General features: G+C 31.6%; 8 protein-coding genes and 1 long non-coding RNA gene across 36 annotated transcripts in view; 4 read left to right on the top strand and 5 right to left on the bottom strand.

Annotated features, from left to right (window-relative positions):
* The window catches only part of LOC139511966 (homeobox protein php-3-like), a 67,438-nt gene extending 36,126 nt beyond the window's left edge, over positions 1 to 31,312 (top strand). For 2 of the 5 annotated variants that reach the window (XM_071299204.1, XM_071299207.1), the window contains exons 2-3: positions 22,102 to 22,615; positions 29,204 to 31,312. In XM_071299204.1, the coding sequence (XP_071155305.1) occupies positions 22,117 to 22,615; positions 29,204 to 29,466 (762 nt within the window). In that variant the 5' untranslated portion in view covers positions 22,102 to 22,116 and the 3' untranslated portion in view covers positions 29,467 to 31,312. Of the gene's footprint in view, positions 176 to 19,493; positions 19,809 to 22,101; positions 22,616 to 29,203 lie in introns of those variants that run through there. The other 3 variants (XM_071299203.1, XM_071299205.1, XM_071299202.1) reach the window with 3 other exon arrangements.
* A 65,391-nt stretch (positions 31,313 to 96,703) lies between these two features.
* Positions 96,704 to 103,433, bottom strand: LOC139511964 (uncharacterized). Its single transcript, XM_071299201.1, has 2 exons — positions 103,401 to 103,433; positions 96,704 to 98,416 (listed from the first exon to the last, which is right to left on the bottom strand). The coding sequence occupies exons 1-2, from the start codon at positions 103,418 to 103,420 to the stop codon at positions 96,772 to 96,774; spliced, it is 1,665 nt and encodes a 554-aa protein (XP_071155302.1). The 5' UTR covers positions 103,421 to 103,433; the 3' UTR covers positions 96,704 to 96,771.
* Positions 103,434 to 112,391: 8,958 nt separating this feature from the next.
* On the bottom strand, positions 112,392 to 117,121 carry LOC139511962 (uncharacterized). The gene is made up of 2 exons (XM_071299199.1): positions 117,049 to 117,121; positions 112,392 to 114,098 (listed from the first exon to the last, which is right to left on the bottom strand). The coding sequence occupies exon 2, from the start codon at positions 114,089 to 114,091 to the stop codon at positions 112,442 to 112,444; it is 1,650 nt and encodes a 549-aa protein (XP_071155300.1). The 5' UTR covers positions 114,092 to 114,098; positions 117,049 to 117,121; the 3' UTR covers positions 112,392 to 112,441.
* Positions 117,122 to 124,289: 7,168 nt separating this feature from the next.
* Positions 124,290 to 127,192, bottom strand: LOC139511961 (E3 ubiquitin-protein ligase TRIM71-like). The gene is made up of 2 exons (XM_071299198.1): positions 127,148 to 127,192; positions 124,290 to 126,043 (listed from the first exon to the last, which is right to left on the bottom strand). Exon 2 carries the CDS (start codon positions 126,035 to 126,037, stop codon positions 124,436 to 124,438), a length of 1,602 nt encoding a protein of 533 aa, XP_071155299.1. The 5' UTR covers positions 126,038 to 126,043; positions 127,148 to 127,192; the 3' UTR covers positions 124,290 to 124,435.
* Positions 127,193 to 143,328: 16,136 nt separating this feature from the next.
* On the bottom strand, positions 143,329 to 146,895 carry LOC139511963 (uncharacterized). The gene is made up of 2 exons (XM_071299200.1): positions 146,832 to 146,895; positions 143,329 to 145,031 (listed from the first exon to the last, which is right to left on the bottom strand). The coding sequence occupies exon 2, from the start codon at positions 145,022 to 145,024 to the stop codon at positions 143,381 to 143,383; it is 1,644 nt and encodes a 547-aa protein (XP_071155301.1). The 5' UTR covers positions 145,025 to 145,031; positions 146,832 to 146,895; the 3' UTR covers positions 143,329 to 143,380.
* An 11,407-nt stretch (positions 146,896 to 158,302) lies between these two features.
* Positions 158,303 to 242,646, bottom strand: LOC139511960 (cytoplasmic dynein 2 intermediate chain 1-like). Of its 16 annotated transcripts, none has more exons than XM_071299182.1 (35): positions 242,524 to 242,646; positions 240,576 to 240,626; positions 234,688 to 234,787; positions 233,982 to 234,061; positions 233,321 to 233,374; positions 232,935 to 232,991; positions 232,016 to 232,366; positions 231,004 to 231,063; positions 230,417 to 230,482; positions 227,275 to 227,382; positions 226,956 to 226,979; positions 222,816 to 222,911; positions 221,870 to 221,920; positions 221,296 to 221,316; positions 220,740 to 220,793; positions 219,221 to 219,319; positions 218,042 to 218,305; positions 215,857 to 215,968; positions 211,611 to 211,711; positions 210,891 to 211,011; positions 195,091 to 195,167; positions 193,814 to 193,890; positions 184,025 to 184,100; positions 174,171 to 174,279; positions 173,431 to 173,503; positions 172,097 to 172,128; positions 167,271 to 167,335; positions 166,415 to 166,533; positions 165,546 to 165,633; positions 165,187 to 165,253; positions 163,488 to 163,546; positions 162,536 to 162,581; positions 160,694 to 160,874; positions 160,017 to 160,074; positions 158,303 to 159,524 (listed from the first exon to the last, which is right to left on the bottom strand). In XM_071299182.1, exons 1-35 carry the CDS (start codon positions 242,536 to 242,538, stop codon positions 159,414 to 159,416), a joined length of 3,123 nt encoding a protein of 1,040 aa, XP_071155283.1. In that variant the 5' UTR covers positions 242,539 to 242,646; the 3' UTR covers positions 158,303 to 159,413. The 16 variants fall into 16 exon arrangements, with proteins under 16 accessions (XP_071155283.1, XP_071155281.1, XP_071155286.1 ...); XM_071299180.1 differs by having other exon boundaries at positions 233,982 to 234,071; positions 234,689 to 234,787; XM_071299185.1 differs by lacking the exon at positions 220,740 to 220,793 and having other exon boundaries at positions 233,982 to 234,071; positions 234,689 to 234,787.
* Positions 177,480 to 181,709, top strand: LOC139510357 (uncharacterized). The gene is made up of 5 exons (XM_071296940.1): positions 177,480 to 177,654; positions 178,127 to 178,322; positions 179,136 to 179,470; positions 180,925 to 181,058; positions 181,289 to 181,709. The coding sequence occupies exons 1-5, from the start codon at positions 177,484 to 177,486 to the stop codon at positions 181,707 to 181,709; spliced, it is 1,257 nt and encodes a 418-aa protein (XP_071153041.1). The 5' UTR covers positions 177,480 to 177,483.
* LOC139511959 (uncharacterized) lies at positions 235,292 to 237,918 on the top strand. The gene is made up of 3 exons (XR_011662125.1): positions 235,292 to 235,826; positions 236,569 to 236,637; positions 237,400 to 237,918. It is a non-coding gene; the product is annotated as an uncharacterized lncRNA (long non-coding RNA).
* Positions 242,647 to 242,999: 353 nt separating the features above from the next.
* Positions 243,000 to 286,121, top strand: LOC139511957 (extended synaptotagmin-2-like). 9 transcript variants are annotated; one of them, XM_071299175.1, is made up of 22 exons: positions 243,000 to 243,435; positions 246,389 to 246,430; positions 252,903 to 253,037; positions 255,312 to 255,388; positions 257,787 to 257,853; positions 258,401 to 258,490; positions 259,750 to 259,805; positions 260,356 to 260,479; positions 261,238 to 261,337; positions 262,626 to 262,696; positions 264,039 to 264,124; positions 264,627 to 264,675; positions 265,125 to 265,214; positions 270,771 to 270,854; positions 272,719 to 272,736; positions 274,486 to 274,647; positions 275,346 to 275,498; positions 276,207 to 276,499; positions 279,430 to 279,528; positions 281,154 to 281,285; positions 282,024 to 282,179; positions 282,837 to 286,121. In XM_071299175.1, exons 1-22 carry the CDS (start codon positions 243,142 to 243,144, stop codon positions 282,901 to 282,903), a joined length of 2,445 nt encoding a protein of 814 aa, XP_071155276.1. In that variant the 5' UTR covers positions 243,000 to 243,141; the 3' UTR covers positions 282,904 to 286,121. The 9 variants fall into 9 exon arrangements, with proteins under 9 accessions (XP_071155276.1, XP_071155275.1, XP_071155274.1 ...); XM_071299174.1 differs by lacking the exon at positions 272,719 to 272,736 and adding an exon at positions 271,624 to 271,647; XM_071299173.1 differs by having other exon boundaries at positions 270,762 to 270,854.
* Positions 286,122 to 288,358: the final 2,237 nt, after the last annotated feature.

Here is a 288,358-nt window from a genome sequence, read left to right as displayed (position 1 = left end):
TTTTAAATGTCGCACTGTGAATGTTGTTGATAATCGGAAATACTAGTACCTTCACTGATATTGTATCCCGAGCAACAGTAATATAAATCAATCCTCGATATGTCGGAGTAGTACATCTTGCTGGACATGCAATCTGGCAGACCTGAGAAGCTGGACACTGCACAAACACTGTCAGGTAACAATTTTTTTTCCAATTTATCCATAACACTCCATGTTTTAGCTTTTGAAAAACTATCGGTGCACGTCAGAATATTTACTTCATTTCACAAATGTTTTCCTGCAGTTTCGATTTTTTTTCTCCAAAACCAGAACAAGTTTTGTATTTACAAGGAATACCCAGCGATAAGAAACATAGTATTTTATAACGACGGATATTTTATGTATTTTCTTTACAGAACATTGCTAAAGGGTTGTAATAACGGAGGCGGGATTTAGTTTATTGCTTTCAGTAAAGTGCAGTTATAAAATGTTTTAATGTAGTAGTTACACTGTAATTTGAGTTGATTTTAAGACAATTTGGCGTATACGAAGCTGGATCCAGTTTATGGTTTGGTGTAATGGCCACTTTATAGTCCGACGTTGAGTAACAGGGATGTTTACAAATAAAAACAACCGAGACATTCCCTATTCTCTCATTCTGTTTTCTGTAAGGGCACTCGCGGTTTTTTGGTCAAATTCTGTTTTGAATTTAGCAATTTTCTAATTATTCTGTTTACATCCTGCCAACTTATATCTCTTTTGAGATGTAGATTAAAAAATAAAATTGTAAAGTAAAATAAAACATAGATATAAAAAATTTCAAAGTGAAAAAAAATATTTATTTGAATATACAATGAGACGGGTATTTATAATGTTTTCAAACCCCATTTAATATTAAAAATATATATCTCAATCAGAAAATATGGAAGCTGCATCCTATTTAATGGACGTTTTATACTAATGTTTCTACAAATGTGTTTTCATTATTTATGAGACCTCATTGGTGGGCCCGTTAATTTTTCATAAGCTAGGTCTACCGAAAAGATAATTTCTTCTCACCATGGAAGTGTATTAAATTGATTTATGACTTAAATGGATGTTATGACGAGACTTCTGTAATGTAAGAAAAATGCGATGATGTTTTTAACATGCTTTCTGTGTTTTAGGTGGTTTTAATTTATAATTCTATGCCACAAAGTTAGTATTATTATTATTTTTTTGTTTTCTTTTTATTTATAAAATCACATGGTTTAAGATGTCTTTTGAAACACACGTTGTGACCTGCATATCCTGTTGCATGAAGTGTGACAGAAAGAATTAATTATACATTTAAACAGGAACTTTTTCATTTAATTTTTTTCAGAATCACATTAACATTTTTTTTAAATACTAGTACAACACATGGAAATTTAATATCAAATAACATTTTAAACAATATTCTCGGAATGGAAAAATACTTTGACGGAATAGAATATTCTATATTGATTCTAATAATATTTCTCATTCTCTCTTCTACAAGACAAGTCTTGGTCGTCAAATATTAGTAAATTAAACAAAAAATATGAGATGAAAGTTTACATTATCAATTGTTAAACATTGAAAAAAAGCTGGTAACTTTTAAACTAAAATATGATTTAACTTGTCGATAAAAGGAAAATATTGTTTAATTTTGTAATAAAATGAGAAAAATAAATAATTTAAAATAGAATAAATAAATTTGTTGGAATTGAATATTAACTCCACGTATTGTGACAAGAATTGTGAAATATAATTTTAGACTATCACGATTACATTCATTAAAAAGCAGATCCTTTAAGTTCGTTCTTTTTACCAAGGATAAAATGATCTTCAAACGCCGAAATGAAACAACAAACATATATATTCGGCTTATTTAAAAAGTTTACACAACCAAGGAAAGTTAGAAATATTATGTATATGAATCATATACTCAAAAGTATAATTAGGGCAATTTACATGCAGTGTTTTTGATATTTTCTTGTAGGTCGTAATTTCTTCAATGTTGGGCTGCCTGAAGGGGTATATTAATGGCGAACGTATCTTTTAAATTTGAAGTCTGGAGGGAGAAGGAATAAGATTTACGACCGCGAGTCTGTGTGGCGTAAAAAACCACCGTCGAAGTTCTACAGTGTCTTCACATTTTTACGTTTAAATGTATAAATAGAGCATTATCACTCGAATTAAAATATTTTTAAATTAGCCCAAAAAGCAAAATAACATTAATCTGTGCAAAACATTGATATGACGGGGAAAATGTGTGTAGTTCAAAGCATATTGTAAGAAAGTTTTAAAAACTTTGCACTACTATTTAAAGCAGATAATTTTTATTTAGTCTTCCTAAATGGTTATTTACTATTATGTTTAAATGCACATTTTCCATAAATCATCAGAGATTGTATAAGAATAAAAAAAAAACTTTATACAATTTTATAGTGTGAACATTGCTATTCAGAGCAAAGCATTTTAATCACCATGGCAAAATGGTGTTATTTTCTTTAAAAAAAAAAAAAACCTGTTAAAACGTTTTAAGCATAGTATTTCTAGATTCTGAAATGAACTCCTCATAAGATGCAGGTGGGATTCAAAATTTACGAAGTTTCGTGATATACACATGAACCAACATGCACCAATTATATATAGTTTCTCAGCACACGTATATGTAACGAGTACAGGATATATAATAATGTTCTTACCAAGGACATACACCATATAACTAAGAGATAATATCAATGATACAATCTACTTAATAATGTGTAAATTATTAAAAATCTAATTTAGCACATGCATTTGTTATTAATGTAGTCTTTTATACCTCGGCGAGAACCGGTTTAGCTTATTTCAAACTTCTGTGACGTCTTTTCCCATCGCGTTCCTGACATAGTTTTCCATTTTAAAGGAATATTAATTAAATATATACGTTAGATCTGCTATCCTGGTAAAGAAATGGCTGCTTACATTTTTTGCCATTTTACTTGTGTTTAGAGAGTTTATTTTATTCTTTGCACAAAAAAAATTACAAAATAATCAAAACAAAACAAAAACGTTTTAAAGAATTAAGTGTGTGTGTACATTATTGCCTCTGTGGTTTTTTTTTATTATTAAAATCTTCATTAAATTTTCAATCTTTCTTCATTGAAACAAATAATGTTGGATACCTAAGGAGCAGCTACACCGGTATCCTATTAAGTATAGTGGTGAAACTATTGATTGTTCCGTATGTGGACAGTGTCCATCTTGGTCATTCCGGATACACATCAATAATTCATTTGATTGCCATCAGGCCAGCTCATAGACTAAATTGATGTCTCCTTCTGCGACTTTCAGTGAAAGAGCAGAACAAATTCTGAAAGTGAGCTACCTTTGAACTATCATTCATAATAAATGAAGCAATATCTGCTTGACAGTCATCTATTTTAACAGATGATTTTCCTTAAATTTGAATTTTAAATTTTCGTTTCTGTAAGTCAACATATCTTTTAAAAGATGCAACCAAATCGCGTGTATATTCGTCTTTTCTTCTGTAATTGAATTTAGAAATAGGAGGGTTAACTCTCTTCTCAAACCGGAAATGCTTCCGTTACATGTTAATCGGTAAAAGTTATCTCCCTTAACAAAACATTACATAGACATATAAACCAACAACCCTCGATGGTGTAATTAACTTGCACATAGAGAAAATGAAAGAAGAAATGATAATGGTAATTAACGAAGAAATAATGAGTAAATGAACACATTAGTGTCCCGACCTACAAAATAACAATAACTGTTTTTTTATGTGCATATCTGTTAACCAAGTACAGGTTTAAGTTCACCAAATCTTTACCAGTTACATGAAATGCATGTTGGTTTGATGAGGTATGCAGTTGAACAACCAATAAAATGCGTAATCTGATAGGCTTTTAAATCATACGATATATTATTTAATGCTTCGTATTATGTCACTGTAAAAGAGTTGATTTTGATATGCTGGGGAGTAATGCGAGATTTAAGATTATTTTTATGTTTGTTATAAAAAGTTTATGTTTTTCGTAGAGATTGGTGTCAAACACTATATACTCTGTGTGTTCTAAGCGTGTGGTAGCACTATCAGGAAGAATATTTGTCCGATAATTATTTTTTGTTGGCTGCCATGGTAGACAAGTTTGATTTAACCCACAGCTTACAAATCAAACGCTCCAAAACATTTTCATTTTTTTTTGCGAAATCTTTCATAACAAGGAACTAAAAGCTCTTACTCTTTGAATACAATTCACCACCGGAACCGAGCGAATTTGACGATTGATATTCAAGAACAAAGTTTCATGGTAACTTAGATCGACATTATACTATACTAAGTTCGTATTTCTGTCGTTGAACTACACGTCCCCGTTTAGGTACCACCAACCAGGTGATCATGGCTTTATCATTGGCATTGTCAAAATGATGCATTTAGATTGTGAATTGTGTAAATGCACAAGAAATCTAGGTAACGATTCATCCAGGCACAGTTGACAACTTCGTACTTCATTTGGCCTTTTAACTTTCCTAATTCGAGCGTCATTGGCGAGTCTTTGGAAAACGAAACGCGCATTTTGCGTACAAAATTTTTAATCCTGGTATCTATGATGAGTGAATCTTATTGACAATATTCTCTTTTGTTGAGGACGACTTAGAGTAGGAATAAATGTTTCTTGAGTTTCATTTTTGGAATCACAATTTTTTTACTATCAAACGAACTTGTAGGTGTAATATACAATAAAATTAGAAAGGAGCAACTACTGTAGGTGTAGGTTGTTTCAGAATCGCTAGTCGGACAAACTGAAACGCTGATCATACATTTATAGTTTTATTTTAAAACTGCTGTTCTCTCGATGCTTATATCAACCCCATATTGAGACTGAAAGCTTTTACTTCATATAACAAAAAAGTACTCTTCGAGAACATTAAGTAGTACAAGATATTTAACAGTATGTATTAAATTGCAGAGTTTTGGTATTTAAAATGCATGTGCAGCTTTGATGTTACTGATTAAACATATACATTTTATACCATTATCTATTTTGCTTGGTATAATGTTTTCAAACCCTTTAAAAAGAAAACACTACGTAACGTGAAAAATGTCAGATATTTACGTTAAATTTACCATATGGTTGACTCGGGTAATACTAATTGATGAGTAAACTATTTAATTAAGGTGAATCATAATCGAGCGAAACATATCTAGCAATTCGAGCAAAATATTTTTTCCGAATGATTACATTTTCTGTCATTTGATCTCCTTTTCTTTCAATACCGTTTTGTCGATTTTATAATCTGTAAAAATTCAAATACGATATAATATACCCGTATATCACGAAATAGTGAAAGACCGACAGAGGAAGGTTCAAGGGTTAGATTATATCAGTACAGTAGGGTGTCCGAACTATTTTATTTCGCGTAATTGGATACGGTTTAAAAGGACGATAGGTGTTACTGCATAATTGTAGAGTGCTGGACTCAATATTGCGAAGCAGACCTTCTTGCTTCTGTACCGTTAACGCCCATGGATCAGCAATTTGAAACATAACACCGAGATTTTTTTCATTTGGAGAAATACAATGTTTTAAATAATAGCAAGACATAATATAACCATATGTTTTGATTTAAAGAATGAATGCAAAATATGTAAGTTTTATGCAAAACGAATGAAAGCTATAGCGATGTATGCGGAAACGTATTAAAATTTTGCTAAGTCACCTAAATTGATTCTTTTTCTTTGACACCTCCTGAAATTGCATTTAGTTTATTTATTAACATACATGTTATCTGCTCTTTGATCGGGTTGATGTCTTTTTGACATATTCCCCATTTTCATTCTCAATTTTATATATTATATATATTATTCGGGATCTTCAAAGGTGACATGGACTAAGGGGATATAAATATAGACATAGAAAATGACCCTACTTCTTCTGTGAAACCAAAAATAACAATTATATTGAACAGGACTACCCTGATTTCAACATTAATTTCTATTGTGATCTTCTGGGTTGTTCAAAAAGTACCGGTATATGAGCGCTTATACCCTGGCAAGATTTACCGGGATATATCTCTCCAGTATGATATCATTTAATAGCACTTGATATAAAATCTGAATAAAGTAAAAAATATAAATATTATAATTTTAGGTTGCGTCTTTTTCTTGCTTTTCTTTCTTTCTTTAAATAACTTGGCAGTCTAAGGTATATATACTGGGAGCCTAGTAGGATTTCTGTTTGTTGTTTGAAGGCGACATGGATCCCCAGTAAATGTCAATATACCAGTTTTCGTTGTAGATACCGTCTGATCTTTCATTAAAGAGAGAATTATATCATACATATGTCATTCAATGAATCTGTTGCTACAGTATTTTAATTAAATGCTGATTATTTGATACGATACCCTCCCTGGCGATATGTTGTTGTCATCTGCATTAACACGTGCCGTTTGTTAAGATCTGTAACATCCTGCTTTATATTTGACTCTTTATTTTTGCTTGGTAAAAGATGAAGATGAAGATAATGATATTTTATTGTTAAAAAAATCAAAATTAAAAGATTGCTACCAAATTTAAAAATAAACATTAGCATTACATAAACTCACACGTACATCAATTAGTATCAACTTTTGTTTTTTGTGTGTATATATATATTTATATAATTTGTCTAAATAGCAGCCCAACAATTGATCTGTAAATGTGTGGGAGGAAATATTTGTTCTTCTCTGGTCGGGATTCGAACTCATGCTTCTGAGATATCGTGGCACCAAATCGTCTTGCACTATTCCCGGCGTTCTAGACCACACGACCACATAGACTATATCACCTCCATAACTAGATGGAAGCGACAGAGTTCAATATACCTCTTGATTTTCAACTGATCGAGATTTGAACAAAGAGGGTGTGTAATCCTGCCTGCCCTATTTCAGTAGTTGATTGGCGTCTATAAGTGTTTGTCTTGTATTGTGTCTTATCTTAGTGCTTTGGTTGTATTGTGTCTGATCTTAGTGCTTTGGTTGTATTGTGTCTGATCTTAGGGCTTTGGTTGTATTGTGTCTTATCTTAGTGCTTTGGTTGTATTGTGTCTTATCTTAGGGCTTTGGTTGTATTGTGTCTTATCTTAGGGCTTTGGTTGTATTGTGTCTTATCTTAGGGCTTTGGTTGTATTGTGTCTTATCTTAGGGCTTTGGTTGTATTGTGTCTTATCTTAGGGCTTTGGTTGTATTGTGTCTTATCTTAGGGCTTTGGTTGTATTGTGTCTGATCTTAGTGCTTTGGTTGTATTGTGTCTGATCTTAGTGCTTTGGTTGTATTGTGTCTGATCTTAGTGCTTTGGTTGTATTGTGTCTGATCTTAGTGCTTTGGTTGTATTGTGTCTGATCTTAGTGCTTTGGTTGTATTGTGTCTGATCTTAGTGCTTTGGTTGTATTGTGTCTGATCTTAGGGCTTTGGTTGTATTGTGTCTGATCTTAGGGCTTTGGTTGTATTGTGTCTGATCTTAGTGCTTTGGTTGTATTGTGTCTTATCTTAGTGCTTTGGTTGTATTGTGTCTTATCTTAGGGCTTTGGTTGTATTGTGTCTTATCTTAGTGCTTTGGTTGTATTGTGTCTTATCTTAGGGCTTTGGTTGTATTGTGTCTTATCTTAGGGCTTTGGTTGTATTGTGTCTTATCTTAGTGCTTTGGTTGTATTGTGTCATAATATCTAAGTCTATTTTATTTTTTTGTATTTGGGATTTGGGTAATGATGGAAGATCTTTGGTTGTTCATCTCTGGTTGTTCATCTCCGGTTGTTCATCTCTGGTTGTTCATCTCTGGTTGTTCATCTCTGGTTGCTCATCTCTGGTTGTCCATGTCTGGTTGTCCATCTCTGGTTGTTCATCTCTGGTTGTCCATGTCTGGCTGTCCATGTCTGGTTGTCCATGTCTGGTTGTCCATGTTCGGTTGTTCATTTTTGTTCGTTCATCTCTGGTTGTGCATCTCTGGTTGTTCATCTCTGGTTGTTCATCTCTGTTTGTTTCGTCTCTTGTTGTCCATGTCTGGTTATCCATGTCTGGTTGTCCATGTCTGGCTGTCCATGTCTGGTTGTCCATGTCTGGTTGTCCATGTTCGGTTGTTCATTTTTTGTTGTTCATCTCTGGTTGTGCATCTCTGGTTGTTCATCTCTGGTTGTTCGTCTCTGGTTGTTCATCTCTTGTTGTCCATGTCTGGCTGTCCATGTCTGGTTGTCCATGTCTGGTTGTCCATGTCTGTTGTCCATGTTCGGTTGTTCATTTTTGGTTGTCCATCTCTGGTTGTTCATCTCTGGTTGTTCATCTCTAGTTGTTCATCTCTAGTTGTCCATGCCTGGTTGTCCATCTCTGGTTGTTCTTGGTTATTTATGTCATAGATCTCATTGGCGTATATCACATATCAACTGTGTTATACGTATATACAATGCAATAAGCAATACAAAACAACATTTAAAAGAACAGAAAACATTCATAAGTATAATGTTAAATGTATCAATGTGGTCCTCACTTTAGCAATACTAAAGGATACGTTACACTGTCAACAATATGTATGCAAATAAAATCATAATTTGAACATTTTAATATGTTTTTGCTGTTTCGGACTTTTCGTATGTTGTATATATAAAAACGATCATTTTTCCATGGATTTGTGAAAAATACTAAAAAATTATAGTGTCTTTGCATTCCCATAAGGAAATATGTAAACATTTTTATGATACCCATTAGAACAGCATATATTTAAGGTCTTATTATTTTTTTTTAAATCGTTATCTTACTTTCAAGAGCAAGCTGTGCACACCAGCTGACTTCTATAGTTTGAAGAAAGCCATATAAACTGGAGAGTTGAAATTGGAATATGACCTATAGTGTATGGTTTTTTTTTTTTTGCAACTCATGAGCAAATAAAAACAAATTAAGTAGCAAAAGACCAGTTTAGAGAATTTCTCATCTGGGCTTCGATATAAAATAGGCATTTTTCAACAAGATCGTCATTTTCACACTTCTCTGAATTAAATATCTTATGACCACCCAGATACAAAACTGGTTCAATTTCCTGCCTGTTACTGAAATACGGGTAGGTGTTGATATTGGTGTCAAATTTCGGAGCGCATTCCGAACCATGATTAGTTTACAGGTGTAGCGGTATTGCAGCAATTTATAATTTACATGTTCCGTTAATATATGATCCAAATTCACCATTAAGTGGATTTCATTTTAATGCGAACAGTATACTGACAGATTTATGTTGTAATGAAACAGCAAGCTCCCGGAATTCAGAATTTATATAAAATGATGATCACGATTATAAAACCAATGCATTCTTAAACGTACATCAGTATGCTATATATACGAGTGTCTATGTAAACGAGAAAAAGACAGGCATATACAGACGGACATTTTTAAAACCCCATTCACAAAGTTCTAATTTAGCATATTCTAAGCCAATTTTTCACTCGTATTAAAGGATAACATGTAATGCAAATAGAAATGTACATACATAGTACTGTCTATTGCATTGCCATACAAAAATAAAAATTCTTGTTTGATTTTTTTTTTCAAGTACATGACTACCTTTAAGTGCTATCAAAGATCCTCTTTTGTCAATAAACTAATGGCTAGGCGTTTGGCGAATAATGCTTATTTTACATAGACGTATCACCAATTATTTAGGCATATATTACTTGTAACAACACAAGTATTATGAAGTGAACGACAAGGCCGCACCGGCATTGATTTTGATTTTATATTTCGTTTATTTTAGTTTTAGTTGGGTTTTAGTACCTACAGGTGTGATCCTATTACCTTGTGTGTAATTTTCTATGTTATAAAAGTCAACGATACGATATCACAATCTCTACCTCACACCTTTACAGGTGAAAGATCAAAACAAACCATAGACAATAAAATATGCTTTTTATTTCTTGTGATTTTTATAAACACATATTTTCTTTATATTTATTAGTAAATATATTAAGAAAACATATCAGTACCAACAGACATCGGGCGTTGTTGACAGGGCGTGTGTCCTCCTTTTTATATGTATAAGTAAATATACCAAGAACACATATTAGTACCAAAAGACATCGTACCATGTTGACAGTGGCTTGTGTCCTACTTGTTTCGATACTTTGTCTTTATCTGAAATTGATTATTAATTACAGAGATAGATATGGTAGTAGATGGCTTTTTAATATCCATCAATATGTCAATGTAAAGACTTCAACTCTTTGACTATTCGGTATGCGATCTTACTGTTTTTGATTCCTAAGTATGAATCGATCGATGGACTGCCTCTAAGCTAAAGTTATTTTTACATGGAATATCTGAAGATATGCATTGTTAAATATTTGACGTTTCTTTTATCTTGATACTTAATATCATTGGAATTGGTATAATATTACATATTAACTTGATTGGTTTTAAACAATGAGAATTTGAGTTATCTCCCTTATTATGCAATATCCAATTAATTTCATGTTGGTGTCGTTTTCAAATTAATCGCAAAGGTAGGAATTAATAAGGAGGTTACTCATAATTACTGTGATTTGATTTCAAAAATTAAAAGATTATAAATATCGACAACATGTTACAAGTCGTAGGACAATTACACATGCAGGGTATACCCCGAATCTAAATAAATTTAATATCCTCTCAGAGAATATAATAAGTTTTATGTCCATAAAAGACAATGGTATTTGGTTTCGACACCTGAACGCTGTTTTGAAGAATTTCAAAAGAAGTTTTTCGTTTGATTAAATTCAGTCATATACTCCTTTTTGCTTTAATGAATAGCGGATGATTTTATGGCTTTGAGATACTGAACAAAAAGCTTCTGATCTAGGAAAGCAAGCTATTATGAATGATGAATAAAATTTCCGTAATAAATAAGCTTTTAACTAGAATCCAATCAATTTTTTTCATCATCCAAATTAAGGACAAGGATCTAGACATTCGGCGATACACAAAAGTTCCCGTATATTGCTCCAGCTGATTAAAGTAATCTAACTTCTGCAACGGCCATAAAACGGATTTTTCTCCGACCGCGGTCATAAAATGGATACTGTACATATTAGACAGATGAGTAGTGGGAAAGTTTCTATTTGTGATAACAAGGAAACTCGAAATTCGGTAATAAAAATCAGCGTTTAGCAGTCCGTTTTAATTCCACAATAATGAATTTCCATAAAAAGTATCGGGGAACGTACATAACTAGGGATTAAGATGAAAATATGTGGCGGATTTACGACCAGTCTGAAGCCCGTGATCAGAATATATTCAGATTAAATTAAACATTATAATATTTGGTATATTTTCATCCACATGTCATTATTTGTTTGTGTGTGTCTGCCAGGGTTTAGATAAAGTAGGCTTAGTCATATCACTTTGGTATATATTCTCCCCAGTCTCAAACTGCTTTGTTCTGTGTGTCTCAGGAAGATGCATTTTTTCCAAACTATAGATGTTCAAACCGCCATCTAAAGTCTCGTGATACTGCTATGAACTTGACTATAACTTTTTTAAATTTCTTTCAGTAAGAAATTAACTGAATATCGTCGTTTTAACTATTCAATTTTCAAAAATTTAGTTCGTCACATTAAATTTCGTATTGTTTTTATTTATACATTGAACTTTTTGTAGACTGAATAGCACCAATTTTGATCTACATTTGGGAGGGGGGTATTGGTATATACTTTCAAAACTTATTAATTTAAAGTACTGCTGTTTACCCAAAGCATGCATGTTTTCAGATTGATTTACTCTTGTCAAAATGTTTCAAACAATCCATATATCACACAAATTAGTAACATGGACAAATTATTTGTTCCTAAATATTTTGATAGCAATCTTTCTTTTGTATGTAATAAACTTTACATAAAACATGAAAATACGATACATCTCTATCGATTTCAGCCCGGAAGCTACTTTGAAAGACATGCTCGCGAACATATTATTGGGCGGTTCTTTTACTGACGACCGAACAAATTTTTATGACCGTACATTAGATTTCGCTAATATAGCTTCTGGGTTACCTGAATGATTTTAATCTTGTCCGCTAATCCCAATACCTGCAATCAACCTATGCCGCCATTGTTATAATGACATCATACATCAGCAGACGACAACAGGGGTTTCCTACGAGGCACGCGAGACAATAATACGCCTGCCATTTTGTAGGCCGTATATCAAACGCATAGTACAGTTTACTTCTGTTTGAATACTTTTTATAACCAATTGTTATACTTTGAAGTTTAAAATTTCTACATTTTTACAACCTTTACGATAGTTGGTTTTATTATGGGGAAAATGATTTTATTTTCTTCAAAGAAAAACAGTAAATAGCCGACTGAGTTCCATTTCTTCTCTGAACACATTTTATTTTAATGAAATTCAAATAAGATGCAAAGAATTCGACAGTTTTCAAGAGTTTTAGACATAAATTTGAAAAACATTGTTTGGGTGGTCAAAGGTTAGATATGGAATTAGATTTCCTACAATACTGGTTCGTAGGTTTTGCATATATATGGGCTTATACAAGTTTCATTGCGATATAAAGAATCTTAATGCTTTTAAACGTTTCCATTTGTATCGGTCTTAGTTGGAAAAAAATCAAAAAGTTTTGCGTTTTTTTTAACTTAGATTTTTACATGGAAAAAATACATCTCTGGAATAACTCAACACTATTCAATTTTTGTTACGGCTATCAGTATAAATTTGATACTCATGGCATATATTTGCCACTGGACGCCAATCAATACCGTTACGTAATATTTTTTAATTTTGACGAATTTTATTCTCGCTTTTCCATTTTGAAGAGAAATTTATTTAAATGGTTCCAGTTTAGATGTCATTTTAAGTAAGAGCCTGAGGTACACGAATGCATAGCTGTATAAAATCGGATACATTTAGAAATATTGAAGCTTCAAAATTTAAATGAATAAAACAAATATAAATTGCACCACAATCCCGAGGGTTACATTTTTGTAGATTTTGAATTGACCATGGTGGGAGTGCTGTGTTGCTATCTGAAGGGTTAAAGGCGACAGTGCAATAATTTATTTGATTCCCTCTTTTTTTTACTAGTTTGAGGATTAAACTTTTCTTTTAATATGAAACCCAATATTTTATGCGTTCCACTGTTTCAAATAAAAACTGCCTTTTTGGTATTTGGTTGTATTTTATTTCAGTTTGATCCTGTAACCTTATCACTATAACCAAGGATTTGTATAGTAAGACTACACAAATTCTTGCTATAACCTATCCACCGCCTCTTCTCAATTTGATCGCAATCATACATGGTCCATTGTATAATATAGAGGAAGTCGAGACCATCATTACACATTTTTTGTCTCCTGATTTACTCGATTCGTCGTTCTATATTTACTAAATAATGATTCAACAATACACGAAAACAATCAATCTTTATCTAAACAAAACACCCATTATATGATACACATAATAAACTCAAAGGTCACGTGATTCAATCTTCAGTCACATGATTATAGCGATATTACATTTTATGAAGAAATTTTGTCATATAAGAACAATAAATTGTCTTTTTTATGTGTTGTTTTATAAGGGAACACTAGATTTTAGCCATATTCTTGGCATTTATTTCCAATTTTGTGGAGAAGGTTCGTTAGATGTATAAGACAAAGTAACGGGCATATTTAGCTAACGTATTTCTTTATCGCTATTAGACTATTTAATAAGCATAAATCGGTCTTAAAGGATGGATTTTATAACCAAAACTTGCAAACTACTAGTAACTTATGGTCAGATAATGAGAGTAGTTAGTATTCAATAAAACGAAGGCATATAAAGACAAGAAAGGAGGCAGTATAATGTAGAATTAGTTTCTATAAGACAAGATAGGCAGGAGTATAATGCTCAATAAAGTGTCTAAGGGGGGAATACACATATAAATAGGAGGGTTTGTGGTGCTGTATTGGAAACGGTAGTCCCGATTATTGGCTCCAGGGACTAAACAAATATCACAAGACTTTTATTTCACCACTTGCGAAAGTAATGAAAATACAACTTCCACGGCATAGAACTGCATAGGGTACAGATATTCGGTATGGAACCAAAAATAAAAATGATTGGAAAAACAGTACTATTATAATAAACAAATTTAAAAAATTGACATGTCTCGATTTTTCGTGTTGTTTTGTAGTTGCTTTATTAAAATATACTTCAAATAGCATTTCTTTCAAATGGAAATTACAGCGAAGTCAATTTAATTTTCCTTATAGAATTGTTAAAAATATCCGTAACAACGAAACAATCGGACGTTTTCTAGACATTATTTTCGCACGTAAGAGTAAAACACATATACTAGACACATTATGTGTCTAAAGTCTCGTTATAAAAATACTAATAGGTTCGTTTGATAATCTACTTGTTCGAACATATAATTATTCATTTCTAGACCTAAATGTCGCCCTTTGGTCAAAATCTTGTACTTCTTTTGAGAAACGCTAATATAGTAATTTGTACTAACGGAATCTTCGTTAATGTTTCAATTAAAGTGATACGAAATTATTATAATAGGTTGCGAACCTCTGGTCAGTTGATCGCAATGTTGGAACTTAAAAAGGATGACCGGATTTCAAAATTACGCGTGAAATTTGTAATTGCGAGCACGCTCTTTTAATGGACACTGAATTCATAAATTTACTTTGAATAAAAGAAAAACCGCTACATATTTAAGTACCTATCACCTGTAATCGAAAAACTAACTCACTTCAAAAGCAAAAATTTCAATTTAAAGAAGATTTTGACAATTTCTCTGACCACTTTCAAAAATAGAATCTAGCAATAAAACGGACTTATATACTTTCTCCCAAAAGTCAGGTAAGGAACTATATCAAGTAAAACATGGACAATGTATATAAAATAAATAAGCACTTCAATGGGGGTTTATATAAGTTTTTGATCACACTTCAAGTATATTTTTATAAATTCTATAAATGTGCACATGTGTATCTCCTTTCTTACAGTTCACAGCTTTAAATTGTAATACAGTACTAAATAAAAATAGTTAGTCATCTTGAGAAAAAATATGAAGAAATTGAAACATAATTAATTATAAATGAAAGACTATCAAAATACACGGAAATTTATACAGAAAAAAGTTATAAATGTTCGCTAAATTTCTGATGAGAGACATGGGAAAAAGGACAATACAAACGCCTTTACACCACATCAAAGTTCTAGTCCGTTAGCATCTGACAGTTATAATACAGGTCGAATATAAAAAATGACAGATATATCTTTGTCATTCGAAAACAGATAATTTTTGTATGACATTCTAATACACCAAAATATTCGCCATACATAGTTGTGGACTTATGGTGTGTATTGCTCACGATTTAAAATTGGCGCATTTATTTTAATCAGTGCGAGGTAACTATACTAACTTCTTTTATTTCATGATTTCAATTTTAAAAAGTACAAATCATTTTCTGGTAGACGTTATACTGTTATATTGAAATGATTAGAATTAACTCTATTTCATAAATAAAATGTTCAAAATGTAAATGTTGAAAAACTTGACAGTTTTGTACCTCGATATTCTCCGTGTTCTATATTGGCGCATTACATTTGCAAGCATTTAGAGATAAAGTACTTTTACACGCAAATCATGTTACGATAGCGCAAATGTAAAGTTCTTGATATTGGTGAATAATTGGTTGCTTGCATTCAACTACATGTATACTAAGAATAGCATTAATATATTTCAGAATAAAGTTAACATATAAAAGTATTTTGAATTTCAAAAAATATATAGTACTTTCGTCAATAGTGTGTTTTGATTGTTCTCTGGAATTGATTTTTATGTAATGAATATTTTTAATGAAAACACAAGTTAGCGCCACCGATTTTATGACATCGCATTTAAACAGCGGCGATTATGATATTCCTTAATGTCTGAAATTAATTAGGTAACTTATTTCCGATATTGTACACAACTTCTTTGTTTATGTTTTCATTTGAAAAATCTCTGTAATGTATTTTTAACACGATCCAACACTAATTTCTGTACTAACATCGAGTTACGGATATCCATATCCGTGTAGCTCCGGAAGTTGTTTTATTCCAACGTTTAACTTCTCTACTTAATTCATTATTCTCATTGAGTACTGTATTAAAAATATTAACTCTAATAATGTGGAAAAATAATAATCTTACAAAAAAATATCGAGCGTGAATAACGCACGCCACGATATTTACGACGAGAATTCAAATAAAGTAAATGAAATGCTTATCTTCATTCGGAAGCTCTGAGGAATGCTTCTTGGAGTGTGAAAAGCATGATGTATTGCTCGGACCAGATGAAATTGTCAGGCATACCAAGTTTATAACACATCAGTTATATTCCAATAGAAATAAAAATTAAGAAACTGGCGAAGAAAATTGAACTTAAGTTCCAGACTGTCTCTCGCGTATTGTTGTTCCCATATCGGTCTCGGAATAGAATAAATTACGACCTCAGCACGCTACTATGTCATACCAGTCTAATTTCTCCTGTCTTTTAATTTGTAAATGTTATTCCCTAATCACGAAATTGTTCACTGGACATATCAAAATCAATTTACTTGCAGCGCATCAGATTTGACTTCATTAGTCTTAAGTGTCTCTAGACTTACAGAAGTCAGAAATACCGCACTATAAATATGTACGGTCTGAGATTAAGGTCTAAGGTCTCGTTAAATCATCAGAACTGAATAACAGCATAAGAGGATATACACATTGTTGTTAAATTGTTTTTCGATTATTTTTTTTTATTTTTTTTAATCAATCTTACTGCAGATTTTTGACTGATTATAACATTTATAGTAAATAAGTCATACTAGGGAAGACTTGTTAGTATTACTGACAGTGAATTTATATGAAAACTGATAAATTGTGTGAACATTTCAACTTCACTTGTGAAACCATCATGTAAAATTAATAATACAAGCAAGTATAGACATGATAGACAAACAATATAACAAGTAACACACAAAACAAAACGATTTGGAACCAAGAGCTCTATATGGATACCTGAAATTTTTTAACAAAATCAAATATATACAGTTCTCCATTATTACATGCTGGTTTTTAAAGTTTTTTAGTAGTGGTTGTCGCACTCTATCGAAACTTTATTAGATTTTCTTTGGTTCTATTGACGCAAACTGGCTCTTATAAATGATTTTTACTTTCCTACACTTATGTTGTAGATTTATATATAAGAAAACTGCCAAATGTAGAGAAGAAGTATATGTATTTTTATTTTGAGCATATTTTTGTGGGAAGATCAAAATGTGACACATTGCTGACGAAAACGTGTCGATTTCCAATAGTTGCCTCCTCTTGATTCAGGAGTGCAACCACAAAAACTATAGGGTGAGAGAGTTCGTTAAATATTCTCATGGCAGGATGACAGACATTTCTATACAAATTGAAGTTTGTCAAAATGCCTTATAGTGTATATATTTTATTGTCAAGATTGAATAACAGTAACACACATATGCAATACTAATTTTTTAAACGACAGCTAGGTATGTGTCACATGTATACATGTACACACATAGTGTCAATGTCAGATGACCACTCCAGTCTATATTTTTCATTCAAACATCTTGTAAAATGTGGATGGGTTCTTATGATAATTTTTCAAATGCCACTTATAACTCAGTGATTCCCCCTTTTTATTTAAATTAGAAGGTTTGATTATTCTTTTTAAAATGTCAGCATCAGCAACTTATACATCATATCTAAACAAAAACAAAAATGGCCATCAAAATACAAATTATTATAAAATTTGTACTAATGGGTCTGTTACCATCTCCCAGAGTTTTGTTTATGTCCAGTGACAATTTTTAAAACTAGGAAAATCATAAGCAAGGATTTGTTTAGTACTATACAACTCCTTGTTAAAAATGATTATGAACGATATTGTTTTGTTGTATTCCTTGTCTCTCCTGTCCATGCTATATGATGCTGTTTAGAAATTGATTTTAATTATTGTTACATATTTTGTTTATTTTGGCAAACAGTACCATTTGAATAGATAACTGAACAGCTACCGAATGCATCTAGTGATTTTCTTTGAAGTTGTTGACTATACATCAAAATTGAATATAATTATTTGACAAGTTTTACTTAAATATATAATTTATTATTACAATTTTGTGTGAGGTAAATAAAATTAGTTTATAATACGTCAATGTTCGTAAATAAATTGTGACGTTTTCATCTTTTGAAATTGATATTTTTTATTGTCAATATGTAAGTTTTGATTGATCTGCTGTGCAAAAAAATAACAACTTTTGAAAATCAAAGAAAATTTGCTATACATTATGACTGATCATATGAGTATTATTATCATTTTACTATGCTAGAATAATTGATATATCATTGTTAAAATATTGGGAATTATATTGTTTACGAACAACTTTCTCTTTAAGCTAGTAATAAAAAAAAATAATTTTGAATAGCAGAATATGCAAATATGTTTGTTTTATAATTTTAATATTAATTTAAACAATATTTTATTGTTCAAAAGTGCACAATATACAAGTATACTATAGAAATACTGGGATTCTGAAACAAGAAAAACTTATATAAATCAATATCTGTCTTCCTTAATATTGTTCCCATGTAAGGCATTCAAGTGATAAGCATTGATTATATGAATTTTTCATTTAAGCAAAACTATATATACAAAAATTACTTCAATGTAAAAAGAACAAATTAAAAGTATATATCAATCAGTGAACAAACGTCCTGTAGTAATTGATTTATACATTCCAATACACTAAAACTAATTTAAATGTTACATTTATATCAATTTCAACCCTGTAGTGAGATAAATTAAACATTAATAAGATTAAATTTGTATTACTCATGAGAGCTTTGATCCAGTACTTTTATTACACACTTTAAAACTTTTAATAGTTTAATTGAAGCGGTAGATCGAGGAATTGGAGGGAAATTTTATGTAAGTGATTGTCTCAGCATAATAAAAATATTCTCTCACTGAATAGTGAATTTCTTTATAATACACCTTTAGGCTTTTACATGTTATTTTTCTTTAGTTTTATATAATTTATTGGATAGCGATATGTATATTGCACGGCCGTGGATTATCACGCAGGCTAATAATTATTATGTCGGTTTGATGAAAAAGATAACAGTCCGGTTTCTATTATTGTTTAAAACATGTACCGTTTGAATAAAGAATAGAGTAATAAAGTTGTAAACAATTTGACTGAAATCTTGTAATTACAACTTTTACTATGAAATTACAATAAAATGAAAGATTACAATGCTCTACTGAATACTGATGTGCGATTGGCTAATTTATTAACTAATGAATATTCATAAAAATAGTTCCCATGAATGCAAGTAGCTATATAAATGCAATTCTATAATCCCACATCATACATAATAACCAGATTTCGATTAATTGAAGAAAGAAATATTCAGATGCATTAGCAATCTAGGAAACTTTACGATATAAAAGCTATTTTTGTGAATTTAAAGTAATTCTCTGTTCGGAGATATTCCACCATTGGACTTGAGTTTATCAATCATTCACTTACTATTGGAAGATGAAGATCACGTGATTACTAGTGACAGATAGAATTTTATGAGAACGTTACTGAGGTCAGGGGTTACATTGGTAAGAGAGGTACCGCTTTTATAACTTCATTTTATTATCGATGGATAACATACACACATATTTTGTGTTTTCTGGGTATTATCTTCGATAAGGAATATATTTTTCTCATGGAAGGAACTTTTTATAAATATCAAAGGTAGGAATCGTATAATAAATTTATCTTATATCTCTTTTTGCTTTTCTTTAAGGCAGTTTATGACCTAAATATGGCACCGTTTTACTGCCGTATCGGAAACTGCATAAAAATATCATCTCAATTAAATGTAACCCTAACCGGACTTTAAAATGGTTATTATTTCTGAAATTGAACGTTTAAACTCTTTTTATTTCTCTTTCATGGCGCATAAAAAGTGCATAATATTGGAAGTAACTGCATATAGTTATGGCTTTGTATTTATGACAATTTTATGAGATCGTTGTTTTAACACGGCAATTAATTAATTTTAATACTCCTATGAGATGATTAAACAGTTTAACTACAGTTAATAATTAAAACCCATTGGAACATTTCAATTTTATATATTTTTGTGTAATAAATGATTTTAATGTGCTATATTAGATAAACTTTATATCCTTTTTATTTTCTACGTTTCATTACATGTTATATGTTATTACAATGTAATTGTTTGTTTTATGATAGTAAATATTTATTATTTAATTACTTATATTGTAATTATATTTAAAAAAAATCTACACCTAATAGAATAGCATCATTTGATACTATGATAATGAAATAAATTTAGTTTGAAATTTTTTAGGTATTCAAGTTGTAAAAAATAAAAATTAGCTGAATTGTGAATGTGCTACAAATCTACACAAAAGTGTGTTTTTCGTTTTAATCAGATTATTTCATTACAATTAATTCAACAACATAAAAGAACTATAAACGACGTACTTTGCATGTAAAAATCCCATTTTATTTATTTCTTCCGAGACATTTAGAATAACATTATTTAATTAGACTCAGTCTCACTTAAATAGTTATTCAAGCTGAACTCATGGACATACTGATATTGGTATTTGCATGTTTTATGCTTTACTCAAATTTACAAAAAAAATGCAGTCAATAGTATAGCTATATTAATACCATGATTGTCAGATGGAAAGGGATGAAAACAAACAACATTTGAAAACTTATTAAATTGAAAGGTGGAATTATGTGAATAATTAACTCATACGGTTGTAGATTTACTAACAGTTGTACATTTGAAAATTGAAAAATCATGTTCGGGAAAATAATGCATGTTTCTCACGTGTATATAGAATGTTTCGCGGGTGCATTTATTTCCAATTGAATAAAAAACTTTCTTCGTTCACGCAGCAAAGAAAAAGGAAATTCATCAAAATATTACCAAAGTACAAAGCACTGATACAACATTGAAACGTTTAAGTTCAAAAACAATATTTACATGTAATAGTATGTTAATTTCAAAACATTACAAGTTGACAGGAAAATTAGAACGTGAAAATTAAAATTTTTGTAGTGATTGAAAGCTGGGGTTAGACATTATAGAGGAGTTAAAAAGACATTACATGTAATTATTACATAGTAAAACTTTGTTTACACACAGATACATCTTGTAAGTTGCTGACCCATCTAGTCAAGAAAATATTTCATCAAGGGGTTGTGTCCTTTTCCGGGCTGACAAGGTGTTTTTATTTTGATGATATTCTTATTTGATTAAACATGCTGTGGGTGTGCAGATTCAATCAAGTGAGAGAGAGAGAAAACAGATTTGTTTTTATGTTTTTATATGTTAAAATCTTGAGCCAAATTTAATAAGTTAGCAAAAAGCTTAGATATTGACGTATCCAATCATTTAAAAATCCTTTTCGAACATTTACAATCGATTTCAATTTATTAGAATCCGTTCCGATCATTTGGATTGGGATACAAATTAACAATCGGATAAAATTAATTAGAATCTGTTAAAATTATATAGATACTGGTATAATAAAATAATGTCTAATGTCTATAATGATACTTGTTTTGAAGAACGACGAAGAAAACAATACATGTGAATACTTCTTTCAAACACTTACAATATAGTTCAGAAATGTTTTAACTTTTCAGTTGCACACTTTGAAAATGGCATTCCCATTTTCATTTATGGAGCATCATTGTTCATGTGCCTTTATTAGTCAACCGCTCTCTTACATATTAATTTGCAATCTGAACTAAACTTATATTTCTAAGAAGAACAACATTTACAACGCAAAGAAAAAAAAATCAGAACCGTTTTCATTCTGTAACATTTTGTCTTATTCTCATTTTATGCAAACTGGTTCTGAACGAAAACAGTAGTATTTTGTATTCTTTATTTATATTGAAACTATGCTCAGACTGGTTCTGATGGTTAACAGTAATATTTTGTATTCTTTATTTAGATTGAATCAATAGTAATTTCTTTTTTCTTCTTTCTTTCCAGGTGGAATGATACATTATGGAATCAGGGAGTAACTTATTAGCTCATTCGAGTTTACCTTTCTATCAAAACGGACTTTCTAGTACTACAGTATCAAGTTTATTATCCTCCAGTCCGAGTACCCAAGATACATTAAGTCGTACGGCTTTATCCACCCAAAACGGGTGGCCATCAAACTATACAGGTGAAACTGGCAATTCTTGTTCAATGGCTTCCTACGGAAATCTTCAGCTAGGAGCTTCATTTCCAATGAATGGCAAATCTCCATATAATTCATTTTCATCGGCTAGTGCTGACTATTTGAACTGTAGGCAAATGAATCCTCTGAATCCAATGAACCATTTGAATGCTATGCCTGCCATGAGAAACTATTCATTATATGGAGATATGTACCAAGCAGCTCATCCACCCGGGTATACAAATGGTGGATTTTATCCCGACATGTCACATGGAATCCCTCCATTACCTGGTAGAGATTTAGATTGTCGGAGTTCGGTGTCGGATTCCCCTAACCAAGGTATTAATTTATATATATTTATCCTATATAAGTTAATGAAGAAACAAAGACAGAATGATGATTTTGTCTTTTACACCAAAAAAAATTGTAATATATATATTTCAAAGAGTGATTTATTTCCCCTTAGAGTGATTATTAACTACATGTACTGTCTCTATAATCAGTTATCCCAAAAAAAGATTCAAGATGAACGACAGCAGCAAAAGTGTTAAAAACGTTTTTGTATATATAATTTCCTGTCTTGGTACGGCGACACTGAAATAAATTTTATTTAGAAATTATATCAAGTGAATTTTCTAGTTTAGAGCAATATTATCAAATGGTTAAATCGTATATATATTCTGGGATATTTCCATTTTGAAATAGATACTTTAATTAATTTACAAACATTTCCTAAACAATATTTTACTTATATTTTATAAGTTATTATCTATTAATTCTATTGATAGCTATCTATCCTAATTATAACACATTTATTTGTATATCTGCTATTTTGACAAATTTTTCCCACAATAGTCTTCATTTATCATCCATGTCATCAGACCGTTCAACCAATTTGTAACAATTATTTGTTTTCAACAGAAAATATATTGGCTTGAAAACATGGCAATCGTTTCCATTTGATAAATTGATATAAAATGTTTTGACACTATATTGCTAAGGATGTTATAATGGACTTGTGATTGACTCGAAAGTTAGAATCACTTTATCAAATTCTAATTTGTTAACCTGTCTTGGCCTCCCAAACATCCATTTGTCTTCATTGAAGACATTTTAGAATGACTGTAAGGCACGGATGAAAATATCTAATGAGAATTTAATTCGAAATTGACGGAATTACATTAATTATCGATAAACAAATAAAATAATCATCTTATTTTTAACTGTCAACTTTAATATACTCAATTTCGTATCTTAGAGGAAAAAAACATCTCATATCTATAGATTCATTAAAAAAATTCAACTTTGTAAATTTGAAGTGTAAAAAAGACTATTAATGAGGACGGTGTCGTAAGGCGTTGTGTAAAGAAAACTGATTTGGGTATTAAATTTGAAGTTTATGTGGCATATAAAAGTCTTAAAACTGAAGAAAAAGTGCATGATTCATAAGATTTAGGAACATAGACAGTGTACGTGCAGCATGCACACGTCTCTTGCTGTGCATTTCCGCATAACAATGGAAACGGGTCTCCACCAAAATTCACGCCAGACGTATAATTCATAGGAAAATCTCCCAGGTTGTATAGAAAATGTGGTAAAAAGCTTCAGATTTTAAGTGATTTATAATTCGACGAAAGATGAGGATCACTAGATCATTTTGTAAATCTAAAAATTTTAAATTTAAACGTGTCCAGTAGTTAGTTTCCGCTACCAAAAAAAATAAAGAAAAGCTGTGGGAAAATCGCCACGATGACTAAGAATAGATCAAAAGTAAATGTCAGAGTACTGACAGGACAAGAGACGTTCATCCTTTCCGATATTTCATCTTGTCTTCCACGATGAAGTATTGAACTCATTCATAACACCGGGGAAATATGTCCTCATAATTGTTATGTAGAAATCAGGTATCATCCTAACACGTACAGTGACAACTGTCGCTGGCAGGCAAATTAGATAATTTGTTAATTCTGTACTGGACAATATTAATAAGTATACAATGACAGATTTACAAAGCCTGTTACTATGTCGTCCGTGACCAGGACTATCAATCATTCTTTTGTGATGTCCCTCTGATATTATGTAAGTCCTTCTATGACAGATCAGTCTTTTCCATTGCTCAATGACAGTTGACGACTTTGTTCTTGATAAAAAAACATAATGACGCTAGAATTTTGGTGAAAAAACATATTGTTTTAAACACATTTTATATCAAATTTGTACTAGTTCGTCAGTTAGTAAAAATGGTACTTCCAGGCTGGGACATAATACTATCAAATTTGTACTAGTCCGTCAGTAAGTAAAAATGGAACTTCCAGGCTAGGGCATACATAATACTAGCATCTACCCCGTTCCTCGTTCTGACTAGCAAACTTTTTATTCTGAATTCAATTCCGATTTATAACATTCAGTAATTTCGGGATTTTTTTTTGTCCATCAAGGAAAGAAAATGAAAGTCTAAGAAAGTGTCTGAGATCGATAAACTATTTATCTTTTATTACGTGTAATTCTCAGAGGTATAATTCGATAAAGTACGAAATGAGATCAATGCTAGGATGTGAACCGTCTCACTTACGACCATCACCAATTACCACAACGACCTCGTACATCAACAACGGACACGAATAAGCTTTCACAACACAGCGTATAATTGATAAAATCATCTTTATCGACCTAAATTATCGTTATTTCTTAGTATTGTTTTCTATTTAATTCCGTTTAATTGTGAAAACTGCATTTGAATAAGTTTTTGACACGAGTTTGCACTACTAGTGCACGTCACGGAAAGCTGAGCTATGATCATTGCTTCATTAGAAGAATTGTCGAACAGTCGTTAAAGATAATTTTTATTAAAAAAAAAACTTTTTTAGATTGTTAACTCAATTTCTTAAAATTGAACCGGACTCTTGGTAACCAAAATTACGTGCTTAAAGAGCAAACAAGAAATATTCCAGTTTAGCCGGAAGCGCCATTACAGCTGTTCGTATTCCATCATATTTAGATGTGTAAATTTCATATAGTAAATACAACTATTTTCGTTCTTATTGACTCTTTTAAATGATACACATAGTTAAATAAAGTGACATCTTACACCTTATAAAATTCATTCAGGTGACCTTCTGTTAAATATGCGCATTTTTGATGAATTGAAATTGTATTGTTTGTCACTATTTTTATAGAAATATGATAAATTATTTATGACATATATGAAGTGCTAAGTAAATGAATGCACACTTCTTGAATTAAAACAATGAAAGTGACATGCTATCGTACACTGATAGAAAACAAGTCATAAAATTCAAATTTTAAACCGTAAGAATGTCACTTATGGTAGCTTTCACTATGCATTTTGGCAAATATATAACGACAATAAATTTTCACGAAAAAGCACTTAAAAATAAAAACGTCTTACACAGATTTTATATGCAACTGTTCGTGCAGATGTTTATAAAGCTTTTGGATAAAAGTTGTAAACAAAATAACGAATTGAAAGGGGAAATAGGTCATAAATATCAATTAAAGCACTACAAGAAATTCTAGTTTTAAGAAGCTTTCAAAAGTGTACACTACTTGTACTAAACACGGATACTGTCATTTCCATGGGGAAATAATACTAACCACTTCTGGACATAACGTAAAAATTGCGCATATTAAACTGTGCTGCTGCCTGACAGTCTTTTGCCACTATATGTTCGACTGTAAATATCCAGATGTCTTTTGCTGGGTTGCTGTCTGATCGACATATACCCGTGCCCCCGACATATATTTTTTAATTCCGTTTGATACATTGTATCTGCAATAAAAATTCTATGAACATATTGTCATTGGTGAATTAAGAAATGAAATTATTTGAACATATCAATTGCAAGGAGGCCGATAAACTAATATGTCTCCTATGAAATTTGTCAGAAATTTGTGACAATATCATACCGTTGACAATGGATGTCTAACTTCAACTTTTTTGTATTCGACTTGATATAAGGTACAGTTTTCCAACTCAATAAATATCTCCTATTTCTAATAAACTTGTAAGTCTATATATCAAACTTCACTTATATCAGTAATATACAGAGACTGTTTGTTTAATGTAGAAAGAAACAACAAAGAACTTTGTTTCAATTAATAAGCACTAAGCCTACTTGTAAAATGTAAACCGCGTTCGCCACCCACTTTGCCAGAATTGAGGGTGATACCGCTTTCAAGACAGTTTCAGCGCTTTGTAAAAGCCGCTGTCGAGTTATTTACGAGTATTAACTCATGTTTCAATTTAGCAAAATGCTTCTTACGCGATAGGTAATGATGAAATATGGCCGCTTCTGTTTGTTTATCAGTCAGACGTCGAGGTGGGCTTACGACCCTGAAGAGTAGTTAGAATGCTTTACTTTAGTAAACATTATGTTGAGCTATTGATCTCTGTGTATTGCTGAATATTAATTTCAACTTTATTAGATAAACCATATTGAATCGCTTATGCATGCAATGGAATAATGCACGTGTCTTGATAACGTATATATAATTTTGTTACTGCTTCCAAAATGGTACATTTTGGTGAAAATGTAAAAAAAAATCAACTTGAATATTTGAATTTTAGTAGAATTATACAAAATGAACCAACATGCACAACGATTCAAGAAAACATTAATGCTGGAATTAGTTTTCCTGTTTAATAAACCTTTAGAAAAATTACAAAAGTAGCAAAAAAGTAACCATTCGATTAACATGGCGAAAAGCTGAGTTTCCGGAGTTTGCAACAGTGCACGTGACTTGTCAATTTCATTAAGGCTTCCATATTTACTTGTTAATCATCGATTCTTACATCTCAAATAAATGACTTTGTTTGTCTTTTGTTATTTGACGCACATTAGGGACAAATTCAAAAGGAATGAAAATCAAGAACGCATAAATAATGAATGTTGGATAAACATTTAGGAAATATTACATGTAATTGTCGCCTTTGAATTAGCGGTATCTAGTGTATGTTACTTTCATAACTTAAAATATAAATGTTTCACACGAAAAATACCTGTTAAAAGATCAAAGCGTAATCACCAATGGCCAGCTGTGATCAATGTGGATTCTAATATTTAATTAACAGCCTTCAAATGATACTTTTAACAGTCTTGACTATTCATTTCACGTTATGTACGATTTATTTGAAAATCAAAAAGTTTTTCTCGTATTTTTATCCAGTAAATGAAACTGTACTTGTCGACATGCAAAAAGCAGTTAAAATTGCACTCATTCATTTTCCTAAATTTAAGTCAAAAGCAAAGCTCATCTCCATAACTTAAAAACGAACGTCAAGCATTAAAGCCGTCATAATCTTGTCTCGATTAAAATGTGTTTTCATATCCTTGTTGTAAATGAAAATGGACTTTTTAAATTGTATCTGAAGAGGTAGTTAAGTGTAAGTCTACAATACTTTAGCTTGTAAAAAGAAAAGACGGAACACGGAAAATGTATTCTTACGAATCCTTACGCATCGTTCAGCAAAATGATCATACATTATAATACTCCCCCTTACAAAGTAATTGTATCCTTGTATACAACATAAACACAAACTAAACCCATTGATCCAACCTTCTGTAAGAGTAATTGAGTAAACATAAATCGCTTTTCTACATCGTTTTATGAAATCGAGCTTAAAGAAATTTTGAAATTAACATCTGCTAAATAAACTGATACAGATATTATAGAAAAGATCGAGCAGTGATGTGAAAAAATTTAACCACTAGTTACAAGAAAAAGTTGCTTTTAATCCTTAACAGGTGGAATATAATACGCCATTTGGAATTTGATAAGTCTTTATGCTATTGACGATCTATAATAAACGGCATAGCTGTAGCTTGTAATTCTTGGTTTAAGAGCAAGAGTCAAAACGAAAATGTTTATGACGAGAAAAAAAATTTGCTGTATGGTATCAATGAAACCTTCAAAACCCTTTCGCACAAATGTTGTTCTGATTGGTGCTTGTTTATGACATTAGTAAAATAAATGCTTTTTGAAAGACTTTATATACGGATAGGAACTAATGTAAAAAGCAAAATTCAAGTAAGCCATTAATGTATATTTCTATTCTCTTTATACCGTCACTAATGCAAAAAGCAAAATTCAAGTAAGCCATTAATGTATATTTCTATTCTCTTTATACCGTCAAAGCTGCATTACATTTAAATAAGAATTTAAAGTATTTATGTAAGAAGGTTGCAATTGATTTACACGACCAATTAATTTTAGATTTTAATTGTCATTTGACAGGTTAAATCTATTTCAAGAATATTAACCTGACAATTGAGACAAATTTAAGACAGATTTAAATAAGATCGATTCCAAATAGTTCAATATGCATAAATGATTAATGTACTTTTTCTATAATCGTCATCACTAGATTTTGAAGAATATTTTCTTCTTTTACATGTACAAATCAGCATTATTTCGTATCAAACAAGTGTTCTTTGTTTCAAGTGCAAAACTATTATTTATTGTACAACATAGTGTTAACTTTTTGAAATCCTTTGCTGAAAGGAAGTCCGCATACGTGTTACAAGTTTGTTACATACCGAGATTTGCACATGGCGTGAAAACGTATTCAAGGTTATTTAGACGCTTTGATCATCGTTCCGGTGTAGCCTAAATGTATTGTCACATGATAAATGCAGATTCTTGTCAAGGAAAAGATCCATCTGATTTTGACATCACTGGTCAAAATTGTTTTACAAATACATTAACTAAACTCTTTCCGTTCACATAGAAGTTGTTTGAAAATAAGACAAGAAAATTATTGTAAAGTATGTATCATCAGAAAATTAATCATATTTACACGTGGCTACATGGACATATATAAAAAGTATATATAAATATATACCATGCAATTATTAAAATGTAATTTAATAATAACTTATTTCATATTTTATTCTTTTTGTTTTTCAGAATCAAAAGGAAGAAAGAAAAGAAAACCATATACCCGATATCAAAGTATGGTATTGGAAAATGAATTTTTGAACAGTTCTTATATAACCCGACAAAAACGGTGGGAAATTTCATGTAAACTACAGCTATCTGAACGACAAGTTAAAGTATGGTTTCAAAATAGACGGATGAAGAGAAAGAAACTTAATGAACGTGCAAAAGCTAGAATACGGGATGACGATATAAAAGACGTTTTACCGCAAGGACCACATATTCAAGCGTAATGATGACTTGATTGAATCTCATGAACGTTTTTATTCATAAACCACATAAATTTTGCAATGTCTCATCCAGCGAAAGAAGCGAAAGTTACTAAGGAAAGTTCCTTGTAGATGTGATCAGGAGGCACTGTGTCTTGCAGCCTTTTTAATAGAAAGACACAAAAGAACGACAACCGATCGCAAACAGAACACGCACAAGAAAAGAACGCTAATCTAATGCGCCACAATTAAGAGGACGCTGATATATGACAAGTGCTAGAAATTAATGTCAATTATATGTTTGTATGTATGTTTTGAAATAAGAAGTTGTGTATTTTTTATTTAAGATATTTGATAGAATGACAGGGATTTTTTTGTTTTGTTTCTTGCCATATAGAGTCCAAATGTATATGTATATATTATATGACGGTATTTAATTTGAATGAATGTTTTGAGATGTTGTTATGATTATTTTTCACTGTCTAATTTACTCTGAAACAATTATCACCATTTATTATTTGCTCAAATCCACATTATAAGATCTCGTCACTTTTCTTTTAAAATACAGTAAAACTTTATCGTGAATTTCGGAACAGTAAAATATAGTATTGACCATTTGGATACATTATACAAATCTCTTAAGTTGATTAAAAATCATTAATTCATATTTCAAATTTCTTATGATGTTGAATATTTCTACTTTGATTTTAAGTTATGTATTACAGAGCAATATTTATGTTGTTTAGCACAAGCACATGTTAGAAAAAATATTGGGAAATAAATTCAAAATATTCAGTACAGCAGATCCTAAAAGGGTGTCAAGTAATTCTTAATTTCTGAATCTAATTCGTTCACGATAAAATTTCAAAAACTATCTTTTAAAAAATATATTGACAAGAATCAGTGGGGTCTTGCTAGAAAAAACCCAGATAAACTGGCTTGAAACAAACAGCAATTAATTAAGCTGAAATTTCTGATAAAAACGTGTATTTCATTCACTCAAAGTATAAATTATTTAATCTTTGTTCTTAATTAGAAATATCGAGCTAAAAGAAAAAAAAAACTTTATTCTCTTGAAACAATTGCATACTCAGTAATTCTTAAAATGTTGCTGTACTACTTCGAAATACTAAATATTAAGGCAGCAGCTTTTTTCTCGAGTCAGTTTTTTCTTCTTCATATCATAAAAGTAGGATAAAAAAGTATTTGTGTTTCAGGTATTCTAGTTTAGAAATAGGACACAGCTTGTCATACGTCCCAATATTTGAATGATATTAAGTGGTCTCGACATTTTATTTTGCTAAATATGTCGTTGTTTTTTTTCTTCTCTCTCTACGTTAACACTTTCCCCTCCTCCCATTTTTCTCAAGAAATTCGAAAATAATATAATTTGGCTTTTAAACTCAATATATACCTATAGTTGTGAACGTTGTCTCATTTGCAATTATCCTACATCATTATTTTTTAAATTTGGAGTTTTTTTAAAACCTTATTGCATATTTATTTTTTTATGAAACTCATGGTCAATATAGGGAAAACCTGAAACACATAAACTTTTTATTTTGGCCTTTATAGTACATTGTCATTTCTAGCAGTTCATTAATCACATTTTTGAACATTATTTACACAAATCACAGGGAGAACTTTCTCTCGTAATATTTTCACTTTTATCATGGGAAGAAATTTCTCCTGCAAGATTTACATGTTTACCATAAGGGGAACAGATCTTCCTCTGCAATATCAGAATATTATATAAAATTATGTTAAAATGTCCCAGGTATTGAACTTGTGTAATCTTTGAAAGGATGCTGAAACTTCCTTTACAGAGATTTATTTCATGTTCGATGGAAATAAAATATTAGGTAAAATATTTGTTGTGTGATTTATTTACATACTTAGCGATGGTGAATCTAGATTAATGTTTCTGTTACCATTTTGATGATAAACCCATTTGACAAAACAGCGGCGGAAGACACAAGGGGGACATTCAAAAGTCATAGAGACAATGGCAATGCCATGGACAAAAACACACGAAAAAAACGACAAAAAGACAACAAGTCCACACGATAGTACATAGAAAGATAGAGACTGAGCAACACGAACCACATAAACACCGGAGTTAATCGTAGGTATTTCTGCAGATACTGCTCCACATTTGAAACCATTCGTGTGACTCCTATACATGCATTGATAAAAATTATATAATGCGATTAGGCATCACACAATAGAGAATTGCGTTATTGACTCACATCTAATCCTTAGATATCCACATATTCGTAAACCATCGGTCATGTAAATCTTCTAACTCTAAGCTTGTCAAATTTTGAAACGTTGAAACACGTGGAAGAAACCAAGGAGACAACATTTTCAATCAAAATCGTAGACTTAAGAATGACAGACGACAATAACAAAAGAATAAAACAAACAAAACGAAAAGAAAAACGAAAGTCAACTAAAGAAAAAAAAACCAGTACAGAGAGAGAAGTTAAGATTGAGATAAGTACATACTGTACCAAAACTAGTGTTACAAACAATATATATAGCAGTTGATACTTCACCTAGTGATCCCGTCGTGTCATTAACTCGACGATACATCACAACGGATAGTTAAGCATAAGAGACATATTAGGTATTGTATGATTACCATTTATGTATAGTAAGTACTATCGGTACATATATATATATATATATAACATTAAACTACAATACATACATGTAGTTGAACGTAAAAACTTGTATTTGAGAACAAAAACAGTTACAATGAAAGAGAGAATATACCATTCCAGTAGAAACAGCATAAACAGTAAAAAATATCATGAAATAACAAACAGGTTTTAATAACTATCATCAACACAAGAGTTTATGACAACATGATTTTATAACAGCAGGTTTAAGTACATTTTGTATTTGAGTTTGCTTCAGAACATAAAACTCGTATATTTGAAAATTAAATGCAAGCTTTAGTAAAAAGCTTTCTATGGAAAAAATCAGTTAAAAACCAAACTTTTCTCAATACCAAGATTCAATTCGTAGGTCTGAATATCAGGTCCCTGAACACGCAACAAATATATTCTGAAGCGCATTTCGCGATTGGCGTATTAAATTATAATTCTGGTACCTGTGATAACTATTTACATTCACCATGAATCAGGAATTCCAAAAGCCGAATATTTAAGAACAAAAGATGTATATGAACCGAGACAAATAATGGGCTATATGAAAAAAAAGGACATACGATAATATTACAACCGATCTAAGGTCAACTTTGCCCGAGGGAGTCGAAACCTTATTTCTAATCGATTTCTTAATTTTTAAACGGTCAATTCAAGAAAGGTTTGTTATATATCATGTCAGTAGCGTACTGACTACTGATCTGCTGATACCCTCGGAAAATAGAAAAAGCGAAAGAAATAGTGGCAATATAGAAGGAATTGATAAAAGATGCTCCTCAAATTTTCATTGCTTGGGCATCCTTTTGGGCATTACTGTTAACCAATAACCACGGTGTCTTTTAGATTGCTAGCGGTCCACCGTCTAACCAACAATATGTTTTGTAACTTCATTGAGAAATCGTATTTCAAATCACAATTCAACAAAATTAAAAGAGCTATCGATATGTAAAAGTTTAAAAATAATAATGAGAAAATGATACACTTTTATATATCAAGAGAGCTTAATGTAGTACATGATCATGGCTGAAATGTAAAAAAAAAAGTCGAAAAACAAACAACTCTTCACAAATATTTCAACAGGAAACAAAAACTAGCCCAGACTCATATTAGATCTATGACTGACAGAGTATACATCCCGATGCTACACTTAACTGATGTCTACAACGCGAGAGAAAAAACAAGGAATTACCAAAATCAATTGTTATCTTTCGTATAATACGAATTTGTAAACACGCTATAGTGTTGATGGCATATTATGTTAGATTCGACATTTCACAAACAACTATAATTTTAGGGAATCTTGATTCTTGATAACCTTGAAAGACCTACGAAAATTGATTGCAATTGGGATTTCTTGTCCTTAACCTTGAACGCTTCTGGATCTTGATTCATGATAACCTACCAAAGACCAATGCCAATCGATTGCAATTGGGATTTCTGGTCCTTAACCTGGAACGCTTCTCGATCTTGATTCTTGATAACCTAACAAAGATCTACGGCAATCCACCGTAACTGTGATTTCTAGTCCTAACCAGAAACGCATTAGTTCCGAGGAAAGGAGGAAAGTGATCGTCTCATGAAGAAGAACTTCGACGGGAATTATAGGAGTGTGAACGATAGTGATCAGTTCAGACTACTCATGCGTTCAGTGCATGTTTATAGCTGTGGTAAAAGCACACCAAAGAATCGTAATCGGTAATAATCTTAATTCATCGATTGATATTGACCATGAGAACGTAAGATTCAATTGTGATCACTTGCAATTGGTGTAATGCGTAATAGTACGATTGCCAGCTCAATATTAGAAAGAACGGATTAAATCTAAAATGATTTCAATAAACTCATCATAGATACCAGGATTGAAATTTTATATTTACGCCAGATGTGCGTTTCGTCTACAACAGACTCATCAGTGACAATCGAATATAAAAATGTTAAAAAGGTCAAATAAAGTACGAAGTTGAACAGCATTGAATACCAAAAATTCCTAAATGTTTTGCTAAATACATCTAAGGTAATCTATTCCTGGGGAAGAAATGCCTTATTATTTCAAAAAGTTTTGTTAACAGTTAATTTTTAATTATGAATATATCAATGATAACTCAAGTCAACACAGAAGTGCTGACACTGGGCTGGTGATACCCTCGGGGAAATAAATCTCCACCAGCAGTGGCATTGACCCAGTGGTCAATTTATCTCTTTGCGATAATAAGTGAAGGTAAGTTACAAAACAATCTGCTACCTGTAATTTGCAGCCGTGGCTTTTTTTCAAGAGGACTGATTTTGACCATCTAGAACAAAGAAAATATACAACTTTATACAAAATGGGAAACCATTCAAACTTCATTGGTAACTGACATCATGACTAAATAAAAAACACATGCTTAATATCTTTCCTTAGAATATAGAAGAAAGCAAGATGAACGCTCCTAGTTACCCATTCCAAACAGAAATTGGCCACTAAATGTGGGGGACATACAACAGACAGACACACTACTATCGATAAAAGACTACACAGAAGACTTGGATTTAACAACAAGAAATCTACAAACAATGGCAGTTAATTCAGATACTCTTGTGTTGTTATTTCGATTGAGAATGAAACACATTAGATAGCATACAGGTCAATTTTTTTTGTGGGATCTTTTTGATTCACAATATTTTACATCTTTCATCAAAAACGTAGTTTTATATTTGTGAGTTATTGTCACTTGATCGTAACCGAAGGTTAAATAAAAAGAAGGAACGTAGATCATAATTCACAGAAAGACTGACAACACCAAAACTAGAAAGAAAAAAAGACCAACAGTAACAACAATCCACAAAACAATGCTTACAAAATAAAGATTCAACAACACGAACCAAAACAAATTTTGGGATAAATTAATACAGAAGGGTTATCTGTTCTCCCCTAGTTAAGAACAGACAAAGCTTTGTCTTTATTATCATAGTGTTTCTACCGACGTATAAAACTGTGGGGATAAGTTTTATTAATTGAAAAACAAATGCGGATCATAATTTAAACATATTCAGTTTATATCTTTGACACACGATTCTATACCTATAAAATTGCCTACCGACGTTCAATTATTCTGATTCTGTTGTATCTTTTCTGTGTCTGTACATGAAGAGGAGTACATACTTTCAATTCATTTTTTTTATCTTGCACATACAAAGTAGGATACCGATGTTCAATAATTCTACACATATAAATACAACTGGAAAACAACTATCATATTCCTGACTTGGTACATACATTTTCCTTATATAGAAAATGGTTGACTAAACATGGTTTTATAGCTAGCAAAACCTCTCACTTATATGACAGTAGCATATAATTACATTATATAGACAACATTGTGTGAACAAATAAAACAGACATAACTGGTAAAAATTTCAAAAGAAAACTAATGTTCAATTATTCTTATTCTGCACATATAAAGTACAATGCACATGTTCCTTTTTCTGCTTTCGCGCATATAATGGATCCATAATGTGCAATACCGAAGTTCATTATTATGTATGTATATATGTTTATTGTGTTGATATATGTTGGTCACAAACTGTGAAGTTTATATGACAATAAAACATTTTATTTTATTTGATTATTCTGGTATTGAACATACATAGAGCGGTACCGATTTTTAAGTACAAGTATTCTGATACTGAACACATGTATTTGGATATCGATGTCTAAATATTCTGATTTTGTATATGATAAGTAGACAACCGTTGTTCAAATTCCGATTCTGAAAATTAAAGAAAAAGAAAATATATATTGATGTTCATTAGTACACGAAGCAGAGTTATGTCGTAAATTTAATTTCGGTCCTGCACATACAATGAAGAATGCCAATGTTCATCACTTCCGATTCTATACATATAGGTAACAATACTGCTGTTCAATAATTCGGATTCTTTTCATACAACTACATAACCTATACCATATTTTTTGGATTTTGTACATACAGACATATTCAGTACATACAAATTATTATTCCGATGTTCAATTATTCGGATTCTGAACATACAAATACCATATCGATGTTCAGTTATTCGGATTCTGAACATACAAGTACGATGCCAATGTTCAATTATTCGGATTCAGTACATACAAGTATTTCACATCCAATCTTTTGTGGTAATATTCTTTACAAAGCACAAAAATGTCAGTATTCACCTCAAAAGTTTACAAAACCATTAAAGAGACTTATTAAGAAGGGATATAGTTACGATACTGTTGTCAGGTCATTAAAGATTGTATATTTTGGCTTTAATATTGATTCACTTATAGGGTCTTTGCATCGGAACTAAACACATTAATTTAAAAAAACAGTTGTTGGCATGACACGGGTTACGTTCTTCTCATATATTTTATAATAGTATGATACTAAACCCCTAACGGGAGGGATTGTGCCTGATATTCATATGATGAAGACATAATCTTTCAATCAGTTTAATTGAGGTCTGGAGCTGGCATGTCAGTTAACTGCTAGTAGTCTCTTGTTATTTATGTATTATTGTCATTTTATTTATTTTCTTTTGTTACATCTTCTGACATCGGACTCGGACTTCTCTTGAACTGAATTTTAATGTGCGTATTGTTATGCGTTTACTTTTCTACATTGGCTAGAGGTATAGGGAATGGTTGAGATCTCATAAACATAAATTTGATTTCTGAACATACAAGTACAATACCGATGTTCAATTATTCAGATTCTGAACGTACAAGTACAATACTGATGTTCAATTATTCGGATTCTAAGCATACAAGTACAACACCGATGCTCATTAACCCAGATTCTGTACATACAAATCACAGTACCAATGTTCAATAATTCGGATTCTGTAAATACATGTACAACACCAATGTGTTCAATAAAGTCTGTATATACAAAGTACAATACTGATGTTCAATCATTCTGATTTTGCACATATAACGTACAATGTCGAGATGTTCACACCTCCTATTTCTGTACATAGAAAAGAGACTACCGATGTTCAAATTCCGCTTCTGAAAATATGAAAATAAATAACGATGTTCATCTTTCTGTTTCTGTACATAAAGTCATTTGAATATATCAAAATGAAAACGTCAAGAAATGTCTTACCCCTAAAACCAAGATTTCGAAAACAAAGCATTAAGTCGTTGAAAACAAATGATAAAATCAATCATGCGTCGATTCGAATAAACAAATTAATATAGATACCGATAATCAATAGTTCGGATTCTGTACATTCAAGTTCAATCTTGATGTTCAATACTGCTGATTCTGTACATATAAATTACAGTACCGATGTTGATAAATTCAGATAATGTACATGCAAATCAAAACACCGATGTTCAATAAATCGGATTACAAATCACATGCAAAGTACAATGTCGAGATGTTCATATATTCTATTTCTGTACATAGAAAGTATACTACTGATGTAATTCCGATTCTGTTAATATTGAACACTTAAAACAAAGATGTAAAAAAACTACGCATTAAATGAAAAACAAGGAAACAAATTGCGCAATACCACCAATAGTTTTTTTAATTTTTTATTTAATGAAAACATTTACGTAGGAACTATCGGGAAATCAAAATACGAACAACAAACACATTAGTGCTTATGTGGTTGACAAATGCGAATTTGTTTAGATTAGCATAAAAATATTATTTCAAAATCCATGCTGTAATTGAATTTTATTGAACAGTGGTTTACTACTATTGGCTTAATTTACACATATTTCAATTACAATTGTATATTGTGGACTATTGATATTAAGTCCAAATTTATTACGGCTAGCCAAATTTTTTTACGCATCTATCTGGTGTCTGCTACTGCATTAGTATTTGTATATTATTTGTCTTAAACACAAGAGGAAGAGTGTACACCCGTGAGCAATAGATGAAACTGGGTTTTGTTAGGTTAGTGCACCTCTGCTATCTCGCTGTTCACTGTTCTCCGTGGTTAATGTTTTTTCATCTTTTCATCTTTCTATATGCTGTCATCTCGTTGAAGCTTTCGTAAGAGCTCACAACTCCATTTTCAATTTTCGTATGTTACGTTGTGACCTCAGATTCAAAATAATGGCTTTTTTTTATCTTTTGCGTTGTCCCAAAACCACTGTCACAGAAAACAGGAAACTTTACTCCGTAAACCATATCAGCAAACCTCTTCGTTAATAAAAAGTTTTTTTGTTTTTTTTTGGCAAGTCTGATAATTAATCGCTTATTTGATTCCACTTTCAAAACATAGAAACTGAAAAGCGCGAATAAGTATATTGTTGCTTTTTCTGATATTCCGACTTTTTAAAACCATGATTATCCATGATTACATTCATGGGCATACTTATCTTAGAAATACGTGGAATTTGCATTGATTTTGACACCTGTGACTGTCCTATCTACAGTAAATGGTTTTTATGAATGTATGCAACAGTAGCCTTTTTCTGGATTAACCTTCACAAAACAAAAATGAAGCCAATGATATACAGGCAATTTATTACGACTTTAAAACACATAGATTCAGACGAATCCATCTAATGTCGATTTAAAAAATTTAAATTTAAGAAAATTAAAACTCCTTAACCCAGTTTCTAAAAAAGATTGGAAAGATACCAAAGGGATATTCAAATTCGAAAACAAACTCCCAATGGAAAAAACGAAAAGACAAACAACGGTATACAAGACACACCATAGAAAACCAAAGACTAAGAAAAACCGGGGTTGATCTCTATCAATGCAAATGATGTATCCCAAAACACGATATCATCCATTTTTCTATCACTTTCGTATAACTTGACGCAGATGGTTCGGTCCATACGACAGCGAGCACAAATTGCTAAAGGTATGAAACATGAAAGAACTGTCATATTGCGTTTTCATTACAACTCACACCCATTCACACGTTGAGATGTTGATGTCTCTTCCAATAGCCGTCCACAAAGCTGCACTAGTTCATTTTTTTATAGTTATTACACAAAAACAACACCTTGTTCAGTGCTGTAACAGATTGAGATACAAAAATCTATCAATGATGATTTTAAATTTCAAACTATTATACGAAAAGACCTTAATCGCCATTTTCAAAACATTATGGGTATAATATACAGTTTGATAATATATTTTACACATATAGTATAATGTAATATGAATATGATGACTTTGACATCAATTACTTTTAAATTGTACCGAATGGCTTAGGTTAAAGGCATGTGTTTTACCATTCATGTTTGTTAAGGCGTAGAGCTTTCACAATTACCTTAAAATGACATCGTTACAATGTGTTCATATTTAAAAGTACACGGCACACTGTTAACGACACTAAGGGTGATTTTTAGTTTGCTAAAAAGTTCAAGATATTACTAAAGCGACAAATTAAAGCTGGGAGAGAGTATCAAAGCCACAAAGTTATAAAGCGGCAGAAAAGTAAAAAGGCAGTGTACAAGACCAAACGAATTGATAGACCAAGGGATATGTACTGACCACATTCAAGTATTGCTATAATGATTAGACATACACTTATAAAGTATGATCAGTAGAAACAATCGTTCAAACTGGGTATCTTAAAATACATTTTGGAAGGGTTATCATATTCATTGTAAGATTAGTGTGTTGAAATCGGTAAAAAGTAAATTAATAAAAGTTCCGAACTCGAAGGCAAATTGAAAAGTTTTTTACCCTATGGCAAAACCAAAAGCTCAAACGCACCCAATGAATTGAAAACAAGCGTCATGTTCTTGACCTGTTATTTCCGTATGTAGAAAATGACTGATTAAACCTGATTTAAATGCTAGCCACCTCTCGCTTGTAAAAGACGTTGTTCTATATGTCCCTAAAACCCTTCCGTTCTAATATTCAAAAGAAAACTCGCAAAAATACTGACCTCCGTAGAAAATTAAAGCGGAAAGTCCGTATTCAAATGGCAAAATCAAAAGCTCAAACTCATCAAACGAATGGATAATTACTGTCATATTCCTGTCTTGATACAGGCATTTTCTTATGTAGAAAATAGTGGGTTAAACCTTGTTTTATAGTATGACAGTCGGATAAAATTCCATTATATTGACAACGATATGTGAAAAAAAACCAAACAGATATGATAGGTCTAAATGACGGGATGTACAAGTACAGAGCCCAATCATATATATATAAGTCTGAAAATTACACCAAACAGTGTTAGAGTTAGATTTTATACTGACAAATTTTTGTCCGTCCCTCAGCGGGATTCGAACTCACACCTTTGATACACTACAGCACCAATAGCTTAGCCTCATGTCCAGCGCTCTAGACCACTCGACCACATCCGCTATATAAAAATATAACTTCAATAGTCGTTGTGTTACCTTGTCACGGAAGGTGAATCTAGAGATAGACATGAGACACGTGTTTTTTAAGCGTGTGTAGATGTTATATTATTATGTTCATACACAATGTATTTATTATTTGTCAGCAATCTAACTCAACAATTTTTATATATCATATAGGATCATGATTCATTTCATTATACAGTCACTAGAAATAAGTATATTTTACAAACAAGTCTAAACAAGTGACAAACCATACAATATACATGTCCACTGGATCTAAGAGAGATATAGATACAAGGTTAATGCAAATATTTATATAAGTCTGAAAATTACACCAAACAGTGTTAGAGTTAGATTTTATACTGACAAATTTTTGTCCGTCCCTCAGCGGGATTCGAACTCACACCTTTGATACACTACAGCACCAATCGCTTAGCCTCATGTCCAGCGCTCTAGACCACTCGACCACATCCGCTATATAAAAATATCACTTCAATAGTCGTAGTGTTACCTTGTCACGGAAGGTGAATCTAGAGATAGACATGAGACACGTGTTTTTTAAGCGTGTGTAGATGTTATATTATTATTTTCATACACAATGTATTTATTATTTGTATCTATATCTCTCTTAGATCCAGTGGACATGTATATTGTATGGTTTGTCACTTGTTTAGACTTGTTTGTAATATATATATATATATATATATAAAGAAAAACAATACTTGGATATGCATGATGGATCATTTCCAAGCTGAGATTTATTCACATATGTGGTTAAATTTTTCACACAGTAAAATACAAAAAAAATGCATACATTTAATAACTGCATAGTTTTTCGATGGTGTTCTCTACTTTTCAAACTAACAACTCTGGTATCCTTTGTTAGCTATTATTCGTGTGTTTCTCTGTCCTATATGTTATTCCATTTATTTGTATTGTAGTCCTGTAATGTAATGATGCCATTTTAATGTAATATTTAATATTGCAATAGTTGTGTTTCTATTGTGTCATAGTTCTCCTCTTATATTTGATGTGTTTCCCTCAGTTTTAGTTTGCAACTCGGATTTGTATTTTTCTCAGTTGATTTATGAATTTCGAACAGCGGTATACTACTGTTGCCTTTATTTCTTACTATTATCCATTCCTGTTATTTTGTTTACAATTGTTACCTACCATAACCAGCTCGCAGACATCATTTCCAAGTTATATTCTTGAGTCCGGAGGTAATTGGGTCGACTCTCGGCTGTCTTAAACCAAAGATTTTAAATTAAAGGGACAATTGTTTATCGATGTTTTAATCTGGTAAATCGATACAAATCAAAATAACCAACACCAAATGATTGAAGGATGTGACAATTTTTAAGTTGAAATAATCACTTTTGTCATCGATTCTTGTTTGAAGTCGCCTATTATGTTCCGATTTCCAGGAGAAAAAAACAAGACTTTTTTAAAAACAGTTATTCAAAATTTCTCCACAAATCATCCATCATTGAAACGCATTAGTATATTACCTCTTGAATTTACATTTAAAATTTGCAGATGTCAGTAAAGCGTTGATAAATCAAGGTCGATTTTTTAAAACTTGAGCACAATAGTTCATAATTTAGAAATTTTACTAGAACAAGACAAAACAAGATACAAAATTATTTTTATTTATAAGGATCAGATAAGATCCACTATAAACATTATTTGTACCCTGAAAGTAAGACCATACCAAATATTCACTTAAGATTTTGTTAAATGCAGGATCTGCTTACCCTTCCGGAGCACATACATGTATATACATCCTATTTATGATAGCAGTTGTTATCTTATAGTACGTTTCTGTGTGTGTTGCATGGTCGTTTGGTTTTTTGTTGCCCTTCAATGTTCTGTTCGTAACCCGGATTTGTTTTTTCTCAATCGATTTATGACTTTCGAACAGCGGTATACTATTGTTGCCTTTATTTGATAGATCAGTCATAAGTTTTCTTGTGTGTTTTGTGTACTGTTTATGTTTTTTTTTTGTTTTTTTTTCGATTTTTGTCATGACGTTGTCAGTGTGTCGTCTGCTTTTGAGTATGAATATCCCTTTGGTATCTTCCGCCTCTCTCTTCAAACCTGCTTTTGGAATAATTATCTAAGTATGTAAAGATTGTATTTATATGATTCTTATTAAGGCGATACCAAGCACATTGACTAAAATTGAGTTGGCTCGTTTTTAATAAAACATGGAAAAAATATTTACTTTGAAACTTTGACAAAAATATGAAAATTTCAAAAAGCTGGAACCATATATTTTTATTTGAAGTATTTCATTGGATAAACGGTAGTTTCCCAAACAATAATTTTGATCATTGAGAAGCTAAATATTTCATTACCAACAGAACGTGCTTTTAATGTTCAGATGAATTTTACAGAGTTATCTCCTTGTAGTGATATGTACGGTAACACTTTAAATGTATCTTGTATCAAATGTATTTCGTATCCGTTTATTTCAAATATATACAATCTTTTTTACTATTTATCTGGATGTTTGCAATTGTTCCATCATTTTACAAAGTCCAGAAAATGGATTTCAGAACATTAAGGATGTACTTAGGTGAGTTAATGTAAACATTAAGAAGTTAAGAAATTAAAGTTGATACTATAAGCTGGTAGAGCATCAATTAAGGATGAAGATAAGCTAAACAAATTGATAGGTCATGGACCGCCTTTTCGAGATATTTGAGATTAAAATATGGCGGGAAAAGGCTGAGTCGGGCTTTTACCTTATATTTGCATTGGTATTATTTGGGTCTCAAAACCAAAGAAAGAAAATCAAGAATCTTCAAAAATTTTGGTAAATGACCTTTCATGAGCTATTAAGTCTTATAAGAAAAAATAAATGGGTGTTATGGGGCAAAATATTTTACATTGTATTGTAAGGAAAAACACCGAGGAGTCCGAACATTTGACACAAATTCCAAAACCTCACCTTAAAGGGGATGATTATTGGAATCTTGCTTTAATATGACGACATATGTCACACCTGTTTGAGGCCATAAATAAACATTTGGCTTTTTTACTATTCGATTGGGTATACAATAAAGAGAAAGGAGGAACCAATGTTTGGTGTAAGTCGCGGCAAGTTATTTGGGCAAGCATTGAACCTATTATAAACAGCTTATTCAACTACACTACGCTCATAAATGAGCTTAACATAAATTACCTTCTAAATTGAAATAGGGCAAACATTAATTATCGTTGCATTGCAGTAAATGTTCGGAATACAAAAAATAACTTATCATTTACGGCTTAGTACCGATCACAGGACACGAACCTTGACTTCAGAAATAAAAAGTAAAATCACAAAAATACTGAACTCTGAGGAACATTCGAAACGGAGAGTCCCTAATCAGATGACAAAATCAAACTCTCAAACGCATCAAACAATTGGATAACAACTGTCATGTTACTGACTTAATACAGGTATTTTCTTATGTCTGACCTTGTAAAAAACACCTGGTTTTAAAGCTAGTTAAACCTCTCACATGTATGACAGTAGCATCAAATTCCATTAAATTTACAACGATTTATCCTTCTTGCTTTGCCTTAACTGGATTGAACATGAAGTTTGGATTCAGAAGGAAAGTATCGATTTTTTTAAACGCCTTAACGGAACAGAAGAAGAACCTATGGATATAAGAGTCGCGCATGGCACGGAAACTGTTTGTTTACTTTCTATCTTTGTGCACTGTCGGTATAGCTATGCCTTACTATGATTGGATTTCAAGTAACATATTGACGTTTATCAATTGCATCATAGTTTTTTTTTAAGCAGACATACGATATTATAACTGAATTTTTGAATAAACATTCACAGCAAGTAAATGAAAATAACTCTTTATAAATCTCACAACTGCTTTTCTGGATTTAATTTCAGCAGTTAATCTCAACTCTAATCACTTGAAGGTCAGGGATGTATTCATACGTAGAAATGTAAGAAGCTATATGACCAAAAGTGAGACGAAAAAAATGGCTGTTCATCTAAGGTCATCTGATAGAGTAGGAATCTTATTTTCTTATTATTTTATCTATCAACGGAGAATTTTCAGAAAATTGCATTGAAAATCATTTCAGTATCGTAGCACTGAATTTTGAGCCGGTGATACACGCGGGTACATACATTCCACCAGCAGTGGTATCGACATAGTGCTAAATAACGTAATGTACATGCTGTTTAGTAATAACGTCTTAAAGCTACAAAATACATAGCTACACAGTACATGTGTTCAAATGCAGAAACAAACAAATTGATAGCATCGTGTATATAATTGTCAAACAGGATAATATATGACCACTGAAGGTGACTGTATGATTGACCACTGTACCTATGTCTCGTTAGTACAGATGTCAAACACAATTGATAGGTAATCAGTTCTAATTAATCAACTTGATCGATACCAATATAGATATTATTTTTATGTTTTAACTGTAAATCTTTTGCATGCATATGTTGTCAGAAATGCAAGAAATAACGGTTTATTAGTGTAATTGATAATTTCAAATTATTTTCGAGGAACATATGGTAACATTAATGATTTGATTGATATTTAATTTGTTCTGTATTACAGTTACATTTTCCCGATGAAATTTGTAGGTTTTTAAGCAGTTTTTATTATTTCATAACTTAGCTTTCCAACTGCTACTTTTAAGTCACAGTAAATCAGATCATAAAAGAGAATAAACATTTCTTGTAAACAACAATTTTATAACACCAGGATGATGACAATCTTAACTCGGAATTTTACAATCAGAATGGACCAATGAAATCAAGCAGGTACAACATCTTCTTTTATAAGATCATCAACTCTAGTATATACATTTTAGTTTGCTTATTAAGGCACAAGATCACGGCTTCCTGTACCATTCTTACCTGCTATAAATTCAGCAACCGAGATTAAGAGTATGATGGTATGGTCTCTTATCTAAAGGTAAAATTCTTAAGACGATGTGGTTTAATTGCTAAGGAGACAACTTTCGACTAGAGATCTAATGCCGTAGAAGTTTATTATATGTCACCGTTTAGTCATTAACATAGAGCAGTACACATACCGCATAGGTATCTATAAAAGTCCCAGAACTACCCATTTGAAACAATTGAAACATGGGAAATGCACATACAAAATGTGACAGGGTTAAAATTGTGGAGTCGCTCAGCCCATCCATCAATAAGGCCGTGTGGTGTAACTGCACAACATAATAATATGCTAAAAATCAGTTAATAAAATGGACACACCAGATCAACACAAAGCTAAAAAAAAAAACACCCTAGAAACGTCTTTAATCGATATCAAAATATTTATCAGTGCACATTAAATTGATTTGCTGCAAACACAGAATAAACAGTCTATGAAAAGGTGACAATGTGCAAGACCAAAATTAAACGACCAACAGAAAGTAGAATAGTAAACTTCATATCAATGGATACTAGTATAAGTAATGTTTTTATTTCTTGATCACGAAATCAATGTTATCACCAATAAAACATCATTCAAATATACTATTAAATAAATTGATAAACTTTAAGAGATCTAGAATAAGCACAAAAATAAGTGTCCAAGACAATAGAATTCAATCAGTAAACATATAATGGACCAAGTGTAAAGACATCAAAAACAGTTACCAACAAAAAACATGATTTTGTGCAATATCAAAATATACGTATCGACAGAATGTAGGATTGTAAATGTTCATAACTGCAAAGCAAATAAAATCAATTTTTGTACCGATAAAACACTATTAAAATAGTTTGGAATACATAGAATTTAAAATTAGTTGTATTCAAATGATCGATAAATTACACGCATCTCATTCAAATGTACAGGCGCTATAAACACTAATACCGTAAAAAAAAATATAACATCTCGTTTGTAAGAAGTTTTTATCAGATACAGCCATACTTCCAAATCAAATTTTTGATCTATGAAACAAAAATGAAAGGTTATGTGATTTACTTTTCCCAACTCATTTGGTTTCCTTTAGTGAAAGTAACCCGTGTCTGAGCAGAAAGTTGATTAACCATGATTATGTCAAAGAACGTCTCGTCTTTTTTCTTATAATAGTTATCAAAGGTACCAGGATTATAATTTAGTACGCCAGACGCGCGTTTCGTCTACATAAGACTCATCAGTGACGCTCATATCAAAATATTTATAAAGCCAAACAATTACAAAGTTGAAGAGCATTGAGGATCCAAAATTCCAAAAAGTTGTGCCAAATACGGCTAAGGAAATCTATGCCTGGAATAAGAAAATCCTTAGTTTTTCGAAAAATTTGAACTTTTGTTAACAGGAAATTTATATAAAAAAAAAATGACCACATTATTGATATTCATGTCAACACAGAAGTGTTGACTACTGGGCTGGTGATACCCTCGGGGACGAAACGTCCACCAGCAGTGGCATCGACCCAGTGGTGTAAATAGTTATCAAAGGTACCAGGATTATAATTTAGTACGCCAGACGCGCGTTTCGTCTATATAAGACTCATCAGTGACGCTCATATCAAAATATTTATAAAGCCAAACAATTACAAAGTTGAAGAGCATCGAGGATCCAAAATTCCAAAAAGTTGTGCCAAATACGGCTAAGGAAATCTATGCCTTGAATTAAAAAATCCTTAGTTTTTCGAAAAATTTGAACTTTTGTTAACAGGAAATTTATAAAAAAAAGAAGAAAAAAAATGACCACATTATTGATATTCATGTCAACACCGAAGTGTTGACTACTGGGCTGGTGATACCCTCGAGGACGAAACGTCCACCAGCAGTGGCATCGAACCAGTGGTGTAAATAGTTAGCAAAGGTACCAGGATTATAATTTAGTACGTCAGACGCGCGTTTCGTCTACATAAGACTCATCAGTGACGCTCATCTCAAAATGTTTATAAAGCCAAACAATTACAAAGTTGAAGAGCATTGAGGATCCAAAATTCCAAAAGTTCACTTAGAGATACTTAGACCTTGTTGATAAGTATTCCGTATCAACTTTCACAAATGATACACGATGGTCATTAAGTATAGATTCTAGGTACTGAAATTGGTTATCATCTAGATTACGTGTTATAGTCTTCTTTTATTTGTCTTTGTTTAGTGTTAACTTTTACTATATGGTCCATTTTGTGGAAATAACATGTTGGCATTGCTCAGTACTTAGACATCCCGCCATTTTGTTATTATGCTATGTTTAATTTTTTTGTATTCTTGTCTTTCATTTTTGCTTACATGCTTTGTTTATATGCCATTTTGTTTTTCTTTGTAGGCAGTTTAATAGGATTAAGAGTATAACGCAATGTTGACTGCTGAACCCCTGTTTGTGTAACTAAATCCCTGACTTATAATTTTATACTACTAGCACAACTAGTGACATGGGCATGGCGAACGAGTTGGGATATATAATTTATAAAAACTACAAGATTATGCCAAAGGAACGTTACCGTCATCCCTCTTTTTGTAATATATTTGTGTATAGATTTCACCGTGTGAAACTAAAATATCTAAATATAAGAAGGACAGTTAATGCTGACTCGGACTTCTCTTGAACTGAATTTTAATGTGCGTTTTGTTATGCGTTTACTTTTCTACATTGGCTAGCGGTATAGGGGGAGGGTTGAGATCTCACAAACATGTTTAACCCCGCCGCATTTTTGTGCCTGTCCCAAGTCAGGAGCCTCTGGCCTTTGTTAGTCTTGTATTATTTTAATTTTAGTTTCTTGTGTACAATTTGACAATAAGTATGGCGTTCATTATCACTGAACTAGTATATATTTGTTTAGGGGCCAGTTAAAGGATGCCTCCGGGTGCGGGAATTTCTCGCTACATTGAAGACCTGTTGGTGACCTTCTGCTGTTGTTTTTTTCTATGGTCGGGTTGTTGTCTCTTTGGCACATTCCCCATTTCCATTCTCAATTTTATGTTCATATTTTTTTAAGATAAGTTTATCAATAGATATAGGAAGATGTGTTGTGAGTTCCAATGAGACAACTCTAGATCCAAATAACAATTCATTAAAGTAAACCTTTATAGGTCAAAGTACGGCCTTCAACACGGAGCCTTGGCTCACATTGAACAAAAAGCTATAAAGGGCCCCAAAATTACTTGTGTAAAACCATTCAAACGGGAAAACCAACGGTCTAATCTATTAAAAAACGAGAAACACGTATAAATTACATAAACAAACGACAACTACTGTACATCAGATTCCTGACTTAGAACAGGTGCAAACATTTGCAGCGGGATTAAACGTTTTAATGGTACCAAACCTTCTCCTCTTTTTCTAAAACAATAGCATAACATCACAACATAGAAAACCACACGATAAAATATATTTAGGCAATTCTTGATTATTCAACGTACACATTTCATCAAAATAACGGAAAGAATTGTCGAATGTATCAATTCTTTGGTTTGTTTTTATAGTGATTAAGATTATAACACAATATTGACTGCTGTAACCCTATTTTTGACATTTTTAACTATTACGTCTGTTTGTTTTGTTCACACATCATTGTCAATACTATGGAATTTGATGCGACTGTCATACAAGTGAGAGGTTAAGCTAGCTTTTAAACCAGTTTTAATCCACTATTTTCTACAAAGGAAAATGCCTTTACCCAGTCGGGAATATGACAGTTGTTATTCATTCGTTTGATGAGTTTGAGATTTAGATTTTAACATTTGATGAGGAACTTTCCTTTTGAATTTTCCTCGGAGTTTAATATTTTTGTGATTTTATTTTTTGGATTAAGACGTATAGTTACCGAGTTGGGTAATATGGTGTGGTGCATAGCAATACTGTAATAAGTATGATATATAAACGGGGCATAATTGGCACCTTTGTGAACCTCGGTTTTGCCTTTGAGGTTAATTTCCGTAACTGCTCACTTGTTCACTCAGTTATAATATCAGCAACTTTATTTTACTGTTTGTTTGAAATATTAATTTAGTTATTTATAAGGAAAGAGAGCTCTTATAATTTTTAGATATCGTTTTTGATGTTGTAACAGTTTATACGATATCATATACTCAAATTAGAGTATAGTCTCTTTTTTTTTTAAATTCAATAGAAACAGAATTTGTGTCCTTCATTGCTCAAAGAGTTTTAAAAAAATTATAATATAATCAAACAATTATATTTATAATGCAATTTTCCATTCTCTTATACCCACACAAAATATAAATGAACAGGAGTCAGTTTCGCGAGGATGTACTAGGTCTGAGACATGTCATAGGATGGTCTTACGACATATGTTAGTCATAAGTGAGTTTCACAAAGTTATCCTAAATAAGGACATACATTTATCTAGTTGGTCATAAAGTAAAGACTACACGAGAGGTGTCTTATGAGGGTTTTAGGGTAGTCATAAGTTATTTCCATACAAAACACTCATTTTTAAAATTAATGTTGCAAATCAACTTATTATTTTCTAATTATCTATTCTCCTTTTCCTGCTCAAAACTAAATCTGTTTAGGTTGACGGATTATCATGTTTTGTCAACAATGAACATTCGATGTATTGATACCAAGAATGCATTTTATCCATTAAGCTTATTATAACCGATACAGCGTCAAATTGAATTCAACTCACAAAAACAAAGTGGGATAACTGTACTCGTTTTTCCCCTCAATTTTGTATTTAAAGTTTCATATGTTGGTTTAATTTCAATAAATTATTTATATAAATAAAACGAATAATGTCACTTTTACAAATTATTTAATTATATTAGGCACTACGTTTAGTAATTTATGGGTAAGACATACTATATTTTAAATTACAGGAATTTTTGAAAATTTGAAAAAACTTGCGACAGGTTTGGGAAAATTTTATTAAAATCATTCTTAGACAGCTTCGATGCGAGGTCTGAGATATGTCATAAGATAGTCATAAGAGGGTCATAAGACATCTCCTAATATATATCTTAAGACAGGTCTTAGAATGGTCTTATGACACGTCGTAGTCTTAAGTAAGGTTAACTAATTAAACAAAATATTCTTCAATATATGTTAAAGATTCAATTGTGTTTCATTTTTTTAACTTTGTAGACTAATTTGATACATCAAATACTTCCAGATATCAACAAAGGGCGTTTCTAGTATTCAATTTAAGTTTTTGGAATAGGAAGTGTATTACAAGAACTTTGTTTTGGTGTTCTAGATCCTACATGGTGCAGATATATAAATAAGTTGAGATATTCCTGATTCATTTGGTGAAATGCTTGAAGAACTAAAAATAAAATCTTTATACAAAATTCAAAATCATATCAAATGCATGGGCATTAATCGTAGCTCTCCAAAAATTATGTCTGTCAATACTATATTATTACGCAAAATGTTTGTTTTCACGTAAAACTAACAGATACGTTATTATAGACTATAAAAAATTTGCATTTCATACAACAACAAAACTAAATAGTCACAACTATGTGTTAGAGTCGATAGTCTTGCTTCTATATCGACTTAAAAAGTCAAACTGTTAAACAGAAAAATAGACCGTGCAATCACCAAAAAGGACCTTGGTACAATTACGGAGTAAACAACATGATTTCGGCCAAATTCGGTAATGTTAAAACAATACCTTATAGCATGTTTATTTTTATGCAAATTTTTCTTTTAATATATTGATATCACCTAGTATATTCTTAGCCATGGCAATTATCAGAAAGGCTATTTGTATACTTAATGTAAACATAGCAAACTCCATTTTGCTTTAATGTGGTTTCACTGTTCCGCTCGTTGAACACAACAGATACAAGATAAATAAATTAAATTTGAAAGTTCAAATGTCCTTAAATAGTTATCAAAGGTGCCAGGCTTATAAATATACTTTTAACCCTAATGTCATAATACACTTTGATATTAATTTTTGATTTTCAAATTACAATCAAAATTCAATTAATTACGTATGAAGATTGCAGTTGAATTCTTTTGACAGCCATACGTTTATTTTAGACTTTTATTGTTTTGTAATTTTCGCTTTAGTTTTACTTAATTATTTTATATTTCAAAGTAACAGAAAACGAATAAAATATGACAAAAATGTATAAATCAAGCAAAAACCGTAGCATAATGCATCACGCCTTTTTAAAAAAATACTGACATTTTTCTTCTAAAATCTAACACAAATGGGACAAAAGTCTACCTATTTTTCATAATATTTACATTAATTAACAAAAAATGTTAATTTTCTGCTGTATAAAAACAAAAAGACAAATACGTACGACCTGAGGCAGTTTCTATGTATGTTTTGATGTATTAATTGTCAGTTGATCTGTCTTAACAAATGAATGATCTGTTTTTGGATACAAATCAATTGAAAGGTTATTTCCTTCAAAGGTGTTGAGATCAGTTTCGATTGAAAAATCCTTGCCTTGAATAAATACAAAATATATTTACATCACTTACTCAGACGAAACGCGCGTCTGGGGTATTAAATTATAATCCTGGTACCTTTTATAGATATTTTACACCACTGGGTCGATGTCACTGCTGGTGGACGTTTCGTGCCCGAGGGTATCATCAGTCCAATAGTCAGCACTTTGGTGTTGACATGAATATCAATTATATTGTCATTTTTATAAATTTCCTGTTTCCAAAACTTTGAATTTTTCTTAAAAAATAAGGATATTCTTATCCCAGGAGTAGATTACCTTAGCCGTATTTGGCACAACTTTTTGGAATTTTGGGTCCTCAATGCTCTTCGACTTTGAAATTGTTTGGCTTTTTAACTGTTTTGATCTGAGCGTCACTGATGAGTCGTTTGCAGACGAAACGCACGTCTGGCGTATTAAATTATAATCCTGGTACCATTGATAAATAATTTAGTCCTTACTGCTATGGACGCCATTGGCACGTAGAGCAGCAACAATGAAAATCTTACACATTTTTGTCACTCGTTTGCAGTTTTTCAAGAGTGTCCCATGTATGTTGATGTTGGGTCTATAATTTACCACAATGCCGTAATATATCTTACTTTCTTTTGTTTACCTTTTGGTGTCCAGAGGAGAGCCGTCTTAGTAATATCTTCTTCTTTTACCGTAACACATGACCATTTCACCTCCAGCGTCTTCTCATTATAGTAGTGGTTGTATCTGTTTTTTTGCATCTGGTGAGATTGTTCTGCTTTCTGGAGATTTTTTGTGGCAAAAAGATTCGTAAAATCCTTCTGTGTCCTTTGGTATGATATACATATAGTTTGTTTTGACATATATTTGCAATAAGGTTTATAAATTGTTGTTCTCCGATACCTTATCTTTAACAATCGCGAAAATCCATCGCGCATTTTCAATTGTTGAACCTTTATTTATTTTTTTAAACCAAACAGTCGAAAGGTTATCCCCAGTTTTTACTGGGGTCATGTTAGTTAATCTTTGATTTTTATCGTGAAGTGTTTTGTGGAATGTGTTGCTGTTGTTTTAATACAGCGGTGTTTGTCTTGTTTCTACTCTTGGATTCAGATTGACTTTTGGTATCGTCTTAATTCATATCCTAATTGATAGAATATAAGTATTTTGACTGAAAATTTATTGCCGTGGGTAAAAAAAATTGTGTCTCGGTATTTGGTTTCAAAGTTATTGCTCTATTACCTTTTTTGTTATTAGACAAATTATTAATGCTTTGAACTTTTACACCAATTAACATATATGTATTCTATATCTTACAGTTTTGGCTATGCTTTTCATGTCGTCATTGATTTTGTATTTACATTGTATCATAGATCAAATGTTATCGTTCAGTGTATGTATTTCTATGTTGTGATGTTTCACTATTGTTTCAGATAAGAGTGAAGGTTGGTACCTATTAAAACGTTTAAACCCGCTTCGAATGTTTGCACTTGTTCTAAGTCTGGAATCTGATTTTCAGTAGTTGTTGTTTGTTGATGTAGTTCGTAAGTTTTTTCTCGTTTCTCGTTTTTTATATAGATTAGACCGTTGGTTTTCTAGTTTGGATGGTTGAACACTAGTCATTTTAGGGGTCCTTTATAGCTTGGTGTTCGGGATGGACCAATGGTCCATGTTGAAGACCGCACCTTGGCTTGTAATGGTTTACTTTTACAAGTTGTGACTTGAATGAAGAGTTGTCTCATTGGAGGGGTTTTGTAAATCCTATTGTAGAATGTATTTTTACCTTTGTGACTCTGATTGTTTTTAATTGAAATAATCCGGTATGCGTTTATACATCAATAGAATAGCTGACAGATTCTAAACCAATTGTAGAGGAAAGATTCATTGACTGTTGGTTGCTTAACATCCATGTAGAGGAAGGAGAACATATACTTACTAATATGTAATGCAAGTTCCAAAATAGAACAAATTAAATAAGGTCAACCGGGATGGAGGGCGGGAAATGCACTTAATTTTAAAACGGACTTTGCAACAGGCTAATAACAAACTGTCAAAAAGTTGGCATAAAGGCTCTCTCAGGCGAATAGGTGTGGTGGGTGAAGGCATGATTTATTTCATTGTGACGTGTTGCTATGACAGTTTTATATGTTTTATTCTTGAAAACAATATTTTTATGCATTGAACTGTGCCTTTTTTTAGAAATAATATAATATAGCTCTAAATCAGACGGACGGATTGCATACTTTCTACATCCCGCATAACGTGGGATGGTGCTTTCTACTACTAAATTTAAGAAAGTGGATCCAATTTCCAATACCAGGGAATCCCTTGAAGGAATATTTAAAGGTTATATCTAGTAAGTAAACATAATGGTGGATTAATTATTAAAATAGTCGAATTGAGTGACTTATTTTCTTTAATAGGAAACATCAAAATTCTTATTGTTTCGGTTTGAGGTGCTTCTCCAGTCACAAGTAAAATAATAAAGATACTGAACTCCGTGGAAAATTTTAAACGGAAAGACCCTAAGCAAATTGCAAAATCAAAAGCTCAAACACATCAAACGAATGGATAACAACTGTCATGTTCCTGACTTGGTACTGGCTTTTTCTTATGTAGAAAATGGTGTATTAAACCTGGTTTTATAGCTAGCTAAACCTTTCACTTGTATTACTGTGTTCAGATATTAAGCAATCTAAAAACAGCCATCTCTTCCTCGAGTGAAGAGAAGGCCAGATTTTATTACTGCATTGATACTGATTGAAATGATTTGTCAAAACCAGCACATTGAGGGAAAAAATAAGCTTCTTTTTTTCATACATTTCAGCAGTTATAGTTGAAAATTCATTGAGTTCATGTGAACTAAAGTTATTTTTTGATTGGGTTAAGCCATTCCAATTGATATTTTATAGTGTGTATTTCTATGTTGTGATGTTACACTATTGTTTCAGATAATGGAGAACGTTTGGTATCATTAAAACGTTTAATCCCTCTGCAATTGTTTGCACCTGTCCTAAGTCAGGATACTGATGTTCAGTAGTTGTCGTTTGTTTATGTGGTTCATAAGTGTTTCTCGTTTTTTTTTATATAGATTAGACCGTTGTTTTTCCCGTTTAAATGGTTTTACACTAGCAAATTTTTTGGGCCCTTTATAGCGTTCTGTTCGTTGTGATGCTCTGTGTTGAAGACCGTACCTTGACCTATAATGGTTTACTTTTATATATTATTACTTTGATGGAGAGTTGTCTCATTGTCACTCATACCACATCTTCCTATATTAAATATATATGCAGTCTAAACACGGGTAGTTTACCAGCCCTCAGGATCAATGTTCTTTTATAAACGTATAAAAATAAGCTAAATTGATAAAATTGTTTTTCATTTGTTTGTCATTTCAGGGCCTTTATATCTGGCTATGCGGTATGAGTTCAACTCATTGTTTAAAGCCGTTGCTTACCTATAATTGTTAATTTCTGTGATATTTGGTCTCTGGTGCAGAGTTGTCTCATTGATAATCATACCACATCTTATTATTTTTTATATATAAGATGAAATACTAGTAAGAATATTTTCATGTAGCATTCGGTGCTCACCCTTCCGGAGCATCTGTTATCACCCCAGTTTTAGGTGGGGTTCGTGTTGCTCAGTCTATAGTTTTGAATGTTGTGTTTTGTGGAAATGTTTTTGTATGTTGGTCGTTCTCTTTTCTAGTCGTGATGTTGTCAGTTTTTTCCGATATATAAGCTTGGATGTCCCTCTGGTATCGTTATACATCGTTATTTTGATAAACCTTTGTCCATCGCCTCTCTTAGATTGCTTTCTTTTCCAAAATTCAAAAAAAAAATGATAATAGTCATCAAATTAATATAAACACACACAAAACATATTAGTTAAAAGCTATATAAAGTACGATCATTCTACAAATACAATAATATACAAGACATAGACTATATGTTTTGAAGGCTTGACAGTGTTATGTTAGCATTTGTTTTGAAGGCTACCAACATTTTGAATTTTTATTATTTTAGATTAATTCGAATCTTCTTGGACAGCAATTGTGACATCCATGCAAGGGGTGTATAGCCAGTCAAGGTCGTTAAAAACTTCCATCATCATCAGTGAAACATTTTATAAATTAGACTAATAACTTTTCGAATGAATGAAAAGACTATTGGATTGTCCTGTCATGATTCCAAAACTATCCGTAGCACCAATTCTGCTTTACTCGTATTATGAAACAATTGAAGAACAAAAAAAAAATGTATAACACTTTGTATACAAAAACCGATTCTGCGTCTGCAAAACTAATTTCTAATTATATATATAATACAAATCCAGTCCTCTCCTACCAAGTGTAAGATGGTCATTGTCGTTTAGAGGTCAAATACATTATACTGCAAAAGTGACCTATTACGCAATTTTTAAAGAAATGCAGTTGACTCTCAATAGCATAAAAGACATGTGAAGATAAAACCAGGGTTTTTAAGTCGCAATTATTTTGTGATTTCCCACCAACATACAGTTTACTACATAAGTAATGTATCGTTCAAGGTTAAATTTGTCGGTTAATAGAGCACAAAGTAAGATTAATTAAGATTTATGTATACATGTATGTATAGCTTCAAAGTACGGATTTGTTTATATTTATCAAAAATGACAATATTTCCTTACTTTGTATTCTGTAAGAAACCTATCAATTACTTTATAGTTACTTATTTATATTTAGACATCTGTTATGTTAATTTAAATGCAAAACTATATTCTAAATCATTTAAATTATACAATATGTTTTTTCTCAATAAATTTATTAAACTAATAAGGTGAAAGTGAAAATAAACTCATCATAGATACCAGGACTAAATTTTATATATACGCCAGACGCGCGTTTCGTCTACAAAAAACTCATCAGTGACGCTCGAATCCAAAAAAGTTATAAAAAGCCAAATAAAGTACGAAGTTGAAGAGCATTGAGATCCAAAATTCCTAAAAGTGTTGCCAAATACAGCTAAGGTAATATATGCCTGAGGTAGAAAAGCCTTAGTATTTCAAAAAATTCAAAATGTTGTAAACAGTTAATTTATAAATATTACAATATCAATGATAATTCATGTCAGCACAAAGAGTGCTGAAAGTGCACATGGTTTTGTCAGTTGATACGGCAATGAATTGTCCGTCATTGTGTTCTAAAACTTAGGTTTATGGACAGATAATAGTCAACATGTTGTAACATATATAAATTTGACTATTATTTACATTTGTTTTGCCAAGGCCAAATTGTCCTAATTGTCTAATTTGATTTTCATGAAGCGTATAGATATTTCAGCGCGTGACTTTATAAGTGTCAATGATATAGTTTTAATGTCTTATAATCCTGGTACCCTTTGTACGCCAGACGCGCGTTTCGTCTACATAAGACTCACCAGTGACACTTACATCAAAAAAGTTTGAAATTCAAAACAAGTACAAAGTTGAAGAGCATTGAGGACCAAAAATTCCAAAATTTCGAATAATTTAAACTTTTGCAACCAGTAAATTTATAAAAATTACCAAATAATTGATATTCATGTCAACACCGAAGTGCTGACTACTGGGCTGGTGATACCATCGGGGACGAAACGTCCACCAGCAGTGGCATCGACCCAGTGGTGTAAATAGTTATCAAAGGTACCAAAAAAAAGACTTTTCAATTCATAGATGAATTGTGGTGTTGAATTATTCCAGTAAACATTAATATCTGCTTACTGTTTCTGTTCTAATACATCATTGGCTGTAAAATGCCGGTATTTGGCTTTGAGTTTGCCTGATAAAGTTTAATTCAGAAAAGCGTTTTGGACGCATATTTGTCATTTTTGGTATTCAATTCTACTACATATTGTGTGTCATGTCACATGACACACAAAGTGCACAATTCATATGTAAATACACATTCGAATTGCTACAACAGAAATAGGTTACGCCAAAATTGAAAAACAATACTTTTTGTCGTGTTTTCTATCTTAATAACTCTAATAGCTTAGACAATTTAAAAAATCAATACTGTTAATTTTAATATGCAAATTTAGCAAATAAAAAAAAACCATATCCATTCTTATAGTATATGTTCTTTGTTACTAGTATATAAAATAACAAGATGCGTCGTGATTTCCAATGAGAAACTATCTAACAGAGTTCACAATGAATCGAATTTAAGTAATTATGATGTATCACTGTAAAGAATTGTATAGTCAGATATTAAAGGCCAAGACATGCATGACAAAATTGGAAACAATTCAAAAAGTAAAATCACAAAAATACTGAACTCCTAGGAAAATCAAAACAGAACGTTCGTAATCAAATGGTAAAATTAAAAGCTCAAACCAATCAAACGAATGGATTACAACTGTCATATTTCTGACTAAGTACAGGCATTTTCCTTACATGTAGAAAATGGTGGATTGAACCTGGTTTTATAGCTAGCTAAACGTCTCACTTGTATGACAGTAATATTAATAAGGACAAAGAAAAGAATACTATGATAAACAACGTCTGTACGCAGAATATATACTTCAAGACCATCGTGTATTATTTGTGAAGTTGATACGGAGTATTTATTAACAATGTCTTGTTACCCTCAGATGAACTTTTTTTTAGAAAAAGGACGAGGCGTTCTTTGACATAAACCTGGTAAATTAAATGTCTGCTCAGACACTGTTGACGTTTTACAAAGTCTGAGTAGGAGTTACAAGCTCTTGAATACCGAATAAGTTGGGAAATCTATATCCCATATGCAGGTGAAGTTGGTATATTGCCTTTAAGGTGGGGGAAATTGATAATTTCCAAATTCGAGTTTTTCATAGATTTAGAAATTTAATAACTTGGCTTCTTTGATCTTCTTGTTTTTGACAAGTTTCTGGAGAACTCCGATTCATATGAACATAAAAAGAGGTCGTCAATGAGATGCGCACAGTTCGTTCTCATAGGAATGCCGACAATTTGTTGAAAAAGTCTGCCACCAAATTCAGCTAATATGTTGTCAATAAGAAACTCCAGCATAATATACTGATCACTTGTTCTTCTGTGTAGCATGTTTTTACCCTTTTGTTCACTATTAACCAAATATGCCTTATGGTATCCCAAAGTACTACCATTTTTATGTGGAAAGAATTGTGGATTATTTCTTTTTGACGATTTTTCAATTTCACATGGGGAATAGTGGTATAAAAAATCAAAAGTTTTGATAGAATTTATATCAGAAAAAGACCGAGATTTGAAATTACCCAGAAGTTCTTTAGAGTTTTTAAGAATCAACATACGCGAGTAAACAGTTTCACAGAACTTCTTAAGACCCTCTTTCACTGTGGATAGAATTTTAGTCAATATAATGTAAGATTCTTTAGTGGAACATGCAGATGAGCCGGCAATTTACCGTTGTTTGTACGTAATTTTGTGAAGTTTAAGTATCTAATACAAACAAAGTAAGTCTTCCGATTTTTTGTTCAATGTAATGATCATTGAAGCCATGAAGGACTTAAGATTCGCCAAAATTTCATCCTTGTCAAATGATATGTTTTTGTATGCAAGATTACCTGAGTGCTCATTTATTCCTAATTCTTTTACAAGACATATTAATACGATTTACATACAAAGACATTACAAATTGAAACTGTGTTCGCAGTAACAGCAACAAACGAGAACACCAAACGCCTGACTTATGACAAAGTAAATAAAATATGATGAACAGCAACCGACGAGAACGCTGACTTTAGACAGGCATTTGTAGATGACGACGGGCTACACATATTTGTAGACCTCTATCCTTCATAAGTCTGGGTTAGTGGTGTAACAAAATAATCACAAACTGTAAAAATCACGGTTGGAAATGACTTGAATCATTAGATTTGCATGTGCAAGTAGTCGCAGTGACTAAAAACAAGTTCATAGAAATAGAGTTCTCCCAGGATAAAGTATCAATCAGATTACTTCCAGCGGATTTGATGTCCGTTATTAACAATCTGAGAAAATTAAACTTGTTTGATGCTAAACATATAAGATAATATCGATAGCATGTATGACAATAAATGTTGATAAATCCATATCAATATAATAGTGAAGTTATGTCATGTTATTTGAAAAAAATAAATGTTTGGATTGATGAAAACAATATTCCAAGATCTTTCTACGACATTGAATTGGCATCATTTAAGAAGAAGTTTATTCAAAGGATCAATGAGTATACATGGATCCTATCTTAGTTCACGGACTTTATAAACAATTATAATTATACTTAAACACTTAATTTAATTTAACTTAATATTGCAAAAAGTCAAATTTACACTAAACACAGATAATCAAAAATGAAATAGCATTGTAAGCAAAAAGGAACCTAATATTTTTTTTAAATTTTACTGTATAATTTTATAAACTGAACATCATGACCTTAAATATCAATCATTGGTACTTGATAGGGTTCAACTTAACTGTGACATTTTTGTGTTGAAAAGACTCATTTATAAAGATATGTTACATCCTATTTTTATTCTATAAATTTCACAGAAAGAAAAGGATTTAGTACATAGAAAAGAAAAGAAGTTACACAGTGCAGTGTTTTCGTACATTGTTTTGTACATAACTTAGGCCGTTATTTTTCTCGTTTGAATGGTTATTAGTTTGTCATTTCGGGGCCTTTGTGGTGTGGGATTTGCTCATTGTTAAAGGACAAAATGAAACCTATAATTGTAAACTTCTATGTCAGTTTTTTCTCTGCTAGAAAGTTGTTTCATTGGCAATCATAACACATCCAATTATTTGGAGCTATGCATTATATATTTTTATTTTTTATTTTCCCATTTTTTGATTGTGGTCTTCACTAAATGAACGGTGTCTCGTGTTTTTAAAAAGTAGACATGTATATACTTTTTTACGTGTATTCTAAATTTCAGCAGGTGTGCGATGCTTGTATTCATCAAAAAGAAAAAAAATCGTACAATGGACGTAGTGGATCGAACGTAATATTTTGATACGCCTTATGTCGTAAATTATCATTATTAATATTGTTTCAAATCAAAATGATAACAAGAATTATGCTAATTACCAACCATCAACTTTCTGATAGCAATGAAATTTAATTTGAAGCAATTAACAAACTATAAATTATGCCATCAATGTCTATAATTTATATGAGGAAAAAAGAACTACTAGGAATTTCATTATGTATTAAAAAAATCGATTATCTTTAACGAAGGAACTTAAATGAGGAGTAAAACGACAATGAGAAATTTTAAAATGTATTAAAAGATCTAATTGTCATTATGCGTCCGTTTTTTAATTCTTTTGTTTCTTGCACGAAAGCTAGTCAGACGTTCTTTTTATAAATATTAATAAGATTTAGAACAATACGAAATAATAGTTTCGGAGATATTTAAATTGACCAATGAAGCATTGACCGCTATCAGGACAATCACGATCAGACAGACATGTCTCCAATTCAATGATTTACCGCAAATCCACAGCAATATATAGCTGTGTATCAGGTGAACAAAAAGGTGGCAAAAAAACAAATTGTAAAAATTGCAAGAAATAGTGGCCATTCGATCTTGTTATATTTGATATGGGAATATAAACGTATAAAGTGTTGTTTTCATTTTTGAACGGTTTATGCACAAAATTGCATGTTAAGGTACGACTTTTTTTTGCTGAAGGGAGAGTCACTTTGTATCTCCGATTGATAGATCAACTTTGATCAAACATTTTCCAAAAGAAGAAATACTTAAAGTACTAGTAGACTTTATTGACTTTGACTTTATGGTCAACGATGAAGGATTTTTACAAAATTCTATTGATATTACAAAGTTCAAAAATTAAAAAAAAAAATTAAAAAAAATTAAGAATTGTCTTTCGTTCTTGTATTCATTCTGACGAGTATGAAAGAAAGAGGCTTAGATACTAGAAAAGATTCAAATGTCGTTTATTCTTCACGAACACCATTGTAGAATTGGACACAGTGAAATTTGTATGTTTGAAATGGGCTGGGAAAATTTGTCTAATAGAAGAAACTAACGAAAACTTAAGTCAATTAACAATATTTATCATCAACAAGCTCCTAATCATTTACGAACATGGTTACGTTTTCGTAAATTTAATCGAAGATTTATAGCCAAATATATACAAACAATTCAGGACAGTAAATGACCAGAAAGTCAATGATTCCTTGGGTTGGGTTGCTGGCTCATTAAAGTTAACCTCATATAAGGTTTTATTCAAACATAAAGACGTAACCATTATAGTTGAACAAAAACATGAGTAAACCCTCTTTATATAGTATCAGATATATACGTTAGTAGTGATGCTTGTTGAAAATAGACTTGCAATAGACCCCAAAAACATTCCATTAGAGCTTTACAAATTATCAGCTAAATACGGTTGTGACTTTAGAAGATATAATAATAAAAATATCTTTGGACATGAATCATAAAAATCTTAAAAATACAAATTCCGTATGAGATAATTTACTAGTATGTTTTCCCATATGTCATATGGAAGACAATACACTCTCACTGTTATTACCTCAGACCACCTAGTACATAGCACTCAGGTAAATACTAACATCAAAAGATACCGACAGTGGACAGTGTGAAACACGTACTTCAATTATAATGGAGAATGACTATCTATTGTCAAATACTACACGAACTTCGAACTACATCGGAAGTTATCATCGTAAATCACAGAAAACAGACTGATTTATCGAAATTACAATTGCTCCCTTGAATTAATAAATCACTTTTCAAAATACCAGTAACAGGTTGGATCGATACACCCAAAAACGTAATTTTTCTATCATCTAAGGAATTACTGTAATATTTTTTCTGTCTATGAAGAAATAACATAAAAAAATTGGTGCATACTGAATAAAGCGCGTAGCGGGTTATTTAACAGTGTGCACCACATTTTTTTATGTTATTTCGAATAGACAGAAACAATATTACAGTCATTTCTTATAATTTAATTCTAAATTCCATTTAAAACCGTAGAAAACCATGAAAAAACGTCGATGACGTCACGGTCACATGACTAAATTATGTCTATAAGCTGATAACAAAATAACGTCAGCCAATCAGAAGACGCGTAACATCCAAAATTAAACTATACCAGTATAACAATGCACTTAACTGCAAGTGGCGAAAAATTTGGACAGTAAGAAATATATAACAAAATTATCATCAACAACAACAAAAAAGGTAAGACGGTGGAATCGTTCAAATACTAAAATAATGTCAATAATTTGATTTAGGAATCTTTTTACACCCCTATCTCGTCACATTCTATGATCAACATACATTTTTTTTACCCACAAGTTTAAAAATTGAAATCTTGATCAGTGTAATTAAAATGTAGAACTCTGATTTCGTTATACTACATATGAGTATAACAAAATATATGGAGTATAACGAAATCAGAGTTCTATATTTTAATTAGACTGAATCTTGATCAACACAATCATTTTGATTACAAATACCAACATGTTAAACCTTCAGCTAGAAAACGCAGCAAACCATAGCTGTTCAACGATAACAGTAAAGACTAATGGAATGGTCTGTTCGATTAATCGATACTTTTAATCTTCATATAGACCAAGAAATGGAGTAATAGTACTTTTCCATTAATCTGATAATTCGTGTACAATTGCACTAGAGGATAATTAATCTTCCTGCAATAATTAAACATAACAGTATGAACAAGGGACGGATGTGGTCTATAATAAAGATCAGAAGAAGTACCTCACCGACCTACAAGATAGATACGACTAAAATAAATACACAGGAAATTTCTAACAAGTCGAAAACAAATGTCACACACATCTGCTGACCGATAAACAAGACCTATGTTCTGTTCATTTTATATTTTCCCTTCTCGTGTACATGAATATGACACTAGATTTGAATGGTTTATACTAGTAATTGTTGGGGCCCTTTATAGCTTGCTGTTAGGTGTAAGCCAAGACTCCGTGTTGAAGACCGCACTTTGACCTGTAGTGGTTTACTTTTACATATTGTGATTTGGATGGAAAGTGGTGTCATTGTCACTCATACCACATCATCTTATATCTATGACACTAGATAAATGTCTTTTGTAGGCTTACTTTCATCCTGAACGCTCAAATATAAACATTGGAAAGCCAGGGATGTATATAACGTAGAAACGTTTAGATGCTATATTACCCAAAAAGGACTTTAAAAGAGTTGCAAATCAATCTAAAGTCCATATAAGGTCAACTCTGCCCGAGGGAGATGGAACAATGTTTTTTCGTAAAATATAATCACTATTTAGCCCTGCATTATACAACTTCTTGTTTGTATGCTTCCAATTGCTAACCATGACTACTATGCTGGAATCGTCTGGTGGGTGGGAGTCGCTGCCAGGTCTGTTGACATATAGAATTCTTTAAATTGAGTTAAGATTTTTAATGGAAAATAGGATACATATAATACAAGGTAGAATGAAATTCAAAACAGTGTGGCTGTGGCCATTGATTGACACATTAAATTCATCCATTGACTGGGACAATTTACGTGAACGTTTGTCTGTAACGACCACTGTTCGCGACGTACCTACGATAGACATTTAAACTGTAGGGTCACCAAAGGTTTCTTAACGCCTTTAATTATAAAATATTTCGAAAAATTAATCAGGAGTAACCTTTATGTTTTGATTTATATAATTGATATAAATCAAAACATCGTGTTATTTCTGATTAATTTTTTCGAATTACTTTATAAAGGTGTTGAGAACCTTTGGTGGCCCCATAGTTTAAGTGTCTTTAAAAAGTACACAGTGAGCAATGGTCGTTACATACAAACGTTCACCCAAATTGTCCCAGTCAATGGATGAATTATTTTTTGATCTTGGGTAATTTTTTTTAACTAAGAAACCATTGATATTTTTTCAAGTAAAATTAATATGAAATTCACGTTAAATGAGGTTCACGCGAAATTCACGTGAGCAAAATTTGGCTTTGTAGTTCAGTTGTCTTATTGGCAATCATATCATATTTTCTTACTTTAATTACAGGTCAACATTAATATTCCATCCGCAAAAAAATCCTCCTGATCCCTCAGGAAAGCATGCAATTCATCGTTCCCTAAGGATTACGATTAGTATTTGCAAGGTAATTTCGAAATCAACCAAAATTGAAATGAGGAACACGGAATGACGATATGATTTTCCTAGATTCGTACATGTTTTTATCTAAGGGAACATTACTACCTCAGGCATAGATTACCTTAGCTGGATTTGGCAAAAGTTTTAGGAATTTTGGTCCTCAATGCTCTTCAACTTCGTACTTTATTTGGCCTTTTTAACTTTTTTGGATTCGAGCGTCACTGATGAGTCTTTTGTAGACGAAACGCGCGTCTGGCGTATATACAAAATTTAGTCCTGGTATCTATGACGAGTTTATTTACAGGTAACCACACAGTATCAAGTGTAATGATGATATTCAAACCCTATCATCTAGGATAGTAATGCAATTATCAAGAACTTAACATACTTCATAAAAATCATATTTTTTTTTTAATGCTTACACAATATATTGTATATGTTTTGAATTTGAATTTTAGAAAAAAAAATATACCGAATAACTAAACGTAAACTATATAACGTTCTGCATGGAATCAACTATTTGAGTATTTTCTTTTTCTCTTTCATTTGAAATGGGCAAAGTAGGAAGAGTACATATTTTTTTTTTTTTTATCAACCATAAGCATAAAACATAATGATTTATAGGTTGCAAACAAACAATATTAACAAATTAAATATGTTTTTTTCCAATAATTCCAAAAGAAACAATGTTGAGTCGTTCCACGCATCGTTGTATGCATTTGAAACAAGAACAGGTTGAAGAGGTCGTATGAATAATTCAATATTATTTCGGCAATTTCTATTTAAATATTCATGAGGAAAAGTGATATCGGGTCAGTGACTGTTTATGACATAGAAATATACAGTCAACACATTTTGACTGTTCAAATAGAACGAGTGCAGTATATGTATCCGCACTGAACACGCAAATAAATCAGCTATCAACATGAACAAAGGGAAATGTGGTATGACTACCAGTGAGACAAGTATGAACAAGATACCAAGTAATCAGTGTATTCAACTAAAGGCCAGCATATGGCCTTCAGCAATGAGAAAAACTATATCGCATAATGACTTGTAATAATTTTTCGGAAAGAGAAGAGGGTTGCTCAAAAGTACCACCTGGTCAACTCTGTTTTATGGCAATCTGAATAGTTTTTAGTTTAATTTTTTGTCGAGTATTTCATTTAATTGACAAACATTGAAACACAATAACTATTTTCTTTTCTTCGAGATTTCAACAAGAGATACTTTTACTTGTCATGTTTATTTACTAATCATAGTTTATTTTAGTAGGTATTTTTGAATAAGGCTAGTATAATTATACTAAACACGTTATTGATTACGTCAACTGGTTATATACATTAGATGTACATTTCATGAATTAGCAAGCGGTGATTATAAATGTTTGTATGCTTAAAGTTTATTTTCAATGATGTTTGATATGCGAATACATTTTATCCTGTAGGGTTGAAGAGAAAATGTAATATTGTAATTGAAAGTTGTAACGTAAACCAATGTTTTAAAATGTTACCCCGTACCTTTATTGGGTCTGATGTAAAAAAGGAATCTGCTAAGCTTTATTTTGCTGTTTATTAATTATTTTTATTGCAGTTTTATCTTATTTTTGCATTGTTATAATTGTGCATTAACTACAGCTCATACCTAAAGAAAAGGTGAATGAACAGTCATGCATTTTTCAAACGTTAAGTTGTAGCATTATAACAGATAAAATAAACTTCAGAAAAAAAGTGTTGCAACCTTTTGAAATTACGTATCTAAGACATTTAGAACGTTTACTGAAGTAGAAACGTGTAAATTTAACCCATTTTTTAAATTGTGACCTAAGTTCATGTATATGAACATAATCTATTACTGTATCGAGCTTGATTCGATATTTCTCATCTGAAACAGGTTCAATATTCAGAATTTGAACTCGAGGCTTGAATGATATTCTATGTTGGAATCTGTTATTACACAATTAAAAAACATTTAAACTTTTAGTATTGCAAATAAATATCAAAATTGAATTGAGTAATACATTTATGATAGCATTACGTTTTTTGTTATAAGTTTGCAAAAAATTGTCACAGTCAAAGACACCATCAAAATTAAATGGATAACTACAAATCTTTCCTCTGACAGACTTTTAATTGTCGTCCAATTTTATATCCCCAACATGCACAGTCCCCCCCCCCCCCCCCCCCCGGCGGATATCAGAATCAGCTAGACCGTTCTAACCGGCCTTATATTCCGCTTCGTTTCCGGGTCAATTTTTCGAAAAACTAAGGATTTTCTTATCCCAGGCATAGATTACCTTCGCCGTATTTGGCACAACTTTTTGGAACTTTGGATCCTCAATGCTCTTCAACTTTTTACTTGTTTGGCTTTATAAATATTTTGATATGAGCGTCACTGATGAGTCTTATGTAGACGAAACGCGCGTCTGGCGTACTAAATTATAATCCTGGTATCTTTGATAACTATCATTACTGTAACTATGATGACAGTTCTGGTTTAAGTACAGTTAAAGCCACAAATTTATGAAGATTCCTTTATTTCTGCATTTCAGAAATGATTCTGTTTCACTATTCTCTTTTTGTTTACGTATAGCAGTGCTAGGGCGAGTTGGCCTCCGAAGACCTCTAATGGTCATATAAGCTATATAAACATTAATATAGATATACATATACATACAAATAAAAAGCGAACACGTGCAATTGGATTTTTCTAAGTCTGTTTAATTTCATATTATAGATTAAGATTATATTTTTATCATCGTTTATACCTGTATAAGAATGATTTTTTGTGAATCAGTCAATCAAATGATTTACCTTTCTTTCACTTTCAATTGTGACAATCTTTTCCTTTAAATAACCGAACACGCACACTGCATGCGTTATCCATCTCTAGGTAATGGGTTAAATTGAAGTTCACATGAACACGGATTCAATGAGGTTGAAATATTCATTTGCAAGTGAATAATTCATCCTCAATGTTTCTTAGCTTAATTTGACAAAATTGAACCATACTGGCTGCTAAAGTGAATAAATATTTCATTATTTAACTTTGATTAATGACTGAACAAAAGAAAATCATACTTTACATTTTTTTTATATATCTCGTAGCTAGTGGCCCTTTAAACCCTACTCGACATATTTTTCCAGTGGCAGTCAAAATCGTCTCTTTTTGCCCCATGTAAAAATCAAATAGCATATTTAAGATGGATTAATTTTGAAGTCAACAATACATAGAATAAAATTCAAAACAGTGTGGCTGTGGCCATTGATTGACACATTAAATTCATCCATTGACTGGGACAATTTAGGTGAACGTTTGTATGCAACGACCACTGCTCACTATGTACTTTTTAAAGACACTTAAACTATGGGGTCACCAAAGGTCCTCAACACCTTAATAAAGTAATTCGAAAAATTAATCAGGAATAACACGATGTTTTGATTTATATCAATTGTATAAATCAAAACATAAAGGTTATTCCTGATTAATTTTTCGAATTATTTTATAATTAAAGGCGTTAAGAAACCTTTGGTGACCCCACAGTTTAAATGTCTATCGTAGGTACGTCGTGAACAGTGGTCGTTACAGACACACGTTCACGTAAATTGTCCCAGTCAATGGATGATTTTAATGTGTCAATCAATGGCCACAGCCACGCTGTTTTGAATTTCATTCTAAAATGAACTATAGGACTTACACCAAAAAATACTAAACAGTACAATATACCATGTTAATTACTCAGATCGGCTGCACAGAAAACAACAATGAGCAACATATAGATAGCCTAAATTGGTACAAGTACGCAAATTGATGATGCTAAATCAGTTTAATATGCGCACAAACCTCCCTACATATGTAGACCATATGTTGTAAATCTAAAGCATATAATTACAGCCGATTCCAATGCGTGTGTAAAGAAATGTAATATCTTGGTTAGCTTGCTTGCTAGCTGAACCATGAAGTCATTATTAGGTAAGGTAAACTACCCTCCTTTAAGAGTAGACTAGTCTGACAGATAATCAATCTATCTGTCATTAGGACTAGACTACTTCGAAAAAAGGGTAGTTAACCTTGCCTAATAATTACTTTACAGTTCAGCCAGCAAGCAAGATAACCAAATATATTAACTTTACCTACATACTCATTGGAATCGGCTGTAAAATGTGTAAGCTTCACCAAGATGTTAGGTCAAGAAAAACACCGAATCAGATTTAACAATTAACCAGATTGCATTTTTTTGTTTATAATTTTATTTTTTACAAAGTAGCGGTGTGTTTGGTTGAAATAATGAAAACATTATACATTTCATAAAGAAAAACTTGCATATCAATTATTTTAAAAAGTCAATACAGCATAATGGAAGTGATGTGATTGGATAACCATCATTATACAATTTACATGCACGATCAAATCACGCGTGAATATTTATATGTTTTGTGACCATTTTGGCGGCTACAATTTGTCTGATGGCATAATGAATTTAAAAAAAAATCCCGTTATAGTTAAACAATGACAAAAATATGTTGTTTGTAGTCAAAAACGTTTTGAATACAGCAGTTTTAAATTATTGAACTATTTGTTAAGAAAAAAAACTATTTCGAGACAATTCATGTGATTACTTAGATTTTTTCCGAGCTTTATGTCGTTTTCTTCATTTTCTCTCTGTTTTTTTCTTTAATTAGAATGTAAAACGGTAGAAGAATAATTCAGACAAGGGTAACGTACACATTGTGTTATTGATAAATCATTCTTGGCGGTCACCATCGATACATTAAACGAAAGAAGTTCCGAACAGTGACAGTTATAACACATTCCATGTCTTTGAAGCGTTTTTAGTCTAGATAATTAGTCAGCTAACAATATATATCTTTGTCATAATGAGTGTTTTTTCTTAAGTTAATATTCAAACAAATTGTTTGGAAAGTGATAAATGATTACATATGCATAATAAATGTAAATACCGTAAAATAAATTACAAACCGCAGATAAATGAATGTGAAAAAAACTCTAAGGTGTAAATGTGTGAAATTTTGTGGTTAGTATCATGTTTTGTTTACTTATAAAACAAAAAAGATTAGTAGAGCATTTTTTTTAAAGTTTTTAATTTTCTAGAATGATTTTACTGTTTATCATTTCTAAAATCTTGTCATAATACATTTTAACATTCTGTAGACAAACAGACTTAGTACTAGTTGGCATTATCTAACGCCTTAGCCCTGGATATAACAGATTTTAACAAAATATTTTGAATTATTGTATTCAGCAGTTAAAACATGCATGGAAAATCGAGCAAGATAGTTGTAAGAATTTTTTAGTGTTACATTTATTTCTTTCATGCATTTTTGGAATAACCTGTCACGAACTTTACACCTTTAAACCATCTTAGAACTAAAACAGTTAATTACTGCTTGCTTAATTAACGTCCAGTAGCAAGTATTACATGCACATCAATGCAGGACAAGAACAAATCAACAATCAATTCAATAGATATATGTTCTTCAACTTCAACTTCAAGTTTTGACAGGTCTTTTTTTTTTAAATTTAAGGCTAAATTTATTGTCACATTGGACAACACTTATCGTTTTCCGTTTGCATATCATAACCTATATATTAATTTATTAATCTGTTAAAAAAAATCTCAGAAGACTTTTCATAGTTAATATTGTAGACTTTTTTCATATAAACAATAGAGCAAGACTAAAGAAAACCATCACAAAAATGACTCACTTTTTAAAAAAACGAATATTTTCTGGAGACGTAATCTATTTTTTCTATTATTTAAAATATATTACAACAAACTCTGCTTGATACATTTCGGATATTGTCCATGACGAATGCATCGGGAGTTTACCATCAGTAAATAGGCGCCATCCTCTCGTTGCATTCATCATATATATGCTGACTACCTAGTCTGACCTTCATTATTATAAGAATGCTATTGTAGCTTTTTGGAGAGTCACATTGTCTGCGACAAGCTAGACATTTGCTCATATTTTATCATACGGTTGCTGAACATCCTACTGTTCCACATTGTAAGAATATCCCTTTGATGCGGTATGAGAAAGTAACTATGTCACTTATTGTATAATTTATTTCATTTTTATTTACGTGAGTGAAAATAATTGGTCATTACAATCATAAAGCAATAATAGATATGTGATGGCCAAGTCATATAATGTCAGTCCTATAGGTATATCTTTCGTAATGTTATTTTAAATCGTTTCGTTTTATGAAAACATCGACTTAAACGGTACCATTAAATCAAATTATTTAGCATAGATGATCTCGTACATAACGGATTACTTGTTTTAAAAGAGACGCTTTTTCCCGTCGGTGTTCCGGAAAGGAATAACTGTAAGTTTCAATCAAAACTCATAAATCAAATGATTGACAAGATTAAAAGAAGAAAAAAAGACATATATAACAAGCAAACAAAAAATATGATCCATTTCATTATTTTTGTATTCTTTGAATCAATTTATTTTAAATTAAATTATTCTGAAAAGTTATCAATGAATAAATTACTTTTCAGATTTAAAGAACTCTGAAAAAAGAAAATGAAAGCCGAATTAAAAATGTAACAAAGTTTGAAAATATTAACTGTTCTCTATAAATTTGCCTGAAAATAGGTAGAAAATGTTTAATGAGTGCAAGGTTTTAATTAAACTGACTAGTTATTTATAAGTTCCTTCGGTTATTGACCTCGAGTTCCTTCTCCTCGAATATCATAAATATGTGAAATAGACACATATGTCCTCTTGGGACACAAAGGGTTATCGATGTAGTTAGATCTTTGTAAATTGTCTTTCTCGGTTCTAACATTGATCTTATTTTCAATGTATAAACAAGTAAAATATATTGTTATATAGTTTTTAATATCCGTGTTGGTACGTATAGTTTGGCATGGCTTCATGGATGCCGTTTACTAGAGACTGCTATTGTCAATTTGACAAGGAAAGCTCTTTTCAATGGTTCATTCTTTTATCTTAAATTACAGATCAACTTTTATACCAACTTATAGGAACGATGCTTATCAGAATTAGTAAAACCATGCATGATAGTGACACTTTTGGTAGTATTTTTCGTTCCTTAACGAAATATGAATTCGCCTTTTCAGAATTTAAAGGACTATGGGTAATTTCTTTATTCGTACACCAAAATAAAATAACTTTACGTCACTGGTTAGATTTCAATTTTTTTAAGCAGTTTTAAACCAATCACAAGGTTTTGGTGCACGCTTTGAAAATATTACACATAATGCATTAGATTCTGAAACGGCGAAAATCAATAAAGGAAGTTGATATTATATTATGAAGACAGATTTTAAAGCATTGTACTCTCAAAACAGAGTAAAATTCCTTACATTTAAATAAGGCCTCACCATTTTATATGTATAGTTTTCCAAGCGAAGCTCTTGGTTTTTAGGGAAAGTATATCAGATATATAAATTCAACTGCATGAGCAAGTGATGAAGGGATTAAAAGATAAATAAATGATTGAAGTGTTTGTTCACCTGGTTCAAGATCTAGTATGTTTTGTTCAGGTGAAGAAAATTAACGTCTTTATACACTATTGTCAGACAGTTTTCAATTAATGTAATAAAGCACACACCCTCACATTAATAAAAACGTCAAATTATTTAAATTCACCTATCAACTACAAAGACATTTCACTAAAATCTTAAGACAAAAACTTGTCAAAACTTTACGGTCTCTTGCAGTGAAGAATAATTTGACAACAGTCTCCGGAGGTCAGGGAACATCATTTGCGCATGACCGATGATAATAATGATAGAACAATATAAGTTGTTTTATATCTGGACCGATTATTATACATGATAAAAGAAATCATTATTTTTCGTCAAACTTAAGTACAGTGATGACATTAGGAAAATCTGAGGGTTGTTTACTTCATATCATTGTCGTCATGGTGTCGCGTGGCGGAAAAAAGTTTCTGGAAAGAAGCTATCTTCAAGTTCAAATGAATAAATAATATTTATGACTTGATGACGTGCCCTTTGTATCTACCGACACGACCTGGTCCTCTTTCATATACAGGTACATAATTAAAGACTTAAAACGAAAACTGAAAACTTAAAACAGGATCTCATTTCTTAATTTGTGGTTTGGTAACATATTCTATCTTAATTATGGTTTTTAGTTTTTAATACGTAGTACGAAAGTACGTTTGGAATTTTGATTTTGTAACTGATCTTAGTATAAGAGTACACCCTCTCCTGAACACCTGTAGCACACGTTAGATTTTACCTGCTAAAAGCAATCACCTGGATAATGTGACATATGATTAATGCATGCATATCTGTGCATCTCGTAAAGTATATGACTGATAGTTTTAGTACCTTCATAACAATTAAAGTCTGCACTTTATACAGATTTGGGTCGTAAACATCCTCGTAATCTGGTAGTTAAAAAACCTCACACAATGACAGATATGCTAAAAAGCCGATTGCAAGATTCTAAAATAACTACGCTCCGTACTATTTTTTGTAATAATTTCGATTTTTTACAGCTTAAATCAGATTGTGTGTAGAAATAGAGGATTTTTAATCAAGATGATAATAAAGTTATATAAAATTAAAAACCTAGCATTCGATTTATACGTAAACATCTTGTTTTGAAAAGGGAAAATCAATTAACGAAAAACAGGATACAAACCATGTGAAGATAGAAAAAAAACCGAAACAACAAAATCCGTTTTTAAACTAATACAAATATCACAATGTAAAATATGCTCCAATTATAAATGTTTTATCCTGTAAAATATCGTGCAGTTATGTGTGACATTTAAATATCTTTTCAGTGTGATTTAACGGATGGTACCTAATACTACAGGGAGATAACTCTGTAAAAATCAGGTTAACGTTTTAATCACGTTGTATTGAAATAGTAAGCTTCTCAATGATCACAATTAGTGTTTGTCGAACTGCTATATGACCAATGATTTTTTTCTGATAGAATGAAATTCAAAACAGTGTGGCTGTGGCCATTGATTGACACATTAAAATCATCCATTGACTGGAACAATTTACATTAACGTTTGTCTGTAACGAACACCGTTCACGACGTACCTACGATAGACATTTAAACTGTGGGGTCACCAAAGGTTTCTTTACGCCTTTATTTATAAAATAATTCAAAAAATTAATCAGGAATAACCTTTATGCTTTGATTTATATAATTGATATAAATCAAAACATCGTGTTCTTTTGATTAGTTTTTCGAATTACTTTATTAAGGTGTTGAGAACCTTTGGTGACCCCATAGTTTAAGTGTCTTTAAAAAGTACATAGTGAGCAGTGGTTGTTACATACAAACGTTCACCTAAATTGTCCCAGTCAATGGATGATTTTAATGTGTCAATCAATGGCCACAGCCACACTGTTTTGAATTTCATTCTAAAGTGGTTGGTTCAAATTTTTTGAAATTTTTATATTTTTGTTAAAGTGTCAAAGTAAACATTTTGTCAAAATTTTATGAAAATGAAACGAGCAAAATAAATTTAAAGTTTATTATCCATAACCATTCAGTACTTTAGTAATCATCGATTGGGAAAGAAAAGGATGTAACAGAAGAAGCAGAATTTACCAAAACGACAATTAAAATCATAGGTCAAAATAAAAGCGACATACCGCGGCAAAAAAAGACGAACAGTGACAAAAAGAAAAGCGACAATTATCAATAAACTACATTGAAAACTAAAACCACGAATCCCGCCAAAACCGGTGGGGATATTAAGTGCTCCAGAAGGGTAAACAAAATCCTGATTCACCTGCTACAAGCAAGTACATGTAAGTTAAGTCTAATTTTATGTGCGTACAAATTGCTCCGCTCTTTGATTACCTAGATCACGTGTCTTTATATTAATAGTGACGTAGTGTTGGTCTATGTCATTTGGTTTCTGGTGAATAGTTGTATCATTGACATGCACACCACATCTTCTTATTTTCATATTGCACTGACCAGAATGACAACTAACTTCAACACGGCACAATATTTTGAAAGCAATGTGTCGCTAGAACAGGAACATGCTTAGGTTGCACAGCTGTTGGGTGCATACAGGGTAAACGGTTGTTCCATACAGCTGTGCGTCCCTTTTGGTAACCAATGGTAAAACCTTATAGAAAACTGTTTCAACATGTGTTATAATTTGGCGATGTTTGTCATATTTTGTACATGATATAGTTTGAATATTTTATAGGACGCAATATTATTTTCAGTTGAGAATGACAAAAATAAAAACTGTGACATTCAAGATATACTTAAGATATAAAAGTAACATTTTTTTTCGACTATGAGAGTTTGATCATAAGTTTCAGGTTTGAAAACGTGTCAATAATATTGGTATTTGTTTTAATTCGTGCATATTACAGATCAACAAAGCAAACAAACGCGTATTAATAATTAATATTTCAATATTGAATTTCAGTGTGCAATATATACATATAAATGAATAAATCATCGGACAGTTGATCAAAACTGAATTCTCATAGTTAATTTCTTCGGCATTTGATGTCTTATCTTGTAACGAGAAAAGCCTGTAATTCTTTATCTCGTTTAAGCTAATAGATGTTGGTGTATCGCAGCCGCATCATAAAGCAACCAATCAGAATCTATATGTGATACTTGAAGTATTTATTTCAAGATGGCGTGTATGTCGAATGAAACTATTAACTCCGCACCCCGATGCGAAGCAAAAAAACACACTAGCCAATTAAACACGTTCAATTTCATTTTCCTCGAATACAAAAGGTTAAGTATTGAATAAGCATGTTTTCAAAATAGAAAACGATAACTTCTTAAGGTAAATCATTTTATTTTACACTGCAAAAGGTCCTTAAATACCACGTGACATCGTGAAATCTTAAAAAGAAATAGAAATCACCAAGGGGGCAATAAAAAAACGAAATTAAAAGCTTGTTCCCAGTTAATATGTTATGTTTTTAAATACTATACATAATGAGCATCCCTCAACTTAACAAGGTAAGAAGACGAGAAACTCAAATGATCATGGCGGGAAATAACATAAAACGGTATTATAATGATTACCATGTAATCTACAACCGAATTTGGAAACCACATATATTTTTTATCAATGATTTTATACTAAAAAAAAATGCATTTCTTTTCAAATAATGAACTTATTCATATGGTCATAAATTTCATTTGTTTACTGTTGGTTTATTAACTTTCTTTAATTGTTTCATTTCAAATAAACGGTGAAAGTGGTAAACTTCAATGAGACAGCAGGTTAAAAATAAGTATGCTTACCGGCCCTGACAAACTTATGTATAAGTCAGCTCTATCAAGCCAAAAAAAAAATACATCTTTTTACTTTACTATGGTAAACAAATCATTATCCTAGACAAGGTATCAGTTCAAAGAACGATTCTGATGTATAACTATATATAAATTTTTATTCGGAGACAGTGTTGGTTAATAATGATAATGATATATTTTGAAATAAAGATGAATAAGGTTATGGTTGTGACCACAACGTTAATTTTGACTGTCCAACGCCACCGGGATCAAAGATGCTTTGATCATCATTGTAATGTTACGCCATCTGCTCACAGAAGATATATATGAACAGCAAAGCTTGTCGTGTACATACGCAGGACAAGTATACCAATTGTTCATAAGATTTACTGGTTTAGTCAGACTGACAGAATTGTCCGACATCTTTTTGTAGTTGTATGGATGGAGAGCTTACTTCAAAAGAATAAACTATTTCACAAAATTTTATTACCCTTCCTTTCAACATAATGATGAGAACTAGAAATGACAAAAGATTTGGAAACAAACCCGATTTGTTTCTATTTATCAGTGATTCATACAAAACCTTTCAGGCAAAAAGGACATCTTAAGAATTTTTTAGCTTCTGTTTCCGAATGACAATATGTACTCCGCAGTAAATGGATATCTATGCACTTCGTAGGCTCTCTGGTCGATTGTCAAATTTTACGACGTGGTAATAAAACCGTAAAACGGTCGTAAAAAGATGAATTAAACGGAGAGCACATCTGGGGATCTCCAAGAAAAGGCTACGTCACTAACGTTGGATCGATTATTCGTAATCATTATCCCAAATTGACTCTAAAATCTTTTAATCCTAAGAATCGATGAAAATTTGTATAATTAGACACATTTTGAGGGTGACGCTTTTCCATCAACCGAATAGGGAGTCGTAAAATATAATATTAATGGTTTTAAGAGGTATAGGAAAATTAGAAAAAAAAGCATCGAACTTAGTTACTGTCGATGGAGAGCATTATGCCAAAGTCTTTGAATGAACTCAAGAAAAATTAAATAACATTGAAAGTAAAACAAATATGTAGAAGTGATATGCTTTTTAAGAGTAGAAATCAGTTTTCTATCGTAGTCAGAAAATATGAGTTACTGTAGTTATATGAGCAGCAAGATTGTTGCCAAGTTGTATGTTTTCTGTTAGACAATCCATATATTCATATCTATGCCGGCAAAATGTTCAGAAATGATAGTTATGCCTTTTTTTCATACGAACTTTTCGCATTTTTACGAAATTAGATGAAAGGCTTGTAACTTGTAATTTATTTCGGGAAGACCCTGATTAGTAAAACATAATGCATATGCCCATTTATTACACAAACAGTCAGCATAATTTGAAAAAAAAGTGCAAAACTTATGAGAGTCAATTTTAATATTTTTCCCCAACTGTTTACTATACTCATCAATGGAGAAGGAAGGGAATGAATACGTATGGAACTCCGTATGATTGATTTTTGCTTGCATATCCAACAATGACAGTAAACTGGAAATAACTTGTTTTACGCTACACTAAACTGGAATCCGCTTGTATAAATAAAGTGTAGTAGTCAGCCAAGAACCAGCTTACAATGACAGTACGGACTTCCAAGCGGTATTTACACCAATGCGGGATTATTACCAATTTTACAACAAGACTGTCCGAGACCAGTAATACCATGTCAAGTATTATTAGTCATAAAATAAATTGTAATGAAAGACTACTTTAGAAAAAATAAAAACATCATTTTACCTTGTGACGAATCGGTGACTTTATTATTGTCACCATTGTAATCAAACTATGAAACTCGTTCACCATTTTGGTAAATGATCAATATTTTGTTATAAAGAAATTAAGTTTAACGCTTAGTTTTTCGTAAAATCAGCGCATTTATATATAATTTAATTTTGGAAGTAACGCGTCTTCTGATTGGCTGACGTTATTTTGTTATCAGTCCATAGACATAATATAGTCAAGTGACCGTGACGTCATCAACGTTTTTCGTGGTTTTCTACGGTTTAAAATGGAATTCAGAATTAAATTATAAGAATTATCTGTAATATTTTTTCTGTCTATTCTAAATAACATAAAAAATGGGGTGCACACTGTTAAATAACCCGCTAAGCGCGTTATTCAGTGTGCACCAATTTTTTTATGTTATTTCTTCATAGACAGAAAAAATATTACAGTCATTCCTTTAATGAACTGATTAAGTTTAACCCCTTTGGGTGTATCATACTTAATAGAGGGCTACGTTAGGTATGTCAGTCAAGAAGAGAGGTCATTCGAGAGTCTCTTTATGCATACTATAGTTAATTTTCAACAAAATAGTCCTGAATAACTTACTGTTAACAGTTTACCTCATATCCGATCAGATTAAACTAATGGAATAATATATGAAAACAAAAGAAAAACGTTATTGTTCAATTTTTATGCAAAAAGGAAATAGATTCACGTCCTGTAATAAAAAAAATAACGACTCACATGATTTTTTCTAAAATGTAATAATCACAGAAAATATAATTAATTTGTGATCAATATTTCAGAACACATTTTAATTCTTTTAACCTGTCCTAAATCAGATCCTGTTATTCAGTGGTTGTCTTTTGTTGCTGTGTATCATACATTGTGCATTTGTTTTTCGTTTATTGTTTTCTCCATATATATCATGCCGTTAGTTTTCTCGTTTGAATTGCTTTGCATTTGTCATTTCGGGACCTTTTAAATCTGGCCATGCGTCATGGGTTATAAGAAAGACTAAACTAAATATCTGATTTAATTGTATTCCATTATCAAAATAAGAAAATATGGTAAAATTGCCAATGAGAAAACTCTGCATCAAAGATAAAATGACGTACACAGCTACTTTTGCATAGGTACTATTTCTGTACTTAAAATCTGTAGTACTGGAAATTTACTTGTAATATTTAGTACTATTTCTTTACTTTAAAATTATTGCAATATTTAGGTACTTGTATTTTCCAGTACTTGATTTGTACTCAAAATATTGGTACAAAAATGATGCCAACAATGATCACGGTATTCTATGTTTGAACATCATAACTTCATGAGATTTGAAAAAGACAAACCGGTTCAAAATGCTGAAAATGTAACCGTGCAACCAAAAATCTGTAGTACTTAAATTTCAAGTACAAATCAAGTACTGTAAAATACAGGTACTTAAATATTACAATAATTCGTAAATAACACAATAGTACTGAATATTAAAAGTAGATTTCCACTACAGATTTGTGGTACATAAATAGTACACAAATATAGTACCTATGCAAAAGTAGCTGTGTAGAGGTTAGGAACGATAGCAACTTCCAAGCAAGGATCGAAGCTCATAAACGCAGGACTTCGGGAATGTCCGGAGAGCCGACAAACTTACTTCGGAAGTTGGAACGATAGATTAGTCACCGTACAGCCTTCGACAATGAGAAAACCTCATACTGTACAGAAGTAAGCATCAAAAGTACCCATGATGACAAAATGTGAAACAATCTAAAAGAGAAAACGTATGACCTGTTTGATACAAAAATAATTAACGAATACCACTGGATACAGTTACTTGGCTTTGAACAGGAACATCTAAGAATATAGTAGGGTTAAACATGTATGTGTGTGCTTAACCCTTCTATGTATAAGGACGGGACAGACCTATGAGTGATCAATGTAATATCACAATTTCAGAAGAAACTGTATCAGCAATGGACAGAATTGTCTTTTGATTCAAGCGCCATACTCGTCTGTTTTATTCTTTATAATGCATGCCTTACAATAAAATATGTAATTCATTTATGATCATTTATAAGTGGAAGAAATCACGAAGGCCTATAAAATAAAACATCTATTCTATATCAAATTCTAGAGTATGGCTCCACATTGTATTGGTCTTACAAGAAATATGAGTGAATAATGAGGCAAATATTTAATTTTGATTCAACAATTCAATTGATCAGACTAATAGCATCCTGTTTAAAAATACTTTATCCTATATACAAAGATAACTCTTGCTTATCAATTCGACGTCACATTATCGTTTGTTGACGGTGTCACCAAGTTGAAAAACATGAAAAATAGAGTTGAACGAATTGCACCCGAGTAGATACTATTTTCCGTGCGGAGTTTGAATGGATTATTCCCCGAGCGGTCCTCCTGCATATCTTACAGGTCTTTAGTTTAACTTTGATCCAAAATTGTTATGTACAAAACGGTAACTGTTATTCAAAGTTTCAATAGAATAGGTGGAATATTTTACCCATTAATGTGGATAATGGACTCAGAAAGAGACAGGTTGACGCAAGGTTTACCGTCGATGATTTACATTCAAGTCCATTTTTCTTTTTTTGACAAAATGTAAATAAACAGTTATACTGTAAAACGTGCCATGGTCAATTGAGTTTTATGTGATTCAATTTGTACAGAATATAAATTACACATCGACTAAGAAAAATGACGATATTTACAATAATAGAATAAAACGTAAAATTGATAAAATCATTACAATGGGTAGGAAAATTGATAAATGTTAGGGTTACTTAAGGTTATGAATACTCTTAAAACTGAAGTTAAAAGCTTAAATATTGCAAAAAAAATGAAATTTAATTTAACAGATCCCAACGTAAACGAAGCATATATTGTCCAGTCTCAAAAGGATTCACCTAAAATAAGCATAGAAAATAATCTTTGGAAAGCATTTAAATTTAATTCATTTATGGCATTAAAAAGCGCCAGACAGACACAAAGTTCGACAAATAATTGCTCTTAAATGATACACGAGTCTTATACACAAATGGAAGGCAAACACATTTATTGACGAACCAGGTCTGGAAATCATTACTATATGATTTTTGTTTTAACAATATATGATATGTATTTTCATGGTTGCACATTAAAGGAGTTGCTCTCTCACTGTCGTATAATCTTTATATATATTTTTTTTAAAATTATCCGAACACTTTACCTAGACTCGGGTGTTGCTTGACGGGTAATCAATGAAACTGATGGCGTTTGCATCAAGTCACCAACTTTTCTTGAAACATGTAAAGCCTATTGTTTATTTATTTTAGCAAATAAAAATAACCTTGAAAAATTTACATTTACATTCAAGTTGTCATGTGGTTTCAAAAGTTTGTTTAGAATTATTCATTATTTTATAACCACAAAATAATTACTTGACATACATGTTGACCATGAAATTAAAATACTAGAAATTCTATTTCCACTGTGTTAAGTCACTGACAGGTTTTCGTTTCTTCCATGGATACAAAAGAGCCATGAGTGAAGTACAATAGCCATAAAGTCGACACAAAAAGTCGATAAACAGCAACAACAAGACATAAAATGGTACCAAAACGCATGTATTAACGCTTTAAATTTCGTTCCTCACTTTACCGAACTAGTAACATTCGTGTTAAAGGGACATAAACCAATACTACAGCTGAAGCGAAACAATATAATTTTACTAATGCATTAGCCTTTTAACGTTTTTTTCATTGTCGAAATATTTCTCTTTTATTTTACATTTTTATAGTGTGTACCCAATTATATCGTTTTTATGAAAAGAGAGACTGGGACTTTATTGGTTAAACACTTTATTGGCCTAGAACTCTAACAAACATTTCCTAAACGTTATTTATATAAATTAACTACTGAAAAGATATTCGAACGTTACTCTTGTATGTTTATACCAAGGATATGTATAGAACATTAAAAAAGACCTTTCTATTCTAAAACATATTGTAAATATAATTATTTTCAGTCTATGATGATTAAGTTCCAACTGTAATTTAGGGTATTTTCTGATATATACGTTTTCTTTTATAACAATTCTCAACAAAGACATATAAATTCTCACGGCGTCTTGCTTTAAAGGCGAAGTGTAAATTCATTTTATGATCACGTGTTTAAAGTTGGCGTATACCAACACCAAAGTCCCAACAGTCAGGAACACTAAGGTTTGACTAAAACTGACCACTGGTTTTGACTTGATATTTAAGATTTATAATAAAAGACAATGTTAAAAAAAGACAACATCTTAGTACTGAACTGTTTTATTTCAAATATTGGAATACATAAGGGAATCTGAATAATTAATATTTTTTGGTTTTTATTTCTTGTTATGTTTCCGGAGGAGTCAGGTTTTGGTGGTATGCCGTGTATGGTCTTTTGTACTGTATAATAGTTTTGATAATTATTACTATTTTTTTTTATGGATACTTCAGGAGGGGTGTTAAATCTGATGTCCCCTATAGAGTGAGTACCATACTCTCCGCATGGTAAACAACACGTATCAAAGCTTTTTAGAAGGTCCGTATACGTGGCCCTTTACAAGCTACTGTCGAATCAACATATTCATAATTTCTAGCAGCAGTTCAAATTTCCTGCCAATTATCTTTACCTATCTCAAATTTATTGTTACTGGTTTATTTTCGTCCTGAATATGTATGAACTATTTTCTATGGGACTTTAAGCAATCAACAACCGAGGCTCTACTCAACCTGTTTATATATTAGATAGAAGAACTTCCATGACACTATTCAGAAGCTTCCAGTTCTATGATATCAGTATTATAATAGACTACAAAATACTGGTACACTTAATTCATACTTATAATACATTATTATAAATGCTCGCATTTGCTTAAAGCCTACATAAAAAAAGTAAAGTCATAAAAATACTGAACTCCGAGGAAAATTTAAAAAGGAAAGTCCCTAATTAAATGACAAAATCAAAAGATCAACCACATTAAAAGAATGAATAACAGCTGTCTCATTCCTGACTTGGTACTGCATTTTCTTATTTAGAAAATGGTGTATTAAACCTGGTTTTAAAGCTAGCTAAACCTCTCACTTGTATGACAGTCGTATCAAATTCCATATTTTGACAACGATGCGTGAACAAAACAATAAAAAATAAATAGGTAAAAATGTCAAAAATAGGGGTACAGAAATTTACATAGTGTTATTATCTTAATCATTATAAAAACAAACAAATATGCAACAAAGAAGCACAAAAATGGCAAATAGGCCTCAAGTTCTCTAGTTTCCGACACATAAGTCATGTTTTTTTTTACCTCCTTACACTGTGTATTTGCTGATGTTGTTCCGAGATTTACGCCAGTAAAAGTGTAGAGACATGTGCTCTTGTTAATTTTACAAAGAGAAGCGACGTTCAAATCGGTATATATATTCATATAAAAGACAAGATAATAAAGAATCAGATAAAACCAACAAGCACTTGTTAAATTACTAAGCTCCAAAATAACAAATTCCGGTAAGAGGGTACATGTAATAAAGGAGCAAATAGATATACATAATAAATAATTTAGATATAATTGCTTCAGAACAATCTTTTAAGTCGTAAGAAGCGAGATTTCAGTTGTTATCCTACATTTCATAAAAATAATCATTCTAGGTTGTAAGAAAAAAATGTTTGAAGAGGGATAACTCTCGTCAAAATAGACACATCGCATTGTAAGGTAAATAATGTTTCGTATCTTCATTATAAAAAGTAAAGAGATATGTATTCACTTCCCTCGAATTTTTCACAAAAAGGTTCAAAATGTATTGCTATGATTAAACGTCAAGATATTGGCAATTTTTGCAACCAATGACATCTGTGTGAAAATTAAAAGGCTCTATTGCTGAGTTTCGAAATTAAAAAGTTCTTCAAGCTATATTTGTTCCTCATTATTCTGAAAACTTTGTTGTAAACTATATGATTTTCTTTATTCCGTTATAGGGGCACATTCTGTTATATTTCATGTTCCATTGGAAATGATATTCCGGAATATTTTATTCATATGGAACTTATATCATGAATATCTATTTCATAACAAAAGAACACACTTAAATCAGTGTTATGATATTTTCCAAAATTGAAAAACTGTTTGAAACGGGTCTTGTTTAAAATAAATGCAATGAACATTGACCACATTCATATGTTGAATTGCCTCTTGTAGTGGGCACTCAAAAATCAAACAAACTTCCTCTGCATTACCATAATGTTCATCGTATTTGATAATTAGAACTTTACAATAAAAAAAATGTTTTCCATCGAATCTTTACCAAGTAAAACAATACAGTATGGCATTTTTAAATATTGCTGACAAAACGTGATTATCATGTTAGTATTAAAATTTTCGGCATACTTATCATGCTAATGTAATGAATAACCTATTGAAATACAACATTTCTATATTTTCTGTAAGAAGTCGTTTTTTCGTATTCAGTCCTGCTTTACGAATTTGGAGACATGTGAAACAACTCTCCATCCAAGTAACAATTTATTAAAGTAAACCATTATAGGTCAAAGTACGGCCTTCAACACGGAGCCTTGGCTCACACCGAACAGCAAGCTATAAAGGGCCTCAAAATTACTATTGAAACCCATTCAAACGGGAAAACCAACGGTCTAATCTATATAAAAAACACTTAAGAACCACATAAACAGACGACAACCACTAAACATCAGATATCTTGTTTATTATGATGATTCCACTCACTTCCAAATGAATTTTTAAGTTTAATAATCAAAGTATGTCCAATCAATAATATTAATTCCAATCAGTAATGTTAACTCCAAAGTTAACCAACATAGCTACACGTATAATGTCTTATGGAGGGATAAATCGTTCTTTGTAATGACATTACTTGAATTCAAACAAACACATTTCTTAAACTGACATTATCAAGACACTCTATATCTTGATTGACATATTTGTTACGTTTTGAAAGACGTGCCGTCAACAAATTATCGGCATTCCAATGATAACAAACTGTGTTCTTCGTCTTTATTCATATGAGGCAGACTTCATGCAGAAAGAATTGAAAAGAAGCTATTATCATCCTCTAATTTAATTTTGCTGTTCGTTATTTAGATGATGTCTTACCACCGATTAATATTTAAAGTTTTGTGACTATGTTGGACGCATATTTCTTATTTAAGATGAAATAAAGGATACAAAATATACAGTCAAGTCTGCCTCATATCTTGACCTACATCTAGAAATTGACAATGAGGGTCCGTTAAGATGATTTCAACTCCTAAATTGTTAACTACCTGATTTTAAGCAAATACCAGCAGCGCCTGCATATGGAGTATATATCACCCAGTTGATATTGTATTCCAGGACTTGTGTTTCCTATCAGGATTTCATTGGTATAGGTTTGCTGTTCACAAGGAAGCCATTAAACCATGAATTCCAAAGTTGTGAAGTTAAAATCATTTCTTCGAAAATTTTCAAACAACATTACTAGTTGGTTGACTGTTATGAAATACCTATTTATATTTCGTCGTAACCACAATCCAGTCCTCCTTTTCCACAGATGCGACCAACCGAATTAGACTTTATCACAAGGTTTGCTCTTACACGAGCAACACGACGGGTGCCACACGTGGAGCAGAAACTATATACCCTACCCACCCCACCCACCCCTTGGTTGACAGGATTCGTGTTCAGCAGTCTTTAACTTTATATGTTTTGTGTTGTATACTACTATTTATTGTCTTTTGGTCTATTTCTTTTTGCTATGGCGTTGACAGAGTATTTTAGACTCCTGAGCGTTGATGTTCATTTTGTATCTATCGCCTTAATATCAGTTTTACAAATTCAATAAATATAAAGTTCACAACAGATGACATTTTATAAAGCCAGGAATATATTTATTACGATGGATGTTATAGATAAAGGTAACAGTAGTTTACTGCTTTTCAAAAGTCATATATGGATTGAGAGAAAACAAATCGAAGTTACAAACTAAAACCGAGGGAAACACATCAACTATAAGAGGAAAACAACGAAATAACAGAGCACAAAAGTGCAACAAAAAAAAACCCACAACAACTATGCAACTACATAGAAACGAACTATTAGTTAACAACTGCCATATTCCTGACTTGGTACAAGGCATTTTAAGGAAAAAATGGTTTTGTTGCTAGCCAAACCTCCGAACTTTATGGCAATATTAAATTTACCGCTAAAATGTCAACATTACATGACGGGAATACAGTACAAATACATGCAAGAACACAAAAAAAAGATAAATACATCAATAGCGAAGAAAAACAATAAACCTGAAATGAATTATGCTGCCCAAATTTTCTTTATATACTGACCGAAGCAGTAATGTCACCATGTCGATTGAATATAATCTCCTCCTTTTTTTAATCAACCAATTCAGCGAGTAATATATTATATTTTGAGACATTTAAACAAAAAGTGTGACGGTAATGTTTGTTGAACAAACGGTTGAACGGACAAATGCACGGACAGACAAGGCAAATGCAATCTACTCCCAACTTATGACATGACAATAACATAATATTATTCATTAACTTAGGGTTTACAGGCACACAAAGCAGGTATACTTTTATTTTTGTATTTACGATATATTATTCTTTTTGGGTGAAATGATAAACAAATTACCACGAAAACATACTTTATCAACTATTCAGCTCACTCTTAAATTGTTTTACACCAAGCGGTGTAAATATGCATGGCAGGATAAACAATTATTTAGCCGTATTTTGCACAACTTTTTTGAATTTTGGGTCCTCAATGCTCTTCAACTTTGTTCTTGTTTGGCTTATAACTATTTTGATCTGAGCGTCACTGATGAGTCTTATGTAGACGAAACGCACGTCTGGCGCTTCAAATTATAGTCCGGGTACCTTTGATAACTATTGCTGTTATTGACTATGTGCACAAATCATGGGTTTGATCATGTGCAATTAAATAACAAACGTAAACAATACCAAAGGCCATTTCCGTCAGTTACACATTCAGAGGTTGTATAGAAACTTATATACAAATATTATTGACAGAAAGGTTGGAACACAAGAAAGAACTAAGTAATTGAACAAGACAAGAAGAATGGGTAATATATATTTGGGGTCCAAACAATGCGACCTGATTTTGTTGGTGTTAATCAGTCTTCAGGTTGTTGTGTTTGGAGTACTGTTTGTTTTTGTCGATTTATTTGTTTTGGCCATTTCATTGTCAGTTTGATTTTTACTTATAAGGTTAAATGTCCCTCTGATATTTCCCGCCTCTCTTATATGCCAGGCCCCTGGTTTTCGAAAGTGTCTTATTCGTGTATTTCTTTGTCAATTGTGTTCTCCTATTTATTTATATTGTAGTCCTGTCATGTTGTGTTGTCATTTTAATGTTATATTTCACATGGCCATAAAAGAGGGAGGTTTGGCATGCCACAAAACCAGGTTCAACCCACCTTTTTTTCCTTTAAAAATGTCCTGTACTAAGTCAGGAATATGGCCATTGTTATATTATAGGTCGTTTCTGTGTGTGTTACATTTTAACGTTTTGTTTTCGTTGTGTCGTTTGTTTTCTCTTATTTTTGAGTGTGAATTCACATTACAAGACGTGTCACGGTACTTATCTATCCCAAATTCATGTATTTGGTTTTGATGTTATATTTATTATTCTCATAGGATTTTGTCTAATGCTTAGTACGTTTCTGTGTGTGTTACATTTTAATGTTGTGTCGTTGTTCTCCTCTCATTTATTGCGTTTCCCTCAGTTTTAGTTTGTTACCCCGATTTTGTTTTTTGTCCATGGATTTATGAGTTTTGAACAGCGGTATACTATTGTTGCCTTTATATATGACTAAGACATGTCTTATTATGGTCTTATGACATGTCATAGTCGTAAGATATGTTTTCGAAAGTGTCCCAAGTTAAGATTTGTCATAACTTTTGTCGTAAACCTAAGACCCCTCGCGACATGACTTATGATGGTCTGAACATGATTGTCAACTAAAATTTTAATTACATTTCATGTATAATTTCATGTTAATTGCAATATTAAAAATATTTGTTATGTTTCTCAGTTAGCTAAATAGTAAAGATTCAACTTTTTTCAACTACGTGAATTAAAATTTGAATCTTCTGCGACGTACAATTTGGAATTTTTTTCGAACACATGGTTTTGTATAATAGTTATACATATTTCGTTCCTAGTATAGTTCACGCATGTGCACGGGCATTTCGTTAAGCGGGTACTCGATGTACAGAATCTTAAACGTATTCACAGCTGAATAACAATACATGTATGATAATACACGAAAGATTATATTATATATTTATATATTACAAACTAAATTTAAACAAATTATCAACTGATAGATTGTATTGCAATTCCTTTTTGTATAACATTTCATGTCCATTATAATGAAATATATAAAATATTCGTAAATATTAAAAATGATAATAATTAATAATTAATATGTTCGTACTTTTCATTTTCATTTTTATATTTATCACTTTTTAATAATTTATTTAAAATTAAAGAAAATAATGTTCACTTATGACAGTCATAAGATCATCATAGCTACGATTCTCTTAAGACAGCTTTGATTTACATCCTATGACATATCATATTATAGTCAAAAGATTATCTTAAAATATGTCCTAAGATATATCTTATGACATATCTAATGATACTTTCGAAAACCAGGCCCCAGTTCGCTATGATGGTAGTATTTTAAAAAAAAGTGTAGGCTAAATGTATAGATAAAAATTTACAGTTTACTCAAGGAGGTTGTTTAAAAAATATATGTGGAAAACTAGATACAAACAATGTATTAAACAAGATAATTATTATAAAACAAAGTAACAATACTTCATAAGTACATTCATACCTGTGCTATATGAATGAATGCTTGAATGGTATTTTGATATTAATGTCCAACCTGAATGATATTTAACGGTTATATTCAAATACATAAGTGATTTTCAACCATCGATAAAGTATAAGATAAGATAAGATAAGATAAATTTTATTTTCCAAATTAGGTCCCCAGGGGGGCATATACACATAACATATATGATTGATACAACATACAGTATTTTACATATAACATTGTAAAATAAACTATTGAAATAGTCATACAGGTATTATTTGTTAAATAAAAAAGTATTTGAGAGTTGCTACTCCAGAGATGTGGCAAACCCCATTTATTTATTTACTTTTTTTTCTCACTTGATTTTATAATATTTTGCTGAAAATGTATAAATATAAAATATAAAAAAAAAATGATTGTTTAGCTGCAACAGACACCAAGGGACGATGCTCTAGGATTGTGATCTTAAAAGCTCTAACAATCCTCCTCGTATCTGATGCAGAAAAACAAACACAAATGAAAAAAGTTTTATATTTTTAAAATATGGATCTCGACTATTTTTAAATAGTTCGAATTATCTTTCTTTGACAAGAACAACAATCAAATCGTTATTTAATACCTATTTATTATCTTTGTTCTGAATTCATTATAGCAAAAACAAGTATTAACACAAAAAAATAGTATATAAGCTGTCGGCAAATTAAAAAAAAGGAAGATGTTCAAAAAAACTGTACAAAATCAAACGCTCGAATGGCCCTACAAACAGAACGAATATAAAACAACTATTTTATTTATGCATTCGAACAAGCATTTCTGAAGAAAATGTTGTGGTAAATCCTGGTTTGACAGCTAGCTAAAACTTCAATTTGTCATGATAACAGTTGATTAATTAAGAATGCTTCGGTAGAAGTTCTTAACAAGTTTACTTGTTATTTACATAGAGCATTGGAATTCCAGGTCATTTTGATTTTTAACGATTTTGATTTTGTTTTTAGTGTCGGGGTCGTCTGAGAAGAAGTTCTTCAGAAAACCAACACAACGCAAAGTGCAAAAAGAAAAGAGGTTCTTTTGATAAAGATACTTCTAATACATATTTTTTTATAATTTCGGTTTGCTTTGTTTTTTCCAATTGAATTTTAAAACATTTTAGACTTATACATCGAATTTGACATTCGCAGTCATCTCAGTACCAGAACCTATGACTAACGATACTATTCTAATTTTGAAATTATCAAGTTCCCCCAACTTAGTAGCAATATTATAATGCCGGCATACCCCCCTTTTTATAGTAAACCTATGACTGTATAGTTTCTTGAAATTATTGAGGATAAACGATAGATGTTAGTGAGATGTTGTTTCCATGATATGACAGATTTGTGTATGTTAGTTTGTTAAGAAGTTTTATTTCACGTACTGGTTCCATATTTTCGCGGTAGTAACCTTATTATACTATAACCTCAAATAAAACTGGTGTAATGATTTACTAATAAATTTAAAGTCAAAAGCCATCTTTATTGATGAATCATTACGGGAATTTCCCTTGTGTGATCGATGGTTGCCGATTGGCAAACAATATGAAACAAGCTCTGCCATTGGTCAGTTGAAAGTATAAATGTAAAAACAGCAACAGAACTCACAGATTCAATTCAATCCAGTTACGTCTTAGTCATTACAGCTGAACGGACGTGCTGGGCCAGCTCTCCTTCACCCGCTATCTTCGATGAGGGTTTACAGTTAGATGATGAACGACTGACTACTTTAGATGACAGAAACCAATCCAACGCCGTATAGAAGACGTAGTAGAAGGCGTACCCGCGTTAACATGCACTCCAAAACCCATTGTATCATGGGTGAGTGTTATGCCAATTAACGTCCGAGGGCTGTATCCTAGGTGTTAGATGATTGACATTCATTTCACTGCCTCGCGGCTTTGGTCCTGATAACGCTTCCTGTCATCTTTAGCACTACGTCCAAGACTCATCTACCAGTACTCCATCATCGAGGTTAGCGGGCTGCCAAGCTGACCAAACTGGCCCTGAAAGCAGCCGTTGTGAAGAAATAACAACAAAATTAGTAAACAAACCAAAAAGAACTCACAAAACCAAGATGGCGACCTTCAAAATGGCCACCACCACCTGTTCCTGACCGATGCCGGCAAACATTATTTAAACGCTCACCAATCGCCTTCGGGCACCGAGCCGACCGTCGAGGGCTGTATAGCCAGTCAATGTCGTTAAACACTTCCATTTGTTGTAGCTCACAGAGTGTTGGTTTTTGTTAGAATGAGAAGTAGCGAACATGTCTTGAGAAATTCAGACAAGCGTTGAAAAATAACTTCGCTTTTATTATCGGTGCCGGTGACGGTGCTAAATACATGTGAAGGTCACTGTGCTAAATACGGGTGCCGGTGACGGTGACTGCCGGTGACAGCTGAATGAAGCTATATTGAAAGTGCAAATTAAGTGTTCTATTGGCAGTTCCTATTTAGAATTTGTTATGTTAAGTTGTTGTCTTCTATAATGTACAAGGGTGGTAACATCCTTAAATTGAGATTATAGAAAGATTCTAAATGAGTGACAACTGTTGAATGATATACTAGTTTTGTTTGTCTATGTTAGACAACCAGTAACGGGGATCTGACCAGACCAGTGACAGAGCCTGCAGGACCCATTCTCTCCAGCGTGGACAATTTTTGATATTAATAAAATATGAACTTTTTTCAGATATTTTATTTCATAACTGAAAATTATATATAAACACAAGCATACGTTTTCCCTTTCTGTAACGTGTTTTGGTCCGATGGTTTACAGTGGACGTCGAACCTTATACTTTATAGATCCTTTAAATCTCATCTTTGTGACCCTGTGCTTTTTGGGACCGACTTTAGGTAGCAATACACAGTTAGAAAAAAAACTTAAAATTGACACTCATAATTTTTAAACACCCTCTTTCCCCTCCTGTCTAACAAAGCAGGCTTTATATGTGTGTTATGCATGTATATACTTATAGAAAGAGAATCTTCCATAGATTTGATTTCTAATGGTCATAAGGGTGAAATATAATCCCTCTTGGGTGTAACCATGGCAACAATCTGCATTTCTTAGATACAAAATATAGCAAAAAAGGGGGGTGAACATGTCACAAAAGTCTCCAAAATTCGGTTTAAAGGAAAATTTCAATCAATTACAGTAATACCTTTCCTGAATCCATAGGTTTATATCTATCAAGTGGTCCCAAAAAAATCATATGCTTATCTGCTCGTTTTTCCATAAAATTGAATTGAAAAGATCGAGCGCAAAATCTTTGTTGATAAACACTACAATAATGTATGGACCTATGAACGGTACGGATAGGAAAATACGGACTGTCAATCATATAAATGGCCTATAAAACATGTTAAAATCAATCTTAATGTTCATATAAACCCACTAAGAAGGCTATATTATTCTTCAATTATCTAAAAATCAATTTTATTGTACAAAAACTTTCATATTTAAAAAATTCACAGGGGCCATAATGCGAAACTAAACTTCTAACTGTGTATTTGCTACCTTAGCACCAGGGAGGCAGCGTTACAATATACCATCTTCACCTGCATTTGGGATATATTTTCCGCAAATTATTCGATATTCATGAGATTGAAGCTGCTACTCAGACTTTGTAAAACGTCACCAGTGTCTGTGTAGAAAGTTTATGAACCAGGGGTATGTCCAAGTACGTCATGTCCTTTTTCTAAAAAAAAAAAGTTCATCGAAAGGCAACAATATCTTGTTTATAAATATTTCGTATCAACATTACAAATAATACACGATGGTTATGAAGTACAGATTCTGAGATCTGACCTTGTTTATCATCTTACTAACGTGTTATAGAATTCTTTTATTTGTCTGTATGCATATTACTTTAACTGTTTAGTCTGGTTTTTTTTATATTCATTTGACGTGGCTCTGTACTTATATATCCCGCCATAATGTTAATGTCCTATCGAAATAATTTCAAATCTTTCGTCTTCGTGAGCTTTTATGATTCGTTATTACAAATGACGTTTTTTTTTTAACTTATACATCCCGTCATTGTGTTATTGTGCTATGGTAAAATTTTGCATTCTTGTCTTTAATTTTGCTAATGTGCTTTGTCTATATGTCTTTTTGTGTTTCTTTGTTGCATATTTGTTTGTTTTTATAGTGATTAAGATTCTAACACAATGTTGACTGCTGTACCTTTTTTTTTTTTATCATTTTTACCTTTTATGTCGGTTTGTTTTGTTAACATATCGTTGTTGATAAAATTGCTTACAGTGAAGCTATTGCTAATGTTTTACGGACGCCATCAAGATTTTGTTTACCGTAATCACATATCAGACCTGAAATCTGTCAAAGATGGCTCCGGATATATTCTAGTTGTCGTTACCAGATTATGTCCTTGTTTCCTTAATTGTGACAAAAACGAAGCGATGTATCACCATATATTAACTTGAAGTAAGTAGAATCATATTCAAAACAGTTTGGCTGTAGCCATTGATTGACGACATAAATTATCCCATTGACTGGGACAGATAATGTGAACGTTTGTCTGTAGCGACCACTGCTCACTACTTACTTATTATATAATTTAAACTGTGGGGTCACCAAAGGTTCTAAACGCCTTTAATGATAAAATAAATCGAAAAACTAATCAGGAGGAACCTTTATGTTTTGATTTATATGTGTTTTCGTCATGGCATTGACTGTTTTAAATGGCATGGACTGATTATGTTTAGAAAGAGTTACTGCCACTTGACTGTAAGTGTTGCTCTCCACCTATTGCAACTTATTCAAAATTGCAATTTGTTTTATAATACCAAACTGTTCAACTGGTTAGAAATTTGAATATACTGCTATAGATAGTGCAAAGTGATATTATAAAGCATACTTTCAATCATACAAGACTTTTATTTCACTTCAATGTGATTAAGAAAAATCAGCCGAACAGTTTGTATAGAAATGTTATTGTTAGTGTCATGCTTATGGTGATAGGTAGTAGTTTTGATATGCTATAAAATTTACAAAACTAAGCTTTTATACAATTTTTCTTTCGAAGTGTCTTCTATCTTCATAAGAATCAGACATCATTTGAATTTAAACATTCGATATTCAGTAAAATATGTGTCAAATTACATTACATTTTAAGGAAGTTTCCATGGGAGATAATCCACTTTTCATTCGAATGTTTTAGGTAATCTCCCATGGAAACTTATTTATAATGTATTTTAATTCACATATAATTTATAGAATATAAGTTGTTTTAATTCAAATGATGGCTGATTCTTATAAATATAGAAGTATTCTCGGAAGAAAAATTGCATGCAAGCTTAGTTTGGATCTAATATAGCAATTCAAAATTACTACCTATCACCTTTAGCATGACATTGTATATAGTATAACCTCTATTGTGAGGGCAGATTAACCAAAAAGATTACTAATTAGGATAGAGGAAGCATATTGAATTACCAAACCTATAACACCGACGTTCATTTCATTAAGCTATCAGACTGTTTTATCAAATGAGATCATTTGCATTGAATTACCCGACCTGATATATTTAGAAAATAATGATATTTTTTTTAAATCCGCGTGATTGTTTAAAAAACTTCGTCCCACATTGATATATTGAGACATAAACAAATAAAATAACAAATGGATATTCAGATATTTGATAACATATCATGCATTAATGGTTTTAAAATAGCTTACGAACAAGTGCATAAATAAACATTTTGGTCAGACGCAAATTAAGGTAGATACAGACCAATTTGTTATTACTTGACACAATATACCAATAAAAACGTTACCATATGAAGGGTAAATTTTTAACAAATTTGTAAAAAGATGATTTGTTTGCAATTGTCGCTAATAGTCAAAAAGATTATACTATTTTTCTGTCATCAATATTAAATGAATTGGAAATTGCAACTAAAAGTTCAATAACAAACTCTTTATATTTGCAATTATCTATTGATTTAAGATTGAAAATGTGAATTATGTTACCCACAGCCTTTTAACATGACAAGAAATCATGTAAGAAAAAGTTCATGATCATGAAAACCGAAGAAATTAGAAATTTAAAACGAATGTTCAATAGTAAACGATGTTACCAACATTCCTTGAGCATGACAAGATTATGTGTAGAATAAACGTTTAAAAATGAAAATGTTCGTGATCATCAACCATGATTATAAAGTAAACACTCAGCGTATCATTCAACCAGTAATATATGGTTAATATAGCCATGAAACAAATAAAAATAAATAAGAGAAAGAAATTACATTAACACTTGAAAAATATGAATTGAAACCTTTCTTTATATACCAAATGATTGTATCAACCATATGGGATTATGTTTAAAAAGCCCTGCATCTTTAGAAACTAGCTATAAAAAAAAACAATATCCAATCCTATCGAAACAAAGATAAAAGAACGGAGTAAAACAAGTTTTGCAATTAATCAAAAGTATTGCGCACCGCTGCATCATGTTTCTGAAATAAACATCCAAACAGTATATTCAAATATCTCAATTAGAATATACCATTGATGAATTTATGCAAATTTTGTTTGCATGAATTGATAATAAAATGGTTCCATTGCCATGAACCATGATATTATCTTTAAATCAAATATATATTTTTGTTTTAGTTACAGTCATTAATCAGCTCATAAAATTCAAATAACTACAGTTTACCAATATTCGTATCATAATAAAATACCAAAAAAAACAAGGTTAAAAATCAAAGACTGAGAAAATCGCACGAATTTCGAAGGTGGGAAACCGGTTGGGGCAACAGCGTAAGCGTCTACAGTAACTATACATATATCACCTGCCATAAGAACCAACACATTGTCACAATTAAGACAATAGGACACCATTTGTAAAACTAAAGATATTACAACTTTTCTGGTATCTAAAAATCTAAGACCGCTAAATCTTGTCGCTAGTTAGTTACATGCATTATCGGTAAACCTATTCGTCATGATTACCGTTGAACTTACGAGCAAAACGCAAACCTTAATTGAGATTCAAATTATATTAAAATCTTGTGAAAACTCTTTTTTATTTTTATTCTAGATCCTTATGATTGAACAGCAGTACATCATCACTATATCGGAACGTCAAATTTAAGAACTTTACAAGATGTATATGACAATGTTATGTGTGTATTATGCTATAGTAAAAAAAAACAAGTCGAGTGTACAGTTAGTAACACTTGGAAACCGACTATCTGTTGAAATATCAATTGACCAAACTTAGAAAGTACTGTTTTAAATTAAAAGTCCAACATTGATGACATTATGTTTAGTGCACTTCCTGTTGAAATCAGCGTGACCTAATTTGAATCTAAGAATCCAATTTCTTTATAAAAAAGCACAGTTGAATTTGAAGGCGATATCAAATCTTTCAATTTAGCAGGGGGAAAATCTTTCAATTTAGCAGGGGAAATAGTAGTGTAGAGAGTCGGAATATTTCAAGTTTTAATGTTGCTGATTTTAATTTAACATTTTGCAGTAAACTTTTAAGATTTTGAAGAACCGAAATTTTATTGATAGCGTTGGTTGTATATACCTCATTTTTTTCTGTCAAACGATTGGTGGACCTTACGGAAGATGTAAAATTGAATATGATGACGCCGTTAAGGCTGTTATATATCGTTTTTGGTAAGTATTATATAAAAGTAAGGAGGCCATGATAAAGACGAGAGACATTCATCTTCCGAATTCATACCAATGCTTGGGATTTTTCTCCTACTTCGTGAATGATATAGGTATATAGAAGAAGTATTCCACGTTCTACAGAGAGACATTCAATATATAAAGTAGGATATTTAATCACATACGAGATGGCTCAAATTGCTATTGTAAACTACACAAGAAATGTTCATTGTTGTTTATAAATGTTGATATATTGATGTTGATCATTTACAACTAGAAGTTCTTTTGTTTCGTTGTTGTATGACAAACCAGTCGGACGATTTATAAGATCGTCTACTGCCATGATTATTCCCTGCTTCTGTTGATAATGATTTAGTTTATGTATGTTATTTGAGCTATACCCGGCTATAAATACATCACCACTGTCGTCTACTGCCACGCCTCCAATACTTTTCAGGTCAGAACTGCTGTAAAGCTCACGTTCTTTTCCATCCGATGTAACGACGAAGACTTTGTCACTATCACAGTCTGTACAGCAAACATCGCCTTCTTTGGTGGCACAGATATCACATGGGTCAAATGTTGTTTTTATTGTATTCAGAATTTTACCATTGATATCAATAATTCTAAGAGTGTTACTTTCATTTTTTATCCAGATATGTTCTTTTGCGATAGCTATTCCGGTACAATCGCCTGTAACTTCAATTTTTCGATCAGGTTTAAAAGATGTTAGATCGATGATTTGAATACCTTCTTGTCCTGCTGAAACTAAAGCGTGATCATTGTCGTAAGGGATAATGCATCCAGGTTTATAATCCAAATTAAGTGTTTTGCAATTGGATCCGTCTAGGTTACAAATAGAAAGTTTTGTATCACCGTAGTGACCGATGAGTAGCCTATCACCGGAAATAAAGCAACCTCCACCAATGCCCACGTTATCACCTAATTTTGTTCTTTGAAATGAATTTGTCATCAGGAGCTTTCTCTGGTCTCTGACATGGGACTGACCTTCTTGGTCGCACTGTAGTTCAGGATTTTGAACAAGAACATTCTCTAGTGTTAATGTACCCAAGTCTGCTAGTAAATTCTCCATGTTTGACGCTAATGCTGAAGGACAATATTTTATGGTTGGAACAGTAGCTATTTGAATTTTTCGGATTTCTGATTCTTCTTTATTGGTGCTTTTCTCTAGAAATTTTACTGATTGGTATAAATGGAATTCAGATGTGTTTTGCTTCAGGAAGTCAAGATCGATTTTCCCTTTTAACAGTAAGGAAGCACTGGACAAAAGACTTTCTCTATTTGTGGTCAACGTCTCATTGCATATTTTATACATACAATCAATTTTTGTATTCATATCTTCTTCTAACTCATTTAAACGATCGACTGATTTCTGTTTGATTTGTGATACTCTTTTCTTTAATTCAATTCTAGTTTCCTTTAAGGTCGTCAGTTCTTCCTCAGTTTTGTTCAGCATCTGTTTTGAAACTTGAGTTTGGTCTTCCATCCTCCTCTCAAGGGAAGACATGGCAGTTCCATCCTTAACGCCACTGGCAGCTTTTTCTGTTGAAATAAGCTTGCAATCCTGATGCTCACCAGATTCACAAACATCGCATATTAGTTTGTCATGATCACGACAGACCAGCGTTACTTTTTTATCAGGATGCTCCTCGCATAACTCCGACAATTGCAGAAACAAAGGACTAAGTTGTTGTGTAGTGTTTATTGGTAATACCTTATGACGTATCCTTTCGTGACTATTGTCTTTACATGTCTTGCATACAAAATGCCTGCACTCGATGTGGGTACACCAATATTGTACTTTTGTGCCTTTATGCTGACAATTGCCACACATTTTAACGTCCGGCTTTCTGAAATGCATATAAAAAAGACTTAATTAGTAAAATGAATATATAAATTGTGGCGGCCATCTAGGGTCAAAGTGATTAATATTATGTTTACGTCAATTCAAATATTTATATTTTATATAATATTAATCAACATGTTACAATTTTATGACAGATAATCTTCATCAGTTAATCCGTAATTATACAAGGCTAAAACCATTATATATACTTCTTAAAAGTGTACTAAACAACACCAATAACAAAAAAAGGAAACTATAAATGTAATTGTTTATAAATATTTCAGATAATAGATATCCTTCATCAGTATGATTGTTATGTTGAATGAATCATATCAGTCTACTTTAATTAAACCATAACAATCTTGAAATCATACAATAAAAAAGTTAAACCGAACATCAGATAAGACGCTAGCACCATTCTAAAAACAAACACCAGTGGAGACGCTAGCACCATTCTAAAAGAACATCAGTTAAGACGCTAGCACCATTCTTAATGTTTGTTAAACAAGGTTATATGGCTCATTACAACAGAGACTGCAAATATATGCTTCACATAAAAATAATAATGTGCGGTTTGAACTAGCATAATTCTAAATTCCTAACGTTTGATAAGGAATATATTATGTTTAAGAGATGCTTGGTTTGGAACAAGATGAGAAAGTCCAAGTGTCTTAACTTTTTCCTATATAGCTAAATTCTGCTGTTGACATTGTAATTTAGTTTCAGTATGTCCATTCGTGGGAGTCATCAGAGGCTATTGCTTCCACTTTGAATGTTTTCTGAAAAATTGTGGATGGAAATCTTGAAACTGACGACACATGTCTGAACAAAATAAAGAGTGAAATATACCATCAAATCCGAACATAATAAAGACATCGCCATACTTGAATGTGACTTGAACTTACCAAATTTTAACTGGTCAGAACGAACATATAAATGCAGACAATATCAGATCAGGACCAAGCAAACTTTATTGAAGATTGTAACTGACAATGGATTGGAACATATTGTAGTCTGCACTACATAAGAAGACAACACTTTGGACCTTATACTAACGTCGCATCCAGCATTTTAACTACAACACAAACAATAACCATCATTGGAAAATAGTGACCATAATATCGTCTTACTAGATTTAGCATTCAAAGCTTTTAAACCAAAGCCATTGAGAAGGAAAATATATTAATGGAAGAAAGCAAAAAATACTCAAGATAAAAGAAGACTTCGCCAATTTCAAAGCAACTTTCAATTAACACAAGAGACAGAAATGTTTAAGCCATGTTGCAAAAGAGGGGCGAAAGAGTTCAAGAGTTGCAAGCCTTCAAAAAAGATATTCAACAACACAATAGACAAAATAGCACAAGTTATCAGAAAGACAAGAGCTACAAATAAATCAAGTAATTGTCGAAATTGTAAGTTTATTCTGAAGGAGTGTTGCCTTTAAATGCCGATTTGTTTTTATTCGTTTTGTATATTAGGCAAAACACTAAAAAAGATAGAGTGAAACTATCAACAGAAAAATGATAAGTAAGAAAAGTGTTTTTATTATATAAGTTATATTTAAGTTAGAGATGCACATATACACAGGCTCTTTATCGTCATCTGCCAATTAATTTTCTTCGCACTTATTTGTTTCGCAACAGGTCGATTATTTATTCTGGTATATGTTTTTGGTCTTATAGAAACTAATGCCCTTGAAATGTTTAAAGTTTAGATTTATTGATTTCTTAATTCTGGTCCATCATACAACTATTTGGGTGTGTTGTAAGAGTTAGGTGTTAAATGACATTAAATCATCAAGTTAACCGGAATTGATCATGTTCAAACCGGGAGTAACCAATTTTACTTTTATTCAAGAGAATTGTATATAAAAACCATCGTCAAACTTTACCCTATTAAAAACAGAGAATAACCCTTGTCTAACCAAGAAGTTGCCAAAACTGTCCCTTTTTAAATAAAAATACAAATGTACCCTATATCTTTTTAAACAGTGCCAAGAATGCTATCATTTAAAACTGGATGTGGCGTTTCTGAATTAGAAGTTGAAAGTTATCTTTCTTTTTACAAGTAAAAGTATAAAAAAATAAACTCATCATAGATTCTTAGAATCATTGTAAAACAATTGTTATTTGATGCCTGAAGCAACTTTGAGTAAACAGTAACATGCATCTATATTAGTACGCACACCATAAGTTTTGAAATCCGTGTAGGAATCGTACATTAATGCAAAATTACAATTTGTAACCTATACTTTGTAATCAAATAAAGAAACTTCAAAGGAAAACCGTTCACTGTTCTTATAATAATAAGTTTGCAATAGAAAACAAAAATACGATTAGCCCCTTTGTTTACATTCAAATATTAGAAAAAAGGTATGTATCTTTTTTTTATAAGTTGTTTATCTTTCACATAAAGTTAGAATACATCAAGCTTTTAAACCATGACAAATTTGAATTCAACACTCCTTTCGTGACAAGACTTTATTTAGTCTCTTAACATACGCACACTGGACTAACAATGAACAATGAACTATTGTTAGTTTGAATATTATTTACAATTTCTTAGTAACACTTCACGTACCACCAAGTAATATTAATGGGTATTACCACTTGACTGTTTTAATGAGAAAAAAGTTAAAACCTGGGATAACCCTAAACGAAAAAGATTTAAAATCAGAAACATATATTCAAACCTTGTTTTAATCTAAGATCTAATAATAACTAGAACGCAATATAGAAAACCAACAAATATGTTGTTTTGATATTTTGCGACCGTATTAAAAACAACATTTTTGCACTTAATTGATGACATTTTATTTTCGTTGACTTTTATCGAGATTCTTATGAAGTGATATTTTAATTTTGTCTGCTTGACATCATGATATAGCGAAAAGTAATTCACAAAAATACTGAACTCCGCGTCCTGACTTGGTACATGTACAGACATTTTCTTATGTAGAAAATGGCGAATTGAACCTGGTTTTATAGCTAGCCGAACCTCTAACCTGTATGACAGTCGTATCAAATTCCAGTATATTTACAACGATGCGTAAACAAAAACAAACAAACATAATAGGTAAAATTTCAAATATACAACAGTCAACATTGTGTTATAATATTAATCACTTTAAAAAATGTGGCAAAGAAGCACCAAATGGCATATAGACGAAACATATTAGCAAAAATTAAAGACAAGAGTATACAAACAAATTTGCCGTAGTACAATAACACAATGACTGGATGCAAAAGTGTACAGCCACGTCATATATGCAACGAAGAAGCATAAAAAGGCATGTAGATAAAGCACAAAGCAAAAAATGAAAGACATGCAACAAACAAGTTTTACAATAGCATAATGACGGGATGTATAAGCACAGAGCCACGATACATGCATCGAAGAAACGCCAACAGATTAGATCTTGCAATTCTGCGACATGTCATCTCCTTTTAAAATGCAAAACTGCGTCTCGCATTAAAATTTGCCATATAAGGGATTAAATTTAATTCATCTTCAGTTTTAAAGATATTGTAACATATAATCCTTCACAATTTGCATTCGTTTACTCGTCCGGCAAAAATGGGTTATTCATACAGCAATTGGATTAAAGTGACCTTTGAACAGAGTTTCAAAATCCATAAGTATTTTATCAAAGGAGAGGGGGTCTACTTACATTTTTTCTCAAAATAGAGGCGATTACAGAGTTCATTGTAGATTGTAGATTTTGTAGTAGTATAAATTACAATATGTATTATAAAAGATTCTGTTTCGGAACAAGAAAAAAATATATAATAAAATGCTTTGATTAGCGCAGCTTAATACGACGACATAGGTCGAGCCCCGAACAGTTGGGTCACATTTGAACACAATATTCAAGCCTGATACTGTCTGAATTTGGATTGTGATCAAATATTTGACTTAATATAGGGTTCTGACACAAATAAATGTTGTCAAAGATTTAAGAAATGTATTGTTATATACTGTCCAATTGGAGCTTTTAAAAAATTGAAATATGAAAAATTTTGAAAAATGAAATATGAAGGCCTTAAAATAATTGGAAATAAGTTCCACCAAAATCTTTTTTTCCCCCAACTGAATTCCAGCGTTCCCTGTGTACTATGGAACCTTGTATAGTACAGTTTCAGAGATAACCATACACTAAAATTCATGTTGCTTATTCTTTAGTTTTCTATGTTGTGTCGTGTGTACTATTGTTTATAGATATAGGAAGATGTGGTGTGAGTGCCAATGAGACAACTCTCCATACAAATAACAATTTAAAAAGTAAACCATTATAGGTTAAAGTACGGCCTTCAACACGGAGCCTTAGCTCACACCGAACAACAAGCTATAAAGGGCCCCAAAATTACTAGTGTAAAACCATTCAAACGGGAAAACCAACGGTCTAATCTATATAAACAAAACGAGAAACGAGAAACACGTATATATTACATAAACAAACGACAACTACTGTACATCAGATTCCTGACTTAGGACAGGTGCAAACATTTGTCTGTTTGTCTTTTTTAATTTTAGTCATGACGTTGTTAGTTTATTTTCGATTTATAAGTTTGACTGTCCCTCTGATATCTTTCGTCCCTCTTTTACAAACAAGTTATTGTCCGAAAACTACAAAATTGCTTAATGATTGGCCCCTAATTCATAAACTGTTGGCACCATAATTCCCCTGAAAATCAATCCCAATCTTCCTTTGTGGTATTGAACCTTTTGTAAAATTTCATATAGATTCATTCACTTAAAATAAAGTTATTGTCCGGAAAATAAATGTGTTTTCTGGTGACGACGACATTATAGCATAATACGAACAATGTTTACGGTCGTATGAAACGGTCTATTACTCTTCAATGAAATTTTTGCAAATATTTCAACTAAACTTACAACTTGTTTTATCATTAGATTTTTTTTGGATTCTTTTCGATATCATAAACTTTCATTAAAGTATTCATCTTATAGTTATTGATGTTACTTACCTTGATCGACTCTTAAACATTTTCAGTTCTGAATAAAGCTCGCAAAAAAGTAATAGTGGGATTTCCAATTTAATTAAGGGAGACAACACGGTATCTTTAAAAAGGTTATATTCTATTTAATTTGAACTTAAACTTTGTCGTATACATGGACGCCTCATGTCTAAGTCCGGCTTGAAATCGGCATCCTTTCCACGGATATTTGTTCGTTAACAATGTAAATATTTGTGTATCTTGTTTTTATAAATAGTTATCAAAGGTACCAGAATTATAATTTATTACGCCAGACGCGCGTTTCGTATACTAAAGACTCATCAGTGACGCTCATATCAAAATATTTAAAAAGCCAAACAAGTATAAAGATGAAGAGAATTGAGGATCCAAAATTCGAAAAAGTGCCAAATACGGCTAAGGTTATCTATGCCTGGGATAAGAAAACCTTAGTTTTTCGAAAAGTTTTGTAAACAGGAAATTTTCAAAAATGACCACATTATTGATGTTCATGTCAACACCGAATTGCGAGCTTTGTACCCCTCTGTTGAGACAAGCAAGTTTTTTCTAACTGATTTTTACAAGTTGTGGATACAAACTATCAAGCTGAAGGTATTCCGTTATGTATGAGCATTCTGATATTAAGTGATACACATAAAGTTAACTCAAAGATATCTGGCACGTTTTAAATTTATTGTTACAAAATATTAACCTGACCTGTTGACAAATAGTAATCAAAGTTTCGCACTATTGACAAAGATATACAAATTTCAAGAAGTTTGAACCATACAATTTACAGGAATAATTTCATTAAATTGAATACTAATTTTGATCATTGAGAATCTTGATTAAGTGAGTGATTTAAACATTAAGTCTATATGTTGAAAGTCAACTTCCTCGTGTATACCTCCTTAAATGGAGAATTTTGTTTTATGACATGTTCAACAGTGGATATGTAGATATATTTCATATCCAAAAAAAAAAAGTACAAATTTTGGATTTTTCTTTTTTGGGGGAACAAAAAGCATATTATTATTGGTACCGTTAATTTTATTACTACCACTGGGTCGATGCCTCTGCTGGTGGACTATTAGTCCCCGAGGGTATCACCAGCCCAGTAGCCAGTACTTCGGTACTGGCATGAACATACGGATTTTTTGTGTTATTAAAATTTGCTGTTACAAAATATTAGAAATTATTATAAATTAAGGAATGTATCTCCCTCATGCAAAGCTCTGATTCCTTTCACATATTTGGCTATACTTTTTGGACCTTTTGGATTATAGCTCTTCATCTTTTATGTAAGCTTTGGATTTCAAATATTTTGGCCACGAGCATCACTGAAGAGACATGTATTGTCGAAATGCGCATCTGGTGCAAGAAAATTGGTACCGTTAATTTTATTAGTTGTAACCCTTAGTTTAATAATAAAAAAAAATATAGATTAACAAACAGTGAAAAGAATGTTTTCCAAATTTAACTCGTCCTCTCCCGCGTTTTTTACGGATAACACTATTCAAGATTAAATTTAACACCTCGACCTATGACATTGATGTTTGATAATTATTCAAAATTCGTTAAATATCTGCACTGGTACCTACTTCGTGGTTCAAAATATCAAAATCTGATAATAATGTCCGTAGTACTAGAAGGCTTTATAAAAAGAAACATTTATTTTTTTCTTTGAAGGTTGACCCGGGTTGAGAATGCCGCATATATTTATCCAATTAATCCATATTATGATAGCTGATGCTATAAATGATTTAACTGATTCTGTGTCCGTATCTTGGTCACGCACAGTTATCCTCATTTTGCAAATTATAATCACTTACATCTATCATTAGGAAAATTCAGCCATTTGTAAATTATGCCTGATAAATCAGATTATGCATTTAAACAAACTGCCAGTTTAATTCCTGAGACATGCGTCTATTGATTAAAGTATCCTAATATTTTGCAATTAGTTACTCTTTTATTTGATTATTTTTGTATAAAGTTAAATACGAATATTTTCTAAGATTATAAAACAATGTAACTGCTGTACCCGTATTTTTGACATTTTAAACTATTATGTCTCTTTGTTTTGCTCACACATTGTTATCAATATAATGAAATTTATTCGACTGCATACAAGTGAGAGGTTTCGCCAGCTATAAAACCAGGTTTAATTTACATTAGAAAATCCATGTACCAAGTTAGGAATATGACAGTTGTTATCCATTCGTTGAACGTGTTTGCGCGTTTGAGTTTGCCATTTGATAAGGAACTTTCCATTTTGAATTTTTATCGGAGTTCTGTATTTTTGGGTTATTTTATTTTTTCTAGTTTGTCTGAGTTCGTTAAAACATCCATTCCAAATTTAGCACAAATTTTCAAACATCGTCCTGATAACAGTTATAACTATTTATCAGTAAGACAATGTAGATACGGTAAACATTTTTTATTTATTTGTGAAGCATTTTATTGTTTTACTTATAAGTACACTTCTGTATGTGTATCAATCAGTTTAATCATATAAATAAAGACAACAGTAGTATACCGGTATTAAAAAGTCATAAATCAATTGGAGAACAAATCCGAGTTTCAACATTTTCAGCATTAAATATGTATCCATTTTTTGTTATAATAAATTTTCTTATTTTGTCAAAATCAATAAGCCAGAATTATGAAAGTTTTCTCTATGACTTAATTCAATGTTCATGTTATGTTCACCCAGTGGACAGTTGCAAACCAGACTACATTAAAGTATAGTCTAAAAAAGAGTCAATTATTTCAATTGTTAATTATATCCTTTGTATATATCAAAACAGTAGATAGCATTAAAAAACTCTGGTACCCACCCATCAAAAAATAAATATTAGATTTTTCTCTATTTGCACGGACATTTTGTATATGGTTACTTATATAATTTGTCATCTTCTCTAATAACTCGACAAAAGTTTCATAAGACTACAATTTCTTTGAAAGAGCATTGTCCAACACTTATTCAAATGCTTTTGGTGGGCTTGGATTGTTTTTCATTAGGGAATAGTTACACAAAATTATTAGGGTATACAAATAGTTGCCGTCGCTTGCATTTGATGAACAATGGAATTTGTATTAACCTTCAAATGCAAACGCTCATTCTAGAAAAAGTAGGTCAAAAATTAATGTAAGAATACATTAATATATGACGAGACATTACAGACATTGACATAAAAAGAAGGAAACAAGAGTGAGACCAAGCGTGTAGACAGTGTACGCGTTTTTTCAACACACATAAGAAACAATTCCTTCAGTTTCTGTTTAATCTTGATTTATCGACATTTAAGGTTGTAACATCGTTTAACTACTGTCAATTTAATTTTGTGTTAACTCAATTTAGGGTCAATGTGGCCTGATTGAGTTTGACCTTAGTTTTTTAATCATGTAATACTGTAAACAAGGAAATTTTCGCTGCAGTTTTATTTTCGCTATTTTCGCGGTAAGAGTTGAAACGCGAAAATAAAACGACCGCGAATATTTCAAGGAAAGATGAACGTGAACATGAAGACCATACCTGAATGTATCTAAACTTTATCTCATGATAGTCTTAAATAATCCAAGTGGACACTACTGAGACTGCTAAATAAAAAACACAATCGTTACAATTATGTAAATGACAACACCTGCCAATCCGTTTAAAATGATTACCCATAATATCTGCTGCACTGATCGATCAGAATAAAAATATAAACTAATAGGCAATTATTCTGTCAGCTTTTGATTTACTCTTAATTAGATCAGTCCTCTTTGTTAATTGTGATTGTGGTTTTACAAGCCATCACGACTGTTGTGGACGTTAAATATCGCGGCAGTACCTTTTTGTAAACGTAACGTCGTTCCCAGCAAATTTGACAGTAGACGATTTAACGTTACGGAATTCCGCCAACATGTGGCGTTCGAATAACATCTTTGTTTTCTAGCTTGTTATGAATCCTACATTTCTTTAGTTACTTGTATTTACATGCTTTATATCGTTGAATCGGTGTCGAGACGTACGAAATTATGCTTGCTTTCTTTATAATTCATATAAAATTGAGAATGGAAACGGGGAATATGTATGTACGTACTGACAGTTATTTACATGATTTAACCTTGACCGGCAACGGACTATATTCTTACACGCAAGGATAAGGCGTGCTAAGAACTATAAAAACCGGACTTTTCTGATGACGAGACGAATTTTTTAACCAAGCTTGAAAGAATCCAAGAGGTAATAACGCATACACGAAAAACACATTCAAACGTTTTAACATATTGTATTTTATTTACCTGTATTTATTATTATTGATAATAATAATCTCTGATACTTTTAAAAGTTGTTTAGTCATTATTTAATATCCAGAAACCAAAGATATTGTTTTTAAATTAAAGATTGGCAACAATCTTTACAATGACTAAACGTTTCAAATGTGAACCGACACAAGATTATTGGTTTTGTCACTTTATTTAAGGGATTTACGCTCACAATATGCCTTCGAAAGAAGCATACATTTTTGTAAAGGTACCTTTTTTCTGTTGAAGTAATAGAGGTTATATCGAAATAAAAAAAGAACTTTATTACAGAAATCGCTAAAATTTTACAATAGTTTAGTTTAAGTACAGCTTTATTGAAAATAATAATAAAAAAATATAGGTCACCGATGAGTTAAAAAAAGATATTTCAATTATAATGCCAAAAAATGGCATTTTTGTACCAAAGGGAGATAATTTGGAGCGTTTTCAATGATATCTACATTTTGAAATTCATCTTGGGCTAACACCAATTGATTTGTTTTTAATTATTTTTGTACCATATAATAAAGTAACAACTACTTAAGGTTATAAATAAAATTTGTAAAGAAAAAAAGATGTTTATTTTTCTCTGAAATTTTTATACCCTCGAGCCTCCCTAAATTTATTTATTTACACTATACAGTTTATAGATCATTTAAATAAGGCACAAATGGCACATCGCAAATTCAAAACTGCGCGAATCTAGACTGTGTTGATAAATCGCGCAAAAAAGACTGCGGGAAAATTTCCCGGTTTACAGTATATAAATTTACCAATGGAAAATTAAATAAAGTTATATAACTAAATGACCGAAAGAAAAGACAAATTGAAAGTCATAAGAAACGAGTGAGTGGTGAAAAATAAGGTTTATCCAATTCTTCAACCATTGCATTTATATATCATAAACTTAGTCCTCTGTGCACTTTTTTTTTCATTTTTTACGCAAATATATTGTATAATAGACAATCTTTTTTCTCTCTGTCTGTTATAATTTAACAAATATGACAGCTCATTAAATGCCGTGTTTTGAAGCCAAAGTTTATCGATTGTCACCTTATAATAAACAAATAACAAAAAGCATGGGCATTGAGCACGTGTTTAACATGTATTATCAGATAATTATTTATTTCAATGACAGATACATGCGTATTGCGATCACCGGATTTGTACGAGGAGGGTCACGCTCAGGTCACCATGCATACGGGAAATATGTCGGCGAATTGCTTCCTAGAGGGAAGCAATTTAAATTAAGTAAACTTCTTCTACATATTAACAAATTAAAGAATTTTCTTCAGAAAAAAGTACATAAGTTTGGAATGAAAACTATCCATTGAGTTATAAAAGAACATATGCATTTTTTTGAATTTAAATTGAGGTTTCCTATGACTTTAATGTCGAATTGGCATGTAGGAGTTGCAACAGTTTTTTATTTACTGCATGTCACTTTTATATTTATCAACGGAAATTTAAAAACGTTTGTGAAAAATCATGTCAATACCAAAGCATTTATTCTGAGCTGATTAGTCCACCGGCAGCGCTAATCGCACAGTTAGTAATTGATAAACCTTTTTTTTCAGACTTGGTGTATTTCAGATTTCAGAATACGAACCTTTGAAGAACTATCCATCGAAGTACGAATGTGTTCTTTTGATGTCAGGAAACAGTTTCAAGCATTTCAAGCATTATAATCTGTTTTAAGGTTCCATGTCGATCACCAAAATACTTATCATATAATATTTTAATAACTTCAGTAAAAAAAAGAAACAAATATCTATAGTTTATTTTTAGAAATTAGTTTACCTATATGGTATCGAAACCCACTAAGAACATGTTTTCGCGGTCTTTGATCTTTTGAAACCAGTATAGTCGTTTGATCTGTAAGTTTCTCTTGTGTGTCTTATCCCGATCGTGACATTTTACTGGGTGTGAATTTCCATGGCGGTAAATTCGTGCATATGGAAGACTTTTACCCTGTCGACACATCTTGTCTAGCATCTATTGGGGTTCATGCAACTCCCTACTTTTATTCCTTTGATTCATCGATTAAAAAGATTGGAACATAGTTGAAATACTGTAACTTTAATTTTGTGTCAAATCAGTTACAATAGAATGTATCGATATTCGGGGATGTGCAACACTTGACTTCAGATTCTGCGATACTTGACCTTAGAATCTGTGACACTTAAACTTTTAGAAGTCATACAAAACTTACCTTTTCTTAAAGGTCTATACAGGTCATGTCTCTGATGAAATGTAGGGGTAATGAAATAGAAGGAAACATGGAGATGACATTATTGTTCTTCATCTTTTTTTTGTTGATATGTTATTTTGCCACAAGTCTCCTGAAATTCTTTTAAATTTACGAGTAGTATTTGTAATATTTATGATACTGTAAACTATCACTATTTAGAAAGAGACAATATAAGAATCATTAACAACAATTTGATATCTTTGGGACGTTTTTTATTTTCACAATGTTTTTATTGTTTTTCAAGTATTGTTTTTTTAATTCCCCGAAGGTATCACCAGCCCAGTAGTCAGCACTTCCGTGCTGACATGAATTACCATTGATATGGTAATATTTTATATATCAACTGTTTACAAAACATTTAATTTTTTGAAATAGTAAGGCTTTTCTAACTCAGGAATAGCTTACCTTAGCATTTGGAAAAACTTTCGGGAAAGTTGGTTCTCACTGCTCTACAACTTCGTACTTTATTTGGCCATTTTTAACTTTTTTGGATTACACCGTCACTGATGAGTCTTGTGTAGACGAAACGCGCGTCTTGCGTAAATACAAATTTAATCCTGATATCTATGATGAGTTTAATTTTAAGATAGTAGCGTCATTTAAGGACTGATTTGATTATCACCAACAACTTAAGAAGATAATTTCTAATTCCAATCTTTGAAGCAAATCGTTCATTTCCGGATTTTTTAGATTTATTTGGTCAATTTTTTTTTATAAAAGATGACAATTATGTTCTAATGCTGCTTTGGTGATAAAAAACAAAATTAAAAAAAAAAAATTTTTCTTAATCAGCCTAAATTTGGTACCAACTGGCTTTTTACGTATTTTTATGTGTTTTTTTTTTTTTTTTGCATCATCAACTTTATTTGTCAGATTTTTTTTCGAATTTAAAGTTATTGGTTTATTAAATCATCGTATATATCTCAAAAAGAGTCATTTCAAAAATGAAACTCCGAAGTTTCGATTGGTCAAGCTGTAGAACAGATGACCTTTTTTACAAACAGTTGTCGACGGATGACGCACACCAAATGACGAAAATACTGATCCTTTCACCTGCTATAATTGTTTTAGCATAAATTAGCGGTTGTTTGTATATGCTTTTTATATGTTTTTTTCTTTGTTGAAGGCCGTATGGTTACCTGTCGCTGCATTCAACCAATTCGTTTTGGTGGATACTTTTCCATATCATTGTTCATACCATATAATTTTTAATGGCATATAACAGTGGTTTTGGTTTTGGTCAAATTTCATTAAATTTTAAATAGAAAATCTATTTGAAAAGACTGAACAGATTCGGTAAGATTTTATAGTATCTGAATATTTTGGTAAAAAATAAGAATCTCGTTCAAGGCTGAAGATTCAGATTGTCTTATTTCAGACGGGATAGCACATCCTCATTTTTACGAAAATGTTGTTAACCGTGCCCGGAAATTTAGAAATGATCCTTGTAAACTTATCTTTCCTTTAAATAAACTTATTCTAAAAGGTTACCAATTCAACACTGTAATAAGATCATTAAATATTGTTTTTATTGGTATAAATATTGATTTTGTTATCAGTAAATTAAAAGCAAACTAAATATTACTAGTATGTTATATACATATATACATTCATGGATCTGTCGATACCTCGAACTGGCATTGCACAAGGTCATGTTTTTCTCTGACTGTTTATGGCGTCTTTACACTAAATTGGACTAACATTGGATGTTGGATGTGTACGGATTGATAGTTTAGTCTAAGTTGCATGATTTTTTGGGATTTTTTTTTGGATTTGTTGTTAGTGGCTTTGAACTAGCTTTCAGATAACTACGAGTACTCTCAGATCTGTTCCTAGTGTCTTTGTGTTGTCGGGATGTACAAGTACCCGGCCACGTTCACTTGTATTTTTGGCAATCTGATGAGTTAAACCTTTTTTCAAGTTCGTTCTTATGTTGTACTGTTATACCACTGTCGCAGTTTAGGGGAGGGCTGGGATCGCGCTAACATATTTAACCCCGCCACATTATTTATGTATGTGCCTGTCCCAAGTCAGGAGCCTGTAATTCAGTGGTTGTCGTTTGTTTATATGTTACATATTTGTTTTTCGTTCATTTTTTTTTTTTTATCTAAATAAGGCCGTTAGTTTTCTCGTTTATATTGTTTTACATTGTCATATCGGGGCCTTTTATATCTGACTATGCGGTATGGGCTTTGCTCATTGTGTAAGGCCGTACGGTGACCTATAGTTGTTAATGTCTTTGTCATTTTGGTCTCTTGTGGACAGTTGTCTCATTGTCAATCATACCACATCTTTTTTTAATATCATCTCACATTTTAATTATAAATCGAGAAGTCATTTTTAGTATTTTTCAAAATCATCAGTGTAAAGTGAAACTGAAAAAAAAAATCAAGTACAGTATCATTATTAGGCTACCTAAACATCAAAATGTTCATCAAAAGACAAAATAGGTATTGTTTAAGTTACATTCTATTCACTAAAGCTCACAGAAGTTAAGAAGTTTGACTCATTTTTCTTTATAAATATTGACTGTTTTATAATCGTTGTTTATAACTAACAGTTCTCTCGTGTCACAGTTGTAAGATAAACCGGTCGGTTTATAAATACCATCGTGTTCTGTCAGGATGATATCATTTGACTGTCCATCATGAGATATTCTATGAATATTGTTTGATTCCATTCCTGCTACAAACACATCGCCATTGTTATCTACAGCCACACCGTGAGGATTTTTCAGATCAGAACTGCTGTATATCTCACGTTCTCTTCCATCCGATGTAACGACGTAGACTTTATCATCTTTACTGGTTGTACAATAAACATCACCATCTTTGTTGGCACAGATATCCCAAGGAAGAAAAGTAGTATTTATTGTATCCAGAACTTTACCATTAATATCCATTATTGATACAGCGGAAAAATCATTTCTTACCCAGATCTTATCCTTAACACTGGTGATTCCTTTACAACATCTTCCCATTTTAATTATCCCACTAGGCTTTAATGACGTAAGGTCAATGATCTGGATACCTTTTTCCTTTATAGATACTAAAGCACGGTCGTTGTCATACAAGGAAATACGGTGTGGTTCAGAATCCAAATTAATTGCCTTCGGGTTGGATGCATCACGTTTACAAACAAAGAGTTTATTCTGTTTGTAATGAGTAAGCAGTAGCCTATCACCAGGAATAAAGCAACCTCTACCTATACTCACTCTATTACCTAATTGTGAAGTCTGAAATGAATTTTTCAATAAAAATTTCGTTTTGTCTGTGACAAAGAACTGACCTTGTTGGTCAATATCTAGCGAATGAATTGTTACTGGAATATTGTCTACCATTATCATACCTATGTCTGGGATTAATTTCTTTAAGTTTGACACTGACTCTGGAGGATGATATGCAAGTATTGGAACAGTAGCTTTTTGAATTTTTCGGATTTCCAATTCTTTTTGGTTGGTGTTTGCATCTAGAAATTTTACTATCTGGAATAAATGAATTTCAGATACATGTTGCTTCAGTGATTTAAGATCGTTCTTCCATATTGACAGCGAGTCAGCACTGGACTGGATGTTATCGTTATTGCAGGACATTGTTTCTTTACAATGTTTATACTTATTGTCAATGTCTTTATGTATATCTGCTTCTAACTTTTCTAAATAAGAAACAAAAGTCTGTTTAATTTCCGACACTCTTTTCTTGATACTGTTCCGACTTTTTGTCAATTCTTCAAGTGTTGCTACAGAGTGACTCAGTATGTTCTCTGTAACTTGACTTAGGTTGTCAAGCCTTCGCTCTAGGTCAGAAATAGCTGTACCTTCTTTAACGCCTCTGGCAGCTTTTTCAATTGAAATGATAGGCTTGCAATTTTGATGTGATACCGTTACGCATGAACCACAGATAACCTTATCATGTTGACAGCAGTACAGGACAATCTTTTCATCGGGATGATTTTTGCAGTTCTTGGACAGATTAAGAAGCGAGGAACTAAGTTGTGGTATCTCTTTCATTGGTACTAACTTGTGAGGCGGGGACATCTTTTCGTGAACTCTAGCACATACCTTGCATACAAGTTCACTGCAATCACTGCACCAGGCTACTGCATTTACGTCTTCCTCACCGCGCTGACAACCAGTACAGAATTTACTGTCCGCCATTATTAACCTGCATGAACAACAAAAATATATTTAATATGTATGAAAATAGTAGACTGTTATTTTAACCAAAAAATGGTGGCAAACATGTTTTAATGAGCTACATATAAATTTTATATTTGTGCGTAATTGTGCGATTCATGTACACACATGTTCTGTCTAATTGAGGTTTTTAAAGAAAAATGATAGACCTTGCTTTCGTTTATTTTAACTACAAAAATAAAGTAAATAAATATTTTGATCCAAATTGGTGTTTTTCAAAGATTTTTTTTAGATAATACTTTTCTTGGAATTTTCTTGATAAAGAAAAATGCATTAGAATTATTAATGGAATTTTCACGATATCAATTTTTCTTGATACTACAGAGCGCATTTGGAACATTGAATAAATAAGCGTTTAGAATTGTATTCAATGAATGTGTAACATTATTACGTCATTATATCGACAATCGACAGAATAAAATAACATCAAGACAGTGTTGGTTGAAACGCCTTATCGGCAGTTTTTGATATTACTTGTATACGTATGAATATGGCTTGTAATTAGTAGCTGATGATTTAAAAAGAACCAATTGCACATATTATCTAATTTTCCATATGGAACGGATACATTTAAACTTTCCAAATTTCTTGTACAAGAATTATGCGAGGTGGGGTTGAGGGAGGTGAGTGATGATGTTGCTCATATTTTAACTAAGCCCCTGAAAAATCGTTATGACAACTGCTTTTTTACGACATGTATTTCTTGACGCAACAAATGTATAAAGCGTTGCAACTCTTTTTCATTTATTTATCAATGTATATTAACACTAAAACTGAAATCTCGGTTTCGGTAAGATTTGCATACGGTTTAATTTAGGACGACTTGGCATGTTTCTTCATTTTCATTTATATCGTTATTCTTTAATTTGTCCTCTTATCTTGTGAAATCTTGATATTTGCCGTCAAATGATTGAAATGTAAATACATATGTAGTTAAATTAAAAATTATACATTTTGAATATTATTGTGCAGTTTAGAATACCATTGAAACTTCATTGTTGATTCAAAATCAGCATCCCTCGGAGGAAAACTGGTTTTCATTTAAATTTTCAACATGTTTTTTTCAATAGTCAACTATCTAATGTTAACAATGGAAACCATTAAACGATGGCAATGACAAGATCAAACGTGGTGAAAACTTTTACTGTAGATGCAGATAATGCACTTTAAGGGCATATCCAACAGTTTATTTCTGAAGGTGATATTGTTTTCCCTTTTAGATATATAGGCTATTTTTACCTGTTTAAATCAAATATGTTATAAAAAATATGCCTTCATGTGCTACTTTTTGAGTAAATTGAGGTCGAAATTTCAGACATTGCTCGAAATTCGGATTGGACGTATTTTTCCTTCTGACAGAAATACATTACTTTTTTTGTTTTACCCAAAAGGTAGCACATGCAGGTATATTGTTTATTACATTTTTGATTGAATCAGGTAAAAAATAGTCTATATGGAAATTGTTATTAAACTGTAATTACGGGATCAAAACTGTATCGTATGCCCTTAAATGGTATTTTTATAATACAGTGATAATTTACAATCTAATCACCCCTAGTTTTTTGGTGGGGTTTGCGTTGTTTATTCTTTAGTTTTCTAAGTTGTGTCATGTGTGCTGTTGTTTGTTTGTCTTTTTCATTTTTAGCCATGGCGTTGTCAGTTTGTTTTTAGATTTATGCGTTTGACTGTCCATTTTGTATCTTTCGTCCCTCTTTTAAAAACAATTGTGCTTTGTTTTAAACTAATAATTGTGATATTGTACTCCGGGATTATAAATAAAAGCGGTATGATATTTTTGGCATCTTTTTAGTGTCAAAAATTTTAAATTACATCAGACAGAGAAGACGGAGATAATTAAGAAAGAACATTGAGGTTCACTTTTGAAAATAGTGCTTTGCATTTCGACTCGATCATAAAAAAAATACATTGTAGTTTCCAAAGTCAGTTGTTTATTTATTTAGATATTATCTTACTCAACAATTGTGTGATTTTTGGAACTAAAAGCTTTAAGATTATTTTGGACGCAGCCTACGATCCAAAATGTTCTAAAACCAAACAAGGTGGCAAGGTTACTTTTGAATGCCGTTTAGAAATAATTAAACAATTCTGAATCAGGAATTGAACATTATGATAAATAAAACTGCGTTAAACTGAGGAACAAACAAGCATTCTGAGAGTATTGCATGGCAAAAGATAGCCCCACACCAGTTTAAACTTCATTGTACGGGAATATAATGCCAGCTTTATTTATAACTTGTCATGGTGTAAACTACGTTACAAATATCAAGTCAATATCTTCAAGCACGACGGAAAAAACACGGTCTGGAAAAATGATTTTTTGTGTGAATTTTCATTTCCAGGAACATAACAGAAAAAAAAAATCATCAGACCGGTCCAAAATACGATTTTGATCTGTAACTTGTCTTCATAAACCAATACTCCAAATATCAAATCAATACTTTATCAAATCAATATTTTATCTAATCAATATTTTATCAAATCAATATCTTCAAGCCAGAGGAAAATAAAAATGGGAAACTGATTTGCCGGACTGACGACAGACAGACAGACAGACAGACAGACAGACGGACAGACAGACAGACGGACGGACGGACCGACCGACCGACCGACCGACCGACCGACAGACTGACAGACAGACAGACAGACAGACAGACAGACGGAAGGACGGACAGACAGACAGAACAAACGAGCGTGTTTGTGTCGGTTAGATTTTTGTATAGACGACTCTTCGAAAATATCAAATGGAAATCAAAGTTCAAAGTAATCGCGATGACACGGTTTATTAACAGTAACTGTTTGCATATTGTGTTCAACATCTACATTTTTTATTTTACTTTTGGTCGGTTACTCGGCTAGATATGGAAGGCGATATTAAATATAACTACAATTTTACTTACCTTTTACTTTTATGTGTTGGTGTTGCTCTTATCAAAGACAAGTCGTACTTTCGTTTTCAGTGGGATTTCCCATATGATTAAAGGGAGGCGATCACATATAAAAATTCTATATAAGTTAATTTGCGCTATAAATTTAAATCGTGTAAACCGAACCTTTATCCAATTTAACATTACACTCAATCATTCATAAAAACACCTCTTCTCTGACTTTTATGGGAGTGTAGAAGATATTCACCAATTTCACTGCTTGGCCTTCAAAATCAGTGCAGAACCTATGATCTCCTTTAATTATTCTGTTTTGAAAGTAGTAAATTTAACTTATTATCATTTCATTTGTGTCAATTTACGATCTACTAGTATTTTTATTTTAAGAAAGAAAAGTGCCATTTAGCTTTCACACAAGAATTTATCCTTGACTCAAATGCTCAAACATAAACATTGTAACCTAAATATTTTGATTCGAGTTCACTGATGAGTCTTTTGTAGACGGACGAAATGTGTTTCTTGAAACCCAAATTCCTGATGAGGGTTTTTGTTTACCTTAAAAAAGAAATATGCAACAGTTTTTTATTTATTGTTTTTAAATTTTCATAACTATCAAAATGAATTGTTGTGCTGCAAATCGCATCAAAGGACATCGTTAACCAAAACGAATTTATGTCCAACTGAAAGACAATTTAAAGAAATTACCACTTCCTACGGAGTTGGTATGAGTTTACATAGTCCTTCCGTTTAATTTTTTGAATAAATACGCTAACTTTACCAAATGATAAATTCATTCGAAACATGTGTTAGCATTTATGATTAATGTTATTAACATTAATGCAGAAACCTTAAATGTTGCTACAACTTTTAAAAGAATTTTTATTAATCTAAGCCGAGTCTATTTGAGACGAAAGAACATTTAGAAATTAAAAAAGCCCTTTAAGTGGTGTGAAATAAATTTATGAAATGTTTACAGTTAAAGGAAATATTGAGTTGCATACCAATGACAATCCTTTTTACATATAAACAATACAAGCGTTGAACCATGACTGAAGGTACAGGGCTAATTTATCTCCGTGGAAATAGGATAAATCAATGCAAATACAACTGCACACAAACATTTCATAAAAATCCAATATATACTGACCTAACACAAATTTTTTTAAACATGTGTTAGACTAGAGAGGCGGAAAATACCAAAGGGTATTCAGACTAATAAGTTAAAAGGTGGAGGAAGTCAGATTAAATCCGAATTATGACCCAAAAAAACATGGCAATTCAAGTCAAGTCGGCGTTACACGTAACTACCACAAGCGGTATTAATACTTGGTATAGAACCAATACAGTCAACTGTGGACCGACTGCTACTCACTTTCTTTGGGGGCATACTTCAAGATAATACCAGCATAGAATACAGAATTATAGAAAGGCAAACAAAATGCAAATACGTTCATAAGTAAATTAGAAACTGCTCTTTCAAAATACAAACAACCAAAAGCTCAGGAACTGCTATTAGTCTAACCAACTAGAGAAAAATGGAAAACAGCTGTCAAATGTGCCATTCAGCATTATTGGGCAGAGAAATGGGAGATAGAAAAATCGGAAAAATCTACAATGAAATACATTAACATTAAAACAAGGCTAATTGGAAATTCTCACCAAATATGGAAATTCACCTCAAATAATACCTTAGAAGTCAAAACAGCAGAAATAAAACCAAAGCTTATAACTAGGACTTTTACACTTCAAATAGACCGAGCCAAGTTGAGTAAAAATGTGGAGCAGGATATGTGCCTATTATGTAATTCAGCTACAGAAGATACAGAACACTTTATGCTACAATGCAATGCACTGAAAACCGAAAGAGATAAACATTTAACAACACTAAAATCATATGTGAAAAACAATATAGGCAACAAGATATTCGAAAAAATTGTGGATGAATGGTGCAGTTTATTCTGGACTCATCATCTGAAAAGATCAAGCAAATGGTTAACATCAAATATCAAAATAACAGAGCCATTGAGAATATCACACGAACTTTATGCTATGGTCTACATACAAAACGAACAACCCTGTTGAACAAGAGTTAAATTTACCTATATGAACTATATCAGTCTATCAAGTGAAAGTAGGAGTTTCTTGGTTTATGGTGTTACTGTACAGGTATTATTACTTTAAAAGTTTAAATCTACAACTGTAAATATTCCCACGTTTCAACGAATAGCGGGAAACATTTGTATTAACGATGCGTATGAATTTTCTAATTTAGTCACGTGAAAATTTTCATGTGCGGGAAAATATTTTGAAAGCCGTCACTTTCTACCCAACAGTCGTAGTGTCAAGATGGACACCGGGTTAGATTCGCCGATTCGGGAAGCCATTACAAACGATGTAAAAGTGTCATCGCTAGTTCTCAGCAGGACATGTTGAACAATATGAGCGAAATGATGGACTCAAAATTGAATCGTTTACAATCCAACATTCAACAGTCTCAGTTTGATTGTAAACGCACAGATCAACAAAATAGAGAAAAGTGTATCAGACAATTACAAGTTTCAAAGAAAAGGAAATGAAAATCAGTTTCGTCACAGCGTGAAAGTAATTTCCAAGTTACAGGAGTCCCGTTCCTTGCTGGATACTCCTGATGTCAGCCTCTCCAAAGTAGCCGCGACAAAAGACAAGATATCTGAAGGTATAGACCTAGTCCAAGAGCGTCAGAAGCTTATTAAGTTAACGGATTCTTACGAGTTAGGATGGCGTGTAGTGCAGGAATACATTACAAATCCTATAGCAGACGATTCTGAGGACGAGAAATGTATGAATAGAGCCCATTCTAGAGCTGAAATAAAATCTAAAGCGGAAAAGGCATAAAAGCGTCCAAGACCAGTTCCATATAACAAAGACAGGAGCTCTGAAGACAAGAACTCAAACTACAAGCCTGGTAGATGTTTCACTTGTGGAAACAGAGGCCATTGGAGTGATAATTGTCCACAAAATAAGAAGTTAAAGATAAGTACATTCAATTTATTACCTTTAAATAACGATTTGTTATCATCTGAATCAAAGATAAATAATGTTAGTTTTGAACATAAATTTACTATTTTATCTTCTGTCTCAATAACGAGGAAATACGATTTACAAAACAAGAATGTAACGACTGAACAGTTGTCATCTGGAACTGTTTTATACTTACCTGGCACACCTGTAGGTAGATTAAAGATCAGGTTAGATAAATGGAAATTGATAACTGATAATCAATACATTCTGGACATAATCGAGAACGGTTACAAAATACCGTTGAAAACAAAACCTGATCGTATCTATACTATTAAACGAGAAGACCTCATTTTGGGTGTCGCTTCTCTTCTTTCCACAATAAATTAATCAACACGCCTCTGTTTCCTATAGGTACAGTGCATAGTCGCATTTGTCATCCATTTATATGATTATTCAGATTGAGTTATTTTGGGAGAAAAACGAGCAAAAAGGCATCCGGATATTGTCCCGTCATTGGACGAAATTTTAATTCAGATTAGACTTCCGGTTTGCGTTTTTCTGTATACTTTGAACATACATATACTACGAATATGGTGTATTTTAATTCTATCTGCTATCATTTTCAAGTTTACTATCCACGGCGGTCACAGAGTTTATTAAATGGAGAGGGTCTGTATACTATATCAATTGACCACCATGGATCGATTAGTAAACTTGGAATTGAAAGTAAATACACTTTATTTATATAGCAATGCCGGAATGTTCATAATATACAGATAAGCGCTAAAATTATTCATGTGAACTTTTGATACCTTTTCTGAAATTCTCCAGTCATTAAATCGTTTACAAAATTCATTTATTACAACAACAAGAAAAGATGTGGTATGATTGCCATGTTGAGACAACTCTCCACAAGAGACCAAAATGACACAGAAATTAATAACTATAGGTCACCGAACGGCCTTCAACAACGAGCAAAGCCCATACCGAATACTCAGCTTTTAAAGGCCCCGAAATGACGATGTAAAACATTTCAAACGAGAAAACTATGGCCATATTTATGTACAAAAAATGAACGAAAAACAAATATGTAACACATAAACAAACGATCGACAACCACTGAATTACAGGTTCCTTACTTAAATGTTCATAACATACTAAATGTATGTTCATATTGAAATTGATAGAAAACCAAAAATTGGGAATTTTGGAAATGAAGAAGGAGGGATAAAAAAACATTTTCCTGTCCCCAATAACCTATGAATTATGATACATTTGCTGAAATTCTCCAGTCATTCAATATTTTACAAAATTCTTCCAACAACACTTTACATACTTTAAACTACGGTCTGAATGCCCGCGATTTCGCGGGTGTGTTCTAGTACATATTAAAAATAACAAATCTTCATTAGACAACAAAGATTTTGTTTCATCAGAAATTTTAAACCTTGAAAAAAGGTTTTATTAAAGAAGTATGCACTATACCGTTAGTCGTTAACCCACTTACGGTAGCTTTCAACAAATCGAGTAAACCCAGACTCGTCCTTGACTGTCGTCACATAAACCCAACACTTATTTAAATACAGGTTTAAATACGAAGATTGTTAAGTCGCTAGAGAATTGTTCAATGAAAATGATTTCATATTTAGTTATGATTTAAAATCGGCATATCATCATCTTGAGATATTTAAAGATTCTTATGTTGTACTGTTATACCACTGTCCCAGGTTAGGGTGAGGGTTGGGATCCCGCTAACATGTTTAACCCCGCCACATTATTTATGTATGTGCCTGTCCCAAGTTAGGAGCCTGTAATTCAGTGGTTGTCGTTTGGGTGTTACATATTTGTTTTTCGTTCATTTGTTTTACATAAATAAGGCCGTTAGTTTTTTGTTTAAATTGTTTTACATTGTCTTATCGGAGCCTTTTATAGCTGACTATGCGGTATGGGCTTTGCTCATTGTTGAAGGCCGTATGGTGACCTATAGTTGTTAATGTCTGTTTCATTTTGGTCTTTTGTGGACAGATGTCTCATTGGCAATCATACCACATCTTCTTTTTTATATATCAACAGTATTTAGGGTTTTCATGGCTTTTCGATAATACAGTAAAATATTTTGTGTTTGCTGTTCTACCCTTTGGAATTTTAACTGCAGGATATATCTTTTCAAAAATTTGCGAGAAGTGGTTAAAGATTTCAGATCTCAAGGCAAGATAATTATAATGTTTTTAGATGATAGTCTTGCGGGCGATAAAGCTTTTGCCACTGCTTTACAGTGTAGTAAACAAGTTAAACTTCAATTAGAAGATTTTGGATTTTTAATAGCGCATGAAAAATCGCACTGGTTTCCTTGTCAATAACTAGATTGGCTCGGTTTCACATGGCACACCAAAAATGGTAACATATTTGTCAAGGAAGAAAGGATAGAGAAATTGGAAAAATATTTGAATTTTGTTTTGTTTCATGTGTAATAACATGAACAACACGACGGGTGCCACATGTGGAGCAGGAACTGCTTACCCTTCCGGAGCATATGAGATCACCCCAGTGTTTGGTTGAGTTCGTGATGCTTAGTCTTTAGTTTTCTATATTGTGTATTGTTTTCAATTATTTGTCTGATTGTCTTTTTGTTTTTAGCCATGGCGTTGTCAGTTTGTTCTCAATCTATGAGTTTGACTGTCCCTCTGGTATCTTTTTGTCAAATCGACGTCACCATAATATAACGTTCTAAAAGGGCGACTAATTCTATGTTTCTCTAATCATCGTCTTTTTTGTTGTTCTCAAATCGACGTCCATTTTTTGCCTTCTCTTATAGACGTCCGTTTTATGGGCTTGTCGCAGTGAAATCACATGTTTATTAAAGAGTGGTTGAACACAAAAAATTGTTTAAAAATTTAATACCAAATTATAATACATTTCATCAGTTGGCTGTACTTTTTATTCTTTCTCTTGTTTCAGTCGAGAGATCTGTATCCTGCCCTCTAGAGTTTTTCGACTATCTTTGTCGTTGGCTTGTTGTGTCATTGACGTACAATGTATTCTCATATTTATGTATTAAGGGAACATATTTAACTTCAAAAATGGGGGGGGGGGGGGGTAGTTATAGTTTTTCGACGTTATAAATCATTTTTTACCTTCAGAATATTTTGTTGCCATCTGCTTGACCACAACTTTTTTTTTCTTCATCAATTTGGGAAATCAGAAAAAACTTTTTTTCAGAAGTTAAATGGTCGTTCACTAATTCAATAAAAGGAAAACGACAGGTCGAGGAAATTAACGTCTTGGTTATGGTCTTATTGTCATATTCTAATGTTTGTTTTATTACAATATAAGACAACAGTTATAGTTTCTGTTAGCTACTTCACGCAAAAGACAAAACAATACAGATAACATATACTAATATCAATTTATAAATGAATGATTCTTAAATTAGACATCGCGATGAGATGAGGTCGATTTATCGATAGGACGTCTGTTTTGTGATTCATAGAGTCACATTGAACGGGTTAAAAAAAATATAAGACACTTATTTTAGAACATGACGTCAGATTTGGATGTCGATTCGAAGAGCAGACGTAGATTAGAGACCGGAAGTCGATCTGAGTCTAACATATATATTATCAGACAAGGGATTGTCCAGGTTTGGGTTACTTTAGGACTGTGTCGTTTGAAATTTTAGTGTAGTGGTAGTGTAAGAGTGGCATGCTATTGAGACAGGTTAAAAGTCTTATCATATATTAGTAATATGCGGAATAATCATGATAGTTTAAATATTTTTTTTATATTTTGGGTTTGCCATAGCTATTTTTTGGCTTACTTTGTCCAGGTTAACAAATTATCAATCCCATGACAAAAACCGAAATGTGACAGAGAGACAACCAACAGTACATAAAACACGTAGAAAACTCACCAAAGCTTTCAATAAACTTGTGATAAAGTTTACCAATTTACTTTAACTTAAACTTTATTGGTATGAATATTCATTTTGTAACCAGTAAATTACAATCTTACAATATCAATGTTTATGTACATGCACACTGATGGTACAACAATCTATCGATTTTTATATTTTGACAATGGACAAGGTCGTGGTTTTTTTATGACGTCTTTACCTAAATCCATTGGATGTTCGATGATCAATGATTGATATTTTAGTTTTAGATACTTGTTCAACCAGGTTCAACCCACCACATTTTCTTAAAATATACTGTACCAAGTCGCGAATATGACAGTTGTTATCAGATAGTTCTTTTCTATGTTTGTTGGCGTATGATTTTGTAACAGTTCAGTATTTATGTTGTTCCGTTAATTTTAATCAACATTGCAAACAGTTGTTTTGCTAAACTTTAAGTATTCATTGTGTTTTATAAACTTAGATAGATTTCCACATTTTGTTAATAACTCAAAGTTCTCTTGTTTCACAGTTGTAAGATAAACCGGTCGGTCTATCGATACCATCGTTTTCTGTCAGGATAATATCATGTTTCCGTCCATCACTAGATATTCTATGAATATTGTTCGAATTCATTCCTGCAACAAACACATCGCCATTGTTATCTACAGCAACACAATGAGGATTTCTCAGGTCAGAACTGCCGAATATCTCGCGTACTATTCCATCCGATGTGACAATGTAGACTTTATTACTACAACGGTCAGTACAATATACATCACCTTCTTTGTTGGCACAGATTTCCCACGGATTAAATTTTGATTGTATTGTGTTGAGCATTTTACCATAGATATCGACTTTGGTTAGAGTGTTGAGTTGATTATGTACGCAGATCGTATCGTTTACATTAGTGATGCATACACACTTTGGTTTAATATTGATTATCCTACCAGGTTTTAATAATAGAAGGTCGATGATCTGGATACCTTCCTCACCTAGAGATACTACAGCGTAGTTGTTGTCATACAAGGTAATACATTCTGGTTGATATTTCAAATTTATTGTTTTCGAGTTGGATCCATCTAGTTTACAAACATAGAGATTTCTCTGACGGTACCCACTAAGGATTAACCTCTTATCAGGAAGAAAGCAACCTCTATATATTTTCACTTCATCATCTAATTTTGTGGTCTTGAATGAATGGGTTAACGATAACATTTGATGGTCTCTGACAAGAAACTGACCTCGTTGGTCGATATTTAGTAGGGGCTTTGGTACTGTTAAATTGTCTACCATTATTGTACCCAAGTCAGGGAGTAGTTTGTTTAAATTTGATCCAGACTCTTGAGGGTGATATCTTAGTAACGGAACAGTTGCTTTTTGAATTTCTCTGATTTCCAATTCTTTATGGTGTGTTTTTGCATCTAGACATTTTACTATTTCGAATAAATGAATTTCAGATAAATGTTGCCTCAGTGATTTAAGATCGTTCTTCCATATTGACAGCAAGTCAGCACTGGACTGGATGTTATCTTTATTTCGGGACACTGTTACGTTACAATGTTTATACTTATTGTCAATATCTTTATGTATATCTGCTTCTAACTTTTCTAAATGAGCAATAAATTTCTGTTTGATTTCCGACACTCTTTTTTTTATGCTGTTCCGACTTTTTGTCAATTCTTCGAGTGTTGCTTCAGAGTGACTCAGTATGTTCTCTGTAACTTGACCTAGGTTGTCAAGCCTTCGCTCTAGGTCAGAAATAGCTGTACCTACTTTAACACCTCTGGCAGCTTTTTCAATTGAAATGATAGGCTTGCAATTTTGATGTGATACCGTTACGCAGGAATCACATATAACCTTATCATGTTGACAGCAGTACAGTAATTTTTTTTCTTCGGGATGATTCTCAAAGTTCTTGGACAAATTAAGAAGCGAGGAACTAAGTTGCTGTATTTCTTTCATTGGTATTACCTTGTGAGGCGGGGATATTCTTTCGTGAACTCTAGCACATACCTTACACACAAGTTCACTGCAATTACTGCACCAGGCTACTGCATTTACGTCTTCCTCACCACGCTGACAACCGTTACACAATTTACTGTCCGCCATCCTAACCTGCATGAACAACAGCTATTACATTTGATATGTATGAAAAAATGGACCTTTAGCTTTTTTTTTTTTATTGTATCTCTGTAATTGTGCGATTTGTGTACATACATTTAATGTCAAATGAAGGTTTTTAAAAGAAAGACATTGCTTTCGTGTTTTTACTTAAAAAATAACGTACAGACACATGTTCATTTCATTTTTTCTTCCAATTATTACCTTAATGTAACAGTCGACCTCGAATATCACCACATAAGGAAATCAAAGATTACTTTTTGAAATTAAGAATAAATACTTATTAAAGATAAACAATGTTATGTTCAAGATATTAATAAATCAAAATACAAGAAAGAAGATATGTAAAAAAAAATGTTTCCGATTTATATTCAATGAATTCATATAACTATTGTCCTTGGTTGTTTTCTTTGCAGTAGATAAGCTCGACTTGCTTGAAATTGCTAACAATTGTAGTAACACCTTGTTAAAGAAGTATTTATTCGACAACACAAAACAGTAAAAGAAAAAAAACCGATACTGTTATAAAATGACGAGAGCGTTGAAAACGATGCAATACCTTTTTTGAAAAGAAATGCTTTCATATACGGACACAACCATTTCATTATTTCAAAGCCAACCTTAAATTTTCTCTCACGCAATCGCAAACTTAGCCTTAACGATGTTTTTGGTATATGAGTATAAAGCGAAATTCAATCAATATGGCCACTTTTTTATACGACCCCTGTATTTTTGTCAGCGTTGGGTGTAAAAGACAGGCGAAATATGCAAAATGGACATTCAAACTCATAAGTCGAAAATAAACTGAAAACACAATAGGGAAAAAATCCCAAATAACAGTATACAGGCAACATTATATAAAACACAACAAGTCAAAATAGAGGCTGACAAACAAAACGTGTTTGTCTCGATTTTAATGTTTGTCTGGACAACTTTACGAAAATGCCGAATGGAAGTCAAAATATACTGAGAACACGACGATACAGTTCATACAGAACACAGTTTACGATGTGTGTTTAACCCTTAACGTGTTTTTATTTAAACTTATATTGGTAGATAATAAGGGCGATATTAAAAAAAGCCATTAATATAACTTACCTTTCACTTTTACGTTTTTGTTTTGTACTTTCGTTTTCAGTGGGATTTTTCCAAATAATTAAAGGGAGGCGATCAAATATTCAAAGGCTATTTGCGTTGATTTGCGCTTAAAATTTAAATCGTAAATATATTTCGCATGAGTGCTACTTCAATGTAATCTTACATTACATCATTTATAAAAACCAAGTAATGGCTAAATTAAGTTCGAAGAATAAAGAAGAGGATACATAATCATCAGTTTCACTATTTTATCTAAAAAATAAGTGAAGAGCCTCAGAGGCTCTACTTATTCTGTGAATTAGCAGTAAATTCAACTCATTATCAATTTTATGTTTGTGCTATTCCGATTAACTAGCATTTTAATTGAGATTAGGGAAATGCAATTAGCCATTCACACAAGTTTAACTTTATATTTTGCAGTGGAATATATCTTTAGTTGAGCCAACCTCGGTGAAAATAATCAAAGGGTCGATACCACTGTTGATGGGTTTTTTTTACCCAGGGTTATCACCAGCCCAGTAGTCAGCATGTTTGTTGTTGACATGAATTATCATCGATAGGGTCATAATCATAATGTAACTGTTTACAACATTTGAATTTTGTTTAAAAACTTAGGCTTTTCATACTTCTGAATAGATTACCTTTTTTGTCAAACTTTTAGGAAATTGGGATCCTCAATGGTTATCAACTTCATACTTTATTTGACTTGTTTAAACTGTTTTTGATTCGAGCGTCATTCATTATTGTTTTGTAGACGTAACGCGCGTCTGGCGCAAAAAAAAATCTCCTGGCACTACGATGATTTTGTTTTTTAATTTGGTGAGAAGGAATCGTTTTTTTGGATTTACAATCAACAGAAACGCTCTAAAAATCGAAACACGGTTAGTCTTTTGTAGATGAAACGCTCGTCTGAAGGTCTGATTGAAGGTACAGGCCCTAATAATCTCTGTGGAAATTAGATACGTCAACGCTTAAACAACTGCACAAAAAATATCATAAGTCGTTCCCCTTAAACTAACATAAACACAAACTTTTTAAAACGTGTATAAGATAGGCGGAAAATACCAAACAAGTATTCAAACTAATAAGTCGAAAGGTGGATGGAGCCGTATTACCTTGGGAGAACAGTCGAACGTCGACCCAAAAAATATGACAATTCAAGTTAGTTATGGTCGGAGTTATTACATGTAACTGTCACAATTTCTAGTTTGTATCTATAACTGCTCTTGAACTACTTATCAACATTTTGGTAAACGTTTACGGAATCTTAATCAAGTAAAAAACCTTCAGTTCAATTCTGGGATGACAAGGAATTAAACATATATCACAGGCTTTGGGCCAGCTAATTTTCTATTCTCAACTGTTTCTAAACCTTTATTGCCATTTATTCAACATTTCATATAATTGTAACCATATGGTACTATTGGGCACCTATTTCATAGATTTTTGTACCGAATTTTTCTTCTTCGAGATCCAATACCAAATCAAGTACTTTGCCACTACTTTATTTTGGGGTGCTTATATTTCCTCCTAAACCCTATCAACATTTATTGAAAAAGAGAGTAAAACAATTCCTTTCATTATGTGCCATTACAAGTTATAGGATTTGCTTCTGACCCCTACAGATATATAGAGGGTTAGTGATATCGAAGTGTGAGGTCGAAGTAGATTTTTATACCTATGTGAGTCCTGAATGGGTTTTTTTCATTACTTAAAGTCATCAGGAGCATATATCGCTCACTTAGTTCCAATGCATAACCCATATTGAAAAACATATATGTTTCATCAAAAGAATCATGATGTACTATATACAAAAACTCATCATAGATACCAGAATTAAATTTTGTATTTTCGTCTACAAAAGACTCATCAGTGACGCTCGAATTCAAAAAAGTTTAAAAGGCCAAATAAAGTACGAATAGTTCTGAAAGGGATTTCATAGTAATTAACAATATTTTAAAGGATTTGATTGGCGTTTCAGCTCTTTATTTCACTCACACACTAAATATAAAGTATGATGGTTAACATGAGAGCAAAGTCACTTTGCATTACTGACAATTACGATAAAGTTTACATATAAAGGCGACAGAAGTATACCGCTGATCAAAATCCCCGAAAAATAAGGAGCTCTACATAATTCCTAATTATACAAATTCACTTTTACATATATTTGTAAGACTCAGATCGACGTCCGGTCTCTAATCGACATCTGTTCCTCAAATCGACGTTCAAATAACCAAATCGACAGCCAATTTAATGTCCCTATAATCGACGTCCTTTTTGTTGTTTTAAAATCGACGTCCAATTTTGGCTTCTCTTATCGATGTCCGTTTTATAGATTTGACACAATGACGTATCAACTTTAGTTAATTACCGATGTATTTAGGTTGTGATATCAATGGTAATAGCAAGCGTACGGCCTTCATCAATGATAAAAACCCATACCGTAAAGTTGGTTTTTAAAAGCACTACAAGAAAAATGTTGACAATTCAGACTAGAAAACTAATGGTCTTTTTGAAATAAAAAATAAACCGAAAAAAATAAAACAGACATAAGCCAAAGACAACTACTGAACAAAATGCTCCTGCACTGAGATAGGCACATAAATAATGTGGCTGGGCTAAACAAGTGTGTGAGTGTTTCAACCCCTTCTAAACAGTGATGTGAATAATAATACTCTCAAAACTATTGACTGTACTTTTTTTTGTCTACTGTTGAAGTCTGATTAATGCCCTCTAGGTTACGTTTGGTTTTCTTTGTCGTTGGATTGTTTTCTCATTGACATGACATACACTAACATAAGCATGTCATTTATAAATATGAACAGAAATGACAATTTATATCGATTTATTAATATGCATGAAAAATAACTAATTTAAGTTGGAATTTTTTTTTTATGGACAGTATATGTATAACTGTTTGAAATTTATTTGTTATAAGAATCCTTCAATACATGCACATGAACATAAGTGTATATGAGGTAATTTATCATTTATTGATATTGGACATCGACTAGAAGAGACTAAAATTAATCGGACGTCGTTTTGGCAATACATGACGTCACTTTGGACGTAGATTAGAGGATCATAATATATGACGTCGATTTGAGAATGCGATGTCGCATTTGGACGTCGATTTGAGGAACGGACGTCGATTAGAGGCCAGACGTCGATCTGAGTCCAACATATATGATTCTTTGCATTATGTTTTATTTACGAATACACTGCTTGGCAATAAAAGTTTATTTTTTACAGCACTGCAGGAGTATGTTGCAGTCTTCTAAACAATGTCAAGATCCGCTCCCGGAAGCCCTCCGGACAATCATATCAACGTATTTCCTCATGTGCAAATCATGCAAAGAATTATACATTTATATCTTTCTTTTGGTGCATACTATATGCGGATGCTTTTTGTTAAATTTGGCATTGCATTGTTGTCTCAATGAAGTTTATTTTTACTGGGTGTTATCTTTTTTTTTACACTGGAAGAGTTTACCGTCTGATAATTCTTATATGTAATTTGAATATTGGGAAATACGACGTAAAATATAATTATTTTCACTTCTCGTTCATCTTCAAATTAAATTATATACAAAAGAAAATATTAAAAAAAAAACATTTTTAGTTTATTTTTTCAGATAGCTAATTTCATGGAGAATGTTTTTTGACGTTATCCAAAAATATAATATTCATGCCCAAGGTCCAATCAATGCCACAAATTTACATTTTACAAATGATAGATTTAACGAGTGGAGAAATCAAATTCCTTATCTCCATATTTAAAGAATTATAAAGTTTTAACGCAATTTAACGGAATTTATTGGTGTATAAACTGGACCAAGTCATTCACAAACATATCATAAAAGTCATGTAAGCTTTTATGTGTTTGGGAGAGAATGGTCGAGTGTATACACCAATAATTAAACTCCTTTAGAAAGTTGTTAAATCCTATAATAGTTTTTGTATGATTTGAATGTTAGAGAATACGCCGATATGATTGGTCGAGAGGACTTCCGGTTGATGTTCTTGACGTTGTTTACATTTTGATATACGGCATTGACCGATCTTCTTCTTGTAACCAATGGAAACAGGAATTGTACCTGGATTGGTACGTGTAGAATCCTATTTATGCTTTTATACGCGGTGGAGAAGAGCGCCGTTGTTAGAGGTTGTGTTCTTGAAGAGAAGTCTTGAATGACTGTACCTAATCTGCATGCACAACTTTATCTGGCAGTTGGTTTCAATTCTCAACTTATCCAGTGAATGGTTGTTTCCACAAAGAATGAGTGTTTGTATTTTGGCTTGTTGCTGTCTTGCACTTCTCTGGTGTTATTTGTTACCTGTCGCTCAATGATCTATATTGTCTGTTTGAGAATTTGAATATTTTTTTGGCTTTGATTGTTCTTTTTTGTCTTGCTGGTGTGACAACAATGTCGGCTGGAAGAGACCGCACCATACCTTCAACCACCTTGTATATCAGGATCAGATGGAGGCTGTGAATTCTTTCCTTTAGCGTCTCCATTTCAAGCTGGTGTCTCATGTTGGTGATGGAACCTGTTTCTCTCCTGTAGATTTTTTTTCTTTATAAATCTCATGCCTCTGTTATGAATACGTTCAAACTTGTCTATATCCCCTTTCATAAATGGTTCCAAATGGTTGGGCGATATTCAATTGTAGATCTTACTAGGGATATGCACGCTGCTTTTTAAAATGTTTCTGGTACGATCCTCAAATTCCCCATAAGAAAGCCCAAGGTGGCGTTAGCTTTCTTGCTAATGTTGTTTATGTGGATACATCGATCCATTGCAGGTCATTCGATATTAGGAGTCCTGAGTATGGGTTCACTTGAACCTCTTGTAGTATGACGTGTTTATTTAGTGTATAAAATATTTTATTCATGGATAAGACGTAGCATTTTTTTTATACTAAATCGCATCCCGCATTTGTCAGCCCAAATTTCTAGTTTATCCAAATCGGATTGTAGTTTGAGTTTGTCTTGGTCAGTTTTGATTGTTCTGTATATCTGTATACCAGGTTATCGGCTGCAAATAGTCTTACTGATGATGTTGCGCTGTCTGGCAGGTCGTTTAGGTGTCACAGAAACAGGAATGGTTCTACGACAGTGCGCTTGGGTACCTCAGAGTCAACTGATGTTTTGCTGGATGTTTCCCCTACCACCATTGTGCCTTGATCTGACAGTTAAGAAGGTTGATTGTCGTTTTGTGTGTAGTTCCTTTTATTCCATATTGGTCAAGTTTATGACGTAATTTGTTATATGATACTGTATCAAATGCCTTGGAGTAGTCCATGGCTACGTCGATTTGGTGTCTCTTGACATGTTCTTATGAGGATTCATTGATGGTAGTGATAAGTTGGCGATTTGGAATGTTGTCAGGTCAAGAGGCTTTGTTTGGATTGGTGTTTTTCAGTAGATTCTCAAGTCCCTTTTGGTCAAAAGTTATCAGTGTTATATTGTATTACCTCTTATTCTAGTTGTTGGTAGGTTATTGTCTGATGTTGTTGTGAAGACTGACTAGAATTGTTCTAGTATAATTCAGCATTCCCTTTACTGTCAATAATGAGGCTATGTTCCTTTTTTAATGGTGATATTCCTCCTGAGTCTTGGTGTTTTGATTTAATATATTTCAATAATGGTTTGGTGTCGTTATTTTTATTCACTCAGAAAATATTCTTTATAAAGCACAAAAATGTCAGTTTTCACCTCAGAAGCTAACAAAACCTTTAAATAGACTTATTAAGAAGGGATATAGTTACGATACTGTTGTCAGGTCATTAAAGATTGTATATTTTGACTTTAATATTGATTCACTTATAGGGTCTTTGCATCGGAACTAAACACATTTATTTAAAAACCAGTTGTTGGCATGACACGGGTTATGTTCTTCTCATATATGTTATAATGGTATAATACTAAACACCTAACGGGAGGGAGTGTGCCTGATATTCATATGAAGAAGACATAATCTTTCAATCATTTAATTGGGGTCTGGGGCTAGCATGTCAGTTAACTGATAGTAGTCTGTTGTTATTTATGTATCATTGTCATTTTGTTTATTTTCTTTTGTTACGTCTTCTGACATCGGACTCAGACCTCTCTTGAACTACATTTTAATGTGCGTGTTGTTATGCGTTTACTTTTCTACGTTGGCTAGAGGTATAGGGGAGGGTTGAGATCTGATAAACATGTTTAACCCCGCCGCATTTTTGCGCCTGTCCCAAGTCAGGAGCCTCTGGCCTTTGTTAGTCTTGTATTATTTTTAATTTTAGTTTCTTGTGTATAATTTGGAGTTTAGTATGACGTCCATTATCACTGAACTAGTATATACATTTGTTTAGGGGCCAGCTGAAGGACGCCTCCAGGTGCGGGAATTTCTCGCTGCGTTGAAGACCTATTGGTGACCTTCTGATGTTGTCTATTTTATGGTCGGGTTGTCTCTTTGACATATTCCCCATTTTCATTCTCAATTTTATTTGATTAACATATTCGTTTTTTGTGTAATTTCCTTAGTTGTTGGTTTTTTTTTTTTGCATTTCTTTTGAAAGACCATGCAGTAGTTGTATCATTTTTTAAATTATTATTTTGGCTTGTTTGTATAGCCTTTAATTTTTCTTTATCGTTTTCTCTCTTTATGTTTGATCCATGGGATATTTTTTCACGATCTTTTTTCTTTTTTAGGGGTGTTTGTGTTCATGGGGTTTAACAGCTGACTTTTAAAGGTATCCAGCTCCTTGTTGGTGTTTTTCTTTTTTAACTTCTTCTAACGTTTGTTTTAGGTCTATATTAATTTGGTCCCATATGCCTTCTTGTATATGTAGCAATATCTTGGTTGACTTTTGTTTCCAGGTCAGAGATGATAATATCTTGGTCTGATATACCTGGTACGTTTTTCGAAGATTTGACAAGCGTTGGGTAAGTAACAAATACAAGATCTAGGAGGTTTCCTTCACGAGTTGGTGCGGTGTGTACTTGTGTAAGGTTTCATGTGAATTAGTCTAAAAGAAGGCGGCGAAAATAACACAGTCTGACTCGACCTTAAAAATATTTATTTTCACTTCGCAATAATCGTCAAATTAAATAATAAACACAAAATATTCATTTGAATGTTAATGCGAATTTTTGTAGATATTTTTTTTAACCGGAGTCTTTGAGTCAATTGATCGAGTTTATAGACTTAATAAACCCCAAAAATGGTTTTGAAAAGTCGTTTAATCCTATAATTTACAAAAATATGACGACCAACGAGATTTAAATCGCAAACGTATACACAGTTGTGATACTTATCAAATATCTACATCAACTATTCAAAATGTAAAAAAAAAAACGAAAAACGCTGATGTTCCAAAATTGAGACACCTACGACCTGCGCATATTTATTATTCAGTTCTATTTTTACTTTGTTCCAATGTAGGTAATGCATTTATTCTTTTGGTAAAATGATAATGATGAACTTAATAATGCATTTACGTTCTAGTAGATAAGAAACATTGGAAATCGCATTTAAGATTATAGGTTGGGTAAACAAACAAAGTCATGAACACAAATTGTATCACAAGTATTCAATGTATGCCCAGTTCATTTCATAGCACTGAAAGCAGGAACACATGTTCACACCCGAACATTCTGAATAAAATAAATATCATGTGTAGTAGCTATGCAAAAAAGGATCTGACAACACTCAGTTAAATTTTCTTTTCTTGTAATTATTACATCCGCAAATGCAATTTAAGCCTTCATTTTTTGTGAAAGAGAGGCGAAAGTTACAAAAGTGACGTTCAAAGTCATAAACCGAAAATTTAATGAAAACGCCATATGGGTAAGAAAGAAAAACACCAACAAACAACAGTTAACAAAATTACAACACAGCAGAACACTATGGACTGAGAAACAAGAATCTCATCAAAACTGGGGGTTGTATTAAGGGGACACGGAAATAATAAAGTACGTCCAGATCCTTGCATTTGTTAGCAAAGCTTGGACCCAGGATGAGTATTTTAATCAGGGTGACATTAAAAAATCAATATAAAAAAAAATAATAATTATGTATATATATATATACTAATGTTGCATGCATCTACTTACACACGTCTCTTAATATGCTAATAGTTTCCTTGCAATTACACTGTATTTGCAACGATATTGAAAGGATTTTTTTCAACAGTTTTAAGTAATTAAGAGGAGCACTCGACATGTTCACTCCACACAGTAGATGTTCAAGCTGTTCACTAATATGAGCCTACAGACAGAAATTTTATGACCATTTGGTTTCCACCCACTTCATATTTTGTTATAATCTGTTTCAATAATCACTGGTGGTAAGTGGATGGTCGTTACGAAAATTTACGGTTAGTCAAAGTTGGGAGGAAACTCTGGAAGTAGGTTTTTCATGGACAATGAAAAAAGGAATAAAGGAATGAAGAACCCTGTCACAAGGACAAACATCGTAGTCTTTCTAGTATCGAATATAGTAGACCTGTTACTAGTAGTTCTTGAGAAATGAACCAAATTTTCAAAACTTCAAATGGTGAATACTGAATAATTTCTGAAGTCAAGGTTAAAACCTTTAGTTAGCTATAAAACCATGTGTAATCTACATAAGAAAATGCTTGTACCAAGTCAGAAATATGAAAGTTGTTATCCATTCGTTAGACGTTTTAGCGATATCGCGTTTGATTTTACCATTTGATTAGGAAATTTCCGTTTTGAATCTTTATCGGAGTTCGGTATTTTTGAGTTATTTTCTTTTTTCCAGTTTGTCTTAGTTTGTCGAAACATCCATTCCAAATTAAGCGCAAAATTTCAAAAATCGTCCTGATTACAGTTACAACTATTTATAAGTAAGACAATTTCGATACGGTTAACCATTTTTATTCATTTGTTAAGCATTTTATTGTACTAATAAGTACACTTCTGTATGTGTATCAATCAGTTTATTATATAAATAAAGGCAACAGTAGTATACCGGTGTTAAAAAGACATAAATCAAATGGAGAAAACAAATCCAAGTTACAACATTTTCAATATTAAATATGTGTCCATGCTTTGTTATGATAAATTTTTATTTTGTCAGAATCATGAAAGTTTCCTCTATTACTTAGGGCAATGTTCATGTCCTGTTCACTCAGTGGAAAGTTGCAAAAGAGACTACATTAAAATATAGTCTAAAAAAGAGTCAATTTCATTTTGAATCATATCATATGCACTCCCTTTGGCAAAGTTCAATCATATCATTTGTACTCCCTCAGGCAAGTTGGCTTTATATGAATTTGGCAATTTATTTTAGGTATTTTTGACATAGCTTTTCAACGATTTTCGGTACTTCGGATTTCAAATGTTTGGCTTTGAGCGTTTCTGGTGAAGGTAAATCCAGAAAAGCGCTTCGGACGCAATAAATTATTAAACGTTGTTTTCCATTTTTTTCTTTTTTTTTTTGTATATATAAGAACAGTAGATAACATAAAAAAAACTATTGTATCCAGTTACTCACAAAATAAAGATAAGATTTTTCTCTATTTGTGCGGATATTTTGTTCATGGATTCTTATATAATCTGTCATCTTCTCTAACAGCTCAACAAAAGTTTCATAAAACTGTAATTTCTTTAGAAGAGCATTGTCCAACACTTCATCGAACGTTTTTGGTGGGCTTGGTTTGTTTTTCCTTAGGGAGTAGTTTTACACAAAATTGTTAGGGTATAAAAAGTTGCAGAAGGAGTCGTCTGCATTTGACGAACAATGGAATCTGTTTTAGCCTTCAAATACAAACGCTCATACTAGAAACAATTAATGTAAGAGTACTTGAATATATGACGAGACATGACAGAAATTGACATAAAAAGAAGGAAACAAGAGCGAGACAAAATGTGTCGACAGTGTGCGTTTTTTCAACGCACGCAAAAGTACCAATTCCTTCCGTTTCTGTTTAACCTTGGTTCATCGACTTTCAAGGTAAGAACATCGTTTAACTATTGCCGCTTTAATTTTGTGATAACTCAATTTAGGGTCAACATTGACTAATGGAGTTTGACCTTAGTTTCTTAATCATATAATTCATACATTTATCAATGGAAAATTAAATAAAGGTATGTAATCAAATGACCGAAAGAAAAGACAAATTTAATGTCAAACTGGCCTGTAGGAGTTGGAACATATTTTTTTTTACTGCACTGTCACTTTTATATTTATCAACAGAAATTTAAGAACGTTTATGAAAAATCATGTCGATACAAAGGTATTACTTTTGAGCTTATATTATTAAGTCCACTTGCCGCGCTCTATTGGCACAGTGTTAGTTATTGGAGAAAAAAAAACAGTTTATAGATTTGGTGTATTTCAGACCACCATGAACGTTCAAACGAACCTTTGAAGAACTATTACACCGGAGTACGAATGTGTTCTTTTGACATCAATCAAACAGTTTCAAGCATTACAACGTCAAGCATTACAACGTCAAGTATTATATAATCTTATTTAAGTTTCCATGCCGATCATCAATAAAATATTAATTATCATACAATACTCAAATAACTTCAAAAAGAAATCGAAATATAAAGTATATAATTTTACGAATTGGTTTTATACCTTTACGATGTGTTGGTATCGAAACCCACTAAGAATATGATTTCACGGTCTTAGATCTAAGATACCAGTAAAGTCGTTTGATCTGTAACTTTCTGTTTTGTGTCCTATTCATGATTAGGACATATTACTAGGTGTATGAATTTGTATGGCAGGTTATGCATGCATATAAGAAGACGTGTACCCTGTTGACAAACCTGGCCTAGCTCTTATTGGGGTTCATGCAATTCCCTAACTTTTTTTTGTTTTTACCTGGATTTATCGATTTAAGAGATAGAACATAGTTAAATACTGTTTTTTTTTATTTTGTGTCAAATCGCGTCCCCATTCTCTAGTTACAATAGAATCTATCACTATTCGGATATGTGCTCGACCTCATAATCTGCAATACTTGACCTCAGAATCTGCGACACTTGAATTTTAGACGTCATACACACAACACAACTCACTTTTTCTTTAATTTCTATACAGGTCTTGTCTCAGATGAAATGTAGGGATAAGGAAACACGGAGATGAAATAATTGTACTTGATCTATATAGTATCGCCATTTTAGGACTGACTTGTTTATCACTAACACCTTTATACTAGAAGATCATCTCTAAGTGAATCCAATGTTTGAAGTTATTGCTCATTTCTGGATATTTTTCAGATTTATTTGGTCGAGTTATCTTTTTATATATATAAATGATGGCAATTATGTTCTTATGCTGCTTCGGTGATCAAAATAATTTTTAAAAAATCCAACAATTTACTCGATCAACCTCTATTTGGTACCAACTGGGTATAAACGTATGTCTGTGTGTTTTATTTTTTTTTAGTTTTATATACATCATCAAATTAAAACTTTGAAGCATTATGACCTGACAGATTTTTTTCGAAGTTAAAAGAGGTATTGGTTTATTTGATTAGCACGAATCGATCCTCGCATATATTTCAAAAAGAGTAATTTCAAGAAATTCAATGAAAATTTCAGTTTCGATTGGTCAAGATGTAGCACAGAGAGTGCCTTTTAAAATCGGATGACGTACACCAATTGACGAAAATACTGACCGTTTCATTTGTCATTTCTGCATAACTATAATTGTTAAATATAAGAATTGTTAAAATTCTTGCTACTTACAATTTTCTATATCTATAATAAACTTGGCACTTTAGTTACAGCGGAAACTATTTTTGTAAAAATTTACAATAATTTACTAAATTAATGAAAATTGATAAAAATTTACTATAAAGGGCAATAACTCCTTAAGGGGTCAACTGACCATTTTGGTTATCGAGACTTATTTGTAGCTCTTACTTTGATAAACTTATTGCTGGTTAAAGTTTATTTCTATATATAATAGTATTCAAGATAATAACCAAAAATGGCAAAATTTCTTCAGAGTAGGTAGATATTGACTTAATAAATAATTTAACCCGGAATCAAATTTCCTCTACATGCTTTGGTTTCAGAGTTATAAGCCAAAATCTACATTTTACCCCTATGTTCTATGTTTAGCCATGGTGGCCATCTTGGTTTGTTGGCTGGGTCACTGCACATTTTTTTTAAACTAAATACCCTGATAATGATTGTGACTAAGTTTTGTTTCATTTTGCACAGTAGTTTCAGAGGAGAAGATTTTTGTAAAAGATTACAAAAATTTACAGAAAACAGGTAAAAAATGACTAGAAAGGGCAATAACTCCTTACAGGGTCAACTGACCATTTTAGTCATGTTAACCTATTTGTAGATCTTACTTTGCTGAACATTATTGCTGTTTACAGTTTATCTCTATCTATTATAATATTCAAGATAATAACAAAAAAACAGCAAAATTTCCTTAAAATTACCAATTCAGGGGCAGCAACCCAACAACAAGTTGTCCGATTCATCTGAAAATTGCAGGGCAGATATATCTTGACTTCTTTAACAATTTTACCACGTGTCAGTTTTACTCTAAATACTTTCAGAGTTATAAGCCAAAATCTACATTTTACCCCTATGTTGTATTTTTAGCCGTGGCGGCCATCTTGGTCAGTTGGCCGGGTCATCGGACACATATTTTAAACTAGATACCCTAATGATGATTGTGGCTAACTTTGGTTAAATTTGGCACAGTAGTTTCAGAGAAGAAGATTTTTGTAAAAGTTAACGACGACGGAAGACGGACGACGGACGACGGATGCCAAGTGATGGTCCAGGACAGCTAAAAATAAGATTATCGTTCCATGCCTGAAGATTCAGATTGTCTCATCTCACATTTTACTAATAAAAGTCATAAAATACAGCAGTCATTTTCAGTCTTTTTCAAAATCATCAGTGTAAAGTGAAACCTAAAAAGGTACAGTATCATTATAAGGCTACCTGAACAGCAAAATGTTAATCAAAAGACAAACTAGATATTTTTAGATATTTTTATAAACACAAGAAATTGTTGAAAAAAATCGGATCAGTATATTTTGTATATTTTTGTATTATTCTTATATATAACTTTTTTGGATTCGAGCGTCATTGATGAGTCTTTTGTAGACGAAACGCGCGTCTGGCATATATAAAAAAAATTAGTCCTGGTATCTTTGACGAGTTTATTTACAACCACTGGGTCGATGCCACTGTTGGTAGAGATTTATTTCCCCGAGGGTATCACCAGCCCAGTAGTCAGACATGAACTATCTTTGATATGGTTATATTTAAAAATTAACTGTTAACAAAATTTAGAATTTTTGAAATAATAAGGCTTTTCTACCTCAGGCATAGATTACCTGAGCTGGATATGGCAAAACTTTTAGGAATTTTGGTCCTCAATGCTCTTCAACTTCGTACTTTATTTGGCCATTTTAACTTTTTTGGATTCGAGCGACACTGATGAGTTTTTTGTAGACGAAACGCGCGTCTGGCGTATATAAAAAAATTTAGTCCTGGTATCTATGATGAGTTTATTTGTGTATGACTTTTCATTAATAGCTGAGGATTTCTAAATTAATAATAAACACTAGTTCATGTATACATACTTTTCTATATGATACGCATACTAGTACATCAATACTCTTTTTTTCTTATGCAAGGATATTCTATTGCTATGGTTTTGGGAATGCAGGAGTACGAGGATGTTACACATATCTTAAAAAACACTGACTTATCATAATGGCAATTGTTTGATAAGACTTTGTAAATTCACATTGCGATAAGACGTGTCACGGTACTTGTCTATCCCAAATTCATGTATTTGGTTTTGATGTTATATTTGTTATTCTCGTGGGATTTTGTCTGTTGCTTGGTCCGTTTCTGTGTGTGTTACATTGTAATGTTGTGTCGTTGTTCTCCTCTTATATTTAATGCGTTTCCCTCAGTTTTAGTTTCTTACCCCGATTTTGTTTTTGTCCATGGATTTATGAGTTTGAACATCGGTATACTACTGTTGCCTTTATTTGTCATTAAGGGCACGTTTTTACCAAATGTATAAAGCGTTGACATATTTCTTTTATTACTTGGTGTTAGTAACCATGTATCTAAGTCCGGTCTAAACCCTCTCCACATTTCACTGTTCACTTTCCACGACCATGAATCGATGAATAGATAAAATTCGTTAATTGTCTTACTTTTTATTAATTACATGTAATCAAGTTTATGATACTTGAATTGTAAATTTTCAATAAAACAGTACGTTTGGTATCGATAAAGTTAGCACATAACTAATGATGGAGGTTCATAAGGACTAAAAGTCCTCAACATTTAAGTCATTCTAAATCAAGCTAAATAATACAAATTTCTCATATAATTAGTTGCAATCGAACTGTTATAACAAAATAACTAATTCAGAAAAAGTTATTAAAAAAATTAAAGTGTACTATCTCTATTTTGTTCGAACTGCAAATTCTAGCTTTTAATGTCTATACAGGCCATGTCACTGATGAAATGTAGGGGTAATGAAATATAAGGAGAAACACGGAGATGACATTATTGTTCTTCATCTTTTTGTTGATATTTTATTTTGCCACAAGTCTCCAGAAATTCTTTTTAAATTACGAGTAGTATTTGTTATACTTATGATACTGGCCGCAATCATTATTCTAATAAAGACTATACAGGTATCATTAACCACAATTTGATATCTATGGGACGTTTTTTATTTTCACAAAGTTTTTTATTAACTGTTATAACGTTTTTTAAATATTCTTTTTTTTAATTCCAAGAGGGTATCACCAGCCCAGTAGTCAGCACTTCTGTGCTGATATGAATTATCATAGATATTGTCATATTATAAATCAACTGTTTACAAAACCTTTGAATTTTTGAAATACTACGATTTTTTCACCTCAGGAAAAGCTTACCTCAGCTTTTGGGAAAACTTTTAGGAATTTTGGTCCTCAATGCTCTTCAACTTCGTACTTTATTTGGTCGAATTTTTTTAATTTTTTTTTTATATAAAATTGAGAAAGGAAATGGGGAATGTGTCAAAGCGACAACAACCCGACCATAGAGCAGACAACAGCCGAAGACCACAAATGGGTCTACAATGTAGCGAGAAACTCCATCACCCGTAGGTGTCCTTCAGCTGGCCCCGTTAAAAATATGTTTACTAGTACAATGATAATGGACGTCATACTAAACTCCGAATTATACACAAGAAACTAAAATTAAATACCATACAAGACTAACAAAGGCCAGAGGCTCCTGACTTGGCATATATATAAAGGATGACAATTATATTCTAATGCTGCTTTGGTGATAAAATTAATTCAAAAAATTCCTACATTTTCTTAATTAGCCTAAATTTTGTACCAACTGCTATTTACGTATTTTTACGTGTTTTAATTTTTAGTTTTATTTGCATCATCAACTTTTTTTGGCAGTTTTTTTTTTCGAAATTCGAATTATTGGTTTATTTTGTCATCGTATATATTTCAAAAAGAGTCATTTCAAGAATGAAAATCCAAAGTTTCGATTGGTCAATCTGTAGAACAGAAGACCTTTTTCACAAACAGTTGTCGACGGATGACGCATACCAAATGACGAAAATACTGACCCTTTCACCTGCAATAACTGTTTAAGCATACATTAGGCGGTTGTTTGTAGATGCTTTTAATATTCATAGCTTACCTTAATGTATTTCTTTTGTTCTTTGTAGAAGGCCGTATGGTTACCTGTCGCAGCATTTAACCAATTCGTTTTGATGGATACTTTCCATATCATCGTTCATACAATATATAAATGTTCATGGCATATAACAGTGGTTTTGTTTTAAGTCAAATTTCATTAAATTGTAAATATAAAATCTATTTCAAATGACTGAATAGATTCGATAAGATCTGGATATTTTGGTAAAACATAAAATTCTAGTTCAAGGCTAAAGACAATAACAATCAAAACCAAGGAGCAAACAAAGACTCACAAAACCAAAGGATATTTACATCAACAGTTACAAATAATAATTAAGAAACAACACGAAGATTCATCTCTCATTTTAATTATAATAGTCAGAAAACACAGAAGTCATTTTCAGTTTTTTTTTAAAATCATCATTGTAAAGTGAAACCGAAAAAGGTATAGTATCATTATAAGGCTACTTGAACAGCAAAATGCTGATCAAAAGACAAACTAGATATTTTTAAGTTACATTTTATTCACTAAAAATGACTGAATTTTAAAAATGTGACTCATTTCTTTTGATAAATATTGACTGTTTTAGAATCGTCGTTGATAACTAACAGTTCTCCCGTTTCACAGTTGTAAGATAAACCGGTCGGTTTATCGATACCATCATGTTCTGTCAGGACAATGTCATGTGTCTGTCCATCATGAGATATTCTATGAATATTGTTCGATGACCTTCCTGCAACAAACACATCGCCATTGTTATCTACAGCCAAACCGTAGGGATTTTTCAGATCAGAGCTGCTGTATATCTCACGTTCTTTTCCATCCGATGTAACGACAAAGACTTTATTACCTCTACTGGTTGTACAATAGACATCACCATCTTTGTTAGCACAGATATCCCAAGCACTAAATGTTGTATTTGTTGTAAACAGAACTTTACCATTTATATCGATTAAGTTCACAGTCTCGAAATTATTTTGTACCCAGATCTTATCCTTTACACTAGTGATTCCTGAACAATAGCCTCCAACTTTAATTATCCCACCAGGCTTTGATGACGTAAGGTCAATGATCTTGATACCTTTTTCACTTACAGATACTAAAGCACGGTCGTTGTCATACAAGGTAATACGTTTTGGTTTACAATCCAAATTAATTACCTTCGGGTTGGATCCATCAATATTACAAACAATGAGTTTTTCCTTGTTGTTCTCGCTCAGAAGTAACCTTTCACCAGGAATGAAGCAACCTCTACCTATACATACTCCATCACCTAATTGTGCAGTATGGAATGAATTTGTCAATGAGAATTTCTTTTTGTCTGTGACATAGAACTGACCTTGTTGGTCAATATCTAGCGCAGGCATTGTAACTGGAACATTGTCTACCATTATCATACCCAAGTCTGGGAGTATTTGTGTTATGCTGGACTCTGGAGGATGATATGTTAGTGTTGGAACAATAGCTGTTTGAATTTCTCGGATTTCTAATTCTTTTTGGTGGGTTTTTGCATCCAGATATTTAACTGCCTGGAATAAATGAATATCAGATGCATGTTTCTTCAGGGATTTAAGATCGTTCTTCCATGTGGACAGCGAGTCAGCACTAGACTGTATGTTATCTTTATTTCGGGACACTGTTTCGTTACAATGTTTATACTTATTGTCAATGTCTTTATGTATATCTGCTTCTAACTTTTGTAAATGAGCAATAAATTTCTGTTTGATTTCCGACACTCTTTTCTTGATGCTGTTCCGGCTTTTTGTTAAGTCTTCGAGTGTTGCTTTAGAGTGACTCAGTATGTTCTCTGTAACATGACTTAGGTTGTCAAGCCTTCGCTCTAGGTCAGAAATAGCTGTACCTTCTTTAACACCTCTGGCAGCTTTTTCAATTGAAGTGATAGGCATGCAATTTTGATGTGATACCGTTACACATGAATCGCAGATCACTTTATCATGTTGACAGCAGTACAGTACGATCTTTTCATCGGGATGATTCTCACATGTTTTTGACAATTGGAAAAGCGAAGAACTGAGTTGTTGTATTTCTTTCATTGGTACTACCTTGTGGGGCGGGGACATCTGTCCGTGAACTCTAGCACATACCTTGCATACAAGTTCACTGCAATCACTGCACCAGGCTACTGCATTAACGTCCTTCTCACTACGCTGACAACCGTTACAGAATTTACTGTCCGCCATTTTAAACCTGAATAATACAAAGATAACACATTTGATATGTATGAAAATAATGAATTAGAGATCGACTCTTACATTTCGGTAATGACAAAAGGTAGTAAAAGATTCTTTTTTTTTAAATTATGAATAACTACTTTTGAAAAATAGACAATGTAACGTTCAAGATATCAATAAATCAAAATACCCCAAAAATATTTAACATAGTTATTGTTATAGTTATAGTATTGGCAAACAACAATTAAGCGAGAAATAAAACAAGAAATTGTTGAAAAAAATCGGATCAGTATATTTGTATATTTTTGTATTATTCTTATATATAACTTTTTGGGATTCGAGCGTCACTGATGAGTCTTTTGTAGGCGAAACGCGCGTCTGGCGTATATAAAAAAAATTAGTCCTGGTATCTATGATGAGTTTATTTGTATATGACTTTTCATTAATAGCTGAGGATTTCGAAATTAATAATAAATACTAGTTCATGTATACATACTTTTCCATATGATACGCATACATCAATACTCTTTTTCTCTTATGCAATGATATTCTATTGCTATGGGTTAAGGGTTTGGGGATACTTGAATTGTAAATTTTCAATAAAACAGTACGCATCATGTGTTGTAAAATTAATGCTTTGTTTTTTTAACCATGATTTATAACCAATATTTGCATAATTGTCTATGGTTTGATAAAAAAAAATGTAAATAAGGATTCAATATCAACCTTTGCGACTTTTGCTTACAAAGCATTTCAATTGTAGAAGAGGGGCGAAAGATACTAGGTGACAGTCAGACTCATAGATAAAAAATAAATTGACAACGCCATGGCTAAAAAAAAGACAAACAGACAAATAATAGTACATAAGCCACAACATATAAAACTAAAGACTAAGTTACACGAACCACAAAAAAATATATGGGTGATCTATGGTGCTTCGAAAGGTAAGCATATCCTACTCCATATGTGGCACCCGTCGTGTTGCTCATGTTATTACAAACCCGGTTAATAGTCGAATTTGGTAGGTCACATTCGTGAATGGGAAGGGGATTGTAGTTACGACATAATGAACATTTGTGTAGGTTGCGACAAAAATTTTCCTTTGCACTTTTCTTCCAAAATATGCACTCAACCATCGTATTTAGGCATTTCTTCATATATGTGCTGACATTAGAGCCTATAATTACTATTTTGAAGAGAATTCTTTACCTAGTATCAAGGCTTTTAAAATACTAAAAAGTAGGTTTATTTATATTGTATATTAAAATTAGGAACCAAGTTGTGGTCTTTTTTTATTTTGTTGTAGATAGTTAAATTTTCTATTTTGATCAAAACCAGTTAACCTTTTCTCCAAAGTAATCGAAAATTGAGTCTTGAAAGATGTTTTTGGTATACAAGTATAAAGCGAAATTCAATAAATCAGCGGCCACTTTTTTATACGACCCCTGTATTTTTTTCAGCGTTGGGTGTAGAAGAGAATGGATACTGAAACTCATTTATCGAAAATAAACTGAAAACACCATGGGGAAAAAAGTCAAAAAAAAACAAAAAGAGTATTACAAGCAACATTATACAAAACACAACATAGAAAACTAAAGACTGACAAACAAAACGTGATGGTTTCGGTTTAAATGTTTGTCTAGACGACTTTTTGAAAATGCCAAATGGAAGTCAAAATACACAGAGAACGCGACCACACAGTTCATAGAAAAGTTTACAAAGTGTGTTTTTACTCTGTGTTTTTATATACACTAATCGTTTACCTACGGGTAGATAAATAGGGCGATATTGAAAAAAAAACGTTAATATAACTTACCTTTCAATTTTACGCTTTTGTTTTGGTATAACCAAGACAATTTGTACTTTCGTTTTTATCTTGATTACAAATAATTAAAGGGAGGCGATCGAATAGTCAATACGCGCTAAAAATTTAAATCGCACATATATTTCACCTGAACAAACCGAGTCTAACTTTGATATAATCTTAGTTACACTCCAGCTTTCATAAAAACCAAGTTATGGCTGACTTAAGTTCGGAAAATGTAGAGAGGATACATATAGTCATCAATTCCACAATTCAACCCCAAAAATAAGCGAAGAGCCTATAATGATTCTGTCAAAAGCAGTAAATGATACCAATTTACTATTTATTTATAAAGTCCTAATCCGATTAACTAGTATTTTAATTTTAGGAAAGGGAAATGAAATTGTCCATTCACAAAAGTTTAACTTTATAGTTTTCAGTGGGATTTTTTAAGTTGAGCCAATCTTGGCAAAACTTTTAGAATTTTTTATCCTCAATACTCTTCAACTTCGTACTTTTTTGCTTTTTTTACTTTATTTTTATTCGAGTGTCACTGGTGAGTCTTTTGAAGACGAAACGTGCGTCTGACGCAAAAAAAAAAATCTTTGACACGTTTACTTTTAAATTTGGTGAGACCAAATCGTTTTTTTCTGGATTTACAATCAAAACATTTGAAACTTACATCTTATGATACCATCGTCACCGATTCGTTCTTTGAAGACGAAACGCTCTTACGGTCTGATTGAAGGCCAAATGATCTCTGTGGAAATTGGATACGTCAACGCTAAAAAAAAATGCACAATGAATATCATAATTCGTTCCCCTTAAACTGACATAGTCAGACTCACAAACTTTAAAACGTGTTTAAGATAGGCGGAAAATACCAAAGGAGTATTCAAACTAATACGTCGAAAGGTGGATGAAGCCGAATAACCCTCGGAGAACAATCGAACGTCGACCAAACAAATATGACTAATTCAAGTTTAAAATTATGATCGGAGTTATTACAAGTTACTGTCACACTTTCTAAAGCGGTGGTAGACAATAATGTGTATTACTCTAACTTCTGTATCTTTAACTGCTCGTGAACTGCATGCTTGGCAACAATTTGGTTAACTTTTACGCAATCTATATCAAATAAAATATACTCAGTCAAATTGGGATGACAAGGAATTACACATATAGCGTCTCTGATTAGTCTTGTGTAGACGAAACGGGCGTCTGGCGTATTAAATTATAAACCTGGTACCTTTTGATAGCTATTATTTGTGTGTTTCTCTGTCATATATGTTCTCCCATTTATTTGTATTGTAGTCCTGTCATGTAATGATGTCATTTTAATGTTATATTCAACATTGTCATAAAAGTGCGAGGTTTGGCAACCCACAAAACCAGGTTCAACCCACAACTTTTTTCTTTAAATGTCCTGTACCAAGTCAGGAAATTTGCCATTGTTATATTATAGTTCGTTTCTGTGTGTGTTACATTTTAGTGTTGTGTTTCTGTTGTGTTGTAGTTCTCCTCTTAATATATTTGAAGTGTTTTTCTCAGTTTTAGTTTGTAACCCGGATTTATTTTTTGTTTTTTTCTCAATCGATTTATGAATTTCGAACAGCGGTATACTGCTGTTGCCTTTATATAGCACACGCCACCTTATTTTCTATCCTCAACTGTTTAAACCCTTACTACCAGGCCATTTATTGAACATTTCATATAATTGTAACCACATGGTGCTATTGTCAACCTATTACATTATTTTTTTCCGAATTTGTTTTCATTCCATTACAAAATCAGGGACTTTGCCACTACTTTATTTTGGGGTGCTTTTTTCCCTGCCCAAACCTTTTTCAATATGAGTTATTGGGTTTGCTCCTGATCCCTACAGATACATAGAGGGTTAGTAATATCCATAGAGTGTGACGCCGACGTATATTGTTTAACTTAGTAAGTCATTGGTGTGTTTTTTTATTACTCAAAGCCATTAGGAGCATATATGGCTCACTTAGTTCCAATGCATAACATATATGTTTCATCAAAAGAATAATGGGGTAGTTTTAGTTTGTAACCCGGATATGGTTTTTTCTCTTACGAATACACGGCTTGGCAATAAAAATCTAATTTTTACAGCATTGAAAGGGAATATTGCAGTCTTCTAAACAACGTCAAGATCCGCTACCTTAAGCTACCTTAAGCAATCCCAACCAATCATATTAACGTATTCCCTAATATGCAAATCATTCAAAGAATTATACATTTATATCTTTCTTTTGGTGCAGACTATAATATGCTGACAACTGGTATCTTTTTGTTAAATTTTCATTGCATTGTTGTCTCAATGAAGTTTATTGTGACTGGGTTTTTTTCACACTGGAAGAGTTTACCGTCTGATATTTCTTATATATAATATGAATATTAGAAAATACGACGTAAAATATAATCATTTTTACTTCTCGTTCATCTTTAAATTAAATTACATACAAAAAACATTTGTTTGAAAGAAAAAAAGATATTTTTTAGTTTATTTTTTCAGATAGCAAATATCATGGAGTATATTCTTGACGTTATTCAAAAAATAAATGTTCATGCACAAGGTCCATTCAATGCCACAAATTTACAATTTACGTGAGATAGAAATTACGAGTGAAGAAATCTCCTTATCTCCATATTTACAAATTATAAAGATAAAACGCAATTTCTAAGATTTTTTTTGGTGTATGAACTGGACCAAGTCACTTACAAACATATGATAAAAGTCCTTTGAACTTTTTTTCGTTTGTGAGTAAATTGGTCGAGTTTATACACCAATAAACTCCTTTACAAAGTCGTAATCCTATAATAATTGTATACGCTGATATGATTTGTCGAGAGGACTTCTGGTTGTTGTTCTTGACGTTGTTTATTTTTCGATAGACTTCATTGACCGATATTCTTCTTATAACCAATGTAAACAAGATCTGTACATGTATTCTAATGTGGAGAATCGTAGTTAGGCTTTCATACACGTTAGAGAAGAGCGCTGTTGTTATGGGTGGTGTTCTTATAGAGCGGTCTTGAATGCCAAATCAGCATGCACAACTTTATCTGGCAGTTGGTTTCCATTCTCAATTTTATCCAGTGAATGGTTGTTTCCACAAAGAATGAGTGTTTATATTGTGGCTGCGGCCTGGAACTTCAAGTTGGGTTTCAAAAGAGTATCCTGACTTGAATCCATGGTTTAAGTTAGGATCTTTTTCCCCAGACGTTTTATGATGTGCCTGCATATGATGTGTTCTAGAATTTTGCTGGTGACGGATGTTAAGGATACAGGTCTATTGTTTTCTGCGAAACGTTTGTCTCCTTTTTAGCTCACCTGGCCGAAAGGCCAAGTGAGCTTTTCTCATCACTTGGCGTCCGGCGTCCGGCGTCGTCCGGCGTCGTCCGTCGTCGTCGTCCGTCGTCGTCGTCGTCGTCCTGCGTTAACTTTTACAAAAACCTTCTCCTCTGAAACTGCTGGGCTAAATTTAACCAAACTTGGCCACAATCATCATTGGGGTATCTAGTTTAAAAAAAAATGTGTCCGGTGACCCGCCCAACCAACCAAGATGGCCGCCATGGCTAAAAATAGAACATAGGGGTAAAATGCAGTTTTTGGCTTATAACTCAAAAACCAAAGCATTTAGAGCAAATCTGACATGGGTAATATTGTTCATCAGGTCAAGATCTATCTGCCCTGATATTTTCAGATGAATCGGACATTTTGTTGTTGGGTTGCTGCCCCTGAAATGGTAATTTTACGGAAATTTTGCTGTTTTTGGTTATTATCTTGAATATTATTATAGATAGAGATAAACTGTAAACAGCAATAATGTTCAGCAAAGTAAGATCTACAAATAAGTCAACATGACCAAAATGGTCAGTTGACCGCTTTAGGAGTTATTGCCCTTTATAGTCAATGTTTAACCATTTTTCGTAAATCTTAGTAATCTTTTAGAAAAATCTTCTCCTCTGAAACTACTGGGCCAAATTTAACCAAATTTGACCATAATCATCATTTGGGTATCTAGTAAAAAAATGTGTCCGTTGACCCGCCCAACCAACCAAGATGGCCGCCATGGCTAAAAATAGAACATAGGGGTAAAATGCAGTTTTTGGCTTATAACTCAAAAACCAAAGCATTTAGAGCAAATCTGACATGGGTAATATTTTTCATCAGGTCAAGATCTATCTGCCCTGATATTTTCAGATGAATCGGACATTTTGTTGTTGGGTTGCTGCCCCTGAAATGGTAATTTTACGGAAATTTTGCTGTTTTTGGTTATTATCTTGAATATTATTATAGATAGAGATAAACTAGAAACAGCAATAATGTTCAGCAAAGTAAGATCTACAAATAAGTCAACATGACCAAAATGGTCAGTTGACAACTTTAGGAGTTATTGTCCTTTATAGTCAATTTTTAAACATTTTTCGTAAATCTTAGTAATCTTTTAGAAAAATCTTCTCCTCTGAAACTACTGGGCCAAATTTAACCAAACTTAGCCATAATCACCATTGAGGTATCTAGTTTAAAAAATGTGTCCGGTAACTCGGCCAACAAACCAAGATGGCCGCCATGGCTAAAAATAGAACATGGGGGTTAAATGCAGTTTTTGGCTTATAACTCAAAAACCAAAGCATTTAGAGCAAATCTGACATGGGTAATATTGTTCATCAGGTCAAGATCTATCTGCCCTGATATTTTCAGATGAATCGGACATTTTGTTGTTGGGTTGCTGCCCCTGAAATGGTAATTTTACGGAAATTTTGCTGTTTTTGGTTATTATCTTGAATATTATTATAGATAGAGATAAACTGTAAACAGCAATAATGTTCAGCAACAGCAATAATGTTCAGCAAAGTAGGATCTACAAATAAGTCAACATGACCAAAATGGTCAGTTGACCACTTTAGGAGTTATTGCCCTTTATAGTCAATGTTTAACCATTTTTCGTAAATCTTAGTAATCTTTTAGAAAAATCTTCTCCTCTGAAACTACTGGGCCAAATTTAACCAAACTTAGCCATAATCATCATTGAGGTATCTAGTTAAAAAAATGTGTCCGGTAACTCGGCCAACAAACCAAGATGGCCGCCATGGCTAAAAATAGAACATGGGGGTTAAATGCAGTTTTTGGCTTATAACTCAAAAACCAAAGCTTTAAGAGCAAATTTGACAGGAATTAAAATTGTTGATTAGGTCACGATCTATCTGCCCTGGAATTTTCAGATGAATCGGATAATCGGTTGTTAGGTTGCTGCCCCTGAATTGGTAATTTTGAGGAAATTTTGCTGTTTTTTTGTTATTATCTTGAATATTATTATAGATAGAGATAAACTGTAAACAGCAATAATGTACAGCAAAGTAAGAACTAAAAATAAGTCAGTATGACCAAAATAGTCAATTGACCCCCGAAGGAGTTATTGCCCCTCATAGTCAATTTTTAACAATTTTCTTAAAATTTGAAGATTTTCAATAACATTTTCCACAGAAAGTACTGTTATAGATAGAGATAATTGTAAGCAGCAAGAATGTTTAGTAAAGTAAGATCTACAAACACATCACCATCACCAAAACACAATTTTGTCATGAATCCATTTGTGTCCATTGTTTAATATTCACATAGACCAAGGTGAGCGACACAGGCTCTTTAGAGCCTCTAATTTGAAGAAACTGGATATATTTGCATCTCTCCAGTTTCAACTGTGTCGAGGGAGCATTGAATGTAATTTTCAGAAATGGTGCTAGTTGCTTAGCACACTCTTTAAGTATGCCGTTTATGATGTTGTCAGGTCCAGAGGCTTTGTTTTTTTCAAGTCCTGTTTGGTCAAAAGTTATCGATGTTATATTGTTTTTGGCTCTTATCTTGTTGTGAAGACTGACTTGAATTGTTCAAGCAAAATTTCAGCTTTCCCTTTACTGTCACTTATGAGGTTATGCCCTATTTCAATGGTGATTGTCCTTCTGAGTCTTTGCGTTTTGATTTAATATACTTCCAGAATGGTTTGGTGCCGGGATTGTTTAGGCCCTCAAAGATGCTCTGCTTTCCCCGAGTTAGTTTTTTTTTTGCATTTCTTTTGGAGACCTGTAGTTAGCCTTTTTTTGCTTTTTTGTATAGCCTCTGTTTTTCTTTAGCATTTTTCTATCCTTATGTTTGATCCATGGGATGTTGTTTCTCGATCTTTTTTCTTTATTAGGGATGTTTGTGTTCATGGTGTTTAGAAGCTGACTGTTGAAAGTGTCCAAAAGTTGGTGCACCTCAGCTCCTTGTTGATGTTTTTCTATTACCTCTTCTAGCGTGTGTTTTATGTCTATATTAATTTGGTCCCATTTTGCCTCGTTGTATATGTAGCATTTTCTTGGTGATTCCAGGTCAGTGATGATAATACCCTGGCCTGATATACTTGGTAAGTTGTTTTGACAAGAGTTGGATTTGTTACAAATACAAGATCTAGGAGGTTTTCTCCACGAGTTGGTGAGGTTTGTAATCTGTAAGGTTGTATGATTCAGCTATGACTAGTCTGAATATATGGCGGTAAAAATAACATTATCTGGCTCGATGTTAAAATAAATATGTTCACTTGGCAAACTTAGGTCAAAATATATGCTATAACATATAACATCAGAAACAGTGATTATCCAACAGTGTGGCATAATTTCTGAATGTATCCATTCGTTGGCATTAATCAACAATAATCATTTAACTAGAGGCTCTCAAGAGCCTGTGTCGCTCACCTGTTAATGTGTTTACTGATGTCGGCCATCTTCGTTGGTAGGCGGGGTCATTAGACACTTTTTTTTTAAATAGATACCCTAGTACAATGTATTATGATTGTAGCGAAGTTTGGTTAAATTTGGACAAGTCGTTTTAGAAAAGATTTTTATACAAGTTACAAAAATGACGAAAAGTTGTTCAATATTGACTATAAAGGGCAATAACTCCTTAAGGGGTCCTCTAACAATTTTGATCATGCTGACTTATTTGTAGATCTTACTTTGCTGAACATTATTGCTGTTTACAGTTTATCTCTATCTATAATAGTATTCAAGATAATAACCAAAAACTGCAAAATATCCTTAAAATCACAAATTTTAGGGCAGCAACCCAACAACCGGTTGTCCGATTCAACTCAAAATTTGTGAGGGGATATATCTTATTCTGATGGACATTTAAATGTTGAAAGATTTGCCCTAAATGTCTTAGTTTCAAAGATATAAAGCAAAAACTGCATTTTACCACTATGTTCTAATTTTAGCCATGTCAGCCATTTTGTTTAGTAGGCTGGGTCAACGGACACATTTTTTAAACTATAAACCACAATGATAATTGTGGCCAAGTTTGGTTAAATTTGGCAAAGTAGTTTTGGAGAAGAAGATTTTTAGAAAAGTTACAAAAAATGACGAAAAGTTGTTAAAAATTTACTATAAAGGGCAATAACTCCTTAAGGGGTCAACTGACAATTTTGGTCATGTTGACTTATTTGTAGGTCTTACCTTGCTGAACATTATTGCTGTTTACAGTTTATCTCTATCTATAATAATATTCAAGATAATAACCAAAAACAGCAAAATTTTCCTAAAATTACCAATTCAGGGGCAGCAACCCAACAATGGGTTGTCCAATTCATCTGAAAATTTCAGGGCAGATAGATCTTGACCTGATAAACAATTTCACCCCATGTCAGATTTGCTCTAAATGCTTTGGTTTTTGAGTTATAAGCCAAAAACTGCATTTTACCCCTATGTTCTATTTTTAGCCATGGCGACCATCTTGGTTGGTTGGCCGGGTCACGCCACACATTTTTTAAACTAGATATCCCAATGATGATTGTGGCCAAGTTTGGTTTAGTTTGGCATGGTAGTTTCAGAGGAGAAGATTTTTGTAAAAGATTACTAAGATTTACGAAAAATGGTTAAAAATTGACTATAAAGGCCAATAACTCCTAAAGGGGTCAACTGACCATTTTAAATATGTTGACTTATTTGTAGATCTTACTTTGCTGAACATTATTGCTGTTTACAGTTTATCTCTATCTATAATAATATTCAAGATAATAACCAAAAACAGCAAAATTGCCCTAAAATTACCAATTCAGGGGCAGCAACCCAACAACCGGTTGTCGGATTCATCTGAAAATTTCAGGGCAGATAGATCTTGACCTGATAAACAATTTTACCCCTGTCAGATTTGCTCTAAATGCTTTGGTTTTTGAGTTATAAGCCAAAAACTGCATTTTACCCCTATGTTCTATTTTTAGCCATGGCGGCCATCTTGGTTGGTTTGACGGGTCACGCCACACATTTTTTAAACTAGATACCCCAAGGATGATTGTGGCCAAGTTTGGTAGAATTTGGCCCAGTAGTTTCAGAGGAGAAGATTTTTGTAAAAGTTTACGGACGACGGACGACGGACGACGGACGCCGGACAACAGACGACGGACGCAGGACGACGGACGACGGACGCCAAGTGATGAGAAAAGCTCACTTGACCTTTCAGGTCAGGTGAGCTAAAAATAAACAATTTTTATTATACTATTTAACAAGAATGGAAATGCCGTTCTGCTTAGCATTTCCCATTTGTAATTCATTTTATCAGATAACAAGATGCAGGTCTCTGACTGATCATAAAAGGGTACACACTTTACCAACTTATAATAAATGAGATGCAGGCCAATCATGAAGACAATCTGTTGCACAATTTCTAAGAACAATGTGACGAAAAGCTAGTTCAACATTTTGAAAGATTCAATTAATAGGCAAACAGGAAGTCAGTATCTGACAGATCCATAACACTCACATTTTACAACTGACCACTGTTGAGCTGTTGACAATATATGAAGTACTTCTGTACAGTAATGATGAAAAGTGTGATGAAAGTATTTGTTGGAAGAACAGATGGATGAATGGACAGATAGCCAGTGAAAAGGCGATAACTATACAGACCTCACTTTTTAGAGTGGGATATGATTACCACTAGTCTTAAAATGTCAGAGAAAACAGACTATGCAATATGGGCTTTGTTCATTGTTAAGGCCGTACAGTGACCTTTAGTTGTTAATTTCTTTTTCATTTGGTCTGTTGTGAAGAGTTGTCTCGTTGTCAATCATACCACATCTTCTTTTTTATATCGAGCAATATAATTATATGAATGTGAACATATCTCTATTAACATTTTGGTCCTCAATGCTCTTCAACTTCATACTTTATTTGGCCTTTTCAACTTTTTTGGATTCGAGCGTCACTGATGAGTCTTTTGTAGACGAAACGCGCGTCTGGCGTATATACAAAATTTAGTCCTGGTATCTATGATGAGTTTATTCAGTCCATATAAAGTGTCAAAGTTAAATTGCCTTTAAACTGAAATGTCAACAAATAACTGACAAAGATGGTAAACATGACATTCAAAATGCTAAATGATTGAAAAATCATTCATTCTTCAAATTCCACTAGAGACCAATGTTGTTCATATGTTTTAAATAAGAAAACTAAAAGCTTTTTTTTTCTATCCATTTATTGAAAATAGACTTCAGATCTTTAGAAAATAAACAATAGCATAATAAAGTGTTGATACCAGTATTTACATATCACAATGTAACATCTATTACTATACTATTACAGTATCATTAAAATAAATTACCAAACATTCTTCATTATACACAGTATTGTCCAATTCTCTTGATTTGGATGGTTTAATTTGAATTTTATCAAGAAATATTCATACAATTGACTTTTTCATAATCTAAAGAACATAACGGGCAATTAATTGCTCATACCAACAAAATGAAGATAGAATGAAATTCAAAACAGTGTGGCTGTGGCCATTGATTGACACATTAAATTCATCCATTGACTGGGACAATTTACGTGAACGTTTGTCTGTAACGACCACTGTTCACGACGTACCTACGATAGACATTTAAACTGTGGGGTCACCAAAGGTTTCTTAACGCCTTTAATTATAAAATAATTCAAAAATTAATCAGGAATAACCTTTATGTTTTGATTTATATAATTGATATAAATCAAAACATCGTGTTATTTCTGATTAGTTTTTCGAATTACTTTATTAAGGTGTTGAGAACCTTTGGTGACCCCATAGTTTAAGTGTCTTTAAAAAGTACATAGTGAGCAGTGGTCGTTACATACAAACATTCACCTAAATTGTCCCAGTCAATGGATGAATTTAATGTGTCAATCAATAGCCACAGCCACACTGCTTTGAATTTCATTCTAATGTTAGGTTATAACAAGTCACACAATTTGGTGTACACTTTCAAAATTTTACTCATATGCATAAATTACTGAAACAGTAAATTCTCAGTTATTGAACTCGATATAACCATGGTGAAAGACTTTGTTTCAGATGACTTTTCTTTAGACTACCAATATATTTTTCAATTTGAACTTACATTTTTAGTGTGCATTGCAAAGTATATAATTTTAATTTAATTATTTGCTAAAGAATGTATATGAAATATCAAATATTAAATATGATATGCAGTTAGGATCATTACAAAATCTTCAATGAAAAGAAACTTCAAAGTTTTATCAGAAACAGCATGACTTTAGGTAAAATTGGCAGTCACTTTTATAAAATGTATCATTACATGGAAGGTGTAAATATTTCTTCGGCATGCTTATAACTTATTAATTTCTTTGCAAGGACTTAAATAAAAAAAATAATCAAACAGACCTATATTTAGGCACCAAGCATGCATAGACACTTCAACGTATGAGGTGTGACTTGCAGAAATAAGGAGTAGCTTTACAAAAATCTTGTTGTAATTTACTTTGACATTGAATTACACAAAATTGGACTTTGTCCACAATAATAACTTCTGTGCATCATACACTGAAAATCTAATCACAAATAATAACAAATTAATAAATAGATAATTTATAATTATAACAGATACCTGTAACATTATTTTTTTTGCACTATTCGGACACAAAAGAAACAAAATAAAGCACTACTTAAGTACAATTCTTAACTCAAACGTCTTTATTATCATTCACTCGTCAACACAAATAAAAACAAAACTTGCATAAACTAGCTATACCAAATATGAAATCTCTTTATTTTACTTTTCTAAAATACTGTCAATTTTTTTGGTATTTTATAAAATCAAATACTTGTACACAAAGTGATATGTCAATGATAAACAGCATTATATATTTAAGTACAATAGGTAAGTTTTTAAGTTCTTTTTCCTCATTGATAGATTTGATCTTAAAAGAAATGAATATGTATATTAAAGACACCATAAGCTGGTCCAATGTAAAGGAAACTACAAAATCAGTCATCATAATGAACAGGTTTACGCAGTTTCAAGTGGATGTGACCAAAGCTACATTTTAAAACAAAATCTAAATCTGCTAGTAGAAAGACAGATACATAAAGACTTGAAAAAATGCCGTGCTACTATTTAAGTTGGGGCATACAAAATAATAAAAAAAATAGTTGTATATATATATGTATTGAAGTTAAGTAATGTATGACTGGAGATGGCTTTTTATTGGTGATATGTAGTCGCATGGTACACAGGTAAGTATAAATACAGAAACCAGATACAGTACAGGCAGTACCAGTTTTCATATATTTAAAAAAAAAAGTGGTACATTGTTGTTCTTTTATGTTATTCATTAAGATTGCATAAATGCAACAAATCTACACCTCTCTATAAGTACATTGAATCAAATACAAAATTGAAGTGTGAACATGCATAAAACAACTATGAGAAAAAGAAAAATGTTAATTATAAAAACAAATATCTTGCTTACTTTATAATCCATTTCAAACAACACTGACAAAATGAGGACTCACAAACATATATGGACGGAATATTTAACATTGATATGTGATTTAACCCATTACCAGGATGTTACCCTTTGAAATGGAATCAACTGCCAAATTCACATGCTCTATTTTTGTAGATTTTTTATTCTTCTTACTACAAAAGACACCACATCCTTCAGTTTTGGTATAACTGGCATGAAAGACAGATGTATCAATATAAGTAACTCAACCCTCATAATTTTTTTTAATACATATATTAATTAGCTGCAGAACCATAGCTCTTATGATCCTTATGATACTTTTTTGACAATTTTCTGGGTTCATTGATGGTAAAAATATATCATGAGGCCCATAAGCACCTCCATTCCGCAGCTAACACATACATATGCTATAACAACTGATGACATGATTTCTCAATCTTACAAATTGGCACAAGTATTTTAATCATATCCTTCATACATTCAAAGGACATCAATCAGAAAATCTAGACTATCCCTTTCAAATTATGACTTCGAAGTAATTATAATCTAATACACAGCTTGTACATGTATGCATGCACATGCATTTGTCATCTCTTGTTGCTCAGTTGATGTCTGCCATTTCATTTCAAATAAACAAGTAAATAGAGCCAATCAAATAATTCACAAATGTCATCTGCTCCTATTCATTGGTCCTGAAGCATTTTTTTAATGATATTCATGAAATTGACTACATGAAAAGAATTTGTGCTAAATAACTTGAAGGGTTACATTACTCCTATTTGTCTTGAGAGGACCATCAAATCAAAATTTGTCCAGATAGCTTGGTAAGAAATCATCCTCAAGTGTTTGTTGTTCTCGATACTCTTTAGATATTGTGTGTATTTGTATTGTGCCATCTTCTTGACTCACAAGCTGTAGGTAAAATAAGAAAAATATCTTATAAAACATTGCACAATGTCGGAATTGCTGGACATCAGTGAGGTTTCCATAAAATTTTGACTTCACAAAAAAAATGTCTGACGCCACAAAAGAAAAGTGATTGTTGTTTGACGTCAAAAGTTTATTGACAATGATGTGAGAATATAACAAGCAGACATAATAGGTAAAAATATCAATAATAGGGGAACAGCAGTCAACATTGTGTTATTATCTTAATCACTATAAAACAAACAAATATGTAAACAAACAATTTAGTATGATGTTCATTATCACTGAATTTCTCGCTACATTGAAGACCTGTTGGTGACCTCCTACTGTTGTTTTTTCTATGGTCGGGTTGTTGTCTCTTTGACACATTCCCCATTTCCATTCTCAATTTTATTGGCACATTTATACCAAATTTATTCCCCTTTTATACATTAATGTTCCTAATTTTACCATCACATTAACATTTTACAAACTCACCATCTGAGGATGCCTTCCTGTAACATTTATGTGTGGTGTAAAGGCTATATGTATAACACTGAAATAAAAATGTGAAAATATCATTCGGTATCAAGTAGGATTTTCTTTATATTTTTGTCTTTTATACAAACCAACATGTCTTAAATCACATAAAATATAATGTATAGTGCTATGGTATCTACATTCATTAGGATTTCAATAAAAAAAAAATTGTTTTTCGTGGGTAAAATTTACGTTGTGGAACAAACAATTTCATGATTGTATTAAAACATCCATTGTTTAAACGAAAATATAGTTTGAATAGGTTAAAAAAAGATGTTATTTAAAACAAAGTAACAATTCAATGCATCTCAATTTACAAAATTTGATTGGGAGTGTAAAAAATAAAATATGAACTCAATGGTGTCTGTTGTTAAGAGTGTAAAACTACTGTTGATTCATAACTATTCGTTGGATATCAATTTTCCTGGATTTCATGAATACAGTTGAACCAAGAAATAAAATGTTCAACGAATGACATATTTTCTTTAGGCTTGTATGCATATTACGGTAAAACCACAAAATTAAAAATCCATGAACATGTAAGATATCCTTCCTCCACGAAAATTGCCATCCACGAAAATAAATGAATCAAAATAAATCAATAATCTCTAAACCATTTTATATTGCAGACTTACTTTTCTTTAGACAAAGTTTCCATTTTTGCAGGCATTGCATCCCCTTCCAAAATGTCAAATGTATAAAGTTGAGATTGGTCGTCTAGCACATAAAACACACAAGGTCTACTGCGTGACCAACGTACACATCTCAAGTTTCTTGTTCCCCATATCTTGGAAGGCCAAGTCAACAAAGGTTTTTCTGAAAAATTATTTAAACATATTATGTTACTGATATCCTTTATCACATAATTTTATGTGCTGAAATGTATAGATAAAAGATAATAAAATTGATTTATATTTTTTTGTCTATCATACAAATCCATAAGTTTTGAATCATGCAAAATATTAAGGAGAAGACTTAGATATCTTTATAGTTTTATGAATCTTAAACAAGACACATTTTTTTTTATTTTGGGGGTAATTTGTTTTGTTACTGAGGGGAACAAATATCACAGATAATTTGATTACATGGTTTAGTAAATTTTGCATAAAAGTTAACAAGAAAATTGCATTAAAAAAAAAATCTTGTCCATCTATGTAACAAAATTACCAAAAGTAACAGCCTGCAGTTAATAAATTATCATTCCATATTAAATTGCTGTTAATAAAACTTATAAAACTGTTTTTGTGAAATCAAGTTTGTGTAAAATTAATATTAATTTATTAATACAGATATCACATTAAGAAATAGTAAGATATGCAAATCTTTGCTTTAAAAACAGTATTTACACAAATAACATGTATTAAAATACAAGTGAAGGATAAACTCATATAAAATAAGTGCATCTCTGGAGTGAGGTTATCTGAAAAACAGACACACATCTCTAAATCTTACCGTCTAAAACATATATATCTGGATAAAAAACAAATCAGTACAGAGGATGAATCTCTGTTGGTTCTTATTTACAGAAACATCTCTTTAAAAAGTATGATAGTGTCATCTTTTTAATAGTTTAAAATTGATACATTGATAAATTACTGAGAATCTCTAGAAGCTTGTTCAAGTAAGTGAGAAAGAAAACCATACGAGGTATAAAATAACAGTTAAATCTGTTTTACGTGTCATTAATTTAATTTAAGGCATTTAAAATGGGCCATTCCAGTTAATTTCTGACAGGTGGGGATGGATGAGGAGATTTTTTTTTCATACCTATCAGAAAAAAACATCATGAAAAACTACCTATCAGATCTATAAATTAAGACCTATCAGATGTAGAGTTTCTGTTCATATTGGGTGGATGGGCTTTCATGGGAAAAATTGACCTATCAGAATTTTTTACTGCAAGGATTGTACCCATCAGAATTTTTAATACAATACCAGATAATGCATGATACGAAACTGTCTACATTCCAAAGCACCACTAAGATCTGAAATATGGGTTTTTTTGTAACCCCTAAGATATAATTATTTTTAATTATTTACTGCTGCAAGACCCTCAGAAATTTTTGCGTATAAGTGTACCTGTCAGATATAAAAACCCAAAATTTCACCCCTAAGATGTATAAATTTTACACCCTTCAGAAAGGACCATCCATCCCCCTTTATCAGATATTAACTGGAATGGCCCAATTCTATGCAATGGTCTGAAGTCATGCACTTTGCATGGAATAAGTCTACATTTAAACCAAATGACCTGATGTCATATTTGATGAGTTTCAAAAAATGTTTCAGATACAGGCATGAATATACCAAGCATGTATATATACAAAAGACTTGTTTTCAATTAAAGAAAACTTACTGTACTGAAAGAGACAGCAACGAAAGGTATAATAGCTCATAACTATTTTATAAATTTCTAGCCTATATTCATATTTCAATCACAGACGTTTTTTGCATAATTAAAGTGAAATGAAATTTACCTGATTTGGTCCCAAATAAGTGAACACAACCTTCTGCTGTTGATGCCTGAAATAACAATGAAATAATGAATCAAAATATATTAAATTTAAGGTGGTACCCAACACTTTCATTAAAATTAATTTGGCTCGTTTAATTTTCATAAAATTAAGAAAAAGTATTTATTTGACCCTTTGAGAAAAATATATAAATTTCAAAATATTTGAACCAACCAATTTATCAGAAAAATTACACTGGTTATATAGCAGTTTGACAAACATTAATTTTGATCATTGAGAAGCTTAATATTTATTTCACAACACAACATAATTTAAACGTTTAGCTAATTTTTCAGAGTTATCTCCCTGTAGTGTAAGGTATCACCTTAATTAATAATAAAAAGGATTTTTATTATTTGAATAATCATATTAAATGCTTGATAGGTTATTGTGACTTTCTATATATTTGTACAACTTTTGTTGAAGAAAACCATAGTGCTAAGGCCACAAGGGAAACCTTCTTTGATTTTGATTTTATCAGTATCTGGCATATTATAAAATACTAGTAAATCAAGAATCACTTGTGATTTTTCAAAGATCATGGTTTTCAAGGACACAGTCTGAAATAATGAAATTTTCACTATACATAAGACATTTGGTGCCTACCAAATAATCAAGAAAATGTGTCCATAGGACACTTCACCATCCTATTACTATCTTATTTCATTTACAGAGAACAGTAAAATCTTAGTTAAACCACTCTTATTTGGCATATATATTAAAGTTTAAATTCTAATGAACATGTGTACAACTTTCAATCTTATATTACCATAAACCAAATTAAACCAAACATTTTACCTAATAAGGGACAGACACACAGACCTCAAAGCATATCGTCTCCCTACTTTCTTAGGCTGAGGTTTAAAATAAATGAGAATTGAATATATATAGAATTGATGATCTATAAGTAACTTACCAGAAAACACGGATGACCAAAAGGAGAAAAATCTATACTTCTTACATCAACAGGAGAATCTGAAACAAAATAATCAAATATGGTTCTAAATTTATAAAAACCATTGTCAACATTTAATTGATTAAGTATATAAGGCAATTTTCACCCTTGAATTAGTATTATAGATCAGTTAAATAAAATCCTTCAGATTTTCAAAATTAGTTTGTCAGACATGTCTAATACTACATTTGTATTTTATCTTATATTTTTGTTTCATGTCTTCAAACTTCAGATGTAAATTTTAGAATAACTGAAACCTGAAGTCTGACTTCAGATATAGTATCTTTTTCATCTGAAGTCTGTCTGGTAGGAAAGGTATAAATCAAACAAGAAAATAATCGATGTCATTATTTTAATCCTATTTACTCACATTACTGAAAATTCCTACCAAATTACTACATTAATGTTTCAATTTCAATATTTTTGTAGCGACTTACAATGGATTCAGTTTCATCAACATGTTTATTCAAAACCTATTGTGTTAATCTTGTTTAAACTAGATGTGTCAAAGCAACACGAATGGCCCCGTCCCAAAAAGTTGAAAAATCTGCAATTTCAATAACACATGTGGACACAAACATGATGGTAGTCTCAAATCAGCTCAAAATCTGAAGGTGTATAGAAAAAAAATCTGTATAACTGTAATTTTGGAAAAAATTAGTGGAGCGGAACGAAACTTAAATGTGATCTGTAGACTGTAACTCATCATGGTTAACTCACATACTGAAAATCAGCCCAATATCTGAAGGCGTTTAGAAAAAAACTTCGTAAAATTGTTTGTTGCGGAATGACAGAATGACGGAATTACGGAATTTCGGAATTTAGGAATATCAGACAAGGGTAAAACTATAATGGCACCGACAACTTCGTTGGGGGGCCATAAAAAGACAAAATACATTAACTTCTGATGAAAAGTAAGTATGAAAGGTTGATGGCCATGCTTCAATAATCAATCAAAATACTGGTGGATAACAAAGACAAATTGTTGTTATTGTTGTTCTTCGTCTTAAAAGAGATGGGTAAGAATGTTGCCCTAACCGTGTATGTATTTTCATATGTTGTGGGGAAATTATGTTTACACTCCCTACACATAAAAATCTTCTGAGTCATTTTTTGAATTAGTGAAGGATAACATATAGTAATGTTCACTTGTCAACAATTTTTACACAGTATAGATAAATTTGGGGAAAAAGAATTAAATTTTAATTCAAAATTCTTCACACAGCTTTTCTTGTCCCTTCATCTTACCGTTTCAATAATTTTTGCCCTTAAAACCTTTAAAAGCATTATCTCCCAACGGTTTTCAAAGGTTACTTAATCAGTTTCTCGCAACAAGATCCAGATAGATATCTACTAATGTAACCATATGTAATCTTTAAATTTCAAATATATTTATTAAGGGGTCTCATTGGAGGGTTCCGATCCTGGATCCCGCTTACTGTTTTGTTAGATTTCCATATCCCGCTTACACTATGTGCGTAAGCAATTCTCATTTTTTGTCATTTCCCGGGTCCCGCAAGACCTTATTTCCCGTTTTCACGACACAATAATTTGACTTTCACGTTTACGAAAAATCGGCAATCCCGCATCACGCTTAGACCCCAATGAGACCCACTATTAAAACAAAGGTATTTTTGTCTATATTTATATCAAATAATACCTGATAAAGCTGAGAATGTTCTTGGAAAAGCTCTGTTACCAAATCTCAATCCGTGTAGTACATATCCCTAAAAAATAATATATAAAATGTCAAATATTCTTAAACAGATAATATACGAAAGGATGTGAAACCATCAAGTAAATTAAAGGAAAATAACAAGTTGCTGCTTAAATTATTTTGAATACATGGAAAATTTGGCAGGCAGCACATACTTTATTGTCAATAAACTAAAGAAAAGATACTAGCAAAATTTTAGTCAAAAATTAAATTGCAAACACTGAACAGATAAGATGGAAATCAATAAAAAATGTAACAATTAATATTATAATAAAAAACACATAAAAAAGACATTATCCTACCCCATCTGTCCCTATATAAAAATGGTTTGGATCTATTGGAGAAATCTGCATCTCAAAGGATCGGATGGGACCTAATGACCTTGCTTCTCTGCAAAGAAAATGGTATACATATGCATTTTGTAATAATATATATATACATCACATATATATATATACATCACATATATTCCCAAAAAGAGAACCAATCATTATTAAAACAGTACCAAGATTTTCTTATATAAATTCATATGTACCATTTAATCTACCACTGGTTTGTTTTTATCTTATTAATATTTTTGTTTGCTGTTTCAGATTATAGAAGAAAATTTATCATTTTCTTGCAAATGTACAAGTCAGGAGCCTGTAATTCAGTGGTTGTCGTTTGTTTATGTGTTACATATTTGTTTTTCGTTCATTTTTTTATATAAATAAGGCCGTTAGTTTTCTCGTTTGAATTGTTTTACATTGTCTAATCGGGGCCTCTTATAGCTGACTATGCGGTATGGGTTTTGCTCATTGTTATAGGCCGTACGGTGACCTATAGTTGTTAATGTTTGTTTCATTTTGGTCTTTTGTGGATAGCTGTCTCATTGGCAATCATACCACATCTTCTTTTTTATATTGTGTTTGTTTTTTTAGTTTTTTTATGATGGTATAAAATCCATATCTAGAAGTTAACTAGGTCAACACCACCTGATAGCTAACAATCCTATTGAGTATGAGAGATGTCTGTCAAATGGTCTCAGAGCAGTTGATTACACAAGGTTTCATTGTCACAACGCTAAACAAAATGTAATTTTATCCTCAATTCAATGGTCACCTTCACTTGTTAAAGTCAGTTTTCTCTGGACTTGGGGATGACCTTAACATACAGGTTTGACTGTAAATACCTGACTAAGCTCTCCAGTTTTATTGTAGAACTAATAACAACTTTAACCTTGCCACCAGGAGACAACCCAAGGTCAATCTCTGAGCCTGCTGGGTCTGTAGTAGTTAATTCTGCAACAACCTAAAAAGTAACATCGGAGACTAAATAATGATGACTTTTACAACATTCATCTATTGACTATTACAACATTCATCTATTGACTTTTACAGCATTCATCTATTGACTATTACAACATTCATCTATTGACTTTTACAACATTCATTTATTTTGTTTATTTCTTGTGTGTAGTCATTCATATTTCAGAAAATTGTGGTGAAAACCTTTAAAATAGTTAGTTGGACAATTGCTCAATTAGATATAAAATAATACATTGGTATTGGTGTATGTTTATTCTATATTGCCTAGATGTATAGGGGGAGGGTTAAGATATCAGAAAACATGTTTGATCCACTGCATTTGAGTGCCTGTTCCATGTCAGGAGCCGCAGGTCTTTGTTCGTTAGTGTGAGGTCAATTTTCACTGATCTCTTAATGCAGCTAGTACCAAATACATGACTAAGTCCAACTACCTGTCATTTTCAGAAAATTTAAAAGAAATCAAAATCCTGTGGCCATGCATATCCATGTGTATGAACATCCAACAAAATATAAAAGTTGTACCTTCAAAACTGTAGGGGGATAAAGCTGGACAAACAATGTATCTGGACAGATGGATGGACAAAGAACTACTAACCGACGTACAGGGGTAAATTAACATGCCCCTTGAGATTTTGTCATGGGGCATTACAAAATTTCTCAAAGATATGAAAAGGTAATAGACAAGATTCAGAGAAAGAAGCTATGATATTTAAATCCTACCCAAAAGTTAATTCTTCCCTGATCTTCACTGGACACCAGCTGGAAGGACATACCAGATCCAGATTCTGAAATATAATTATCAAAATCAATTATATTTAGATATAATATTTATATGACTCAGTCTTTGTTTTAGGTGACGTTGAAAATAAATATACAGAATATGCAAATACTGGTACTTCTGCAAACTATTTTATCATCTTTAAAATATTCAAAAATATAAGAACAAGTTAAGATGCCTCTGCTTGCTAATTTGAAAGAGTACTTATACACCTAATCGCTATTTATTCCATTCCGGATAAGTTCTAAAATTACACAACTTTTTCATCCAGTTCAAGCTATCTGGGACCCTGTTTAAACAATTCACCATGCATGATACTTTTTAATGAGACCTGTTTAAACTACCATAAATACTTCAAACAAAATATTTTTTTACTTCAATTTTAATTTCGAAAAAAGTGGATCATACTATATCAAAGTTTCTTGATGATCACTTTCTAAAGTTTTTTCTCCCTCAGCTCACTACTGATGACCTCCATTTTTCGGCCGGGGACCCAAACAGGAAGTTGTATAAATGACTGTTTTTCCCGGAATGGACTAAATAGCGATAAGGTGTATTCAAACCTTATGACATTTTGTGTTCTTAGGAACTTAACATTTTTTTTTGCATGTTGAGCAAAGTGAGTGAGCAAATCAACTTTAAAATGTTCATTGCAAACCAAATTGAACTTTTCCAGTCATCACTTTAAACTTTTGTCAGTATTATTGTCCCATTGAATAAATACAAAAGTTTAAATACCTTTAACAAGAGGAGATGAGTCTGCGGAAAAGTTTCATTTGGTTTGCAATAAATTTTCCTCAACGAATTGATTATCTTTTTTTAAAAGTCAATGTGTACTTCGCTTCCTATGATTTCAGTTCATCATTGGTCAAAATCCAATGGTGACCTAAAATGCACTTGCTTTTCTCTGTATTTATGATTAAAATGTCAGGAAAATGGAGATATTAAGTTTGGCTACAAATTTTCTACAAACATTAGAGAGATGGGTTCTATCACCAAATCTCTTGCAATTTCTTATTTCTCAAATGTTAATTTCTCGGCAAGTCCCATGTTTTAAATTAGAAAGTTTAACAGTCTCCAGTGGAGAAATACCTTATCACACTTGAAACAGCGGTTTAATCTATATATAATATAAAAGTACTTTTTACACAGTCAAACACAGTTTATGAATAGCATTTAAGATGTTAAAAGTTAACAAAAAATGTCAATTATATATACTAGCAAATCTTGAACTGAAATAGCAGCAACAAAAACCAAATTGAATGTAAATAATAAAATCTAATGCCATGGAAACTCACATAAACAAAATGTTTAGCTTAAGGGGGCTCGCGGGTCTCAATCAATTTTTTTATTTTATATAGAATATCGCTATATTTTTCTATAAATGAACTTTACCTTATACTTAATAGAAAAATAAAATAAAAAATGGGGTCACCGTTCATTTACGCTCACAATCTGCCTTCGAAAGAAGCATACATTTTTGTAAAGGTACCTTTCTTCTGTTGAACTAATAGGAGAAATAGAGGTAATATCGAAATAAAAAAAGAACTTAATTACAAATCGCTCAAATTTTACAATAGTTTAGTTTAAGAAAAGCTTAATTGAAAATAATAAATAACACCGATGAGTTAAAAAAGATATTTCAATTCTAATGCCAAAAAATGGCATTTTTGTACCAAAGGGAGATAATTTGGAGCGTTTTCAATGTTATAAACATTTAAAAATTTATCTGGGCCAACACAAATTGTTTTTTTTTAATTATTTTTGTACCATATGATAAAGTAACAACTACTTAAGGTAATAAATAAAATTTGTAATGAAAAATAAATGTTTATTTTTTTCTGAAATTTTTGTACCCTCGAGCCTCCTTAAACAGTTAGCAAGCTAACAAATTTTTAGCATATGAACCTAAAGTGTAGCATATATAATACTATAATCTTTGTGTTTATTATCATTATTTATAAACTAAAGTTTGTAATGTCTGAGTCATTAGGTTTCTCATTAATTAATAAATTGATTGATTGATTGTTTCTGTTTTAACGCCACTTTGAAGTATTTCATGGCAGCCAAATTTTTTTGGTGGAGGAAGCTGGGAAAAACCACTGACCTTTTGCTGAGAAACTGACAATCCTAGTCAATTAAGATTTGAGTCGAGGGCACCCACAATAGTGGGGTTCGAACTCCCAACCTCAGTGTTGACTTGCTAGTGATGACAGTAGTAGGACTACTTAGACCACTTGACCACAGAGGCCCCTTTATTATTAGTCTACATAACTTGAATTAACAACATCTTTAAATTTCAAACATGATTGAAACACCTCAATGGACTGTTGTTGATAATAAATGTTTAAAGTGCCGATCATTTAATCATTTAAATGGAAGTAGCTGGACTATACACTATATCAATGAATCTGATATTTTCTCACTACAAATTTCATGAATTGGGTAAATTTGATATGTATGAATATCAGGGGTGTGGAAATGCTGTGCCCGACTCGCCCGACTCGTACATTTGAACAACCGGACAAGTAATTATTTTTGTCTTGGTTGCCCGTGGACAAGTAAAAAAATATACAAGACAAAAGTTCAAATCCAACAAAAAATATAAAATTAATTTCAAAACGTATAAAGTGTACGATGTTTAATTTATGTAAAAGAAACCAATGTTCAGCAAGTAAAAACATCAATGTTCATGACGATAAACATGATACCGGAAATATATCGATTATCAGAATAAATAAAAATAAGTATGCGAACCCGAGTCACGTTACATTGCATTTGCTTTGTCCATTGACCCGGGATCTCGACTAGGTTTTATCCATCATTTACTGGAAGTGTCATTTCTTTAAATTTTGTATCGAGATTCAGATTGATAAATACCTAATAAAAAGGTGGGCAAGGAAGACAAAAAGAGTCATGAGTCGAGTAGAAAACCTTAAATGCAAATGGAGGACACAGAGTATTAAAAAAAACGGAAGCGAGAAATTCAGACATCGTGGATATCAGATTGCCCCTGGCTATCTATGGAAATTCGGAAAATAAATTAAGTTTTTGTCTTATTTGTAGATGAGGTCTTATTTATAGATGAAAGGTCAACATTATTTGTTGTCAAAGTGGAAAATGAAAGGGACGCTTTAATTGCCCATCAAGACAATAATAAATAATGAAGAAAAAAAAACAAGTGTGTCAGTTGAGAGAAACACCACAAAATCAATAGTTTATCTATTATTTATTTTAAATTTCTTCAATCACTGTCCTCAAATTTAGTATATGTAACTACTGGCTACAATTTTTATTCAAAAACTGCTGCAAAATTGTCCTTTACATGTCATTTCATTGGTTAGTTTGCTGTAGTGTTCTGTCCCATTGATGTCAACCCATTTTCTACTTTCCTAATTTTTTACACATATAAACAAATAGATTTCATTTGTTTGTGATGCACAACAGTGCTAAGTTAGAATCATATATTAGCCAACAAGAAAAACTTCAATATTTATTGGGATCATCAGGGCAAGTAAAAAAAATTCCGGACAAGTAAAATTTTAGGTTTCACTTGCCCGGGGACAAGTGCTCACAACAAATATTTCCACACCCCTGAATATAGTTGTCTGGCTTACCGTCAAATTGTGTCTTAAAAATGTGCATAATTGTAGATTTTTAATGGATATAAACCCAAAGTTCTCTATATACTACTGTGGATTCATTTGTTTTCATGGGTATCAATTTTCGTGGATTTAGGAAAACCAGTATTTTTTGTGGATATTTGATTTTCTGGTTTTGAAAATCTCTGAAAACACAGCCTCTAGAAAATGTGTAATTCATTGAACATTTGAATTCGTGATTCACTAGTACCCATTAAAACCCCGAAAATTGGTATCAAACAAATAATAATGAATCAACAGTTATCTAGAAACTTTTTTTGAAGCAGACACACATTACTAGCAAAAATTTCACACACTCTATTAAATAGCTGATTTTCATTTACCAGCTGTGTTCTTCTTTTCATCTATGATAACAGAATATAATACATGTACATGAAAAAAATGCGGTAATTTTGCGCCTGTCCCAAGTCAGGAGCCTCTAGCATTTGTTAGTCTTGTATGATTTTAATTTTAATTTCTTGTGTATAAATTCGAAGTGTAGTATGATGTCCATTATCACTGAACTAGTATACATATTGTTTGGGGCCAGCAGAAGGACACCTCTAGGTGCGGGAGTTTCTTGCTGCATTGTCAAGACCCATTGGTGGTCTTCGGCTGTTGTCTGCTCTATGGTTGGGTTGTTGTCTCTTTGACATATTCCCCATTTCCATTCTCAGTTTTATGCTATTCTTGTCTTCCTCACGTACTAAGGATAACTCCTAATAAACTGTTGACACAGAGATAAGAGTGTCCTCTACAATTATCCATTAACAAACCTCTCAAAATCAAATGTTCTTGCCAAATGTACTCTTTAATCCACACCCCTCTCTTGCAGGATCAATTTTGGAAAATAAAACCGTGGACTATACAAGCCTAAATTCCATTGTTTGAAATTGGGTAGAGCAAAAAATGTTCAAATCAATGAAGCAATACTTTTGTTGTTGCTTTTATGAAATAAGAATAGACTTTGCTTTCTGGGACTAAGAATTTCTACCCTTTTGAAATAATTGGCAGAATCTTTAAGATGTTTTACAAATCAGATAATCAATCAAAAGATGTTCACATATCAGAAAAAGAAGTTGAATGGGAAAACGACAGAGAGAATTTCCAAGATTATTCAAACTTACCCTCTTTGGAATCTGATTCCTGTTGTGAATTTCTGAAAATATATTTATAAAAGATTGTAAATGTGTTAAATTATTCTTTTCAAGAGATAAAACTTATTTTGCTGTATCTGTATGTCTCTAAGAATTATTATTTTGGATTCATGATGCTTTGAGCTTAAATCTGAGTCCTGACTTCATTAGTCTTAAATTGTATTTTCAACATTTTCAGAAGGGGTATATTCATCCAAACACCATGAGCCCCCCTGACTACACGTGAGCACAGGAATTGTGCTGTTAATCTTAACATGTGATTCTTATTTGACCAATCAAACAATTCTTTGATGTTTTTTCCCTTGCTATTGGCAAACTTTTTAATTCTTTGATGTTTTTTCCCCTGCTATTGGCAACCTATCCAATTCTTTGATGTTTTTTCTCCTGCTATTGGCAACCTTTTCAATTCTTTGATGTTTTTTTCCCCTGCTATTGGCAACCTATCCAATTCTTTGATGTTTTTCCCCCTGCTATTGGCAACCTACCAGTATCCAATTCTTTGATGTTTTCCCTCTGCTATTGGCAACCTATCCAATTCTTTGATGTTTTTTCCCCTGCTATTGGCAACCTTTTCAATTCTTTGATGTTTTTTTTCCCCTGCTATTGGCAACCTATCCAATTCTTTGATGTTCTTTTCACTGCTATTGGCAACCTATCCAATTCTTTGATGTTTTTTTCCCTGCTATTGGCAACCTATCCAATTCTTTGATGTTTTTCCCCTGCTATTGGCAACCTATCCAATTCTTTTATGTATTTTCCCCTGCTATTGGCAAACTTTTTAATTCTTTGATGTTTTTTCCCCTGCTATTGGCAACCTTTTCAATTCTTTGATGTTTTTTCCCCTGTTTTTTTAAGGAATGACAGTAACATTTTTTCTGTCTATGAAGAAATAACATAAAAAATGTGGTGCACACTGAATAACCCGTGGGTTATTTTGAAGTGTGCACCACATTTTTTATGTTATATCTAATAGATAGAAAAAAATATTACAGTTATTTCTTATAATTTAATTCCAAATTCCATTTTAAACCTGAGTACATGTACCAGTAAACCATGAAAAAGCGTTAATGACCTCACAGTCACATGACTAAATTATGTCTATGAGCTAATAAACAAAACAACGTCAGCCAATTAGAAGATGCATTACATCCAAAATAAAATATATATATAAACCTATATCGATTCAAATCTTCAGGCATCAAGCAAAATAACCAATTGTTATAAGAAACTATTTAATCATGTGTTACATTATCTGTAAACAAATGACAATTAGGCAATTTATTTAATTGATTTTTTTTACTTACTCATCTACATAAGTTGTAACAGGATTTATTGTGGTCACTGGACTAATATGGTTATCTGAATCTGATATACCAGCTGTAAAATAAAGGGAAATAACTTGGTCAATGACAAGGGAGATAATTCATAGTAATGGTAATCACTGGACTAATATGGTTATCTGAATCTGATATACCAGTTGTAAAATAAAGGGAAATAACAGAGTCAAAGACAAGGGAGATAATTCATAGTAATGGTTGTCACTGGACTAATTTGGTTATCTGAATCTGATATACCAGCTTTAAAATAAAGGGAAATAACTTAGTCAAAGACAAGGGAGATAATTCATAGTAATGGTTGTCACTGGACTAATATGGTTATCTGAATCTGATATACCAGCTGTAAAATAAAGGGAAATAACTTTGTCAGAGACAAGGGAAATAATTCTTAGTAACATGAATCAAAAATAAAAGGGAAATAATATATTGCTATCACTAGATATATTTGGTTCTCTAAATCTTATATACCTGCTATTCAATTAAAGAAATAGGTTCCCTTCAGACAAGGGAGATAACTCATTGACAATGGACTGATGTGGATTATTGGAATCAGTTATCACTCATATAAATACCAAGGATCAGAAATATTACGTATCCTTACAGTTTGACAGTTTGACTGCAATTGGATGCAAATATGAAATGAAGATACAATAAATATTGTTTCTGAAGTTTACAAACAAAAAGATAATACTATCATGACTATGTACCTGTATTATAAGTTGGAAATCGTAGAAGATGTTCTGTTTTATCAAATTCTACAGATCTGTGCAGAGATGGAGGTTCTCTAAGATCCCAGGCACATATAGAACCATCTACCTGATGAGATAAAAAATGTAACCTTGTTATGTTTTGTAATTATAGATAAAACACAGAACAGGAGGTATTAAGGTGGTAACTAACACTACAGGGAGATAACTCTGTAAAGTCAGCTAAACGTTTTAATTACATTGTGTTGTAAAAGGAATATTAAGCTTCTCAATGATCAAAATTGGTGTTTGTCAAATTGCTATATAACCAGTGTATTTTTTCTGACAAAACGGTTGGTTAAAAAAAAATATAATTTTTATATTTTTATTAAAGTCTCAAAGTAAATACTTTGGCAAAATTTTATGAAAATTAAATGAGCCAAATTAATTTTAGTGAAGGTGTTGGGAACCACTTTAAACTCCTTTAGAACAAACCCACAACAAATGTACTTACACAAGAGTTATGTCCCTTCACAATAGACCTCAACAGTTTTTCCAGTTGAAGATTTTTATTCAGTTCTTCAAAATTCTCCACTACTGGAAAATGTGCATCCAATATTATGCTAGTATTTTAAAAAGTATTTTACTATTAGGAAATTGCAGTGTGAAGAAATTATCATTAACATAGCATGAGAAAATTAGAATTAAAATCAATGCAATTTCTGGAAAAGTAGCATATACAAAATTAATATCAGAAATCAAAATGGATTCTAATCCAAGTAAAACTTGGAATGTGTAGGGTGAGAGTCTTTCTAGTTATAGCCCCTGAAGGTCGAGAAAGATGTTACAATAGAACTTATTTCTATTCAAAATCATCTAAATTCAAAGAATTCAAAATCCTGGGCTATGGTTATGGTGTATCTATACCATTATATATAAACTGCAGTGGTTAACCTGCGCCAATAGTATCATTTTCTGAGAAGTGAGGTGTATAACTTACAAGTTTAAATCTTTCTTTGATGACGTCAAGAATTTTCAGACTTTGCAGACTATGATTAGAAATCAACTTATTACTTTCATTTTCTGTATTCTTTCATGTTTTAGGCCATTTTTCTCTAGTTTTAATAAATTTTGCCCATTATTATAATCCTGTATATCTGAGCACTGTACTGTTCTCTATTCCTTATTTTTTTACCTATTTTTCTCTATTCTATACTTAGTCGCCATTTTTTCTGTAAACCCCATCCAAACCCTCTAAATTAGTGTGAAACAAACAGGTGCTGGTCATTGTTAGCAATTAATTGTGAAACAAACATGTCTACCTTGTAATTATTTTTGGTATTTTGTGTGTTATAAATTAATCTATGAAATTTTTAATTTTCACCTAAAAACATTAGAGGCTCTAAAGAGACTGTGTCGCTCACTTTGGTCTATGTGAATATTAAACAAAGGAAGCAGATGGATTCATGACAAAATTGTGTTTTGGTGATGGTGATGTCTTTGTACATCTAACTTTACTAAACCGTCTTGCTGCTTACAATTATCTCTATCTATAATGAACTTGACCCAGTAGTTTCAGTGGAAAATGTTAATAAAAATTTACAAATTTTATGAAAATTGTTAAAAATTGATTATAAAGGACAATAACTCCTTAAGGGGTCAATTGACCATTTTGGTCATGTTGAGTTAATTGTAAATCTTACTTTGCTGAACACTATTGCTGTTTACAGTTTATCTCTATCTATTATAATATTCAAGATAATAAACAAAAACAGTAAAATTTCCTTAAAATTACCAATTCAGGGGCAGCAACCCAACAATGGGTTGTCCAATTCATCTGAAAGTTTCAGGGCAGATAGATCTTGACCTGATAAACAATTTACACCCATGTCAGTTTTGCTCTAAATGCTTTGGTTTTTGAGTTATAAGCCAAAAACTTCATTTTACCCCTATGTTCTATTTTTAGCCATGGTGGCCATCTCGGTTGGTTGGCTGGGTCACCTTTTTTAAATTAGATACCCCAATAATGATTGTGGCCAAGTTTGGTTTAATTTGGCCAAATAGTTTCCTTCGGGCCAGGTGAGCTAAAAAGGAGGATCTGTGTGCTTGTTTTAGAGATATATTTTCCATTGAAATTTTGGCGAGAAATGATGCTCGCTAGATTTTTCATTTCTTAATATTGACCACTTTTTTCAAATACTATGAAAATATAACAAGGTTTTTATAAGATTTTCAAATATTGCTTGTTTAACTATATGTAATAAAATAATGAAAATAAAATTAGGGGTTAACAGGCAATTTTTTTAAAGGGCAACACATGGAAACCAGATGCTCCTCAGGGAGCAGCTTTATATGACCGCAGAGGTCGAACCCTGAACAGTTGGGGCAAGTATGGACACAACATTCAAGCTTGATACAGCTCTGAATTTTGATTGTGATTAAATAGTTGACACAACATAGGTTTCTGACACAGAATGAATGTGGTCTAAGAACTTAAACTTAAAAACTTAAAATTTTTAAATTAGACATTTACTTATTATGGTCCAATATCCAAAATCTAAATACATGGTTAGATTCAGCATATCAAAGAACCCCAAGAATTCAATTTTGATGAAATCAAATAAAGTTCAATTTTGGACCCTTAAGACCTCAATGTGGACCAATTTGATAACCGGGCCCAAATATCAAAAATCTAAATAGATGGTTAGATTCAGCATATATCAAAGAACCCCATATATTCAATTTTTGTTGAAATCAAACAAAGTTTAATTTTGGACCCCGATTTGGACCAACTTGAAAACTGGGCCTATAAGCAAAAATCTTAAAACATGTTTAGATTTAGCATATCAAAGAACCCAAAGGATTCAATTTTTGTTGAAATTAAACAAAGTTTAATTTTGGACCCCGATTTGGACCAACTTGAAAACAGGGCCCCTAATCAAAAATCTAAGTACATGTTTAGATTCAGCATATCATAGAACCCCAAGAATTCAATTTTTGTTAAAATCAAACTAAGTTTAATTTTGGACCCTTTGGACCTTAATGTAGACCAATTTGAAAACGGGACCAAAAATTAAGAATCTACATACAAGGTTAGAATCGGCATATCAAAGAACCCCAATTGTTCAATTTTTGATGAAATCAAACAAAGTTTAATTTTGGACCCTTTGGGCCCGTAATTCCTAAACTGTTGTGACCAAAACTCACCAAAATCAATTCCAACCTTCCTTTTAAGGTCATAAAATGTGCTGAACAGACCAATAGAATATTTTTTAGATATGTGATTTTTAATCTAGAACACTCATTTCAGTTTTAATTATTACTTGCAGGCAGAATGAATCTCCTGGAGAATTTGAATCCAAACCAGATGTTAATAGTGATGGATTGGGCCATGAAATTTTTACCATCACTACACAGAGAAAAACAGTCAGACTTCTATGGACAGAAAGGGTTCAGTTGGCATATTTCAGTGTGCATTTTCAAGGACACCAATGGGAAACTAAAGGTAGTTTATCCTTGCTGGACTTTATAATTATAACGGTATTGAATGTAAACTAAAGCAAAGAAAGTTAATGTGCTGACAACAGTTTTTAATTTGGCAACATTCATGCCCCAAATTGTGTATCCAGGGGCTCTTAAGTTTTCATGTTGTCCATCAACAATTAATCTTTTTGTAAATTTAGTCAAATGTTCATATCCCAGCAACTATACATGGGATATATACAGATGCATCAGGAATAAAAGGTCAGTCTCCATGCAACATTGATCAATGTGACCTACATTTACCACTTAATTGACTTATATTAAAATTTATGTTTGTATCTCAGTAACTTTACATGATAGGATCCCATAACCTAATGTATGGATGCATCAGGGATTATAGGTCAACATCAAGGTAAAATAAGTTCACTTTGCCTTTCTCATTTTAATAGTATTCTACTGACCTATAGGTTAATTTAATGTTGTTTCTTTTTCAGCATGAGACTTTTGCCCACCTGTTCAATTTAGTGAAACAAGACTGGTTTGCTGTGGCATCAATTTTAGAAAATGTTTTGGTGAATGTCAGGGTCAAAATGCCAATTATCACTGAAGTATTTTTAAGATCGGATAACGCTGGATGTTACCACACCGGACTCCTATGGCAGGCTATTCATGGGATCAGTGAACGGACAGGTTTGTGCAGTTAATCATTTATGAATACATAGTATGATCATGGAACCGGTCTACTTTAGTTTCGGGGCCAACATCAAATATGCTTGATTGACTGGGGATAACTTTATTTAAACGGTTTTATATGAATTACAGGCATGACATTTAATGTAAGTTGGATATACATTTTATCATCTAGTTCCATATTAATGATTTATTAACAGTGAAATTATCCTTCATCTACATGTAGACCTTGAGCTGCCCAGATTTTTCTTATAGACTCCTGGTATCCCATTCCTCACATTCATTTGTGTAAAGAGGGGGATATGACCTTTTATTGGGACTCCGGGATCGGGTGATTTCTAAGTTTTGGATATCGGGATTGACCCTTTCGGGATCCGAAAATTCTATTTTTTCGACTCTCGGAATTTCATGTTTTTGAGCCACGGATTTTGGGATCAGGGGTATTTCATACCGTGATTTCGGGATCAGGACCCCTCCTACCCCTTTCTGTAAACTAAACAGTTATCCAATAATTGGGTTATTATGACTTTAAATACACATTATGCCTGAGCTGCTCTTGTTGCATTTATGTTCTGACATTCTTTAGGAACTAATTATGTTGCATTAACAAAACTTCATCAATGGATGAGCCTTAAATAGTACTAAGCATTCATACAATTTCTAGTTCAAAGTATACATAAATGCTACATCACAGACACACAAGGTGATAGCAATTTCCGTGATATACAAAATAATCAGCCCAAACAATTTCTTGTACCACACTCCTTAAACTAAATTATAGTGCAATATATTTGATCTTGTCATTATTTTCAGATATTTTCATCCAAAGATATGATTATAGTGAGGCACAGTCTGGGAAATCGTATTGTGACAGCAAAATCGCGCACATGCGACGAAAGATGAGGATGTATGTCGCATCAGGTGGAAACATACAAAACCCTGTAGATATGAGAGATGCGATTCTAAGTGGAAAAGGGGTAGTAGGGTGCAGAGTAGCAGTTGCTGAAATAAATACAGAAAAACAGCAGATTTTTAGCCATAAATGGAAAGGGGTCCAAAATATAACGAACTTGGGGTTCATGGCAGAGAAAGTTATAATTTGGAAAGCCTATGGTATTGGCAATGGAAATTCTATTCCTATGTCAGAGGTATTATATCTTTCATTACATTATTGTCTTACCATTTTAGGCAGTTATATAGAAGTCATCAAGCCCCTTTATATTGATTTTATAAACACAACTTCAATTACACCTGTGGGGGATAAAATTTGTTTATAATAAACCTAGAAACATGTCTATTTGAAATTTTTGAGGTCTGAAATAAATTTTTTGTGTACCCTGAAAAATTTTCCCTACCAGAAATATTTTATTGCATAATCTTGTTTTGAATTATTTTTATGCCCCACCTACGAGAGTATTATGCCCCACCTATGATAGTAGAGGGCATTATGTTTTCTGGTCTGTGCCTCCGTTCGTCTGTTCGTTCGTTCGTTCGTTTGTTCGTTCGTCCGACTTCAGGTTATAGTTTTTGGTCAAGGTAGTTTTTGATGAAGTTGAAGTCCAATCCACTTGAAACTTAGTACACATGTTCCCCATGATATGATCTTTCTAATTTTAATGCCAAATTATAGTTTTGACCCAAATTTCATGGTCAACTGAACATAGAAAATGAAAGTACGAAGTTCAGGTTAAAGTTTTTGGTCAAGGTAGTTTTTGATGAAGTTAGAGTCACAACTACTTGAAACTTAGTACACATGTTCCCTATGATATGATCTTTCTAAATTTAATTCCAAATTAAAGTTTTGACCCCAATTTCACGGTCCAATGAACATGGAAAATTATAGTGCGAGTGGGGCATCCGTGTACTATGGACACATTCTTGTTTTCATTATGAAAATTAAAGACTTTCAAATTGTTGGATTTATATACCCATCATAAACAGATATAATTGTCATCCTATTAAAATATGTAAATGTCTGAATTGGTAACAGCACACATTTTGTTTAAATGATTGGGGTACAAACCACTTAATGCTGGTCAAGTTGGAGTACATTAGATGGAATGCTATAGGGGAGCAGGGACATCTTGATTGCATTAACACATTCTGTCTTTATTTGTATTTTTCTGATTTTCAACTTATTATATATATATATCAAAAACTGTAATACATAAAAAATGAATTTAATTTTTAAGTTATATATACTGGTTATAAATGGTATGTCAAAAACTTGTGCTGTGTCAAATTAACCAGGATCTATTAGTATTTCAAACTATGATATAGTGTCTATACTTGTTCATGGTTCAGTATTACAGCTGTGCTCCACAGAGCATTACATTTTGTTTTTCGTAAAGATTCTCACTAGAATATTAAGAAAAACATTGTGACATATATATGTCAGCTTCATTATGAATTACTTACAAAAAGAATTCAGTTTCAGGCAAAAATTCTCTAATGTATCACAACTTTTCCTATATACTCAAGATATTTTTTGACTTGACCTTTTTAACTCCCAATATTCTATTTATTTTCAATTAATTGTATTTATACTACACATTGCGGAATTCTCAGAAAAAATTGCATTGAAATGTCTCTTTCTTTTCAGGTTAAAAAAATGTCTTGTGATCAAGAAGAAACAGCTTTGATAATCACACATGATTTTAATGATATTATACAAACAGGCAGTGTTACTTTTCCAAAGAAAAGAGCCATTGTAACCCAGTCGAATCAGAAGACAACGTAGAATTAGAACAGGAAGCCACAAGAACTGAGGATTTAGAAAATTTATCTAACTCAAGTTCATCAGTTTTTAATTGCTCTGAAATCTGCTGCACCAAACAATACCAATTCTTCTCCAAACTACAAAATCATATAGAGTTTGGTCGTCATGTTTACAAATTGGAAAGAAACTCAACGTATGATGACATCAAATTAAAATGGGCAGATGTTTGTAAAGATGTTGATATCAGACTGAGAAATTTAGAAAAAGTCCAAGAATCATTAAATGAGATTAATGAACACCAAGTAGATTGTGGATGGGCTCTTAGAAAAGGGAAGAAAGTTATTAGGCACTCGAAAGCTGTGAAAGATTATCTTTTACATCTTTTCACCATTGGACAAACTACAGGGAAAAAAATTAGTCCATCTGAAGCAGCCTTGTTGATTAAAAATAGTCGGGATGAGGAAGGAAGAAAAATGTTTCAACCAGAAGAATACCTCCTTACATCACAGGTGGCCTCATACTTTTCTAGACTGGCTTTATTATCCAGGCAGAATCAGCTTTCAAGAAGAGAACAGGACAATTTGAATGATGAAGACTTGGCTGCTGTACATGTTTTGTCATCCATTGAGGAAAATGAAGTTCGCCAAAACATTCTTCAAACACATTGACACATTTCTTAATTTAATGCAATTTTATATAAGTTGTATGGATTTTTGTTAGGGGGGGGGGGGGGGGGGTTATACAAAAACATGAAAAGGGTTTAAAAATCGTTCATTATCCTTTTTGAATGAAGTTTGGGAGAAGATTTTATAGTTGTCATTTGTCCATTCCAATTATGCATGGTTCTCAATAAAGATAAAATAAAAATAAATCCCCTCTGAAACTATGTAACAGAATTTCATGAAACTTTGACAGTAATAAGAACACAATAAAGATATTTCAAATCCCTGAATTTTGTTCGGGTTTAAGCTTTTTGAAAATTCCATACATCTTCCACTGAAACAATTTGTCAGATCAAATCCTGAAACTCTGCTCAACTCCTGAAACAACTCGGGAGAATTTCATGAAACTTAGTAGTTAGTTAGGACACAGCTGTGCATATTATCAGAAAATTTTGATCCCATGAAATTCTTTGAAGATATATAGCTCTTTAAAAGTAAAAAAAGATATTCCACATGCAGTTTGACAGAGCAACTTCTTTGAAGCCATAGAACAGATTTTGCAAAATTTGATGATTTGTTACAAAAATTATGCATATTGAATAAGCTTTCTGTGACTTATTGCATAAGTAGTTTTTTTTGTCCAAATGAAACAATTGAATAGTGGAAAAGTTGCATTTCTACACAAGAAAGCATTCTGAAGACAACTTTTCCCCAGTAAAGCTAGTAATTACAATGTATAGAAATAGATATAAATTCATAAATTTGGGACCATTTAAGGAATTGTCTTATAAGAAATTAAAAATAATTTACTTCAACACAAACATATATAAGTATATTATTAGTGTGCTCATTTCCAAGTAAAGACATAAAAATTTGGCGGGAAATTAGATTTATCTGGATTTTCATTGCCATTGTATTGATAATTTCAGAGTTGTGTTATTTGGTAAATGCTTTATTAAGATATATAAATTTAACTGAGAAATTTTGAAATTAATGTAAAAAAAATTCTGGTTTAGTGATCGATATAACCAAAGGGTATCCAAAATTTCCAACCAAAAATTTATCAGCAGCATCCTTAAATGTTATTAAAAGTGGGAAACATGATAAATAATAACCTTCTTAGCATCGTCTGATCACTACTATTTTCATATTTGATTGTTCATGATGTATAGTGTAATGAAAACAATTCACAGTTAACCTCTTCAGAGGAATTGTAATTTTGATATTTTTTCTGAAATATTGATTTTTTATGCACAAAATAAATTATTTCATGATAAAAGTCACACGGTTTTCGTTATTTTTTATTACAAACCAATATATGAACTGTATAAAATTCAAAGGTTTGTAGATGTACTGGCTCCATCAATTTTTTTTTAAGACTTTGAAGTTCGGTGAATTTCATGAAAATATAGCCAAATGGCTTTTTGAAAATCAACAGATATTAAAATCACCAAAGAGATATAAAGGCAAATCTTTAGATATCATCTATTCACTTGAATTTCATTCTTTTAAGTTGTTAAATGATATTATATCCTAAATCAGATTAATATTTGAGATATAAATGGATTTTTTTATGTTTAAAAAGTGATGAAAAACAAGATTTTTCAATGAAAAACAGCAATTTTTGGATTTATTGTTTAAACACCGTTACCATGGCAACGATTTATTTGCAGATTTTTTTTTAATGATAAATCATAATTTTACACTAAATTAGATATGAAAACCACATTTCTTTCTTAATATTAAAATTTAACTATATCACCATTTGCTTGATTCTTAGGAAGACCTGTACTTAAATTTCATAGATTTCTATTTACTTATACTAAAGTTATTGTGCGAAAACCAAAAGAAATGCTTATTTGGGCCCCTTTTTGGCCCCTAATTCCTAAACTGTTGGGACCAAAACTCACAAAATCAATCCCAACCTTTCTTTTGTGTTCATAAACCTTGAGTTTAAATTTCATAGATTTCTCTTTACTTACACTAAAGTTTTTGTGCGAAAACCAAGAAAAATGCTTATTTGGGCCCTTTTTTGGCCCCTAATTCCTAAACTGTTGGCACCATAACTCCCAAAATCAATCCCAACCCTCATTTTGCGGTCATAAACCTTGTGTTTAAATTTCACTGATTTCCATTTACTTAAACTAAAGTTATAGTGCGAAAACAAACCTGTCTTCGGAAGACGATGAAGACCAAGCCAACATCATACCAATATACGACCGCAAAATTTTTTTGCGGTCGTATAAAAACCAGTAAATTCTGAAAAATGGGCAAAAATGATAAAATAAGAGTAGCAAACATCCTTAAGATTGTTAACTTACCATTCCTGCAAATGCTATAGAAGTTTTATATGGACCAAAACAACAACATCTTGGCTGAGATTCACATGCTAAAATCCTAAAAAAAGAAAAGTTACAACAAAATTAATTGATCGTTTTAATTTATGAGCCAGGACCTGTATGCATAAAACCACTGAAGTTAAGATATCCATTGAAAATACTAATTTATAGTAAAAATATGTCTGTTCGGAACAAATCTTAACTAAGCAGTTTTATGCATACGGGCCCTGATCCCTGTTCAACTACTTTACTTAGATCAATAAGCTGTAGTCTATAGCTGTCGATTCATCTATTTTAATGTTCACCAATTTTCTTGGATAGAGGGAAATTGAAATTTTTAGGATTTTTTGATGATTTCTGTCATAACTTCATTCTTATAGATTTTACTTGCTGATATGGTTTGCTGGTAACAGTTTCTTCCTTTCTATTTTAGTCAAAAACCATTATCTAAGGCCAGTAACTCTTACAAAAGGAGTCATTTGAAATTTTTTGGCATGCCAGAATTAAGGGTATTGTTTAGATGATAAATTTTGCTGTTCAATTAACTTCTCAATGTCATATCAGAAATTCATAAAAAAAAAAAAACATTTAGGGGAGTTTATTTTAATAGATATAAACCAGTCACCCAAGTTTTATGCTCAAAGCACTTTTGAGTTATTGTCAGAAATCTGGGAAAAGTACTTTTTTTATTAACATAAAATCTCACAACTTGCATACCTAATATCTTTAATTTATCAAAATCAAAATAGAGCTTACATCAATAGATATTAACAATTCACTTAAGTTTCATGAAAACTGTTAAAAGCAATTTTGATTTATTGTCCCAAACTAAAACATCCCCCCTTTTTTAGTTAATAAAATTCCATAAGTGGGAAATGTAAAACCTGAAATTTATAAAAATAATAAGGGAACTCACATCAATAGAAATAAATAATTCACCAAAGTTTCATGCAAATTGGTTTTAAATTGGTTTTTTTAGTTATTGACCGACATGTTGACATCAGAAGTACAGACGAAAGGACAAACAACAGTGTACCATAATACATGCCATAAATCGGTGAATAAAACCTTGGAAAACAAGGAGAAATCATCATTTAATTACATTAACTCTTACAATTATGTGGGCTAAAAAGTCTGATTAATTTCCCGAAATCAGTTAGATTAACACCTTTACATTTAATTTATTTCCATACTGTCACATTTAGTATGGTTGTTTCACAGTTTGTTTACTAACAACTAATCATTAATGGGTACCAGTATGCATGAGGGTTTCATTTAAAAAGAATCTCTTCATATAAGGGTTCTTAAATTTTCAAGACCATTTTCTCTAAAACAAAATCTGCCCAATATTCTCTATCCTGTAAAACCCAATTCATTCCCTAACATGCATCTTTATAATTTCAATCACTTCAGAAACTTCAATCACAAATTCAAAATTGAGCTTTATCTTGGATAAATTCAAACTAAAATTTTTAAAACAACTGAAATTTTTGGTGCTTTTTATGTAAGGACAATTTTTTAATGTATAAAGTGTTGTTTGTTGATGTGGTTCATAAGTGTTTCTTGTTTCTCATTATTTATATAAATGAGATCGTTAGTTTCCCTGTTTGAATGGTTAAACACTTTTGGAGCCCTTTATAGCATGCTGTTTGGTGTGAGTCAAAGCTCTGTGTTAAAAACTTTACTGTGACCTTTAATGGTTTACTTTTCAAATTGTGACTTGGATGGAGAGTTACGTCTTATTGGCACTCAAACAACATCTTCTTTTATGTTATTTTCCTCTGTTTCCAGTTGATTGCTTAGAGCATAAAATTGAAAATGGAAATGGGGAATGTGTCAAAGAGACAACAACCCGACCATAGAAAAAACAACAGCAGAAGGTCACCAACAGGTCTTCAATGTAGCAAGAAATTCTCAAACCCGGAAGGCGTCCCTCAGCTGGCCCCTAAACAAATATATACTAGTTCAGTGATAATGAACGCCATACTAATTGTACACAAGGAACTAAAATTAAAATAATACAAGACTAACAAAGGCCAGAGGCTCCTGACTTGGGACAGGCGCAAAAATGTGGCGGGTTAAACATGTTTATGAAATCTCAACCCTCCACTATACCTCTAGCCAATGTAGAAAAGTAAACGCATAACAATACGCACATTTAAAATGCAGTTCAAGAGAAGTCCAAGTCTGATGTCAGAAGATGTAACCAAAGAAAATAAACACAAGAGTGCACACACTGAAATGTCTCGCCTTCTTTACTAATCATTGATATTATGTTGATAGTCCTAAGCATAAAGCTTTATTACAACTGTCACATAAACTTAACATTAACCAAGATAGCTAAACAAAGTCCAATGAACCATGAAAATGAGGTCAAGGTCAGATGAACCATGCCAGGCAGACATGTACAGCTAACAAAGCTTCCATACAACACATATAGTTGACCTACTACTTATAGTTTAATAAAAATAGACCAAAACACAAAAACTTAACACTGAGCAATGAACCGTGCAATTGAGGTCATGGTCAAATAAAACCTGCGGGACTGACATATAGATCATAATATATTTCCATACACCAAATATAGTTGACCTTTGGCATATAATATTAGATAAAAAGACCAAAACTTATAAACTTAACTTTGACCACTGAACCATGAAAATGAGGTCAAGGTCAGATGACATCTGCCCGCTAGACATGTACACCTTACAATCATTCCATACAACAAATATAGTAGACCTACTGCATAAAGTATGAGAAAAACAGACCAAAACACAAAAACTTAACTATAACCACTGAACCATGAAAATGAGGTCAAGGTCAGATGACACCTGCCAGTTGGACATGTACACCTTCTAGTCCTTCCATACACCAAATATATTAGCCCTATTGCTTATAGTATCTGAGATATGGACTTGACCACCAAAACTTAACCTTGTTCACTGATCCATGAAATGAGGTCGAGGTCAAGTGAAAACTGTCTGACGGGCATGAGGACCTTGCAAGGTACGCACATACCAAATATAGTTATCCTATTACTTATAATAAGAGAGAATTTAACATTACAAAAATTCTGAACTTTTTTTTCAAGTGGTCACTGAACCATGAAAATGAGGTCAAGGACATTGGACATGTGACTGACGGAAACTTCGTAACATGAGGCATCTATATACAAAGTATGAAGCATCCAGGTCTTTCACCTTCTAAAATATAAACCTTTTAAGAAGTTAGCTAACGCCGCCGCCGTAGCCGCCGTAGCCGCCGCCGGATCACTATCCCTATGTCGAGCTTTCTGCAACAAAAGTTGCAGGCTCGACAAAAATGACAATAATACATGACTACTAGCAGTTAACTGACATTCCAGCTCCAGACTTCAATTAAACTGATTGAAAGATTATGATGTCATCATATGAATATCAGGCACAATCCTTCCCGTTAGGGGTTTAGTATCATACCATCATAACATATATGAGAAGAACATAACCCGTGTCATGCCAATAACTGGTTTTTGAATAAATGTGTTTAGTTCCGATGCAAAGACCCTATAAGTGAATCAATATTAACGCCAAAATATGCTATCTTTAATGACCTGACAACAGTATCGTAACTATAACCCTTCTTAATAAGTCTATTTAAAGGTTTTGCTAGTTACTGAGGTGAATACTGACATTTTTGTGCTGTATAAAGAATATTTCCATAAAAAATTAGATGTGAAATACCTGGACGTATAAGAAGTCTGCATGTTGACCTATGTCCTTAATAATACATAAATTTCTCTCATTAAAATCTAAAACATTGTTACATAATTGTATGTGCATAATAGTAAAATGTTCTTTAAAATGTTGAATACGTATATCAACTATGTTCATTACTGAATTAAAAAAAGAGTCCAAAGATTTTTTGTCAGCTTTTTCCCGATTTATCTATTTCATACAGTAAGTACGGAATGAATTGTGGATGATATTACGACACTCATTCCAATTAATAATTGACGGTGGACGATATTTAGGTCCTTTACTGAGGAATGATTTTAACTCGCGGTCTTGAACAATGTTAAGATCTCCTGTTATAACATGGGAAATGTGTCCATAAATGTATTCGGAATTACTACAATTACATGAAGTAGGTGTATTTTCACTGATATTAACATCTTTACACAATTGGTTATAATTAAACACAAATTTCCAGGTAGATTTCTTGTAAATATAACAAATAAGAGGGAGGTCGGTACAAAATGTATTGTCAAAATATCCAGGAATTTGTCCTTTAACAGAATGGTCGTTAAATATACCGGCAATATTTACAAAATAAAACCTTTATTGACATACTTTATTTAAATAAAATATTTTTTATGATCTGTAGGGCGATCAATTTTGGGAAATAGTTTAGAATAACAATATATATATATATGCCATAATAATTTGAACTTTTTCTTACTTAGGACTGCTATATGAAATTGTGTTGCAATCCTCTAAAATTTTATTTAACCTATTAACGGGTAATGAACAGAGCTTTGTTAACAGATAATGTCTGCCATTGTTTTTTGAAATAGACATTAAGTCCGAAATATTGGTATGATTGGTCCGAAATTTTCTTTGATTGCGATTTTTTCTACAACTGTGAGAACAGTTTTATGAACAGGTTTAGAAACTATATCCAAAATGTTAAAGGAATCGGTTCTTGATATATTACCAATTCCCATGATATTATCATTAAGACCGAGAGGGTAGACTGTCTGTAATTTTTTAATCCAATTTAATTACATTTGTACTTGTATGAAATCAATCAGACAATGCAAGTGTGAAGTAATATTTCAAACCATCTGCTCAGCTTTCATTGAAATTAATATAATTATGATGAAATGTCATATATCTAATAGATTTCTATAAGCTGGATAGCTATTGAATAAAATATTGTCATGCGCATGAATATTATATATTGTGGTATATATATTCTATAGGTAAATGTTCATATCCTATTTACAGTCATAGAAATGGGGTTTGGCATTTTACAGGACTGAATTCATGCATCTTCAAATTTTTCTTGAGATGGTATTATAAAATTCACAAAAATCGGCAGGCCTGATCAGATTTTCACAGGCAAGGGACTGGCAGTCCTGTGCTAAATTTCAAAGACTGCATTTAGCAGAAGCAAATACTGTTGTTTTTCTATATAGACATTTTTTTATTCAGAGGATGTCTTTATGATGACCACAGGAAATAGTTTAGTGTTTTATAACACAAGTTCAGAATTTGTTTCTGGAAGTGTTACATCAGAAGATGAAAATTTTGTATTTTACGATCCAACTGGAACAACTGATTATACCATAAGTACTTTCAATAGTATATTGACTGACAACATTTCTATAGTACTTAATGGTGATTACATAGTAATTTCTGCAGTGCCATTTGATAAAGTTTTATCAAACAAAATTTGGCAACTGATATTTTGCTATGCAACTTTATTTTTCTTATTAACAATGTGTATACGATTAATACAATACTGTAATCATACATAAGAGCATACAAACTTCAGGAAACATTATGATAATCGCATTCATCATCAGCGACATTTGTGTTCTGGTTCCAAAAATATCATTGGCTACTATTCTTTTTCTACGAGAAAAGTGTACAATAACATTTTTTGGAGCATACTGCTTAGGAATGTTCAACGCTATTGTACAACTCATAAATTTGTACAGCATAACGTTACTATCAGTTGAGAAATTACTGTATATAAACTATGCTTATCAACATAACCGTGTATTTTGCAATTTAAAGCGTGTGCTAATTTACCAATTTACTGGTTGTATCATACTTACATTCTGCTGTTTTACAATGTTTTATGTCAAATATGATATAAATGTACAACCAGCCTTGTTTATTATTTCACCTTTTGATCCAAAAGATACGAGAATAGAATTCATCATTATAACCATGATCTTAACTATAATCATTATTGGAAGCATGGTAAAAATGTTTTTATATGTTGTGAAACAAAATACAACAGCCCCTGGAGAAAGTTGGACAATATCAAACATTAGGAACAAGTATCTTTGGAAATCTCTTCTGTCAAAAGCCAAAAGTATTATATTTCCAGTTACGTGGATGTGTTTTGAAACTCATCTGGTATTCTTTTTTCGAAATCATGTTACAAATTTACCAGAATTTACCATGAAAATGTTTTTAGTGCTTGTCTTAGCTGCAAGATTTATCCACCCTCTGTTTCTTATAGGTGGCAACAAACCGTTAAAAGACAGATTTCTAAATAGGTCGAATAATACTCCATCTTGGCTACTTGATATAAAAGAGGAAAACAGACAACGAAAGAAAAAGCCATCTTTACAAGCTGGGGGCAGTTTTCAAGGTTTAAACAAACCTATTAGACATATTTCAAGCATTCGAGAAGAAAGTAAAGTATAATAATTACTTCTGTATAGATGCATGTCCTCAGTCTGTGCCAAACTGTTTTAGGATTTGTCTGACCCAATAAGGCGACCATGCCTGATGATGTCATAAGTTGGCATATAAACATTTTTTTAAATTTTTTTGAGAAACAGATTCCATCACCAAATCTTGTGTATTACAATATTTATCAACTCTCTACATATTTAAAATTTATCTGTCTGTAGTGGATAAATATTGTATCACACCCGATGCAGTGGTAGATTCTATTATTACATAAACATTTGTACCTTCAAGTATCTGATTTGTAATGTCATATATGCAAATTTTTACGTGAAATTGAATAAAGTGATGATTTTTAACATTTTTACTTTGTCCTTCAAGCAAATCCTACTTGCAGACATGTTACTGCCATCTTGTAAACTAAACCAATTTGATTGAGGAACAAAATTTATGTGTCAAATGATTTGTTTTGACAATGATTAGACTTCCTAATTGATATTCAATAAGAGTGTGATAATTATAGATTATTGTTAATCATCTCAACGAGTTTGTTTTTCTTGCTTGAGCTGGAAAGGCGAAAGTGAGAAAAGCAATCAAGTTGAGATGAACAATGATAATCAATTTATCACTATTTTACCTTTGGCGACGTTGTTAATTTCCTTGACAACGGGCATGTGCTCCCTTACTTTCTAGCAATAATTTTTCCTATCATTTAACTCAGGATCTGCTGAGTAAGGAAATTATCAGTCAGCAAGATTTGAGGAAAATTTTGTAAAATAGCAATAATGTTAATTTCAATGTCGTTTTTAACCTTTTATCAGATATTAATTTAATTTTTTGAAAAAGTCACCAGAACCTGGTATAACATTTTAATTAGAAACAAGAATGTGTCCATAGTACACGAATGCCCCACTCGCACTATCATTTTCTATGTTCAGTGAATCTGGGTTCAAAACTTTAATTTGTAATTAAAATTAGAAAGATCATATTATAGGGAACATGTGTACTAAGTTTCAAGTTGATGTAACTTTAACTTCATCAAAAACTACCTTGACCAAAAACTTTAACCTGAACTTCACACTATCATTTTCTATGTTCAGTTGACCATAAAATTGGGGTCAAAACTATAATTTGGCAGTAAAATTAGAAAGATCATATCATGGGGAACATGTGTACTAAGTTTCAAGTTGATTGGACTTCAACTTCTTCAAAAACTACCTTGACCAAAAACTTTAACCTGAAGCGAACGGACGCACAGACGGACGAACGAACGAACGGAGGCACAGACCAGAAAACATAATGCCCCTCTACTATCGTAGGTGGGGCATAAAAATGGTTTTTTTGTATAATTGATTATGTTGTATATATTTTAATGATATTCCTATTCAAATATGTATTATACATAATATGTACAATATCAAATTGTTTTTTTTTTTAATATTGCTTGTACAGTCTCTCATAAATCTTGTAAGATTGGCACATACATTGTTAATTTAAAATTTGTTGTTATGCATGTAATAAAATTGTTTTATGCACCTGTATGAATATTTTATTGTGTAAATATATGTATTTGTTTAAAATGAGACTATAATTAAATATTGAATCTATTGAATGTAATACACAGATCAAACGATCCAAGGGGTACCAACAGATACCGTAAAGCGGCTTATTTTTAGCGGGGTATAAATTTTGGTTTATTTTCAGTGATAGAACAATATTCGGCAAAATAAATTCTGCCAATTTAAAAATGCACATGCAAAGGTATTGATAAAAGTTCAGAATCCTAAAAAAAATAATAACCACAAAAATAATTTGAATGCCTTATTCAATTAAAAATTCAAAATTTTACACCTGCAAAAGTAACCCCCTATACACAATGATCCAGTAATAAATAAAATTAGCAGAGATTGTTATTGTTGATTTCAGAATATTACTAATGATTCTGTATTCTTTACAAGATTCAACTACTGCAGGTCGAGTTCAATTTGTCTTTGAAAAAGAAAATGCTTTTCAATGGACACAATTTAACGAGTTTCAAACTGTGATTTTTCCAGAAAGTCCCTGTTCATTAAGCATAAGAAGAAACTTTTTTTCTCAAGTTACGAGGCAAAAAAAGGTGTTGCGTACTATGTGTGACTGCGTTTATACACACCAAAAGACTGTATTAAATGTTCATTTATTCATCTTCTTATATCTATTTAGATCTCAACTATTAGTAGATGTGGGATTTATACATAGCAGAACATAATATTACAGGGTATATTAGATTAAACTAAAATGTAATGAAAATTTTGATGGATCGTTGGTGATTAATGCCACGTTCAGTATTTTTAGCTATATATTGGTGACCAATTATTATAAGTGGATGACGCAAGAGAACCATTTACCTTCTGTGGAAAAACCAGCAATCAAAGTCATTTAGATTGGAGTTTAATGCACCTGTCATGTGCAAGGTTTGAACTAACACCATCAAAGTGACAGGCTAGCGTGAGTGATACTGTAAATGATCTACTTCAACAACTCAGCCACTGAGACCATTATAAATATTTTAAAGGGCTTGTGCTTGTGATTGAGTGTTGGTGTTGTAACGTCACTTTAAGGCTGTTGGTGTTTTAATGCCGCTTTTGGGCTATTTTGTGGTGGTCAGTTTTTTATTGGTGGAAGAGAAAACCACCAATATTCGGTAGGAAAACTGACAATCCTTGTCAATTCAGATTGGAGTTGATTGCCTGTGCTTGGATAACTGCACATGAACAAGTAAGATTTTGATTTGTTTTAAAACAGTTTGCCAGCTCTTCACACTAAATGATTAGTGACAAATGAAGGAGTAAATTGTTTAAATTCAATCCAGAATAGAAAAAAAAATTACTTGGTTATAAACTATCAGATATATTTTGTTCATTGATTAAAAACTAAGAGTGCACATACTGAAATGTCTTATAAAGATATAGGAAGATGTGAAATGAGTGTCAATGAGACAACTCTCCATCCATGCCTGCTTTATGGAACATGATTGATTTTAAGTGAAAGTCATAAAGTTATAGATTGAACTACTAAAATCAACATAATCAATGATCCATAGTAATAAGGTCAAAGACCAAAAAACAACATCAATATACCTTTTATTTCAGAAATTATTGTGTGCTTTTACTATTGCCATTTTTGAGGGATGAAAAACAAAGAGAGATTAATTATTGCTATTTTAAGAAAATCTGTCTACTAATATACATAACAGATATCCTAATGCAAGTTCTAATTGTTACGATTCTCACCCAGTCACACTATTCACATTAATTATCTCCCAATAATTTCTGAATTTACAGTAATATCAATTTTACAATAACAATACATGTTTATTGTTTACCTTTGAGGATATGATGGTTCATTTGTGTTCCATACACATATCATTCCCTTTCCATCCGTTGGATTCGATGGATTACCCTGAAAGATTTAAAACATTTAGGATTACACGTACTCTGAAAGATTTAAAACATTACTCTAAATAAATGAAACATTAAGGATTAATTTGAAATATTTAAATAAAATTGAGAATGGAAATGGGGAATGGGTCAAAGAGATAAAAACACTACCAAAGAGCAGATAACAGCGTAAGGCCACCCATCGGTCTTAAATGCAGCAATAAATTCCTGCACCCAGAGGCTGGTTAAGCTAGCCCCGGAAAAAAATGTATACTAGTTCAGTGGTAATGGACGTCATACTAAACTTCGAAATATACAAAAGAAACAAAAATAAAAAATCATACAAGGCTAACAAAGGTTAGAGGCTCCTGACTTTTAAACATGTTTTTTGAGATCTCAAAATGTTTAACTTGTAAATGTGTCTAAAAAAAATGCATGGAAATGTCAATTCTTCAGGTCATATAAGGATTGAAAAAAATATCATTATTATCTTATCATAGGTTTTTCAAAATGAAAACAATGGTTGCTGTCTGACATAAATAATTTTAGTTCATTATTGTAGTATAATTCAGGCCATTGGTTTTTCTTTTTTGAATTGTCTTTAATTTTGTATTTTCAGGGGCTTTTATAGCTTATTATTCAATTAGGTTTTGCTCATTGTTGTTGGCATTTTAATGATTTGTAAGTTTGTTCTTTGGTCTATAATAAATTGATGTCTATTGGAAATCATACAACATCATTTGGTCTATAATCAATAGTTAAAATTGAGAATGGAAATGGGGAATGTGCCAAAGAGACAACAACCTGACCATAGAGCAGACAACAGCAGAAGGTCACCAACAGGTTTTCAATGCAACGAGAAATTCTCGCAACTGGAGGCATCCTTCAGCTGACCCCTAAACAAATATATATTAGTTCAGTGATAATGAACACCATACTAAACTCCAAGTTGTACACAAGAAACTAAAAGTTAATTTAATACAAGACTAACAAAGGCCAGAGGCTCCTGACTTGGGACAGGCGCAAAAATGCGACGGGGTTAAACATGTTTGTGAGATCTCAACCCTCCCCCTATACCTCTAGCCAATGCAGAAAAGTTGTCTATATTGGAAATCATTTACAACATATCATTTTGTCTATAATGGATAGTTGTCTATTGAAAATCACATACAACATATCCTTATAAACATCAAAATTAATCAAATCAGGAAAAACATAGTACCTGTTCAGGCTGACTGTAGATAGTCAGTAACATATTAGGTTGTGTTGGTGCAAAGTATGCAAACTCCACATGGCGACCTGTGAAAATAATAATATCAATATTTACATATGGAGAAAGTTATTATCAAACACATCTTTGGTAAACAAATACAATGAAACATGGGAAAAATCAGAGTACAAGGTATTGCACTGGGTTTCAGGAATCAAGTTTTATATCTAGAATTAAAAAAAATTCAAAAGAAAACAAGTCATTATACAAATGGATCTTTTTATCATAGTGAAAGAAGATTAGGAGATCTGTGATTTTGAATGGGGAGATAACTTTTGTCCAAATAAGGTACTCTCAAGGGAGATAATTAAACTTGATTTTATTGAAATTAACCAAATTTGATAAATTTTGTAACATACCAAAACAAGAATTAACTACTTGTTTCCAAATCCTAATAATTATTCAATTTAATTAACATTATAATAACATCAATATTTTCATTCTAATTTGTGTATCTTATTTAACAATTTCTCTTGATAATTTATTGCTGCATTCATCAAAATTTAATTGCCCCTTAATTTTTATGTAAACAAAATTTAAATTCTAAAATCCATAGTTCTGCCAAAACATCTTGTGACCTTATATTTTCCCTTTTTTTTTGGTTGGTGTCTTTCAAAAAACTGACAAAAAGGAAATAAATGTATTACTTTTCTGTCTATATCAACCTTAAGGTGGTACCTAGCACTACAGGGAGACAACTCTGTAATATACACAAAACATTTTAATCATGTTCTATTGTTAAGGAAATATTAAGCTTCTCAATTATCAAAATGAGTGTTTGTCAAACTGATATATATCCAATGAAAATTGTCCTAGAAAGTGTTTGTTTCAAGTTGAAATTTTTATATTTTTGTCCAAGGGTAAATATTTTGTCAAATTTTTATGAAATTAAACGAGCCAAATTAATTTTAGTCTAGGTGTTTGGTACCACCTTAAATAAATCAAATATACAAAAAGAATTGTGAAATATGAAAAATGTGACACATAATTTAAGTCAGGAGTCGACACCTCAAATCTAAATAAAAGCCAATAGTTAAGCATGGGTGGTGATAATATTGCGGAATTTATGTTGTACAATCAAATAACTTTTCTTTTATTTGTGCTCCAATATGGTTCTCTATTACTAATGATGATTGTTTACAAGTACCACTAGATAGATTAATTGTATCCCTAGTACATAAAATTGAGAAAGGAAATGGGGAATGTGTCAAAGTGACAACAACCCAACCATAGATAGGGTGTTCAGGCTTTTTTTGTACCAAATTCTGCTTGATTAAATTATCTCATAATCTTTGAGATCTTTCTTTCCTGAGCATTTTGAGCCTAAGTTTTTTTCTGTAGGACAACCCATCTCCGAAAAATTAATGTTTGAAGGTTTAAAGTTTTGACCATTTAATGGAATTCGGTTTGGTTGCATATGATATTTCTATTATTAATTATAATTATAATCAAGATAATTAAATGGCACCAAGATAATTAAGAAGGAAAATTCAATTTTCATGAATCTGAAACTTCTTCATTTTTTGTTTGATTTTCAATTTTTTTTTTGCTAGTTATATGTTGAGAAGCAACGTTTGAGAATGGGGCTTCAACCCAGATGTCAAAAGCATATTACCTTAGAGACACAGGTGCAAAATCAGGTAAAAATAAGGTGAAAATATCCAAATTAAATGAACAGAAAGCACAAATGTGGTCTTGTGGCATCATTTTAATAAACAACTAAGATGGTTTATGATCAATAACTAATTTTATTTTCTAAAACCAATAAAAGAAACATTAAAAGCAGGTATTTCATACACACACAGGTAAATTATTACAGGTAAGACAGGTGTTATTCATTAATAAACATTGAAGAATCAGAATATTACAAAGACAATCAATATTTTCTAGATATATTCTATATTTAGTTCAGAAAAGAAACATATATTTGAATTATGTTAGATGAAAAACACATTTTCAGGTAAAAGGTTATTGCATACAGGTAAAAGGTAATTAATTAACAGGTAGATAAGTCATGTTAGTGAAAAGGGTTATAAAAGCTAAATTTAGTATAACAAAAAAACATTCATATTATACATCAATTCTAATCTGAGGTATAGTAACTAGGCCTTGTAGGTTTATTTACAGGTAAACAGGTAATTACAGGTAAATTACAGGTAAACAGGTAAATTACAGGTAAATTGTACAGGTAACACATAAAATTTAGCAGACGTGTGCTTTTTTAAGAAAAAAAATCTGAACCTAGAAAGCAAAGTGCACTGAGTTAAACAAGAGTGCACACGCTGAAATGTCTCGCCTTCTTTATTAATCATTGATATTATGTTGATAGTCCTAAGTATAAAGCTTTATTACAACTGTCACATAAACTAAACATTAACCAAGATAACTAAATAAAGACCGATGAACCATGAGAATGAGGTCAAGGTCAGATGAACCATGACAGGCAGACATATACAGCTAACAATGCTTCCATACAACAATTATAGTTGACCTATTACTTATAGTTTAAGAAAAATAGACCAAAACACAAAAACTTAACACTGATCAATGAACCGTGTAAGGAGGTCAAGGTCAAATAAAACCTGCGCCACTGACATTTAGATCATAAAATATTTCTATACACCAAATATAGTTGACCTATGGCTTATAGTATTAGATAAAGAGACCAAAACTCAAAAACTTAACTTTGACCACTAAACCATGAAAATGAGGTCAAGGTCAGATGACCTTTGCCCGCTAGACATGTACACCTTACAATCATTCCATACAACAAATATAGTAGACCTATTGCATAAAGTATGAGAAAAACAGACCAAAACACAAAAACTTAACTATAACCACTGAACCATGAAAATGAGGTCAAGGTCAGATGACACCTGCCAGTTGGACATGTTCACCTTACAGTCCTTCCATACACCGAATATACCAGCCCTATTGCTTATAGTATCTGAGATATGGACTTGACCACCAAAACTTAACCTTGTTCACTGATCCATGAAATGAGGTCGAGGTCAAGTGAAAACTGTCTGACAGGCATGAGGACCTTGCAAGGTACGCACATACCAAATATAATTATCTTATTACTTATAATAAGAGAGAATTCAACATTACAAAAAATCTGAACTTTTTTTTCAAGTGGTCACTGAACCAAGAAAATGAGGTCAAGGACATTGGACATGTGACTGACGGAAACTTCGTAACATGAGGCATCTATATACAAAGTATGAAGCATCCAGGTCTTGCACCTTCTAAAATATAAAGCTTTTAAGAAGTTAGCTAACGCCGCCGCCGTAGCCGCCGCCGGATCACTATCCCTATGTCGAGCTTTCTGCAACAAAAGTTGCAGGCTCGACAATAAAACCATCAATACCCAGATGTGTAAACTGACAGGTAATTGGCAGATACAAAATGGGGGATGTCTGGAAGTTACCCCCCCTTTTTTGGGTGAAAATTTACAAAAAAGATTTACAAAATTCAAATTGTCTAGATTCATTCCTTTCTAGGATTTCAATTCTTCCTTCATTGTTTATCTAATATACAAACAAGTAAACAAAAAATTTAAAGCAGCAACATAGCAATAAAACCATACAGAAGTCAATACATAGAAAGTGATATATGTAGTAGTTTTAGTATTAGTTTTGTGTATTTTGATTAATTTCATTGACATGGACTGGAGAAAATAACATATATGTTACAGGTTATGCAAGTAAAAGCTAAACAAATAATAATTTGTTCTAAATTTCACAGTCAGAAATGTGAAGCAAAAAGTCTCCAAGAATCAGAAACAGACAGAAAACAAAATCAACTTTTAATGAGAAGGTCGCCTTTTTTTAAATCCATTAGGAGAGGAAAGAACCAAACATCATCTGGACAGTCGTCATATCGAATATTGTATTCAGTTTTTACTGTATCTGCTTTCAGCTTTTTTATGCTGATAACTTGGGCATCAAACCACTGTATAGTGTTATTTTCACTACATTTTTTGTGAAATTTTTTTCCCAACCAGATCTTTTGGATTTTCTACATAATAAGGCAAAGACTCTTTTTGTTGTTTTATTTGTCTAGACAATCTTTCTCCTGATAATTTAGAGAACAAAATATTCTTTTTTGATTGCAGAGACTCTTGAATCTGATCTTCAGATTTATATGACATAGCACATTCACTAGAAACAGAATCTTGATCATCATCATTTAAATCATTCAATTCTAAAATTTTTGTTAGGTTATCTTGTAATTCTTCATTTGAATATTTTTTCTTATTGTATGTTTCCTGAAAGAGCTCTTTTGAACCTTTTGAAAGTAAAACCACTTTGTGAAATTTTATTTGTACCAATAGTGCCTCTCTCAATTTTTTTGCTTCTAATTCATTGATTTTTTCTTCCATTTGAGATTTATCCCAGACACCACCAAATTTAATAATTTCTCGACTAACAGACAACTTATTTGTCATTTTAGTTTGCTCTGATTTTTCTTGCTTTGCTTTTTTTTCTGCAAGTTTATTTGCAATTTGTGTTTCAACCTCTTTTTGTCTATTTTGAATAATATCAATGTATTGAGGAGCAAGTTTCTGAGCACTTTCAAGAGCAGCATGCCTTTCACTAACAGGCAAATTACATAGCCATTTAGAGGGTTTGTTTCTTGTCCACATAAGCACAGTTTCTAGAGTGGAGGATTTGGCTGCAGGCTTGGCCTTTAATAAATTGTCAAGGATAGCCATATCCCGTTCACTAATGGCATTTGTTTTAGGGACATTTTTTGACATTTCTTTAATGTTTTTTGATGGTAATCAATATGAACCCCCAGGTAACTGACTTGCTGCCTGCCTTTCTAATATGATTTGCAGCTGTGCACCTAATAATTCAAGTGCAATTTGGGTAAAAGAGTCTAGCTGGGGGTCATTTGTTTCTTTAAAAAGTTCTTGTATCATTATCAAAAAGGACAGACTTTAACAAACCATTTGGTTCAGGATAATCCTGTAGTAACTCTAAAATATCATTTCTGTGAAAGTATACAGCAGCACAATCATGAAATGCAATGTTTATTCTATGCCCATGAAATGTTACCAAATGGTTTTTAATGTCTCGCCCCTTAAGAAAAACTTCCCAGAATGCCCCTATTCCTGACTTGTCTGACCCTCTTTTTGTAAGTGCCTTTGCTGCTGTTCTAGCTAAGCGAAACGTACCACTTTCGTCACTTTCAAATGAAAATGGGTTTCTGCTATCAGTGACAGAATCTACAAATAATTTCAGCGCTTTATCAGCTGCTGTTCCAAAATTTGCCAGAAGATGCAACCTACATGCAAATCTACCCATTTTTGTAATATCAGACTTTTCATTTTCAGTCAAATTATCAAAATTATTAATTACCGTTGGTAAAAGATCTTTCCTAATTTTTTCTATATTTTCATTGAAAACATTATTAGTGGCACATTGGTCACTTAGGAAACATTTAATAGAGGTGATAAGCTTGGCCTTAACTTTAGTGCTATCTTCATCTGGGTTTGAGTAAGACCTAGCAAGGTCATCTATAATATTATTAAAACATTTTGTGTATGTAGCAGCATCACCACCGCCTACTTTACTTAAACCCAGTGATAGATTTGAGCCATCTTTTAGTGTGACCTGCATGCCTTCATAATGGTCATGGTATTTTGTTGTTGCATCTTGATGCAGAACATTACCTTTTGCCTCTGTAGGCTTATAATTGGTAAGCATGGCTTCACAAGCCTGTTTACATGCTACAATTTTGGCTTCCACCATAAGTCTACTACTTATTAGGCTCTTGCTTGGTAGCCTTTCTGGTAATTTCCCTGTTAGATTTTTTAATACAGAGGTTATAACAATAGGAAGTTTATTTAAACTAACATTTCCCTCTGTTACTAGCTGCATACAGCATTCTCTAACCTCATTTGTATATTTACCATTTTCAAAAGTAGCAATTGTGTCACCCTCTAAAAATGCATTTACTTTCTCTAGACCCTTTATCTGCTCATTTAAATCTTTTTTCTCATACTCAAAATTTTCTATTTCAATGTCATGCTGTTCTTTGAGTATTTTTTTTTCATTAAAGGGAAATTCCGCGATTTTTTACTTATCATCTAATTATGTTCATCTTAACATAAAAAACACATTTGCAAAGTTTTAAATTTATATTCCTTCTAATAACGGAGAAAATCAAGTATTTGTAACTTTTTTGGTTGAATTCTCGAGTGGGTGGTGACGTATTAGCCCGATTTATTGAATTCTGGGAAAAAATAAAATCTGTTTAACTCTTATAGCTTATCGACAATATACGTAATTAAAAGCGCACAGCTGACGAATGGTCGAAGTTATTAACCACAATATAAGAATGAACGAAAATGAATATGCATATACCGTTTTGTATTGATTGAATTAAACTATAAAATTATCTCTAGTAAATGTTTTTGAATAAATTTAATTAATTATTGTTGAGATTTTTTTCATAAAATATTTATTGAACATTTTTACTGATATTGAACTGAAAATATTTCAGTTCTATTTGCCGTTATTGTTTTGATAATCATTTCAATGCAACTAATGTGTGAGCAGAGTGTGTATATTATTTTGTAAAGGTCACTGTATATTTCTCGGCTTGAGGTCAATTCGTTTACCTTGTAGCTATTTAGCCGCAGGTGTGAATTCAAGCGTACACAGGTATAAATGTTGTTATTTGGAAAGGATAAACAGAAAGGATTAGAAAGAGTATGCTGTCACGATGTTAATACACTAAGATTTAATACACGATGAGAATAAAGATACAATAATTAAATTGTGTAAATTAATTGAAAATAAAATTCAGATTCGTAATTCCGAAAGTGTATAAAAATAAAAGGAAACAATTTTTGATTACTTCCTTAGCGGCAATTGGCGTAAAGATTCAAATATGTAGCAAAAAATAGTAGTTTTAATCTTTTATAAAAACTAAATGCAATATTACCCAATTTGATATACCATTGTACATCTGTTTGATATCATTGACTTTACCGGAATTTCTTAACTTGTATTCAAATCTGGCTGTGTTTAAAACTATTGCAATTTTAAAGTTTTTAATTGACAAAAAAATACAACATACAACATGCATGATTTTTTTTTAGTTTCTTTTTAACATTTTATTCTTACATAATTAAATTCATTTGACAATCATTTACACGAACTTTTTGTGAAAAGAATATCAATTATCTAAGCTAAGGCATTATTTCTTTTGAGGATTTTTGAGGATTTTTTTAAAAATTCTATGATAATATTTGTGCAATGTTGAACATGATAGCCGTCATTAATCCAAATAAGTAATACAGTAGTTGTAATAAAAGTTATATTTTAGTCATGCATAACTGATATTGACGAATTTATAATAGTTCGTCCATACATCGTTGTTCTTGAAACAATCATTATTAGTATACATGTAAGTTTCCTGACGTATAAGAGCCATTGAGGATGAGCTCCAGAGAAATCAGACTAGTGGCGTTTCGTTCGTTCGTTTGTTGGGAAAGGAGAGGAAATGCAACCGCTTGTACAGATAAACGACAGAATTACCATACAAGCATTTATAGTCAACACAATCAGAAAGAGTTCCCATCGTTAGACGGGGAATATGAAGGCTTCCAAGAATTAACAAGTGACATGTCTAACTCTGAACAGTTAGAAAACAGACTATCGACATCGACCGCTTGTTCTTAATATTTGAAACTGTATGCATATATATACGTATACGTTTATGATATATATAGTGATGAGTTCTTGCGTCTGACAAAAACTAAATTCCTTCATGGTTATATCTTGCCATAGTATTACGTTTATATTGGTTTGTAAGGTGATTACTCACAATTGTTATTTGAAAATCCTGTTTGTGAGATGTAGATTCATTTCAATACAGAAATTTCGTCTATATATTTCACAAGTGTATAACACGGAGAAGCTCTGAAGGTCCATTACTCCCATTTTGTTTGGGTGTGAACCATCGATGTTTACAGCAATATCACAGAATAAGATGATGATGGTAGAAAGAACTATGGGCGTCATGTGGCAAATATTACATGCATATCGGACAATGAGTTGTCAATCTGTATGAAAAGATTTCCAATACAACCATATTATTGAGAAGGAATGTTTACATGCTATACTCTCGTACTAGTATTACAGGGTTCTTGTGGCGTTCACCTTAGACACACATCTTTTTAACGATGTTTAAAAAAAAGACAGAACCAATTTAATGTCATATTTCCCTATTTTTTAAATATAACTAAAAGTCTTTTATCTGACAAGAATACCCCTATTTAGCGAACAAGTAATTTATTCTTTTTTCTGTTATTGAATACCAAGAAAGAAAATAAATCCCGAAATTAATTTGAAACTTTGATACTCAAAAGTTTCCCAGCAAAATATTCACATTCCCTGGGGATAATTAGTGTTCGTCCAGTGGCATATATAACAATTGTGATGACGAATTACTTCCTTTGTTCGAGAACAATCTTATTGAAATATAAATCTGTGATTTTACTAGGTCCACAGCTTCAATGAACCAAAGCAAAAGTTATACATCGACCTGTATTTAAATCAAATTGGTTCTCTTATTCTTCTGGTATACAATAGTCTATCGACATTCGATGATTACATACTGTTGGCATACGTGGACTAGTCTATTTACAACACTTTTACCCCTATTTATTCAAAATATATGTTTTTTTCTTATGTTCAATGTATATGTTACAGGCATTTTCTAAATTTAGGCATTTTGTAAAATGCCTGAAAGTTTTAGGCAATCTGTAAAATGCCTGCAAGATTCAGTCATTATACATAATGACTAATTTTTCTAGGCATTTTATAAAATGCCTAGAAAAATTACAAGGCACTTTACAAAATGCCTGAAATTTGTTTAAAATAAAGAAATATTAAAAATAAAAACAAATGGCAGCTTTGAACACCAGAACGGTTTTATTTATGATAATTATTACTGAATGAAAAAAGAAGAGTTTAATTAATCAAGAATAAGATTTACTAAATTATTCCAAACAACTTGACAATTATTTATCATTTTTCAAAATTTCTCATATGTTTGGATGACAGAACTGTTACTCAATATTTGTCCAGAACTTTTGTAAATACATAATTGTTTGGCGCAAAATCTTGTTTTAGCACTTCAACCATATTTGGAGAAACTTGAATCATCATACATTCGTTATAACAATTGTCCATTGACCCCTTATTGAGTTATTGCCCTTTATAGTGAATTTTAAACATTTTTTTTTTATATTTTTTGTAATCTTTTTCAAAAATAAATTTAAACCTAGCCACAATTTCCAATAGGCTATCTTGATTGAAAACTGTATCTGATGACACTACCACCATATCTTTGCATCACATCAAAACACAGCCTTGTATGACAAAACCCATATTGCAGAGGGGAATTTGTTTCGATGTGGGTGTATAAAATTAAAATTCTCATTATTTCTGAATGGGAATATTAAAAATTGTCGTATGATAGTAAAATGCAAAACTTTCTTCACGTTAAGAACTCTACATTTTTTATTTTTATTTATGGTTGTTCTGCAGGTGTATTGTCTGTCCTTATCCAAAATACCTTCATTTCAATTGCAAGCGTCTGTCCTTTATTCGGGTCAATCCCCTACAGAACTATAAACCCATATGGATTGTAACCAATTTGTTCTTGTCTAAAAAAAAATGCATGACATATTTGCGACTGAAAGAAAACAAAAAAACTATCAGTCAATAAAAAAAAAATCTCTGCTTCCTTTTTTTCATTTTAATTTACTATTTTGAATCCTAATTTCTAAAATTTCTGTTGTAAATTTTGTTCTATTGACAGAAAAATTTATCCTTTTGCCATTTTGACAAAGTAATCACAAATTCACTACTGGTATCTGAAATACAGAGTGAGTATGTACTTTATGTAGTTCAAAAAAAAGTACACATCATATGATATACAACCCTTCCCAGCTGGTTTTTGGAAAATAAATTAATTCTTACGAACCATAAGTTATTTTCTTTACAATATATTGTGATTTTGTCCACTTTTTTCAAAGATAACTTTCTTCTACAAATCGCCTGAAACTGAACAGGCAATTTGTAGAATTTTGCTTCAAAATTTCAGTCATTTTACAAAATGACTAGGTATTTTTAGTCATTTTGTATAATGCCTGTCAACATTAGGCATTTTATAAATTGACTGAATATTCAGTCATTTTACAAAATGCCTAAATTTAGAAAATGCCTGTAACATATACATGTATATATTTTAAATTGCGCTATAGTTCCGTAACTTTCTATCCAGTCGTATAAACGAATCGTCGGCAAGAGCGTACATTTTTTTAAATCAATATTTCTGGTCTGTTCCAATCTGTCCTTCACTATTGACAATGACTATATATTACATTTTCCCAAATTCACCATTGGAAAAAAAAATTAAATAGATTTTAATTTCATCAATCTTATTTTTTGGGTATTATTTATATGTTTATGAATTATATTCTTTACACCAGAAATGTTATTTATAAACAAGCGTATGAGTTTAGTAATGACAAGTAAGACAGAGTTGTATATTATTCATCTGATAGTTCAAAATGGAAAGTTATAAGTTATAAGTTATCAGCCGTGTACACTGATCAATACCTGCAGAAGTGAAACGATGCATGAACTTGCAAGCCCGACAGGAAATCGCTTGAATACCTGGACGTGTCACCTCACACCCCTCACAATACCTTTGGAAGTAATACCTTTAGCCATGCTGGTGATCAGATGAGGGAAGATTAAAATATATTTGTTTATTACATTAAAGAATTATGAACAAATTAGATTTTCGAAAACAATTTTCACGGAACACTTATTTATGATTTCAACTTTGACTTTTCACCTAATTCCAATATCAACAGTTTAAAAACAACAGACCATGGTAATTTAAAAAAAGTAAGAATATTTTTCGTATCAAGTTAGTTAGTCGGATAAAACAACCGTACGATTGACAAGATATCGACACGCAATTACGACTACATCGGTTACTGTAGTTTTGTTTCTTTGTGGTTTATAGACATATCGTTTTTATTAATCGGGAAAGAAGACAAAATGGCGGATCGCAGAGAATTGATACTCTAAATTTAAAATCGATGGTGATCGCTTATCTAGCGGAATAAAACTTTAATATCTATGAATTTGAGCATTTTTATACAGAATGAACATAATATCAATTTTTGATTTTTTTGCGAAGTTTCCCTTTAACAGTTTTCTCAAACTTTTTATTTAACAATGACACTCTTTTTTGTAAAGCAACTTTTTGTTTATTTAATATTTGCTGCTGTTCTGAAAGTGTATGCTTTTCAGCTTCTTTTTCAAATAAATGTTCCCACAAATCATCTATTTCATTTTTGTATTTTTCTAAATCCTCTCTTAATACATCTTCATTCAAAATTATGCCTTCCTTCTCACCCAATTCTTCCCATAATTGTTCATTTTCATCTGTTTTAGATTTCAAATCTTGGGTCAATATTTTTATTTTTTCATTCTTTCTTTTCAACTTTTTATTTACATTTTTAATGCCATATGTCCCTAACTTAGACTTAGCTTCAGCAAGCTGTTGAATTTTAGTGTCTAGTTTTTCAGACTGAATTTTATATTTTTCCTCTAATTTGTTTAAAGTACTTTTCAATTTTTCATTGTTGTTATTGAATTGTACTGTTTCTGAATTACACTCAGTTATAATTGTATTACAATTTATTACAAGAGACTCATAACTCTCTTTTAAAACATTGTAATCATCAATGACCTCATCTAAATCATCAGATTTGTTTTCTAGTTTCCTCTTTAAAACCCTATTTTCTATTACAACTTCTTTTGTTTTATCAACAATCTTTTTTGCCAAAGCTTGTCTATCACCACTGAAAGAACCAATAATTGCATCTTCCCTTCTTTCAGGAAATTTGAAAATACTACCTAAAAACCCTTCAACATCTTTATTCTTATTCTTTTTCATTTTCTTAATTTTATCTACACTATCTTTGATTTTCCTTCTTACACTGCTTTCATTATAGTTACAACTTTTATTACCAGTAAGAGCAAAAAGATGTGAAATACATTGATCTTCACTGTGACAAAATGACCTCAATTCACAAATAAAACCAATAGGAACTTCCTTTACAACATATTTGAACTTATTCAAAATTTCAATAGAAATACCAAGTTTTTCAGAAAAAGGTCCAAGATATTCAACACAAGACACTGTCTCTACTTGAGAAGAACTTGACACACTTTGATCCATCTTGAAACTGTAACTGTACTGAACTTGCTTGAATCCTATAATCCACAAAGACATGAAATAATAAGTACCAGAAGACTAACAATTACTGACATTATAAGAAATAATTGTAGGCAAGATTATTTAATCAAGATTACATTTAGTCATTTTAGAACAAAAAAGACATACAATCTTAAGACCAGTTCACACCCTCATTAAGTTCAAGATTTATTTTCATAAAGAAGAGGTTGAATGCCTATTTTTACAAGAAATACAAACTGTAATGGATTATATCATTTTTCATTTATTATCAAGCTGTAAAATAAAATTTTGTCAGTAGATCTATTCAATCAGATACTCATTTGACCAGAACAATTATTATAGTACTACTACTAGTAGAATTCAATTACCCTAAAATAGCTCTATAATAAATATTCTTTGAAATCCATCCTTAGACTTTGTTAATTAATTAATCTGCTATGACCTAGAGAGAGAGAAAAAAAGAGAATAAAGAACATGAGAACAACTTTAAAAAGGTTGCAACAATATGTCAAGTCCCCATTTAAATCCAAGTTCCATACTGACCATAGATCCATTACTCTCCATTCTTTTATCAAATTTTGGCAGCAAAAATATAAAATTTCTTGACCCATCCATGTTTTAATAATAAACCTCTGATTTCATTTTAAATATGTCATTATATGATTATTTCAGAAATACTGATTCACAATGAAGTACTTTACAACAGACTGTGAATGACAGAATTGTCTAGGATAACTAGTAGTAGTATAACACAACAGAAATGACAATTTCAAACAAGAGGCTCTCAAGAGCCTGAATCGCTCACCTTAATTCTTTTGGTTAAATCTCTCATCAATGATTATTTTGGCTTTTCAATTTATTTAAATGTTTTTTGGATCGTCCTATTTTCTTCAAAAGCCAAAAAAAAATAATCATTTTCTCCTATGTTCTATTTTAGCCATAGGAGCTATGTTTCTTGACATACAAGGAAATAAAATATAAAATTTATACTAGATACTCTGAAACTCATTTAGCCTAAGTTTGGCTGAAATTGATACAGCAGTTTCAAAGGAGAAGATTTTTTAAAGTAAGTCAACATGATGAACAAATTGTGAAAAAAGTCTTTAAAGGGCAATAACTCCTTAAGGGGTCAATTGACAATTTTGGTCAAATTGACTTAATTGAAGATCTTACTTTGCTGAACATTATTGCTGTTTACAGTTTATTTCTATCTATAATTATATTCAAGATAATAAACAAAAACAGCAAAATTTCCTTAAAATTATCAATTCAGGGGCAGCAACCCAACAACAGGTTGTCTGATTCATCTGAAAATTTCAGGGCAGATAGATCTTGACCTGATAAACAATATTACCCCACGTCAGATTTGCTCTAAATGCTTTGGTTTTTGAGTTTTAAGCCAAAAACTGCATTTGACCCCTATGTTCTATTTTTAGCAATGGCGACCATGCTTGTTGATAGATCATAACTTCGGATACAATTTACAAACTAGATACCCTAAGGAACATTCAGTTAAAGTTTGGAAGTATTTGGCCCAGTAGTTTCAGAGGAGAAGATTTTTGTAAAAGATTACTAAGATTTACGAAAAATGGTTAAAAATTGACTATAAAGGGCAATAACTTCTAAAGGGGTCAACTGACCATTTCCGTCATGTTGACTTATTTGTAAATCTTACTTTGCTGAACATTATTGCTGTTTACAGTTTATCTCTATCTATAATAATATTCAAGATAATAACCAAAAACAGCAAAATTTCTTTAAAATTACCAATTCAGGGGCAGTAACCCAACAACAGGTTGTCTGATTCATCTGAAAATTTCAGGGCAGATAGATCTTGACCTGATAAACAATATTATCCCATGTCAGATTTGCTCTAAATGCTTTGGTTTTTGAGTTATAAGCCAAAAACTGCATTTGACCCCTATGTTCTATTTTTAGCAATGGCGACCATGTTTGTTGATAGATCAAAACTTCGGATACAATTTATAAATTAGATACCCTAAGGAACATTCAGTTAAAGTTTGAAAGTATTTGGCCCAGTAGTTTCAGAGGAGAAGATTCTTGAAATAGTTTACGACGACAGACGACGACAGACAACAGACGACAGACGACGGACGCCAAGTGATGGCATAAGCTCACTTGTCCTTCGGGACAGGTGAGCTAAAAAAGGGGGGTGGTAAACCAATGTACTTTATTTCAGTGAATCAGTAATATAATACCAGTCAAAGTGCAAATAATAGAAGAAGTAACTTAATTCTTGATATTTAACTTCAATAATATCTCGTAACTTCCAACAAACAAGCAAATTAGTTCCCTAATAGTTAGTTGTCAATCATGACGGACAGAATTTTCATGTGAAAATGGCGTCCATAATTCTGGTGTCACCACCTCCCGATAAAGTATTTTCCGCACGTATTTCTTGAGCTAATATACAAAACAATACTCGAATTATGTTGTAAAAACATTCATCTTTTCAAATTTTTATCCCCACAATACTTTCGCACGCTCGTTTTGAGAGAAAAACAACGATTTTTGACAAATTACCTCCGTAGATTCCTTAAACGACACGCTAGAATGTTCGGGGTTTCACTATTATGAACCACAGATATTCTATTTTAAAAAGAATCAAACCGAGGGAACCAATCAGATAACAGTTCCAGCGGAGTTCCGTTTATAAATGGCTTCTGACGCGTGTATCCAGATAAAAATAGGTGCCAATCAATAATAATTTATCACGCACAGAAACATAATGGTGTCCATAACTTCATACACAGATAATCAGAGTTTTAATTGTCGGATTTAAATAAAGTTGGTATTATTGAAAAGCTCTTTAAAAATGAAATTTATTGATATATAAAACATTTGTATTTATTCTTTATCCCCAGATAAAATAAAGAAAGTTCTACACACGTTAAGAATTTTTATCGTTTGTTGTAGTTTTCTCGATAGCCAGATCACGTGACTAAACACCCTACCATAGAGCAGACAACAGCCGAAGGCCACCAATTGGTCTTCAATGTAGCGAGAAACTCTCGTACCCATAGGCGTTCTTCAGCTGGCCCCTTAAAAAATATGTATATCAGTACAGTGATAATGGACGTCATACTAAACTCTGAATTATACACAAGAAACTAAAATTAAAAATCATACAAGACTAACAAAGGCCAGAGGCTCCTGACTTGGGACAGGCGCAAAATTGTGGCGGGGTTAAACATGTTTATGAGATCTCAACCCTCCTCCTATACCTCTAGCCAATGAAGAAAAGTAAACGCATAACAATACGCACATTAAAATTCAGTTCAAGAGAAGTCCGAGTCCGATGAAACAAAAGAAAATAAATAAATGACAATAATACATAAATAACAACAGACTACTAGCAGTTAACTGACATGCCAGCTCCAGACCTCAATTAAACTGATTGAAAGATTATGTCTTCATCACATACATACCTTGTAGTATGCCCAACTTAGACAGCTCTGTATAACCTTCACTCATACTAATACTTGACTTATTTGATCTTAATTCTGTTGTTTCCTGTGATCGCTCCTCGTCTAATAATATAGAAACTACCTGCAAATAAAGATACAAAAAAATATTAGTTGATAAACCAATTGATTTTGGCACGCAAGTCAATAGAAGACAAGAAAAAATGTGTAAAGAGCTCTCCACTCCCCACTCCTATTTTGTATAAGAATGTTAAAAAACCTTGTTTTGCTATTTAAAACCCTAAAATCATGGATTCAATGACATGGTTGGTATGGTCTGATAAATTGTCAAAATTCTTGTTCTTTTTACGTATTATTCCCTTATTTACTTATGAAATAATTTAAACTTTTCCTGTATGTTTCATATACATTCAAACCTGCTCTAGAGACAACTGTATTAAACAAAAACCTGTGTTAAAAGACCACCAATATAAGATCCCTGTGTAGTACATTTCATATAAATTGAACCTGTATTGAAAGACCATTTGTCTTAAGAGACCACTTTTTGCTCTCCCTTTAGTGGTCTCTTAAAACAGATTTGACTGTATATATTTAAAAAAAATGTTTTTGTCTAAAACACAAGACGTGACAAGTCAGTCGCAGCATACAAACTTTTTCACCATGATTAATATATAGAAGTACAGCTATATACCCACTGAGTCGCAAAAAAAAGAAATATTTTACCTGTCCAGCCTGTTGTATGAACTTAGAAAGACGTCCTAAGTCTTGTTGTTTATTCTGTTGTGACTGTTCTTCATCCTCAAAGTCTTTTTCACCATCACCTCCTGCAAAGAATTAAATCATAATTTACTAAAATACCAATACAATGTAAAAGAGCATTAAACTTAAAATTACTTGTCAGATTCATAAATTTTCTGTTTTTATTCTAAATCGATTTGATGTTTTGTCAGATAATTACTTTTGATTCGTATGGATTCATTTATTTTGTGGATTTTTGTTGGTATTAAAAACTGTTTTCAATTTCATATTTTTGGTTTGCCTTTTCCACTTTATACAGCACTAAAAATAATGAATTCATAGTACTTCGGTTTAAAATTTACAGCTTACTAAAGCATGGCGTTGTGGGAGGGGGAAAATAACTTAAAGACCAAACAGCCTATTGTTTGTGCGCATCAACTAACGCAACTTGGTAGTGACATAAAAGCTCTATGACGTTGTTTCTAGCAATGAAAGAACGTCAAATTATAACATCCTATTTGCGTTTTTCACAGATTCCAGCATGGTGTACGCTTAAAAATATGTCTCCCTAGAAAAGAGGAATAAAGTGTCAAGCTGATATCTTGTGGAAATTTAACACAAATGAACACAAAAGCTACTACACTATATTTAACCTTTATTCTAATGAAAATAATAAAATGTAAATTTTGATCTAGACTTTTGCATTTGCGTCGATCTGCATTTCATTTTTTTTATTCTTTCACATGCGTAGAATTATGATAAACATTTCTCCTGATCTTTAAACTGAGATCAACACTTTGGTTAGCTTGTTTGTATATTTTGTATAATTATATTTGTGTAACATCCAATTGAATTTAGATATCATATATACAGGTTTACATACCTATACATGCAGTAGGAAATTAGCTGTAAGGCAAAACCCTTAAAAATACTCAGCAAATGTGAATTAAAATCAAAATTTTTGGTCTTTAAAACTAAATTGTTGTAAATTTTTACTTATGACAAAAACAATTTCAAGAATAACATCCAACATAAAATCTCTCATTTACTGTAGCTACAACTAAGACTGGAAAGATTCAGAAAACAAATTTCTATTTTCAATGCCAGCAAAAAACTTTTCTTTGTTTTAATTTTAAAAATGGGCAATTTAGATTTATAATATTTTATCCTGTTGGAAAAATCTTACTTTGAAGTTTTCAATGGAAAATTGTTTCTAAATGAATTTTTGAATTAAAAACTTTTTGTATTTTATACTTTCTGTCTCGTTTATTCAAAACACGTGAGGTAGTAATAACAGGAATTGTATTTCATGATAGATGTTTTAGAATCAAAAACTTTAAAATATATTTTAGCAATATTTTTAATTTCCTTATATTTTAAATATTCAGAAATAATGAATTCACAAACTCGATCAAATAATTTCGTTCGTCTTAGTCTGGAAAATAACGGTATAAAGAAGTCTGTCCATGCTTTAGTGTGTCTGTCCGTCAACAGTAGCGAATGAGTTCGTTACGACAAACTTCTGAAATTGACGCCAAAAAAAACCCACACGTCTAGGGTAATATAGTCAAATACTCTGTAAGTTAGCCTGTGCCGTTTCAATAATTTTGCTAATTAGGCCAGACTTTTTATTTTATCTGTTTAACGAGAAAATTTGTAAAAAATTAGGGTCGAGGGGGCGAAATAAAAAAAAAATAAAAGTGCAAAATTGGTCCAGTCGACACTAAAAATAAAAATAAAACCATTATAAGTGACTTTTTTTTTTTTTTTTTTTTTTTATAAGAATTTATCAGAATACAAGAACAATGAAATGAGAACAGACCAGTATATTAACCCAGAGAAATATAAATACATATAAACCCTTCTATTAATATAAACATAAAAACTATGTTTTAATTCTGTATTTCCACTAATATAGATCCATGGCACCACTCAAATATATCAACCTCGCTGTATATATACTATATATGTATATACCAGTCACCCAGTCAGGAACCTCTTAGTGTATGCAGAGACATATATATACACAAGTGTATATATGTTTCTGGTGTAATTTATAGTCCAATTGAGAGTTAAGCAACTTTAACCTATAAATTGAAACAATGCTTATACATGGAAATATATACATTTATAATCAAAAAGATCTAACCAAAAGTATGTTATTGGTGTGGAATGCGTAATTTTCCCTTTTGGGATCATTTTTTGTCTGTCAGCAGTGCCATTCATGCGTCTGTAGTCATTATCGCAAGAATCCGGATTTCGGTCATAGCAGGTCCATTTCCGATGAAATCCCGATTCCGATCCGTAGTTCTACAAATTTAAATGTCGGACGAAGAAAAATTTACAAAAATAAACGATGTTTGATACGCTATTTGGAAAGGAATATGACGTTTCTAATGCAATACATGGATGACAAGTTTACTTGAGGCTAATTTCATCAAGTTCTGATGAAGTAATAACTGATTTTGCCGAAAGTTAGAATGATTTGATGTACGCTCTCGTGTAACAAGTATGAAAAGCATGCCACCAGCTTAAAAATCTTTTAGAAGAAAATATATCGTTTATGCCTTGAATTTCTTTACTTTTAAATGAAAATTGCTGTTTCAATGACTTGGTAAAAATTAAATATTACCGATAACGAAATTGACTGAAAGCGAGTATCGTGAACAACACATTTTATTTTTTTCTGAGGATTTCGTAACAGTCGGCGGGAAAAATAATAATAAAAGTAAGAAGCATTACTTTTATTTTTATTCTAAAATCGGGAAAGGTGGAGTCGGCGGATCTCGTTAAACAGATAATAAAAAAAGACTGGCCTTAGGGACAAAGGACAAAAAAGACTTTCATAATAAAAGCATTGTATAATGTTATTTCAAACAATTTTCCATTCCCACTGATTGTTTTCTGAAGGTTTCAAATATTGTGCGGCAACAACATCATAAGATCTAATGAGATACATACATTTAATATCTTGTATTACCGGATAATGAAGTAAGTGAATATAGTTGTTATTCTAGGAAATTATAATGTGTGTTCCCAATGTCCAATTTGCGATTTTTTTCAAATAGTGCGCCAGCAAGGAAACTTTGTACTATGAAGTCTAGATGCAATGTTATGAAGAAAGACAACTCTTTTCTTCAAAACGAACGAGAAAAAAACATGAAAATCACTCATAACTTTTTTGAAAGGTTGGTGACATACACTTTTTTTGGCTTTATTTTGAAAAGTACACATGGCACTTTCCTTCTTGAAATCTTTATGAAGAATTCAGTGGTAGATATTTTTTAATACTGGAAATGTTTTTCATTTTTACGTTTTATTTTTGGCGGGAATGAAATAAATCATATTTGTAAAGATCAAAACAATATGAGTCTTACTCTCTTGAACCTGTATTTGATAGATACAAATATATTGTTTAACCTGAAACAAGAATTATGCTTGTAGGTTTGATATAAAGGATTTTTTAGTTTAGATATCAAGCAAATGTTATGTTATTTATTCGGGAAAACACAAAACTGAGGTTGCTATAGTGACAAAACTAAGTCGGTGACCCCCAATTTTTTTCATCAAATTTTGTTCCTTTAATCGTGAAATACCTTCACACAAAATTTTACAGAACAAGAATGTGTCCCAAGTACACGGATGCCCCACTCGCACTATCATTTTCTATGTTCAGTGGACCGTGAAATTGGGGTCAAAACTTTAATTTGGAATAAAAATTAGAAAGATCATATCATACGGAACATGTGTACTAAGTTTCAAGTTGATTAGACTTCAACTTCTTCAAAAACTACCTTGACCAAAAACTTTAACCTGGAGCAAACGGATGCACAGACAGACAAACGGACACACGGAGGCACAGACCAGAAAACATAATGCCCCTCTACTATCATAGGTGGGGCATAAAAATCACTGGTAGAAATAAATAGGCTGTTTGGTCTTTAATAAGAATGGTGTACATAATAAACCCTTCACTTTTCACAATTTGTTTGAAAAATTACCATGTGTCAATAAGGTGCTTTTATTGTTGTTCTTCATTTCGAAAGTTCTTTGGCAATGAACTTTATAGCATGTGTGTTCTCAACCAGTTTGTTAGTCAATTCTTGTTCTTCGCTATTTGTTTTCACTGTTTATAGGTATTGTGAAAATTAGTACAATATAACACCATTTACATTAAAGCTCAGGGAAGAAAGCCATAATAATTTTTTTTTTAGACAATAGTCCCACTTACTGCCAGATCCAGCAAAGTCTTCAGGTGGATGTTGTGTCCATTTATTTCTCATATCAATCTCTTCTGTTTGTATATCACGGTCTATAGCATCATCATTGGTCTGCACGTAGGCCTACAATCATGTTACAATAAAAATTATATTTCTTTTTACTGCTAACATCATACATGTGTTAACCAATTTCTGTCTCATGATCTTTACTATTTTACTTTTAAGATTGCATCCATGTGTAAGCAAATGTCATATTTTTAAAGTAAACTTGTGCAGATGGAATATAGGAAAAGTTATTATGTTTAAAAACAGAATATTGATTTCAATACTAAAACAATATTCACAAGAGTGCACACGCTGAAATGTCTCGCCTTCTATACTAATCATTGATATTATGTTGATAGTCCTAAGTATAAAGCTAAGCTTTATTACAACTGTCACATAAACTTAACATTAACCAAAATAACTAAACAAAGACCAATGAACCTTGAAAATGAGGTCAAGGTCAGATGAACCATGTCAGGCAGACATGTACAGCTAACAATGCTTCTATACAACATATATAGTTGACCCATTACTTATAGTTTAAGAAAAATAGTCCAAAACACAAAAACTTAACACTGTGCAATGAACCCTGAAAATGAGGTCAAGGTCAAATAAAACCTGGGTGACTGACATAAAGATCATAAAATATTCTATACACCAAATATAGTTGACCTATGGCATATAGTATTAGATAAAAAGACCAAAACTCAAAAACTTAACTTTGACCACTGAACCATGAAAATGAGGTCAAGGTCACATGACATCTGCCCGCTAGACATGTACACCTTACAATCATTCCATACAACAAATATAGTAGACCTATTGCATATAGTATGAGAAAAACAGACCAAAACACAAAAATTCAACTATAACCACTGAACCATGAAAATGAGGTCAAGGTCAGATGACACCTGCCAGTTGGACATGTACACCTTACAGTCCTTCCATACACCGAATATACTAGCCCTATTGCTTATAGTATCTGAGATATGGACTTGACCACCAAAACTTAACCTTGTTCACTGATCCATGAAATGAGGTCGAGGTCAAGTGAAAACTGTCTGACAGACATAAGGACCTTGCAAGGTACGCACATATCAAATATAGTTATCCTATTGCTTATAATAAGAGAGAATTCAACATTACAAAAAATTTGAACTTTTTTTCCAAGTGGTCACTGAACCATGAAAATGAGGTCAAGGACATTGGACATGTGACTGACGGAAACTTCGTAACATGAAGCATCTATATACAAAGTATGAAGCATCCAGGTCTTCCACCTTCTAAAAAAAAAGCTTTTAAGAAGTGAGCTAACACCGCCGCCGTAGCCGCCGTAGCCGCCGTAGCCGCCGCCGGATCACTATCCCTATGTCGAGCTTTCTGCAACAAAAGTTGCAGGCTCGACAAAAATGATTTGGATATAGGTCAAGACTAAAACTAACATGTTGAAAAACATCAGCTAACACTTTAAAAGTATCAGGTCCATGTGCAAATTTTCTTTAATGGAAAGGAAAGAGATAAGGAGTATTTTATGTGATAATGTGTTTTAGTGTGTAGAAAATAACCAATTTTTGTGGGTTCTGTTGGTACATTGTGGGAACAGGTGTCTACCAAATAAAAAAATAAAAAGTTCAACAAATTATATTTTTTTTCTAAAGGCTTTGTCTGCAGAGATTGACAAAACCAGGAAATCAAATACTGTGGATTCATTTTAATTAGTTGGATACCAATTTTCGTGGGTTTCCTGGGTCCAGGTGAACCATGAATTCAAAAGCTCAACAAATTGCAAATTATCTATAGGCTTTATATGCAGATATTGGTAAAACCACAAAATTAAATATCAAAGAGAATGATATCCCCAATCCACAGTAATTGGTACCCACAAAAATAAATTCACATTATTCACTGAAATGCAAGTTTTCCTCTATCCAGGAAAATAAATGAATCTACAGTATGTTGAATATTGATTTCTGTAATAAAATCTTGAAAAGAAATAGAGAATATGTCAAAGAGACAACAATCACACCAAAGAGCAGATAACAGACCAAGGCCACCAACGGGTCTTGATCACAGTGAGAAAATATCACACCCTGATACACCTATTGTGGATAATCCTATAGATGTAACAGTAGTGTTTGATTAAAACTGTACCTGTCGTGTGTCAGATCTACCATAACTTCTAATATACAACTCATATTCTTTGACTGGAGGCAGATCCATTATATCAAAGGTTACTGTGTCTAATTCTATCATTTCTAACAGATCTCGAGCACGTTTAGATGTCTTTCCATAGGTTTTCTGGGTCATGACCTGTCTCTTTGCTGACAAAAAGTTGATAGCACTGCTTTTTGGACGTGTCCTCGAGACAGGTTCATCTGGACTGCTGTCCCTGTATCCTCTACCTCTATCATCAGGCTAAAAAATATTCATTTAGGATGTACTAAGGTGAGGTTTAGAGATTTGTATCAGATTTTTAGACTCTTTGGCTTTTTCCATCAATACAGCTTATAATATTTTGCCCCATAACACCCTTCGTTTTTTTCATATCAGACTTTAGTATACATAGTTCATAAAACTTCATTTACCATAAATTTAAGCAGATTCTTGATGTCTTTTCTTTTGATTTGAGACCTAAATAATACAAAGGCTAAAAATCTGAGTCAACCTTTTACCGCCATTTTTCAAAAAGCAAATATCTCTAAAAAAGAGTTCCATAACCTATCAATATTTCAAGCTTATTTTGTTCCTTAACAAATGCACTTCTGGCTTATCTTGATTTTTTATAATTTCACGTAAGTGCATCCTTAATAAGGTAAAGAAATAATCTTATGTTCTTCTAGGGACGTTTAAGCATTGTAAAATTACAGTATTGTGTCCATTAAATCCGAGGGAACTTTCAACCACAGTTCTATCTTTTTCACAATCTTTCAAATAATTTTGACTCTTGCTGTAGGTATCTGTGATCTCTAGATGTGGCTAATTCATCAAACACATATTTAATTACTGATTAGAAACAAAATATTTCTAATATCACATTTTCGTTATGTTACTTATATTATCCTTATTTTACGAAATTTTCCTTTGATCTTACTCACTAATTATTTCCTTTCTCAAGTGATATGAAAAATTATGGCTAGAAACTAAGGGCGCACATGCCGTTGCCAGTGAAATTAACAACGTTGTCATAGGTAAAATAGCCATAATCAGGTTATCATTGGTCATCTCAACTTGATTGTTTTTCTCACTTTCAACGTGTCGACTATAGCGAGAAAATCAATGTCTTTGAGATGACCAACGATAATCTATAACTATTACTGATAACATATTTACCGAGTCAGATCTGTCATATTTGTCCTGTTTTGAGGAATCTTTATATAATCTATCATTTTCTTCATCTAAAGCTCGTAAAACATCATTCATCTCATCATCCTGAAATAGATTGTATAATGTATTCCTAAAAAATGTCAATAGCCTCCCTTGATTTCATCATTTTTTAAGGTCTTTCAGATAGATGTTTCATTAGAAATTTTACCACATTTCTTTATTTATGAAACAAAATACAATGGACCAAGTCAGAAATAGTGTCTCTTAATGATAAAAGAAACTCATTTTTTTAAGACATTCTGTTAGGTCTAGCTATCAGTTATCAGAAGACTGAGGTTGTACAATGTAATTCACAAGGGTTGAGGTTCATTTTCTTAACTAGGACCATTCACACATAACAAAAAACTTTTGATTGTTATTGTTTTCCTCTCTGATACATAGGCCAGTTTACATCATTATTTATTCTTTTCCTTGCAACATTTTCTCCAAAGTCTTTGAATCTGTTAATAATAGCTAATAAGTAATATTAAATTATAAATTGAATTATTCAAATAACTTGATAGATAAGTGCTGTATTATATCAAAATATGAAATAAATACTTGTCTGAGGGCAAACATAGAACTTTAGTCTTATTAACATGTATCCCACATTTTATTTTATTCAATATTATTATAATAAATATATGTAAGCATGTATACTAATATTACTATTTTTGATAGTAAAAAAAAAATCCAGAAATAGTCTAAATTGTGTGCTTCCTAAAATTAAATATATATGCATGCTCAATGAATACCTTGTATATCCTATAAATTAGGATATTGATTATAAAGTGAAAATTTGCAAAATTTAAAACCAGCCATATCATATGTGTATTATACTTTCGCACAAAAAAAAGAAGTGTTATTGCAATTAAATGAATCAAAGATTATCAACAAGATGAATAAGATTTTATCCTACCAAATTGCAACAATTACACCTTTTATAAGTTGTTTAAAGCCAGTATATTGCCCATGTTTTTTCTCTCATCATATTAATATTGTTCATATTTCACCTCCGCCACGGTTGATGCACAATGTTATACCATTCCTTGGTACATGTATTGTCTTAATATATACTTGTACAATACCAGTGTTATAATCAGAAACTCAAAATTTTTCTAATATATTTTGTAACAGGAACACATTTTGAATTATGTGCCGAAAGTCATTTCATATTCTACCTAATTTTTTCATACATGTTATTTCTTTTTGATTCAAGTTTTGATGTAATTAAAGCAGATCCTAATAATATTTGATGAATAAATTTTATGATCTAATCTAAATTGCCATGCAGGATAAATATGTGCAATAAGGAATTATATGTTGCAATAAATTTCACTATGTGCAATAAAAACAATTTCTAGAGATGTACCTTCAGAACCGATTGTGTTGTGAAATTTTCAACACACACAAAAACATTAAAGTAAGGAATTTGTGCAATAATGGGACACTTCATTGCACATTAATCAGACACAAAGATATTTACAGAATATTGCAGTCCATGTCGAGGTTGTCTAGGTGTTATAGATGACAAGTTTGTCTACAATAAATTTCAAGCTTTTAAACAAAGTAAAAATAAAATTGAGAATGGAAATACATACAAAGGCATACACATTAAGGGATTTTGCAATATTTTGATTGATTAATTGTTGATTGCTTATTGTCCAGGGGCAAATATTTCATTCATGTTCAGGATGATGCAACATCTTAAATAAATAATACCTAAAATAAGGGCTTATCTATTACCATGGTTGCTAGAGTGTTAAATGACTTTCTCTTATCCATAACATTGGCAAAAAGTCAAAAAAGTAGATTTTAAATATCATTCAAACCATCAACTAGCATATATTGTTATTTTGCTTTTGAATGTCTCAAACACACTATCTCTGATTTTTTAATAGCCTGCAACTGCAATTGTTTTGCTATAGAAGAAAATACCGCAAATTTCTACTCTAATAATGCAAAACAGCAATACATAATAAAATTTTAAAGAAAGGAAAAGCTGAATAAATTTTTTTATAAAGATTTGTGTAGTAACTTACGCTATGATTATATTCTGGTCTCTGATAAAAATAATATCTATAAGGTATAGCTTAGACATTACACTTTTATATCAAATATAAAAAAATTTGAATAAGGGAGTTTCTTTCTAGTAATGCAATGATATTCTACAAACTAGTTAGTTTAGTTGCATTTTAATATAAATTTCAACATTTTGAAATAGTTAAGTGTAAGTAATTGTAATTGTTAAAATACATAAATACATAAATACATGAAATGAGGTAATTAAAGAACAGTATTATGGGCCTTTTCAGAAACTCTTTTCGAAAACTGGAAAATACCTCTAAAATTGTAATTTTAAATTGATTATCTCTCTTGTCAGGAATAAGAACTGCTTTGCTGCAATGAAGCTCATTAAAGGATCAACCAGTAGTGGTCTTTAACCCTGTTTGATTCGTAAACCAGTATTTATACTAGCTAAGGAAATCTTTTTATTTAATAATAATTTTTAAATCAGGTTCAAGCTTTCTGATGTGAGTTTCTAGAAAGTCCCATAGTACAAGAACATTGGACAACACCTACTGACACAAACAAGGTCTTTATAGAGTAACCTACCTTCTTTGGTGGGTCCTCATCCTCTTCCTCCTCAAAGTCATCATCATAGTCCTGCAATAAACTTAACTTTATTATTTATAAGTTATTGTTTGTGTGTCAAAAAAGAAAACTAACAAATATAACTAACTCCAAGGAAAAATCAAAACAGAAAGTCCATAATCAAATGGAAAAATCAAAACAGAAAGTCCAAAATCAAACGGAAAAATCAAAACAGAAAGTCCATAATCAAACGGAAAAATCAAAACAGAAAGTCCATAATCAAACGGAAAAATCAAAACAGAAAGTCCATAATCAAACAGAAAAATCAAAACAGAAAGTCCATAATCAAACAGAAACATCAAAACAGAAAGTCCATAATCAAACGGAAAAATCAAAACAGAAAGTCCATAATCAAACGGAAAAATCAAAACAGAAAGTCCATAATCAAACGGAAAAATCAAAACAGAAAGTCCATAATCAAACGGAAAAATCAAAACAGAAAGTCCATAATCAAACGGAAAAATCAAAACAGAAAGTCCATAATCAAACAGAAAAATCAAAACAGAAAGTCCATAATCAAACAGAAAAATCAAAACAGAAAGTCCATAATCAAACAGAAAAATCAAAACAGAAAGTCCATAATCAAACGGAAAAATCAAAACTCTGACACATCAAACAAATGGCAAAATCAAAAGCCCAGACACACCAAACAAATGGAAAACAACCTTCATATTCTACAGGCTTTTCTTATGTAGAAAATGGTGGAATAAACCTGTTTTTATAGATAGCTAAACCTCTCACTTGTATGACAGTCACATATATTTCCATTGTCATTTCTGGTTTTAACAAATTTTTGCAAACAAGCATATATGAAATTTGAATTTTGTACAACTCTTAAAATTTGTGGTTAACCTCAATCAACCAATTTATTAGTACTCAAATATAATTAGTAATTTTAAAACAGTACCTCAAAATCATCCTCGTAACCTCCATATTCATTTTCCTCCTCATCTTCCTCCTTGGGTTTTGATCTGCCATTCACTGCAGATTTTGTTCTCACATCCTAAAATTTAAATAGAAGATTTTCATCTTCATAAAGAAGTTATACAAAGTCATGCAATATTTAAGGTTGACCTAACAAGAAATTTAACCCTGTGACCAGTTTTTTAAGGAAAATTTTACTTCATAGAAACAGTTTTCTATATGAAAACCTATGAATTAAATGATTTAGTCAGTCTGAGTAAAATTGCTGTATTCTTGTATTTTAATTTCAATACACCACAATTAATCCTTTAATATATCGGAAAGTAAATCTTTTTTAATTGCTTTGAGAAATTCCTCTGAAACATGCATATTTCATTGACCAACTTTTAATATTGCAGTTGTTTTGGATTATCATATTATTTGTGTATTTATAGTCATGTGATCAGGTATCACTGAAGTTAAAAAAGCTCTGTCCAATAAGGGATTTTGCACCATTACTAGTACAGTGAAATATCATGTTGGTTTTGATTAACTTTTATGTAAGTAAAATAACCCTAAAACCAAATAGAAAATTTTCTACAATAATAAACCATAACCTTTAACATTACAATACAATACAAATCAGTAACCTTTCCCATTACAATAATTAACTATAACCTTCCATATCACAGGAATAAACCATAACCACCAACATTAGAATGATCATTGAAAAGTACCATAACCAGAATAGAAAGACAAATTACAAAAATTTCCTAACAAATTAAATAGAAATGATTTTTTTTTCACACACAATTGCTACATATTTGTAGTGCGTAATGTCTATCGTTTTGTAATTAATATGCCTGTCTGTTTGTTTGTTTGTTTTTGTTTTGTATTTTAGTAACAATCCTATTGTTTGGATTTTAGACTAATAAAATTCTTATTCTCTTGAAAGATCTAGTACAAACTTATTTACATTTTCTGTAGGTTAAAATCAACACTGTCAATTGAATTTAACACTTTTTCATGTGAAATGTACGTGTTGAAAATTTTTGCCTTACACTTATAGATTACTTGAAATCTATTCTTAACAAACTTAATGTGATTTTTCGGTAAACATTGGCATTTTTTTTTCTAGTTTTCTACTATTTTGCAACAAATTAAAGGAAATGATAAAAAAAAAATCAAATAAAACGTTATTAAATGATTTTAGTTTTTCTATATTTGTTAAAAATTTAAAGAAAATAATAAATAAAAACAAGAATCAGTGTTCGCCCCAGAAATTTTGGATAGCATCACATTTGGCGTAAAAAAATGTATTTTTTTCAATGTAATTTGTCGCGTCGCGGCAATGCTCTATTTCCATTATGATATAATATATCATAATGGAAATAGAGCATTGCCGCGACGCGACAAATTATTGTTTATTACAAAATGTATTATATTTTTTGTATGCTATAGGTCCTTATTTGGTGAATAAAATATTCTTTTCAACCCTATTCTTTGTGTCAATATTGTTGAATTCATGACTGAGAATACAATTAAACTATAACCATGATAACAGTATTCTCAGTTTATGTTTTCTATATTCATTTATAGTTCCAGAATTATTTTTTCCTCTTAAGCCAAAAAAAAAATATATGTGTGGTTCCAGTTACCCTACCTACCCAGTTAAAAAAAATCTTTATCATGTCTATGAAATATATTGGTTCATGGTATTCAATGAATCAGTCCCAGTTGTTTCTTTTTATAAAAATGATATATATTCTTAACAAAGTTATCCAACAAAAAGTCTGTTAATGCTAAGTTTTCTCTTTAGGTATCATTGTTTTCTGTCTACTGTGCAAATGTAATTATTATCGGAAAATACGGATTTTTGTCATATCTGGTCCGGTTTCTTCGACCAGTAGTTTACACTAAAATATTAAATGGCCGCCGAAAGCAATGAAAAATACGAAAATAAACAATGTTTGACAAGAGATTTGGAATGAATATGGCGTTTTTAATGCATTAAATGGATGAAACATAAACTAAAGCCAATTATGATCATTTTCAAAGAAAGACCAAAACTTATTTAGCTCATAATCAAACTTTTCACTCTCGATTTACAAAAAGTGATAGGAAGAGAAAGAAAGTAATACTACTGTAATATTTTGCAAACCACGTGGTATTTATCATGTCATAAGTGACAGCTTGGGGTATTCCTATCCAAACAGTTATCCCCAAAGGGCAATTAACACCTATTTGATCACTCTTAATTGTCTATTGTCCGACTTGAAGGGATCAAAGGTGATATATTTTTTATGATTATAAGCGGTAATTAGATGAAAGTTCAAAATCTAGGACATGGCTTTGCATTGTAGAAACGAGGAAAATAACATCCTCAAAATAATTATAGCATCGCAGAAATTATTATAGCGTCGCGGTAATTATTATAGCGTCGCGGGAAGAAAATATAGCGTCGCGGTACCGCGACGCTAAAATGGCCTGGGGAGAACACTGAAGAATGTGTCCCCAGTACACGGATGCCCCATCCCCACTATCATTTTCTATGTTCAGTGGCGTGAAAATTAGAGAAAATCTCTACTTTGGCATCAAAATTAAAAAGATCATATCATAGGGAACATTTGTACTAAGTTTCAATTTGATTGGACTTCAACTTCATCAAAAACTACCTGGACCAAAAACTTTAACCTTAAAACTTTAACCTGAATCGGGACAGAAGGACGAACAGACACACAGACCAGAAAACATAATGCCCATAAATGGGGCATAATTACAAATAAAGGAATAAAGCTGTCTAAAATCACATGACAAGATAAGTACTCTATTGATTGTATGTGATAGTTACTATCATCAATAATAGTGAGATCATAGTTTTAAGCTTTACTTAAAGGGCTTTGATCATTGTTGAAGGCCTTACGGTGACCTATAGTTTATGTCTATGTCATTTTGGTCTTTTGTGGATAGTTGTCTCATTGGCAATCATACCACATCTTCTTTTTTATATTGACAGAAGTTTCGTTATTTTTTGTTAAAATAATGCAAATATTAAACAACCGATTCTTACACTTTGCCATTACATAAAAAATTAATACAAGCATTGAGCATGAAAATATCTCTTACAACTTCATAAAGTTTATCTGTTTCAAAAGTTTTAACAACCTGAAAGAAATAAGTAATTGCACGTAGGTCATGGAAAGTCAAATGTATTTGATTCCTAAAGCCATAAGTTAGGGAAATTTGTTGAAAATTGCATGAAACATTGTGAAATCTTATAGAATCAGATAAATTTTATATCTATGTATGGCCTAAACAATGAATCTAGGTGCATGTGCAAGTGTACGTATGATTTGGGTTAACAGAATATTAACCCTAACCAAAATATTTTTGTTTTTTCATAACATTGTCCTCAAATTTTCTTGCAGATAAATACCACATTTAGGAACAGGTGATGAACACTCAATAAAAACAGGTATTAAAAAAATTAAGAGGGTTACATTCATAACATAGGACTTCTGGGAACACACAACATTTATCCAATGAAAGGTTTCAAGCTGATCCTTTATTTCTTTCACTAAATATTCATACCCCCAGTTGCAGTTTTCTGGGGTACAATTTTAATGGAATTTGTGGCTCCATCCGACATAGGAATTTAGTATATAATCTGACAAATTACTTTTTTTAACCAAGATCAGGAGTATAAATCTCAACTCTGTCAATTTCATACCAAAAAACCATAAAATGTGATAAACAAGAAAAAGTACTTCCACAGCATTGCATTTAATCATAATTGAAATCTGATGTAAAAAAAATATTCTTTAAAGACTTTTTGTTTTAAAACATTATTGAAAATCTGATTTCAAACTAGATTTGTTTTAGCTTTACTTTTAAAAAAAACCCACCTGGTTCAACTTTATTCAAGGGTGAATGAAAAATTGAATTAATAAAATTGAGAATTGAAATGGGAAATATGTCAAAGAGACAACAAAGAGCAGATAACAGCCAAAGTTTACCAATGGGTTTTCAAGCTTAAGGTAGCAAGAAACTCCCGCCCGCACCCTGAGGTGGTCCTCAACTGCATAAATAAAAATAAATTTATTTAGGCTGTATCAACTTGAAACTTTCATCAATGTAAACTTACTCTAGATTTAGCTGATTTTCCTCTCTGAAATTAGGGTGATAGCTTATATCATTACAAGTTACTAATTCAAAACTGCTTTCGTTTCATGTAAATTACAGAAGGTTGTTTGAAGGTGGTTTATTCTTCAAGTAGTCCAAAGAATATGTTCATATGTATAATTTTTTAAAACTATTTAACTTTTAAACTATCCAAAGCATAATGCAAATAAACTAATACATTACATTATACCATATATACTCTTATGGGCTAAGTGCCCAAATAAAGGCAAATGATTTGATAAAGTAAAATAAAACAATGAAAAATTCAAATCATTATCTACCTCTTCTTTTGATCTTTTATCTCTATCATCCTTTTCTCTATCTCCATCTTTTCTGTCTCTCCCTTCCTTTTTATCTCTTCTTTCTCTCCTTTGTCTCTCTCTCTCATCCTGAAAAGATCAGATACAAATTTCCATTTAGTATAACAATTCATTTGTTAAATCAACACTGCTGCAATAAAATACATGAAATTACTTAGGCCAAGAAAATACATGCAATTACTTAGGCCAATAAAATACATGCAATTACTTAGGCCAAGAAAATTCCAATGTATACAAATACTATTTTAGAAACGTAAAACAAAATTCTCTGATAAAGATGACAACAAAACTCATAATAATAAATTATCAGAAAAAAAAACCCAGAAATTATTGACGGTTTGTTTAAAGCATTAGTACATAAAAAACACAAAGAATAGCACACATCATTTAAATTCTCATTACTACATGACTGTCTTTAAAAAAGAAATAAGCTTTCAAAGATTCGTAACTATGACTCTTACTCTTTAGATATTCATCTTAATATATAAGAAAAACTCAAACACCTTTTCTGAAAGAAAATAAGTTATTTTTTTAAATATGAATTTACAAATATAACCCCCTTCGTACAAGAATAGTGTATTAATTTTAACAACAGACATTTGCAAAATTAAGCATGATTGTTTAAAGTGGTTAGAAGTGTTGACATTTTGTTAAATACATTACAGGTATGAATCTGTTGACAATAAACAAACACTGAATATGTTAATTTGAAATCAAGTCAAGGTTCCTGTGGAAACGAATGCAAAGTGACTGTAACATATTTTTCTTTTTAAGTCATAAAAAAATCATGTTCAAATATTTAAACCAGATGCTCCGCAGGGCGTAGCTTTATACGACCGCAGAGGTTGAACCCTGAACGGTTGGGGCAAGTATGGACACAACATTCAAGCTGGATTCAGCTCTAAATTTGGATTGTGATTAAATAGTTGACACAGCATAGGTTTCTGACACAGAATGAATGTGTTCTAATGAACTTAAAATTTTTGTTTTCTCTTAGAGCAATTCACTATGCTGTTGAATATTAATCCTCTCAAAAAAATGTTTGAAGAAATTTTCTTTTTTATTTATGAAATTTCAAATGAGAAAAATTGAACCCAATTTTTTTAATCACATCCCCCTTTCCCTTATTCCAAAACTAATCTCAATTAAAATTTCTAATGGAGTTTGCAACAATAACTACTCATTTAAATACATCATAAAATATTAAGATGTAAAAAAACTGCTTGTTATCACTGAATGGTAAAGATTATTTTAATTTATCAGTTGGTAGTAAAAAGTGAATATACATTGTATATTGTATATAACAAAGATTTAAGTTGATTCTGGACAAAGAAAGATAACTCCAATTAAAAAAAAATCTTGCTATTGCACAATATTTTGCAATTAGATATTTCTTGCTTACTATTCTGGACAAAGAAAGATAACTCTAATTAAAAAAAAATTTGCTATTTCACAATATTGTGCAATTAGATATTTCTTGCCATTGCGCAATACTGTGCAATTGAAAAGACTTGCTATTGCACAATACTTAATATAATAATTTTAGATCCTGATTTGGACCAACTTGAAAACTGGGCCCATAATATAAAATCTAAGTATATTTTTGGATTCAGCATATCAAAGAACCCCAAGATTTCAATTTTTGTTAAAATCAGACTAAGTTTAATTTTGGACCCTTTGGACTTAAGTGTAGACCAATTTGAAAACAGGACCAAAAAATGAAGAATCTACATACACAGTTAGATTTGGTATATCAAAGAACCCCATTTATTCAATTTTTGATGAAATCAAACAAAGTTTAATTTTGGACCCCGATTTGGACCAACTTGAAAACTGGGCCAATAATCAAGAATCTAAGTACATTTTTAGATTCAGCATATCAAAGAACCTAACTGATTCATTTTTTGTCAAAATCAAACTAAGTTTAATTTTGGACCCTTTGGACCTTAATGTAGACCAATTTGAAAACGGGACCAAAAGTTAAGAATCTACATACACAGTCATGACAGTTAGATTTGGCATATCAAAGAACCCCAATTATTCAATTTGGATGAAATCAAACAAAGTTTAATTTTGGACCCTTTGGGCCCCTTATTCTGTTGGGACCAAAACTCCCAAAATCAATACCAACCTTCCTGTTATGGTCATAAACCTTGTGTTTAAATTTCATAGATTTCTATTTACTTGTACTAACGTTATGGTGCGAAAACCAAGAAAAATGCTTATTTGGGTCCCTTTTTGGCCCCTAATACCTAAACTGTTGGGACCTAAACTCCCAAAATCAATACCAACCTTCCTTTTGTAGTCATTAACATTGTGTTTAAATTTCATTGATTTCTATTTACTTAAACTAAAGTTATTGTGCGAAAACCAAGAATAATGCTTATTTGGGCCCTTTTTTGGCCCCTAATTCCTAAACTGTTGAAACCAAAACTCCCAAAATCAATCCCAACCGTTCTTTTGTGGTCATAAACCTTGTGTCAAAATTTCATAGATTTCTATTAACTTAAACTAAAGTTATAGTGCGAAAACCAAGAAAATGCTTATTTGGGCCCTTTTTGGCCCCTAATTCCTAAAATTTTGCGGTTGTATAAAAATATCAGATGATATGTACTTTGTTGTACATGTTAATTGGTAAGCAGTAAATATAATCACTAAATCCACAAAAATTGTTACCCCATGACTAAAATTGCATCCACAGTTTTTTAGAATATCCATAAATGCCTTAAAAAATTCACTCATATTAGTTCAAAATAATTTCACAGTACAAAAAGTTAGATATTGAAGATTCAAACTATTTAATAAAGACACACTTCTCAATGTTGTCAAAAGATGTGTGTTAGACATACAAACAGTAGTTTTCAATTGATTTCTTTTTTATAAATGACTTTTATTAATAACAAAATAAATTCACCACATTTACCCTTATTCATGAGTTTAATTTCATATATAAAAGATTACTCTATGAACATCCATTTGCTGAAATTTATTAAAATGTGCTTTAATTTCTAATGAAAATATGTAACATCAACACAACTCTTTTGAAGTTAGAAACAAAAATTAGCTAAAATGAAAAACTGCCAGTACACAAGATGATTTTAACCTCATCAAGTTCAGTTTCCATTTCCTCATCCTCTTCATCTCTATGGCGACGATGTTTTTTACTTCCCTATTGCATATTAATAGAATTTATTCATACATATATGAAGTAGTTTATTTTGTTGCAAAACACTTGGAAACTCTGATATAACAATTATAAAGAAAATTGGACCATTCTTTGCTGTTATCTCATGGATTTCTTTAAATCTTTAAAAATAAATAACAAAAATTTAATTTTTTTTAAATAATTTTAAAATAAGATGTGGTATGATTTTTCACTGTTTCTTTGAGAATTAAATTAAAAATACAATGATTTCCCACTCAGACAGAACTAATTGTTTCACATTCAGTTGAACAATTCAAAGGTACAGATATAAAGTACTTTGGATACATTTATTTTCCTGAGTACCAATTTTTTTGTGGATGAAAGATATTTAATTTCGTGGCTTTTAAGTCAGCATACAAGTTTTAAGAAAATTTGTCATTCGTTGAACATTTAGTTTTGTGGTTCAACTGTACCCACGAAATCCACTGAAATAGGTACTAAACAAATAATAATGAATACACTATGTATCTTATGACTTAACTTACTTCTTCTGATTCCTTATGTCTATCTCTGTCTTTCTTTTCTTTTCTTCTATCTCTGTCATCCTACAACAAAAAGAATTCTTATAAACTTGTCATTAATGAAAATGAGATATAAGACAATGAAAAAAAAACTATTGCAAATTCCGCAAATATGAACAATTTTCTAAACTATTCTTTTACATTCTTTCTCTGATAAAAAATTTACAAATTTTTGTAATCTAATTTGTAAATGTTTACTTATATGGCCTTACAAAGAATGCATAGAGATTTTTTGTTTGCATTTTCTAAGGAAGCTGGCTTGTCCTGTTTCGGATTTTTTGTCAGATTTTCGGAATCCTCTGGGTTTTTCCATTTGAATGCCTTGAAAAAATTTGCCTGGTAACCCTATTTTTCTTTTTATAAATCTTTTACATGTATAATGATAAGCCATCTGTAAAAGTCTTATAAAATTTTAATTACTTTTTAACAGTTTTTTAGAACTTCAACTTGTCAATGATAAATCTATGAAAAGTCAAGAGAGAATATTTTCCCGCCAAAATTTTAATGGCTAATATTTCGAAAACAAGCACGGTGACCTATATATTTTTTTGCCCTTTGGATTCCTTTATTAATTCCCTATCAATATAAACTAGTGTTTTGAAAAGTTTATTACTTTGAAACTGAGAAGAGAACTCCCTTAACCTGAAATAAATAATAAGTATTGGTATTCATTAGCATAAGGTTGATTTTTATTTGACGCACTTCAAATCATTCTTTCTATAATGGTGCACTTTTTTTAAATTGTTATTTGGATGGAGAGTTGTCTCATTGGCACTCATACCACATCTTCCTATATCTTCTATTATCAGAACTACATGAGAAAGTATTCACATACAATTATATCTTTTTACACTCTAGTACATTGACAAGTTATAAAATGATTTCTATTACATTATGACAAAGTTTATGATATAAATAAAATCATTTGATTATACACAGTGCAGGACTATATAGAGTAATCTAATATTGACTTTACTTCATCCCTGTGATGTTTGCGTTTCTCTCTATCATCTTCGCCTCTATGTCCCCTTCTATCTCCATCTTCATCCCGATGTCGTCTTTTCTCTTTTTCATCATCGTCTCTGTGTCTTCTCTTTTCTCTATCATCATCACCTCTGTGTCGTCTTTTCTCTTCATCCTTGTCTTTCCTTCTTTCATCATCATCTCTATGTCTTCTTTTTTCATCATCATCTCTGTGCCTTCGTTTTTCATCACCATCCCTATGTCTTCTCCTTTCTTCATCTTTATTACTCCTATCTCTATCTTCTTCTTTAGGTCTTCTTCTTTTAGCATCATCATCATCTTTTCTTCTCCTATCATCATCTCCCTAATTATAAAAATTCTGATTCTCCAGTTTTTTCTATTTTCATTTGTAGTTTAATGTATGTGCTTGTTGATAGGTATTAGGCAAATTGGTGTATATACTTAATAAACTGTTGATATGTCTGGTTATACTAGCATGTATGTAATTTTTATAGTAAAATTCAAATTTTTAAATTGAAATGGCAATACTTTAACATGTTAAGTTTGCACAAATTTAAAGTCTTAATATGCAAGGCCAAATAACCTATGTGGAAATAGGATGTGCCCATACTTATTCCACTTTGTAACAAACACCATTGACTTTCTCCTAAAACTGACTTAATCATAAACTTTTAACATTCTAACTAACGAAAAAGATTCAGTCAAATGAGAATAACTGATAGGACAAGCCAAATAATGTGAACAGAAATGATATGTAACAAAGCTTATACATCTACATACCAAAATATTATGCCTCAGTCTTATCATGCAAGACAAAAACTGTGATAAAGTTAGCCACATACTATCAATATGAAATAGAATCAGCAATAAAAAGAAAAAATGCAATCATTAATACAAAACATATTTTAAACCTTAGATTTTCCTTCCCGCTTCTCTCTCCTTTCTCTCCTCTGTCTTTCTCTATCCTCCTAGAATGATAAAATATTTGTAACATGAAATAAATATTTCAATGGCATAACTTTTAAAAGACTGAATCTTAGAGCAGAAAAAAAGGGAAAAACAATAAAATTCTGAATAATGAAAAATTGTTTAAAGAAACTTTACCCCACAAAAAATCCATTTAAACATCTTGTAACAGTTCTAAAAAAAAAAGTACCACCGCTCCTTCAACAATAGTTATATCAAAAGCTTTTTTAAGACCATGATTGCACTAATGATGTTTCAGAAAATACTAAGCATTGATATTTTCAAATATGACTAAATTCTAAAAAGCGTCTTCTGCATGCATTTTTTTTACCTCTGTGGTTTCAATTCTATCAGGAGAGTCTCTGTCCCTTCTCCTACGACGACCCTGCCACAACAAAAGTTACACACATTTATACAAAATCTGCATGAAAATACATGCAATATCAATTAATATTTACAATTTTTACTACACTAAATACTTACTTTAGTAACTATGTTAAATTCATTCAGATGTCAAAACTAATCTACATCCTTAATTTTAGGGCTGTTCCATTAAAATTACATAGTTTTATCATTGGCAATCATAACACATCTTCATGTTTTTATATGGAACCGAGAGAAGGCATTTCATAACTCTAGGCATTTGTTTTCTAAATTTGCAGTTAGTATCTCTATATTTTTATTCAAATATTTTGATTGAAAAAAAAAATCAAACAAAACCAAGCCCTCCTTACCAAACTATTTTACAATTGGCGAGTTAACAAGAATTGAGGAAAACAAATGTATTTTTAAGGATGGCCTTGTTGTACATGTGTCAATGTATTAGAATTTGTAATTTGATTAACATTAAACTGGTATCCACTAATTAAAACTACTTGTCAAAAAACTCAGGTTAAATAATATGTTCATAATACTTAAGAGTAACACTTTATCAGGTCAACTTATTATGTACTTATATCTTATCTAATACTGTTGTCACATTAAAATCATACCTCATCATCTTCGTTTCTATGGTGACGATCTTTTTCTTTATGACGTTTTCTATCATCATCATCCCTATGGTGTCGTCTTTCTTTAGTTTCGAAAAAAAAGTGTAGAAAACATTCAGGTATGATATAAAGAACAAGCATGTTTAAGAAATAATTGATACAAGCTATACTTTATTGTAGTTTTAACATGGGTATGCATTATATTTGTGATTATTTTTGCCAAAACGATAGTGAGGGAGGAGTTTTGAACAGCCAGCATGAACGGTTGTCGTATCTAGGTCAAATATGTCAATTTTGGATTGCAACATGTTACAATCATTATAAATGAATTAGTAACAAAGTGTGCATCATTTAAGAGGTTGGAAGTGTTTTAAGTTAACCAAATATATTAAATGCATGCCAGTTTGATAAAATTCATTATTTTGCAGTAGTCAATATATGCATACATGACTACATGTGCAAACAAATTTTATTGGATTAAGAGCATGGTTTATTCACATAGCGAATGAAGCACGTCATATTAGAATCAATTATTTGGCAATTTTACTCTTTATTTCCTATTCCTGGTCTCTTTCTTTGCATCCTAAAAGCTTTCCCATGAACTCATGGTTAGCAAAACATTTTTAGTTCATCATTTGAATTTGTTCACAATTGAAAACATGGTCAAGTCACATTTTCCACCTTAAATGAATTTCCCGGTATAACATACCATCTTCATCCTTTCTTCTTCTGTGTTTCTCCTCACCATTTTGATCATCTCTGAGTCTTTCCTTTTTCCTTTCTTCTCTCTCCCTCCTAACAGTATCTTTCTATAATGTTAAACATAATAAATATAAACATGTTCATCATTCATAATGTTTACTAAGTACATCTATTAACATGTTTTCCAAAACCGCCAATTATCATGAATACCAAATTTTGTTGAATTTTACATTAATGCAGAAAACAATTATACATGTAACTTTAAAATTGAACCTGACAAAACCCTGACAACTGTATCCACTTTTCATGTAAATGATGAAATTCATTGGGATACCCAGGCTTTTATACCAACACCACCAAGAATTTTAAAGGGCCATATTAGAAAATTGTATACGTTTATACCTTGTTGTCATGACTTCATGTTTTTATCGCCTGAGCCATTTAACATACATGTAGTGATATTATTTCTTAAACCAATATTTACAATCTAAATTATATAAATCAGATAAACTAGTCATTTGTTGTGTGTGTACTGTTCTTTGAGACACTGCTCAACAGTTGATAGCTTAAAAACTACAATATTTAATATTTTTAAAACATATTTCTTGTGTAAATGGGTCAGGATCCCTAATAGACCTTGAGATGAGGAACTCAGATGACGTAATTAAAAAAAAATATTAGTCCGCCATACAATTGTGGATGCTGTGATTTTAAAAATGGACATAAATGAACAATAAGAACTGTTTTATAGAGCTGATGTGATGAGAAAAGAAAGATGTAGATTTGACCTGAAATAAATTATTAGAAAGGACAATTTTTTTATTGAATTTTATGATCAGAATTTTGGGATTATTTCATGAGGAGAGTGACATTTTTCACCATCTTCCGGGGTCCAGCAATTTGCGAAAAAAGTAATCTCACTTGCCACCCCGAAAATTTAACCAGACATGTATAAATGTATCAGCTTCGATATGAGCCATCATACATGTTCAAGTAAACGATATGGACTGAGCAACGGAGGAAAACGTTACCATTACGGCCTATGGAGAATTAATTGTAAATGTATACCCAAATTAGAAGCTTAATTCCAGAAGTTTTCAGGCTGATTTATGGATGATTTCACCTTGTACACCACCGAAAATGATGGTTGGTAGTTTTTTATTTATACCTAGTTATTATAAATGGTTTAAGATAAATATTATTGATAAAGATCAGCAAAAACTCAATGAAATTTTCGCTTTTAAAATGCATTACTGGCACGGGGCTGAACACTTTTTTTAGGCACAATCATAACTTTGTTTACTTCCGAGATATCCGAAAGGAATTTGTTTACTATATTGAAAAAGGCAAGAAATAACTTTTAAATATTATTAAATTGTAAGTAAACATGACACAATATAGTCTGTGTTATGTAATTATCACTTCGGTCTACAGGAATACCTGATAATCATGGGAGATAACACACTTCATACGAGTAAAGTGAGATACATCATCGCATGTGCTTTTATCCAATGATTTGACCCCTGGTCAGTAGATATATGCAAAAAAACAGAAAACACATGTACATGTTTTAAGAAAATCATGAATTATTATTTTTAATGCACTTGAGCAAAACAAAAGATATTGTCATTTCTCAGTGAAAAAGGGGGAGGGTCAAACCTTTTTGAAAACAATATTTCTGCACCGATTCAACTATTAAGCTAGTAAGCTACTACCCATTGCTTCTAATATAAAAGGTTTAAATGAAGGTTACTAAGCCACAAGGGAGAAGCATTTGTCTTTCTTTGTAATTAAACTTTCAAGAAATAGATTTTTCTCTCTCAATAATACTTATGTATTTAAATCAAATGATAACACAGCCTGAGTAATTTTTTTTGTCTTATTTCAGTTCCAGACATATCATTACTTTTTAACCTGAGATGGCAAACTAGAGGTTTTAAAAAGTCCTGAATAACTGGTAAGCATTTTGTTTTGTTAGGCAAGCTCTAAATTGTTTATTTATGGTATTTATGCAATTGAAATTACAGTCGGTATGTTAAAAATATGCAAATATGAAAACTGTTGCTATGGTCTTGATATTGAATGGAAAGGCTTAGTTACAGATCGTTTCGACTCAATATTTCGAGTTAAATCTTGCGGCAACTGTTTCTCACGTAACACTGCAAACTATATTTAGCACTATTTTGATCTGTCGTTATTTAATGACGCCATAATACATGTGATGTCACAATGTTTCCTTTAAAACCTCATGTGGATTTCTCACTGATAAAAGGTTTTCACTGAAATACATGTTAAAAACATTTTTTCTCAAATAGAATTATGTGAAAGGACAAGTTTTGAAAATTTGCACTATATTGCACTCTAATTATATGATAAGGATGACTTTCCCAGTAGTTTAGAGTGCTTTCCACAGTTTTAAATACAAGATTTCCACTAGTAAGAATAATTATTTTGGTGTTGTTTTTTTTATAAAATCTTCATTTTTGCATAATTTCTCTGCCAAAATGCACTTTAAGACACAAGAAAATTTTATAGAATGCTTTAACAGGGTCTGTGTGTTGTAATTAAAGGTTATAATCAGAAGTTTTGTCCTTGTTTTGACTAGTGAATGTATTCTGGAAGAAATTAATTATACATACACATTGTATTCAAAATAAACGAATATAGCGACGAAAGTGTCATTGCCTTATAGTGCTAAAACAACTTTATTTTTTTTCAGAAATGGACAAAAATACACAGATTTATTCAGAATGTTATACCGATGAAGATCACATAAAAATATTTGGAAAAATCAGAAGTATTGATTTCAATATGGGTCAGGATCCCTAATAGACCTTGAGATGAGGAACTCAGATGACGTAATTAAAAAAAAATATTAGTCCGCCATACAATTGTGGATGCTGTGATTTTAAAAATGGACATAAATGAACAATAAGAACTGTTTTATAGAGCTGATGTGATGAGAAAAGAAAGATGTAGATTTGACCTGAAATAAATTATTAGAAAGGACAATTTTTTTATTGAATTTTATGATCAGAATTTTGGGATTATTTCATGAGGAGAGTGACATTTTTCACCATCTTCCGGGGTCCAGCAATTTGCGAAAAAAGTAATCTCACTTGCAACCCCGAAAATTTAACCAGACATGTATAAATGTATCAGCTTCGATATGAGCCATCATACATGTTCAAGTAAACGATATGGACTGAGCAACGGAGGAAAACGTTACCATTACGGCCTATGGAGAATTAATTGTAAATGTATACCCAAATGCATTTGTAGATCTATATCCTTCTGTAAAATATTGGCAATATCCTTCAACCATATAAATAAATTATTATTATAAAAGATGTATCTAGGAATGAAATACTCATTATAACCCAAACAAAATAGTGGTTATGCATCATGTGCATGCAGCCATTCTATTTACTTAAACTAAAGTTATAGTGCGAAAACCAAAATTATTCGGACGACGTCAACGCCTACCAATATACGACCAAAAAATTTTCAATTTTTGCGGTCATATAAAAAACTAGAGGCTCTAAAGAGCCTGTGTCGCTCACCTTGGTCTATGTGCATATTAAACAAAGGACACAAATGGATTCATGACAAAATTGTATTTTGGTGATGGTGATGTGTTTGAAGTTCTTACTTTACTGAACATTCTTGCTTCTTACAATTATATCTATAATGAACTTTGCCCATTAGTAACAGAGAAAAATATTTGGTAAAAATTTACATAAATTTACCAAATTAATGAAAATTGTTAAAAATTGACTATAAAGGGCAATAACTCCTAAGGGGTCAATTGACCATTTAGGTCATGTGGACTTATTTGTAGATCTTACTTTGATGAACATTATCGCTGTTTACAGTTTATCGCTATCTATAATAGTATTCAAGATAATAACCAAAAACAGCAAAATTTCTTTAAAAATTACCAATTGGAGGGCAGCAACCCAACAACTGGTTGTCCAATTCATTTGAATATTTCAGGGCAGATATATATTGACTTGATTAACAATTTAACTCCTTGTCAGATTTCCTCTAAATGATTTGGTTTCAGAGTTATAAGCAAAAAACTACATTTTACCCCTGTTCTATTTTTAGCCGTGGTGGCCATCTTGGTTGGATGGCCAGGTCATCGGACACGTTTTTCAAACAAGGTACCTCAAAGATGATTGTGGTTAAGTTTGAATTAATTTGGCCCTGTAGTTTCAGAGGAGAAGATTTTTGTAAAAGATAACTAAGATTTACGAAAAATGGTAAAAAAATTGACTATAAAGGGCAATAACTCCTAAAGGGGTCAACTGACCATTTCGGTCATGTTGACTTATTTGTAAATCTTACTTTGATGAACATTATTGCTGTTTACAGTTTATCTCTATCTATAATAATATTCAAGATAATAACCAAAAACAGCAAAATTTCCTCAAAATGACCAATTCAGGGGCAGCAACCAAACAAAGGGTTGACCGATTCATCTGAAAATTTCTGGGCAGATAGATCTTGACCTGATAAACATATTTACCCCATGTCAGATTTCCTCTAAATGCTTTGGTTTTTGAGTTATAAGCCAAAAACTTCATTTTACCCCTATGTTCTATTTTTAGCGGTGGCAGCCATCTTGGTTGGTTGACCAGGTCACGTCACACATTTTTTAAACTAGATACCCCAATGATGATTGTGGCCAACTTTGGATTAATTTGGCCCAGTAGTTTCAGAGGAGAAGATTTTTGTAAATGATTACTTAGATTTATGAAAAATGGTTAAAAATTGACTATAAAGGGCAATAACTCCTTAAGGGGTCAACTGACCATTTCGGTCATGTTGACTTATTTGTAAATCTAACTTTGCTGAACATTATTGCTGTTTACAGTTTATCTCTATCTATAATAATATTCAAGATAATAACCAAAAACGGCAAAATTTCCTCAAAATTACCAATTCAGGGTCAGCAACCCAACAACGGGTTGACCGATTCATCTGAAAATTTCAGGGCAGATAGATCTTGACCTGATAAACATTTTTACCCCCATCAGATTTCCTCTAAATGCTTTGATTTTGAGTTATAAGCCAAAAACTGCATTTTACCCCTATGTTCTATTTTTAGCTGTGGCGGCCATCTTGGTTGGTTGACCGTTTCACGCCACACATTTTTTAAACTAGATACCCCAAAGATGATTGTGGCCAAGTTTGGATTAATTTGGCCCTGTAGTTTCAGAGGAGAAGATTTTTGTAAAAGATTACTTAGATTTTTGAAAAATGGTTAAAAATTTACTATAAAGGGCAATAACTCCTAAAGGGGTCAACTGACCATTTCGGTCATGTTGACTTATTTGTAAATCTAACTTTGCTGAACATTATTGCTGTTTACAGTTTATCTCTATCTATAATAATATTCAAGATAATAACCAAAAACAGCAAAATTTCCTCAAAATGACCAATTCAGGGGCAGCAACCCAACAACGGGTTGACCGATTCATCTGAAAATTTCAGGGCAGATAGATCTTGACCTGATAAACATATTTACCCCATGTCAGATTTCCTCTAAATGCTTTGGTTTTTGAGTTATAAGCCAAAAACTGCATTTTACCCCTATGTTCTATTTTTAGCGGTGGCGGCCATCTTGGTTGGTTGACCGGGTCACGCCACACATTTTTAAAACTAGATACCCCAATGATGAATGTGGCCAAGTTTGGTTTAATTTGGCCCAGTAGTTTCAGAGGAGAAGATTTTTGTAAAAGTTAACGACGACGGACGACAGACGACGGATGACGACGACGGACGCCGGACGCAAAGTGATGGGAAAAGCTCACTTGGCCCTTCGGGCCAGGTGAGCTAAAAATAGGATATTACATGCATACATGTAACTGATTAAAGATTAAAAGTTACCCCCATTGCTTTCTTCAATTCACTGGGTGTCCAAGTATCTTCTTTAGACTTCTGAAAAAATGGTTTATCATCATTAGTACGTGTTTTCTGAACTTTTTAAGTGGCTTTGTATCTGTAGTATTACTATATATATGTAGTTCTAAACAAGTATTCCTTTATGCCTTTTAAGTACTTAAAATATTTGTGCAATTTGCAATAACATACCCATAACATGCATAATCAACCTCTATACATCATGTACAATGCACATGTATATGTACCATATTTATAAATTCACACAAGAGATTGATCAGTGTGTAAAATATGTATGGGCTTTTTGTTCACCTTTTACAATCTGTTATTTATGATCAAAATGATATATATTGAATGTTTTTAATCTATTCTAAACTGGATAGTTTACTTTTGATTTTAATACTAAGGGGTCACATGTCTTCAGAATCATAGGGAGAACTGATAAGAAAAAGTGGTAAGACTTGAGAGAAAAGTGCTTGTTTGCTGAGGAACTACAACATCATGATTTTTGGTGTTTAGTATGATTGATTGATTGATTGTTCGTTGCTTAACGTCCAGTGGCAAATATTTCATGCATATTCAGGACGAGTGTTAAGTATGAAATATAAAGGGTTATCTGTATCTTATTTATAAAATTTGTTCATATCTGACTATACAACTTAAGTAAAGGTTGTTTCGGTTTATGTCTTCAATAATCATTTATAGCTACATAGTTATTTTGTTTGTCTGTTGTTATTTTTTTCTTTGTATCTATGGTGACTATGAGTTTGAAGGTCCCATTGATAACTTTCATCTTTCTTATTGGGTATACGTAATTCTGGAAACAGTATATCTAACAGAAAATTAATGGGGGGTGGGGGTAGGGGGGGTCCTGATCCCTAAATCCCAGGCTTGAAAAAACGAAATCCTGAGGTCCCAAAATTCGAAAAAAAAGAATTCCCAGATCCTGAAAGGGTCAATCCCGAAATGTCGAGCTTAAAAACACCTGATCCCTGAGTCCAGAAAAAGGTCCTATCCCCCCTCATTAATCTTATAGGCTTTTTAGTATAAAATTGATAAAATCTCTGACTCCTTGAGACTTCAAAGGACTTATGGAATTTGGTAGCTCCTGACTGTATAAGGAACTGAACTGCTCAATAGATTAACCCCATAATTCTAATCATAAATTAGTACAAGTTTTATCATTTAGTAGATATAATTTGTCATATAAAATTACCAAAATATGTTTAATTTATTTGATGTGAAGTGTTTTATTAAGGTTTGTGAATTTCGGAATGAAATCGGCGATATCTTTTTATTACCCTGTTTGTATTTTGTACCATTCTGTAATCAAATGAAAGTGATTTGAACAAATTTGAAGTGACAGAATACAAGTTTGTTAATCTGCCATCACTTTAAAACTAGTTTTAATGTTTTAATGTCATTTTATTGATATCATCAGAAATTATTAGGATACTAGCAAGTAGTTGTACACAAGTCGGTTTCCATACATTGTTTCTGTATTAACTATGACCCAACAATAAAATCAGCTACAATGAGTTAATATCAAGTCCCGTCAGTAGATATGTTCCTGGGTAATCAGTAATGTTACAGTTCTTTTTTCAACTTTATGACTTTAAAGTTTTAATTTGGATGAAGTCGAGTTGTCTCATTGGCACTCATACCTCATCTTCTTCATTGTTCTTATATCTAATTGCTGGAGATAATGGCAAGTTCAAACTGCTACTACATAGTTTATTAAAGACTGCTGGTGCTGAAATGTTGCAAATTACTAAATGACTGTAAATAGAAATCACAAATCAGCTGGTGTTTATTTTGCAACTGGGCCGAGATCGTTAACCAGAGATGAAAAGGTCTTATTTTTTAATTAATGACAAGGTAATACGTGCTCTTTTTCTGTTATGTACAAAGAGGGTTGAAAGTGCTATGCTCTTACTCTTTCGACAGGCATTTGAGTGTGTCTATCTAAGCAAAATTAATCAAAACTTTACAGAAACTTGTTCATCACTAACGCCGCCATTTTCAAAGCTTTGGTATTTACGTAAAAGGGTCGTAGATTTTAGTGTCATATAAAATATTCTCTAACAATAGGATTATTATTCATTCTGTTTGAGGTTTACAAAAATATTTAATTTTTGTACTTTTAAAGCAATTTGAATCTTTAAAAATAGTTTTATTATTTGCAACAACCGTAACTCAATTAATGGAATAGTTTATTTTATAAAAGGGGTGAACTTCTAATTAATTTGCATATAAAACGTAAATATTTCAATTATAGATAAAGAAATCACAACAACTTAAGAGAAAATGTATTCAATTATAATTTCCTCTATTTACAATAAAATTACTATCAATAACAAAGTATGTAATATACAAACTAATCATAGTTGACAGGTAAATTCCCTATAGATTAGTCCATTTGTTCTCAGGTACAACAAGTGCTGTCTGCTACAGGTTTAGCAATAAAAATAACATTAGTCAAGGCCAGTACTGTATATTTTTACACATCAATTACATTGGTTGATGATTCGTCATTATATAGTGTTGTATCAAAATGGCAGATGCAAATAAAGAGTCTCCCAAAAAGCTGAAAAAGAAAACAGCATCAGATGAGACTCAGTTACTTTATCTAGTTACAAAGTATTTCAAACTTGCAGGAGTTACTTTAGCAGTATGGTTTGTTGGGTGGACAAAATTCAGCCCAAGTTGGTTGCTACTTGGATTAGTTTTGTATTTATGGAAGGAAAGACATGTCAAGCAGAGACATCGAAGGATGAAGATGATGCAGCAGATTGCAGAAAATGAGAAAGAAGTTATTTTGGCAACTGTTGAGGATTTGCCATCATGGGTAAGTTTACCTGAATCCAGATCCATTCAGTGTTAATCTGGAAGGATTTTTCTCTAGGAACTATGGGCACGGGTCCATTGACCCAAAATCATGTTTGCTCCCTTTCTCATTATTAAACCCCCTTTTTCATTTGCACCTTATGTGAACTTAGTCCTTAAAGTTTCACACCCTCCCATTTACAATACACATGTTACAGGTGCAGTGGCATCATGAAAGCAGTGAGCTCAATAATGTATTCATGTTTCCATGATATTTGAAAATAGCACTACTTCTCTAAAACTTCAGTATAGCACCAAATTTTATGTATGATGCATTGTATTATAAAACTTATCTCCTTATGGAGCTACATATACAATGTAAGAGAAATGCATTGAGATTTGACAAGTATCCTTCTGTATGTTGGCTTCCTTGGGGTCACTCTCTTTTTTGTTTAAACCCTGGATCCACACCTGGGCATGACAGTGTTAGAATTGGGCTGTCCTCAGCAAGGTCATCATTAATTTAAGGGAGGTAGGCACATATATATATATCCTTGCTTCATTTTTTCTGATTTATGTGCCTGAAATCAGTGATATTGTTTGCCTTAAGTTAAATTACTGGAGAATACAGGCTTTTTCCCCTGGAGAAGAATCCCAATTTGAAAAAAAATGGCTTAAAATTATTCCCAAAAGGACAAACAGTGCAGTCTCAGAAGTAATTGTGATCGAATGAATACAAACTGAAAAACACTCATTTAAACATTTTTTATGACTAAAATGACTATATGTGCAGATTTGGGTGTCTACATTTGTATGTATGTTTCAATACTGACAATAAGGGGTCTTATTTCAAATGAGATTTTACCTCTTGAACGGGGCAAATTGAAGTTCCAGTCAAATTCATGGTTTATTATAAATTTCCCAATTTGATAAAAACGACGCATATTTTGCCAACAAAAAAGGGTACAGGTAGTTTTGAAAAAAGCAAACAATATCACTGTAAACGATTGATTGTTTGTTGCTTAATGTCCAGTGGCAAATATTGCATGCATGTTCAGGACGATGAAATGCAAATGCCAATGGGCTGTCACACAGTCAGATATATAGTTCCTATTTCAATTCTTGAATCTGAATGTGAAAGTATTTAGTCATGTTAGAAGACACAAATTAAAAAAAAAAAACAAAAAAAACCATATTCAACTTTTTATTGGATTGTCTAAAATTTTCTTTATTTGAAGCATAAACATGATAAACTGGATGATCTGTATACATGTACAAATGATATAGCTTTCAAATAAGAATTACTTATAAACCTAATATAGTTTTATTTTGGTAGCTGATTAAGCAATCATACCACACCGTCTTTAATTATCTGTGATACCCATGTAGATTTGGCTTATTGCTCAGCAGCTGACTGTTTTATGTTCATTGATGTTGGGTTGAGTATGTTGAGTTACTGTGTCATGTTATTGTTAATGAACAACCAATCAATCAATTATTGATTGATGTACTAATTCAATTCTCTTTTTTATTCATTTATTGAGTTGGAAGTAGCATCAAAATTACACTACTGTTATTATCTGAATACACTTGTACTCTTAATCTTATAAATTCTTCCAATTGAGAGGTTTAGAGTAATTGTGAAATGGTTTAATTTCTAAAGACTGATTTTAAGCTAATTGGAAAATAAATTCAAAATGTACTAGTTGGCATATTTCAAATTTTTATACTATGTACAATGATGTACATGTTTATTTATTCTGATCAGTAATGTGTAAGAATTTTCTTAACCTTGAGGCACGCATGAGTAATTATGTATTCGGTAAATGTTATTGTACAATGTACATTAATATGTTGTTAAAACATCAACATGAATGAAAAATTCTACTCAGGTATATCAGAAAATGTATGGGAATACATAATTGATTGAGAAGTGTCATGTGTAGGTGTAGAAAAAATGTATATTAGATATAAAACAGTGACTTCTTTGACATAATAGTGTACAAGAATAAGACATATCACTGATGAGCCACTTAAAATTGGGTAACACCTTAAAAATGCATAAAATAAGTGTGGGCAAGAACTACATAAACAATATAACTAGCATGATAACTTGACAGAAATTTTCAACATGTATATTAATATATTATCTTTTATGTTTTATTGCAATATCATATATTTTAAATACAACAAAAATGTGAAAAATAAAAGTTGGGGCTTGAATTCCTAATAGAAATATATATGATAAAAATTAACAAATACAAAATTCATTGATCCTTGTAATCATGGTAATTGGTGTATGTTCTCTTAACTCTGGACTTACATAACATATTTAACCCTCTGAAGGCTCTTATTGGAAAGGACAAAATTATTTCACCAAGTACTCTCTTTGAATACTTAAATTCAGAATTTTTTTAGCAAATTCACTTTTGTGAATGTTGAATAATATGCAATAAAATGTTGACATTTGTAATACTAATTTATATTCTAGGGAAACCTATCCATTCACAGTAATAAATAAAACTCACAAAAATTAACTTTATTTTGATAGAATCTGTTTGATGAGCTACAATCATACAATGTGCTGTATTTTCTGAGGATGCAGAATGTACCTTAAAAATTTATCATACATACATGGAGGAGTATAAAAATATCTAGAAGTGCATGTGTTTCAAATCTAAATCATCCTTTTTCCTGTAGCACTAAGTTACTAAAGTTCTATGAAAAAAAATTGCAGACCAATTTAAACCTTGCATTCTGCTAAAAACTATGAAGAATTGATTTTGATGGAATTATTCAAAATCTATCTTTGTGATCATTATTTACATTAATCTCTCTCTGGTACGTCATGTACGTTGTACAAGTACATGTACATACAAATTATCAATTAATGGCATGTATAAAATAATTCATAAGTCTTCAGACTGCAGTTACATTAACAATGATTAAAGGTTATATTAATTCCTTTTTTCCAGGTTCATTTTCCAGACCGAGAAAGAGCTGAATGGTTTAATCAGGTAAAATCAATGCTAACTTAACTTACAGTTAAAATGAATGTTTCTATAGAATTTACAGGGATGACTTATACAGATAGTTTCTAAATAAAAGAAAGGAAAAGTTGTGTATCCTGCCTTCCTATAGCTATACTACTCTCGTGCCAATTCAAATTTTTATTTGAAAGTCCATTTTTGGTTAAACACTGTAAAAGTCCAGACAATTTCCTAGTCAGAGTCTATGTAAAATATTAAAAATAACAAAACCATTTTACCTAACAAGGTGGCAAGAAACAAGTATATATATATATTTTGGCCTTGCATGAATTTGAAATAAAAGTTTATTTTGCAGTGTTCAGACAATAATCATTGTGAAAAGATCATGAAGACTTAGATATTAAAGTTGCTTATAAATCTACAACAAGATAAAAATGCTAGGAAAATCTTCCAAGCATCATTGTCTTTTAAGTCTGAATTATTTATTACTAAGTTGCTGTTGCTGTTTTTAAATTGATCAGTGATATCATATTTTTAGCCTACTCAAGATTTTCTTTTCTAATACAATAATTTACGTAACATTGAATTGGATTTTAAGTACAGTATACAAAATGAAAAGGGTAGCTGTAGTATAAAATCATGTAAGAGATTTAAATTGCTGGTTTCGTTTTCCTTTAGGTTTAAAATTCCTTTGAAATGTTTACTACTTATGATATAACGAAACTTTGTATCTGAAAGTAAAAAAATCATTGAAGCATTGAATGAGGTTAACTGTTCAAACTAGTGTGTTGAGGATAAAATTTAATGTCATCTTATTTATTCCACAAATGTTTGTGTAAAATAACTTATTAAGGATGAAGAATAGGGAGGGGAAGCGGAATCAGAAGAAAAACATGAAGAATTTCTGGCTATGATGAAATAGAAAGATGAAAAAAACAGAATTTGAGAAATTCTTACCATTGATATATAAATATATATAATTATGCATAAATGTGAGCCTCATTGTCTTAATTAAGTAGTCTAGGAACTTGGTTGTCACCTTTACTTCACAGATTGAAATGACTTACAAACTTTATGCTGGTAGGATTCAAAGCTTGAGCACATCATCCTCACAAATGTCAAGATGTACATAATAAAATTGACCGTTTACTTTAGGGTCCTGATAAGGAGAAGTGCCAACCCACATGAGGAGCTATAATTAATAAACTATCTTCAACCCTTATCCTTACCCTAACCCTGTCATTTCTAAACCTAACCTAGGACATCCCATAACATTTATGTAACCATAACCTAAAATGAACCCTAAATCTTAATATGAAAGGGCCCCTAAAGTAAAAGAAGGCCATAGAAATTCATGTGACTTGTGCTGCCCGACCCAAAGATATTAATTTTATGACAATCTACAGGGAATACGCAATCAATAATTTTGTTCTTTAATGTCATGGGCTTTACATGTGTACATAGAAGCAGTAATCACCAATATTAAAGTCTTTGCTTTATTTACTGGGACCAGGTCATTATTCTAATCCACCACCTTCTTTATCATTTTGTTTATATAGGTGACATAAATAAGAATAGATGAGGCCAGGGTTATACACCAATGATCAAGATGCCATGCAAATCATCTACATTACTATGTTCCATGAGACTAATTGAAACTGTATAACGAAATTGGAAAATTATATATATTATATATAGAAAGTGCAGGGATATTTTTATTGGTCATTTATTTGACAAGTAAATTTCAGATATTGCTAGATTTAATGGTAAATAATTACATTTCTTCAAATTGCATATAAAATGTCTGGAGATACTGCAGTATAGTTTGTGGATTCATTTACCCATAGTCAGAGCTCAGTTTTAGAATTTTGTGGGGGAAAAAGTGGAAAAGGAAAGTAGATTAATATCATATATATGATCTCATCATTTGATTGTATATATTGATTAGAAAAATGCAAAACAAAAATAAATTTATTTTGTCTGACAGCTAATTTATTTTAAAAATGACTACATAATACATTAAATATTGACTTTGTGTTAAGGTTCGTGGTCTGTTAGTGGAATATGTGTGGGAGGTTCATTGTAACATTACTTCAAGTTACCTGGCCACTAAAATATTAATATTACATTTGTACATTAGGGTGTGGTTTAAGAACACAGATATAGTTATTTTATGAAGACTTAAATGACCTCTAGTCTAGTTGTGTTTTATTGACAAAACCCTCCCCATCTCTTGTTCAATTCCCTAGTTTAAAAAAAAAATAAGTATTTGCATGAATCTAAAGCTGGATTTATAAAAAAGTTAACATTTATTATGAAGGGTTTAACATATTCATGATATTATGGATGGCCAACATTGTATGAAATATGGGTTCCATAAATTTCTACCTTTAAGGAAACTTAAGTTGGTGAAAAAGAAGGAAAAAAATCCAAGAAAAACACCACTCAATTTATAAGAGTAAAAAGGTCCTGTCAGATATCTGAATTGCATGCTGGTCTGAGAAATTTTGAAATCATTTTTTTTAAAGTTTTGTATTTAAAATATAATAAGTATAGTTACTACCTTATAGTATAGCGATATGATAGTTACATTTATATAAACATCTACATTCACAGTTTTAAGTATAAATCTGACAGGACTGAATTTTAATTTTTTAATCCAATGCCTGGAGAATGTTTTTCTAATACATGTAATAGGGAAAAAAGAACAGAAACCCAATATGCTGAGTAGCAAAATTGTGTCTAAATTCTATGCTGAATATACATGTATGTACTAGAGACTAGCTAGTGATATTATTAATTTCCTAAGAGGATATTTTAAGATTTTGGAGATAAAACCAAACATGAACTCATATTATTTAACAAATAATAGATTTTTCACTTCAGCAAATCATTTAACATGTTTAAAAGTAAACAGTTCTAGCCTGTGGTCACTAAATAATCCTCAACAATGTATGGCATGTTCATTTATTGACTAGTATTAATATGCTGATTCAGCAAGTTCATAGAGGTTACCGATTTTTCTTATATCTTGAAATTCATTCAAATCATTGCTTTCTGTTGAAAATTTTTATATTGAAATTCACCTATCGTTTGAATGCCTACATTCCAGTATATTATTTGTCATGTAAAGTTAATTCAAAGGTTCAAAGATTTAATTTGATCTCCTTAAAATGACATAATTACGAAACAAGGGCTTCAATGGTAATAAAATTCATACTTCAAAGGTTATAATGTTAATGCATGTATATATTTCCATAGAAAAGAGAATTGTTAAGGAATCATTTACAACTAAATATTTTTCAAAGAGGATAAAAAGTAAACAAAAAATCATTGTGTGATATAATACATGCATTTACAATCTGAACATACTAAAATAAGATTCAGATAATATTATTAGTTGTTTTAAAATAGCAGCATCTGTCTTTATTGCATAACTTTATAATTAGTTTTGTAAAGTACAAGTTCTAATCATTTGAAAATTACAAACATGATGAAAATAATAGAACAATGGTATGAAAATAGATAGCATTTCCAGTTAAAAGATAAAATATCAGATTTTATCATAAAATTATCGATAAATTGTCAAAAAGATATGATTTTAATTATATTGCTTGTGTCATAATCATGTTAATATTGATAATATATTTTTGTTTACTTTTTCTCATGAATAATGGTCTATTTTTATCAGAAAAGTTTATTCCAGTACTCTTTTAAAGCAGAGAAAAGTGTAAAAAAAAAATTCTAAAGTTTTTGCTTCTGCTATTTGCAAAATGTGTATCAAGGTTTATCAGCAGATTAGTGTATTTCTAAAGCCAACCATTCAACAGAGCAAAGATATCTGGATTTTTATGTGAATTTAGTTTAATATACTTGCTTATATGATACATTATTATTATGTAAAGACATATTATAAATACTAGCTTTTATTGCAACCCCTATTAAGACTATCCAGATTTTAAAATATTGTATCCCCTTTGCTCGTGTATCATGAGTATGTTAAACCCCATCAAGCTAACTTGAGTAAAAAGTTCAAAGTAGAAAAAAAAATAAGTAATTAGGTTAAGCATCAATATACTTCCTTGTCAAAGGATAGAGTTTATGATCAAATGAAAGTAACTTTCTATTTATATATGAGGTACATTGTAACAGATTGCTTATCGTGATCTGATTGATTACCGGTATGTTTCATGGACACTAATCTTGTTAGTATACACACATAACAGGGTGATAAGCTGCATCATAAGCACTCAATTTTTCTTTGATGAAGCTGGAAAACTTGGTTTTAGATTGACTGGGGGCAACTTAGAAGCTGACATATTGTATACTTGTGACTTTGAAAACTGAAAGTTGTCCTCTTTGGTTATTTTTGTCTTTGGGTTGCTGTTTCATTTTGACATTGATGCATAAGCCCATGACATACCTTATTTTATCAGGTTTATTCAGATAGATTTATAGATATATGATTAATATCAACATTATTGTGTCAATTATCAAAATCATTGTAATAAATTACTTTGCTCTCATGGGCCCTTTAAATATCTTATCTAATCTTATAGACAGTACAGTCAAATCTGCTTTTAATGTCACCAAAAACCTGTCTGGTCACTGGTTCCACAGGAGTTATAGTTACATATGCATTTTGAACCTCACTTCATGAGTCCCCTTGCCTATAAACATGATAAAGTCTGTTTTCTGTGGTCCTGATATATTGTGAATTTTACGTACAGTTTGGACCACTTTTATGACCCTTTGAGTACATAACAAGTGTCATATTGATATCCCTGAATCATCAAATAAAGCATTATAGATATTTTGATTTAATATTTTTGACTGCATGTTACCCGTCTTCCTAATGCAGTAGTACATTGTCAATGATTGTTGGGACGTTTTGTTACACTTTAAATTATTCAGATCTGCAATGTTTTGCTTGCAACAAGTTTATTATCTTTTAATTTTATGGAGAGAGTTGCTTGGATGCATCATTCAAGGTTAAAGCACCGGAAGCAAGCTGTTTCACTTCAGCAATATTGATTACAACACTTTATAAATAATTTAGTTCAAGGTCAATTTTTAAATAAGTTTTTATTGACTAGTTATGTCTAGTATCAAGAAAAAAAGTTAATACTTGTGTAAAGTTTGTGTAATTGTTTTTTTTTTATTTTCTTTTTGTGTAATCATTATTTTTACTGTTATATATCCAATATCATGAATATAGACCATTGTAGACAGTAATAAGGTGGAAGCTTTCCATCTGTTACTTTGCCTCAAAAGCTACTTTTAAAGGTTTTTAAAGTCCTCAAAGTGCATATACATGTTGATATTTATCAAAAGTAGTTAACCTTCAACAATTAGCAAAACTTATACTGTTAGTCATCAATCTATATGTAGCCACATGCCCAGGTTCTTTCATATTAAGGTATCAAGAGCAGTCTTATTAGTTTACAGTGGCGGATCCAGAGGGGGGATTCCAGGGGTTGGAACCCCCCTCCCTTTTTAGTTCACCTGGCCCAAAGGGCCAAGTGAGCTTTTCTCATCACTTGACATCCGGCGTTCGTCGTCCGTCGTCGTCGTCGTCTGTCGTTAACTTTTACAAAAATCTTATTGCCCTTTATAGTCAATTTTTAACCATTTTTTGTAAATTTGAGTAATCCTTTACAAAAATCTTCTCCTCTGAAACTACTGGGCCAAATTAAACCAAACTTGGCCACAATCATCATTGGGGTATCTAGTTTAAAAATTGTGTCCAGTGACCCGGTCAACCAACCAAGATGGCCACCATGGCTAAAAATAGATAATAGGGGTAAAATGCAGTTTTTGGCTTATAACTCAAAAACCAAAGCATTAAGAGCAAATCTGAACTGGGGTTAAATTGTTTATCAGGTCAAGATCTATCTGCCTTGAAAATTTCAGATGAATCGAACAACCCATTGTAGGGTTGCTGCCCCTGAATTGGTAATTTTAAGGAAATTTTGCTGTTTTTGGTTATAATCTTGAATAATATTATAGATAAACAGTGAACAGCAATAATGTTCAGCAAAGTAAGATTTACAAATAAGTCAACACGACCGATATGGTCAGTTGACCCCTTTGGGAGTTATTGCCCTTTATAGCAAATTTATTTACATTTTTCATAAATTTTTGTAGATTTTTAGAAAATATTTTCCACTGTAATTACTGGGCCACTTTTCATTATAGATAGAGATAATTGTAGCAACAAGAATGTTCGGTAAAGTAAGATCTATAAACACATCACTATCATCAAAACACAATTTTGTTATGAATTTATCTGTGTCCATTGTTTAATATGCACATAGACCAAGGTGAGCGACACAGGCTCTTCAGAGCCTCTAGTTTTTTGGACAATCAATGCATTTGAATGGGGACATTTGGTTGAAACCCCGGTCCTTTTATCCTGAGATGGGACCCCCTTTTAAAATGGCTGGATTCACCCCTGGTTTATCATATTTAATAATGATTGGTGTTCTGTTTATTTTAGATCATAGACCAAGTATGGCCATTCATTGGAGATTATGTACGAGATTTGTTGATGACTTCAATACAAGAAAAGATTCAGACCAGCCATGCTCAGGCTGCTTCATTCAAATTTCTAAAAATAGATCTTGGTGATATTGTAAGTAAAATGTCAACTCTCTCATCCAAGTCACAATAAGTAAAAGTAAACCATATTATAGGTCAAAGTACAATCTTTCACACGGAGACTTGGCTCACACCGAACAGCATGTATATGTTATTGAGATTAGAACGTTAAAATGAAACAAAACCAAAAAAGACATACATAAAATTGAGAATGGAAATGGGGAATGTGCCAAAGAGACAACAACCCGACCAAATAAAAAACAACAGCAGAGGGTCACCAACAGGTCTTCAATGTAGCGAGAAATTCCCGCACCCGGAGGCGTCCTTCAGCTGGCCCCTAAACAAATGTATACTAGTCCAGTGATAATGAACGCCATACTAATTTCCAAATTGTACACAAGAAACTAAAATTAAAATAATACAAGACTAACAAAGGCCAGAGGCTCCTGACTTGGGACAGGCGCAAAAATGCGGCGGGGTTAAACATGTTTGTGAGATCTCAACCCTCCCCCTATACCTCTAACCAATGTAGTAAAGTAAACGCATAACAATACGCACATTAAAATTCAGTTCAAGAGAAATCCGAGTCTGATGTCAGAAGATGTAACCAAAGAAAATAAACAAAATGACAATAATACATAAATAACAACAGACTACTAGCAGTTAACTGACATGCCAGCTCCAGACTTCAATTAAACTGACTGAAAGATTATGATTTCATCATATGAACATCAGGCACAATCCTTCCCGTTAGGGGTTTAGTATCATACCATCATAACATATATGAGAAGAACATAACCCGTGTCATGCCAACAACTGTTTTTAGAATAAATGTGTTTAGTTCCGATGCAAAGACCTTATCAGTGATTCAATATTAACGCCAAAATATGCAATCTTTAATGACTTGACAACCGTATCGTAATTATATCCCTTCTTAATAAGTCTATTCAAAGGTTTTGTAAGTTTCTGAGGTGAATACTGACACCTTTGTGCTTTATAAAGAATATTACCATAAAAAATTGGATGTGAAATACCTGAACGTATTAGAAGTCTGCATGTTGAGCTATATTTACGAATGATGTTTTTATACCGATGATAAAATTTAGTAAATGTTTTGACTAGTTTGTGATATCGATTTGACTAGTTTGTGATACATGTATATTAATGAAACTTCTCAAGATCTCTGAATATAGTATGAATTGATGGATTTCACAGACCACAGAGTTAATTATGAAAATTAAAAAACAGTTATTTTAAAAGGGCATGTTTAACATGTTCAGTTAGATTTTATTTCTAACCAAAACCATTCAATATAAAAAAAAAAAAGAAGATGTGATATCATTGCCAATGAGACAACTCTCCCAAAGAGACCAAAATGACACAGAAATTAACAACTACAGGTCACAGTACATCCTTCAACAATGAACAAATCCCATACCGCATAGTTAGCTATAAAAGGCCCAGTAATGACAATGTAAAACAATTCAAACTAGAAAACTAACAGCTTAATTTATGAACAAAAAATGAACATAAAAAAAATATGTAACACTACAAATACAAACTGCAACCACTGAATTACAGACTCATGGCTTGAGACAGGCACAAACATAGAGAATATGGCAGTGTTAAACATGTTAGCAGGATCCGTCTTCTACCCTAGGGCAGTGGTGTTACAGTAAAACATAAGCACGAACTATAAAACTTAGTTGAAAAAGGCTTAACTCATCAGATGGATAAAAATACAAATACTACAAATACAAGTTATGAATAAAAAAAATTATAAAATTTGACATTACAGTTTATAGATATAATATATTTGCTTCCTTTTTGATTTATCGAGGAGAAAAAACACAGCAGTAAAAAATATTCTTGGAAGTCATATTACCAGTAAAAGTCGAAGCGAGTTCCAAAAAATGATGAACTAATAGAACAATGACTAAAAAACCACAATAAAATCATTTAGACTTCTACATTTGAAAATGCCTGTACTAAGTCAGGAATATGACAGTTCTTGTCCATTCGTTTTTTATGCGATTTGTTATTTGATTTTGCCATGTGATTATAGACTTTCCGAATTGATTTTCCTCTGAGTTCAGTATTTTTGTGATTTTACTTTTTACATGAACCCTGAACATGTATAGAAAAGAAGGACATTCAAACTCATAGATAGAAAATAACTGACAATAAATGAATAGCGCATGGCTTGAAAATGACAAACAGACAAATAATAGTACGCAAGACACAACATAGGAAACTAAAGACTAAGCCATATATAGTATGACATGTTTACTTTTTATTATTTTTACAGCCTCCCAGAATTGGTTCAATAAAGGTGAATACCAAAAATGTGAAGAGAGATGAAATATACATGGACATTGATCTTATGTAAGGTTTGTTTACAATATACATGGACATTGATCTTATGTAAGGTTTGTTTACAATATACATGGACATTGATCTTATGTAAGGTTTGTTTACAATATCCATGGACATTGATCTTATGTAAGGTTTGTTTACAATATACATGGACATTGATCTTATGTAAGGTTTGTTTACAATATGCATGGACATTGATCTTATGTAAGGTTTGTTTACAATATGCATGGACATTGATCTTATGTAAGGTTTGTTTACAATATGCATGGACATTGATCTTATGTAAGGTTTGTTTACAATATACATGGACATTGATCTTATGTAAGGTTTGTTTACAATATACATGGACATTGATCTTATGTAAGGTTTGTTTACAATATACATGGACATTGATCTTATGTAAGGTTTGTTTACAATATACATGGACATTGATCTTATGTAAGGTTTGTTTACAATATACATGGACATTGATCTTATGTAAGGTTTGTTTACAATATGCATGGACATTGATCTTATGTAAGGTTTGTTTACAATATACATGGACATTGATCTTATGTAAGGTTTGTTTACAATATACATGGACATTGATCTTATGTAAGGTTTGTTTACAATATACATGGACATTGATCTTATGTAAGGTTTGTTTACAATATGCATGGACATTGATCTTATGTAAGGTTTGTTTACAATATACATGGACATTGATCTTATGTAAGGTTTGTTTACAATATACATGGACATTGATCTTATGTAAGGTTTGTTTACAATATACATGGACATTGATCTTATGTAAGGTTTGTTTACAATATACATGGACATTGATCTTATGTAAGGTTTGTTTACAATATCCATGAAAACACTTTTTGTTAATAAAAAAAACAACATCAAAACTTATGCTTTAACATTTATTCATTATGAAAAACATTTGAAAAAGTGTTTGGACTTGAATTTTGATTGATTGAATGAGATCCTTGGAATTGCTTTAATCATATATGAGCAGATTTAATTCATCAAAATGCATGAAACTGCACATAAAAGATCAAAACAATTTCGAAGATCTTTATTAGCTGATTAAATCTTAAAGGAGTAGGTCCGGTAAGGACCCAATTTTGGCCTCAAATTTCAGGTTCATCTTACGAAGGATTTTGACCACTTTTTAAACACTTAAGTGTCTATTTCATTTGAATCAATTAGTTTATGTGAAAGATTTTAACTGATTTTGTCATTTAAAACGACCCGATTCAAGCTCAAATATGAAAAATCTACCAAATATGCCAAAAAATGTCACTTTTCAGATGGTTTTCGACAAAAATGAAAGTGGTCGCATCCGTGTTCGTCCTCAATCTTTATATATGTTATGTATTATCATAAAATACAACTTACATTTTAATATTAAGGATGAACACCAATGCGGCCACTTTCGTTTCACACGAAAACCGCCTAAAATTTAACAAAAATGCTAGAATTGTGAAGATTTCTGTAATTTAGTCTGACTTTATGGTGCTAGTACCTGATATATGTGCATTGTATTGTCAAAAACAGTCCATATTAATATAGCAGGACAATTCTACTGTACAATAAATATCTAAAAGTTTACATTTTAACAATTTTGTAAAACTGCTATATTTTGGGGCCAAAAAGCGGTCTTACTGGACCTACTCCTTTCAATTCATTGAAAATGAATGTAGAGGCCATGCTGGCTGAATGGTCTGAGTAGTCTAACTACTGTATTTCTAGCCTCTCAACACTGAGGTTGTGAGTTTGAATCCCTCATGTGGTAGGTGCGCTTGATTTCTATCTTAATTGACTAGAAGTGTTTGTTTACCTACTGAAGGTCAGTGGTTCTCTTCAGGTCTTACTGGCTTCCTTGATCACCATGAAATATCACAGTATTGCTGAAAGTTACTTTTTATGGGCAATCAATCAATCAATCAATCAAAATGCATCATTGTTTTTGAACAATATGAAAAATAATGAACAAGTTATTCCTATGTTTTACATATATATACATGTATAATATTGGTAATATTCCATCAAATCATTTCAAAAATGGATAAAATATTCTAATTTAAAAATGTTAATTTCTCTAGTGGATAAATGAGTATTAGTAGGGGCCATTATTGTTAAACTCAAACCCCACCCCTTTAACTAGTAGTATCATCAAATGAGCCTTAGAATGTAATAATCATTCTTCCCATCATATCTTTGTTAGCATAAAATGTAGTAAAACCTTTACTGTTGACATTGATTTAACAAAATTTTACCGTTAATCTTTGTATGGGATACCCCATTCTCACCCTAATAAATTTGATCAATGTGGAATGTGGTAGGAATATATATCCATAATTTTAGCTCTTTATACTATAACAAAACAAATTTCTTTTAAGTATGATTTTTGTATTGACAGGTATGGCAGTGATGCAGATATTGAGATGAGAATAAAAGGCATGACTATGGGCATTAAAGATTTACATGTAAATATTCAATATTGACAGAATCAACTTGGTCCCATCAAAAACCAAAAAAAATTTATGATATATTTTGTAAAACTTGATTATGTAATTTATAACAAATTCTTTGATGTTTTTGATGTTGAAGTGTACATTGTATTACAAATATCTTAAATAGGTTTTAGAACACGCTTATTTCAGGAAACCAGCATTCATGCTTAACTTTTGAGTTCACAAACCAAAAGCTCATTTTTGGAAAATTCTAGTTGGATTCTGTTGGCTTGTAGAGAAGAATTAAACAAGCTTGAAAGCAATTTTTCAAGACGATGCTGTTTGACTTGTGGTTAAGCATGTTTCCCAATCCACTATGAATAAATATGTTTAAACTAAGCATGAAGACTGGGAAAGTTATTATTTTGATCTGGTAATTTCTTGTAAGCATATATATTGTGTATTTTCTTGTGCCTGTATTTTGTACTTGTACTTTATATATATATCAACAGTTATGTATATGGTACAATTGTATGGTATTATCTAGTTCAGTATAAATATTTATTTTTATATTATTCAGGTCCGTGGAGAATTGAGAGTTATTATGAGACCATTGATTAGTAGGATGCCTTTGTTTGGTGGCATCAGTGTATTCTTCCTCAATAACCCAGTAAGTTATCATGTGAAATTCAAATTCATGTATTGAAAAATATTCAACAAATAATACATTAATTTGCAAATGGCATCTGTTCATTACCTATGTTGTCATCTTCGCTAGCCAAGTGTTACGATCCACTCTCGCTCTCTTCACCCTTGGCGGATTGAGATAAAATTTCGGAGACACAGTATAAGGGTATTTATTGGTTGCAGTCGAAACTCGCTGCATCCAATCAATAAGCGCCTTTAATATGATTATGTGAAAATTTAGAAAGTGTTTGTAAACAATTGCCACATGTTTATTGTGCAACAAGTCTTTACACCCCTATACATACGACTATATTTAGTGACAACTTGAATGTTTTTAATCAACTAATAGAAGTTCCTGTGTATGTTTCATGCACAAATGCATGGATGTGGACGTAAATTTTCGTTTCCGGCTTTACCAAGTGTGTAGAATCTAGACACTACCGTGTTTTTACCTCAAAATTGAAGAGTTCAAGTGCTACCATTGGTCAAGAATAATGTATTCGGAATGGGCGTGACTTTAATATTCCGACAGATGGCGCAACATTGTTTTCACAAATGTTGGCTCAATCCGCCAAGGGTGAAGAGAGCGAGAGTGGATCGTAACCCTTGGCTAGCGAAGATGCTATGTTGTTAGAGTCACAAGTAAAATATTTTTCAATATCTATATTACAATGAAAATAAAGAAATAAATGCATGGAACAGTCTATTTTACTACCTTTATCATGTTTTTACAATGCAACATCATTGAATGATAGAGGAGTGAAACTACTACAGATTATTGTTCACATGTGTAAATTTACCAGGAAATCAAGGTATTTCATTCCAACATATATAATAAGGTGTACTATTATTATGACACAAAATCTCCACACACTAGACAAACCCAACAAACGATGATATTAATTGACATAATTGACATCCAGAGATGATATTTTCAGTAAAATTACAATTTGTAATTTCTTTGTTTTCACTCTGGAATTATCTAAAACACAAAATAAAATGTCTAACACTTTAAAAAGAAGCTATTGTGAAGACAAACACAATTCTTGAATTCTAGTATTATGTTAATAGTCGATATAGAATTGTGTTGTTTCAAGTTGATTAAAATTTTGAGTAGAAGACAAACTCTGAATTCATGCTATTTTTATCAATAACTAGATAAAATTTGATACGTTTTCTTGACCAACGCTGCAAAGGCGAAAAGGCAACAGTTTATAGTAAATATAATTCTCTACATTACAGACTCTAGACTTCAACTTAACTGGTATAGCTAATGCCATTGACATGCCAGGCTTAAGGTCAGTATATTGTTTTCTGAAAAAGTCAATAGATAATTTATATGAATATAAAGAGTAAATAATAAAATAAACAACTTAATTAATAAAGAGCATTGCCAAAAATCTAGTCGTCAGTTTGTGCTTACTAGTTTCATGAAATGACTAGTACTTCCAAAGGAATGAAGGCTCAACTGTTTTCTCATCAGAAATGAAGAAAGCAAAGAATGTTATTTTTATGTCCCATTTATAGGCATTATGTTTTCTGGTCTGTGGGTCTGTCTGTTTGTTAGTTAATCTGTCCCGCTTCAGGTTAAAGTTTTTGGTCGAGGTAGTTTTTGATGAAGTTGAAGTGCAATCAACATAAAACTTGGTAAACATGTTCTTTATGATGTGATCTTTCTAATTTTAATGCCAAATTAGAGATTTTTACTCTATTTTCACGGTCCACTGAACAAAGACAATGATAGTGCGGATGGGGGATTATTTCAGATACTTTTATATTGGTTATAACTTTTGAATTATTGACTTGCATTAGCAATGACTAGAGGCCACATTTGATTGTTTATTGTAGTGATATGGTAGACACTATAATCCAAGAACAGATTGCTGCTCTGATGGTATTACCCAACAGGATTGATGTTCCAATGGTACAAGATCTGGCCAGTTTGGCACGACTTAAATATCCACTGCCTGATGTAAGTTCAATAGAATAAGAACTACTGTAAATTCAGAAATTATTGTGAGGTTTTTATTATTAATGCGAATAATGCAACTTTTTGAGTATTGCAGTGATAAAAACTCACATTCTAAATATGAAATTTAGCTTTTCTTAAACCCCAATAATTAAACTTGCAGTTTTGTTCATTCTTCAAAATTTGCAATAATTAATGCATGCAATAATTTCTGATTTTATAGTAGATGCAGCTATAGTAAACACCAAAAGAAAATACTGTAAGCTTCAGTGTATAGTGCATAGTTTACATTAACACTGATCTTGAAAGACAGTTTGAAGTGTCTTATATAAGCATTACACACAAAACATTCAGATGTTCACAGATTTTCTGCATAATATGTACATAATGTCATGACCATTTCTCTGATTTAAACACAGGGAAATGATTTTTTCATTTTCTTATTTTGTATGTTTTTGTATAGATCTAAAAATTGACTGTATCAAAAGCAATTTTGAGATCTGAATTTAAAAAATGAATTTTCACGACAGAAGTTTTGAAAAATTGACAGATTCTGTAAAAGATATTAAGCTAATTTCAACAGTTTGTAATTTTACAGCTTTTTCCACAGAATACAATTTTTTATAAGTTTTGTATGCAAAACAAAAAATAACTATGAAATCAAGTATACATCCCAAACAACACAATTTTCCAACTTTCCATGTAATGTTTTACTTATGAAAATGACTGAATTCATGCTTATTGGGGTTTTATTTTTAAAGGGTGTACTGAGAATTCATGTGGTTGGAGCTAAAGAACTTATAAAAGCAGATGTTGGATTAATGAAGAAGGGTCTGTCTGATCCTTATGCTGTTGTAAGAAGTAGGTCTATGGAATAACATTTATAAGGATTTTGAATTTTTATATCTTCATGGTATTTCATGATATTTATTCCATGCTATTGTTTTTATTTGACAAGGGTCTATTTTGTCCTACTTTTATCAAACAACTTAGTATTTTATAACAATTTTTATTGGTTAAAACCTACCACAAGCTGGATTCCAACTCACAATCTCAGTGTTGACAGCCTTAGGCATCTGTAGTTGAACTACTCGGACCACTTAGCCACTTATTAAGCGGCAGCAGTCCTTTTGCGCAAATTTCTGTTTTTCAGAGGTATCATTTGCGCCAAATTTTGTTTTCCAAAAGTATCAATTGCGCCAATTTACCTGTACACATATCTATCATAAATATTAATGATTACCGGTAATATATATTTGTTCTTATTTTTGGCTTAAAAAGTATTAAATGTTCAGAGATATTTCACCATGTAGATGAACATCTGGAGAGAGATGGCTTAAAAAGTATTAAATGTTCAGAGATATTTCACCATGTAGATGAACATCTGGAGAGAGATGACTTAAAATGCATTAGACAGTCAATGTACAGAGAGAGGATAAAACTTATTGCTTTGCTGAATATTTAATAAAAATATGCTAATAGAGAAGAACACAGAATCTTTTGCTGATTATGTTTCAGCCTCATATGTTGATGACACAGTGCTTTGTTCCCTCCATGTGTATGGGCTTTATTATTATTAAGAATTTTATGAACTATTTTATGCATTTCATCCTTCAATGTTTGTGTTTTTGGACAATATAGTGAAGTTACAAGCTTCTATATACATTAAATTGGGAAGTACCTATGCAGCAGTAGTAAGAAGAAGTTATGTTTCAGAAAAGGAAACCTATTTGCCATGTAAACTATTCAAGTCCGAATACAGGAGTAGGGAAGCCATTTTTCTTCTAATTGGCGAAATTGTATGTTTTATTTTTGGCGCAAATAATACCATGTAATTTTTAAACATGTGGCGCAAACGTAGCATTGGAGAGAAAAAAGTTGAGGTGCAAAAGGACGCATTTTTGGCGCAAATGGATCTCTCCCTATTTAGCCTAGATATTGTGTTTAATTGCAAAAACCTGTAAATTTAGACACACAAATTATTGAATAAAGGCCTATTTGTTCTTGATTCTGACTAGGACTCTCTGATAAGACAGGTTTGTAAATTTTAAATGTTCATAAAAAAAACCATACAAAACCCAGAAGAAACTATCCAATTTAAATGTAATCTTGTACTATGAAGTTGATTATGATTTTTGATCTGTTACAGTGGGAGCTTACAAGTTCAAAACTCACGTCATTAATAACACAATAGAGCCAACATGGAACAGCATATTTGAGGTAATTCTCATCATTGATATTGCACTATATTTTAGTTTTTTAGTAAAAAAAAAATTGCAGGAGTTGATTTCACAAAAAAACTTACGACTCAGATTGATTGTAAGTACATGAATACTGAATTCTAATGCAACAACGTTTGTAACATTCATTTTGATTGGATAACGTCACTTTCTGACATGGCATCAATTGACAATTGATGCTATGGGACGTACGTGCAAGCGCAGACAGAATTTGACAGATTTTTATTACATGTTTTAATGTTGTTTTCTGTCAGTTTCAATAGAATGGAGATAACAATATTGTATTTTAAGCTCCGACGGCATCAATTGGGGATTTGATGGTCGCAAATACCAGCTTAAAATACAATACAGTTTTCTCCTAATTGTTCATGACTTATGATCAATCTTAGTCTTAAGTATTTTTGTGAAACTGACTCCAGAATCATAGTAGTTTTATAAGACTCCCTTGCAGTTGGTATTTATGAGCAGTATACATAGTCTATATAACACTGCTCCTACTATTTTTAAATAGAATAGAATTCAAATCATTAACCCAAAGAAGAAGTCTATAGGTTCATAAAATTGTGACTTAAACCACTTTTGCATTCTGTAAACAAACCTATGTTCTACAAATTCTTTTCTAGCAGATTTCATAGCAATTTATTTTTGTGATTTTCTAACTTTATTATTTCATTCATATAAAGAGAGAAAATCCTAGTTTGACATATACAATGTATCTTTATTATATGATATAGATATTCTGAATTCATTCTATTTTGAATTGTTGCAAAAGTTGTAATTAAATGGCTCTTTAAAGTGAGTTGGTTTAAAGTATGTTATCACATAAGATATTTAACTAAGCAAAAGTAGACAGAATACAAAGAATGCAAGCATTGTAATGTGATTTGATAGTATTGCAGATATTAAAACACTTTTTTTAAATCTGATTGCATTATATGAATTCAGCCTTGTTCAAAATAGCATTTATTAAGTTTGTTTTTTAATTCCATAAGTCAGCAGTGGCTGTACTGGAACCATAAATGCATGCAATAATTTCTGACTTTTAAATACAAAAAAAGATGTGGAATGATTGCCAATGAGACAACTCTCTGCAAGAGACCAAAATGACACAAAAATTAACAACTATAGGTTATCATATGGCCTTCAACAATGAGCAAAGCCCATACCGCAAAAGTAAGTTATTGTACAACAGTAAATTGGAACAGCATAAAGCTTTTTGTCATGTTTCATGCTTGCAAAGCTTATAACGAAGCAACAATTCTCAGATGTTTTTTTAATGCAAATTATTGCATGCTTTTATTCATGATCATTCTGTTTTATAGACAATTGTTGATGCCAAAGATGGACAGCTTTTGGATATTGAAGTTCGTGATGAAGATCCCGGAAGTAAAGACGATTCCATTGGAACGTAAGTAATCTAAATACAGATTAATATTATTTATTAATTATGTTTTTCAAATACTTATATGGAAGTTACTTAAAAGAGTCAGACTGGCAGTACATTTTTATGCCCCATCTACGATAGTAGAGGGGCATTATGTTTTCTGGTCTGTGCGCCCATTTGTCCGTCATTTCGTCCCGCTTCAGGTTTAAGTTTTTGGTCAAGGTAGTTTTTTATGAACGGTCTACTAAACATAGAAAATGATAATGAAGATTCAGGTTAAAGTTTTTGGTTAAGGGAGTTTTTGATGAAGTTGAAATCCTATCATCTTGAAACTTATTTCTTATGTTCCCTATGAAATGATCTTTCTAATTTGAATATGATAGTGCGAGTGGGGCATCCATGTACTTGGGACACATTCTTGTTTGTTGACTGGCAAAACGACTATATAAAACATCCACAAAGATACAATTTTTCATTTATTCCATGGAAATAAATTAATCCTCATTATATAAATTGTTTATTGCAGAACAAGTTTACCTATTTCAACTGCAGCAGAGAAGGGAACAGAGGACACGGTAAGTATTGGTTATAAATATTGACAACTGATTTACTTGTGTGTATAGTTCACATTTCACATAAAGTTAGGTTTACTTGTTTGTTAAATGAAGCATGAACTCTTGTGAGTAGTTCATATATATAAAGTTGGGTTCACTAGGGTGTTGAATGAACCATAAACTCTTGTGAGTAGTTCATACATTTAGTTAGGTGTACTTGTTTGTTAATTGTACCATGAACTCTTGTGTGTAGTTCATGCATAAAGTAAGGTTCACTTGTTTATTAAATAAACCATGAACTCTTGTGTGTAGTTCATGCATAAATTAAGGTTCACTTGTTTATTAAATAAACCATGAACTCTTATGTGTAGTTCATACATAAAAGTTAGGTTTAAATAAAAATGAAATTACATGAAAACAATGGAGATTGAAACGATTTATTGATTTATGTTGTTTGTTTGTTATTTCAGTGGCTACCATTAGAAGATGTTAAAACAGGTCGCATTAATTTGAAACTAGAATGGATGTACCTGTCAAAGAATGCTCTCATCTTAGAGAAGGTATGAATCCTCTATTACTATTTTTTGGATTAAGTTTTATATACCCAAGATAACTAATTTTATTTTATACAGAAACTAAGTGGATAAATAAAAGAAGTGTATTATCTTATTTGTATTTAAACAGAATAAATGTTGTTCTGAAGTTAGACATTAATTCAGCAGAAAACACTATAAAACGATTAAAGACATGGCTTTCTGAAACCAATATTATTTTCTTATTAGAGATGTCAAAATTATGTCACATTTGTAAGTATCAGTGTTCTCCCCAGGCCGATATGACGCTGCAGTGCCGCAGCGCCTTCATAATATTTTCGAAGATCCCGCAGCGTCTTAATTGTCTGCTGTCCCTTAATACTTGATCCCGCAGCGTGTTAATTTTCACAATTTCATTATAAATGTTGGTGAAAATTGTCTAGTTGCTGATCACCGCTGAGAGGTCGGTCAGTGTTACGCAATAACTGATAATTAGTTTTACCTGAGCCACGCTTATCTCAGCCTTATCGGACTATGTTATCATGTAATAGCGTACATGATCATCAAGAAGAAAGATATTTGTAGAAGAAAATTAAAAAAAATAAAAACTTCAGTGCAGAAATTGAAGAAATAGATCGCAAATACATTGTATTTACACATTGTGTGTGTGATCACTTGACCATTTAAGTAACGAATTCTTTCATTTGTCGAGAAGAAGAATATATTTTAACACGACCAATGAACGTGATGAATACACGTGATAAATTTGAATACACATTGCTAAAGATATTTACGATGAAAATTATGAATGAGAGTATTTGTAATTGAAAAAAATAAAATAAACTTTGATTAAAGAGAAGTGATTTATTTTACTATAAAGTGAAAAAATGTTACTTGCAAGGTAAATTGTCTCAAACTGTCGTGTTTTTAGAAATAAAATGATCATTAAACATCGAATTTGCTGCAGCTTCTATATAATGTCACTAGTTGATAATTTCAAAGGTCTTAACTTTAAAAAACTTGCAAAGTTTCGTTTATATCTATCTGCCAGAGATAGGTTTTAACAATAATACACACGGAAGCGTAATGTAAAACTACGGAAACTTGTCAGCTGTTCATTAACATATTTTTGTTTTAAAAAATTGTATACCAAATATGATCAAATATCTTAACCATATGATATTCGATTTTATTAATTCTGAATGAACATGTTCTCTGCAAATAACAAAAGGGTGACTTCTAAGCAAAAGGCAGATGATGGAAGTAGAAGTTTTTTTCTCTCAGCCTATAATGACTTCTAATGAAAAGGGGAATACACCTCCCTCTTCACTGTCAGTATAAGCAGATGTCATTGCTTCTCCTAATCCCAACCTAGCTAAAGTTTTAGCAAGTGATAACAGCAAGCACCATGTTTCTGGTTTCAATGACAAGTGGCTGACTGAGTTTTCATGGCTTACAAATGTTAAAGGGGGTATAACCAAAAGGTATTGTGAGAGGGGGTTTTCAACCCTAAAGAGGATAAAGACAAAATTGAGGAACAGACTGTCCAACAAAATAACACTATCTTGAAACATTATCCCTAGAAGGAGCCGAGAGTACAGAGATGAATATTTATATTTTGACTTATAAATAACTTTTGTGTTTAAAATCAATTTATTTCATATATATATATATATTCTTGTAATTCATTATTAAATACTCTGCATTCTCAAACACATAACACAAAGCATTATAATTCATATTGCATGTCATGGATTAATGACTGATTGCTTCAGATCACAAAAGTTCACTCTAAAAAAAGAGTTACGCGCCCTTGAATTTTGCGCCTTAAAAAAATCCTGGGGAGAACACTGAGTATCTGTTCTTTATGTAACAAGATTAACAACATAATGTTCAAGTTATCGTCAATTTTTTATACTGTATGTTAGGAAATTTATTGCAGTGTTTTAATTAATGTCAAAATGCAACTGTATCAAGTTCCCAATAATAAAACCACGCAATTATAATTTCATTTATGATTTTCCTTCTTAAAATGTGTGTAATCACATTATTTGATTTCCCATTTTTTACTTATCAATATTAAAAATGCTTGCATTCATTTCTAAATTTACAGTATATTGATATCAACCTAGAAACTTAATTTTCGTACTTCAGCTAATTGAAATGTGGTTATTTATAGCTAGCAGCATTAGGATAAAGTATTATGGAATGAGAAATGTTGTTATAATTTCATTATATTTTGTTTGTGGTCAGGACTGATACCATTTATGTTAGTTGTGAGTTTTATGTACATCTTGACTGGTTGTATATATCATCTGAATCAAATATACAGAATGCATTTAAACTTAAGCTGCGTTCTATTTATAAGATACTCAAAGTTTCCGTCCAATTTGAAGCATCTTTAAATCTTTTTATAGATATTCCAAGCATCTTTGATTTTTTTTTATAGATATTCAGAGCATGAGCTGCAGTTTTCAATTTAGATAAAATACTTGTTTTTTTTTTTTATCTTGTGCAATGTTTTTTTCATCACTTAAATATTTGTTAATTATTTTAATTCTACAATACCCACCACTGCATGTTAATGTTGTAACTCTCTTTTTATTTATTTTCCAATTTTCCCTGTGTTATCTGATATTTTTGGTAAGTTGACATGTTTGTTGAAGTTATCTACCTTTGCTGTGAATTCATTCATTTTCATTCATTTATCATGTCACAATATTAATCAACTTAATATTGAGTAAATACATTTTCTTTCAAAAATAGGACTTGTTGAATTTAGGCTTAAATTTGTTTGAAAATAATAAAATATCTGACTGTAAAATTTTACTCGTGGAAAATGTGTATGACTAGGGTCAAAGTTATATTGACATAAAGCAGATTGTTCCCATTTTTGTTCAACATAGTTTTAATCTTATTGTACAGTTAACATTGTGTTTGGTGCATTCATTGGTACAATTATTTTATGGGGAAAAAATTATAATGCGGCAGCATTACTACAATACATACAGGTTAACTAATATTGACATCTAGAGGTCACCGTAAGATCTTATTTGATGGACAAGTTTGGTTAATAAATACAACAGCATGAAAATCTTTAAAAAGTGATGAAGTTCCCCAAAAATGACATCAATTTCATCTACAGGTTATCATCTCTTTTCACTCAAAAAAGATTCTTTCCAAGACACTAGATACATGTATCTATTTAGATGTAGTGTGATTTTTCTTTTTAGACTATATAAACTAAATAAGCTTAGACTTCGGTAATTTTATGACTGGTTTGAGTGTATTAATGTTTAAGACCATACCACTTTTGGTTGGAAAAATTTAATCAAACAAAAGCCAAATTTGCTTCTTTTTTTTAAAAGATGGAAATAAAATTTATTTTAAAAAATGGCACAAATTATAAAAAGTTGTTGACATATATAAAAAAGTACAGGAGCAGAATTTAGTTTGAAAAATAGTTAATAATTTTTTTATGAATATACAAGAAAAAGATTCACACAATGATGATTTTTTAGAATTTTACCCCAAACAACATGTTACCTTATGATTGTCCCTGAAAGGGTTAAAGGGTTGTGTAAAATGATTTAACTTGCTGTTAAAAGTACACAAGGCTGAACTCAAAATTGCCATATAAAGCAAACAACATCATCCCCTCCGTGATTTCATTGATGCACAGAAACCTATAACGTAGTCACTTCACTATATCAAAATCTAAAGGAGTCTGGGTAATCATGGTAATTTTGCTGTACATTTTACAAAAGTTGAAATTTAAAGAAAAATACAAAATATTCTGGGTGGTTTTTTTTAACAGTCATGATTATAAGATAAATCAAATAATTTTTTCTTTTATTTTTTGAAAAGTCTTACAAATTTTATTCATTCCTAGCTTAAAATTTAAATACTTCATTAAAGATTTAGACCAATTGCATTGTTTTCTGCTATTTTGCAATCAAACATGGTGGAGGACCCAGGAATTACCTAAAATATCCATTGGATAAGACTTTATAGAAGATAGACAATGTTACCCAGAATACATTAGAATCTGAAATAGTGATTTGTATTATTACATCTTGTTATTCTATATTTTTTTATACATAATTGCTACACAACATTCAGTTTGTATGCTTACTTTAAACATGCTTTCCAGGTCTTAGTATTGCTGATCTATATAATGGTTTCTGCTGAGATATAAAACTAGACACTTTTTTATTCAGCCAGATTTTTCTTTCTCTTAGCACTTAAAAATGATATCTAAAAAAATAGTAAGTGTATGTTAGATGATCTTTGTATAATATGATATAGATTAAATCTACATGTATAGAAGGAAAAAAATGCAGAGATATTAAATAGTTGAGTGTTAATGATGGCAGAGAGCGATGAGTCTGGAAATGTCTGATAGGGAGACTTTGTATCAGGATCTGTTGAGATTTAAGAGGGATTAGGAGTAAAGGCAGGAATTTTTAATGATTGTTTGACTCCTGATCATTTGCTTGTAATCATTGGTTTAGCTATTTTTACCAAAGTTATTGTTGTCTGCTCTTTGGTTGGGTTGCTGTCTCTTCCACACATTCCCCATTTCCTTTCTCAATTTTATGACAACAAGAAGTTCGATTGATGCACATAATAGTTTGAAAACTAAATCAAATAGTAAACATGAGCTCAAGAAATTCAACACCTTCACCTGAATTCAACAGATGCAAATAGAAGTGAAAATTAAAATTAAACTCGTAATGAGCTTTTTAATTCATGTGTGTTTATTACAAAATCGCTTAATCCCAAACAGTGTTTCATTTGTTCTGTGTTTCTGTTATATGTCAGCAATGTTAGATTTGCAACAAGTTATACAGGGTTTTATATATATATTTGTATATGTTTGATTGGCTTTTATGGTTCGGGAATATTCGTTAACATGTTATGTTTGGGGAGAAGTGTGATTTTGAAAGTAGAGGGTTGGGCTATTAATACATGTGACATGTTCAGCTTATTATCTATGCATGTTTTTCTTGGGTTTAAGTTTGTGGACAAAGGAAAAATTGTTTTCCGACTGGAATTCTACAGGAACTGAATAGGAATCCAATTCTCTTACACTAAAAGAGAAATAGAATAAGAGTTAACTTGTTCTTGTTCTTGTAACTGAGTTCTTTGTAGGAGTTATTAAAAAACTAAAATACTAAACAGTACAACTGCCATTCTATTGTTTTGTGGAAAAAACATGAATGGATTGTTTCATGATAGTTCACCTCTGACTACTTTTAATGCTGTTTCTTTTCAGTTACTAAAATTACACTTTTATTGACATATAATTATTCGGGCATATTCTCTTTATATGTATGAATGAAGGAGTAGAATAGTTAAAAAGACTTGTAACATGTGTAATGAAATCTTATATATACAACAAAAAAAGTACTTCAATTTAAAAAAAAGTTACATTTGCTGCTTTTATAAATTACTTTAAAATTTATATTTAAAAATCGATTGAGAGACCTATATATGAATAAGTATGTTGATATTTATCTTTTTACTGGTCACATGGCTACTGTACTTTATTATGAACTATTGGTTTTTTAGACAATAAAGGAGATGGAATTGAGGAATAAACTTAGCGATGATTTGTCATGCTGTTTATTGATGGTTAATCTGGACTCAGCCAGAGAATTGCCTGTAAGTATTAGTTTAGTTTAAACATATTTATTTATAGTGGATTGGGAAACAAGTTTTGCAACTTATATAAATCCCTTTCCACTTTACGGGTGCAAGTGCTGCCTTGTAGCGGCATTAGCCTACTCTTTTTCGAAATCTACAAGGGTGTCTTTAACGTGCAAGAGATATGGCTCTCTCTTAACACGGGTCAGCCATTTATCGTCCCATTCCGACGGACTAAGTAAGTATTGACATATTCTTTAGTTGTTCATTATTCTAACGTCATCCGATGATCATTTACATCACTTGCAGAAATTCATGTTGGTTTACTAGCAATAATAGTCTTATTGTGAAACATAATTTGTGCAAATTTGATTTTCATTGCTGTACATATAAGCTGAATATTTTACTAGTAACACTTTATGACCTAGCTTCAGAGTGCAATGTTGTGAATGATAAATAATATTTTTTTGCTTGTTTTGTGAACAGAAAAAAAAATAATTGAGTTTTCACTGTAAATCATTCATTCATCATCTCAGAATCTAAAGTATTTGGAATAGTAATTTTTACACCATTCTCTAATCTGATTGAATATTAAATGACTCCATCAACAATGAATGTTGAACTAAGGCAGTTTTCCATGTGTGCGACTATACTGAAAACTACTAATATTGCACTAAGTTCTGAAATAAAACACTGTTTTCTAACTGTCATACATTTGTCAATTTACAATCTAATGAATTTGTTACATGCATGTTCAGAATTCAGATTTTCTTGCTCATTCTAACAGTATATTTTGAGAACCAAAATGTTGGTATGTTTTTGCTTTGATAAAAGAGTTTTTATTTTTGCAGTTTAATATTGTGTGTTGAATTGTGCAGTGTTTTAGATAACTGACCAATACATTTGACCATTTAATTTAGCAAGATGAAACTTGATAATGATATGAATGTAAGCAAAAGGAAAATTCAGCATTCTTTAGTAATTTAAGAACTTTTGTTTATGTTTTACAAAAATTTCAACTAATTTGATTTTGCCAAAAAAGATATATATATATAAAAACACAGAGAATATTTTCAAATGTGAACTAAATTGATGTAAGGAAAATTGTAAAAACAGTATTGCATGAAAACTTGAAATTGTAAATGAAGATTTAGCACTGAAAATTCCAACTATTAATTACTTTTTTAAAAAATTTTGTGATGTCACTGTATTAATTTTATTGTTTCTCAAAACCTGCACAGTTCACAACAATTTTGATGTTGATTTATATTTTAATGCCCTGCTTACAAAAGTAGGGCAGCATTTTATTGTTTGAATTTTATTCTGTCTGACCATTTGTATTGGATAGGATCATAAATGAAAATTGTTATATTCTTTTAATGTTCAAACATAATGATATATTTTAAACGTCTTTCAGAATTAGAAAATAAACTTCTGAATATAAAAATAAGGTGATGTGGTTTGATTTGCAATGAGACAACTATTGACTTAAGATCAAATGAAGTGGACGTTAGCAGTTATAGGCCACTGTATATAACCCATACTGTTTAGATGGCTAGAAAGGGCACTGACATGAAAAATATAAAACAATTCAATTGGGAAACTAACTGCCGAATTTATAACAGAACAATTTATAAAAAAAAATATGACAGACATGAACCAACAACAACCACTGAACTACAGGCTTCTGACTTTGGAAAGGTACATAAAGAATGAAGAGGGTTAAATATGAAAGTAAATTCTCAACTTTCCTAGTTCCAAAAATTTGTTTTGAATCTCTTGATAACCTAACATTAATAATTCATTGGTGTATCTTCAATACACAAGATTCATGATCTTGCTCACATGTAAAGTATCAATGCTCTTTTTTATTGTGTTTTAGAAAAACAATTATTTGATGGTAATTACTTGCTATTGTATTGTCTTAGTGTCCATGTATTATTGTCTTGAAGTAAAATGTACCAGTCAGTCTTCAGTACATATAGGATTCTAAAAAATGATTTTTGACACATTGGTTAAAAGGCATTAAGTTAATTCAGATATTAATTTGAGGTTTTTACTTATGGGAATAATGTGAGTTGGTGAGTATCGCAATAATATGAATTGATCTTCTGATAACTGTATGTGTCAAAAATAGATTTGATACAAACCAGTACTTGAGACTGACACCTAGTAAAGTGAATCGTGCTATTGCCTATTATTAAACTTCTGATTCAGATGCTTATCTTCAATCCATCATGTTACTTCAGCAATTTACACTTAATTATGCTTATCAACATTAAAACTTTAAATCTGCAGTATTTGCATACTGTGCTGGTGATCGAGGTATTTAGGCTAGATGTATTACAATTTAAACCTAGCTTACTTTTCTAATACACCAAACTATTGCATTGTGAATTTTGAATAGACTGAAATCCTACTGCAGTGTTATTATCATGGTTGTCTGTATATACAAACTAAGGTTTCTATGGGGTAGAATATTTACCAATCTTTTTTTTCCTGATCATATCATTTTGAATGGATAGGTATGACTTGTTAAATATACATTTTAAATCATGATAAAAATGACTGTATGACCTTTGCATCTTGCATGCTAATGTTATCTATGAATTTTGTGGTCTTACTTGTAACATCATTTTTCCTGAGAGACTCCTGTCACTTGCATCTTGTTTATGAACAACTTTTAACGACAGCCTTATACACTAACATGTGCTTCTAGATGTTGAAATAAGAATCTGGAACATTTATCATATAAACATTTTTTCATATATTTAAATGTGCATGTTATGCTGAGGACATTGATTTTTTTCAGCTAGATATCAATTATTTATTATCATCTTACTCTAATCAAATGATTGGGATATTTCATCAAAGCAAAAGAATGGGAGATATAACACTTGAACCAATGAAAGACAACTCTTCCATGTTGACTTATTGTATTCATAACTATAAAAATTTGCTTGGGCTAATATGATAATGAGGCAGTAACCTGAGAAAAAAAACCACATCAGATATCAGCATACAGTCTTCTTCCATGGACAAGTGTCTATGCAATATTCCAAGCTCTAAATTGTGGATACTTTATTTCGCGTTTTACCCTTTCTAGCCCACTTCGCGGCAATTTAATTTCGCGATTTGGTAATTTACCGAATGTAGTTTAATAATGAAAGATCCAAGCTTTAGATGTTCGCGACGATTTATATTCGCATTATTTTTCTACTTGTGAAAGTCGCAAAAATAAATCGCTCACAAAAATAAATCGCTCGCGAAAATAAGTTTACAGTAGTCGGGAAAAGTTGTTAATTGTTTGCAATATAAATAAAATTCCATAACTTCAGTTTCTACTTTTGTCAAAATATGTTTTTGTTGTATTACAAATATGATTTGAAAATTCAAAACATAAATTTCAAAATCTAAAGGTAAGTACCTGTTCAGTAGTAAATATAATATTGAAAGGTCTTTTTCTGTGTAGTTTATTATTGAACAGTGTACACTTTGATAGCAACTTTGAAAAGTTTATGAAATTAAAGACTGAAAATCTAATCAATCAAATAACATTATTCGTAATATTAATGTTTCGTACAATGGTAATGCTCTCAATAGTCTTTTAAGATTCTGTTAAAATGTAATCTGTTTGCTTGTATTTCAGAGGGCAAAGAAAACCATGTCGGAGCCAAGTCCTTACGTCAAATTGTCATTAGGCCAAAGTAAATTTGAAAGTGGAATAAAAGCCGACACAGATGAACCAAGATGGGAACAGAACTTTAGGTTCTTGGTCCACAATCCAAACTTACAGACTTTGGAATTAGAGGTATGAACTGTTGTACTGTAAATTAAATTGAGAATGGAAATGGGGGATGTGTCAAAGAGACAAAAACCCAACCCACAGGAAACAGCTTAAGGTTACCAATTGTTCTTCAGAACAGCGAGAAAATCTTGCATTCTGGAGGCAAGGTTCAACTGGCCCTAAACAAGAATGTGTACTTGTTCGGTGAAAATGGACATTACACTCACTTTAAAACATGAAAATGGACTAAAATGTAAAAAAACCATACAAGACTAACAAAAACCAGAAGTTCCCAATTGGGACAGGCGCAAAATTGGGTTAATAAATATAAGAAAATGTGGTATGAGTGCCAATGAGACAATTCTCCATTCAAGTCACAATTTATAATTAAACCATTATAGGTCAATGTACAGTCTTTGGCACAAAGCCTTGGCTCACACCGAACAGCAAGCTATAAAGGGCTTCAAAAATTACTAGTGTAAAACCAACATGTTTTATGAGATAACAACCTGCCCCTATACATCTAGACAATGAAGAATAAACATACACACATTATTATTATTATCATGATTATTATTGAACATACCTGTATATTAGCAATTAATCTGACATTGTTTTTCAATGCTGTAACAATAAACAAAGAAATTTGAAATTGGTTATATTTGCAATAAAATGAAAATCCTTAAAAACATTATGATTGTTTTGTGATTATTATTTTTCAGGTTTGGGAGAGTAAATCTAAGACTAGAATTGGTAACTTGAAAGTTCCACTGAAAAACCTTTTGGTTGAACCAGACCTAATTGTTGATAAATTCTACAATTTAGTGAACTCACCTTCACCAAAAGCTCAAGTTCGAATGAGGTTGTGCCTAAGAGTAAGTATAAATGGTTAGGCTTAAACTTAAAGATGCATTATAACTATAATTATTAAAGAAACTCACTCTAGTAATATTATAATAAAACAATAAAGATAACAACACCAATCAATTACCTTATTGTAAGAATTTATTCTGGTCGACATGTTTCGCCAACAAGGGTGGCGTCTTCAGGACAGTATTACATATGAAATCAAACCGTGAAGTACAAATTTTGCGGTTGTGTGGTTCGCCGAACAATTGAAGTTGTTATGACGACGTTATAGATATAAATAGAAAGTGAAAGTAAAATAAGAATCTACCGGTAGTATAGTTAAAAGTGAAAGTAAGTCAATAAAGTTATTAACGATGTGCTTAGCTGCTATTCTTATATGTCTGTGTAGTTGGTCTCATTGAGGTTTCTAGTGGTAATATTGTAGAAATGATGAAAGTAGATCATAAAATGTCAGTTCATTTCCGAATTGGACAACATCCCACTGGCCATCCCGTACGAATTCAACTGGCTTCGCTCCGAGGGAGGTACTGCTTCCAATTTCGTTGATAGTAGGGTGAAGTGTATGATCGCGGCAATTTCACCCTATTACCAACAAAAGTGATATTATATGTAGGTTAAATTTCATGGGGGTTTTAATTTTGTGGATATTTTAAAAGATATTAATTCCTCCACTAAAATTTCTGCTTTTACAGTATAATCAACCTATTTTCTAGGTTCTTACCTCTGAGTATAACCAGGCAGACATTGAGGAGGAGGAAGAAGAGGAGACCCCTGTGGAAACATTAGAGAGTAAAGAATCCTCTGTTGACCCAGTCGCACAGCAATCTGCCACTCCAGCTGATAAGACTGCCAAGGCTGGACCAGCTGTTGTTAAGAAAGTGGAAGTAGTAAAAGTAGAAAAAGTAAACAAAGTGTCTAGCAAACTTCCAGAGGGTCAGTTAATACCACCCATGGACTCGTCCACACCCATCAAGGACTCAGATGTCAGGCAGAGGAAATCTCCCTCGTATGTACTAATATAATTTTTGAATAAATTACCTTTAAAAGTTGTGGCATGATTGCCAATGAGACAGCTTTCCACAAGATGCTAAATTACATAGAAATTAGCAACTATAGGTCACAGTACAGTGTTCAACAATGAGCAAATTCAATACTTCACAGTCAGCTGCAGAATGCATGTAAAACAATTCAAACGATAAAACTAACAAAATGATGAATGAAAAACAAATATATTACACAGCAACAAAAAACAACCACTGAAGAGCAGGCTTGAACTAAATTAGGATTTGGTTAGGGTAGTTTTTATACGACCGCAAAAATTTTAATTTTTTGGTCGTATATTGCTATCACGTTGGCGTCGTCGTCGTCGCCCGAATAGTTTTAGTTTTCGCACTCTAACTTTAGTAAAAGTGAATAGAAATCAATGAAATTTTAACACAAGGTTAATGACCACAAAAGGAAGGTTGGGATTGATTTTGGGAGTTTTGGTCCCAACATTTTAGGAATTAGGGGCCAAAAAGGGCCCAAATAAGCATTTTCTTGGTTTTCGCACTATAACTTTAGTTTAAGTGAATAGAAATCTATGAAATTTTGACACAAGGTTTATGACCACAAAAGGAAGGTTGGGATTGATTTTGGGAGTTTTGGTTCCAACAGTTTAGGAATTAAGGGCCAAAAAAGGGCCCAAATAAGCATTATTCTTGGTTTTCGCACAATAACTTTAGTATAAGTTAATAGAAATCAATGAAATTTTAACACAAGGTTTATGACCACAAAAGGAAGGTTGGGATTGATTTTTGGAGTTGAGGTCACAACAGTTTATGAATTAGGGGCCAAAAAGGGGCCCAAATAAGCATTATTTTTGGTTTTTGCACCATAACTTTAGTATAAGTAAATAGAAATCTATGAAATTTAAACACAAGGTTTATGACCATAAAAGGAAGGTTGGGTTTGATTTTGGGAGTTTTGGTCCTAACAGTTTAGGAATAAGGGGCCCAAAGGGTCCAAAATTGAACTTTGTGTGATTTCATCAAAAATTGAATAATTGGGGTTCTTTGATATGCCGAATCTAACTATGTATGTAGATTCTTAATTTTTGGTCCCGTTTTCAAATTGGTCTACATTAAGGTCCAAAGGGTCCAAAATTAAACTTAGTTTGATTTTAACAAAAATTGAATCCTTGGGGTTCTTTGATATGCTGAATTTAAAAATGTACTTAGATTTTTAATTATTGGCCTAGTTTTCAAGTTGGTCCAAATGGGGGTCCAAAATTAAACTTTGTTTGATTTCATCAAAAATTGAATAAATGGGTTCTTTAATATGCCAAATCTAACTGTGTATGTAGATTCTTAATTTTTGGTCCAGTTTTCAAATTGGTCTACATTAAGGTCCAAAGGGTCCAAAATTAAACTAAGTTTTATTTTAACAAAAATTAAATTCTTGGGCTTATTTGATATGCTTTATCTAAATATGTACTTTGATTTTTGATTATGGGCCCAGTTTTCAAGTTAATCCAAATCAGGATTCCATATCAAGTATTGTGCAATAGCAAGAAATTTTCAATTGCACAGTATTGCACAATAGCAAGAAATATCTAATTGCACAATATTGTGCAATAGCAATTAATTTTCAATTGGAGTTATCTTTCTTTGTATAGAATAGTAGTTGATAATATATGTTGGAAATTTGCCGGACATGACTATGATGTCATTTTCTATTTTTATTTGCCAATAACTTTATGTAAATAACTTCATTGGAAATTTGCCAATATAAAATGTTGCTGATGAAGCTTTTTTTCCTTATCTTTTCTAAAATGTTTTTAGATAATGTATGTTGGACATTTGCCAGACATGACTATGATGTCATTTTCTATTTTTATTTGCCAATAACTTTATGTTAATAACTTCATTGGAAATTTGCCAATATAAAATGTTGCTGATGAAGTTTTTTTTATTGTTTTATACAATAAACAATGTATATTCACTTTTACTACCAACCAATCTTTACCATTCAGTGATAACAAGCACTTTATTTTACATTTTAATATTTTATGATGTATTTAAAAGAGTAGTTATTGTTGCAAACTCCATTAGAAATTTGAATTGATATCAGTTTTGGAAAAAGGGAAACAGGGATGTGGAAAAAAAAGGGGGGGGGTTTAATTTTTCTCATTTCAGATTTCATAAATAAAAAGAAAATTTCTTCAAACATTTTTTTGAGAGGATTAATATTCAACAGCATAGTGAATTGCTCAAAGGCAAAAAAAAACTTTTAAGTTCATTAGACCACATTCATTCTGTGTCAGAAACCTATGCTGTGTCAACTATTTAATTTTAGATTTAAAAAGTTTGAAGAAGAAATCTTTAATTGATTTGTAAAATCTTGACATTTGTTTTGTGTAAAAAAATATCATGTAATGTCAAAAATTTGATCACAATCCAAATTCAGAGCTGTATCACGCTTGAATGTTTTGTCCATACTTGCCCCAACTGTTCAGGGTTCAACCTCTGCGGTCGTATAAAGCTGTGCCCTGCGGAGCACCTGGTTATATGTTAGGTTAAGTGTTGTAACAGTACAACACAAGTAGTAGTAAATAATGTTTGAAGTAAATGAAAGGCAGCTGAGTAAAAAATAAGAGCTCATCTTAATGCTTAAAACTGAAAAAAATTTAACAACTTCTTCCTGTGATGTTTACTGTACATATGAAAATATCTAAAGATCATGAAGATACAGCATATTTGAAGTAGCCAAAAAACATCAATAGCAAAATTTCAAAAAAATTAATGAAAAAAAGGGTTTATATTTCATAGAACAGTTGCTTCAAAAATCAATTGCCAAGTAAGATTTTTTATGAATAGAAAATAAAAATTCAGAGATTAGTATGATCATTTGAGAATTTTGTTTAAATACTCATTTTATTTTCGTATAATTGTTTAGCAGTAACCAAGGAGGATTATATGGCCGTGGAAGGATACAGATCACATTACGTTACTCTACTCAGAGACAAAACCTTGTTGCAGTTGTACATAAATGTGTGTAAGTATACTTATAAAAGCTGAGAGGATTACTTTAAACTGGTTTTGCACAAGACGAGAAGGAAATCATTTGTTCAGAATTAACTTCAGTCCATAGTGTAGCTTAAATTCTTTAAACAAATTGATTCATGACATTCAGAGACTTTATCTTACTTATTGAGAGGCTTTAAATTATACTAAAAATTCAGTTTCTTCAAACTAGTCTATACCCCTGTGAAAATGTGTATGAAGCAAAAGAGATAATTTGGGGTATACATTAACATTACAGCAATCCAATTACACTAAAAAAAAAGATTTAGAGGTCTGTCAAGCTTCTTATTCTTTTCATCCCTTGCAGACCTGCCAACTTATGAAAATCTCCATGGGGGATTTAGTGCACAACCAGATTTTTAAGGGACTATGATAAACTTGATGCAAATTGTGCTCGTATGATAAATTGATTAAAAATGAAAGGCCAGCTGACCGAGTTTCTGTTTACAAATATTACAAATAATAATATTAATTAATTTTGAGGATTGTTATGACCCATCAGGTAATCCGATTACTTGTAACAACAAATTATGACACCTGTTGTGATCGTTGAATAGTGTAGGATTGTAAACGTGTCATAATATGTCCCCAGGTAAAATTATAGATTTTTTTAAATTGATCAGAAAAACTTCAAAATCGGTATCCAAATATTTTTTTCGATATATTTTGAGAAAATCAGGATTTTGACTTGTTTTACGATCCCGATATCTGGATTCAGGTTGAGGGATGAAAATCAGGATAGTTGGCAGGTCTGCCCTTGAAGCACGTGTATACAGTATAACGGCTAATTTTTTGCGGGTGTAAAAATTCGCGATATTCATTGAATAAGGTATACGAAATATTTTGGTGGTTAATATTTTGGATTCAAAACTTTTATCAATACCTTTGCACATGCACTTTTAAATTGGCGAAATTTATTTTGGCGATTTTGTTCTATCCACAAAAAATAAGAAAAATTTACACCCTGCGAAAATAACCTGATTTACAGTATATAGAAAATGGAGTTGACAGCAATCAAAATATACAAATAATTAAAAGTAAATTGACATGATTGGTCAAATTCTTATCACAATTAGTTAATAACATCACATTGTTATTTTTTTCCAACACATCAATTAGGAATGTTTGGATTCAAAACATATGCCCAAAACATCCATTTCAATTGTTGCTATGACTCAGATGTCATCCAGTTCACAATACTCCACATGTCACATTGTATTATGACTGTCAATTATTTTAAAAAATCATTTCATCCGATTTCATCGAAAACTAAGCAATTAATATGGCTGCCTAATTTTAAGAATCTGTTTATGTCATTATTATATTATGTTATTTTATTCTTGAATATATACTTTGAAAGTATTTTTGTTTTTCGTAATTTTTGTTATTGGGTTTAACCAGGAATTCTAATTCCCAACAAAATGTAAAATTTACATTTAAAACTTAAATGCTCTAATAATATCCACAAATTCAAATTTTTTTTTTTAAAATAAGGAAATTTTGAAAATCCAGTAAAATCAATACATAGGAATAAAAGTACCATCACAGTATACCCTATTTATGTATAATTATGATGTAGTGTTTATTTCATTTCAGGAATTTGATACCATGTGATACAGACGACAACTTAGCCGATCCTTATATTAAGATGTATCTCTTGCCTGATAAGTCCAACAAAAAGAAGACTACTATCATCAAAAATACTCTCAATCCTGTCTGGGACGAAACGTAAGTTAAATGATCAATAGGATCTGCCAGTACATTCAAAACTATCAAAAAGTAAAATCACAAAAATACTGAACTTAGAGGAAAATCGATTCGGAAAGTCCATAATCACATGGCAAAATCAAATAACAAAACGCATCAAAAACGAATGGACAAGAACTGTGATATTCCTGACTTGGTACTGGCATTTTCAATTGTAGAAAACGGTCGATTAAACCTGGTTTTATAGCATATGCTCTTAATTTAAAAATAAGATTAGTGTCATCATGAAATAGAAGTTCCTTCATAAGATCATTGCAATAAACACAACTTACCACCATAAAAACTTGAAACAAAATACTTTTGGTTTTATAGTTCCTTGATATAAGCTTTAATTTACTGTGTTTGGCATTTGAAAATCAATGGAAAAATTAATAACTTTAGTTATTTGGTCTTTGAAATTTGTCGTTGGACAAACAAAAAATCAACATTGATCAAATATTTCACAGAACTACAAAATTTAAAAAAATACTGAATTGGACTTTCCTATTAATAATCTGAATTGTGATTGCAAATTAAAGACTTTTAGTCTGTTGTGAAGGAAGAATAATGTTTCATTTTCTGCATTTTGGACACATTCAAAATTTATTTGCATATTTATTATAGAGACATTTTCAACTCCTATAACAGTACTTAAGCCTTTGAGATACTGATACAACATTTCAGAGCTGTTAATAATTGACTGTCTTTTAAATTTTACAGATTTGAATTCCCAGTGAAACAAGCTGATCTGTCTAGCAAAACTTTAGAATTTTCTATAAAGAATGATACTTCTTTCTATACCTCAAACAAGAAGTTCATAGGAATTGCTCAGATCGAGTTGGGAAACATGGACCAAACAAAGGCTGCCACTCATTGGTAAGAATTGTAATCGTATGAAAAAGACATGTATAAAATTAAAAGTATGATATTTGTATATTGGTATACATCTCTTAACTTAATGTAGGTTATAGTTTATCAGGTCAATTAGGGAATAACAAGTCAAATTCCCTCATTTTTAATTATTTATTCAAAGTATGTAGCAAGTAAACCAAATATTTTACTGAAATATAGAGTTTTTTATATGTAAAAAAAAGAGTAGCACCATATTGTTTAGATTGAATGTATTCATAAGTTATTGCAATTTATTGAGAATATCTTTTTCATCCCATGAATATATTTCGTCGCATTTCTCAGGAACTACATTTCTGAAATTTAGTTGCAGGGTTCATATAAGACAACTATACCATGTGAGGCATTTTCAGATTCATCACTCAACTTCCTGTTTACTGAACACTTGTATCAGTTTACACATGCATGATAGCCAAGTTAGAATATTTCGTCACATTTTTCATAAAAACTGCAACACAAGGATTTCTAGGTTTATGCAAGTCAGTTTTACCTTGTGATGTGTTTTCAGATTCATCACTCAACAACTTCCTGTTTACTATATACTTTGTTTGGGCGGGGTATCATTAGTGAGTAGTAGCTCACAGATTCACTTCTTTGCTATATTTTTTATTGCTTTAATTACAGGTTTGATCTGCAGCCTGATGAGGATGATTGTAAGCCAGTATCACTGCCTTCAGAAACAGACTTGTAGACTGGTTAACATAGATCTGATGTACATAGTCTTTGTATGGTTGATAAAGGGAATTGCAATAGTTATAACTTAGAACTTTATCTATATATGTGTCTTTGTACTTTTTCATTGCATTCAGTGACAAAATTTGTTCCTTCTTTATCGATTCATGTTTTCTCTGTCCTTTGGCAAAGTTCCTGTTTGTTGTTTACTCTCTTTTTGGAAAGGAACAATTAGAATTGTACTGAATTTGTAGAAGTACTACAACCATAAGCCAGAAATGTTTGGTCATTATGTGGAACAGAATTTTTAGAGCCTGAGTAAATTTCTGACATCTGATTTGGAATTTTGTGCTTTTCATGTTGAAATTTGTTTAAGTATGCCTATTATTATGCAAGTTTTATGCACAATTTATGTTGATATTTTTCTAATTTTATTTACACTTAACGTATGCAAGAAATATTACATCGATTTTCTCCTAGCGAGAATGTTTATTTTATTTTTGAAAGATAAATACTCCTTTCTTATTTGTCTAACAAATGAACGTGAATAGCATGTCTAAATTATTTTGTTTTTATGAACTTGTTGTTACTATGACCTTTTAGGTGTTAAATTATCATCAATTTAGAATCTGAAGAATTATTGTTAATTTTACTGTCTTATGAAAAACAAAGTATACTTTACTATGCAAAACTTTATAGAATGGTTGTGCCATTAGTGCTATTAATGCTATAATAGAAATGAAAGTCCACGTGATCTATTTAGCTCCCTTTAGAGGGTTTTGTAATATTTTTTTGGGGAATTTTCAAGTACTTTGTGCGATATCAGTTTGTTGACAAACAATTTGATGTATAGGTTGTTTCGATTAGTTTTTCTTTATGTTAATTTTATACAATTTAATATATCTGAATATACTCAAAGCATATGTATATATTTATATCGTACCATAGTTATACTAATACTCCTAAACAGTGCTAGATTTTTGCATAGTTGAAGTGATGACCATTGAGTAGAATTTAAAATTTTGAATGATGGTGATATTTTTAATATGAATGGTATTTGGACATGCTCAGAGGTCTCTAGTTAATTGTGCTATCTACAGTTTTGCTCTTTTTTAAGAGTTATTTATCGTCAGTTATTACTTTTAACCTATTAGATTGTTATAGCTATACAGATCAACAAAGAAGGGATAATATGTATTAACCGTAATGATTTGGGGAAAATCAGATTGGCCAATTCCTGCTGAGCAATCACTTATTCCACTAATGGCTAAAACAAGGATGTAATAATTTGTAACTATAGACCAGAAAGTCTCTTGTTTCAATAAAATATTTCCTCAAATAAAAATGGGTGTCAACTCTCCATGACACCATTTCCTTAGATCTGAATTTTGTTCTTGTTTTGAATTTGATTGCAGTAATTTCTATTGGATGTTGAGCAAACAACAATCAATCTATTAAATCTTGAAGAAAAAAATTAATCAGTGCCAAAATATGGTACAAAATGACAATTCACTCTGCAATTTCTAGATAATATTTTGTTTTTGTATTCTAGTTAAAATCAACAAATACAAAAAAGTTCTAGATTTGCTAGAAGGCTTGACACATCTGGGCATTTAAATGATAAAACTTGCCAGTTTTCTAGTCGAGGTTTCAGATCCAAGAAACATTTTATTAATTTTTGAACTGTTATAAAGATTTCCTGTTGGTCTTTATGTTAAACAATTGATCTACAAATATTGCTGTTATTTTATTTACACATAGCCTTAATAATTTTGAAAATATATTTTTAAGGGTTTTTTTTCATTTGAAAATTTCATATAAGTAGAGAATGAGGTTGAGGCCAAAATATGAATTGAAAAAAATCATTATTTCAAACTCTGATATTTACTTATTTGCTTGAAACTTTTAAGAATTTTAGCTAAACTTTGTGATGTCTCTTAACAGAGAACATATTTATAAAGAACATAACTTTTTTTAAAGGATAATGCATGGTATTGTCAAAATGCTTTGGTGAAACCCAACTCTTCCACTTTTCAAAATCTTTTATCCACTTATGGAAAAGTTATGAAGATTGCTTTGAAACTTCACATCTGTGATTAAAGAATATATGTTATTGTTAATGTATTGTAATATTTTTATCATTTTTTTTACAAAAAGTTTCTATTCATGACAGATATTTGTGATATGAGTGTTAATTTCTTTTCAAAAGTAATGTTATATGTTTAAATAACATATCAGTTGCAGAATTTTTTTCTTTCCAGTGTTTATGAAATGTGAACACTATTATATTTATACATTAGAAGAGAAGCATGCTGGTCACTTATGGTATTAACCTATACCTGATATTGTTATTAATCTTCATTGCTATTAAATAGGCACAGTTGGAATTGTACGAAGTGTGGTTTTACAATTTGTATATTTTTTTGGAAATATGACCAGTTTTAAAAACTGCATTTTGTTAATTTCAGTGTTTAAATAAGATTTTAACATAAATTTTTCTGGTATATAATGAAGCATTGCTATTGAAATTTTCTTTATAAATATGTTAAACTTTGTGGGTATTCTTTTTTTTTAACATGCACTTTTCTCAATATTGATAACAAATATGAAGAAGTTCACTTGAACTTGCAATTATAACCTTGTTATTTCATGTAAACAAGAAAAATTGAAGATATCTTTTTAGCATTCTGAATAAAACTACCATTTGACCCTGGTGCACTTATTAATTCCGGTAGATATGATAATTTTATATTTTCCAGTTAAACCTCTTTAAATTTCTGTTACATAAAAGTTCTTGTGTTCTGTTAGTTTTATACATATATATATATATTTCTCATTTATAAAATCCCAATGTGTTATAATATTACAACATTGTCTTGTTGTTTTGTTAGCATTACAATTTTCTTCGTAGTATATGAAGCCAATCACTTATCAACTAAAAATAATCTGGTTATTACTAAAATTGTGGGTTATAACAGCTGATAATTTATGATTGAACCAATTGGTTGTGAAATCTGATTAACAACTGCAAAAAACTTCTATGATTTTAGGTACTTGTAAATTAGTATATTGGTCCCAGTATTAAGGAGTAATAATCTTTGTCCATAGCCCCATGTTTTTTTATCATTTGATGTTGGTTATGTAACAAAACTGTGACAATGTTGGTATATTATAAACACAAAATGATTATATTTAGCGGTTGGTAGTATCCTAACCAATTAAACTTCTTCCAAAGTATTCATTAGTTATCTATTTAGTTAATTACACATTTGTTTTAGAAGCCCACTCAGTATTGTTTTCTTGTGGAAGTTGTGTGAACTTATAATTTCTGGGTTGGGTTTAGCAACTGAGTAATACTAAAAAAAAGAAAAAAAGTGAAATAACAAAATTACTAAATTCCTAGTAAAATTCAATACAGAAAGTCCTATTTCAGAGAGCAAAAACAAAAGCCCAAACACATCAGAAGAATGAAAAACTACTATCATATTACTGACTTGGTTCAGGCATTTCCTTATGTAGAAAATGGTGGATTTAATCTGGTTTAAAAGCTAGCTAAACTTCTCACTTCTATGACAATCGCATAAAATTCTATAATATTGACAACAATGCGTGAACAAAACAAATAGACATAATAGTTAAGGAGGCTCGCGTGTAAAAAAATTTCAGCAAAAAATTAAACATTTGTTTCTTCATTACAAATTTTATTTATTACACTATTAGTTATTACTTTATGATATGGTACAAAAATCAACCAAAAAAATCGATTTGGTTTGGCCCCAGATGACTTTTAAAATGTTTATATCATTGAAAAAGCTCCAAATTATCTCCCTTTGGTGCAAAATTGCCTTTTTTTGGCATTAAAATTGAAGTATCTTTTTTATCTCATTGGTGACCTATATTTTTTATTATTGTTTTTAAATAAGCTGTACATAAACTTAATAATTGTAAAATTTTAGCGATTTCTGTAATTGCCTGTACCAAGTCAGGAATACGACAGTTGTTATCCATTTGTTTGATGAGTTTGGACTTTTGATTTTGCCTTTTGATTATTGATTTTCCTTTTTGAATTTTCCTCGGAGTTCAGTATTTTTGTGTTTTTACTCTTTAGTTCTTTTTTTATTTCGATATTACCTCTATTTCTCCTATTAGTTCAAAAGAAAAAAAGAACATTAACAAAAATGTATGCTTATTTCGGAGGCAAACTGTGAGCTTAAATGAACGGTAACCCCATTTTTTTATTTCATTTTTTCTGTTAAGTGTATGATAAAGTCAATTTATAAAAAAATTGATTTATACCCGCGAGTCCACCTAAACATGTCAAAAAGAGAGGTACAGCAGTCAACTTGTGTTATAATCTTTATAATACAAACATATATGTAACAAAGAAGCACAAAAAGGCAAAAAGCACAAGTAAAAACGAAAGATAAGAATACAAAAATTTCCATAGTACAATAACACAATGATGGGATGTGCAAAAACAGAGCCACATCAAATGGATACCACCAAAATTAGTTTTTTACAACAGTTAAAGTAATATTCATGAGGACAGATAAAAGAATATGTAACAAATTATTCAGATGATAATTTACCATAGCACAATAACCTAATGACGGGATGTAAAAGTGCAGAGTTAACTCAAATGGATATCATCAAAAGTAGTCCTAACAGCAAAAGTAATATAAAGACAAATGCAAGAATAATATAACACGTTATTTTAAAAATTATAAACAACATCAGTACCCAGAATCTATACTTCAAGACCATGGTGTTTTGTTTGTGAAGTTGATACGAAATATTTACCAACAAGATATTTGTACCTTCCCTTGAAATTTTGAAGAAAAAAAGGACGAGAGGTTTGTTGACATACCCCTGGTCATTAACTGTCTACTCAGACACTGGTGACGTACTAGTATTACAAAGTCTAAGTAGCATCTGCGAGCTCTTGAAAACCGAATTACTTAGGAAATATGTATCACATATGCAGTTGAAGTTGGTATATTGCTACTTAGTTAACATGGTTAAGGTGAATTGTTAATTTCAAAATTAAGATCGTCCCGTTTGTCATAGATACTGGTACTGAGCTGGCCGCGTATGTCGGAATTATAAGTCTAGAAAGAAGGCAGAGGAAGCAGTGCCTGTTGTTTCTTTAATACTAGTATCTAGTTCTGATGGATATATTGATGGAATCTATCAGAAAATTTTGGATTGTTATTGGAAAGAATATCATCAATATATATCTGCATGTGAAAATAAAAGATCTGGCTTCTTTGATCTTGTTTTCAACAAGTGTCTGACGGAACTCCGACTCGTGAAAAAAAGAAGAGGTCGGTAGAAAGTCGCACAGCTCGTAACCATAGGAATGTCGACAATCTTGAAATAGTCTACCTTTAAATTCAATAAATGTGTTGTCAATACAAGACATTCTTAGTTGTATGATTTACATACACAGACAGTATTATTTGAAGGAACAAAAC

This window comes from Mytilus edulis, chromosome 2 (assembly GCF_963676685.1).
Source record: "Mytilus edulis chromosome 2, xbMytEdul2.2, whole genome shotgun sequence".
In the NCBI taxonomy this organism is placed as follows: Eukaryota; Metazoa; Mollusca; class Bivalvia; order Mytilida; family Mytilidae; genus Mytilus; species Mytilus edulis.
This window is presented reverse-complemented; position numbering and strand designations above follow the sequence as displayed.

Excerpts from the sequence above, each read along its gene's own strand:
- LOC139511964 (XM_071299201.1), bottom strand. The coding sequence starts at position 103,420 with ATGTTTAAGAGTCGATCAAG. Across the intron at positions 98,417-103,400 it reads ATGTTTAAGAGTCGATCAAG|AAAGCCGGACGTTAAAATGT; the intron begins GTAAGTAACATC and ends TATGCATTTCAG.
- LOC139511962 (XM_071299199.1), bottom strand. The coding sequence starts at position 114,091 with ATGGCGGACAGTAAATTCTGTACTGGTTGTCAGCGCGGTGAGGAAGAC.
- LOC139511961 (XM_071299198.1), bottom strand. The coding sequence starts at position 126,037 with ATGGCGGACAGTAAATTGTGTAACGGTTGTCAGCGTGGTGAGGAAGAC.
- LOC139511963 (XM_071299200.1), bottom strand. The coding sequence starts at position 145,024 with ATGGCGGACAGTAAATTCTGTAACGGTTGTCAGCGTAGTGAGAAGGAC.
- LOC139510357 (XM_071296940.1), top strand. The coding sequence starts at position 177,484 with ATGAATCTCCTGGAGAATTTGAATCCAAACCAGATGTTAATAGTGATG. Across the intron at positions 177,655-178,126 it reads ACACCAATGGGAAACTAAAG|CATGAGACTTTTGCCCACCT; the intron begins GTAGTTTATCCT and ends TTTCTTTTTCAG. Across the intron at positions 181,059-181,288 it reads CAGTCGAATCAGAAGACAAC|ACTGAGAAATTTAGAAAAAG; the intron begins GTAGAATTAGAA and ends TGTTGATATCAG.
- LOC139511960 (XM_071299180.1), bottom strand. Across the intron at positions 166,534-167,270 it reads AGGGAAGAATTAACTTTTGG|GTTGTTGCAGAATTAACTAC; the intron begins GTAGGATTTAAA and ends GTTACTTTTTAG. Across the intron at positions 163,547-165,186 it reads AACATTCTCAGCTTTATCAG|ATTCTCCTGTTGATGTAAGA; the intron begins GTATTATTTGAT and ends ATTTTGTTTCAG.
- LOC139511957 (XM_071299171.1), top strand. The coding sequence starts at position 243,142 with ATGGCAGATGCAAATAAAGAGTCTCCCAAAAAGCTGAAAAAGAAAACA. Across the intron at positions 264,125-264,626 it reads AAAGACGATTCCATTGGAAC|AACAAGTTTACCTATTTCAA; the intron begins GTAAGTAATCTA and ends TGTTTATTGCAG. Across the intron at positions 265,215-270,761 it reads ATGCTCTCATCTTAGAGAAG|ACAATAAAGGAGATGGAATT; the intron begins GTATGAATCCTC and ends TTGGTTTTTTAG.